At 38.9% G+C, this 288,358-nt stretch overlaps 8 protein-coding genes and 1 pseudogene across 25 annotated transcripts; 3 read left to right on the top strand and 6 right to left on the bottom strand.

The window, feature by feature from the left end:
- The first annotated feature begins 22,159 nt into the window (after positions 1-22,159).
- Positions 22,160-25,542, top strand: RAB9B (RAB9B, member RAS oncogene family). Of its 2 annotated transcripts, XM_081277023.1 has the most exons (2): positions 22,170-22,224; positions 22,303-25,542. In XM_081277023.1, exons 1-2 carry the CDS (start codon positions 22,198-22,200, stop codon positions 22,801-22,803), a joined length of 528 nt encoding a protein of 175 aa, XP_081133149.1. In that variant the 5' UTR covers positions 22,170-22,197; the 3' UTR covers positions 22,804-25,542. The 2 variants fall into 2 exon arrangements, with proteins under 2 accessions (XP_081133148.1, XP_081133149.1); XM_081277022.1 differs by having other exon boundaries at positions 22,160-25,542.
- Positions 25,543-55,391: 29,849 nt separating this feature from the next.
- On the bottom strand, positions 55,392-159,708 carry PLP1 (proteolipid protein 1). 6 transcript variants are annotated; one of them, XM_081277560.1, is made up of 10 exons: positions 159,598-159,708; positions 137,753-137,874; positions 133,470-133,576; positions 91,801-91,871; positions 62,405-62,591; positions 61,389-61,650; positions 60,077-60,245; positions 59,537-59,610; positions 58,556-58,621; positions 55,392-57,458 (listed from the first exon to the last, which is right to left on the bottom strand). In XM_081277560.1, the coding sequence occupies exons 2-10, from the start codon at positions 137,849-137,851 to the stop codon at positions 57,387-57,389; spliced, it is 1,107 nt and encodes a 368-aa protein (XP_081133686.1). In that variant the 5' UTR covers positions 137,852-137,874; positions 159,598-159,708; the 3' UTR covers positions 55,392-57,386. The 6 variants fall into 6 exon arrangements, with proteins under 6 accessions (XP_081133686.1, XP_081133687.1, XP_081133688.1 ...); XM_081277561.1 differs by having other exon boundaries at positions 61,494-61,650; XM_081277562.1 differs by lacking the exon at positions 133,470-133,576.
- Positions 121,032-145,566, top strand: LOC308639331 (glycine receptor subunit alpha-4; the record flags this gene model as incomplete). 3 transcript variants are annotated; one of them, XM_081277559.1, is made up of 9 exons in its annotated part: positions 121,032-121,102; positions 124,737-124,867; positions 125,136-125,203; positions 125,846-126,069; positions 126,207-126,289; positions 128,149-128,289; positions 131,885-132,099; positions 137,107-137,256; positions 145,477-145,566. In XM_081277559.1, 9 exons carry the CDS (start codon positions 121,032-121,034, stop codon positions 145,564-145,566), a joined length of 1,173 nt encoding a protein of 390 aa, XP_081133685.1. The 3 variants fall into 3 exon arrangements, with proteins under 3 accessions (XP_081133685.1, XP_081133683.1, XP_081133684.1); XM_081277557.1 differs by lacking the exon at positions 145,477-145,566 and adding an exon at positions 143,564-143,854; XM_081277558.1 differs by lacking the exons at positions 121,032-121,102; positions 125,136-125,203; positions 145,477-145,566 and adding an exon at positions 143,564-143,854 and having other exon boundaries at positions 124,757-124,867.
- On the top strand, positions 158,935-169,427 carry MORF4L2 (mortality factor 4 like 2). 2 transcript variants are annotated; one of them, XM_081277567.1, is made up of 4 exons: positions 158,935-158,992; positions 161,629-161,718; positions 166,573-166,674; positions 167,874-169,427. In XM_081277567.1, the coding sequence occupies exon 4, from the start codon at positions 167,898-167,900 to the stop codon at positions 168,762-168,764; it is 867 nt and encodes a 288-aa protein (XP_081133693.1). In that variant the 5' UTR covers positions 158,935-158,992; positions 161,629-161,718; positions 166,573-166,674; positions 167,874-167,897; the 3' UTR covers positions 168,765-169,427. The 2 variants fall into 2 exon arrangements, with proteins under 2 accessions (XP_081133693.1, XP_081133692.1); XM_081277566.1 differs by lacking the exon at positions 158,935-158,992 and adding an exon at positions 160,139-160,287.
- Positions 169,428-169,827: 400 nt separating this feature from the next.
- LOC308639335 (uncharacterized protein) lies at positions 169,828-205,073 on the bottom strand. Of its 4 annotated transcripts, none has more exons than XM_081277568.1 (8): positions 204,882-205,073; positions 192,968-193,032; positions 192,727-192,814; positions 178,367-178,431; positions 178,126-178,213; positions 175,820-175,870; positions 173,844-173,914; positions 169,828-171,424 (listed from the first exon to the last, which is right to left on the bottom strand). In XM_081277568.1, the coding sequence occupies exons 1-8, from the start codon at positions 204,934-204,936 to the stop codon at positions 171,257-171,259; spliced, it is 651 nt and encodes a 216-aa protein (XP_081133694.1). In that variant the 5' UTR covers positions 204,937-205,073; the 3' UTR covers positions 169,828-171,256. The 4 variants fall into 4 exon arrangements, with proteins under 4 accessions (XP_081133694.1, XP_081133695.1, XP_081133696.1 ...); XM_081277569.1 differs by having other exon boundaries at positions 169,828-171,421; XM_081277570.1 differs by lacking the exon at positions 204,882-205,073 and adding an exon at positions 195,884-196,140 and having other exon boundaries at positions 192,968-193,050.
- Positions 196,254-198,211, bottom strand: TCEAL1 (transcription elongation factor A like 1). Of its 2 annotated transcripts, none has more exons than XM_081277573.1 (2): positions 198,057-198,211; positions 196,254-197,225 (listed from the first exon to the last, which is right to left on the bottom strand). In XM_081277573.1, the coding sequence occupies exon 2, from the start codon at positions 197,191-197,193 to the stop codon at positions 196,711-196,713; it is 483 nt and encodes a 160-aa protein (XP_081133699.1). In that variant the 5' UTR covers positions 197,194-197,225; positions 198,057-198,211; the 3' UTR covers positions 196,254-196,710. The 2 variants fall into 2 exon arrangements, with proteins under 2 accessions (XP_081133699.1, XP_081133698.1); XM_081277572.1 differs by having other exon boundaries at positions 197,963-198,139.
- Positions 205,074-235,073: 30,000 nt separating the features above from the next.
- LOC308639285 lies at positions 235,074-237,044 on the bottom strand (annotated as a pseudogene). Its single transcript, XR_014024283.1, has 3 exons — positions 236,900-237,044; positions 236,281-236,352; positions 235,074-235,918 (listed from the first exon to the last, which is right to left on the bottom strand). The product of XR_014024283.1 is annotated as an uncharacterized misc_RNA (transcript).
- Positions 237,045-247,745: 10,701 nt separating this feature from the next.
- On the bottom strand, positions 247,746-248,170 carry LOC308639053 (small ubiquitin-related modifier 1-like; the record flags this gene model as incomplete). Its single annotated transcript, XM_081277021.1, has 1 exon — positions 247,746-248,170. The coding sequence occupies one exon, from the start codon at positions 248,168-248,170 to the stop codon at positions 247,826-247,828; it is 345 nt and encodes a 114-aa protein (XP_081133147.1). The 3' UTR covers positions 247,746-247,825.
- Positions 248,171-265,236: 17,066 nt separating this feature from the next.
- LOC308638767 (uncharacterized protein) lies at positions 265,237-267,591 on the bottom strand. Of its 4 annotated transcripts, none has more exons than XM_081276538.1 (3): positions 267,491-267,555; positions 266,858-266,929; positions 265,237-266,487 (listed from the first exon to the last, which is right to left on the bottom strand). In XM_081276538.1, exon 3 carries the CDS (start codon positions 266,463-266,465, stop codon positions 265,887-265,889), a length of 579 nt encoding a protein of 192 aa, XP_081132664.1. In that variant the 5' UTR covers positions 266,466-266,487; positions 266,858-266,929; positions 267,491-267,555; the 3' UTR covers positions 265,237-265,886. The 4 variants fall into 4 exon arrangements, with proteins under 4 accessions (XP_081132664.1, XP_081132665.1, XP_081132666.1 ...); XM_081276539.1 differs by having other exon boundaries at positions 267,450-267,550; XM_081276540.1 differs by having other exon boundaries at positions 265,238-266,492; positions 267,491-267,591.
- Between the last annotated feature and the right edge of the window lie 20,767 nt (positions 267,592-288,358).

Here is a 288,358-nt window from a genome sequence, read left to right as displayed (position 1 = left end):
GATTACAGGCAGGCAGCAACTCTTTACCTCCAGAGAATTATCACCACAAGGAAACACTGGTTCAGTAAGGCCAGATTTTTAGGGGGTTTTCTTTTGTTTTATAAGATTATCCTGAAATCTAGATTTTAAATATGAACTCTCCCAATTTTTTACTGACAGTTTAAAATTATATATCAAAATGCAAACCAGGGCTGGAGATGTGGCTCAAGCGGTAGCGCGCTTGCCTGGCTTGCGTGCGGCCCGGGTTCGATCCTCAGCACCACATACAAACAATTTGTTGTGTCCGCTGAGAACTAAAAAATAAATATTAAAAATTCTCTCTCTCTCTCTCTCTCTCTCTCTCTCTCTCTCTCTCTCTCTCTCTCTCCCCCCCCCCTCTCTCTCTCTCAAAAAAAAATGCAAACCAAACAAAATAGTCTCTGGGATAGTAGTTTGCAATCTATCTCCTGCAACAGTCCTAAGGAATGGCTTGAAAAATAGAGGCATCTTCAGGCTGATTTATTTTTCAACCTGAAGACACATGGACTTCCTCGGGACTGGAGAGTAAATGTTCTGCATCTGCATAGCCTCATCAGTGAGTGGATTCCCCAGATGGAGCAGATGTTCAATCGGCACAAGATGGGTGAACAAGTTTATGCTTTGGCCCTGCTGCTGAACAGCTATGAAATCTTGAGTGAATCAATTAGGCTTTCCGAGTGTCCATTTCTTCATCTATAAAATGTGAACTATGAGGCTCTATTTTTGTAGAAGTAATCTTTATTCAAATGCAACATCTTAGTGGCAAATGACAAGCTGGATAAAAGAATATTTAAATTCTTTGAAAAGAGATTTCTGAATACACACTGGGTTACCTGTAGCCCAAATGCCTCCAGAACTCAGGGAAAGTAATGGAATACTCAGTAGAATCCTTATGAAAATCAGTCCCAGAATAATTTAATACAGACTGAGAAGATGGAGTGTTTCAATGTTCAAACATAAATTAAATTAGATGATTAAGGCTAAGTCCACAACTTTGCCTTCATTCACTATTCAAAACCCTCTGCCTAATTAATTTTATGAAGTATGAATATTTCCAGTCTTTAAAATTTCATAGATTATGGTGATTGTGAGAGTCAAGTGTCAAGATGAAAAGGTCAGTGAGTTGCAAGCCAGAGGAAATTTTTCCCAAAATTATCTGATCATAGCATTGTTCTCTATGTGAGCCTTATTAAAATACAGATTCCTCAAGATTATGGTTCAGTAGATAGGGACAGACAGAATTTATCTGTATTTCCCAATACAGGTGATTCATGTGATCATGTAAGTTTGGAAAAGTCTGAAGGGTATGTGGCTCAAAATCTTGGGTCTAGGCACCCGCTATAACATTCATTTGGAGAGTCATAAACTCTTTTGAGTTTCCCCACCTATAATAAAACGAGTTACCAGATTTAGTTTTAATTACCAGATTTGAAAGGGTGCTTTAAGATCTAAAAATCTATGTAGTATATTCACAAATATATATATATATATATATATATATATATATATATATATATATATCTGAAAAAAGACCATTAACTTCATTTCCTCATGCCCCTTGTTTCTACTCTTTCAGAAGCCCCATATCTCTAAAAAGGAAGAACCATTTCAAATAATTTTCGCATTCTATAAGGGCTCTATTTAGACTTTTAATGATTTCTTCAGATAAGATTGGTACATCTGGGAAATCCAGTTTGAGTTCCAGGGATAAAATGACTAGATTGAAGAGAATGAAATGTATAAGACAACTTTAAACTTGTTTCTTATTACTGAACCACAGACCACAAAGAACATTATTGATTACATTCTAAATCTTTTGTGGATGTATTACATTACGTGGAGGATTTAGTGGTGTTAGAATTGTCAATATGTTTAATATAATCATTTTAAACACCTCATGATGTTTAAAACTTCTTTTAAATTGTCTTTATTGTTTTTCTTAATATATTAAGAAGCTTCAAAATAATGGTGATGGCCAAGGCATCTTTCAAACTCTAAGAGTCCCTATCTCTAAGTATACACTGGAAATTTCCTTCATCTTATGCAGTGCTAATTGTTCCACTCATTCTCATTCTCTTAGTCCATTACTTCACCCTAGAGAAAACCTTTTCCCATTATTTGTTGCAGTGTGTCCCTCTTTAGGATCTCCCCTACATAACTTTTCCTTCTTTTCTTTAAAAAAATTTTTAAAGTTATGGAGGGACATAGTATCTTTATTTTGTTTATTTACTTTTATGTGGTGCTGAGGATCAAACCCATTGCCTCACATGTGCAAGGTAAGTGCCTTGCCACCAAGCCACAACCCCAGCCCCAACTTTTCCTTCTTGATCTTCTTCAAATAATATTCTTCCTCCTTCAGGCCTCAGATGGGTTTTCCCAGCCTTCAGTCATAATTCACACAAATTCTGCTCACAGGGGCCAGGCAGTACACATAAATGACTCAGTGTTGGTGGTTTCTACTTGGGTGTCTCAATATCCTATTCAAATTCCATTTCAATCAGTTCTCCGTCTACTTCTGCTTTATTTTCTTTGTCAGTGACATGATGGTTCCCCATATCCATCAGTCTAAGGGAAATGAAGAGTCTTGACAAAAGTGAATCAGAAAAAGATGGGCTGGTTATACTAGCTTGGTCGGGATACTGGCACATCTCTAGTTAGAATTTGGGATGAGTCTGGAAACAGTCATCATGGTAATGAATGATGAAGTCAACATGGGTAATGGCATATCAGGACTAAGGGGGATTTAAGGTACTTTAGATAATGCCAAAAACTATTTCAAAACCAGGGAAGTCTCAGGCAGACTTGTTCATAGATCCAAGGAAAGCCCTACAGAAATGGTTGCTTTAACTATGTTCTCCAGTTACACTTTAATTAAGGCAATTCAGAACTGCTGACTGGCCCAACTCCCAGGGAAGGACCAGTCCTTCAGTGAATAATTCTTAGGCTTTTCTGGGTCATGAACCCCTATGAGAATCTAAAGAAAGCTATATAATTTTTTTTCCTTAGAAAATAAAACAGATTAACATATTTCTAGATTATTGTTCCAAATTTCAGAGTTTCCATTAGTCATTTGAGCCAATACATACATCCCAGGCTAAGAACCTCTGCGACAGACCTTAAAGGACATTAGATAAATAGAGCAATACTGAATCTCCTTAGGAGCAGGGTCAAGGGATAAATAATCCTTGCTTAGGAGTCTGAATTTAGGATCGTAGTTTCCTATGTCCTTCCTGTTTTTGTTTTTGTTTTTTTCTTCCTGATGGATTCTATTGAGCTAGATGTTTAGAACAGCCCAATCCAGCCTAGGTATCCATCAACAGAAGAATGGATAAAGAAAAGGTGTTATATATACCAAATGGAATTCTATTCAGCCATAAAGAATGAAAATATGTCATTTGCTTATAAATGAATGGACTGGAGAACATTATGAAGAGTGAAATAACCCAGAGTCAGAAAGACAAGGGCCAAATGTTTTCTCTCATATTTAGTGGAAGCTACAGAGAAAAAAAAAAGGAATAATAAAAGGGTATCTCATAAAAATAGAAGGAATAACAGTAGAGTAGAAGCAGGGGACCAGGGATGAAGAAAGAGTCAAAGGGAAGGACCAGGGGAAAAAGTTGACAAAATTATGCCATGTACATATATGACTATATCATGATGCATTTCAACTATAAATATATGTGTATATAATGTACCAATTTAAATAAGGAAATAAATAATTATTATTCTCAATGAAAACAGTCTCCATAGAGTGATGGAAATGGAAACCAGTTAAGGGTGATCTGAGGATAAATGAAGAGATGAGTTTGTCAAGACAGCACCTACAGACAGCTTTACTGGAAAATTTGCTGTAAAAAGAAACAGAGAATCAGAACAGCAATTGAAGGGGGACCCAGATTCAAACTGCTTTTCTTGAGAAATTTTATGTTAATGGAAGTGATCACACAGAAATAGAAATTAATGTGAAGGAGAGATAGAATAAACAATTAAAAGAGCAAGTTCCTTGAAGGATACATAGGGATAATGCTTAAAGCACCTGTTAAGAATTTAACCTTGGTAAGAGAATGAATGCTTATTCAGTTATAAGGGAAAATAATAGGAAAATGTGGGTGAAAGCATAGGAAGGATTGGAGACTTGAGATGGGAAGAAACAGGAGTTTTATGTAATGGATTGCATATTTGCAATAAGATATGAATCAACGTCAGCAGATAGAAGTGAAAGCGAAGGAGGAGACATGGAAGGTTTGATGAGAGAAGAAAAAATTTAAAAGAGTGTCATAAATTGTGCCTCTTAGACATACAATGGAACATTGTCAGACATAGTTATGGATGCATTTGGAGACAGAGGTCATGGATTTAAAAGAAGCTAGTCATTTATTAGCTTTAATGTTTTTAAAAGTGAATTTCATTGGAATATTTGAGGTGTGCAACATGATATTAGGGGTATATGTAAATAACAAAATGGTTCACTGTATTGTAGAAAATTGACATACCCATCATTTCACATAGCTACTTTTTTTTCTATTACAAGAGCAGTTAAATCTATTTAACGAAAATCTCTAATATGATTTTATTAACTGCAGTCTTTATGTTGTACATTACTTCTCTAGACTTGTTTGTCCTACATATTTGCTACTTTGTATTCTTTGACCTGTATCTCCTTATTTCTTTTCCCCACCCCATAATCATGATTTTATTCTATATCTCTGTATATTTGACCTTTTTAAAAGATTCTACATATAAGTGAGATTATGCAATATTTTTCTTTCTGCTTCTGGCTTATTTCACTTAAAATGTCCATCTGTGTTGTGGCAAATGGCAGAATCTCTTTTTATGATTGAACAACGTATACATTCATCAGTTGATAAATACAGGTTTATTCCATATCTGAGCTATTATTTTTTTAAAGACAGAGAGAGAGAGATAGAGGAGATAGAGAGAGAAATTTTAATATTTATTTTTTAGTTTTTGGCGGACACAACATCTTTGTTTGTATGTGGTGTTGAGGATGGAACCCAGGCTGCCCGCATGCCAGGCGAGCGCACTACCGCTTGAGCCACATGCCCAGCCCCGTATCTGAGCTATTATGAAATGTGCTTCATTGAACATGGGAGTGCAGATAGCTTTATCTGATGGATTTTCATCTCTTTGGGGTATACTTTCCAAAGCAGAATTTCTATCTTCTATCTTTAATTTCTTTAAGAACCTCTATACTGATTTCTATAACAATGCACAAGCATTCCCTCTTCTACACACCCTTGCCAACATTTATCTTTTGTCATTTTTATAATAATCATCTAGTGAGTATGAGGTAATATCTTATAGTGTTTTTGATTTGAATTTTCCTGATATTGTTGAGCACTTTTTTATATACTTGACAATTTTTATGTCTTCTTTGAAGAAATATCTGTTCATGTCCTTTGCAAGATTTTAAAATGGATTCCTTAGGATTTTCTATATTCAAGAACATGTCATCTATAAATATTGTTTTACTTTTCCTTTTCAATCTGGGTACCTTTTATCTAATTTTATTGTCTAATGGTTCTGGTTAGAACCTCAAATACAATGTTACATAGAAGTGATGAGAGTCGATCTCTGTGTCTTGTTCCTGATCTTAGGTTGAAAGTTTCTAGTCTTTTGCCCATTAAGTATAGTGGTATCTTTGGGTTTTTTGCAGACGGTCTATGAGGTCAAGGAACTTACCTTTTACTCCTAGTCTGTTGAGAATTTTGTCAACTGCTTTTTGTATGTCTATCAAACAACACTTTTTTCAGCTTTCCTTTTTAAGGTTTTAAGTCAATTTCTTATTTTCTTTAATTGTATTGCCACAAACATCTGCAATGTTAAACAATCAACAGTGATTGTTTTACACAAATTCCCTGAAGAAAAGAGTGTTCTGCTATGAGCAAGCTATGAGCAAGCTATGAGGTAAAGTGAGTTAAAGAGAAATTCTGTGAGTGGAGTTTTTAGGAAATTGCCAGACAGGTCACATAATGACAGTTCTCTGGAAATGGGGTTTTGAAAGAGTCCAACCCCATTTTGACCCATCTAGTAACTGTAAGTCTGCTGTTTTTCACTGTTATGATAGGCTGTTGGGTTTCAATGCTACCACAAAAGTGAGGAAAAAGGATGGGAATAGGATAAGTTAAAATGACACAGAGCTTCCTATTCTTACTGAGATTCAGCTAACTTGCTTCAACAAATGCTCATTGAATTATTTCAAGTCTCTGGTAAATTTCCACGTGAGGCTGACACTGATAACACTTTGAGGACCACTGAATTAGATTATAACTATCACTTTAAAAATTCTACATTATCTGTTCTAACATCCTAGCTCCTTTATTTTATAGCAGTAGTTGAATATGAGAGTGGGGAGGGGACCAACTTAAGATGACATCATCAGCACTGATAACATAAAGCACAAGTCAAATATATGATATTTCCTGGTATTGCATGCTGTTTATTATTTGTTACCTTGTAAGTGAACAAGAAGAACAAGAGCCCATAACTCAGAGTGCTGAAGATATATAATTGTGGAAGATGAATATATTTGGAAGCCATTGGAATTACCCCTTAAACCTTGAAGCTTTTATAGGTTTTTGTTGGTTGGTTGGTGGGGTTTTTTTTGGGGGGTGTACTGGGGATTGAACCCATGGAGTGCTTTACCACTGAGTTACATCCCCAGCTCTGTGTCATTATTTTTTATATTGAGGCAGGGTCTTGCTACATTGTTTAGGGCCTTACTAAATTGCTGATGCTGGCCTTGAACTTGCAACCCCCTGCCTCAGCCTTCCAAGTTCCTGGGATTCCAGGTGTGTGCCACTTCACCTGGCTGCTTTTCGTTTTTTGTTTTGTTTTGTTTTAAGACTGAGTTTTTTCAGGAACTGATTCATCTTCAGTAATTTCAGCACTATTCTGTCATTCTCCCCTAATTGTGATATTATGTTATATCTAATTCTTATTTTTAAAAGTACCCATGTGATATTTTTATTTATGCTGGCCTTAGAAAAGCTTCTAACAAATGCATTGGAAGTTCATAGACAAAATGAGGCACTAGCAGGACCAAGATATGAACTTTTCATACAAAATGAATTATTATGTAATTAGAACTATTTCAAGAGGTAAAATATTTCATAATTTCAATTTACATTTTACTAAAATGCATCATAAAAGTAATTATTTCTACTTGAATCTTTATTTGGTCATGTGATGCCATAATTTTTGTGGGGAGGGGCATGATGTTTAAGAAAATAACTTTTGAAACTGTAAAGCAATATACAAATCATAGTGATCAATACCTTAAAGTTCCCTTATAAAAGAGCTATAGAGCTGTATGAGGGAATAACATCTTCCTAACCTATCTAGAATTAAAACAAAATGACTGATAAATGTAAGAAACTTATATTTCCAGGCTGCTTTTCATTTTCCAAAGGGCTCGGTGAACTTTATCTCATTTAGTTTATCCCAGCAACATTATGATGATGGCAAGATAGGTAACATTACCCTCGTTTTATAGATAAAGAAACTGTAGCCAAGGTTAAGTGACTTAGCAGAGTTCTCATATATCCTATATGGCAGAGTCAGCCAGCACCAAGACCCAAGCATGCTAACAACTGGTTTCATACCCTTTCCATGATGTCAAATGCCTCCTCCAAACAGTAATAGAAACACATTTCACCCATATATTAGCCTGCATTCTTTTTATATTTAATCGATAATAACCATGAACTCCACATCATCCCCTTCAGTGCGTGGTATAATATACTGTAGATTTGCTGTTTGTCTATAGTATAGAATATACCCATGGTATTTCCTTCTATAGGCATTGAATGTGTGTGTTTGGATTATTGTACTGACAGGGCATCATATATGTCTTCCTTGATAGTGGAGTAATATCTTGTTTTGCTCAGCAGATGTTGAATTTTACAGTGAGTTACAGGGCAATCCAAACACTTTCCATCTAAACAAAGTTTCTACTATAAAGCACTCCTGTGCTGGTGCAAGACATAACAACTGTCCCAGATTATTCTCTGTAATAATAGATGTTGCTGATATCCTATAGACATCATGGCATTTAGATTTTTATCCACTAAATTATAAATGTCTGACATGAGGTACCTTGTCTTTTTTTGCTTACCACCATATTTCCAGGTTCTAGAGCAGGGCTAGTCAGAGGGTAGGCACCCACCTGTGTTTATTAGTTGGATGAATCAATACCTGAATTATGGAACTGAGAACATTCTAACTAAATTAATAAATGAAACCAAATTAGAAGATGCCAGCATCTTAAAAACACATAGTAAGAATAATTTTATATGACCATGACAAATGGAAGAAATGGCCAGAAATGAAACAAAATGATCACTGATAGAGCAAAATAAGTAAACTTTTTTTGGAAATTATTGTTAATTCTATAAATGTGGTTGGAACATATTTGTATTGACTTCATGAGTAGGTACCATATTTCTGGAGGAACAGTATATAACTTGTATTGGTAGAGAAGAATGAATTATCTAAAAATCTGCTCCACCTGAATACTGATTTTAAAACTTGAAGATTCTAAAAATGGGGAAAAGAAAGCTTAAATAGTATGAGAGAGCAACCTGGATATCTGGAAAACATTTATGTTTAAGAGGGATTGCATTGGCTAGTACATGGTGTGTAGATTGCTACCATCCTGTTCCTGTCTCCATAGTAGACACTACAGTATTTTTCCCATTGTTATCTAGCTAAATTGGCAAATGAAGTAAACTCTCAAGAATATTAGTTAAGCAAATAAACTTTTGTGCTACATATAAGATTTAAGGGGCTGGGGTTGTGGCTCAGCGGTAGAGTGCTGGCCTAGCATGTCCTAGGCTATGTGTTTTATCCTCAGCACCACATAAAATAAATAAAATAAAGGTTTAAAAAAGATTTAAGGACACAATTTTCTAAGATAATCAGGAGATGAAACTTTATCTTTACTGTCAAGATAAATAGATCCTTTATAGACTTTGAACACAATGCTTTAAGAAAAGTTGAGTCAGCTTACTTTGGATATTTTGTATTAGCTGACACAATTTTTAAAACATTAATTTTCATTCAAACCATTATATTATGACTTACATATTCATCTGAACAATGTTTTTCAGCATTTGGAACAACTATAAGACAACAGATCTGTAATGTTATTAAAAGGAATACAAAGTAAACTATTGAATCTTTCAGCTTTGAAAAAATCTTATCTTATAAAAGTGAAATTGTTAGTATCTTAGCAAATAAGAACTTCTTGCACAGAGATGCTGAACATTGTACTTTCTTTGAATTTTTTTTCTTTAAACCTTCAATCTTGCTGGCAAGCAACCTATTTTTAGAAGCTATCCACATTCTCAAAGAAGAAACTTGTATTTCTGATTTATTTGTCCCTATATTAAGAGAGACTTGTACAAAACCTATCCACCAGCTCTGAGATCAGGACTAGTATCAAATTAGTTTGAGTTAGAAATTTCAGATTTCATCACTTCATAAAGAAGAATTTTCTAGCAAAGCAAATTGCCTAAATGATAGGGTAGGCTAATTATAAAGTCATTATTCAGACAGGTGCTGAGTAACCACAAGTCAAGGAATTATAGAAAGGATTCTGGCAATAGGTAAAGAGCTAGGAAAAGTCCATGGTTCCTAAATGCTTGTAGATGGGACATCTTATTAGAATTCCCTAAGGAACTTATTAAAAATGTAGATTCCTGGTCCCTGCTGCAGAGATTTCCAAGGCAGGGACATCGACTCTGTACTTTTTTATGTGATTTTGATGTGCAACTAGATTTGAGAATCACTGGATTAGATGATTTCTAATGCCCCCATCAAAACCTAGAATCTATATAGTAAGTTGTATAGATATCAGGTTAAGGTTTGCTGTTTTAGCAGAACTTTGAAGGATGGAAGAACCATGGTGAATGGGCAAGATATGGATTATTGTATGTAGAGTTGCAGGTTCCAGAAAACTTCAAGGAGACTGATACATACTAATCAAACACATGATGGTCATGGTCCCAATTTATTCACTTACAATGAAGAATCATATTCGACAAAACATGGATTCTCATATCATTCTCCAGACTAAACCAGGACCAAGGTACTAAAGAAAGAGTAATATGAGGAGCTTTTAACATCATAGAAGGAAGCAAATAGAATGAAAAAGGTTTAGATTCCTTTTACTCTATAGATTTGTCTATAAGTTCCCCTTCTATATCTTTTATTCTCCTCCCTGCAATTTTTGGGGTTCAACTTTATTGAGATATAATTGAGATATTTTTCACTTTTTTGGTTTTTATCATGAAAATTTCAAACATGTACAAAAGGATAGTGTAGTATGTACTATGTACCCATTACACAGCTTCAATTATGTCCAGTTTAGTTTTATCTAAACCTCCACAATTCCACTTCCACCACTTGGATTATTTTTTAAAAATCCAAAATATTATATCACTTAATCTATAAACATTTCAGTATGCATCTGTAAAAGATAAAGATTCTTTCTAAATCATAACCACATTACTTTTATCACAACTGAAATAAATTACCAATTACTTAATATCATAAAATATATGTCCTAGTGCTCAAAATTTCCCTGATTGTCTTTGTTTTTTTGTTTTTTTTTTTTTTGTTGTTTTTTTTTTGTACTGTGGATTGAATCCAAGGGCACTTTACCACTGAGCTGCATCCCCAGCCATTTCTTTGTTTTATTTAGAGACAGGGTCTAAGTTGCTTAGGGCCTTGCTAGGTTGCTGAGGCTGGCTTTGAATTTGAGATCCTCCTGTCTCAGCCTCCCAAGCTGCTAGTAATACAGATATGCACCACTACACATGGATCCTGGTTGTCCTTTTTAAAAAAACTTTTTATAGCTTTACTTTATTTTTTATTTTCATGTGGTGCTGAGGATCGAACCCAGTGCCTCACATATGCTAAGTGAGTACTCTACCATTAAGCCACAACCCCAGCCCCTGATTGTCTTTTTTAACAGTTGTTTTACTTGTGTCAAAATCAGAATTAGGATTCTCCAGGAAAGATAATAACACTGCAATTGGTTGATGTATCGCTTAGATGGTGGTGGTTGTTTTAATGGTTTAAAGAGTTTAGTAGAGATGATGTTTAGTTTAACTTTAAATGAGAACTCCAGAAAAAGGTTTAGATTCCTTTTACTCTATAGATTTGTCTATAGGTTCCCCTTCTATATCTTTTATTCTCCTCCCTGCAATTTTTGGGGTTCAAGTTTATTGAGATATAATTCATACATACAGCATAGTGTTGATCCATTTAAATGTACAATTAAAGAGGTTTTAGTACACCCACAGAGTTATGCAACCATCTTAACAATCAATTTTGGAACATCTTCATCACCTCAAAAAGAAAATTCATACCCTTTAGCTGTCAACCCCCAATATTCCCTATTACCTTCCAGTACTAAGCAATCATGAATCTATTTTTTCTGTATATTTGCTTATTGTTAGCTTTTAATATAAATGCAATCACATAAGATGCAGTTTTTTGTGACTGGCTTCTTTCACCCGGCATAATGTTTTAAAGGTTCATGTATGTTATAGCATGTATCAGAACTTTGTTCCTTTTAATGGCTGAATAATATTCTTTTATAGGGATATATCACAATTTGTGAGCAATTAATCAGTTGACAGAAATTTAATATTTTCCTACCTTTTGTTTATCATGAATAATGCTACAATAAGTGATCATGTAGAAATTTTATATGGACATAAGTTTTCATTTCTCTTAGGTGCGTAAGTGCTTGATCACATGGTAATGTTATATTTAACTTTTTTTTTCCTTTTTGGTACCAGGTATCGAACCCAGGGTTGCTTAAACACTGAGTCACCTGCAGCCCTTTTTAATATTTTATTTAGAGACAGGATCTCGCTGAGTTGCTAAATGCCTTGCTAATCTGCTGAGACTGGCTTTGAATTTGCAATCCTTCTGCCTCAACTCCCAGATTGCTGGGATTAAAGACATGCACCATTGAGCCCAGGTATGTTTAACCTTCTAAGAAACTGCTGAGTGTTTTCCAGAGTGGCTACAGCGTTTTACATTCCCACCCCTGTAGCATATGAAGGTAATACTCTACATTTTCTCCATATCATTGTCAACATTTGGTATTATCTGACTTTTTGATTGTAGCCATCCTAGCAGGTGTGGATTGGTATCTTATTGTGGTTTTGATTTGCATTTCTCTAATGAATAAAGGTGCTGAGCATCTGTTCATATATTTTTCGTCATTTGTACATCTTTAGAGAAAAGTCTATTCAGATCTTTAGCTTATTTTTTTAAATTGGGTTATCTTTTTATCTTTAAGTTGCAATAAACTTTTTATATGCTAGTCTCATTAGATATATGATATGCAAATATTTATCCTCATTCTGAGTTATCTTTTTGAATTCTTGATAGTGTCCTTTGAAGTACAAAAGTTTTTCTTTTCAATGAAGTCAAATGTATCTCTTTTGTCTTTTATTGCTCTTGCTTTTGGTATCATATCTAAGAATTCATTGCCTTAATCCAAGGCTATGAAGATTTACTACATTTTCTTCTAAGAGTTCCAAGTGTATAAACTCTTTTAATATAGACTTTGCAGTTTATGAGTCTCTGGGATAATATGGATTTTGCTTACTCCAAAGGGTCCAGTATTCTCCAAATGTCTGATGTCTTCCGCAATTATGAGGCCCTGAGTTCAGAACAAATTATCTAAAACTAGAAATTAAAATGCCTTTAAAACTTGCAAGTAGAGGGGCTGGGGTTGTGGCTCAGTGATAGAATACTCACTTAACATGTGTGAGGCATGGGGTTCAATCCTCAGAACCACATTAAAAAATAAATAAAATGAAGGTACAACTAAAAAATATTTTTTAAAATTTGAAAGTAGGTTTGGGAATTCTCAAATATTATTAAACTGTTGGAAAATAGCATCTATGAGAAAAAGATAAAAGAGTCTAAATAATTACACTTCAAGATGAGACTTTAATATGAAGAACAATTATTTAGTGTAATTCACAAAATAATTCATAGGGGTACAGAATGAAAGCATCAATATACTTACTTTTCTCATTTTTAAAAATTTCTATGTTGGAGTATTTTAATGTACATATCTTATAGGTATAAAATAATGCACAGAATATGTTGTACATGTATATAATCTATAAATACATATAAAATGTTGAGATTTGTCTTTTGTGTTGCTATAACAAAATGCCTGAGGTTGGGGGACTTATGAAACAAAGAAATTTATTTGGCTCATGATTCTAGTGGCTGAAGGATATGAACAGCATAGCACCAGCATCTTGGTGTAGGCCCCTCAGATGCATCACAGCATGCAGAAGGAAAAAGGTAAATGTCTAAGTGCAAAAGGGGTACCTAGTGTGCCCTCATTTTATAACAACTTGCTGTTGGAAAAGTATCCCACTACTGAGAGACCCAGACCACTCTTCAAGAACAGCATTAATCCATATATGAATGTGGAGCCTCCTTGAGCTAATTACCTTTCTGCTAGGCTCCACCTATTAAGGATTCTACCACTTAAACACCCCCACACCGCGGACCCAGCTTCCTGCACATGAACCTTTGGGGGATAAACTATATTCAAACTCTAGCAGGGTCAATGTTCAATCATTTTCTGTCTTTTATTTCAGATTAGAATGTCTGAGTAAAAATTTAATTTAGAGGATTTATGTGTATGTATCTTTTCTCCATCAGAAGAGTATTATGCTGTATTTGTGTGGGAAGTAGTGCTGGTTTAAATTAAGAACACAAGGGATTCCATTAAATTGATTTATTTTATTTAAAAATAACCACAGTTATTGATGATACAGCATTTATATTCAACAAATATTTTGTGAGTATATCATATGCATCTAGGCTCTGTGACTATGCTAGTGAACCTAAATAATCACAGTTCTTGACCTCATGGGCAATATAGCTTAGTGGGGGAAGAAAACTATCAACCAAATAATTATACTTTTTAATTTACCACCATAAATGATAACTGTTATAAAGTAAAAATATAGCAAACTGCAGGAGACTATAAGATAATAACTTGAGGCACTGTCTCTATTCTGATATTATGGAGCATGGTTATCCTGAGAAGTGATGTTTAAGCTGGGACCTGGTGGGATTGATTGAGTGGTGTTTGACTTGTGAAGAGGTAGAGGAAGAGTGGTCTAAATGGTGAGAGGTCGGGTGTGAAGGCCTTTCAGGGACACATGGTGAATACAGGCAGTGCTACACAGACACAGGTTTTCAGACAACAGAGAAGCTTAAAAGATGAATCTGATTCACAGTGAGGTGGAGTGCAAATTAAATGACCTCCGGAGATTTGTCTTTGATTCCAGGAGGTGAGAATCACAAGCTATTTGACAGTACCAGAGACATAGGATTTGACAGTACCAGAGATGCAGGTAGGCACAAGTGGAACACTGAATTCTACCCCAACAACAATTCTGAGAACCTCAAGTAATGGTGTCTGTGGTCCCCTAGACAATAACTGGTAAGGATAAAGGGCCCTGTGTCTTCTGTGCCTAAGCTACAGATGTGGTGGGACTTTCCTTCGGGACTGTCATGAGAATTACATGAGCGGTAACCACCTCCGGAACTACTAATGTGATCGTATTTCCTGAGTTATTTGAAATGAGAAGATGTATGTGTGTCCCTTTGGCAAAAATGAAAGGATTTGGAGTTCCGGTAAACGCGGTAGATCGGTGGGTAACTGCAGGGAATGGGGCTGTGGCTAGCTCTGTCTGAGGACCTTATGCCCCTCGTTGCAGAGGAGCTAAACCGGAGAGCAATGTTTGACGCCCATTGTGCCTACTAATAATAAGGCTAGGGGAGGGGAAGGAGGATGAGGGAGATCAGGGTTGGGCACTGAGCAAGAAATAAGAACGAGCCAGCCAGGGAGCGCTCTCCACATGGAAGGGCGATCAGCGGCCACAATGGGTCCCCAGCGCCAAGAAAGGGGCACGAGGAGGCGGCGCGGGCCCCGCCCCCTCCCCTGGCGGGCGCGGGCGCGAGACGCTGCGCGGCGGCAGCGGCGGGAGCGAGCGGCAGCTGTCAGGCCACCGAGGTCCAAGCTGCACTTGCTGCCCCATTGAGGACGAGGCAGCAGCAGGAGCTGTGACGGTGTCGCTGAGGAGCCATACTCGCGGCACGCAGAACTGACCTGCGTGGTACCCGCAGCCCTCTCCTTTCTCCTTCCCATTGTGTTGGGTAAGGTGCCTGTGCGTGGGCAGAAAGAGGGGCTAAGACTGGCGGACCCGGGAGGCCAGGAGGTGGGGGCCTGTGGGAAGAGGGAGAAGGGACCTTATAGGTGACCCTCAGGGCCACCTGCACCTTGGGAAAAGGGCCTAGGCTCTGCTGGAGTCGGAGTCGGGGATATTTGATGGTGGAGGGGGCGTTGCTGAGTAATCCGTAGTGGCTGCCAAAGCCCGGCAGAGGCGCAGAGCTCCTTGGGGAGCGGGTGTGGCCCAGTGCGCATGCGCCACAGCTGCCTCTAAGAGCTGGGGGTGAGGTGAGAGGACCTGGGTTCTAGGTAGTTGGGACTATGCCTGGCATCTCACTTCCTAAATCCCGAATTCTAACAGTGCAGATGAAGTACATTTGCCAGCATTCCTGGTCTCCTAAGCAAGCTCCTTTAATGTCATCAAAACCTTACCTACCTATATTGGGGGTGGGGGAGTGGCCTAGGAACAGGGCCAAATTGCTACCTAGTGTGTTTTTGGGCTTATAGCCTCAGAGCTGTGGTTGTGAAGAGCCAAAGATTAGACATGAAATTCCACATTGGACCCTCTGAGTTGCAAATTAAATATAAAAGTGGGCATGAAGGTAGGAACAGCATTTCAGTGACATGGCAGCTATGACATTTGGACTCATAGCAGGTATATAGCTGAAAACTTGTTTCTGCAAAATGAATCTAGTGCGTCATAGAGCTTTCCCGCCCCCGCCACACACACACACACGCGCACACACACACACACACACACACACACACACACACACATCAAGCATCAGGTTGTATTAGAAACAATCTACATCTTTTTATGTTAAAGGATCTGAAAGATCCAATCATTTCTTATTTGTGTTGGTTTTTACATATGTTAAAGAAAGCCGCACTCAATTCTCCAATTCAGTATTTCAGAATATTGTCCTAGAATTCAACAGTGAATTAAATGGCCCTAATCAGTTTGTTTCAACAAGATGGGCTTTCCCCACAAATCCAGTTATGGCTTCTCCTCTGTGCAGACTTCCATGAAGGCTACTCTCATACACTGCCTAGCCATCCCCTGTTGCTCTTCCCCCACCCAGCCCTGCAGTACACATCCCTTTCAAGACTTGCTCTCAAACAATATGCACTACTGATTTTGAGCACAATTCCGTCCCATGGCAACTGGACTGACATTGTCTGTTTGCTTGTCTGCCTCTCTCCTGTCATCACATTAAAGTGTACTATTTTCAAAGGTTCAATCTTTCTTTTCATTGTACTGCTTCTCCTTCACCTCCACCCCCACTCACAAGCATCTCCAACTAAATACAATAATTTTAATAGCCTGTGTGGGTGCAGGAACAGCAGATTCAAAAGGTTTCAAGTGTGCTAAAGAACAAAGAGCTGGGGATTATTGAATTCTCAATTCACTATACTGTCCAAGACTGAGACCCTAATTGGAGAAAAAAATGAATAAGCTATCTTCAGAGAGTGCTTGTTAATCTGTTTTGGGGGGGGGGGTAACAAAGGGGAATTGCATCTCTTGGATATTTGAGTCAAAGCCAGATCTTTCTCTGAATAAGATTAAAATCAGAATAAATATTTTGGTGCAAGGGTTGGAGTTGTAGCTCAGTGGTAGGGCACTTACCTAGCATGTGCAAGGTCCTAGGTTGAATCCCCAGGGCTGGGGAAAAAATTGGGTCCAAATCATAGCCTATATAGGACTACAAGGAATGCATACAGAAGTTGACTTTTCTATTAAATGTATTTTTAATTATCAAAGTTTTTTGCCTTCTTAATCCTACCTTCTTTTAAGGTTTGGATTAAATATGGCATATTCTGGGGGAGAAAATTATTTCATTGGTTTTTATACTATGCAGGTTGTTTTTTAATTTAAATATGTAATGAAGAACATCATATTCATTTTCAAACATTGACAAATGATAGTGGGGATGATAGCATCCATTGAAAACATGAAGTAATTTGCTCGTGATATTTTTTTGGTACTGGGGACTGAACTCAGGGGCACTTGGCCACTGAGCCACATCCCTAGCCCTATTCTGTATTTTATTTAGAGACAGGATCTCACTGAGTTGCTTAGCATCTCACTTTTGCTGAGGCTGGCTTTGAACTCATGATCCTCCTGTCTCAGCCTCCCAAACTGTTGGGATTATAGGTGTGTGCCACCACGCCCAGCTGCTCATAATTTTAGTAGTAATGACGATAGTGTTTGAAATATTTATTAATTTTTAAAATGTGGTAGGGGAAGGAAACTGGAGCATTTCCAGATGGAATTCCTATTAAATCCTGTCTGAAAAATGATCCAGTGAAGTTCATCACTTCTACTCTTTAGGGACCTTTCATAAAATAATATTTGGACATTTTATAGAATTATAGATCTATTGTATCTTGGCATTAATTCAGAGGCATTAATTCTCCTGCCTGATCAGTTAATTCATAACCAAATTTTTATTGATTATCGCTATGAAGGTGTTGCATGCTAAAGGGGCTTCAGAGAAATATACAAGCCAACATGGTATTGCACACCTAGAATCCCAGCTACTCAGGAGGCTGAGGGAGGAGAATGGCAAGTTCAAGGCCAGCCTGCAAAGCTTAATGGGACCCTGTCTCAAAATAAAGAATAAAAAGGGCTGGGGATGTAGCTCAGTTGTAGAGTACCCTTGGGTTCAATCCCCAGTACCAAACACAGGGTAAAAGATATATACCAACAGAGGTCTTACTATCTGGGAATTCTTTTTGTACTTTTTAGTTATACATGACAGTAGAGTATAATATACCTATTTATACAAACATGAAGTACATCTTATTCTAATTAGGATCCTGATATTATGGTTGTACATGATGTAAAGATTCACTGTGGTATATTCATATATGTACATAGGAAAATTATGTTAGAACCATTCCACTGTCTTTTGTATTCCTTTAAAATTCCTTTAGGAATTTTAAATTGATTGTGTAGGAAATACATACATTAAAATTTTGTTAACAAAATCAAGCAGTATAATGTCAATTATATAGAATGAGTTTTTTAATTGAGACATAATATTTGGATATATCTGTGGGGTACAATATCATAATTTTATATGCATATATAATATGTAATGATCAAATCAGGGTAATAAGCAGCTCTTGCCTAGCATGGGCATGAAGACCTGAGTTCAAGCTCCAGCACCACAAAAAATAAAGAAAGAAAGAAACAAAAGAAACAAAGGAAGGAAAGAAGGAATAAAGGAAGAATATAATAAAGAGATAATAAAGAAGTGTGCTGACACTTGTTCCACTTCCATTACAAGAAATGTTTGTTCCTGGAGCTAGATTCAACAACACCTATTTGAAATCAGATAAAAATAGGACAAAAAAATTCAGGAGTTGTAGGAGACTTGAGAATTCTATAGATACAGATCAAGAAGGAAGACAAAGCCTATTAATTTAGGAGATATTGTTTAAAATTCATAATTACTGATTTACATGAACTTCTGATTATTTTTTAAATAGCATGAAATTACTAAATCCAGGATTTTTGTAAAGCTTCTTTATCCCTCAGTAAGAAAGAACATTAAACAGTTCTAGAAACTGTTTTTCTTTTGAGGCCAGTACTTTTTTAAAATTTTGTACCAGGGATTGAACTCAGGGATACTCAACCACTGAGCCACATCCCCAGCCATATTTTATATTTTATTTAGAGACAGGGTCTCACTGAGTAGCTTAGTGCCTTACTTTTGCTGAGGCTGGATTTGAACTCACAATCCTCCTGCCTCGGCCTCCTGAGCCACTGGGATTACAGACATGTGCCCCCATGCCCAGCTGGTACTACTGATGCCAGTACTCTTGATGTTGCTTCAATAAGACTCTTACTATAATTAAGTATAATATTAAATGAAAGTATGTTTGAATTAAATAAGGCAAGCTAAATATTAACACCTGTGTTCAAGATGATGATTTAAATTAATGAATAAAATAATTAGCCAAGAGTATATATTGTTTTTTTTTAATTTTTTATTAGTAGTAGTTCAAAACATTACAAAGCTCTTGACATATCATATTTCATATATTTGATTCAAGTGGGTTATGAACTCCCAATTTTCCCCCGTATATAGATTGCAGAATCACATCAGTTACACATCCACGTTTTTACATACTGCCATACTAGTGTCTGTTGTATTCTGCTGCCTTTACTATCCTCTACTATCCCCCTCCCCTCCCCTCCCCTCCCATCTTCTCTCAAGAGTATATATTGTAAACAGGAAGCCCACAAACATAATTTTATTTTCTGCTCTGATCATGAGAAATCAATGAGACACAACCTCAAGGCAGATTGGTGAGTGTACTAATGACTTTTTGGAGTTGAGAATGTTGGTAGGTATAAAGGGAACGAGTTTTATTTTTGAATTAATATTTCAAAATGTTTAGATTCCTCTGTGCTTTCTTTTTACTGAACGTCATCTATTAGGAATATCAGCTACTCTCTTTGATTTACTTTTATTTGAGTGAAGAATTCAATAGAAAAATGGCATCATTTTAATTTTTTTCTTCTTTTTTTTTTAGTTGTTGATAGACATTTATTTCATTTATTTATATGTGGTGCTGAGAACTGAACCCAGTGCCTCACACATGCCAGGCAAGTGCACTACCGCTGAGCCCCAGCCCCAGCCCTGACATCATTTTTTAAATTACATAAAGTACACTCAAATTAGGAAAAGTTAAATTTTTGTGATAAAATCATGTTCATGATAAACATCTGAATCAGTTTGAATTCAAGTGTATTCGTGAAAAGTATCCTCTGAAAGTTACTCAAGATTGCTTTAGGTCCCCCTTACTTGAATGTGTTTTCTTTTTTCATTATAATTTCCATTTTATTTTTGTTTTATTTTTCCCTGAGGATAGCTTTTCTTCACTCCTTCAGGACCTTACATGGGCTTTGGTGGAAGTTATGGGGCAGCCCCAGCAGGTATAAATCATCTGGGTGGGGGTGTTCTGTCCTTCCAGGCTTCGCAAGATTAGGAAATCATCTTGCTGTGAATGGTACAACTGGCACAGTAATGCAGTTTAACAAAGAGCTTGGGAAGCATGTAAGCATTAAAAACACTCTCCAGAAATGCCCTTGATGGCTGCAGCTTCTACAATGTTTTGAATGAGGAACTTTTTAATGGCCTTGTCCTGAGGTACGCACTGGGTACAGTTCATACAATGAATAGGGTGCACAGGCCTTTTTTGGCACAAACATTATTCCTTCTTTTTTTTTTTTGTTCATCTTGGAAGCAAGAACCAAAGAGAGCTTGAATGTATTTTTATATATAGACTTACCTTAATTTTATTATGCATGCTTTTTTAAAATAGTAATGTTTATCATTCTGTTTTTTAGAATCATAAAAAGAAAAAAATAAAGCAACAACTGGAAAAAAGAAAAAAAGATTAAAATTTCGACAAAAACCTGACTAGGTAAGTATGCCATGGGGGTATACTCTGGATTTTGGTATTTTAAAATTTGATTCATTAAAAAGAAATATTTAAGGCTGGGGCAGAGGCTCTTGCCTAACATGTGTGAGACACTGGGTTAGATCCTCAGCACCACATAAAAATAAATACATAAAATAAAGGTATTATGTGCATCTACAACTAAAAATATTTTTTAAAAGAAATATTTAGAAAATATATAGTTAGCACAATACATTTCAAAATAATTTTAAGACTACTGATTTTTTAAAATTATATTTTAAATATCTGTACTTCCAGAAGCTCTTTGGTATGTACCCCTTTGATTAGTAATTAGTTTTCATCCCTTTGGGTGTCTTGCATAAATATCACTCAATTAGCATAATCATTGTTGAGTTCCCACATTGGACCTAATGTGAAAAAGTACCTAACAGAATACGGCAAAAGGTTCAGTAGACATTTGATCTTTGTACTGTAAGATATACTCTGGTAGTCTATGAGTCAACATGTTGAAGAGGTAACAAGAAAGGTACTGTATAATTTTAGCACTTAGATTTCACCATGAGTTTTCATATGTTGCTTTTATGGAATTAGAACATACATCCAAACACTGGTTAGCTATTCAAGATTTACTTCCTTAATAATCTGTTATATTGATAATCAGCTGTCATCAACTTAAGTGTCTGTAGCAATGCAAGTACAATGTGGTAAATGCCTGAAAAAACTTGACATTTTTCTCTCTTCCATATTCTGGGGTCCAGTCTAATTCTGACACAGACCTCTACTTACAAATAAAAAATACAGCTTATTTAGGCCTGTTATCTCTGTGTCTCAGAAGGCTGAGGCAGGAGGATCACAAATTCAAAGCCAGCCTCAGCAACTTAGCAAAGCCCTAAGCAACTTAGCGAGACCTTGTCTACAAAATAAAATATAAAAGGGGCTGGGAAAGTGGCTCAGTGGTAAAGAACCCCTGAGTTAAATCCCTGGTACCAAAAAAAAAAGTTTATGCAGCTTTCCCTCCTCAATACTTATTGAATTTTTACATCCCTGAGGAGCAAATTTCAAACCTCAAATCAATTTCATACAATTTGTCTCTCGTTTGGAACTCTCCAAATTGGAAGCTACTATGATCACACATTTGAGTGGAATTTCTGTTCTAGGCTCTCTCCCCTAGAATAGGGTCACAACTGAACCAAATTATAGGACCATCTGCTAGTTGGTTTACTCATGGCATTCAGCCATTTTCCTGGCACAGGCAAAAGATTTGAGAAAAACAAGACCTGTTTTTCCCCATATGCAAAAAGTATTATTTCTTCTACTATTCTATGTCAATTAATGAGTGTAAATCAACAGAAGCTAAATTAGAAGACCTCATATTTCAGAGAAATGTGCTATAAAGTTGATTTCAGTTTCAGGTTTAACTGTTTCCCCACCACTTTTTCATATATTTTCAGGTTCTCTTGGTTACAAATTCCTCCCTGTCTGGTGCTGCAACAATGAGTGGGAAATCCCTCCTCTTAAAGGTCATTCTCTTGGGTGATGGTGGAGTGGGGAAAAGCTCGCTTATGAACCGTTATGTAACCAATAAGTTTGACTCCCAGGCTTTTCACACCATAGGGGTAGAGTTCTTAAATCGAGATCTGGAGGTAGATGGACGCTTTGTAACCCTCCAGATCTGGGACACTGCAGGGCAGGAACGGTTCAAGAGCCTTAGAACACCGTTCTACAGGGGAGCAGACTGCTGCCTCTTGACCTTCAGTGTGGATGACCGGCAGAGCTTTGAAAACCTTGGTAACTGGCAAAAAGAATTCATCTACTATGCAGATGTGAAGGACCCTGAGCACTTCCCCTTTGTAGTTCTGGGTAACAAGGTAGACAAAGAGGATAGGCAGGTAACTACTGAGGAAGCACAAGCCTGGTGCATGGAGAATGGGGATTACCCTTATTTAGAAACAAGTGCCAAAGATGATACTAATGTGACAGTGGCCTTTGAAGAAGCTGTCAGGCAAGTGCTGGCTGTAGAGGAACAGCTGGAGCATTGCATGTTAGGTCACACCATTGACTTGAACAGTGGCTCCAAAGCAGGTTCTTCATGCTGTTAAAAAAAGTATGCCCTAAATTGGTCAATCAGTAGTGTAAGAATTACTGTGCCCCTCTAAGTGTGCACACACACACAAGAGGGTAAGAGGTAAGGTTCTGATTGGAAATCAGAACCTTTCAAATTGAAGTTATAGAGTGATTTAAAAAAAAAAAAAAGCTTTATTGAGCCAAGTGTATTTTGCGTGATTTCTGCTATTTTCCCTTCCTGTGTGTCTCAGGACACTTCAGAGAGTTTTAGTCCTGAGAGATTTAAATATTTTTAAAAATTACAGTTTAAACCTAGAACCCAGCCGCATGAAGGAGTTAAAGAGCTACAGCAATCCCTTAAGACGTTCCATTAATCAACTAGCAAATGTCACCATCAGACTCCTGCCAAATAGTTTGACATTTCTGCCAAAGGGAAAAACACAAACAAACTCTGAGCTATGTTATGATAAAAGAATATACAAATAAGAATTTCTAAGCTTGAATTATAAAGAGATTATGATGATTAGGAATATAAAAGTTTAAGATGTACACTGATTTGTTTAAGTCCTTATATATGGTTTACTCCCATCTGAGCTTTTCAAAAAAAATACCATCTCAATATGAGATTCTAATGATACTGGAAATTAATTGCAATCCTGTGATCTAAAGTTACAGGATACTAGTGAATGGATTATGCTTAAATATTCCAATCACCCATGCAAATAAATGGTTGATCTGCTTTTTCTTCATAAGTCTACTGTTGCTACATAGAGATGTTGCTTCTCTGACAACCTCTTTTCAATTTAGCAGTGCTGCTTCGTATATGGCTTTGGGTGCAGTGTTCCGGGTTCATAATTTAGATGGTCCTTTGGTTCACCATGCTGGCTTAAGGAGAAGGCTTCAGAAAAGTTTGGGAGATAACAGGCTTTTCTCACCAGGTTTGAGTCAAGACTCAAATAAATTTAGTAGAGAAGAAGGAACTGATTTCTTATATGTAGTACTGTATGTTTGGCCAGCCAATCTAGGACATTGAAGGTGACAAAAGATCAGATTTTAATGTTGTGTTGGAATGAATTTCTTATAACTAGAGTTGCCCAACAGTGGAATAGATTGCCTTAATAGCGAACTCCCTTCCAGTGAAAATACTCACTGGATGATCATCTGTTAAAATACTATAAAAACAATTTCTGTATTGGCTACATGTTTAGCATAAGGTCTTTTCCAGCTCTAAGTTCTGTGAATTTATAAACCATGTCAGTGCCATGTTGTGGATACATTTATCTGAAGATAACAACTAAGACTGCAGAGAGGGACTTTAAAAATTCTCAAACCATTCTGTGATCAGCTTTTAACAACAACTACATAGCTTTTTGCTTTTGCACTATAACAGGAAAAATCCTTAAGCTCTTATACAAACTGCCTAAAGATAGCATATTAAAAATGAAAATGGTTTGACAATTTTTATTACCATGACTGCCAATTGTGTACTGTATTATGAGCATGAAGTCTGGTTCTTGTTGGTTGATCTATTCATCCTGCATAGTTTTAATCTGCACTTAAAACATCTATGATAATAATCATGACCCAGTGTAGTAAGGGACAGTTAGAAAGGACCCTCAAAAGAGGGAACTTTCACAGGTATACAACCTAGAACTTTCCATTGTAGCCACATATGGAATCAGCCTTACATGTGGGAGCTTATGTGCTTTAAGAACTCTGGGACTTTTTGGCCACATAGACAAGAGGAGACAGTTTCTCAACTCAGTCAAACTCAGTATTTCCAATTCATATATAGTCCTGATCCCATTGTCCAATTAACTTTGATGCCAGAAGTCAAAGCCAGAACTGGGACCCCACAGCTCTTAAGTATTGGTTCCTAGCCTGCCTATGCCTATAGTGAGCCACACTGGTTTTCCAAGTCCTATGATCCTTTTGCTACAATCATGTTAGAGTGAAATCTGTATGTCAGAACTGTTAAATGCTAAGTACTTTTAAGTGCATGAGACCTGGGGCCTTCTCTTTCTACTTGCACTCTGCTTATAATAGTTTCTATTTGTAGATCTCAGGCCTTCATAAAGACCTCCATCAATTCACAAAATTACTTGTCTTATAGAGTGGCATGTGGTCATTTGAGTAAAAAGTTACATGGGTATTTAATTCATAGGTATCCTGTTCATCCAAGACAACTGTTAATTTTATCAGCAGGTCAACTGAAGCCCCTTTCTTCTTAGCCATACCATGTTTTTCTGCCAAATTACTACACAATAACTGAACAAAAGTATTTAATGTTAAGTTACAAAAACAGTGGCATTTTGGTATCACTCAGCGGGTGCTGGCATATAGTTTAGGTAAGATTAAAACACCAAAGGCTGATGTCTGTGTGTACCAGGAACTGTGCATATAGGTTTAGAATTTGACTATGTACCCTAGAATGTGCAGTGCAATATTTTCAATAGGTGTTTTTTAATGAACACTAGATTTTTGGAATAATATATTTCTAATTAGAAGTATAGTGTTTTTCAATGGTCCATTAAAACATCATGCAGAATATTTATTTTATTGTCATGTATTGGCTAACTTTCAGGGGGCCTCAGATTCCATATGTCTTCAGTGGATTGACAAATTTCAGGTTCATTTGTGCCTGCCTCAGCCATCTCTACATTATCTGAGGTATTCTACAATCTCTTGTTGCAGGTGCTGCTAAAAAATCTCAAAATTGTGTATCAGATATTTTCTTTCAATTGTATAAATTCATCTGTGTGAATAAAAGTGAATAAAAGTGCATTTTACATAACCAATATACGATGTTTATGTTTCTTTCCTCCCTCATTTTGAGGGATTTGTGGGTGTGGCAAATAGTACTTGTCCATCCAATCACTTTTTTCCCCAGATGTACCTGATGTGTCCTCCAGATCATATTTCATGTGATAAATGCCAAGCAGCTCTACCTAGTAATCAGGCAGATACTGCTGTATTGATTGGGAAGCAAACTCAAAAGATTGTGGTGGGGAGCTTCCTTTTATTTTATACCACTTTCTAATGCATGCAATGTATTAGGAGTAGAAATCAGATCTTAACTATTTCTTTAGTACAATTTAAAATTGGTGTTAAAATATCATAAATAGAAACAAAATATAAATATTCCTTTTATATTATTGACTGGTGAATTGTCCAGATCTTAGAAAAATATGAAAATATAGGTGAAACAAATCAGAAAACAAAGGCTAATTTTGGTAAATATTCTTATCTCTTGACTCTCACATAACAGACATTAAAGATACACCAGCATTTGGGCCTGAGGTTGTAACTCAGTGGTAGAGTGCTTGCCTAGTACGTGTGAGGCACCAGGTTCAATCCTCAGCACCACATAATAAATAAACAAACAAACAAATAAATAAATAAACAAATGTATTTTAAAATGTATTCTTTAAGTTGTAGATGGACACAATACTTTTATTTTTATGTGGTGCTGTGGATCCAACCCAGTGCCTCACGTGTGCCAAGGGTGTGCTCTACCCCTGAGCCACAACCACAGCCCCCCAAAAAATACTTAAAAAAAGATACACTGGCATCACATGGCTTGGATATTCATGATGGTGACCTTTTAATAATCTCTCCATTGCATATAATTTCATCATATTGATTCTATCTGCCATTTATTTATCCCTCTTTCCCACTTTATCTACTATTGCCTATTGGAACTTTGGACAATTAATGTCAGAAGGAAAAAAAATATTTTTGCCATGTAATTTCACACCATGCTTCAAATACAGTACCTCAAATCCTTTAGATTACCTTATAATAATGCAACTTTTAGACTATAGAAGGTCATAAATTTACAGCACCCTAAAAAAGATTTACTCAGGCTGATGATGTAGCTCAAAGGTAAAACATTTGCCTTGAAATGCATGAAGCCCTGGGTCTGATCCCCAGCATTGCAATGGAAAAAAGTATTTTCTCATTCGTGATTGATATTATCAAACCAGAAAGGTGGATTTCTGTCATTGTTGTATTTCTGCCTGATTCGTCACCCAATAGGAAATCCCTTCTTGGTATCTTAAGAAATAGAATGGAGTCTGATTTAGGAGGGGGAATAGTTTGCCTGTGGTGCTTCTAGAAAATGGGGGGTGTAGAGTACATGGTTTCTCTTCTATTCTATAATCAAATTCTCAAAATGTACTGGAAAATTGAGGAATTTGCTTGAATAATTTCGGGAAGGAAGTTGAGGTGGGCATCTCTACTTTCATTTTATTTATCCAGAGTCATCCCTATGGCATATTTTAACCTCAGTGATCCATACAATTTCACTTCTTTCATCCAGACATTTCACTTCTTTCCTTACCATGGAGATGTATCATTAATTATAGTGGAGTGATTTTTCTCACACTTAATTTTAGGGAAGGTAAACTATGATACCCTTAGTACAAACTGCTATAACAAAATGCCACATAATAGATGGCTTATAAAGAACAGAATTTTATTTCTCATGATTCTGAAGGTTGGGGACTTCAACATCAAGATGCTGGCAGATTCATTGTCTGGTAAGGGCCTGATTTCTGGCTCATAAATGGCACCTTCTCACTGTGTGGAGGAGACAAGGAGTCCCTCTGGAGCCTATTTTATAAAAGCACTAGTCCCATTTATGGAGGCTATGCCCTCATCACCTTATTACCTCCCCAAAAGATCCACATCCTAATGCTACCATCACCTTAGGAGTTATGATTTCAACATATATATTTGTGTGTGTGGGGGGAACATTCATGTCATAGCAAAATGTTAATATGTGAGTGAGTTTTGGTATATTCACTAATATTCCCCTTTTCCAAGCTGATCTCTTTTATTTTCTCAAGTTTCCCACACTAACAGAATCCACATTATTTAGTCTTTTTAACAGAAGGAAGGGATAATGACAGAATCTGGGCAAGTTTACAAAATAAAATAAAGATTATTAAAAGTCTTCTTATTGATGTGCTTACAAAATCTGATGATCAATTATCTGCCTTTTATTTTGCTTTGTGGTGGTGGTGGTGATATTCATGTAATGTTTTCTTGGATTTTTTTTTTCAGAGAATAAAGGGTTACTTAGTGTTTTCCTAGTGAGAAAAAAGCATTTTCACAGCTCAAGATGAGAGTTATCACCTTTTGTCGTGTAGGAACTGCTGCAGTGATCTGTGTGTCTTCATAAATCTCTTTGTCTTCTCCAAGAAAACACAGAGAATTATGATTCAGCCATAGATGAATGACTTTTTAAACAGTGGGCTTTATGTGTGTGAACATGTGTATTTTAGGTAATCTGTCGGTTCCTTTCTAGCTCTGTAAACTATGGGTAAATGTGCAATGAGTCTCACTATAGCATTTTTTAATTTTAACCAGACCTGCCAAGCTGTGCTGCTTCCATGGAATTGATAAAAAGGAATTAGAAAATGTTGCCTTAATGAAAGAAATAGCTCTTAATTCCACATTAGCTCTATCGATTAGAATAAAAATGCAAATCATGCCTTCCTGTGGTTCATGCGCGAGCAAGCAAAAAACAGGCTCATATCTTCTCTTTTCCCTTACATTGTTCCTGGCTGCTTCAGAAAAAGCATATATTCAGGGGTGTGTTCTGTAATATATCACTCAAAAGTCTGCTGATTGATGAACACGTATTGGTAGCCCTTGAATCTTCTCTTAATGTCACCAGTAAACATTTTTAAACTTTGTCTTTATTTTTTTTCTTATTACAAACATCCATGGCAGAAACATGAGGGAACAGAAGAAATAGAAAAGCAATAAAAAGAAAATGAAAGTCATCCTTAATCTTATTACTCCAAGATAAAGAGATTTTAATTTTTACTGAGGATTTTCAATATATATTTTATATCAAGAAGTTGATGGGATACTTATAGACTGATTGTAATATTTTTCACTTAGTACACACTAAACTCTTTGCTGTCATCTTTTCTTTTAGGAATTATATTTAATATTTGCAAAACATTATATTAAAGGATTCGCCAAAATATAAGTAATCAAACATGTACTGCTAGACGGGTTATTTTCCAGTTGTCTACTTTTCATGAAATAAAGCAGCAGTAAGTGTCCCTAATATTAATCCTAATTCATATCTCTGTTTCCTATAAGTGAAATTTCTGGACCGAAGAATATGAATATTCTGATGGATTTTAGTATGTATTGCCAAATTGTCATCTAGAAAGTTGTCCCAAATGATATCAACACTAGTAGAATAAGAGCAGGCCTATTTTCCCAAACACCCACATATATAAAAAATTATCTTCCTTTTAAACCACATTTGCCCAAATTGAGGGATGAGAAAATGTGTGTTTTCATTTGCCTTTATTTAATTCCTTGAGAGTCATATTTTCTCATATATGTATTGACTATTTTTTGTATTTTTTTAAAGTAAATAGACCCTTCTGCTTTTTAGCACATTTGGGATGGGGAACATTCATTTTTATTTCTTATTGATTTCCAGGTATTACCTTCAATCTTATCCATATCACTGTTTTTCTACAATCCCCTCCCATATCTCTTTCTTTTAATTTTGTTTATGTATTTTTAACATATACTAGCAAATCATTAAAAGGATTGTGTTCTGATAAAATAGAAAAAAATGGAAGGTGGGAGAGAAATGCCTCTTTGATTTGTCCTTTCTTCCTGATCACATTTGGGACCACATGTACTACTTTCTTTAGAAAGTTTATGAGCTTAAGCCGATGTCAACATGATAAGATAACTTATCAAAAGCAAAATATTCATTCATCCAGATACCTTATCTGCATGGTATCACAGAGTTGGCTTGAATTGAGTTTTTTTTTCTTTTTTTTCTTTTTTTTTATATTTTATTTATTGGTTGTTCACAACATTACAAAGCTCTTGACATATCATATTTCATACATTAGATTGAAGTGGGTTATGAACCCCCAATTTTACCCCAAATGCAGATTGCAGAATCACGTCAGTTACATATCCACAATTTTACATAATGCCCTATTAGTAATTGTTGTTATAAGAACAGATTATTCTGAAGTCTTATACAAATACAGTGAGAGGAACAGTTCAGCTTTCACCCACAAGGGGACAATAAAGACCAGTGTTCTGCCATAGACTAACCACAATAGGCTATACACTGTTACACTCACGGGGGCACCTAGAAATCACCCATTTAGTCCATCCCTCTCTTGTTTTATATACAAGAAAACCAAAGTCTGGAGCAGTTATGTGACTTGTTCAAGGTCACAGGGCTGGCTAGTCAAAAAGCTATGCATTAGGCACTTTCCAGTTTACCGTACTGTGATTTTTTTTTCCTGATTTTTAAATTGTTTTACTTTTTTTAAATTGAAGATTCACATACAACCATTAACTATTTATTTATTTATTTATTTACGGTACTGAGGATTGAGCCCAGAAGCACTTTCCCACTGAAATACATCCCCAGCCTCTTTTTTATTGTTTTTAATTTTGATACAGGGTTTTGTTAAATTGCTGAGGGCTTTGCTAAATTGTTGAGGCTGGTCTTGAGCTTGTGATCCTCCAGACTCAGCCTCCCATGTTGCTATGATTACAGGCATACACCTAGCCCATTAACCATTTTAAAGTATACAGTTTAGTTGTATTTACTGTACTCACAATTTTTTAAGCAAATACACTTAAATCTTCCTGAATTCAAATCACTAAACGGCTGTTACCTTAGGTTAGTTGTGTAAACTTGCTGAGCCTCAGTTTCTTCGGCTTGTGTGAGGGAGTAAACAATGTTTTCCTTACCCTATTGGTGTGAAGATTGCCAGAAATTAAATGCATAAGTGCCTAGAAACTCCCCTGACAAAGAGTATATGGGAAATAAATCATTCCTATCCTTCAAGATGTTAATCAGCTACTCCCCTTCTAGCATTAGTATGTTTGTGTCACATTGAGAATAGATGCCAGAGTAGGATTTTTCCTTCTCTTGAATATTACTGCATTATTTATATTGGATTTAAGTGTGCTCAGAGGTTAAACATTAATAAAAAGAATGTCAGGTTCTTGTGACATAGTTGTCAAAATATTACAGCATATAATAGATGCAAAAGGTCCTCTTTAGAACAAATAGGTTTTATGCCTGACATGGTGGCACACTCCTGTCATTCCAGCAACTCAGGAGGCTGAGGCAGGAGGAGGCCCCCTCAGCAATTAGTGAGGCCCTCAGCAACTTAGTGAGACCCTGTCCCAAAAAAGGGGGGCTGGGAATTTGGCTTGGTGTTAACGTGCCCCTGGGTCAAATCCCCAGTACCTAAATATGTAAATAAAATTGAAAAAAGTAAAACAAATAGGTTTCTTAGAGGAATTCTGAAAAGGGAAAGGTGAGTCCGGCTTAGAAATGAGGCGCAGAAAGCATGATGATGTGTATGCCATTTAGAACAAATGTTGAAACAAACGTTAAGGAACTATGATCCAATCTCCTCTTTTTATAGATAATAAAAATGAGGAACAGGGAAGTTAAGCAAATTCCCAAAGTCTCCACATCAAGCCAGTGACCAATCAAGCCTTTAAACTCTTGTCTCCTGCTTCTCAGTTCAGGACTGTTTCCAGCACACTTCTCTGTCTGGGGCCAGAATGTTAACAGTGTAGTTGGAAGAACACAGAGGGATAGGGATAGAATGGAAATGAAACCAGAGAGGCAAAGAAAGGAAAAATTTGGTTCTAAGCAAAGCAGAGTTTAACCTTCAGATAGTGTAAAGTATAGAAGCAAACAGTAGCAAACAGCTCTTGCCTGGAAGAAATTTCCTTGGAATCAATTATAACATTAGTTCTCCACAGGAATTAATTCTAGGAACTACTGACAACATGTGCCTCCTCAATAGCTTTTGACCTATTGAATAAACAAAAGCTATCGAAAATTGCTAAGATCAGAGCTTATGGGTCTTCTTAGCTTCCCAAGTCTTTAAGAGTTTGACTAAAAATTACCAAACTAAAATCTAAGTTTTCCTTCTAATTAGAAAAAGGAAAGAAATGCTTGACAGGGAGATCATCTCCAAGATCCTCTTGCTTAGTCCCACATTCTCTGTTTCTTTTATGTAGATGTAAAATAAGAAGAACATCCATGGGCAATAAATCATGAAAATTACTGATCAATTGATGACTATGTCACAGTTGTTCGCTGCTATGAACTAAATGTTTGCATACCCTAAAATTTGTATAATGAAGCATTAATCCCCCCATATGATGCTATTTAGAGGTAAGGTCTTCAGGAATTAATTAGAGTCACATGAGATTATGAGGGTGGAGCTTTCGTGATGGGATTAGTGCCCATATAAGAAGAGAAAGGAATAGGAGATTCTTTCTCTCTCTTATATGAGGATACACTAAGAAGGCAGCTGTCTGCAAACCAGGAAGAGAACTCTCACCAGACACCAAATCTGCCAGCATCTTGATCTTGGCCTTCCCAGCCTCCAGAACTATGAGAAATATATTTCTGTTGTTGAAGCCACCCAGTCTATGGCTTTTTGTTATAGCATCCTAAGCAGACTAAGATATTAGCTTTTGTTATTAGTTCCATTTAAACCAAATGATCGATCCTTCTAATGTCTGATGTTATGCTTTAGATTGTCATGGCACTTTGTCCTAATGCTAATTTTTTGTACATACTAAATTGAGCTGGAGAATTATTATCTCACAGCATCATGCCCTTTTATTTATTTATCTATAATTACTTTTAGTCACAAGAATAAGAGCTGGTTTATCTGGTTTTAGTCTTAGGAGTAAAAGCTTGTTTATCTGACAGTCTAGGAGAGAACTTTCTTAAATGGCATTTCTGTATTTCAATATTGTAATCAGAATTAATGTTCATAACAGTGACCTCCAGATATTTTAAGAGCCCAAATTGCTCTCTGGATCATCAAAGAAACAATAAGGGTTATTATTATTAGTTCTATTTTATAGTATGGAAAATAGGCATTCCATGTATGGCATGTATAGATATGGTATTTATGGTAACAATTAACCACCATACTTTGTTTCCCTTTAATGGGGAGTTCATTTTCTTTCCTTGCTCTCTTTACCTTTATTTCTCCCACAAAATCCCATAACTTCAAGAAAGTTTGTTTTCTTGAAGTTTCTCATATCTATATCTATATATATATATATATATATTTTTTTTCAGATGGACACAATACCTTTATTTTACTTATTTATTTATTTTAATGTGGTGCTGAGGATCAAACCCAGTGCCTCACATGTGCTAGGCAAGTGTTCAACCACTGAGTTACAATACCAGCCCCAAGAAAGGTAAGTTATTTTGTTTAAACTCTACTCAGTGCTTAAATACTTTCACCAAAAAGTCTAAGGACTCATAGAATCAATGCTGGAATAATTCAGGTGATGGTGAATATCGTTCAAAGTGGATTATTACATCTTGAAAACAGCACTGATCCATCATATTGAGTAAAATTATGACTTCTTAGGACTTCCACTACTTGGTCCTAGGGTCATTGGAAACAAGCATTCCTATGACACAAACCTTCCACACATGAAGAAAGCTCTTTCCCTCCTACACATTATTTTTATGACTTGAAATGTCCCCAGGTACTTTAGTGAAGTATGCCATATTTAAGCACCTCATTATTCTAGTAATTAGAGAAATATTTGTTCAGGGTCTACTGAACATCTCGGACTATTCCCTGAAGACCTTAAAAGAGCATGCTACAGGGATACTGCCACATCGATGTTCATAGCAGCACAATTCACAATAGCTAGACTGTGGAACCAACCCAGATGCCCTTCAACAGATGAATGGATAAAAAAAAATGTGGCATCTATACACAATGGAGTACTATGCAGCAATAAAAAATGACAAAATCATAGAATTTTCAGGGAAATGGATGGCACTAGAGCAGATTATGCTTAGTGAAGCTAGCCAATCCCTAAAAAACAAATACCAAATGTCTTCTTTGATATAATGAGAGCAACTATGAACAGAGCAGGGAGGAAGAGTAGGAAGAAAAGATTAACATTAAACAGAGACATGAGATGGGAGGGAAAGGGAGAGAAAAGGGAAATTGCATGGAAATGAAGAGAGACCCTCATTGCTATACAAAATTACATATAAGAGGTTGTGAGGGGAATGGGAAAATAAACAAGGAGAGAAATGAATTACAGTAGATGGGGTAGAGAGAGAAGTTGGGAGGGGAGGGGAGGGGGGATAGTAGGGGATAGGAAAGGTAGCAGAATACAACAATTACTAATAGGGCATTATGTAAAATTGTGGATGTGTAACCGACGTGATTCTGCAATCTGCATTTGGGGTAAAATTGGGGGTTCATAACCCACTTCAATCTAATGTATGAAATATGATATGTCAAGAGCTTTGTAATGTTGTGAACAACCAATAAAAAAAATTTAAAAAAAGAACAAATGGAAGCATGAAGATGAAGAGAATAAATGGCAGAAGCAGAAGTTAAGGCAAAAGCCAAAGCAGAAAACACAATTTATGCCATATTAAAGAATGTAGATATATTTTGAATAAAATGAATAAAAGTGGGTATTTTAAGAAAAGGAGTGGGAAGCTTAACTGTACAAAATTATTGCTCTAGTGAGGTAGATGATGGGATTGTAGTGGGAATGGGGGTGATCAATTGATGACTATGTCACAGTTGTTCGCTACTATGAACTAAATGTTTGCATACCCTAAAATTTGTATAAAAAATAATGGTGTAAAAAGAACAACAGAACATTTGTAGCAGAACCAACTGGAGGCCTCCTTAAAATGCAAATTCTTAGGCCCCAACCAGATCTCCTTTTTCAGATTTTCTGAAGGAGGTACAGCTCAGTGATCACCTTCACAGGTCTTCCTAGTGACTTTGATGCATGTGATCTGAGGAGGAGAGGTTTAAAAAGCCCAGATGGTAGCAGAGTTTGTTATTTAAGTGAAAGCCAGCAGGCATCCAAACCTCAGAGAGCCTGACTACCAAGACAAAATGTTTGATGATGCCCGGGCCCAGTGGCAGGGACACACCTCACCTCCACACACCCAAATCTCCTATCCACTCTTGCCTAGCTGATGTCTTCTTTCTCCCTAGGGGTCGAAGCTTAAACATCATCTTCAAGTTATTCCCTGGCCATCTACTCTTACAACACCGTGTTTTTGACTCTATTTTATTTATCACAATTTGTAATCTTATATCCATATGTAATCTTATATCCATATGAATGGTTCCCCTCCATACTAGTCTTTGACTCCAAGAGGTGGAGGCCTGGGCCTGTTTATCTAATTGCTGTTCATCCTACAACATGTAGCTCAAGGCTGGGCACAGGGTACATGGTAGCTGAATCTTATCAGGTGAAAGAATGGATGGGGAGGCACTGGTGCCCATATCAGAATGGTCAACAATGCTGGTGGCAGTATTTCCATGGGGTCAGTCCTAGAGACACAGCTGGCAGGGTTTATAGTAATGCTGCTGTCTTAGCATGGGACTCCATAAAAATACTACAGACTGGGTGACTAAAAACAATGGAAACTTATTTCTCACAGTTCTGAAGCTGGAATTCTGAGATCAGTGTGCCTATACTGTTGGGTTCTGGTGAGGTCCCACTTCCTAGCTGGAAGATGACTACCAGCTCACTGTGTCCTCATATAGGGGAGAAAGACAGAGGGAGGGATTGATTCAGGGTAAATTCATGGTCCATATCACACAACTTGCAGGAGGCAGAGCAGGGCTGTGAATCCTACACCTGGTCCTGTCCCTGGAGGAGTGTCCAAGGAAGGCCCTCCAAAAGGGAGAAGAAGACTACACCTTGCCCTGAACAAGTTCTTGACTATCACCACAGAAAAGAATTTCAGGGTCTTCAGACAATAAAGCACCAGCAGAGATTTATTCAGTGAAAGAAAGCAATAGAGCAATATATGCACTGAAACGAAGAAGGTATTTGGGTGATTGCTCAAGAGTGAAACACACTTTTGGGATGTTGGGCTAGTGTTTTAAAAGAAACTCTGTGAGAAGTGGTCATGGGAACGTATGTAGGAATGACATCACCCTGCTGAACTCAGTTCTTTGTTCATATATCAAAAGACATTTAGGACAGTCTGGCCTTCTAGGTTCTTAAAGTTGCCATTGTCTCCTCTATCTAGATAATATTTGGCATGTTCCTATAGGAACATTAATATAGGAACTGAAATATATTTTCCTGTGCTTTATCTAATTTAAAATTACACTGTGTAGGTCAATAGTCCACATAATCTTTTATTAAAATGCAACAATTTTCCTAAGTGGGTGAATTTACAGTAACTTCCATATTAGTAGATTTCTCAGAAATTTGGGAGTGGCCGACTTGGAGGAAAACCATGGAAATGGGTAGTAAGTTTGATCATGGGCTTTTAAATTTGTAGCTACAGTCTCTTTTTCCTTCCCTTTTGTCTCATTCTTTTTTTTTCCTATCCTACCTCAGCCCCAGATCCCATACTCTGAATCCCTGCTGCACATAGTACTGTCCACCTATACAGCTGAGGACTCAGAGGAAAGGAAGACCAGCAATGCCCCTGGGTTCACACAGCCCATGAATGTCTGAGCTAGAGCTAGCAATTACATCTCCTCTCCCCGCACCTTGTCCTTCCCACCACATGGCTTACATCTCTCTAGCTACAATAGAGATCACTTGTCCCTGCTTCCAGCCAGAGTCCTAATAGTCAGGCCCAGGTCTCTTGAGTCCCATGATTGCATTTTCTCTGACTGCTCAGCCTCAGAAGGCTCTTAAGACTGGGAAGGCTTGGTGGGAGCAGGCCTTCTGGATTGGAAACAAGCTTTGGAGAAGGATGACAGCCCCGACTAGCACTGGGCTCATCTCATGGCCACAAGCCTCCAGAGGTTCCATTCATCCTCCCGAGGCTCTGTGTGTCAGGGTCTCTGCCTCACAGCACCTTTGGGGGCAGCTCCCATCCTGCCACTGCCTTGACTTTCTCTCTGGTTTAGCTCTGGGGGCTGGGCCCAGTAGGTCCCTCCCACCCAGGGCTCTTAATGAGAAGTTTTGTCATGCCCAGGCAGCAAAGATGAATAATTCAGAGAAGGAAACCCAGGGAATGTTATTCTTTCAGAGAAGAGTCCCTTGACAGTGGGAGAGTCAGAGAACCACTGCATCTTATTATGGGAGGAATAGAGGGGTGGTGTGACAGCAGCAGAGGTCAGGGGCAGGAGAAAGGCCACACAGGAATCACTACAAGTGCTTGCTTTCACTATAGCGTTTTAAACAGAAATATGGTTGGAGACTAGAATTACCTTTTTAAAAGGATACTGCGGGCTTTAGTGGGATGGATCAGATTTGACGCTATTTGAAGGCTGAAAGAGCAGACAGGAGGCTCTTTCAATCATTCAGTTTTCAGTTGCAAAGAGAAGGGAAAGATAGAAATGACAGGACTAGATATATATCATAAAGGAAGAGTCTTAGATAATTCTTTGGTTTCTGAGCACTGTCTGTCATGCTAACTCTACCTTGTTAATATCTATTTCAAAATATATTTTTAGGTGTGCTCAAGGACCAGAGAGTTAAATCCAACCATTAATTGCTCTTCCCACACTATGGGAGGAATCTATGTCCTGGAACATACAAAATAGGCCATGTTTTGGGCCACAGGCAGTCCTTTGTCACTACTTTCTAACTTTCCCTCCCCCGGGAACTTCATTGCTATGGGATTTTCTGAAAATAATAAATCCCTGTTAATTCAATCTCAAATTCCATTAGCTTCCTTTGCAACTATGTCAATCTTCCTTCACTTTCTCCTTCCTTTCTTTCTTCTTTCCCTTTCCTTTTACCTTTCTTAAACAGTTTTTGAATGCTTACCATATAACAGTCACTAAACTAGTATGCAAAGTGCTCATTACCATTTAAACCTCCTAGTTGGATTTCTCCTGTGTTAATCCTTGAATCCCCATCTTGTGCTATCACAAATAATCTATAGTAGATAAGGATAGGAGGCAATATTACTATATTCAATATAAGGCAGCTAATGCTGTGTGAATACATTTAGCGTGGTTAAATCAAATTGCATCTTGTTAGAGCCATCCTGTAGTTAAAATCTTTTAAGATGCTTTCTTACCCTAATTCTGGTAGCCTATATTTACTATCACTTTCAACTTTTGTTATCCACAGGTACAATATGCAATATTTTTATATTTATCTAAGTAATTGATTATAAATTTTAGTGGAATGGTCTCAAGAATAGAATTTTTTGATTAACATTAACCCACTAATTAACATTTTATGTTATAATCATGAAACTTATAATAAACCAACATAATATATCACCAAATAGTCAATGTTTTCCCATTTGATACTCAAGACTATCATGAAGAGAACTGGTTAAATCTCATCCTGAGGTCTGGCACAAAATTCTCTTACCACTTTGGCATAGAAGAGAACCTAGAGACCTTCAAAAATCTATTCCATATATGCATATAACAATATAGGGCGAAAATACATGATGCAAAAAAAACTGACAGAATTGATGGGAGAAACGGACAATTCAATAATAATAATAGTTGAATACTTCAATACCTGGCTTTCAATAATAGGCAGAATAATTTGATCAACAAGGAAACAAAAGAACTGACTAGAACTACTTACCAACTAGACCTAACAGGCATCTATAAAAAAAACTCCACCCCAAAAAACCAGAACTATGCATATTCTTTTCCAGTGCACAAGGCACATTCTCCAGGATAGATCTTATGTTAGGCCTCAGGACAAACCTTAATCAACTTAAAAGGACATATGTTATACAGAGAGTGTTATCTGGCCACAGTAGAATAAAATTAGAAATCAACAACAGAAGGAAATTTGGAAAATTTGCAAATATGTGGAAACTAAATAACACCTACCTAAATTACCAATAGATATAAGGAGAAATCAAACAGAAAATTAGAAAATACTTTGAGATGAGTGAAGAAAATATGTCATGCCTAAACATAATGGATTCAGGAAAAACAGTGCTCTGAGGGAAATTTATAGTTGTTACCACCTATGTTAAAATATAAGACCGGGAGCAGTGACATAATTCCTGTAATTCCAGCTACTCAGGAAGTGAAGCAAGAGAATTGCATGTCTAAGGCCAACCTGGGCAATTTAGCAAGACCTTGTCTCAAAAAAAATTAAAATAAATAAATAAATAAATGGCTGAGGATGTCTCTCTGTGGTAGGGCACCCCTGGCTTCAATCTCTAGTACCACGTTAAATAAATAAATAAATGAAATTTTTAGGATTGAATGATCTCAAACCCACAAACTAACTTTTCATCTTAAGAAAATAGAAAAAGGCCAAGCAGAGTGGAATTCCTATAATTCCAGCAACAGGAGGCTTAGACAGAAGGATCACAAATTCAAGGCCAGCTTCAACAACACAAGACTCTTCTAAGCAACTTAAAGAGACCTGTCTCAAAAAAAAAATAAAATTAAAAGGGTGGGGGATTTGGCTCAGTGGTAGAGCACCCTTGGGTTCAATTCCTAGTACCAAAGGAAAAATAAGTAAAAAACAATGAAAGAAGATAAAATGCATATCATGAAGAAAAAATAGCAAAATTATAACTATAGGGAATAGAAAAACAGAAAATCAATAAAACCAGGAGAAAGAAGAAAATAAATAAAAATTAGAATGCAAGTAAATGAAACTGAGAATAGAAAAACAATAGATAAAATCAATGAATTCAATAGTTGGTTCTTTGAAAAGATCAACAAAATTGACAAAACTTTAGCTAGGCCTACCAAGAAAAGAAAGATGACTCAACTTACAAAAGTAGGAATGAAAGATAATCTTTTTTAAAAAATATTTTTATTAGTTATTAATGGACCTTTATTTGTTTGTTTGTATGTGGTGCTGAGAATCGAACCCAGAGCCTCACACATGCTAGGCAAATGCTCTACCACTGAGCCACAGCCCCAGCCCCAAAAGATCATCTTAAATTGTTTTTTTAAAAAGATTATATAAAAAAATAAAAAATAAAAAAATAAAAAAGATTATAGAGGAAACTATGAACAATTCTAGGTAAATAAATTTGAAACTATTAACAATTCTAGGTAATCAAACTTGATGATTAAGATGAAATTCCTATACAAGTGCACAAACCAAAACTAACTAAAGAGACAGAATTTAAGAGACCGAATTCGTAATTTAAAAATTTACCTAGTGGCATATGCCTGTAATCTCAGTGGATCAGGAAGCTGAGGCAGGAGGATCCTGAGGTCAAAGCCAGCCTCATAACTTAGTGAGGATGTAAACAACTTAGCGAGATCCTATCTCAAAATAAAAAATAAAAATAAGGGCTGGGGTTGTGGCTCAGTGGTTGATCACTTGCCTAGCATGTGTGAAGTACTGGTTTCAATCCTCAACACCACATATAAATAAATAAATAAAAGGCCCATTGACAATTAAAAAATATTTTAACAAATAAAAATAAAAAGGGCTGAGGATATAGCTCAGTGGTTGAGCGTCCCTGGGTTCAATGGGGATATCAAACAAACAACAACAACAAAAAAACAAATTAAAAAAAAAAACACAAAGAAAACCTTACCCCCCCCCCAAAAAAAAAAAATCCCAGGACTAGAAGGCATTACTACTCAATTACATTGACTTTTTAAGGACTAATACCAATCCTTCATAAGTCCTCCCCAAAACGAGGGTAGAACGCTTCCCAGCTAATTATATGAGGCCAATACTACTCATATATCAAAAGCAGATAAAGAAATATGAGAAAACAGAAGCCAATAGTCCTTATAAAGATATACACAGACATTTTCATATCTTCATCAAAACAATAGAAAAAGTAGTCAAGCAACATAAAAAAGGATCATACACTATGAACAAATAGACTTTATCCCAGGAATGCAAAACTGGTTCATTTCTGAAAATTGATCAATGTGATACAGCATATTGATAGGATAAAGGGATAAAACATATCATCGTCTTAAGAGATGATGAAATTGAACACCCTTTCATGATTAAAAAAATTCAACAAGCTAGAAATACAGGTAAATTCCTTAACCAGAAAATGGCATCAATTAAAAGTCTACAGTTGGGCTGGGATTGTGGCTCAGTGGTAGAGCACTTGCCTGGCATGTGTGAGGCACTGGGTTTGATCCTCAGCACCACATAAAAATAAATAAAGATATTATGTCCATATACAACTAAAAAACTATTTTTTAAAAAAAATCTAGGGTTGGGGCTATAGCTCAGTGGTAGAGTACCTGTTTCGCATGTGTGAGGCACTGGGTTCGATCCTCAGCACCACATAAAATTGAATAAAGATATAAAAAAGTCTACAGCAAACATATGCTTACCACGAGTGAAAGACTAAAAGCTTTCCTCCTATGATCAACAAAAAGACAAGCTGTCCACTCTCTCCAATTTTATTTGATATTGTAATAAAAATTTTATTTGATATTGTAATAAAAATTCTAACCAATTTAATTAGGCAAGATCAAGAAAAAAAAGGCATCCAAATTGGAAAGGAAAATGTAGGATTATTTGTATTCACAAATGACATTAATTATAAAAAAAATATTTAAAAAAATCACAAGGCTGGTGATTGGGATGTACTTCCAATGTACTTCCAAGGTACAGTGCTATCTCTGGGTTTGATCTCTAGGACTGCAAAAAAAAAAAAAAATCAAACAAAAACAAAGAAATCACAAAAATCTAAGCTATTATAGCAAATAAATCCAGCAAAGTTGCAGAATATAAGATCAACACATAAAATCACTCATATTTCTATACTCTGAAAATGAACAATCTAAAAGGGAAATTAAAAATCAAAAAGAAAAAAAAATAGACACAAATTTAATAAAGTGAAGACTTCTATACAGAAAAATACAAAACTATTGAAAGAAATTAAAGAAAACCTAAGTAAATGAGTAAATGGAAAAACATCCTGTGCTCGTGAATTGGAAGTCTCAATATTCTGATGGCAACACTACCCAAATTGATGTATAGAATCACCACAATCCTTAGCAAAATTCCAGCTATCTTTTTTGGTAAAGATTGATAAGCTGATGTTGAAATCAATATGGAAATGGAAAGAATCCAGAATAGCTAAGACAATCTTGAAAAAGAACAAAGTTTGAGAATTCACTTCTTAATTTCAAAATTTGCTACAAAGCTACAGTAAGGAAGATATTGTGGTAATTACATAATAGTGAACATATAGATTAATGGATAGACTTGAAAGCCCATAAATAAACCTTACATGTATTGACAGTTGACTTTCAACAAGGGTGCAAAGATAACTGAATAGTGAAAGAAATCTTTTCAACAAATGATTCTGGGTTAACTGACTATTCATATGGAAAACAATGAAATCAGATCCCTATTTACATTATATACAAAACTTAGATTAAAAATGGATAATAAAACTAGCCAGGTGCAGTGGCAAGTGCCTGTAATCCCAGCGACTGGGAAGGCTGAGGCAGGTGGATCACAAGTTCAAAGCCAATCTCAGCAACTTATCAAGACCCTGTCTCAAAATAAAATATAAAAAGGGCTTGGGATGTGGTGATGGTTGAGTGCCCCTGGATTCAATCCCCAGGATCAAAAAAAAAAAAAAAAAAACAGAACCTAAATGTTAGAATTAAAACTATAAAACTCTTAGGAGAAAAAATAAGTGAATACCTATGTGACCTTGAATTAGGCAATGGTTTGTTAGATCTGCTATCAAAAGCAAGAGCAACTAAGAAAAAATAGATAAATTAAACTTTATCAAAATTAAAGACATTTTCACCAGGAGAAAGTGAAAAAACAACTCAAAGAATGGGAGAAAATATTTGAAAACCATATTTCTGATAAGAAACTGGCAAGTATATAAAGCACTCCTAGAACTCAGTAATAGACAACCCAATTTTAAAATTACAGAATAGCCATCTCTGTAAATATATACAAATGGCCAATAAGCACATAAAAAGATGCCCAAGATCATTAGTAATCAGGGAAATGCAAATAGAAACCATAATGAAATATTGCTTCATACCCTCTGGGATGACTATAATCAAAAATTCAGATAGTATCGGATGTAGAGAAATTGGAACTTTCATACATTGCTGTTAGAAATGTATGATGTTGCAGCCATTGTAGAGAGAAGTCTGATAGTTTCTCAAAAAGTTAAACATAACTAGGTGTGGTAGTACATACCTATAAGCCCAACCACTCCAGAGGTTGAGGCAGGAGTATTTCAAGTTCAAAGCCAGCCTCAGCTATTTAGTGAAGCTCTAAGCAACTTAGGAAAATGCTGTATCAAGATAAAAAATAAAAAGGGCTGGGGATGTGGCTCAGGGGTTAAGCACCCTTGAGTTCAATCCCCAGTACAAAAAACAAAAAAATGTTAAACAAAATTGCCATATGTCTTAGTGATTCTGCTCTTAGGTATGTATCCAAGAGAATTGAAAACATTTTCTCTCAAAAACATATGCAGTAATGTTTATTGCAGCAATATTCATAATATCAAACAAGTGGGAAATCCCCAAATACACATTAACTGAAAAATAGACAAATTGTGGCATATCCATACAACAGAATGTATATTATTCAAAAGATGGAATATGTATTACTTGGCAATAAAAGGAATAAAGTACTGGCAGATGCTATGACAAGGATAGGCCTCAAAAATATTATGCTAAGGGAAAGTAACCAGTCACAAAAAAACCATTTAGGGACTGGGGTTGTGGCTCAGCAGTAGAGCACTCATCTAGCACCTGTGAGGCACTGGGTTTGATCCTCAGCACCACATAAAAATAAATAAATAAAGGTCTTGTGTCCAACTACAACTACAAAATATTTCTAAAAAACCACTTAGTGTCTGGTGCTGTTTATATGAACTGTTCAGAATAGAAAAATCCACAGAAAGTAGTAGATTAATGGTTGCCTGGGGCTGAAAGGGTAGAAGCAAGAAAATGGAGAGTGACTGCTAATGGGTATAGAGTTTCTTTTGGGGGTGATACAAAAGTTTTTAAATTGATTGTGGTGATGGTTGCACAATTCTGTGAGCCTACTAAATTTCATTGAATCGTACACTTAGGGTCAATTGTCTGTGTGTAAATCACATATATTCATGAAGTTGTTAAAAAGTAAACCGTCAAACAATTCACAATAGCCAAGTTATGGAACCAGCCCAGGTGCCGGTCAACAGATGGATGGATCAAGAAAATGAGGTATATGTACAGAATGGAATAATACTCACCCATACAGAGTGAAATAAGCCAGACTCAGAAAGTCAAGGGTCAAGTGTTTGCTCTCATATACAGAAGCGAGATCAAAATAAAGGGAAAATGGGAGGATCCCGTGAAAATAGATGGGAGATCAGTGGAGTAGAGGAAGGGGATTGAGGTTGGGGGGGAGGAGGAAAGGAAAGAAGAGGCACTGGGGGCTGAGTGGAACAAATTATATTCAATGCACGTATGTCAAAATGAACCCCAATATTTTATATCACTAATAAAACCACTTTTAAAAGTAATATGTCACACATGGCCTCTTTAATAAGTTTATTTTCACATCTAACTGCAAAGAAAAGCAGAGGCAAAGAACAACCTAGTCATTTCCCAGTAAAGTAAAGGCTATATCTGAGTTCATTCCTACACGTGACTCCCTATAATTCTATCCTTTTTACACTTGTAATGTATCAGAAATTTTATATTTCTAATCAGAAAAATATACCCTCAAAAGCAAAGGATATCATTCTAGGGCAACTGGGGTTTTTGTTGTTGTTGTTGTTGTTTCAGTTGCCCTAGAATGATATCCTTGTGGTTGTTGTTTGTTTAATTTGGAACTCAGGTTGCTCAGAATTTAATTGATCATATTCTTGAGTTCTGAGTAAATTTTCGTCATCATTCTGGGGTAAGGTCTCCTGTGGTCAGTGTTGTTATCCTCTTCCCCCTCCTCCTTCTGTGATCCCTATTTGCATTTCCTTCTTCCACCCCGAGCACCCACTTTATAGTATTTAATATAGTTCTTAAACATGCTGGTATCTGTGTCAATTATCTGCTGATGTTTGTGTAGTATTTATTTTTTAGTTCTTTATTTTTTGATAAAACTTGCTCTGCATTTAGTGGTTACATAATTTGCACAGTATCATTTATGAAATGGGATTCTTCTTCACGGTGTGGACTGAGTGTTCCAAGTTCTGATTGTCTTGTCCTGTCCTGCAGCATTCTGTTCTTATTTAAAAAAAAAAAAAAAACAGTGTACATGATAGATTGCATTCACATAGTCTTTTTTTTTTTTTAAAGAGAGAGAATTTTAACATTTATTTTTTAGTTTTCGGCGGACACAACATCTTTGTATGTGGTGCTAAGGATCGAACCCAGGCCGCACGCATGCCAGGCGAGCACGCTACCGCTTGAGCCACATCCCCAGCCCCCACATTCTGTTCTTATTAATCTCACTTTATGCTTGACATTACTCTCTCTGGGACAAACCGGATAGTTTTATTACATAAAATGTTTTCTTTTATTTTAAAGAACTGTTCCTCACAAGAAGATGTTTCTTATGCTGTTAAAAAAAAAAGAAAGAAAGAAAAAAAATTGATCAGTGTTTAAGTGCAGAGACTCTAGAATCTGACTGACAACCTAGGTTTAAATCATAGTCTCACCACTTTTTGGCTTGTAATTTGGTGATACATTTAACTTATCTGTCCCATTTCTTCTTTAAAATTGGAATAATAATAATAGAATTATTATGAAAATTTTATGAGTTGAAATCTATAAAGTGTTAACAATGTTGGTACATAGTAAAAGTCATATGTGCTTATTGTTATTGATTTCCAGGTTATCAATCATATCTCAGGATCCTCTCATGAAAAAATAATTTAGTCACACCCAGTATAGAAGCTGGGCTCAACAATAAACAATCTTATATAGAGTTTCAGACAGGTTAGTTGTGGTTATTAGGAGTCCTGTCATTACTTAACAGGAATCGGATACCTGGAAACATGGTGGAACCAACTGATTAAAAACAAGTCTGAACAAGATTCTAGTAGGGGAATGGAGCAATAAGTGTGGTAATGACTTGAAATAGAGACAATCCTGAGTGGATACTCAGGCTGCAAGAATGGTATCAAATAATAACAGTAAAACTCAGTACTGGGACTCATTGTACTCAATTTGGAAGAAAGACTGAGGCAGAACCTATAACGGACTCATGTGTGGTAACCCTGTTTTAAAGCAATAATCGGCACAAGATATAGCTCAGTGGTAGAGCACTTACCAAGCATGCATGAGGCCCTGAGTTCAATCCCTAGTGTCACAAAAATAACTAACTAAATAAATAAACAACAATCCCCATTTTAAAATTTGTTGTTTATTTTGGGGTATCCGAGATTGAATCAGGGGCACTTGACCACTGAGCCACATCCCCAGCCCTATTTTGTATTTTATTTAGAGACAGGGTTTCACTGAGTTGCTTAGCACCTCACTTTTGCTGAGGTGGCTTTGAACTAGCAATCCTCCTGCCTCAGCAACCTGAGCCACTGGGACTACAAGTGTATGCCACCACGCCTAGCTAACAATCCTCATATCTTTTAGAATTGAGAATTATCGGGGCTGGGGTTGTGGCTCAGTGGTAGCACACTTGTCTGGCATGTGTGAGGCACTGGGTTCAATCCTCCGAACCACATAAAAATAAATATATGAAATAAAGGTATTGTGTCTACCTACAATTTAAAAATATTTTTTAAAAATTATCACTTATTTTAGTTGACCTAAAACAATTAAAAATGCATGACATGACTTTCAAAATTTAGCTGCATCAAAATCTTATTCACATCATTTTTCTGATACTCCTTAAAAAAAATTGAAGATACCCCAGGATGTTGAAAACAACTATGAGAATTATCTACTTTTACTTTGGAAAGGAGGTAATGAGAAGTATCAAAATAGAGTAGACAAAGAGGAATAAAGGGAGGGATAGGATTGGAAAAGACAGTGGAATGAACTGACATAACTTTCTTATGTTCATATATGAATATATCACAGTGAATTTCTATATCATTTACCCATAAGGCTCTAATTTAAAAATTACTATAAGTAAATAGCAGAAAGATCAGTAGAGGGAAAGGAACAGGAGAGGAAGGAGGGGAGAGGAAGAGGAAGTACTGGGGACTGAATAAGAACAAATTATATTCTATACTTAAATTATTTGTGTCAAAATAAATTCTTTATTTGGTGTCAAAATTAATTCTTTTATTATGTATTAAAAAGTTTTAAAAGCCTTCCTCACATGTGGAAGTAAAAGCTTTGGGAATGCTGTCAGTCATTTGAATTCAATTTTATATCTATTTCTAGAAGTGTTTGCCAGACAGGGTCTCTTTCACATTGAAGTATTAAAACGAGCAAAGATCCTGGAATTCTTATTAGGGCTGGAGTATCCAATATATCCTGGTCTAGTTAAAAAAAGATGTTAATTCACCATACTTGAATCCATCTATTAACTTGCAGACCAAAACATATCTAAGCCCAGTATTTTAGGGTTTTTTGAATACTAAAGTTTAAAGTGAGAGCTAGGAAAGAACGACCTTGAACTATTTTCTTTCTACTTCTTTCAATGCTGACTACCCTGTGTACCTCCATGGAAATGATAGTGGAAAGAGCAAAAGAACTCAACAAACAGGAGATTGTTTTGGAACTAACAGTTCAAAAACAGATTAAATTACTAATGTGAAGAATGTGTTTCTACCCTGCAAAAATTACAAAACACAGTTACATTAGTAATCACAATGGTAGTGTCTTACTCTACCACTCAAATAAAGCACCACTATTTTGGTACTGAGACTGAAGAGAAATGCCTCTCCCTTAGCTGGCTTTCTGGAAGTGTATAATATAATGAGTGACTCACAAAACATGCCCATAGTAAACATAGCCACTGTTGTGTAGGATTGCTTTTTTAAAACACCCACTAAAGCTGGATATAAGGGCACACACCTGTAATCCCAGCTACCTGTGAGGCTGAGACAGGAGGACCCCAAGTTTGAGGCCAGCCTGGGCAACTTAGGGAGACCCTGTCAAAAAAAATAAATAAAAAGGGCTGGTGATGTAGCACCATGGTGGAGCATTTGCTTAGCATGTGTGAGACTTCGGTTCAATCTCCAGTAAAACACACACACACACACACACACACACACACACACACACACCTTTACTATACTACACTGACATAACAAAGCACAGAAATTCAGTAAAAGTAATTCCATAGAGGCCATCAAGTGTGTTGCTACCCGCTTATCTGGCTTAAATCAGGAAAATACATTTAAATAAAAATATTTCCCAAGCTTTGATGCTCTGTCTTCTTATGAGTAGGTTAGAAAAAATGAAGGCATTTTTAAAGGAATTCCCATAGCCATCAAACATTAAGGATTGTCAGTAGAATGGATGAATGATGTATCTTCATATGTATGAGCATTAATAAAATACAAACTCATTTTAAAGTGCTACTGAATACTGATCATTACTGAAGCTGAAAAATGGTTATATGAGGTTCTATTTTTTTTTTAAGAGAGAGAGGAGAGAGAAATTTTTTTTAATATTTATTTTTTAGTTCTCCACAGACACAACATCTTTGTTGGTATGTGGTGCTGAGGATCGAACCTGGGCCGCACGCATGCCAGGCGAGCGCGCTACCGCTTGAGCCACATCCCCAGCCCCTATATGAGGTTCTATTTACTTTTGTGTGAGTTTAAAATTTCCAGTCAGAAAAAAAGTTTTGAAGAGTGTTACAGAATTGATGGTAAATTTTAAGCATGTTCCCAACCAATGATACTAGAAGTAAAGCCACTATTGTGGTAGAGGCATGCCATAAGTGATCACCTTAGAGTTTTTTTGTACTCAAAATCATTTGGAAAAACTGCTGCACAGTATTGGTGCTAATGTGGAAGGTGTGTACTGCATGGAGATTGCAATATGATCCATTAGAAACTGTTTCTATTAATTTCTAATCTTAAAATAAGAAAAAATGTTTTAGTAACATCAAATATAAAAAAGTAACTCTGGTTTCCTCACTCTATTTGTCAAGGAAAGATGTGTTTTGTTTTGTTTTACAATGAATAAGAAAGCAAGTGACTTTCAAAAGAAGCATGCCATAGAAAGAGCATTTGAAAACAGATGTTTGGAAATGTTTTCATCATCTTGTGATTTTGTTACTGAAAACTGTGTCAACTGTTTGCCCAATTAGAAAGAAAATAGTAACAGGATAGTTTTTTTAAAATACTTTTTTAGTTGTTGATTGACTTTGTTGTCTTTATTTTTATGTGGTGCTGAGAATCGAACCCAGTGCCTCATGCAGGCTAGGCAAGCACACTACCACTGAGCCACAATCCCAGCCCCGTAACAGGACATTTTTAAATGTCTAAAACAGTCTATTCCAATAGCTTGAACTCATTTATGAAAAATATTTTAGTTTGCAAGAGCCACCAAATGATGTTAGGGAGAGTGGAGATTTAATAAGCCAAATTTCAACAAAAACCTTTGCAAATTGTGTAGTGAGAAAATTTAGTAGCACAATTTACTGAGCACTGTCAATGGCATTCTGTGTCCATTTAGATCTAAGAATCTTTGTAAGGTATCATTGTCGGCTATGACATCTGTTCAAGTCAATTGTCAGTTTAAACTGAACTCAGTGTTCCAGAATGTTAAACCACTATTTCAAGATTAATGAGACATATTCAATTACATTGTTCACACTAAAATATTAATAATAGCATGTTTCAAATAAGAGATAAATTTTATATACTATCGAATAAAAGAAAATATTTTAAATATTATCTCATATTTCTCATTCTTTTAAACATTCTATTTTGCATTGTTTACAGTGCATTTAGTATACTAGGACAGAAGCACATGAGTATAATGTTAATTTTGTAAACATCAGGGCTAGGGTTGGGGCTCAGCAATAGAGCTCTCACCTAGCATGTAAGAGGCCCTGGGTTTAATCCTCAGCACTACATAAAAATAAATAAATAAAGGTATTGTGCCCAACTAAAAAATAAATATAAAAATGTTGTAAACATCAGTGTGTTGTACACCTTAAAACATTTTACTGTGATTATACTCAGCAAGTCTCCTCAAATTTTAATGTATATACAAATCACCCTGGGATCTTGTTAAAGTATAGTTTCTATTCCAGCAGTTGTAGAGCAGGACCTGAGATTCTGCATTTCCAACAAGCTCCCAAATTATCCTGATGCTGCTTGTCCTCAGATCACATTTTAGGCAACAAGGGTGTGGTAGAGGAGGTGAGTCCACTGAGTTTTACTTAATAGGGTCAAACAATACAAAATGTTTGGAGGTGATTGGGGAATTCATTATCTACACTGTGGGGGGCCATTGTGCTGAATGACTGGCATTTTCCTTCCCATGACTGGAAGAGGCTCTGTCAGTCACTTTCATAGTGACCTAGTCACTTTCATAGTGGCCTAGACACTGCCCCATCCTTGAAGTAGCAGAATGTGTCTTCATGCATAGGTGTGGCTTCCCGCAGCCCCAGGGGTTGAATTACCTTACCTGTCCTTTTAACCCTGCCCCTCTTGATCTTTTCTAGATGGAACTTTCTAAAGAATGAGTGTCCCTCACAATAAAAGTTCACTTCTGAATGTGCTAGCTTTCTCTCGCCTGCGTCTCGTGACTTTCCTCGCTCTCCCATTTGGGAAGCTTGAGCCAAGGAGCTGTTCTGAAGCTTGATTTAAAGGTAATATGTGTCTGTGTTTTATTTGATATCCCAGGAAATTCACCGGAGCGACCTTCAGCTGGTCGGGAGAGAACTACACTTCTTTCTTATCCTTCTTAACCACTGCTTCTGTCAGTGGAGTTTTTGGTTGGTACCAAGCTACAATCACTGCAATTTTACTCCTTCAGATCTTTATGGTTATTAATCAGGTGAGCTGTGATAGGATCAACATTCTCTTGTATAAACTGATGTGACCATTAAGGGTTCATGCTTGAGCATGTTGCTGCTGCTTCCTCCCAAGACTGATATTAAATGAGATAAGACCTGTAAAGTACTTTGTGGAGTACTCAATCAAATACAGATATTATTGCTGGAGGTGACTACCTATGGACTGAGCCAATATTTATTAATTTTGGGTCTTCTTGAACACTGAGACAAATAGGTCATCAAAACCCTATGTCCTGATGAATGTCTAAAAATATTTAAACCTGAAAGATATTTTTAAATGGCCGAAACCACTTCAGCTATTACGAACAAACACATAATGACAACAATACACACACATGCAAATTCAGTAAACACCTATATACCACATGGCTTTAAAGAAATGTAATTTTTTGTATCCTCCCAGATAAACTAGATGCAGAATAAATCCTGAGGAACTTACTCTATGGAATTATTTACACTATTCACCAATAAGGAATTAGAAACATCTACTGAAAATAACAAATTTGTTTTTTAAAATGTTAGCATGTAGGCTTTTTTTCCCTAGAAATAATTATCTGAGCCATTTCTTCACTGACCACTTCTATCTTATAATTATCATCTGCATATAGGACAATTCTTATGTTAGTATTTCTTCTTCTTCTTCTCCCTCTCCTTATTTTTGGTACTGAGGATAGAACTCAGGGCTTCAGACGTGCTAAGAAAGTGCTCTGCCATGGAACTACACCCTCAATCCTTTTTATTTTTTATTTTGAGGCAGGGTGTTGCTAAATTGCCCAGGCTGGCCTCTAACATGTGATCCTCCCACCTCAGCGTCTCTAATAGCTGGGTTTATAGTTGTGTACCTCTGTGTCTGGCTAGCTTCCCTTCTTTAATTAATTAATTAATTAATTTTACTGGGGATTGAACCCAGGGGGCACAGAGCCACATCTACAGCCATTTTTTTTTATGTTTTGAGACAGGCTTTTGATAAATTGCTTAGGGACTCCCTAAATTGCTGAAGCTGGCCTCGAACTTTCGATATTCTTGCCTCTGCCTCTGAAGTTGCTGGGATTACAGGTGTGCCCTACAGCACCTGGCCTGGTTTCCCTTCTTTAAAAAAAATGTTTTTAAGTTTAAGAATTTTTGAAGATGTCAATTAGAAATAAAAACCATCTATAAACTTTCAAATACCAGTTAGCTCATTTGGTTTCAATATTGCAACCCTCAGAGTGCAGTATTGTGGTATTCCTTTTTGATGTTTGAAAGATAAGAGTTTCACATAATATATACAATATCAATGAATCTAGATGGAACCCAGAACTAGGTTACTTTTCATGTTTGTAAGCAAAATAGTCCAATGTTATTAAACATTTTTAACCTTAAATATCATAACATGGGCCTCTTTCTCTAGATACATACTTGCATGTCTATGTCTTCTTTTATGTGAACCTGTGTTTCTTTTGGAACTGCACAAATTTCCCCCTGATTTTATCTTTTTCCAAAGGACAGGTAGTCTCATTATTCACTATGCTTCCTCTCTCCCTTTGTAACCCTTTTTATCTTTTATTGAGCTTTTAAAAACATCCAGTATAACACTTGGCAGAAAGGATTTGTTAAATAAACATGTCAAAAGTTTAAATAAAATGCTAAAGTTGGATTATTTTTTAATCTGTAAATTATTCACGAGTTTATCTTATTTTTTTCCTTTGAAATAAAGTAGATCAATTCAAGGAGTACCAGATCAGGAACACATAAATAGCAAAGGTGGTGGAACAATGAAAATAATGCAGGGTATGGCTGCTTGGTTCAAAGCAATGGAGTGAACAAGGAAAATCTCTCCCAATTTAAGGACATTGAATTCCTTACCTGTTTATTAATGTAGGAAAATGCCATGCCACACATGGTGGCACACACCTGTAACAGCGACTTGGGAGGCTGAGGCAGGAGGATTGCAAGTTCAAGGCAGCCTCAGCAACTTAGGGGGCCCTAAGCACTTTTGAGACCCTGTGTCAAAATTAAAAATTAAAAAGAACTGTGGATGTGGCCCAGTGGTTAAATGTCCCTGGGTTCAATCCCTGGTACAAAAAAAAGGCTAAGTATTGCTTTTTAAGATATAAATAGACACACTATCTGTATTCACTATAAGGAAATTCTGTAAGGAAATTCAAAGAAAAAAAGGACATTATAACTTATATTTCCCTTCCTTGGCTTCTGAGATTTAGCCTTGATGGGGAGGAAAAGTCAGGCTGAATTGTTTGTGTTTATACAGATCCTGATCCATGTGCCCTCTGACTCCTCAAATGATGGAGTGGGTAGAAGCAAGCACATGCATTGTGCCAGGGTGTGCACAAATACTGTCACATGTAAGGCAAGGAGCAGAGTAACAGGGAGAGGAAGTCACAAGTTTTTAAGATTCTAAATTGATGTTTTGTTTTTATCAGGGCCCTAGAAAACCAGAGCCATTTAAAGTCATGACCCTTAACCACTACCTCTCCCACATACTAAGGGGAAAAGTCAGATGCCCATTGCAGTCAGCCAATCAGATTCCCTTTTGAATGCTCCCTGCCTCCATTCTAGCCACCCTGGGAGACTTCTTTGCTGTGGATGAAGCTGAGAAAGACCCTTGATATAAGATCATGTCTCCATCAGCTTTCTACTCACAGTCCCAAATGTGAACCTCCCAGGGTTTATCACAAAGCTTAGTAGGTGTTCAATAAATATATACAAGAATGGATGAATGTTGCTTTGGACAAAGTGCAGCTTTCACATGCTGCATAACTACACTCAGTACTGACCCTGAAAATTGGAAAAAGCCATACAACTGATGCTGTAAGAAAATGTTTCTTGTTTATACTGCTGCATCTTGATCTTTGGCTGATCTAAGCACAAAGAGAGCTCTTTCATTTCTCAGAAAGGAGGTTTATGGTGTGTGGGAGAGCTATGAACAATGAGCTCACTTGATAGACTGGAGATGCTCTCAGCTTCTGAGAGCCTGGAAACTCCATCTATAGATCTGTCCCAGAGGGCAGAGCCAAATAAGGGCAGATGGAAAACACAGCTTTCTTGGGAACTGGCTTTCAACTCCTCTAAGGCAAAAATACTTTCATTCTGTAGCACCCTGAATCAATTCTCCAAAATATGGTGCTGTGCCCTTGTTTTCCAGTGTCTAAAAATAAGTCCTTGTCATATTTTTATTCTTTTTGTCTTAAAGTCATTCAACCAGACTCGCTTGCAGAATATTAATTGTGGTGAAGTAGAAATCAGATTACTTTGAAACTACTTTTGAACGGAGCTCCTTAACTGCTAACTGACTTGTTGCCTCCAGCTAAAGCCTCCTTTCTCACCCATCATGCTCTTCGCTAGCTTCAACTATGGGGCAATGAGTCTACAGCAATTTTAAGTTATCTTTCCTTAGGCTGGTCATCAGTCTGCTGCCCAAATGTGCCAAATTTTAACCTAGCGTTGTTCTAGGGCTTTAATTCTATGTCAGGTGGACTAGTGGGCTAAGCCATCCAGGGAAGTGGGTGTCACTAATTTATTTAAATGGTGCCCTGCCTTAGCCTGTTTACATTTACATTGCCCTTGACTTATCTGCTCTGCCCTGTAAACATTATACCCAGCCCACACTTGCAGTGCCAGCTACTTGGGAAACTGCTTGAGCTTGGGGAGTTCAAGGTTGGCCTGGGCAAGATAGCTAAAGGCTCATCTCTTTAAAAAAAAAAACTTCAAACCTTTCATCTAGTACTTTCCAGACAAAACTAAGTATTTGTCATGTATGAAGCACCACCCTATCATTATTGAAGTGGCCAAACAATTTAAAGTAAAGGTAATAATTTAATCCTATACACACCAGGGGATGGAGCACCACTAGGACAGAGAAGAGGTAACCTATTTGAATTAGCAGAACACTCTCACACCCAACTTCAAAGATAGAAGAAACCTTTAAATAGGTGATGAATTAGTATCAAGACCTGGAGTTCTAGCCCAAACTCTGCAAGTGTATTTATTTATTTTTTTAATAAACAACAGAAATTTATTATTTCTGAAGCTAGGAAATCCAAATCAAAGTGCTGGCAGAGGCATACCCAGTGTCTGGTTGGGGCCCACTACTCAAGGATGCCGTCTCTGTGGTGATAGGAGAGATGGAAGGGCCAGGCAGCTCTGGAAGCTTCATAGGACATTAATCCCATTGGAGAGGGTAGAGCCCCACAAATTCTACCTCTTACTACCAACAACTGGGGGTGAGAGTTCCTGCATGTGAATATTGGAGTTATGCATTTGCAGTAGATTAATTCATCTTCTGATACACCAAATTCTTTGAGGACCAGAGCAGCCAATGTGCCTTCACAGGCTCTGCCTCTCTGCTTCACTCTTTGTGGTCCCTTCTGGACAGGGTGGTAACGGTCACTGGTGCCTTCCTGAGTGTACCTGGTTTGCAACTGGGCAGCCAGCTTCACTGGGCACACATGCCCATTAGCCATGTCAGGAGCCTGTCAGAGGGGCTAGCACAGGACATGGGGCTCAGACTGCAGACAGGGGCAGCTGGGCTGCACAGTGGGGTACTCACTGGATTTCTTTGGGAAAATTTCTTTGCCTCTATTCCTTAGTGTCTCCAGCTATAAAAATAGAAGTGATCTATTTATCTACTATTTATTTCAGAGAATGACTTAGGTGACCTGAAAAATAAACTTCTTCAACAAGAAACAATTCTTAAGTTTCTATCATGAGATCAAACAGAACAATTCACTCAAAGGAAACAATGTTTGAGAACATTCTTAATTTTATTTTCTTTAATTTTATAAAATACATTTTGTAAGATAAGTTTCTAAAAGTTTATTCTTTATGTGTGTTAAAATTGAAATTCTATATCAGAAATGAAGGAAATACTTTCAGTTGATTAACTCTCTTTGTGTGTGTACATGTGTGTATGTATGCATGTGAGGTTTTCAGGGGAGGGTTGGTTACTTACTATGTTATTAAATAAAAATAAAACACAAGGTACAGATTACTTCACTTCCCTTGATCTTGATTGGTTTCTCATAGAACTTTTTCCCTCTCCTTCCTCTATGCAGCCTGGAAGCTTATCTTGTATACTGGTCTGAAAACAAGTATCAAGTGTCTTTTTGTAAAGATTTTGTATCTCCTTAAACACTGCTGAGACCACTTTGGGGGAAAAGAGCAAGTAACTCTTTACAACAAAAGAGCTACAGTAGAAACTGTCCTTTCAATAACAACCATTCAGATAAGTTTATCTACCCAAAGTTAACAAAAACAGGAAAAGACTGGGAACTACTCAGGTTTAAACTCTTTCTGTCCTTTTCCATGGAAGCTTACTAACTGAATAGCTGACAGCTGATACATTCTATTATGTGATCTATACCAGAAGAAAATAACCTCTACATTAAACCTAACTTTTAACACACCAAGAAAACACTGCTGAGTAAATCATCTCCCACTAGCTAGAAAGAACGATCAAACAGGTTATTCAAATTGAGGTTCAGATTCATCAGATCTGTTTCTGCAAACAGCAGAATATTTGTAGAAAATTCCAACAGATTCAAGCAACTAGCTAATTGTAAATATCATTTGTTATGCTTACTCTTCAACTTTCCTCTTTCTAAAAGAATTATAATCCAAAAATCATTCTCTAGCCCTTTCTGATACAACCCCAAACAAGGAATAAACAAACTGGAAACTGTGAAATGTGCATCATTCTGAAACAAATCAAGATCTTCAAATCACCTACTATGACTGAATGGATAAAACCCCACGAAAAGAGCACCATTGTGAAGATATGACAGAGGCCAGAGTACACAACTAATTAACAGAAAAAAGACATGCTATCCAAAAAGTTATCTATCCTGTGTCTACCAGAGGGCCATCTTGAGTTACACCGTCAGCCAACAGTAACTGCTGCTCCTTAGACTAGTCTGTTTTTCCCATAAGCTAGTTTCTTTCTATTCTCAGCTCCTTGGAAACCACAGGGTTGTCATGGTAACTGTTATCAAGGAGAAGGGAGTGAGAAGATGCTGACAACACCCTGTTTCTCTTCCTAAAGAGGTGTAAGGCCAGATACCCTCTTTGTCTACACAGACACTATGCGCTCCCTTATGCTATAAGTAAGGTTGGCTGAGTTAGGGCTTCAAGAGTTCATCACCATCAGGGTCAGCGCTCTCTTTCTAAGGGTGAAAGATCCTTGCTTTGACCCCCTTCTCCCAGATGCAACAGGCAGATTTGGGAAAATGCTCTTATTGTTTTGCTGTTTTTTTTTCTTCTATCTTCAGTGGTAATAGGGATACAGGAATGGTTTTCCTGTTTTGTACACCAAGGAGAATATATTTGGCTCCTCTAGATGGCAAGGGGACCAAGGACATTCCTTCTCTCTACCTGAGCATCTTTCTTTCCACTTTGTTTCTATCAGTGGAAGTGCCCTTTGAGAAGAAGGCACTGACTGGTCCTCAGGAGTTATAAGGAAATTGAATTCGAGCCTCCATTCCTTGTGACTTGCATTTGGGGAGTCACCTTCTCGGGCATTTCCCATTTCTCGCAGGAACCAGCTGTGAAGAAAAATGACTAAAAGAGGTCCATGAGAGGGAGAGTCCACAGAGACATTAATCACTGCAAGACCCTTCTTTCTTGTTACACTCATCAAGTAAGAAGAGGGCCAGTCAGCGGCAAAGGCAGAGTTAAGATGGGAGTCACAGCATTGTTGGCTGTGTGGTTAGAGCCTTGCTATTAGACAAAGGGGGATTTTTATGGAACATCAGAACTTGGTGCCTCGGCCCATGAGTTTAAGGACAGCGAAGTTGTAAGTGGCAGCAATCATGAAGGTGAGCTGTAGGGAACAGGAGAAAATATGAGTGACAGTAGACAAGGAAGCTCTCCCTCCTCAAATCCTTTTGGGAGTGAAGAAGGGGAGAAATGAAATCATAACTGAATAAAGGGGAAAATCCTGCTCTTCCTAAGATAGCACATCCCAGGCTTCTCTCTACATGCTGATTAGAAATCCTCCCCGAGACATTTCCTTTCAATGGCCCACTACTGGAGAGTTGAATCAATAAGGACTTATGTCACAACTATGCTTGACCTAGCATTGAGTTTTCCTTAAGGAAGTGAACAATGCATGGCTTTTGCCACATCCATACATCAGAGTGACTTGCAGTCATAGGCTGTTTGGTGTAGACACACAGTCATAACATAGCCTTCTCCTGCTGATTGCTCTATTTTACTAAGTGAGAAATTAGTTGACTTTGCATGAAAGCCTCAGCAATAGGAGGAGGATTCTGTGATCTCATTCTTTTCTGTTCATTGTTTATTCAATGACTTCAGGTAAATTGATTTACCCCTTAATATCTTAGGTTTTTAATCTTCATAGTGAATGAAGCACACTTCATTTAACACTGCACTGTAACACTATGGGAAAGACCTGGAACATAGAATTGCAATTCTAATAATGTTACGAGGTCCTTCCAGTATTTCCCTGAGAGTAAGCAGATCCACTGGAGAGTTTCAAAATGGACTCATATTTATAGCACATAGAATCCTAAGCTATAGCAAATCATGTTAGCAATTTTCATGATTCTTGTCACCAATCAGACTCAGCTGTGTTGAGAATTAACTATAATTTTCACTGCAATGCACTTGGCAATATTACATGATTCGTAAATGCTCTAAATTATCAGTCATGACTAATCTCTTACCTTCTCTTTTCTCAATGCCACTTTCCTTTTTCCCATCTAATTCCTGAAGTATTTCTGCCTTGCCAACCCAAAGAAGAAATATATAGCCCTATACCTTACTATATTATATCTTCGTAGTAGATTCTCTCCAGCATTTCATATTTGAAAGGAGTCATTTTCTTGTCTTTTAGCATAATCATACCCAAGCTATTTCAGGACCATTTGTTTGCAAAATCATTCGAAAACTACTTACCAGGGAAACCAGTGTGGCTGCAGCCCCCACAAATGCAGCAATAAACAGGTGGAAGGTCATTTGAAACTGTAGAAAAATCCAAGAGGAAAAACTATTTCTTGTAGCAGCAAAAAACATGCTCCACTATTAATTACAAATGCAGTTTTTCAAACATGTTGATATCATCCTTGTGTGTTAATTCTGCATTTCTAATTGCTATTTTCATTTCTCTAAATGTAGACCTCCCAATCTGTAATGTACACCATAGACCCAGAACACAAAAGATAGTGCTACCAAAGAATCAACTTATTCCCTATAGTTATACCCAGGATCCCAAAGTTTAAAGTCAATACTTTGCCTTCAAAGAAATAGTTTACAAGCCAGGCATAGTGGCACATACCCATAATCCCAGCAACTTAGTGAGGCCTTTTCTCAAAATTTAAAAAAATATATATATAAATAAAATAAAGAGGGCTGGGGATATAGCTCAGTGGTTCAAACTTCAGTACCAAAAAAGAAAAAGAAGTAGTTTACTGCCTTCCTCTCCAGGATTTACTTTTATTCCCCTGCCTCATTTGTGTATAATATCTATTCTCAATAGTACATTTTTCAAATGTACTTATTTTACCTCTCATTAGAGATTAAGAAGTTCCAAATTGAAAGTGTTTTATAGAAACCATGTGTGTCTCTGCACACAGCCCATTCTTTTGATGAGGTTTTTAACTAAATGGATGTAAATTTTCATTTGGGGAATTCTGCTATTAAGCTCTATATTTACCTAAAGCTACACATTTCTTTTTTAGGGGAGAAAATTTTGGGAATTTGTTTTCACCATCCATGCTCTTTGGCTCAAGCATACTTAGGCAATATTTTGTAGAGGGACAATCTGTTAACCCCAAATCCAACAAAGAGAAATTTGAGTCTTGAAAATTGAAGGCCACAGACAGAAATTTCTATGGTATTTGCCATTGTATTGCAAAATAGACCAATTGGACCACTTACCTCAGCTGTTTTGCAGATGGACAGAAGGTTGGAGCCACAAACTTTGCCTGGGAAAGCATTCCATGGGAGAACACCTAAGGAAGATGTACAAATCAACCACGGTAAGCTTCATAGAATATGGGGCCACATTGAAGAGTTTCCCCTAGAGCCTTCTCTAATTATCCTGGTTGTAAAGTTGCATATTGCCAATAATCAGGGTCCTCTTTTCTAGAGACTTACAAAAAAATCAAAGGTGGTACTGAATAGATATGAAATCTTCTGTTTGTTATTGAAATGTGCTGCTTTGGGGTTGGGAACAGCAGTCCATCAGAATAGAGCAAGCAGTATGAATAACCAAGAAAACTCCCACCACTTCCAAGTACCCTTCCCAGGGAAGAAACATCTCTGGTTTCAGTGGGAAGGGATTAACAACCTAAGACTCAAGTGTTCATCATCTTATATTTCTCTCATAATCACCACCCCCTTACCCTATGAAAAGAAACAAATATATGTCACTCCCATAATTGGTAGGGGAGCTAAGACACCCATACCCTAACTTACCATACATTCTGGCATCAGCACAGAGGCTGCCTATACTGGCAGAAGTCTTGCTGGGGAAGGCAATAGACTGGCAGGTGGTCCATGTATTGAAGTAAATGTACACAGGCACAGCTGAGCAGGCAAACACCAGGAGCCACACAACGGTCAGGGCATAGGTGATGCCCACAAACTAAAACAATTGACATGGGGTGGTTAGAAACCAGCATCAGCCTGCAGATGTTGAAATACAAACTGGGAGACACTGGAGTGGCATAAGCCAATGAAACCAGATTCTAGAGATCTCCCCCAAATGAAATTAGTGAACAGGGCATCTCTGCCATGTATCACTGGCAGTATTTACTAGAGAACCGGCCCCAAGTATGAGGGATGGTAGGGGGAACGGGTGGGGGTTGGAGTGAGGAGGATCCCTGGGTTAGAGAGGCTTCAGGGAAATTTTTGGGCAGATAAGGTGTAAAGAAATCAAAACAGATCTTGAAAGAAAGTAGTGCCATTTTGTGCCTTAGGCTGAGCTTAGAAAATGTTCCTTGTCACAAGATTTTTGTTCCCTAGTCATTGAGCAAAGCCAATAGGAAATTTAAATTTTAGATATAAAAACCCTTCTAAGCTAACTGCTGGCCACAAAAAGAGATCGCCACAACCCACACATATTTAGCCCCCCCCCAATTTTTTTGTGATGTTAAAGATAGAACCCAGAGCCTTGCACTTATAGGCAAACACTCTACCTCTGAGCCATAACTCAGCCCAGCTCCCGAAAGATCAACTGAAAACCAATGTATGTCTTACTAGAAGCATGGATAGCCCTCAGGCAGAGACAAAACATTAAATATGCAAGTCTACTCTAATTCAGTCTGGGACCCCCAACAGTGTAAGATCCCAGAATATTATGCATTCCACCTTGAAGTCAATTTTTTAATTTCTATGATCCATTCCCCCTCTCAGATCAGATGTCTAAGACTCAATCCCATGAGCATTTTACACTCTTGTACAGTCAGATCCACTCTTGTGGTCCCTGCTAAGAAGGGAGTAAAGAGATACCAACAGATGGCTTAGAAATGGTCTGATTATACAAAGCATCCCAGAAAACTCATGTTTTTCATTTCAAGATGAAATTTTCTAGGGAATCTGTGAAGTGAGGCTAAGCCGGCCAGGCACCACGTTCTTCCTGACCTCTCGTTCGGCTGTGGCCATCGCTTCCTCACTCAAAAGCCAGGTCCTGAGACAGGACCTTGTCTTGGGTGGGGATGAGGCCACAGACTCACGCCCAATTTTCCCCCACCCCTTGTTATTGTCACAAAATCCTGAGGATGATCACCTTGTCGGGATGTCCTAGCCATTTTCCCAAACAATGACACACCCGCTCCAAAGAATGAGCTTGATGTTGGCCTCTGGAACCCCTCCCCTTCTGGCCCCCTGTTACCGTTGCACTCAGGCCCTTGCCGCAGATGGTGGTCTTGTAGTCGCCAAAGATCTGCCTCACTGCGCCGGTGGTGTAGAAGCCCTCAGCTAGCAGGAGGGCTCCATAAAGGAAGAAGAAAGAGGCAGTTCCATAGATGACATACTGGAAGGCATGGATCCTGCATTGAGACCAGACATTCATATTCATTGAGGACCCAGATCTTTTCTCACACAAGTGAGGTACACATCTAAATGGACACATTAACAAGGATAGAGGTTCTTTAGAGGAATCACTAATCACTGTTCCAGGGTTTCACCTTATCTTTATTGAAGGAAATGAAGACAGAGAGCCGGTGACCAGAAGCACAGGTTCCTCCACCCACCCTTGCTTACCCTGCAACCTAGAGAACAAAGGCCCTGCCCTTCTTGCCTGATCCTTCAGAGATGCTACCTCACAGGAAGGAGGAGCTAGGTAAAAAGGGAAAGATGAAAGAACAGTAAACTAACTGCTCTAGGAGCAGGAGAAACTCAGTACTAAGCCTGAGCAGATGCAATCAGTATATCAAACCAAGAAGTGACCCCACTCTATCTAGTCATTGTGCCTCCCTTGGGTTCTCTATATCTACCATTGTGGAGGCAACTCAAGCAATATTAACCATATCCAGCAGAAATAGAACATGGATGAGGAAATGAGGAGTGGGTAGGATGGAATGGCAGGCAGGCAGACTACCATCTCTACGAATCTGGTACTCTCCCCTCATTTAGGGCTTCTGATGTGGTATAAGTGGAATATGAACACAGAGAGAATAATCAAGAATCCTGCCTCACTCCACTCCTTTTCCCTACTAGTCACAAAGGTACTGATGAGTTCTGTAGCTTCAGGATGGAGAGAAGGAAAAAGAGATGAATTTCTGTATGAGGATAGGTACTTACACATTGATGAGATACTCATAGTCCTGGTAGTTTTTGGAGAAATAAGTCTCAATTAGCTTTTCTGTGCCAGTGAGTGCTTCATGTCCACAGCCACAGAACAGTGCCACCCCAAAGAAACACAATCCAGTGGCCACCAGGGAAGCAAATGGGGCCCCTACCAGACATCTTGCACAGCACTCTAACAAACCTGGGAAAGAAAAGGGGGAAAGAGTCAGGCATGCACATTAGGTAGCTCATGCCCTCATGCCACTCTGCTGTACCTGGCAGCTCCTAGGCTCCCAAATATGGATAAAATGATCACCCTGGAATCTAAAATCAGGAGAATCTAGAATTTGGGGCTTTGGAAATGTGAGATTGATATAAAATCCTTATTTTGTTTCATTCTTGAAAATAAATCCTTACCTTTAATTCCCAGAACTTATGGTATTTTAAAAACAGTTCAGTAATTCAAGTAGCAAGGCAAAGAGATTATGGAATCAGTCCCTCTTTTTATGTTGTTCCAGTCTGTTTGTTTCAGTCATTCATCAATTATTTATGGAATGCTTACTCCGTGCCCAGCATTGTGCTGGGTATTTTATGGGATATGAAGACAGAAAAGATACAGACTCTACCAGATGGGAGCACTTAGTTCACTGAGGAGTAATTAACTAGGTATATCTAATATTCTCAACTAACAATTCCAGGCAGCCAAGTAAATGATTATAGAGGGTAAATGTGCTTGGTGTTCAGAATAGATGAGTAAAAACCAGAGATATTGGTATTATAAGACAGGATTTGGGCTTAAAGAGAATTCCAGGTGGAAAAAACATTGCAAATTTCATGTCCTGGATGTTGCTGAATATTGAGAATAATTTTTGCAAGAGACACTTAATTCTTCTTGGTCTAGATGTGTGAGAAAGATTCCAAAAGGAAAAAGGAAACTGGTATAGGACAAGAAATGATAATAGGAAGATTACTATTACAAAAATAAAAATGCAGGCTTAGGGCTGGGGTTGTAGCTGGGGTTGTGGCTCAGCAGTAGAACACTTGTCTAGCATGTGTACGGCACTGGGTTCAATCCTCAGCCACACATAAAAATAAATAAATAAAATAAATGTATTGCATTCATCTATAACTAAAAAATCTTTTTTAAAAAAATGTAGGCTTAGTGGGGCTGGGGTTGTGGCTCAGTGGCAGAGCACTTGCCTAGTATGTGCGAGGCACTGGGTTCGATCCCCCACACCACATAAAAATGAATAAATAAAATAAAGGCATAAAAAATGTTGTATCTGTTAGAAAATTTTTTAAAAATGTAGGCTTAGTGATTTGGGGGTAGGTCGAATGGCTGTTTTGTCCCCCAGCCCATACTGCAGCTTGTCAAACATCCCTACCCATTGTCCTACACTGAAATTTTGTCAATATGCCTCAAAGGAAGTTTATACAAAGTCATCAAAGCATAAAACATATTTCTGGCATGAGGAAAATACACTAGGACTTGGGACACACAGGTATCTCAAAATGCTAAGAGTCCCCAAGATTCTCAGATCCGATACACCATCCCCATGCCAGTGTTGCTGAGAAATGAGAAAGGCATACAAGTCACAGGCTCTGGAAGCAGCTATGTCCCAAGTACTAGTCCCATTTTCTAAGGTGTCATATGTAATGAAGTATGTCAAATGCCAAACAGATGACTGACTAGATGGGTAAATGGATGGTTCCCTCTGGCTTCTTGGCCAGATCCCTAAAAGGTGGAAAAATGAAAATGTTAAGTTCCACAAACAAAAATTCTTAATTTATACACGTATGTGTACATATACTTGTATAAACATGTATATACACACACACAAACTTTCTATATGCATGTATGTGTACATATACACATTATATATTTTATATGTAATGTATACACACATATAAATTAAATATATGCATTTCTCTATTCATACTAACTTATAGATCTATTCATATAGTATGCATACACACAAATAATCAGCAAATGTGCTGAGAAGGTGCTATTTTGGATGAATAGAATGAAAATTAATTCTATTAATGTCTTAGGTTTAGATTTTCATGTTCAAGCATACTGCCAAGACAAGTTCCCTTATCTATATCATGATACCAGGGGAAATGGGAATCCTTTGCCTGCTTCTCTTAATAATACTGTAGCTTCTTTTTATCCTTGAGTGCTTGAACACTTCGTGATCTGCATGGCTAAACTGCATCAATGTGAACATATTCTCAAGTACCAAATTTTCTCTATGATGGGAAAGTTGAAATAGAGGCATGTCTCTATTCCCAGAGCCACGAAATGATTAAGAGCTAGTACCCACCATCTCCTGAAATTACAGCCCTTCCCTGAACTTCAAAGAGTTTCTTCTCCAAAGATCCTTATGTATCATGTTAGAGAAGAGGCTTGGAAGCCCAAGCCAAGTGAAATACATAGCAAACATTTGCAGCACAATTGAGTTTCTTTCCTTTTCTATGAACTGAAGCTCTGCTGCCAGAAAACTTGGCCTCGATAAGAAACAGTTTGTAGCTGTGCTAATGTGAGTGGAAGCTGTTTACTCAGCATGAACTCTGCAAGTATACTTGATAAAAATGCTTCATCTGTGCTGGCCTGTGGAGTGTTTGTACACACACGTGCACACACGCACATGTTCACAAATGGGCACATGCACACATATATGCCAGAGACGAAAATACAACAGCTGAAACTAATCACTGTTCTCAGGAGGCATTCCAGAAATTGATCCTCCTTTCTTTTTTTCAATAAAATATTAGATGTATCCTGTAAGTCAAGAACGGGTACTTGGAAGTCAACAGTACTATTATTTTCCTTCCCTGCCTTTCTTATTCCTCCCCAGTCTCAAACTTGTTGACTCTTCTAGTAAAGAAGGTATCTGAAGACAGGGGGTTGGGGGAGGGGATGGTCAGTGACCCCAGTGTTCCCTCTCTCCCCAGCACAGGGTCAGGGCTTGGACAGAGCCCTCCATAGCTTCCCTAGACAAAGAAGCCTTGTTTCTCCTAAGATCTCAGGAGCCTCATTGGTATTCTGCAAGGGCCTGCAGGCCTAGGGTGGGGAAGGGGTTAGACCCAGAAAACAATAGCAGGACTGTTTGTTTAGCCCAGGGTAAGGAGGGTCATCCACCCTAGCAAGTGGCCATCCTGGGCCCACTCACTCACCCCTGCCTTTTCACCATGGGAGGGGCTAAATGGTGGTACAGGTATGATTAGAGATGGAGGAACTTGAACTCTTGCTAGGCAAACAGAGAATTTCACTCTAGTTTTAGCTGATGTCCCTTCTAAACAACACACTAAGGATGGTTTTTCATCTCATCACATTAAGATAACCTGCCTTTAAACATTAGAGGATAAATTGGGGGCTGGGGCTGTGGCTCAGTGGTAGCGCACTTGCCTAGTATGCATGAGGCACTGGGTTCGATTCTCAGCACCACACATAAATAAAATAAATGTCCATCAACGACTAAAAATAATTTTAAAAAATTTAAAAAAATTAGAGGATAAATTATCCTTAGTATATTTGATTCCTTGACCATCATTCAAACAATCAGAAAGTGTCATATGTAGTATTATTACTGGGTGACAAAGGGCTAAGCCATGGGAGCAACTGTGAATCACCAAGTGATGTTTTCTTTTTACATCCATTTATCTTTGTTTTCTTAGAGGTTAGATAAATTTTTGTCCCTTTTTTTCTGTTGCACTGTTGCTTAAATCAAGAGACAAGAAGGATGTAGGCTTTAATGAGATTTTAATGACAAGTCTGAAATAAATAGCTTTGGATAAATCAATCACTGTTGAGCTGCAAACAGTTCAACATTATCAGCGTAAGCATTGGATGTCCATCTTTTCACGATTGAGATGAAAGATTTGTTCTGAGGGTATTTAAGTTCAGTAGAAGTGAAGAATCTTAGTCTAAGCAAAAATCAATTTGAATTCCAACTTGGAAAACCTCAGAACATACAAGAAACTGTCTTTTCATCAAAGTAAGTGACAAAGAATTCTGAAAAAGGTCCATTGGGTTCACTTTGATTTTTCACAAACCAAGAAATGAGCTTGGGGATGTGTGAACAATAGTCTTAAAACCACAACATCTCCATTTCAGAACACTTCATGGTTAAAAGGGTGTGAAGTGGATTCAGGAAACATGTGAGAAATCAGGAAGAGAAGTTCCTTGGCTCTCTGAAGAGACATCCTCACATTTCCAGGCTAAGTACAGACAGAAACATGGTAGAGTTGGCATAAAAGAACTGTACAGTAATAACATTACCCAATGCAATTCAATTGGATTAAACTGCCTGACTTTGATGAGAGATCATAGAGAAAACTAATGACCCTCTCTAGTGTTTTCCTTTTATTTCTGTTTACATGGATTCAGCACAAGCATTAAACACATTAGCAGTGACCTAAGCACTATGAGAAATAGAAGTAATTTGGAAGCCCAGTCCCTTTTCTTGAGAGAATCTTGTTTGGGATAACAAACTATTATGTCTATGAATCAAAAAACAAAGCTACCTATTATCAAGTAATGAAATGGATAAAACCAAGTCCTGTGGACCAAATGCAAGCAAAGGAAAGAAATCAGTTTTTTTTTAATAATTCTATACATTCTTCATTTTATTGTATTTCTTTGTCATGCTGAGGATTGAAGTCAGGTCCTTGTGCATGCTAGGGAAGAAGTCTATCACCAAGACACATCTCTTCAGCCCTATGTCCCACCTTCCAGCCACCTTTTTTTTTTTTTTTTTTTTTTGGTACCAGGAATTAAACCCAGGGGTGCTGAATCACTGAGCTACATGGCCAGCTCTTTTAATTTCTTTCTTTCTTTCTTTCTTTCTTTTTAATTTTGAGGATCCTACTAAGTTGTTTGGGACCTTGTTAAGTGCTGAGGCTGGCTTTGAACTTGTTTTTTTTTTTTTAAATATTTATTTTTTAGTTTTATTTTTTGGCAGACACAACATCTTTGTATGTGGTGCTGAGGATCGAACCCGGGCCGCACGCATGCCAGGCAAGCGCGCTACCGCTTGAGCCACATCCCCAGCCCAAAAGAAATCAGTTTAGAGTTGGATACATTTACCTGTAAACTCCCCCAAATAAGTCTAATCAATCTGTAATAGAACTTTAGGCACTTCTCACAATGTTCTTTGACAGAGATTAACAGGACCATTGCAATTCAGATCCAGGTCCATCCCAGTGACTGTGTTGATCCTGATGCTGTCTCTTTAAGCAGTAGCCAAGAGCTCCCAAGCCCTCCCTCCTTTCCCATGCCCTGGGCACGCCTCAAGGATCAGCTCCATGATGGAAATTCAGTGTGAATCTGGGAACTCATCAAAGGGAAGAGAGGAAGGGCTTTCATCGAAAGGAATGGTAGAAAAAGACCAATTGTACCCTGCACAATTCCTAGCTTGTCCCTTAAATCCAGCTGACAAAGGGAGAGATAGAAGAACCCTATACAATAGAGCTAAATAACAGGCGGTCTCATTGAGTAAGAAACTGGCCCCATCTCCCTAAGTCTCTAATCTGCACTACAGTCTTACCCTCCTACCAGAACCCACCCCTTAACCTCACCCCATGAACAGAAGCCTCCTTGATAAGGGCCTATAGCAGTTGACAGGGCCAAGATACTAGAGCAGCCGTGACTGGTACTAGGGATGGATGGGGATCAGTGGGTGGGTTCTAGGAGTAAAACAACAATCATCAGGAGGTTCCTGAGACAAAGACTTTTGCTTTGGGCCTTAGCCTGGTCAGACAAAGCCCTGCCTATGATCCTGTCTGTTCTACATGATATCAGCACTTCTGCCACATTGAAGTGCTGGAAAGGAGCCCTGTAGCCATTGGAGCCTGGGAATCCAAGCCTGCTAGATAGTCATGTGGACTCAGTCATGTGGACAAAGTTAGATGACAAGGAATCCCAGCCTCCTCTTTAATGGTATTATTATCACCATGGACACAGCATCTGGACCACCTTGTTTCCTATACTCCTTTTCTCTCTCTCCCCACCCCCACAAACATTAGGAGGCTGAGGTACAAGTTTGACTATTAAAATCTATCCCTGGCAAATGGTCTCCACTATTCCCATTTTTGGAGAGATGAACAAATACCTGGACCTAGAGAGAGAAGTTCTTTAGGTCACTCTCCTACCAACTTTTCCTCTTTCCTTGGTAGCAGTGTGAGGCTGATCTTGTTATTTTCCTTGGGATGTCACTGACTATTTTGCAGAGCCTTGCTTGGCAGAGAGCTCAGAGGCCAGTAAAGAGCTAAAAGATGGCCCTTAAGACCATTTTGCAATAGCCAAGAAGAGATTAATAAATCAGTATTTGCTGAGCTTTTGATGTAAGTTTAGCACTGGGTAGAACCTGTGAGTGGAAAAGGAAGGGAAAAATGCTCTGTTTACCTACTATGGTTGATGAGACTCTTCCTGATCATGTTATTGCCCTGAATTGATCTCTAGACTTGAAGTTCCATGGGAAGAGAGGACACATCTGTGTATTCTTTCAAGACATAAGAGTTAGTACAATATGACATGCAAATAGGTAAGATGGAAAAAGATGCCACTGGCTGGGGTTCTACCTTAATAGGTTTGGAGACTATATGTTCCCTCCCACCCACCCTCCTGGGTTGAGGATGTTACTACTCAGATAGCCCTGCAAGGACAGTTCTGTTGTCAGGCTGCTGAGTAGACTTCTCATTTTCCTAGCTCTGAGCCAGGGTGAAAGCCCCCTGGAGCAGGAAAAATCTTATAATCTCTCCGATTTTCCAAGAGCTCCTGTGACTCTTCAGGACCAAGGTAAGAAGTGGGGTAGGGAAGGCCTCCCTTCATTATTTCAGTCAGTGTCTCTAGGAAAAATAAGTGAACATACTTATTTGCATATGGTTTCTTTTTAACACCTGGCATTCTTGCCACCTTGATGGAATTCAGTTAATCCTCATTCTTTTGGTAAAAGTGGACCTCTGCTTTGCCTTCACATTTTTTTTTTCCACCTGGGCTACACCCACTTAACTCTAAGTCAGCCAAAACCATGCTGCTCAGCAAATAGCCACTTTTGGAGGGAAGCATCCAAGTCTGGTTACCAAGGTAACAGCTACTGTTCTCAGACAACAACGGGCTTGCAGAAGCCAACATTTTGCTATTCAGTAATGGCATTGTGTTACTGAGCAGAGAATAATCAGCTGCTGCTCTTTGGCTCCTTTCCGGTTCTATTGTATCCCAAACACTCATTTGGAACGTCTCCCTCCTAAGTCAGGACAAAGGTTAATGAGCTCTAACTTCCCCCATAAAACCTTTTGTGCAGACATCACTACATTCAGTGTTCCTCTTCACTTCCAATCCTAAAATAATCTACATGGTTGAAATAGTAAACTTCCTGTTCCTGGAGGTAAATAAGAAGAGGCTATGTGAATGTTTAATTGACTGTTGTAGAAATGAATTCTGCATTGAAAGTTAGTCAGATAACTTCTAAGTTCCTTCCAATCTCAGATTCTATGATATGCTTTGTCTACTGCAATAGTTAAACAGCAAGAAACTCCACATCAGAAGTAATAGCAATTTAGTACCCTGTTAGGGATAGCCTATAATTCACAAAGTAATTTCATTAGCCACTGAAAACTCAATGGCTAATGCATCATATGTACTTGGTTCAAGTATTGTCCACCCCACTAGCTGGGACCCAATACACACCCCTCAATGGTGGACATATTTGTGTCAATCTTTCTCTAGAAGAAATCATCCTGCCTCTGTAACAGGAAACTGATCCTGTTATTGCCTTATTTACTCCACTTTTTCAGGGCTTTCATTCCCTAAGGACGCAACACTCTGCATCATACAGAGGAAGTAACACTCTGTGTTTTGAATGTCAACCCACCCAATCACATGCCTTGACAATAGAGAGGGTTCTTGATGTTATCCAGGAAGGGAATTGAGTTCCTCCAAAATTTACCTCTCACCTGGCCACAATGAATTGGTCCTATGATTCTTACCCAAGTACACAAACTGTGCCCAAAGCAAATCCAAACACCTTGGAAAGAAGAAGAGTCAGCCAATTCATAAAATGTTATATAATATTTGGTATCATCATGATTTACAATTGTTATATAGAGATTGTCCATTTTCTTTTTGTTTGTTTTTTTTTAGATTGTCCATTTTCAAAGGACTTCCACAACAATACTTGATCCTCAGCCATGAAAGCAGACAAAGCATCATTTTCCACATGATGAAGTGGTGATTCACAGTGACCTGCTTGAGGCTGTAGAGTTCATTAAAGGCAGATCTGAAATTTGAACCTGGATATTCAGAGTCCTAGTCCAGAACTCTGCCCTCTTAACCATCATACCTAAATATGCGCTTCAAAAAGCTCTCTCTGTGATTTGGGATGAAACAACCTAAAGGCTGATACTGTCTCAATATATTTGAAAAACCCATCTCCATAGATCTTGTCTACTTGGTACTATATTGATGGTCAATATATGGGACATTGAGTCTAATTTCACTCAGGATGTATTCAAGCTGCTACCCTTGTTTTGCCAAACATGAGCAATGTCAACATGTCTGTATGCCATCCTATATGGACCCTTTTGTTCTTTACACCTTACTCTGAATATAAACTACCAGATATCAGAAACTCCTCACTTCTTTCTTTGTTCATGGAACTGAGAGAAGCCCTCAGTTCTCAACCAATTCATCAAGAGCCCTAAGGTCCCAGCAGCCTCTTTGTCCCAACTGGGGTTCAGGCTAAGTCTCTGATATTCATTAGAAACGGTCACCTATATGCATGCACACACACAAACACATACACACACCCATATCTGTTTCCCATAAAAAAGCCATTGAGGATTTTGCTTCCATTTCCCGAATCTAAGAATGACCTCATAAGCCATGGCCAAGCCTGAATCCAGTTTGCCAAATCCCCCAACTTACTACTGATGCCAAATAGGGTCCAAATTTTGTATCAAGCAAGCAGTTGTTTTGTATATCTGAAGGCTAGCCAACACTCAGTTGCTTCCAACAGAACCAGGGATGCCAGCTGACCTGGAAATAACGAGGGCCTTAGCATGGGGAAAAGAGAAGGAAGAAGGAAGTGAGGAGGTAGGAGAACACATGACCACATCCATTCTGCTGGTCACTCTCTCCAGGAATTTGTGGGACCCCACATGTTCTATTAGAATTTTTTGACAATAAGGCATCATGTTCAGTACAACAGAAAAGGGGTTAATCTAATTGAATGCTAAGAAATTTAAAAAGAAAACAAATGCCAAAATACAACTCATTTAAACCATTGGAAATCCCAAACCCCAAAGTTGGGAATTCTCTTGTGAATTCCTGTGTATGCTTGAATCTTCCATGCTAAAGTTTCTGAAACTCACCCATGTCTTTGGGACTCTGAATCCAATTGTAGCCGGCTGGCTAGTCTGCTTTTCGGCTGACTTTGTTCAGCTGGAAGGATCCTGGTCTCTCCAGTCTCCTTCTTCGGTCCTTTACTTTTTCTCTCTGAGTATCTTTGTCCTCTTCTCCAGCAATGAAAAGGGCTTTCTGATTGACAGCCAACCCCCTTAAAGGGACAGCCTCACTTTCCTCCTCCTCTCCTCCTCCCCTTCTCCTCCCCTTGTCCCCACCTCCTCAGGGATACTCCCTTCTTCAAGAGATCCATCTTCTCTTTCTGTCTTTCACTGCTAATTGTTTGTTTTCTTTTTTCTTTTAACCTAAGGCTTCTCTGGAATTTCACTTTGCTGCAAAGATACCTGGAAATGTGGACTAGGAGTGAGAATAAAATGAAGAGATCCTAGAAGATTCCAAGTGATTCTGGGGGACTATTTGGTGTGGGATGTGGCAGCAAAAGCATGAGAAGCCATGGAACTGATAGCCCTGATGAGGGGGTCAAGATCAAAAGCCTACATGTTATCTCCCAGAGTTCTTCCAAATCTGCCCCAATCCTACCCCTCATTTCTAGCTTCTATGGGCCCTGTCCACCTTTCCCCACCCCTTACTCCTTAGCAAATTAGGACTCCTGCCCCTCCCAACTCTAGAAACATAATCAAGAAGAAAAAAATTGTCTTTTAAAATAATTTCTTCTGGGCTGGGGATGTGGCTCAAGCGGTAGCGTGCTCACCTGGCATGTGTGCGGCCCGGGTTCGATCCTCAGCACCCATACAAACAATGATGTTGTGTCCGCCAAAAAATGAAAAATAAATATTAAAATCCTCTCTCTCTCTCTCTCCTTTCTCTCTAAAAAAATGTGTTCCTTCCTTTCTCTCTTCTCTACTTTCAATAAAATAAAATAAAATAAAATAATTTCTTCCAAATCCTTCTTTTTTTCAGCTGAATGAGGACAAAATGCAAGCTGTTGATTTCATGAACAGATTGTGAGCAAGTTGGGGGAGGCTAGAACCATAATCATTTTAGGGAGAAAATAACAGAGACCCAGAGGAGAGCAAGACCTGTGTGAATTCACAGAATAGGCTAATGAAAAGGCCAGAGTCAAGGATGTGGGTGATTTCCAAGGAGAATAATCAACTTTGAGACAAGTCAATAACAGTCTAGGAATTAGGTAGTAGAAAGAATGTAGTGTCTTCATCAGAGACCTGAGGCCAGACTAGGGAGTAGCAGGGAATGGGTTGGGTGAAGCATTGGGTGACAGTGGGGGTGACGAGGAGGAGAAAGGAAATATAGCATTTGCCTTAGAGAAAGAAACAACATCATGGGAAAAAAATGTTCAAGCAGCAAAAACAGGAAAATAATATATAAAATCTGCCTTACCAATAATAGTGATTTCTGAAGAAAGTGAAGGTATTTGATCACCCAGTGATAGGTGGGGTTAGTCAGGGAAGGATTTCTAGAACAGGCTAATCTTAAGCAGCATTTATCTGGGCACTTTGTCAGTGTTCACTCTACATTCAGAAGCCTCAGACAAGTAGAGCTCTCTTGACCTACAAGACAAAGTCTAACCATGGATGGCCTATAAGGAAACTGGTTGGCATAAATAGGAGGAGTACCTGTTGGAAGACCCCAGAAAAGAAACATATGGCCTCTTGTAACTTTTCATTTAGTTTGCCTTGGAGTAAGAGAGGAGAGGAGGGAAATACTGAGCAGAGCCTACAATCTTCCTATGTGGTGAGAAAAGCAAGACTGTGTCTTACAGTTTACTCTTTAAGCCATGATCTTGGACATATTTGTGGCTTGGGCTCTGCTATTAGGAAATGGGTTAGTCTTCTGCAGAGGCCCCTAGGGATCCACTGGAATACAGGAGTCCTTCAATGTTTGAAGCTTGCTCAGAGTCCTAGAACTCTAGATTCATTGCTCTTATACCATCTCAAGGTGAAAAGATCCCTATAATCTGAGCTATCACAGAACAGTATAGTAGTAGCATTACAGAACAGAACACATTAACACCACATGACTGAGGATAGAGAATACCAAGGCTCCTGCATTCCCAAGCCCCTTCTCTAGCCATAGACCATACCTGCTGTGGAAGCACAGTTGTAAGACTGTGCCGGCAATATACTTTTGGATGGCCCTTGTCAAAATGGCCCTGAAGAAGGAGGAGAAGGAGGAGCAAGAAGTTGCAAAATGGGTGCCCTCAGCTCATCAGACAACAGAAGGAACTGAGCCTAAACTTTGGGCATTCTGATGTAGGGCATCAAAGAGATGATCTTTCACAACTTAAATAGACAAGACAGACAGCTCTGCAAGCAGGGAAAATTTCTCAGGCTGAGCCCTCTCAAAATCTTTCCCTGGATTCTCAGCAGCAGCTCTGGGAATGGCTGTACTGCTCAGAAGAAAATATATTTCCCCAATAAACTCACAAATATGAATTCATCAACCACATTCCCTTAATGTACATTTCTCTTCTCCTTTCCTCCATATCTACTGACTTATCATTGATTGTATTTTCTCCCAAGTCTCAACCTCTGTTACTTCATATCTGTGTGTGTTTGTGTGTGCGCGCGTGTGTGCACATGCATACATGAACACGCACCTCTTTTTCTCTCTCCATTCTTCTTCGTGGAACAAATCTTCCTACCTCTGTTTTGCTCTTGTGCCCAGAGGTAGGAAAGGGGCACAGACACTGTCCCCAGTGCCTTAAGATTCCCAACTCCCTAAGATCTGGTGTGTTCCAGTCACTCTGTATATCCTGACAATAGCTGGAGAACCCCTCTGCACTCTTCTCCTGGGCCCTTTCCACCACCCTCAAGAGGCCTTTTTTAATCCACTCACCCCCACCTATTTCTGTGATTCTGCTTCTATTGGTTCTGCTGGGTGCCCTTGGCAAAATGTTCCTGAGCTGGGTTGCTGCAGTGCCTGTGGATTCCTCAAGAGGGCACTGCCAGCCTTCATGGTGGCAGTCTGCTGCCTGCATTGGGTGCCTGTGGGAACAATGCAGGATTGTATGAAACTCCTAAACAGTTTGCTTCATGTAGTTCTGATGGTCCCTCAGAGAATCTGGGTCTCCTACATCACAGCTTGGTTGGTTATTCAACTTTCTGGCAAATAACTCCAAAACACTTCAATATTACCTCCATTCTCTGCTCTGTGATCCCATAGTACCAGATTCTTAAAGGCCACAGGGCAAGTGGTTCTCCTTGTTTCAGTGTATAGCATGAATGCTGAAATTCAGGGAAGTCCAGCAAATTTCTCCCAGAAGTCTCTGAAGGCATTCAAGTGCCCAATCCAGCGGTATACTTCTCCTTGGCCATGTAGAAGATGATAAAGAGGATAGAGTAGGCATAATACCAGTGAGAGGCTGGGATCACCTGTTAACATTTGGGCTTCTAGAGATAAGGGTTTTCTTCTCCTGCCCATGATGACTTCCTCACAGATCAAATTTGGGGAGGCAACTGGCTGCTTTTTACAGTACTTCTAGCACTGGCATAGAAGGCTGGCTGGCTAGCAGTGTATTATATCCTATGCATTTGTGACTAGAACTTTCCACACCCAACTTTATGCCAATTGGTTTGGCCATGCATTTCTGGCCAAGAGAACTGAAGTCTGAGGACCAGAAATTTCATATATTTAAGCTAGCCTGAAATGTGGGGAGGTGGCCTTCTGCCTCTCCTGAAGATTCAAGGAGCAGTACCAGGGTAGATGGGAGTAGATGGTGAATAGGATATGTATTTGTAAGGGGAAGATGTTCATGGCTTGGGGATAGAGTAAAGAGTACCTGGAAGCCAAAATAATCAGATTAATAAACTCAAGAAAGAGCACTGGAGGAGTACCAAATAGCTACCAGTAGTATAGAGAAACCAGTTGACCACATAACCCACCTCCGTCACCATGAAAACTTGGCCAGCTCTGACAGGGTGGCCCTATAAGAGGCCTCTTGTTTGTTATGATCTCTGAACACAGAGATGTTGCCTGTCAAATATTTATCTTGCCTATCAAATACTTACCTAACTTCAGGGGGCCAATGTTATCTTTTTTTCACTTGACCAATGGGGTGCCTATTAGTAGTCAAGGGACAGAAACACCTCTAGAAAATACCTCTCTTCAGACCCTTATTGCTTAGAAGTTGCCAGGAAGATCGGTGTTCTGAAAGAATGCTTAAATACAGAGGCTGGGCCTGGACAGCAGCAGGAGTTGGGAAGGGGGGGAAAGGGCAGGCTTTAGGCTGCTATGGTCCAAGTTTCCAACCCTCTATATTTCTCAGGCTAAGTAGGAGGCCCACGTTTGAAATCCAGGAGAGAAGTAAGTTGCATATAGTTTGTAGGATCAGTGGGATTACAAATCAAGGAAATTCAGTAAAGATTAAATTATACAAATGATTTTTGTTATATGTTAGCTGTGATAATAGCAATCATAATTACTTTTTAATTAAAAAAAATGGTACTAGGAATTGAGCCCAGGGGTGCTTTACCACTGAATAACCTTCCCAGTCCATTTTATTTTTTAAATTTTGAGATGGGTCTTGCTCAGTTGCTGAGGCTGGCCTCCAACTTGCAATGATCCTCCTGCATCAGCCTCCAGAGTAGGTATGACCATAGGTGTGTGCCACTGCACCTAGTTAGGATTCCTTTCTTAAAAAAGGGTCTGTATCAGGGCTGGGGTTGTGGCTCAGTGGTAGAGTGCTCACCTACCATGTGCAAGGTTTGATGCTCAGCACCACATAAAAATAAATAAAATAAAGGTATTGTGTCTAACTACAACTAAAAAATGGGGGGGGGTCTGTATTAGTTAGAGATGCATAGAGAAATAATTACAGGTGAAATGTCATGAGACCTGGAATTTTCCCTTTTCAGAAAATTTTAGTTTTGAGGTTAGATGAAATAACATTGGCCACATTTTGATAAAGCTGGGTGATGGGTACATGGGTTTATTATCCTGTTTTCTCTACTTTGTGTATGGTTGAACATGAGGTCAGAAAAGTGAAGCCATTAAAGTTAAGATTCAGACTCAGAAGAAAGAAAAAACATGTCCAAGAGAAATGTGATATTTCTGGGAGAATGCACATAGCCGGCTAAGACCAGCTGCTCTGGGAAAAGGTTGGGGATTTAGAGTGGGAGAGAGATTTTTCATTCTATGCCCTTTAGTACAGTTGTAATTTGCGTGGTCTATTGAAAAAACACTCATTTGAAAAATCCTTCAGGCTGGGTTGAGGGACATCAGTCTGTAGGCTCTCTGGAGCTGTTCCACTGATCTCAAGTGGCTCATGACAGTAAATCCCTCACTGTGGCAGGTTAGCCAGCCGCCACTGTCCACACACACTATTCATACTGCCCAATGCTTTCTGTGTCTCTGAAACACTGCCTAGTTTGAAACACAGGAGGGGATTCCCAGGAACCTCTTCCTGAGGCACAGCTGGATGGGGAAAAATGGTTGCATTAGCCCTGCAGGAAGAAAAGACATGTGGTCTTAAAAGTTAGAAAGGGTCTCTACCCAACAAGGCAGACTTCCAGGGTAACAAGTCCCCTTTTTGCTCCTCTACTGTCTCCACATACAGAGGGCTACGTGTGCCCCTACAGGGTCTGGCTCTGGCAGCTGCCAGACCTCTTCCTTTCAGAGCTGTAGCCATGGGCAGCCATTTCAGAGATGTGATTCCCCCTCCTCATCCTCCTCTTCTTCCTTCATCATCATCAACATTATCATCATCATCAAAGTTTACATCCCCTTTGAGAGAAACCAGGCCAAGCCTCTGGCTTCTTAGCTGGTTGAAGGTGTCACATGGGGCTGTGATACTTCCACTGAAGACTAGGGAGGCTGTGGAGCAGATGTCTAACCCTGTTTTCCATTCCTCAGAAAACAGTGCCAGCAACCAGAATGGATAAGGAAGGGAAACCTTGGTTGTTCCTGTTGAGAGTTACAGTTTAGATAAAACTAAGAACAGATCCCGTTGCTGGAGCTCCTAGCAAATATCTTACACATGGAGACTTTGTTTCCCCTCTCCTCCCCCCGGCCCCAGCCAAACCCTGGGCCAGGACTAGGCAGCTACTCTCCCACCAGCAAGGACCCAAGTGGCAACCCATTTCTTGGCATAAGGAGGGCAGACATGCTCCTGTCTCCAAGCAGGATGGGGCAGGCTGTGGGCTGATGAGCTCCCACCCTTCAACTATTCCTGCCTGAGGAGCTCCATTATTGCAGGATTCTCTGTGTGAAACCAGGAGGTCATGAGGGGCCCTGGGCCCTGGAGCTAAGGCCTCTGCAGGCTCTGCTGAGCCACTGCCTACCCGCAGCCCCCGCCATAGGGAGGGGCTAATGAATCCTCCACCCAGGCCTATCCCTTCCTAGGCTGCGGGCACCCTGGCCCTCAGAGAAAAATGCTTTCTTTTTTTAAGCACAATTAGTCCAAAACCATAAAGTCTAAGAAGCGATTCCCCTGGAGGACCCTCCAAACAGGGTTTTACATGCTCCTTGGGTTATCCTTGAAAATCCTTCAAAATTTCTAAAGCATTGCAATTATTTCCACAGGCTGAATCCAGCAGTTCTTGGAAAGATTTCAAAGGGTACAGTGGCAGCAGCTCCCTGCAGCCTTTCTTCCATGCCCACAGCAGAAATTTTCAGAAAGAAAAACAAACCCCAACTGGGATGTCTCTCTGCCATGACTCTACCACTGTGACCTAGCTACAGAGGATCTGTTCATTTCTTTGCCTAAGAGACCCCCCCCTCAAGGAACTATCTTCCAGGAGAGCCACTGAACCTAAGCTATAAGCCAGAAGATTTCTCAAATTTCTTCAAAAAGGGCAACATAGAGATGACTGGTGGAGGCTGCTGTGGGGCTGGATCCCTCTGTTAAAGCTGAGTTTGGAGAGATTCGTTTTCCTGGGTTTCCTAGAAGTAGCCAGCCTCTCTCCACTGATAACTGAGCAATAGGAAAGCTGTAAGAACTGCAGCATGAAGGATTTTGGCTAGACATCAAGTAGGTCTTCCAGATGATCAGAGCTCTCCATGAGCAGTGGTACATAGTGATTAAGAACATAGACACTGAGCTGGGTATGGGAGCACCCACCTATATTACCAGCTCCTTGGGAAGCTAAGGCAGGAGGATTGCAGGTTTGAGGTCAGCCTGAGCAACTTAGGGACTGGGGATGTGACTCAATGGTCGAGCATTTCCCGAGTATGCATGAGTCTCTGGGTCATTCCCCATTACTGAGAAAAAAAAAAAAAAAGAATACAGACTCTGAAGTCAGATACACCAGAGATGGGCAATCAATTTTACCAAATGCCAGGTCTGTGACTTTGGACACTGATTTAACTTCTCTAGTTTCCACTTTTCATTCCTAAAAAAAGATATAAGAATAGTGGTGATCTCACAAGGGCATTGAGAATATTACATAAAATAATGTACATAAAATTAATAGCACAGTGTCTGTGTTAAGGTACAATAACAATTATAATCATAACAGCCTGGGGGGTGGTGATAGAGCAGTTCTTGAAATGTTTGATAAATATTTAACAAACAGAGGCTAAAATGTAGAGGTCTCTAGAACTAACACGTCTCAGATATCATATTTCTAGATTTCCTCCAACCGGCCTACTTTTAAAATGGAGCCTAGGAAGTGGAAGAAATATTGAAACTCTTTGAGACTCACCTAGTAGTTTTGGCATAAATGTGTTGTCTTCCCTAGATAGCTCCAGCTCCTCCAGATATATCCATCACTAGGGTGACCAACTGTGCCAGTTTGCCCAGAATAGTTTTCTCAAGTTATGGGACTTTCAGTGCTAAAACTGGGCAAATCTTGGAAAAATCAGGACAAAATAGTCAGCATATGCTAGAGTACAGTGTTGAGTACAGCACTAAGCCTTGTACTGAAGCAGTTGTGTCAAGTGCTATAGGCAATAGCAGGTGTTCAATTCCCCAGAGCTGAAGCTACTGCATGGGAGCTTTCAAAAGCCCCAATTTCTCCACTCTGAAAGATCATGCCCAGGCAAGTATGGTTGCCACATAAAATAGATGACATCCAGTTATATTTGATGGACACAATATCTTTATTTTATTTATTTATTTTTATGTGTGCTGAGGATGGAACCCAGAGCCTCACACATGCTAGGCAAGTGCTCTACCACTGAGCCACAACCCTAGTCACCCGTTACATTTGTATTGCACATAAACAATAAATAATTGTTTAGGATAAGTATGCCCCAAATACTAGATGGAGCATATTATACTAAAGAAACTTTTCATTGTTTATCTGAAAGTCAAATTTAACTGGGTGCCTTGTATTTTGATTTGTTAAACTGGCAAGTCAAGCTGGCTTCTGGGGACAGAGCCAGGAGAGATGCTGGGAAAACCTCAAACAAGAAATCATGTTCCCTATGGACATACTTTCCACTCTGCACACAGCCCCCAATTCCTTCATCTTATGGGCTTGCCCTAGGCTCCTTATCATGCTTTGATCTAGGGAAGATCATCTGGGGCAATAAGTCCTGAGGCAAGCTGCAGAATGCACATTAGTTAAGGTTGGGTTTATTTCCCACCCCAGCCTGGGGAATAGCACAGTTAAGTGGAAATTGTTGTTAATAGTTAGAGCCTGATCTTTCTCCTCTCTTTTCTTTCCTTCTTATGCTGTATCCAGCACTTTGCCAGATATTGAGAGAAATATAGAGAATGGGATGGTCCCTTGACACAGTCCTTGCTGGAGAGAGCTGACAGCCTCACTGGAAAGCATATTAGATATATTAACCAACAGAGATCAAGACAAAACTAACATTAACATTAACATTGTGCTTGGCCTTGCCCTAAGTGTACATATAAGCTGATGTTAGCAGAGGGGCTACCTGTCCTTTCAAATTCAAATTGGCTCAAGCCCCTATCCCACCCATCCCTTATGAAGGAAGTACAGTGTCTTTAAGATTTCTGGCTAGGTGTGATAGTACATGCCTATAATCCCAGTGGCTCTGGAGGCTGAGGCAGGAGGATCAAAAGTTCAAATCTAGTCTCAGGATCTTAGTGAGGCCCTAAGTACTCAGTGAGACCCTATCTCTAAATTATACATACACACACACACACACACACACACACACACACACACACACATTATATAAAGGCTGGGATGTGGGTCAGTGGTTAAGCACCCCTGGGTTCAATCCCTAATACAAAAAAAAAAGATTTCTGAAAATTCTGAAGAGCACATCATCCATATGGTTCTGAATCTGGGCTCCTAATGAACTTCTGGTTTTACCATTCATCTTTCATGACCACTCTCTTCTTCCTATTTTTTTTTTTTTTTGTGACACTACATCAGGAGAGAGTGAACACTGTCCTTCTTTCCTGATTTCTAATTTTAAAACAATGAAAACAACTACTCATAGGAAGGATTTGAGCAAGTCAAAGGATTTTATCCAGGTTTGGGTAGATGAAGAGGACATATATTATAGTAACAGAAATAATGAAAAACTGATGACTAGATGTTTCAGTATTTTAAAGTCCTTGGCGGCCAGGCATGATAGTGTATCCCTGTAATCCCTGCTACTTGGGAAGCTAAAACAGGAGGATCAAGAGTTTTGAGGCCACACATGGCAACATAGTGAGGCCCTGTCTCCAAAATTAAAAAAAAAAAAAAAGAAATTTTGAGGTTTTGGGCTACATTGTCACTTGGAATTTCTCTGCAAACTCCAAATTCTTTCTGTGGACCCACTCTTGATCCTTTTCCCATTTCCTCCCCTTTCTTCTCTGGCTCATCCTAAATTCATGTTCATGCTCTTTTCTTATGAAAAAAGATTAGCTCCATATGTGCTATATTTAACTCCTTTCCATCAAAGATTCTCTTTCTTTCCTTGGGTTAGCTTATCAGGGTTATTTTCCTTTAAAAAGCCTGTTCCATCATAATAGAAACCTTGATGTCAACTGATGAAATAATCATTTTGTCACTGTATTCCTCTCATACAAACATGATCACTGTTTATCCTACAATACATGAGGTCAGGTTATTATACCCATTTCACACATTACCAAACTGAGTCTTCTGAAGTACACTGCTAGAACCAAGAGAGCTTGGATTCAAGCCTAGTCCTCTAAATCTGAATCTAGTGTGCTTCCCACTACACAAGGGTGTTACTGCAGAAAGAATATATCAGAAAATGCTACTATGTACTACAGACAATTAACGAACAAATATTCTAGGTATGGGGGTCAGAGAAATTGCTACCAGGTAGAGAACTCTCTGACCCTGTGAAAAGGCAGGCTGAAGATTCTCCCTTAGGATTGCTCCAGAATGAACAAAGCAGAGGTCAGTGTGTGCAGCAAGATCACAGACCTCCAGAAGCTCTAGACCACTGAATTCCTGAGTTGTTTAGTCTAGGAACAACTTTAAATATGGCCTGGCAATCACACTTTTGTTTTATTTTAAAATGATTTTTACTTCTAGGTCTTCTATCAATTCAAAGAAATGAGTACTATTCCTATGTCCAATTTACAGATGAGCAAACTGAGTATCAGAGAACTCAAGTGACTTACCCAAGGTCACATAGCTAGTAAGCAGCAGAAGCCAGAATGTGCTACCAATGCCTGTCAGCCAAAGTCCACCAGGAATATACCTTGGGCTGATCAAGTTGGGTTTCTCCTTGCAGCAAAGAGAAACAACCCCACTCACTGTTCCCCACTCTGCATTTTCCCTCACAGCAACAAACAATAAGCATGATTGGGTCAAGCAAAGGTGTGCTTCTTGTGGTCTTTGGCTGGAGGGCATTGATAGAAATGGAGGTTCATGGAATCTTCACCCTGAAGAAGTCCTCACTAGCTTGGACCCAGATCTTCCACTTAGTAATAATGATCATATCTGAAACTCCTTCTATCTACCTCTTTAAGATGTCAGGCTGTCCATATCTGGGAGGTAAGTTCACACTGAATTCATATGTTAGACTTCACTGAAACTCTTTAGCTTTGGACTTTTTTCCTAGAAATGAGGTCCCTTGGGGAATTTTTGTTTATCTGATTCATAAGGATCCTTGGGAAAACACTTTTCTAGGTTTATAATGCACTTTTCTATCTTCTGTTTGCTTGTCTAATGTCTTTGATGATGTTGGTTTATAAAAGGAAAAGTCTATAGAGAAAGGATAGGCATAGATTCAATAAGCTTGTCCTTGAGCTGTCCCTGGTGACTGAGGAGTTCAAATGGTCTCCTCAGATCATGTCCTTTGGAGGAACTTTGCCTCATATAATAATTTCAAAACCTTACAGATGGGCTGGGGATATAGCTTAGTTGGTAAGTGCTTGCCTCAAATGCACAAGGCTCTGGATTCAATCCCTAGCACCACAAAAAACAAACAAACAAAAACCTTACAGAGGCTTCTCAATATTGTCTTTGTGTCCCTGAGAACTGTTTTCTTTAGTTTCATCTACCCAGAATCAGAGGGTTTTATCTGGCCCTGATCAGCAATGATTGGCCTTTGGTCAAGCTCTAGAAATATAAAGTTCACCACCACCGTCTTTACAGACTTTTGAGTTCTCCTGGGGTGTTCTCCATCTAAAAATATACTTCTTCCAGGCTAAACACCTGCTTCCCTCATGTTTTCTCACCACAATGCTAACTTGTACGCTTATCCCTCTGACTGGCACAATTTCACCAGGGACAATTTAAAATTGCAGTAGGCACTTTGGGGAGATTTGGACATGAACCAAAGAGGTACTTTAGAACAAAAAGCAAAAGAAACCCCCACTAGGAGATGGTCTTTTTGGTCTACAAGAGATCATTATGTTTAATGTAGGAGATATTGCTTCCTACGTTTCCATACTTTAAAAATTAATAAATGCTGGCTGCCTTTTTAATTATATAGTCTGATAAAACTGTCAAGGACCCATGTTAGGTCAAACTCAGCTATATGCCACTCTTTCATGTCAATTTCTCTCAAAGTCTGTATTTCTACATGGTAGCCATCTTCTCATAGAGGAAACATGACTCGTTATTTTTCTTTTTTTTTTTAAGAGAGAGAGAATTGTTTTTAATATTTATTTTTTAGTTTTCTGAGGACACAACATCTTTATTTTATTTTTATGTGGTGCTAAGGATCAAACCCAGTGCCCCGCGCATGCCAGGCGAGCATGCTACTGCTTGAGCCACATCCCTAGCCCCATGATTTGTTTTTTACAGTGGTAATTGCATGTTTGACTGTAGCTAACTTACTCTTCTGCTTTGTGCACATTTTTTTCTGTTCCATTTCCTTTCTTTTTTCCCTGTCTTGTGAAACTTTAAAGATTAGCTGATCAAAAACTCAGTTGTCTTGCATACACTCTAGAAATATTTCATCCAGATAATAATCAAACATATCTAAAAATGTTTTTTAAGTTATTAATTGTTTTTAAGTTACTAAACGGTTTTACTTTTTAAAATTTGTTGTTTTTAGACATACATTACAATAGGGAAACTGTTTTACTTTTGTGTGCATGTAAAAGTATATTTACATAATCACCTTGTTACTATGGATATAAGAAAATAAGGACTGGGGTTGTGGCTCAAGTGGTAGAGCGCTCACCTATCATGCATGAGGTTCTGGGTTCAATCCTCAGCACCACATTAAAAAAAATATTGTGTCCATCTAAAAATAAGAAATAAATATTTAAAAAAAGAAAAGAAGAGGCTTTAATTTCAAGGCACAAGCAGAATTTGGATGTGATTCAAAGTATTAGAACACTTCTTTGTTTTGTTAAATTTCTCATAATTCAAACTTCTTTAATTTCCTACATTGGTTTTATGAATTAAAATACCACTCTTTCCATAACTTGTTTAAAATTAAATTATATGCATGATATTGTATTCAATTAATGGAATCATAACAGGGGATATCATTGAAAGGGTTTAATTTTATAAAATTCTTACAATGCCATAAATCACAAGAATTAAGTGTGTTGATTAACTTGTATTTTTTAAAAATTTTTAGTTGTAGATGGACACAATACCTTTATTTATTTATTTATTTATTTTTATGTGGTGCTGAGGATCAAACCCAGTGCCTCACATGTGCTAGGCAAGTGCTCTACCACTGAGCCACAACTTCAACCCGAATTATAATTTTTCCTTTTAATTTATTCTTTAATTATTGATATAATTTGCATTGTTTCAATTTGCACATAATGCTGTTGTAAACATTGTTTCACATGGTGACCCAATTGTAATTTCTTGATTCTCAGTTAAAATTAATACTTTAGACCTTAGTAATTATAATCTTGGAATATCTAGAAAGTTCAGAATAAAGAAAACAGATACACTTAGATTTATACATATTTTTTAATGGCAATCAACTAAGAAAATGTGTAAAAGCTTTTGGAAAATATTTTATATATATTTTGTCTTCTAAAACTATTAAAATGAGAGTAAATATTTATTTGTGGATAAAACATAGTTAAACAATCCTTTATCTAATACACTCTAGTTTTCTCTTATGTTTGAAGAAAGAAAAGTTGATTACTTGGATTAAAAATAAGAATTAAGAATGAATAAAAATGGTCAGGTACAATAAGAAAAAAATATATACAAGATAATAGACATTGGGCTGGGGATGTGGCTCAAGCGGTAGCGTGCTCGCCTGGCATGCGTGTGGCCCGGGTTCGATCCTCAGCACCACATACAAACAAAGATGTTGTATCCGCCGAGAACTAAAAAATAAATATTAAAAAAAAATTCTCTCTCTCTCTCTCCACCTCTCTCTCTCTCTCTCTCTTAAAAAAAAAGATAATAGACATTATTTGCAGCTTCCTTATAAAGAAAGTTGTTATAGTTTATTCTTATGATTAATATGAGTTTTATTTATTTAACATACTAACATTAATTATATTTAAAGTTGTAGTTAAAAGCTTATGATTATAATCTGTTCTACATTTATATATCTGTGTACTGCATATAAAGGTATATCGGTAATATTTTTCTATACATGGATAATGTGTCAAAAGAGTAAGGATTGAATTTGATTCTTTTCTCTTTAGAGTAACCAGGTTATTTTTTTGCCCAGATTAGTAGAGATTTCTTTTTGGCACCAAATTATTCTACTAACTCCCAGAGCTTTTAGACATATTCTGAAATCACTTTTCAAAGGGGTCTTTACTTTTAAACAAAAAGCTAATTTCCTAATAGACATTGTTTATTGCTGAGTGACTTTACAATGTTTACTATAAATTCTCTTGCTTGAGATACAGATATGACTTCTACCTTGTCCCTTCTAACAGCTAGTCTTAATTTTGCTTTATCTAAATGTAGAATAGTAACATTATTAAGATACCACTTATGCTTCAACTATCTTTAGGGTCTTCTAAATTGGCCATTAAATTACCCAAAGATTTGTGCTTGCATCTTATTGCCAAAAGAAATGGCAATGAGAATAATGGCTTCTTAGAATAAATAGGAGAAATTAAATTTCTCCAACTTTTAGTTAAGTCAACTGCTATGAAAACTGTCTATCAATCTCAGTATTAAAATAACCGGACAAATTAAAATTAGAATCATTATCCAGATACAAACACAATATGCAAATATAATATCTTTCATTAATTGAATACTTTTCAAGTTAAAAGAAATATAATCATATTTAGCACAAAGTCTGATAAAACATCTGTCTATCCAAATTTTTTTCAGGATTCACAAACTCTTTTTCCCTTTTTGTTCATGAAGTTCCTGTGTAGGTGTTAAGGGTACTAAATGGTCAGAAGTATATTGCTTATTTCTGTCTTTCATTAGATTTAGTAGCTAAAGCATAGCTCTTTTGTCTAAGAGCTATAATAACAATAGCACAATGTGTAAAAACTTCAATTATCTTATTTCTAGATCACCACTAGACTTGATGATTCCCCATGCTGGGCAAATTCTTCTTTTTTAATTTGTATTGGGAATTGAATCCAGGGGTGCTTAAACACTGAGCCACATTCCCGGCCCTTTTTTATATTTTATTTAGAGACAGGGTCTGGCTAAGTTGCTTGGGGCCTCATTAAATGGCTGAGGCTGGCTTTGAACTCATGATGCTCTTGCCTCAGCCTCCTGAGCCTCTGGGATTACAGGCATGAGTCACCACACCCAGCCAATGAAAACTCTTCTATTAACAAAAAAAAAAAAAAAAAAAAAAAAACTCTTAATACTTTTCAGCTAGTTGCCTAGCCTCCTATGAAAAATTACTGCTTCCCCTTTCACACCATCTCTGGAATCCTCTAAATCCAATCATACATCTTAATTTACTTGAAGAAGAAAAAATCCACAATTGCTTACTTCTGTTAGGGAATTCATATCCTGCATAGACCTTCAGAGACATTTCAGCCCACTTTGCATGAATTGTTTACCTCTACTAAAAATTTTGGTTAACTTGGGCTGGGTTGTGGCTCAGTGATAGAGCACTTGCCTAGCATGTGTGAGGCACTGGGTTTGATCCTCAGTACCTTATAAAATAAATGAAATAAAGGCATTGTGTCCATCTACAACTAATTTTTTTTTTAAATTTTGGTTAACTTAGAGGGACACAAAAATGGATTCACTCCCCTTGTAATAAATGATACTTTTCGGGGCTGGGGATGTGGCTCAAGCGGTAGCGCGCTCGCCTGGCATGCGTGCGGCCCGGGTTCGATCCTCAGCACCACATACCAACAAAGATGTTGTGTCCGCCGAGAACTAAAAAATAAATATTAAAAATTCTCTCTCTCTCTCTCTCTCTCCCCTCTCTCACTCTCTCTTTAAAAAAAAAAAGTCTACTTTAAAAAAATAAATAAATAAATAAATAAATGATACTTTTCCTCTCAATATAATCTGTGTCTTGCTGGTTACCAAAAATATGTGGACATCAGCTATCAATGCCACATCCTAGCCTGTGTGTTTAGAATAATTTTAGAGACTTTTATTTTAAAAAAAAATTAAATTCTTTTTTTTTGGTACCAGGGATTGAACTCAGGGCACTTGATCACTGAGCCACATCCCCAGCCCTATTTTGTATTTTATTTAGAGACAGGGTCTCACCGAGTTGCTTAGTGTCTCACTTTTGCTGAGGCTGGCTTTGAACTCGTGATACTCCTGCCTCAGCCTCCTGAGCCATTGGGATTACAGGTGTGCACCACTGCACCCAGATAAAATTTATTCTTTTTAGATATACATGTCAGTGGAGTTTATTTTGACATACATACATGAAGTATCTTATTTTAATTAGAATCCCATTCTTGTGATTATACATGATGTGGAGATTCACTGTGGTATATTCATATATGAACATAGGAAATCCAGAACAAGCCAGAACAAAGCCTTACTTTCTGACTTTTAGATATTTAAAACTACCATTCCTCCAAAAAGATCATGCTTAATTTTTTAAATTATCCTCAAATCGTAGGAAAGATGGTGGAATGAGAGGGTCATCATTACTCTAAGTACATGTATGAAGACACGAATGATGGGACTCTATGTTGTGCACAACCAGAGATATGAAAAATTGTGCTCTATATGTGTAATATGAATTGAAATGCATTCTGCTGTCTTATATAACAAATTAGTATAAGTTTAAAAAAATTATCCCCAAATCACCCAACAACCTCCCAAATGAGATACACACAGGCTACTTTGGAGAATTCTCAAAAGGGATGACTGATTGCCTCTTCATGTATACTCCACAAACTGGGATTCCCACATTAGGAAAAATATAACTGGCAAAAATTATGTCAAACTTGCTTCTGACTTCTAGTACCAGTCATAACCTCTATTGTGAAATCCCAACAAAATGTTCTAAATTCAATAGCTAGCTTTGTTATGAACAATCACATTACCCTTGATTTCCTCTTAACTAATCAAGGGGATTATATGCCATCACAAATACTTCCTGCTATGCCTATATCCTAAAGATAAAAAAATACAAGTGAAAAATTTAAAAATCCATTTGTTTCCTGGACTAATAATCATTTCATTTCTGATAGTTGTTGAGCTTTATAGTTGGCTAACGTGTCCTGTCCAGTTTCAAATAACCATTGTCATATTAGAGGATTCAGATAGTCCTGCAATAAAATGGGCAGAACAGACCAATCCTAGCCTTACTACAGATTACATTCTCTAAATGAAATCTTGGAAAAGGTGAAGATCTGGCTATCGCTGACTCACAGTCTGACTTTGCCTGCCCTCAGCTATAAGGGAGGTCCTAAGAAAAACACAAGTAGCCCCTAAGAAGTAGGGCCTGGTCTGGTCCTACCAGTTGTGCCGTGCTGTTCTCCTGCTAAATAATTTCACAGAATATCAACATTAGACAAGGCCACTCTATGACCATGGAGGATTAAGACAAATGAACACCATTGTGTAATCAGATGTGAACACAGACAAAACAAATAGTGACTAAGTTGTAGACATGACCAAACTCCCCCTGTTCTGGTTAATATGAATGACTGTTACTTCTTTAATTACATCTTTATCTCTGCTTTAATATCCCCTTCCTATAGATGAGGTTTATTGAACCACCCAATTATAGAACTACCTTGCTTCCTAACAGCATCCAATCCAGAACAAAGCCTTACTTCCTTTGGCCCTCCCCCAAATTATTTAACACAAATCTAAATCCTAAAATAAGTCATTCCTAGCACCCTTTTATTGAGGTACCACATGATTTCCCATGGTGTGCATTCTCCCTCACTGCAATAAGTAATACGTATATTACCTGTCTTTTATCCCACAAGGAAAACATTACTGTCATCCCCATTTTACAGATAATGAAAGTGAGACTCAGAATTTAAATAACATTCCCCAAACTACCCAGATAGTAAGCTGAGAAACACACAAGAACAGAGGCTTGCTCTTTGCATTATGCTACACTGCTCGGAAAAAAGAATACATAATGGGAGATTCTATTAAGCTCTTGGCAATTCCTCTAAAAAATTCAATTTTTTCAACATATTGGCATATCATCTCTGTGATAATATTTGGCAACTTTAAATGCTCTCACTAACTTTGCACACAATAGCTTCTCATTAAATTGTGTGTGTGTGTGTGTGTGTGTGTGTGTGTATGCAATGAGTGGGTGGGTTGTGATATATCTTGATGTGTGATATGATTCGTTTTGTGGTTGCACCTGGTTAAAAGAATTATTGCCACCATATCTGCACAGACCAAAATTAGGCAAACCTCTTTCTTTGTGCCCCTTCCAAGCTGGCCCTAATAGAGTTGAGGAGCTCAGCAGGCCATAGTGTGGTTGCTGCTAGCTCAGCATAGGAGATTCCAAGGAGCAGGAAAGGAGAGGCCAGAGCTCCCACAGCAGAACTTCTATTTAGTGCTGACAGAAGGGAATTGGCAGTCAGTCTCCCCACAAGGATGGAGTGAATTCTTACTACTATCAGCCTCCCGCCCACCTTGTGGTGCAAATAAAGAGTGAAGGAGGGTTAAGAAGGGGTATAAGATATGGTGTCTGCTCTGGGAAGGTTACTTTACTTTAGTCCCCCACCCCATAATGGGTAAAGTCTGTTCTCCTCTCCTTTCTCTTTGGGACCAAGTGCTGAGATGCTAAGGGAAACACTCTTAAGGGGAGGGGAACAGATGTGCTGGCTGATGCAGGCATGAAGCCCAGCAATGAAGGCCCTTAGATGAAGAAATATGAGCACTCATTGATCTAGGAATGTCTGCTCTGAGACATTTTTTTTTATAATATTTTATTGTTGGTTGTTCAAAACATTACATAGTTCTTAATATACCATATTTCACAGATTGATTCAAGTGGGTTATGAACTCCCATTTTTACCCCGTATACAGATTGCTGTGTCACATCAGTTACATTTCCATTGATTTATAAATTGCCTTTCTAGTGACTGATGTATTCTGCTGTCTATCCCATTCTCCACTATCCCCCCTCCCCTCCCCTCCCCTCCCCTCCCCTCCCCTCCCCTCCCCTTCTCTCTCTCCACCCCCTCTACTAAAAATCGTTTCTTCCACTTATATAATTTTTATCCTACTCCTCCTTTCCTCTTATATGTAATTGTGTATAACCCTGAGGCTCACCTTCCAATTCCATGCAATTTCCCTTAACTCTCCCTTTCCCTCCCGCCTATCATCCCTGTTTAATGTTAATCTTCTTCTCCAGCTCTTCCTCTCTACCCTGTCCTTGGTTACTCCCCTTATATCAAAGAAGACATTTGGCATTTGTTTTTTAAGGATTGGCTAGCTTCACTTAGCATAATCTGCTCTAATGCCATCCATTTCCCTCCAAATTCTATGATTTTGTCATTTCTTAATGCAGAGTAATACTCCATTGTGTATAGATGCCACATTTTTTTAATCCATTCATCTATTGAAGGGCTTCTAGGTTGGTTCCACAATCTTGCTATCGTGAATTGTGCTGCTATGAACATCGATGTAGCAGTATCCCTTTAGCATGCTCTTGTTAGGTCTTTAGGGAATAGACCGAGAAGGGGAATAGCTGGGTCAAATGGTGGTTCCATTCCCAGCTTTCCTGCTCTGAGACATTTACCAGGCAAAAAAGTTTCCATGTATAGATTGTAGGGAATATGGGGGGGGGCAATTGTAGCCATTTTTATGCAACAGTGGCTTAGGTATAGCAATCTGAAATATGCATTAGAACAGGGGAATTTGCCTAGAGGCTGCATTTGTTTAAGGGTACTTTATTTAGATTATACTTTCATTTGAGGTGGCTTAGTAAGCAGGTGATAGTTAATATCAGTAAGAGTAGAGCTAAAGCTGTTCCCAGATATCCCTGCTTTTAGGTGTCATGAGAGGAGCTCCTTCTCTGGACAAGCCAGGCAAGAGAGATGAGATCAAGGAGGAAGTTCTGGAGTCTTTTTTGAGGCCAGCAATGGACAAACTATTCTCAGATACAGTGGGTCCTTCTTAAATGGATGGAACTGGAAAATATCATGCTAAATCAAATAAGCCAATCCCCAAAAGCCAAATGTTCTTTCTGATTTGTGGATGTTAACCCAAAACAAGGGAGGTTGGGGAGGGGAATAACAGCAATCCACTGGATTAGACAAAGGGAAACAAAGGGAAGGGAGGGGGAAGGGAATAGGAAAGACAGTAGAATTAATTGGTCATACCTTTCCTAGCCTTGTATTTGTATACACCACCAAGGTAATTCCACATCATGTACAACCACAAGAGTGGGAACCTAAACAGAATAAGTTATACTTTATTTATGTATATTCTACCAAAATACATTCTACTGTCATATATAACTAAAATTTTTTTAAAAAAAGAATCAGCTGGGATAATGGTTGTTATGATCTGCCCAAGACCATATTTAGGACCTTTTCCACAAGAGTTCTGTGGTGGTAGGGGAAGGGATGTATGCTAGATAGATCCTACATGTTGGGTTATAGGGATTACAAATCCTCTGTACAGGACCCTAGACTAACACAGTGTCTTGGCATGGCTGCCTTTTTGAAATAATCAGAGAACATAATAGATATAGGAGAGTTAGGATCATTTGAATTATCTATGGTTGGGATTTGATCCTCCAAACTTGGATCTAGGAGGATAGAGTAGAGGGCAGACTTGGCCCATCTGGACTTCCATTCTGCTGTTTATCCACAGCCACCACAGCTACCAGCCCAGTTTGTGCTCCTCCTCCTAGAAAGCCCCAAACCCAACAATAATACAATGCCTCTTTTTCCTTCCCACAACCCAGCTGATACAGTCTGCATTTTTTAAAAAGAACCTCCCTTCATCTTCCCTTGAACAGGAGATAATGGATAGAAAAAAAAAAGTAGCAACTTAATCCAGTAAAAACAGTTCTAATTCACTGACAAATTCTATTAGAGTCCCTCACTGGAAGGAGATGAGGAGATTCGCAAAGCAAGTTTCAGAGAATACCAGTTCTATAGGATGGTGAAAGTTGTAATACAAAAAAGAGCAGTTTGCAGAGAAACACCTTTAGGAAAGGCTGGTACTATAGTTTGAATATAGTTTGTCCCCTCCAAAAACCATGTTGAAATTTGATTCCTGATTTGTAAGTGTTAAAAGGTGGTGGGATCTTAAAGAAGTAATTAGGTAGTTAAGAGGGATTAATGTCTTTCTTGCAGGAGTGAGCTCTCATTCTCTGGAAACTGGATTAGTTATCACAAGAACAGGTTTGTCTCTTCTGCACATGCCTGCTTGCCCTTCCTCTTTCCATAATTAGTTGAAGAAGCACAAAATCCTCACTACTGCCATGCTCTTAGACTTCTTTTTTTTTATTTGTTGTTCACAACATTACAAAGCTCTTGACATATCATATTTCATACATTAGATTAAAGTGGGTTATGAACCCCCAATTTTACCCCAAATGCAGATTGCAGAATCACGTCGGTTACACATCCACAATTTTACATAATGCCCTATTAGTAATTGCCAATAAATCTCTCTTCTTTAAAAATTACCCAGTCTCAGGATTTTGTTATATCAATAAAACCAAAGCTAGCTGGGTTAACCAAAGTTTATTAAAAAAGTCTCTTAAGACTTCTCAGAACCTCTACTATGTGACTTATGGTCTCTAAAAGATAAACAGAATAGAATTTGCAGCTTGGTGCCATTTATAAGCACTTATTATATGCTGCACTGATCCATATGTATTAATCTTCGTTTATTCCTCAAGCATCTATTTATAAGATAGATGCTACTATTATCTTAATTCTATAGGTGAAGCAATTGAGGCACAGAGAAGTTATATAACACAGCCAAGGTCACAAGCTAGTATTCAGAATAGCTGATAATTTGGGGGACTGCAATAGAGAGTATTGGATCAGTGTGGCAGAGACTGCACAGATGATAATGAAACCCATTTCCTCTTCTTACAGGTCCACAACTAAATTACACACTTCCCAGACTCCCTTGCAATGAGGTGGTCAGTCCTTAACTTCAGAATGTGGGCAGAGATGCTTTAGTCCTTACCAGCCTGAAGAAGTTCAGAGTGGGTTTTTCCCCTCCATATTCTCTTTCCTCAACTGTTTGCCGAATGCAGAGTAGCCAATAAAGTTCCCCCAAAACATAAAAGATGTCCAAGCCACTGTATGAACTTATTTTGGGTCCCTGAATGACTTTGAAAATTAGAACCCACTAGCTTACCTCATCCCTACCCTCTCCAAGCAGCACTGCACTCTCATATGGATAAGAAAGCATTGCTGATTACATTAAACCAGTGAGATTTGGGAGCTGTTTGTTATAATACTTACCCTATGCCAACATATCCAATGCAAAGCAGAACATTCTTTCTTTCTGTAGCTTCTGCTAGACCAAAGATTCTGAGGTATTTGTTTACACTGAGGAATGAAAAATGTAGTGTAGTGAACACTAGCTGTGAAGTCATTCAGAACCAGATTCAATTCTCAGATCTCTCACCAGCTATGCAATTTTGGGCAAACTGCTCAACTATTCTGAACTTCTGATGCTTAATTTAAAAGTGGAGATGTTAATGCCAAACTTAAGAGTAGTCATGATGATTAAATGAGATCACACAGAGAAAGTGTCTGACACATAGTAGGTGCTTATTTAAAAGTAGCCATTGTCATTACAGGGAAGCCCTGGCACTCTACTTTACACATAATAAAGACTAAATAAACAGAAGTCCCTTTTCTATCATTCCTTCCCACATCCTGATAGCATAAGCCCTGGCTTGGCTTGGCAGTACCCTGTCTGGATTACTACCCTCCCAGATCCCTCCTGGCTAGTGTTTTCTTGGCAGTACCTCCCCTTGCCCTATCCTTAGCAATGGGTCCATGCTCCATTCTCATCCTATTCCAGACAAATGCCAAAGCCCCAAGTGAAACTATTCTCTACTGACCTCAACTCTTTAAAAGGTGAGATGAATTATGTTCCTCTTCTAGACTCATGCCTTCAGCTCCACCTACTCTGGGGTCTTCAGAGCTGACTCCTATGCCTGGAATGGGCCAAGACTATGTCACCTCCTCTACTTCTAGTGTCCAATTTAATGCCAGCTTTAGTGCACGGGGACCAAATGTGGATTCTTCAAGTGTCAGCCAACATACTGCCACTGAATGTTGCAAAAAGGCATACCTAAGTCCTGCAAAGAACAGAAGTTGTCAACTGCAGAAAGCTAGTGCATATTGGGGGATGCCCAACTGCAAAACAAAAAATTCTATGGCAAGGGGATCCTTGATCTATGGCAATGTATTATGACCCTGAACAGTGATCCAGAAAACTAAATTCACACCCACCCACTTCTGGGAGGTGGAGCAGGCAGAACAAATGTTTCTTCTGACCTGTCTATTTCCAACCCTCCTCAATCACCTCCACCACCACACAAAAAGAAAAAAAATCATATATATGATATATACATATGTGTGTGTGCATATATAAAAGTTCAGCTATTTTAAATTCTGATTCTCCAATGTTGGCCTGAATTTCTCAACTGTTTCTCCTGCTCCCTCTATGCTCGAGTTTTCATTGATTTGAGGCTCTTGTTCCCTTAGGCCTCGGGCTGATGAGGATCCTGAGGTAACCTCTTCCATGGGCTATGTTGGTGGGTGTCAGTGAAGAGCATGTTCTTGCTGAGGGTATGGAGGGCCTTCCCTTAGCCCCTGCACACCATGAACACCTCCCCAGCTCTCTCTGGCATTTCCTGATGTTCTTAACTATGAGACCTATGGGCACATGACCCCTCCCCCAATACTATTCTCTCTTCTGTGAGGCCTTAAGCCCTGAAAGAATCAGAGTATTGGAGCCAGCACAGGAAACACATCCTAGAGGTCTGCAAAGCTTCAGGGCTAATCACACTGAGCTGAGGCTGATCCAATGATCCATGAGCAGAAAACTTTAAAAGATGCCATGGTCCCTTATCAGAGCAGGCATATAATAGGAGCCCTTTGCAGCTTGAAAGTTCAGAACAAATGCTCCTGAACCTATTCCCTAGAAGGTAGACTAAATTTATTTAGTATTTATAGCTAATAAGTTACTGAGTGTTTGGTAAATACGCAACCCTGCTCTAACCACTTTATATATAATTATGCACTGAATCTGTGAAACACCCCTATAAGAAAGGTACTATTATCATCCCCATTGTATAGGCAAGGTAACTGAGGCACAGAGAGGTTACATAGCTGGAAAAAAATTTTGAACCAGGCTTGAGATATAATTCAGTTGGTAGACTACTTGCCTTGAATGCACAAGGACCTGGGTTCAACCAGCAAAAAAAAAAAAAAAAAAAAAAGGCAAACAATTTTGAACCTAGACAATCTTCCTTCCAGAAACCATACTCCTAACCATGCACCAACTGGCTAGCATGAGTATGCATAGACAAACCCCCATGGTGCCCTCCACCTACCAAGTGAGCCGTTAGTCACTCAGGACCTGGTTTCCAATGCCTGGATGCTTCATCCACCTCAGAGAAAATCCTAGTGTTTTTCTCTTGTAAGACCTTGGAACACTGTAGCCTTAGGGCACAGAGCAGGGAGACCCTCCCAGGAATATGAAGCAGGCTTAAAATGGAAAGGCTGGGGGGGGTGGGGTAGAAAAATCAAATATCTGAAGAGTGAAGCAGCTAGTATGGTAATGAGAAAGCAGGAGAGAATCCCCTCCTTTTCCCAGGCAATACAACTGCTACCCTAGCCTCCCCCACAAACACACTTATATACATACTCACATACACATACTTCAGTGTTTATTTCAGCAGAAGGGCAGAGTCAGCCTGCCAGAGAAGATATTGCTTGTTAGTGAAGGAGCTTGGCAGATGTGGCCATCTAGCTCTGCTTTTGAAAGAAGGAAGAGCACTGGGGGCTGGGTGACCTGCAGAACTCCCGGGGCTCAGTGAGCACCTCCAGGAAGCATGGTCACTGGGATGACACTTGGTTGCTCTGTAAGACTGGATCATTCAAGAAGCAGTGAGCATAGCTTTGTAGGGAGCCTACTGGGCTTTCATTCTGGAACCTTCCTGAGGCTAGTTCAGTAGAGACACCCAGAAGAAGCCTCATTCCCTCTCAACTCTCCTTATCCTCCTTCTTCTCAACCAGTGGGCTACCTGAGGATAGAGCTGAGTCTCCATCAGTTTCTAGGCTTTGACTCCTCTGTATAAACATGTATTCTTGATGACCCTTTAGTACCCAAAGAATAAGCTGGCTAGACAGTGAAGCAAAAGCTTTCCTTACTGCTTCTCTACCAATGGCTCACCATCCTGTGGTTAAAACCTATATACATCACATCATTAGACATCCATCTTGGCAACTGGCACCTATTCTTCTTTCTCTTCTCTCACATTTACAGGTACATTGTCTCACATGTATCTATGAGACTCAGTTTAATCATTTGTAAAATGAAGATGATATTGCCTTGCATATCTCCTAGAAATTTTTGCTTTATTTTGCTTTTTGTAGTGCTGAAGATCTATCCCAGGGCCTCATGCATGCTAAGCAAGTACTCTACCACTGAGTTACATCCCCAGCCCCTCCTAGAAGTATATGAGAATCTGATTAAATAAAGTTCTGAATGCCCTGGTCAAGTACAAAAAATGTTGTATGTGCTAGGGGACTTGTTGCTATCACCCACCAGTCTATGAACTTCTTATGCCTGATGGCTGCTTTCTTAGTGCCCAGCAAAGTACTCTGCACACAGTAGATTCTCAATAAAATGATGCTTTATGAATTCAAAATATGACTGGGAGCATAGCTTTTTAGGATTGCAAATAATCGTCACATAAGGTGCTTCATAGCCCCAACCTTAGATTAAGCCCTTCCCATAGTTCCTAAGAGCAGTGTCAGGTGATGCCAAATGAACCTAATAACACTCATTGTTTTTTCAGTGGGAGTAGGTCTACACTGAGCTCTAAGCAGATTGGGTCAAAGTACAGTTTCTTCCCCACCCCATATTAATGAAAAGGAGGTAGCATGAGGCAATAGATAATATTGGCCAACATTGTGAAGGTAGAGTGTAATAGAGGGATAGTAGGAAACATGGAGACTCTTTGGTCTCTGGATACTTATTCACTGCAAATCTTTTTAGACCCAGTCAATGTGAACATAGTGAAGGAAGAAGGCTGAGTAGGATCATTTCACTTCAGCAGCAGGCAGATGGCCTAAGACTCAAGAGAGGGGAAATGATCAAAGACCCACAGAACTTTGGGACCTTTAAGGCCACCTCCATCATTTTATAGTTGAGGCCCAGAAACCTGAATTAATTCATTTAAGGTCACAGAACTAAGAAAGGATACAGCCATGACTTGAATCCAAGCAGCCCAACTCACAGATTAGGGTTCATTTTATTCCCCACCATCCCAACTGGAGGTAAAGGTCTTTTTATTATTCCATATCCCATAGTCAATTCAATTTCCACAGAAATCCCAGGAGCTTGAAAGGACAAAGCTTGTCATTCCCACTTATGCCAGAGGAAACTGAAGCCCAGGGAGGTTTTTGCATTAATAGCCACATATATGGGTGGCATGACCAGGAGCATAACCTAATGCTCCTGACAAAGCAGCTCTGTGGCTAAAGGCAACACAGCTGAAATCAGACAAATATGGGTTTGAATCTCAGCTCCACAGATTTCTGTCCATGAGATCTTGGGAGAGTTGTCTGTGTTTGTTTGTTTGAGGTTCAGTTTTCTTAATTACAAACAAGTGAATGATAATACTACTGACCTCCCCAGGCTGTTGTGAGTGTTAAGTGAAGCAAAGTACGTAGAGTTCCTGGCATAGTTGGAAGCACAGAGTAAACGCTCCATAGCTCACTAAGATTTTCTTTTTCTTTGCACCCTCTGAACTTAGTGTCCAGTAGGAGGAGGAGTGAGGGAAGTTGATAACAGAAGCTGAGAAACTGAACTTTGGAACACATAACTACCAGTGTTCCCTTATCACTTGGACCAACCCCCTTCCTCCCTCCCTCATTTCACCAAGGACATTGGACAAAAGAGTATCTGGAGTGGACTGGCATTTCCCATGCCATTTGTGTTCCTGGGCAGGCAGCTTGCAAAATCTTTAAATACATTTTTTTTTTAATCAGCAAATCCCAATTGTCTGACCTTGGAAGCAAAGAGACAGATAGATAGACAACAGATGTAGAAGCATGATCCAGAAGGACTGAAGGCCCCACAGCTTGAGAGTGGGGGAGGAGGTGGAGGCAAAAACTAAAGAAAGGAAATAAATATGCACAAATATGGATGCTCACCACATGATCAAGTCCCTTTTTCCCCAGACAGACAGCCAAGCAGCTTTGTCGCCTGGTAGGACCAGGACTCCATTTCTCTCAATACCACTAAAATCAAGGTCAGTAACACCAGCTCAATGAGAATCCTAGCTAGCAGGAGATTGGCTCAGAAGAAGTGAAAAAGAAATGATAAGCAATCACACTTTCTAGAGCCCTCCCCCTTTTGTGTCCCCATGTATACCTGTGTGCTCCTTTTGACTTGGTTCTACCTAGAGACCACTACAAGGAAGTGTTATCCCTCAGTTATAAAATATGCCAGAGCCAGACTGGAGACTTGCATTCCTGTCTGGATATCTCCTTTGTCATGACTCAAGTCTCAAGAGATTGCTCTTGCTTTTTATGCCCTTGGGAGCAGGGCTTTTCCCACTGTTTTGTTTTCATTGTTGTTGTTGTTGTTGTTGTTTTTTTGGTATGGGGATTGAACCCAGGGGCACTTAACCACTGAGCCATATCTCTAGTCTTTTTTTTAACATTTTATTCAGAGACACGGTCTCACTGAGTTGCTTAGGGCCTTGCTAAGTTCCTGAAGCTGATTTTGAACTCCTGATCCTCCTGCCTCAGTCTCCTGAGCTACTGTGATTACAAGTGTGCGCTACCATGCTGGCCCTTTTCGTCTCTTTACTGGCAGCAAATCCCTAAAGTCTGCTCTCTCCAGAACTAGCCCTCTTGGGGCTGAGCCCAGCTGGGCAAAACTGATAGGCCTACAGCACTCAAGGCTGAAGCAGGTGAAAAGCAGACTTTCCAGGCACTTCCCTGCTAGGGATTCTTCAGCATAGTGTTCAGGCTGTCTTTAACTAAACAGTATCCCTGCCTTTGGGTTCATTTACTATATCTCTACTCAAGGAAAGCAGTTCCCCCAGTTCCCAGATGTCTTGGCTTTCAGGTTCCTAAGCTATATATCTAGCCTATCTCCCAGATGGCCCAGGGGAATCTCTGGGCAAGTGTAATATTGGCTCTGTGAGTAGAAAAAGTAAAGCTTCTCCCAACTCCTGAGCAAATGAGGAGGCTTATCTCACTGATCTAAGACTGGCAGGTTGACAGCCTTACTGACTGGATATCCTGGGTCAAGTACTCAGCACAAAAATGGAGAGATTTGGAAAATGAGCGAAGGGAGCTCACATTCCAATGAGACACATTCAAAATATGGAGGGCCCTTGAAGGTCTCTAACCAGTTAACCTTGTTTCACTTCCAGTGCCTTCTTGTAGGGGCATCTCCTCCAGGTAGACTAATTGGCATCCAATGACAGAGACCAATCCAAATGTCCAGGTTCTATGGCTTGAATGTGTCCCCCAACATTCATATGTTGAAAATTTAATCCCCAAAGGAACATTGTTGGGAGATGGGCCGTTTGGGTACGTGTTTAGAAATGTGAGGGCACCACCTTCATGAGTGAATTAATGCCTGTATAAAAGGGCTTGTGAACATGGTTTCATTCTCTGTTGCCCTTCCATTTTCTGCCATGTGAAGACATAGCATTCATCTTTTATGGAGGATGCTGCAACAAGGTGCCGTCTCAGAACCAGAAACTGAATCTGCTGCCCCTTAATCTTGAATTTACCAGCCTCTAAAACTGTGAGAAATAAATTTCTGATTTTTACAAATCATCTAGTCTGTGGTATTCTGTTACAGAAACACAAAATGGGCTATAAGAGCAAGTGTTTGGCTCCTGGGCTCTTAGTATTCCCTGCTCACTATCATTTCCCATTATAAGAAGAAACATGGTTAAGCAGAAAAAAAAAAAGGAAAATTACATTTGCTGAACAAAAATTGGTTGCCATACACTGTCCTGAGCATGTTCTTATACTGTATCTCATCCCTTCATTCTATTTTCTTCCCCTAGGATTGGGGAATATGCCCCAAGTGCAAAGAACTACATTGAATGGAATTTTGTTAGTCATATATCACCATCAGTTCATGAATAATGCACTTCCTTTTATATTCTATTTTGTATTTTTTTCTTTCCCTCTTCATCACACTTTTTAGTTCCAACTCCTTTCCTGATGGACACTCTTGTGTATTTGATTTACATAAATAGTATTATTCCATACACCTTTTATGCTTCTTTGTTTCATGTAATATAAGATTACAATAGACAGCTAATTCTATTAATACCTATGGATCTAATATGTTCATTTTAACTACTGCATAGTATTTTGTGATTCCCATATGTTGCATGTTTTTTAATTCATTCTCCTGTAAATGAATATGTAGGTTGTTTTCAATTCCTCCTTATTACAACACTGCAACAAAAACTTTCATGCAAGCCATTTTGTGTACCTATGAGAGTAGTTCGTGGGGGATTTATATTGAGAAATAAAATTGTTCTGTCAGAGTACATATACAAATTCAAATTCTCTAAATACTTCCAAATTCCTCTCCAAAATGGTCATATCTATGTACATAATATGTGAGGATTCCTGTCTCTCTATTTTGTTACTAATGTTTATTAGCTTCTTGTTTTTAAATATTTTGCCAGTATGGTGTGTACAAAATAATATCTTGCTGGCTGGGTGTGGTGGCACATGCCTGGGATCCCATGGCTTGGGAGGCTGAGGCAAGAGGACCATGGTTCAAAGCCAGCCTCTGCAACTTAGTGAGACCCTAAGCAACTCAGCAAGACCCTGTCTCTAAATAAAAAATTTAAAAAGGGCTGGGGATGTGGCTCTGTGTTTAAGCAAGCCTGGTACTCCCCACCCCTCCAAAAAAAAATCAGTATCTTGCTGCTATTTTGTTTTTCACCGATTAAAATGAGGTTTATCAGTTGTTCAGATGATTATTATCTGTTTATTTGGGCTTCCCCTTTTGTAAGCTGCCTTGCCCATTTGTTGTTTTTTTTCTATTGGATTTCCTGTCCCTTTTTTTGCCTCACATTTTCTGGATATTTATTTTTTTTGCTCATATATATCACAAATATTTTCTTCCAATTTGTCATTTTTCTGTTTAATATGCTCATTTTGTCCTTGGTAGAGCAGAGATTTTTATTTCCAATGAAAATCAAATCCACCCACTTTTCCCTTTATGATTTGTGCTCTCCACACTTTAATAGAACCTTTCTACCCCAAATACTACAAAGATATCCTCCTATATTTTCTGCTAATAATTGTATAATTTTGCCTTTTATGTTTAAGTCTTCAGAGTTCCAGAGTTCATTTTGTATCTGATGTAACATAAGAATTTAATCTTTTCTTCTATTTAATAAGTCAGTTTTCCCACTATTACCATATTATGCCTGTTATACACAGCACGGGCCTTTCCTGTGGCTCTCAGTTCATGAACAGTAAGTTAAGATACATTCACTGAGCTCCTACTGTGTTCAAAGCCCTGAAGAGGGATACTAGTGGAGTTTATGACGCAGAACTTGCCTTCAGGATACATGCCCATCTAGCTGGGTAAACAAAGCGTGGACATAGAAAAGAATTTGAGAGTCTACATAAAGCTACAAATAAATTTTTTAAAAGTCCTTGGAAGCCGAGAATACAAGTTTGGGAAGTTAAAAGGGAGCAGGATACCTACTCTAGGCTAGGGTGGATAAAAAGTTTAGACTAGGAGTATAGGAACAACATTTGATATCTTCACTCTGAAATGCTCATTCAATCAAGCTAGCTTTATGCAATTGCCACAGGATGAAAAAAGAGAGAAAAGACACTAAGACTTCAATATATGCCATGTTCTGGCCCTGCTAGTGCACTAAAGGTTTCCTTCCCTTCCTATTGCTCCTCAGCCCCAGGGTACCAATTAAGAAGGAAGCAAAATCAGTTCTGACTGCAATCCAGGTACCCAGTCTACACAATCTCCCTGAATCAGCTATCTCCCTTCTCAGAGGCATGGATTGAACTATTTATAAAATAATGATAATAAAAATAGTAATTACTATCATTATTATTAGTAACAATATTACTAATTATTATCATATCATTAATAGTAATTATAACAAGTAATAATTATAACAATTATTATAATACAAAAACTTCACAACCTTTCTGGAGTCCAATTTCCTTGACAAATCTGCTTTACCTTGTCACCAGTGGAAAGAAAGGCAGCTGATTGAGAGAATTTGTGGACTGGAAGCCTGGACCCCAATCAAAACCAAACTCTGAGTGTGGGAGACACAGGACAAAGTTTCAAGACTGAGCTGCCTCTCTTCAGCCTAAACTTTTGTCTTTTAGTTTTCCTATGCCTCGCCTATTCTTTGGTTGGAAAGGAAAACCTATGAAGATTTTAGAGAGCCTCAGCACCCCACCCACTGCAGTCCTTCCCAGCCTCAGGATGTTTCTCCATGCCACAAAGGTATAACATCTTGTGTTCCAAACTTGGCCCTCCCAGGTGTCTGCATTGCAAAGTACACACCAATTATCCTCAGTAGGGAAGCCTGCATTTAGTGTAGCCTGCATCAGGAGCTGATTTTGTTCCTGGTAATCTTCTGCTTTAGTGGTTTGAGACTCTGGAGGGGCAGGCAGGAGGGGAAGTGAGGGGAAGGGAATGTGGGGGAAGAAAAGCAAACAGAACTCACCAAAACCAACAAACAAAAATCTCAAACTCCCAGCTCCTTAATCCTCCCAGGGCCTACTCCTCACCATGGCAACCAGTAAGCCTCCAGGCCTCCTCAGTCCTCAACCCAGTTGTTAGTGGAAAACGGAGGCTGACTGCTTTGTCTGGGATGATTTCAATACTGGATAAATTAAACTGGTCCTGGGGAGATGGGAAGCTAAAGGAGGGAAATGACAGAGAGAAGCAAGGGAAGACTTAGGTGATAACTGGCAAGTTTCCATTAGGCAGCATCTCTCAGGAACTCTCTTGGGAAAGTGGTATCTCTAACGCCAACTTGTATTAACCCCTGAACAGTCTTGGTGACAACCAACCCTGTCCTTCTCTTCCCCAGTCCCCTCAGGCAAGACTCTGCAATGTAAGGGAAGCTGCAGCATGTGTGGATACTAGTCAGCTCTTTGCAGTACAAAGGAATTTGCTTCTTCCTTGACCAAAAGTAAGAAAAGACAGAAAGTAAAAGTCAGCAGGGTATCCACTTTCACCTTGCCAAGGTACCAGGTCAATGGTGAAAGTATAACTCGCCAAAGAAACAGGAAGTACACTCACTCCTTAGGAAAGATCCCTGGCAACTCAGCATCTCCGACCTCCAACTCTGCCTCCCCAAGCTTCCCCAAAGCACTATTGCTACAGCCCTAATTTGCTTCTGTCTGACCACTACAGGACACTGACCCTTATGGACAGACAATCATCTTCCACTGTAGGCAGTCCTTCGCGTCACATCACAGACTGTATAATTCCTACTGGCTATTACCTTGGTAACATTTTTCCTAAAAGCCTGAGGCTGGAGCTGGATGTGGGGAGGAGCCAGATTTGCTTTCCTATAGAATGACCTTAGCATTGACTTAGAAATCAAACATGAGGTTAGTCCCCAGGTAGCTCACATTGGTCCTGCACCACAGAAGTATGGGTGAATCCTTAAAACCTTTCCTAAATTCATGCTTTGACAAGGAAAGGCAAGTCAATAATTTGGGGTGTGGGAGAGAACTCAGAGGAGGCCCTGGGTGTTTCGTTCATGTCAATAGCTAGTAAAAGGTTACTGCTGATTTGGTTTTCCTAGTGGTCTTGGTTTCTGCCTTTGAGAAGGAAAATAGGCATCCATTATTCCTTAAAAACAGTATGATCTCTGGTGCCTGATACAATGTGCACAATATTCCCCATTCCCTTAGTGAGTAGCCGAGTCCCAGAATCTGAAAAAATAATCATCTCCCCTTCATCCTAAACTTCCAAGACCTTAATAACTTAGGGATAATAATTTATGAGCTGAGGTAGAATCTTGCTTTTGCTCACCCACTCACCAAACATTTATGGAGGGTTACTAAACTAAATTCCATGAGGGCAGGTGCTCACCACTGTGTCTCCAGTGCTTCTTGGCAGACATTATTCAGTGAAGATTGTTTTTGAAATGAAACCTACTATGTATATAATCTCAGAGTCTGTTGATCACTTAAAATAACAAGAGCATGTAAAGTCATCTTTCATTTAACAACTACTATGTGCCAAGACCTGTGTTAAGTAGTTCACATGCACATAAAACTGAGTACAACCCTGAATGGTAGAAACTATTATTGACTCCATTCTACAGATGAGACTAATGAGGTATGATGAGGTTTATTAAATTTTCCAAACTCACACACTTAATAAATGGCAGATCTTGATGCCAAACTCAGATCATTGGACTCCAAACCTGGCCTCTCCCACACCTCTGGAGATAGGGAAATGCCTTGAGACTAAGGTCACTATTTGTCTCCCTGAAATGCCATTTAGCTTTGTATAGACACAGTTCCTTGACCACATTCTTTCTTACCAACTTTAGTAAATGGATTTGCTCAAAGGGGCCCAGGTAAGAGCTTGTGGGTTGCTGAGTACATCTTTCAAATTATAAATATATCTGACACAAGCACAGTTTAATATTTTATAAAACATTTATTTATATATCCTATCATCTTAACAGCAATCACATGAGGGAGTTATGTTAGCTGGCACTCATTTTACAATTAAGGACACTGAGACTCAGGAAGATTATGACAATTGCCTAGGGTCACTCATTCAAGGAGTAGTAGAGCTGATGCTCAAATCCACTCTTTCCTGATCAGAGAACATCAGAGCCTGAAAAGCTAGGTCCCCTTGGCACACAAAACATTGGAAACCTTGTTTTGTGCCATGTGTTAATTCCCACTAAGACACTGTTGCCTCTTCTTCAGACAAGGATAAGCTAGGGCCCCAGTGCTGTGTCCCAGTTGCGGGGAAGACCTGTATCCTCCATGCTCTGTCAGATTTAGGTACAAATCACCTTGTAGGAAAAACCTGTCTTCTTCTCAAAGGTGCTAAGAATGACCCCTGTGGCCGCCCCCAATAGGAATATGTGCTCAGATGCAGTGCGAGCTGGCAAGTTGCTTCTGTGTTTGTTTTTTTTCCCCCTAGCATCTAAATAAGGACTAAGAATGCATGTCACTCCTTCCCTCCATCAGTACTTTTTTTTGGTACCAGGGATTAAGCTCAGGAGCCCTTAAGCACTGAGCCACATCCTGAGTCCCATTTTTATATTTTTATTTAGAGACAGGGTCTCTCTGAGTTTCTTAGGGCCTTGCTAAATTGCTGAGGCTGGCTTTGAACTCATGATCCTCCTGCCTTCACCTCCAGAGCTGCTGGGATTATAGGTGTGTGGCACTGTGCCTGGCTACTCATCAGTACTCTTTCCTCTCTGAGTACTCTCAATCATTTGAAAGTTCAATGAATAAAGGGACAGGCCCACCCCTAGATATGACAACACTACTCTTTGGAGTTAGGCAATGATTATAAAGAGATCAGTGATTCACTGGGGAAAAGTCACTAGATTACTAGGGATTTTGCACCAGCTGAAGTAGGATTAACTCCTAAGTGGCAAAGAGGATTTGACAAGGATCCCTTAGAATTCTGCCAGCGATTCTTGTGTGGTCTTTCTCCTGCTCCCGACCATCCCCCATTACTCCCATAATAAGATGCAGTGGTTCTCTGACTCTCCCACTGTCAAGGGACTCTTCTCTGAAAGAATAACATTCCCTGGGTTTCCTTCTCTGAATTATTTATCTTTGCTGCCTGGGCATGACAAAACTTCTCATTAAGAGCCCTGGGTGGGAGGGACCTACTGGGCCCAGCCCCCAGAGCTAAACCAGAGAGAAAGTCAAGGCAGTGGCAGGATGGGAGCTGCCCCCAAAGGTGCTGTGAGGCAGAGACCCTGACACACAGAGCCTCGGGAGGATGAATGGAACCTCTGGAGGCTTGTGGCCATGAGATGAGCCCAGTGCTAGTCGGGGCTGTCATCCTTCTCCAAAGCTTGTTTCCAATCCAGAAGGCCTGCTCCCACCAAGCCTTCCCAGTCTTAAGAGCCTTCTGAGGCTGAGCAGTCAGAGAAAATGCAATCATGGGACTCAAGAGACCTGGGCCTGACTATTAGGACTCTGGCTGGAAGCAGGGACAAGTGATCTCTATTGTAGCTAGAGAGATGTAAGCCATGTGGTGGGAAGGACAAGGTGCGGGGAGAGGAGATGTAATTGCTAGCTCTAGCTCAGACATTCATGGGCTGTGTGAACCCAGGGGCATTGCTGGTCTTCCTTTCCTCTGAGTCCTCAGCTGTATAGGTGGACAGTACTATGTGCAGCAGGGATTCAGAGTATGGGATCCGGGGACAGACTGTAGGGTTCACATCTCAGCTCTGGGATACAATAGTGCTACCTTGAAAAATTGCTACAAACGTATGTAAAGCAACCAACGCTCAGCCGTAATAAACACTCAATAACCATTGGCTTCTTGCATTTCACGAGTCTCTCATTCTCTAGAACTTGATGCACTTTCAGGTCTTTCTTTCCAGAGGGAAGATCCTATTTTTTCAGGTTTGTAGGCTGTCTGAGTCACTCTTTCAGAATACAGACAGATCAATACCTATCACATGGGAGTTTATGCAAATGTAAACATGACCCACTCATTTCCTAGACACCCTTGAAAACACACTGACATAGAGAATAATGATCCCACCATTCATCCAGACTCTGCATGCAATAGGGGTACACAAACATCGAGGACCCCCTCAGAGAGGCAGGGAAGCTGAAAATCCAGGACAAGAGGGACAGCAAGAACCAGGCGCTCTCCTTCTCACACAAAGTCTGGCTGCCTTGGCTTCACTACAGTACATTTTGGGAGTGACTTAAGATTCTGCCTAGGATAGGAACCTATGGAGAGAGGGTTTAGTCCCTTGCTTTGTCACCTTTGAAGACATTAACAGTTGTTACAGACTGAATGTTTGTGAAATTCATATGATGAAATGCTAACTAACCCCTAATATGATTACAGATGGGGCCTTTGGGAGATGTTTAGGTTCAAATGAAGTCATGAGAGTAGGCCCTACACAGTGGGATTATCAGTATAAGAACATAAAGAGACCAGAATGCTTATACTCATATCCCCCCTCCCTCCCCCGTCCCTATGTGAGTACACAGTGAACTGGTAACCATATTCTAGCTAGGAAGTGGAACCTCACCAGAACCAAAAAACACAGGCACCCTGGTCTCAGACTTCTAGATTCCAGAACTGTAGACAACTGGTTTCTGTTGTTTTTAGGTACCCAGTCTGTGATATTTTTATGGTGGCCCCGCTGACTAAGTCAATGTCATTGCTACAAACTGCACTCCCAGGACAGACCACATGGAAGTACTGTTACCAGCATTGTCAACCAGAATGGGATGGGCACCAGTGTCTCCCCATCCATTCTTTCATTCATGCATTCATCCACCAAGATTTATTTGGCATGTATCCTGTGCTTGACCCTCTGCTACATGCTGTAAAATGCACAGCAATGAGATGAATAGACCTAGGCCTCAATCTCTTGGAGTCTAAATACTAGTACAGAGAGGAACCCATGAAGAACCATTCGTGTGGATTTGAGATTACAAATTACGATAAACACAACAGAATCAAGAAACGGGATGTGAGAGCCTATAAGATAAAGTAAAAGGCCAGGAAAGAATTAAGAGGAGGTGATATTTAAGCCTCCACCCAGAGAAAGAAAGAAGACACCAGCTAGCTGTGTCCCTGCCCCTGAGCAAGAGTATTCCTGAACCCTTTGTCTTGGTAGAGTCAGTGTCTCTGAGGTCTGGATACCTGCTGGCTTTCACTTGTGTAACAAACATTATGGGCTTTTTCAACCCCTCCCCATCAGACCACAAGCTTCCACCACTAGGAAGACTGTGTAAAGGTAATGACTGGGCTGTACCTCCTCCAGAGACTATGAATAATCAGGTTAGGGTTAAGTCTAAGAATTTCCATTTTAACCAGGCCCCCAGGAAAGTGATTCTAAAGTTGCTGGAATTTGGAGAATCTTTTGGATACAGGATGAAGAAGGCAAGTTAGTGGCAAAATCCAAGCTAATAAATCACGGCCCATGTTTAGAGGCCTGTGAAAAATTTCTAAGTGTTTTTTCTTAAGCTGACCAACCATGCTGGTTTGCTTTGTACCCACCCAACTTTAGCATCAAAAGTTCTTTATTGGGCTAGGGTTGTGGCTTAGTGGTAGAGCGCTTGCCTAGCATGTGTAAGGCACTGAGTTGGATCCTCAGCATCACATAAAAATAAATCAATAAGTAAATAAAGGTATTGTGTCCATCTACAACTAAAAAAAAATATATATTTAAAAAAGTTCTGTGTCCCAGGAAATCCTTCAGTCCTGGGCAAATCAGGATATTGATCACCCAAATTCCTAGAGAAATGCCCACCTGGATTCACCTTAAAATGGAGGAGTCATTAAAGGTCTCTCCAATCTCTCTATGGCCAAGGTGCTAAATTTGCCTTCTTATCCATCTGGCAAGAGGTGAGCAGAATGTCTTCCTCTAGCTCCCTGGCATGCACTCCGTCTTTCTTTTCTTTCTAGACAGGTGTCATGAAAATGGAACTGTGACAACTAGCCAGTAGGTCCCACAGCAAAACCAAAGTACTTAAGATGAGAACACCAATGCTTCACCAAAGGCTACGCCCTAGTATTAAAAACTAAAGCAGAAAGAAACCATCAACTGACAGATTCACAGGGTAATAGAAAATAAGACATATAGCATCACTATGGCAACCAGCCTCCAAAGGCCGCCAGCACCTGCTCCTTTCTACATGAGATTTCCCCAAACAAGGATATTTCTTACTTCCTTGTTTCTCTTTCAATAAAGATGTTAATTTTATTTCCCCTCATTTGTGCTTAATGTTCCAGGAGCAATTTAGCTTCCTCTCCCTGTCTCTCCCAAACCTTTTCTTCCCCTGAATCCCCATCTTTTCCTTTCCCCACTATGTCTCCTCTGTTTTTTCTCTGTTCCTGCAATTTCCTGCCCCTCTCCCCCAGAGCAATATTTCTAACTACCCCTTTTCTCAGAGCTAAATCTTCATCCAGGATGTTTCATCAGCTGTAGTTCTAATGGCCTAGTAAGCATTGGTCTTTGTTCTGGGTATGTTCCAACGTCCCCATCCTCTGTTCTGGTATTCCCCCTACTCTAAAGCTGAGAGACACAGTACAGTAAAACCATGTCAGCCCACAGAGCAAATAAAGGGAAAGAAGGGCTCCAAGGTAAAATAATAATAATAATAATAATAATAATAATAATAATAATAATAATAATAATTTTTGTTAAGTGCTGACTATGTGCCTGATGCTACTCTAGAACTTTATATCTGTTATCACACTTAATCTTCATGATGACCCTAATGACATAGATATTGTTTATTTTCTCACTTAACAAATGGGGAAATGGAGACCAGTTATGATGCTTGTAAAAGGTTACATAGCTAATAAGTGGCAGAGCAAGAATTTAAACCTAGGCAGTGTAACATCAAAGCCTGCTCTTTATTACTACTTTCAAAAGAAGTTTCAGGAAGAAGACCTTCCCTTTCTCATTAAGTGAGAAGAATGGGGTCTAGGTAAAGCCTTTAACTGGCATTCTCTAAAGTGTGTCTGGTTAATAAAGAGGCCCTGAACAACACACACACACACACACACACACACACACACACACACACACACGTGCTTGCTCTGGTCCACAGGGACAATAAAGCAGAAAAGTGAGTAAGGGAATGCAGGTGTCCCTCATTGTGAATCTTTTCTCTTTTTCAGGCATTCGTCTAACACATATTTAGCCAATATTTTCCACAAGGCTCTGTTCAGCCTATCTAGAGGCCTCTGTATTGTTTGGGGGAGACCATTAGGTACCAAAAGCCCTGTCTGTGAGGCTGGATCTCTAGTTGCCATTTTTTACTTGTTTCTAGGGATAATGATACTTACTAGTTGACCAAAAGCATGGCTATGAAAGTATTGAACACAGTGCTTGACAGAAAAGGGTTAACTTTGTAGAGACAGAATCATTTCTACATGTGAAATTCCACCCAAGACAAAGGGTCAGGCTGAACTTTTCCAGAAATGGGATGGATCTTGGGTACAGGGTGCCTCTCTCAGGTTGGGCTCTCTCAAAGCAGAGGCTGCCTACAGAATCTACCTTCTTTTAAAAAAATATTTTTAGTTGAAGATGGACACAATACCTTCATTTTATGTATTTATTTTTATGTGGTGCTAAGGATTGAACCCAATTCCTCATACATGCTAGGCAAGCACTCTACCACTGAGCTACAACCAATCCCAGCATCTGCCTTCTTACCTCCTGGAAAGGGGCAGCTTTCTCTTTCCACTTCTTGTGATCAGAGACCCAGCCCTACAGAAAGTACAACACTCGGTTCCAAAACCAATCTTCCATCCTGATGAGGACTCTGCATAAAGGAAGATGATGCCAAGACAAGATAATTATTGTCATCATATTGTGACAAGACATGCCCAAGATTGCAAGGGAAGGTGGTCCCACAGGACAGAGTTTAAATAAATGGTTTGGGTAGAGGGGAGAATGCCAGGAAATTCTCAGGAAATCTAGCCATTTCTGTTTCTCTTTCTTGCTTTCTCCTCTCTTATCCTCTTCCTTCTTTCTTTGGCTCTGTTTTTTGGAGAATAGTTACTGAGTAAACAGTGGAAGAAGGAGATTACATGTGCATAAATTGCTGACTTGTGGCTTAATATAAAGGGACTCCTTTGGCCTTAGTGCTAAATCTTTACTGCAAAGTGTTGATTCAGGAGGACAAGATTGCCTGTGCCTGTGCTCTTCCAAGAAGATCTCATGACTACAAGGTGCAGAGCAGAGTATAGGTGTGCACACACGTCTTGTGGGGAGAGGGAATAGGAGAAATGCCACAGAACACAAAGCAGAAGACCAGTTTGGGTTTTTGGTGTCAGACAACAGTGTGGCAGCAAATAGTTGGCTTCTGAGCCAACATTTCTAAGATCTAATCCTAGTTCTGTACCAAATCATTAGATCACGTTGAGCCTTTCATTGTACCTTTCTGGTCTCTTCTGTGGCTTTTATAATGAGAGGTTTTTATTTGATCTCTATGATCTAGCTATTTCTATGTTGATGATTTTCTATAAGATTTTTGAGGGGTATGGGTAATGCTAGCTCTTCTTCCTTTGTCCTATACAAGCCTTTCCTCTCAAATTTCAGTCTTTCTCCCCATTTCTCACCCACAAGGCACTTTTAAATCACCTGAGAGGACAATAAAGGCTCCTACCATCTCTGTTCATGGTAGAGGTAGGCCAAACTACAGAGCAGGATTAAAGAGAATTGGTGGCAGGGGGCAGGAGGCTATGGAACAAAGAAGAATCAAAGCCTTTAGAAAAAAAATGTGTGTTCATTTCATCCACGATTCATCTGGTGGCTGAAAGGACCTCCTTACTGGGATGGAGACAACTTCACTACTAACCACAGCAAAGTCTGATTTGGAAGGAGGTTTTTTTTTTTTTTTTTTTGTACTAGAGATTAAACCCAGGGGTATTTTACCACTGAGATACATCCCCAGCCCTTTTTATTTTTGAGACAGGGTCTCACTGAGTTGCTTAGGGCCTTGCTGAATCACTGAGGCTGGCCTCGAACTCGTGATCCTCCTATCTCAGCCTCTAGAGTCAATAAGATTATAGGAATGTGCCACCACAACTGTCTTGGAAGGTGGTATTGATGGAACTAGCCACTGTTCCATAGCCTTTTTTGTTCCATAATATTTTAAGGAAATTTCAAGGATCTAGTTTGTTTTCACTTGACTAGAACAGTCAGTTAGAACCTACCTGGCTTTGTCCCCTAATTTGATGGCCAACTTGTTTGACCTTTGGGGAAAAGACCTATATCATGACCAACCTCTGTGGAACACAGGTTGGAGAATGTATTTGTCCAGGGTGAGCTTTGATTCATTTTGGGGTGGGAGTAATAGGGATTGAACTCAGGGTCACTTAACCACTGAGTCACATCCCCAGTCCTTTTTAGTGTTTGAGACAGGGTCTTGCTAAGTTGCTTAGGGCCTTGCTAAGTTGCTAAAGCTGGCTTTGAACTCACAATCCTGCCTCAGCTTCCCAAGCCACTAGGATTACAGGCATGCACCACCATGCCTGGCTGGCCTTTGACTCTCAAAAAAGCAGAATACCTGTCCTTTCATCACTTTCTACTCTCTTCCTGAGATCAGGGAAGCTACATAGCAGAATCAAGTGCTATGATAAATAAATGAATAAATCATTCTTCTCCTATCATCCCACTTGTTTAAATGAAGAGATTAATCTTCACCCTTGATGAGCATCAGGAGATTTCAATTCATCTCTAGAAGATGACACTCTAAACATGCTGGTTAGTAGAGGTCTAAGTAGGTACAGGACAATGGAAAGGCCAAAAACTGAGTATGGAATTGGACATTAGACAGACACCTAAGTATTTCTTGGCCTCTAAATACAAAAAAGAGTGTTGTTAATGTCATTTTAATCATTACTGCTTGTCTACCTCCATTTTCACCAACTTGTAATCATGATACAGTTATATTTGAGAAAGTGGAGGTAGGATGAGAGTGAAAGTACAAGATGAGAGGGAGAAAAGACAGATGTATGGTATTGAGGGTCTTCATTTTCACATCTGTAAAATGGTCTAAGAAGGGCCCATAAAAGCAGATAAAATTAAACTTAGAAGGTAAAGATTCTGAAAGATATCAAATAATCATTCTGTATCCCACCAAGTTGGAACAAAGAGTCTTCCATACCTCTGACATTACCCTTGGATGCCAGAAGCTTCTCTCTCATAATAACTATGTCTTGTTTCTAGTATGTACAGGGATGAGATAATCCCCTCAGGGCAAAGGGATTGGAAGAGCAGTTTGTTGCTGCTTTATCATGAGTGGGATCCCAGCAAACTTTCTGCCAAATCATCAAAGAGAAGGTGGAAGAGAAGGAGGAGAGAAGAAGGAGGGAAACAGAAGAAAACCACTTCAAATTCTTTCCCTCTAGTAGCTGAGAATGAGTTAAGCTACCCTACTCTCATTTCCAGTTTCTTCCTGGGTGCCTCTGTACAGTGCTAAAATGGTTATCCCTACTCAGTGAACCTTCTAAACCATATCCTTCTCCTTTATCATTTCATAGACCTGGTTCTATACACAGAGAAGACATGGTTCCCCAAGTGCTTTTGCTTAAGATGATACAACTGAGCAAATTTCCTGTCTATGCATTATTGTTTGCCTGAAAATGTCAAAACCTCAGCATCCTATTTGTCTTTCCTGAAACTGGACCATAATTGAGGCTAGTTGTACTAGGTTTGCAGTTGTGAAATAGCACCTGCCTTTGACTCAGCAGTGGGCACACCGCTGTGGAAAGTGAGGGGATTATAGAACACGTGGGAGGTAATGCATGGTAGAAAGGCAATGTGAAGGTTACAGAAAGAAACTGACAATGGGCAGAAAAGAAAAGTCAGAGTCCTCAAAGCAACACTCGGCATTTGACGATGATGTTGCTGACAGTGCAGGAGTGGATGGCAGCAAAAAATGATCTGTGTGACCTGCTGGGATCTGAAGTAGCCTGTTGTCTGACGAGTATCTCTGGTAACCTTTTAAGAGTGCCTGTCATTGATTATAACTTGCCACTTCGGGTCATATGCAGCATAATTTTACAAAATAAATAATGCCCCCCCTGTACAAAAATAAGTAGTTTAATTTGGCACTGTACTTAGTATTTCCAATTATTCTGGGTAAGTGACTGGCAAGAAGGACTTCATTAGTATAGTGCAAGCAGAGGCCACAGCCACAAATTAAAAGGACTGCTCTTCACACCCAAACTTCTTTGGCCATAGTCACACTCTTGAAAAATAATTGCTAACAGCAGGGACATGACCCTCATGTTATAACAAAGAGTTCTATGTGTGTGTTTGCATGCACACTTGTATAGATACCCAAATGATGAACCCTATAGGAGGGCATAATGCATTGTTCATAATGTTAAATTTACAATTCTTGGCATATAAAATTTGCAGACTTAATGATACCTATATTACTGACATAATTAATGCAATTTTGGTTTTCTGTGTAATTCTATATAATCATCCAACAAACTTTTCCTTACTTCAGTGTCCGGGATCTTATTGCAGAAAACATTAAATTTATCCATGGTAAAAGCAAAAAAGAAAATACAGGAGGATGGACAGACAGGAAAACAGATTAAAAGAAAGGTAGAAAGAAAGGAGGAAGGAGAGAATCCTAAATAATTGGAGACTACTTAGAGAAGCCCCATAGTTAAGAGTGCTGTTAATGTCACATAATTCTTCTAGTGAGGAAGGTGCTTATTAGCAGTTGAAGACAAATATGTATGTACCACAAAAGACAATTATGAGATATAGACATGTGTATTCTGTAGGGTTGGATTATTACAGGATAAGCTTCTTGGGAGGGTGTCTGGCAGGTGATGTCTTGTGTGATGTGACTAGCAGATAGATTCTGAGATAGATGGATATGACACTCATTACTGCCTGCTGGAAATTAGTCTGTTTTCTAGGCCATGTACTAAATGATCTACTCAAATGCTAAGAGAAGCACTCAGGCCTGGCAGCTGATGACCCACAGAGAAGCCTTCTTTGGGAAGGATTTACATTACAAACCCACTAAAATATAAACTACATGAGGGTATGTATTATTACTGTGTTCATTATTGTATCTCGGTCACCTAGAACATATGGCAGATAATTTGCCTTCAATACATATTTGTTGAATGTATGCACAAATTAATGGAAGTTAAACCCATTCCACACAGTAAATATTTATTCATTCTCCAAGTTCTGTTGTTTTTGTTATGTAAAGACACACATCTTACACAGCATGGATTAGAACAATCCCCCAAATGAGTGAAATAAGATATTCACGTGCATGATCACAAGTATAACCCAATTTACCTTTGAGGAGAGGTGTGACATGGTCCTATCATCCCCTAACAAGAAGGTTGCAGAGTTATGAGAGCCAAGAGACAAGGAGAGTCAATGTAAGTGCTATGGAAACCTTAATGAAACTCTTCTGCATGGGTAGTGAATTGCTCTCAAGTGGCTAATTGGATGAGTGATGATTCTGAGGGTCCATCAACAGAGAAATGATGCATACTGGGATGTTTGTCAATATGTCTTCCCTAGCAGGAGCTTTACCACTCTGTTGTGTCCTGGATGCTGAACAGAGAAGTCATCACAAAGGCAGGGCCATTCGATTACTTGGTGCCATGCTGGTGCTGATACCTGATGTGTCTTTGAAGATGGGAAGGAACTTGGTTAACCTCTCCAGCAGACTCCTCCAAATTCAGACACCCCAGGTTTTGTCTACAAAACCCATACTTAAGGGGCTGGGGATATAGCTCAGTCAGTACAAGGCCCTGGGTTCAATCCCCAGCACTACACACACACACACACAAAAAAAAAAAAAAAAAAAAAAAAACTTAAATATTTCATTAAGCTGGGCACAGTGGTGCAACCTGTAATCCCAGCAGCTCAGGAGGCTGAGGCAGGAGGATCATGAGTTCAAAGCCAACCTCAGCAACTTAGCAAGGCCCTAAGTAACTCAGTGAGACCCTGTCTCTAAATAAAATATTTTAATAAGGCTGGAGATGTGGCTCAGTGGTTAAGTGACCCTGGGTTCAATCTCTGGTATCAAAAAAATATTTTTTTTCATTAAAAGGAGGTTAAATCTTTGAAGTGTCAGACTTGTACCATTCTCCAAAAGTCAAGAGAAAATTGAACATGTCTAACATACCTTCAATTTGGTTCAACCTTGCTCCAGTTGAGTCTAGAACTGAAACCCCCACAGCCACTACTGCCCACAAACACACTTGGCCTGTCTCCTGAAGTCTGGAGGGCTAAGTTATTTCCAGCCTCTGCCACCAATGTTTCTAAGCATTGGTAGAAAAGCTCCCACTTAGGAGTACACTGTCACATCCTTGGAAGTTGAAAATGACCCTGAAAAGAAAAATTCACACACAGCAAAAAGATGTAGACTTGTTCCTTAGGGATCCAACTGAAATGCCCCAGTCATCGTCAGCAGATTTTTAAAAAGGCATCTGTCTTTTATTTCAAACCCCCTCTAACTTCCTACCCCAATGCTTCTAAAATGCTCTGGGAGGGTCCTTGGATTTGGAATACAGTCTGACTTCTGAGTACCCCACAGGCCACTTTCTACTTCAATGAGATAAGAAATGGAGGGGGGGGGGGTGGCACACCATGTGAGTAATTGTAGTTGGATTTAGGAAGCTATACTAAATGATTATCCAGCTTTGACCCTCAAAATATAGCCCTAGAAGTCACCAAATTTATAAACAATACCCATCCCAATATGGACATGCTGCCCCTCAGATGGAGGGTTCAGGAAGACTGCATGTCAGCAGGGTGCAAATGCAATTTTTCCTGCATAGGACTAAAATGTGATGGAATCTTTCCTGCAATGAAAGATTTATGAAAATGTGCTTAATCCATTTTTAGCAGCTCAGTAGTTTTTTTCATGACAAAATAATGTATTTCATCCTGAAAACATGTTGACTATTGTAGCTTCCACACCACCTCAGCACTGCAACAAACCCACTTCTCATACCAGCAAGGCAACCACACACCATAGTTTGTAACAAGAAGGAAAAGGTTATGGGGTAAGGATAGACACAACTTTGTACCCTTTACACACCAGAAGATGCTGAATTCAACTTCAGAGAGTGTAACTTCCTTTTGGTACAGGGAATTCTTGGAACTGGCTTATTCAACTCCTAGCAGAAGTTTACCCAGTTCTTTGTCTCATTTCCTCAACATCTTTACCAAGAATTTGTTTCTAGAATCTTAAGAAAACTATACATCTTCATCATGTGCTCATTGCTGTAGCCTCACACAGGAAGGGATATGTCCTCCCAGGAAACTGACCCCACCATGCTGTCAGCTCTCCGGGATCCCATGGGACATATGGGAGGCAACACTATAGACAATGAATACATCACCAGAAGCCTATGCCTTCCATTAGGCAAGAACTCCCGAGTGTGAGGCCACAGGCCCAAGGGGCAAGAGAATAAAAACTGCTTCCTTGTTTCTCCTTATTACCATTAGCTCATACTTGCCCCCTCTCTCTGTGTGTCAAACTTATCATTCTTCTTTGACACCGAGAGATGGAGAGGCAGTGAGCTTGAGAAAGTACCCCTGGGTGCCCAGGATGCATCTTTTAATAAATGATCCCTAATTGCTATAGTATACTGGGGATTTGGCAGGTAATGTATCTTTGCTGTCAGGGAACTCTCAATATAATAGGAGGGAGAGAGACGAGTAAGGGAAAGTGTGGTAGAGTATGACCATGCTGAGAAGGATGAGAGTCCTGAGGGAACATAAGGGAGGATCTCCTGACTCAGACCTGAGGGTACTGGGGGAAGTTCAAGAAATCATCTTTGACAAAGTGACAACAAAATTCAGTCCAGAAGGGAAAGAGTGTAAGGAAGAGTACTTTGTAGGGAACAGCAAATGAAAATACTCAGAACTGGCCAGGCATGGTGGTGCATACCTGTACTCCCAGCCACTCAGAAGGCTGAGGCAGGAGGACCATAAGTTCAAGTCCAGCCTAGGCAATTTAATGAGACCCTGTCTCAAAATAAAACAGAAAAAAGGCTGGGGATATAGCTTAATGGTATAGTACTTGTCTAGCATTTGCAAGGCCCTGGGTTTGATTCCCCTGTTCTGGGAGAAAAAAGAAAACACTCAGAACCAGAAAGACAAAATGGACAACTCTGGACACATCAATGCAAGAAGAGGAGTAACCAGATCACACAGTCTTGGATTGCAGCCTGATAGCAATGGGGAACTGTTGAGGCAGGGGAAGTGAAATGATCGATCAGGGTTGTCAGAGGTAGGAAGTTACACAAAGGAGACAAGTCTCCCCCACCCCTTCATTCCCCATTCTGGAGCGCTGCTCTGAGAGGTTCTGTAAGGCTCAGTTCAGGGCCATGTAGTGGAATTGTTATACTTGGGAGAAACAAGGAGGAAGGGTGGGCAGACAACAGGGTGGCTAAAGATGTTTCTAGGATAATTAACATTTTGCTTTGCAACCATATTGGCACTATTTGAGGCTTATAATGTTTTCAGTTTCAATCCCAAAAGCTCAGCTCACTCATCAATATTTCAGCATATATTCTTGAAAATTATCTTCTTCCCTTTCACTTGTGGTTTCAAAATTCCTCTTCCTTAATAATAAGACAGGCAAAGAGAGATGCTGTACAAGTTCCATGCGTGCATATTTTGTTATTAATCCTTCTATATAGCCAATGGGCCACCTGAGAACAGCTTCCAATCCTCATAAACTCCTCTCTGACCAGGTTGGGGAGGCTGCAATCAGCATTAGGACTGACCCGTGTAAAGTGGCGTGGACCGTTTCCCCAATACATACTCAAATTCAGCAGACCTGCAGGATGCAGTGGTACATGTCTGTAATCCCAGTGGCTTGGGAGGCTGAGGCAGGAGGATTGAGAGTTCAAAGCTAGCCTCAGCAATTTAGCAAGGCCCTAAGCAACTCAATGAGACCCCCTGTCTCAAAATAAAATACAAAAGGGGCTGGGGATATGGCTCAGTGGTTAAGTGCCCCTGGGTTCAATCCCCAGTACCTCCCCCCCCCCAAAAAAAAAAAAAACCCAGCAGACCTGGTGGCTGAGTTTCCACTGAAAAGTCTTGGATTCTCACTGATGTAATTTAGGAAGAAAGAATCTGAGACTGAAGGTACAAGGGAGCTAGAGAGAAAAGAGAAAGGGAGCAAATTGTGAGAGAGAAAGAAGAGAAAGACACAGAAGGTGAGACGCAGAGAAGAAGCAGGGAGGGAGACTGGAATGGAGAGAGGACAGATGAAAGAAAACTTCAGTGAGAGAGGGGAAAAGAGAGAAAAAGAAAAGGAGGGAGGAAGAGGCACTGGGAGGGGGAAGTCCCAGAGCTGTTTAGATGATGCACAGGAAAGTTTGGGCAAGGGTCAGACAGGAGAAAATGGAGCTGCTGAAGCACCTAGATGCCAATAAGCAAATGTGCAGAAGGCATGGGAGGAGGCAAGCCCACCCTCTCGCCTCTTCTCCATCCAGTGCTAGAGGCAGTTAGGTCTCTGTGCCCTGCCCCCACTGGGATTCCTCTGAAATTTGCAAAACCTGCAGTGTCCCAACCTTGCTCTGTCCTGCCCCTACCTAGGACAGTTGTCCCTTCCCTTGAGCAGCATTAGGGAAGGATTGTCAAGGAGGAAGGATTCTGAGAGCCATAGAGGACCCCAAGCCCCCCAGGGATGGCCTAATGGAGGAAGGCAGGGAAAAGAAAATAAATTTATAAGCATAAAGGGGGATTGGGCAGGCAGGCAGGCAGGCAGGCAGACAGACAGACTCTCAGGCAGGCAGACTACATAGAAGGGCTCTGAAGTTCCTCTATCATCCATTCACTGTGCCTCCATCCAGAGAGTGAAAAAAAAGCATTGCCCCTGCCCTTTAGCCTCCTCCTTCCCTCCTTTCTGACCTAAAGCTATTACCTTGAGGATACCCAGTGGCTGTTGCCTAACCCTTCTGAGGTCTTTTTTACAAAAATCATTGGAACTTTACTGCTGAGCCCCAGTTTGGCTCCAGGCTAAAAGGAAAGTGGTTGAGTGGGGGGGCAGCAGGGCCACTTATGTGCCCTCCTCCAGCTGGAGAGTTGGAGGCTGGACAGAACACCTCTGGCTCTTCTCAAGCAGTAGCGGCAGCCCAAGCTCCTCCCCAGCACAGGGACACACTCTGAACCCCACTCCAGCTGCTGGTGACTGTGCCTTTAAATTGCTGCTTTCAGAGGGTGCATCTACGGGGAGGTGGGAGGGAGGGAAACATCTTTCTACCGGTCTCCCTCCTCCCTCCCCTCCAAGACTCTCCAGGGTTTAGAGGGTGATTGCTGCCCAAAGAGAATCTTTTTTGGTTCCCTGGCTGGCAAGCTGAGGCCCTCCGAAGCCCAAGGCGAGCCCAAGCAGGAGCCGGTAGGGTTATCTGTGTCAGGATCATTTCCAGGGGAATAGTTCTGGCCCCTGACTGATAAAGACAGGGCAGAGGAGAAGAGGCAGAAGAGGAAAGAGAGCGCAACTCCTAGCCCAGCCCCACGGGCTCCTTGGAGCAGCCCAAGTTGGAGGAAGGTTCTATACTTTCGGCGTTCCCACAGGGATATTCCCCTCACCTTGGCAGCCAGGCTGAGAAAGGGCTCCAAGGTCCCCACGGAATGACAACTCTTGTTCCTGCAACCCTCTCCTTCCTTCTTCTGTGGACTCTGCCAGGGCAGGTCCTCCTCAGGTGAGCTGAGTGGGCTGAGAAGAAGGTGCATGCAAACACTGGCAGGAGGTTGGGGGCAACCTGGGCAGCGGGCACAGTTTCCTCTAAGTTTACAAAAAGCCCACAGTCTGGAGGGTTCCAGGGGAGGGCACACGCTCCCCCAAACAGGGCTCAGGAGCTTTCCATTAGAGATGTCAAAGCTGGTAGGAAGTCTTCTGCATGGGCAAGTTTCCTGGGCCTGGGGTAGGGGCTAGGTAGCTGAGCCCCCAAATGGAGGACATCTAACTTGCCACCTAATCCTGTCTCCCTACCAGCTGGGCTACATCCTGCTCAGTTCCCTAAATACAACAGCAATATCTGGCAGTTGCCTGCACAAGAGTCTTCAAGTAACACAGGTTTTCCCTAAGACCACATGAAGATGGAGATGGGCTGCCCAAACTTTGACCTTCTGCAATCACCCTATCACCCTGACTGTGCATACATGGCTGCCCACTGTCCCTTGAGGGGCACCAAGTAGCAATCATTTCCTGGGCTTGCATGCAAGGCATGCTTGGGCTCCTTGTAAATGTCTCCCAACCAACTGCCCCTTTCTTGTTAGGTCAGGAGCCAGTCTAGGTTGATAGGATGAGCTGAGCAGGAAAGATAGTATGGCTTGGACTGAAATGCATCCCAAGAGCAGTGTACCCCAAAGCAGAAGGAGCAAGTGTCACTGCAGTACCCTCCTCCCCCTCTTAATCCAAGGAACACCCCAGAGCTGCTTGTTTCTGCGGAGTCTCCTATCCTACTGCTTGCAGATACATTGGCTGGCAGGCAAACAAGGATGCAGAGCACAACAATAAACTTTAGGCTAAAAAGTAGCTCAGAGTGGAATGGCAGTTCACCTGGAGTTGACAGGAGGATATAGAAAAAAAGGAGGGCATGAAGCTGCGACTTGCTGGCCCTCTTGGAAGAGAGGCTGCCTCAACGACCCAAGCTCCAGTGGCAGCTTTTCTACTTGGGTTTGGAGACTGAAGGTGATTAGAGCAAGATGGGCAATTTGATATGCCCATATGAACAATATGGAAACTGAGGCCTGAAGAGGGGGAATGACCGACCGATGTTGTTCTGGTATTCAGTAACTGATTCAGAGTTCTCCTCTTACCCCACCCCAGGGCCTTGTATGAGAAAGCCTGTCAGTACTGGAACCTCCTAGGTCCTGTTGGTGTTTGGGACTTTTGCAGGAATGAAAGGGAGGAAGGAGTGGCTGTACACAGTCACTTTCCTCTCAGGTCCTCAGACAAAGTAGCCCCAGAAGTGGGGGCCAAAAGAGGAATTGGGGCTGAAGACAGCTTATCCCACAGTGTGTGTCGGGTTCCTAGGGCTGATACTAGTGGGAGAAGCGACCTGAGAGTGGGGATGAGGACAGTAGAGGGTCTGGTTGTTCCATGTGCAGGGCCATGTGGCCTCCCAGAAGGCAGGTGGCAGGTGGCCAGCAGCAGCAGCAGCACCTGGCTAGCATGGACGTCCTGTGGTGAAGTTGCAGACTTCTGCTTGCTCCAGCACCACCACTAGCCTCCTCGGATTTCCACAGCCTGCTTAGGCCACCTGCTCTGGCTGTTCCTGCTGGGGGCCAGGATAGCCTCTGTCTCCAGGGTAAGGGTTTTCCCCTGCTTGGGGGAATTTAAGGAGATAAGACTCTAGGAGGTCATGAAAGAGCTGCCACTGAACTTCCCCAACTCTGGTTCCTTGGCAGCTCACCCTGCCACACCTGCCTCATAGTACTGTGGTAGATTTGGTCTGAAGTCAATAGCTCTGGGTTCAAATCTTGGCTTTATTATTTGCTAGCTAGATGATTGTGAGAATATCACTTCACCTCATGAGTCCTCAGCCTCCACATGTATATATAGTTGGCCCTTCATATTCATAGGTTCTACATGCATGGATTCAAGCAACCATAGGTCAAAAATATGTTGAAATAATAGCACCTGTACTGAACATGTACAGACTTTTTTTCTACCATTATTGCCTAAATGTACTAGTATAACAAGTATTTGCTTAACAGTTACAACATTTTGGGTCTTATAAGTAATCCAAAGATGATTTAAAGCACACATGAGAATGTGCAATGGGTTATATGCAAATATTACATCATTTTATATAAGGGATTTAAGCATCTATGGATTTTGGTATCTGAAAGGGGGTCCTAGAATCAATCCCCCATGGATAACAAAGCATGAGTATATTAGGGATGATCAGAAGGGACTGATATGAGAACTAAATGAGATATTGTATGTGAAGAGTTTAATATGGTGTTTTAGCTATTTTTATTATTCTATTGGTCACTGGCTGGTGCATGGGAAAGAGAGGCCCACTGGCTCAAAGAAGACTGAGACTCAGAAGGACAGCAGCCACCCTGCTGCCCAGTTCCACAGTAGGAGCAGCCATGTCAGCAGTGGAGCTGATTGTCATACCTGGCACAATGATGATACCAAGATGAAGTAGGAGATACCTGGCCTAGCTAGGAGTCCAGCCTGAGCTCTGCCCCTGCCCCCAATGTTTTGCTGAGTTTCTGGTCCCTAGTCTATATATTGGCTAGTAAGCTGGTAAGCAGGCATGCCAAAGAGACTTTGCTGTACTTGAAAGAAAACTTCTCAAGGGAAAAGGAAGCTGGCTTCTAGGCCAGGCCAAAGAATACTGGCCCCTTCCTCAAAATCAGGCTGTTCAGGGGGAAAGATGGGAGTTAAGCTTCTTTGCATGATCACCCTACTGGGGGGTTTTCCCATGAACAGGGACCTGCTTCCTCACAATAGTTGAGTACACCTGCTAGCAACGGCCAGGGCCCTGAACCAAAAGAACTCAAAACCTAGCTTCTTGCTAACAAATGCTAAACCTAGCTTCTTGCCACACCTCCCTCTTCAGAAGCAGGGCCTTACATCCTGTTCATTCTCACGTGAAGCCCAAGCAACTGACACCAATACTCAGGGATGTAATTTGTCCCTAAACCCCTCCCATCCTTGGCCAAACCAGATTGGCTGAACATCCCAATGGCCCTATCATAATCAAAACACTGCAGTGAGATATCACTCTTCTTTGAGTACTTTCAAAGCACCTTCACAAAAAGAACACTGTACAAGACCACAATATGATGTTCAAATTCTAACCCTGTATCTGACCAGCCCTGAGACTTTGAACAAGTCACTCCTTTTCAAACCTCCATTTTCTCATCTGTAAAATGGAAATAACAATCCTCACCCCACAACTCAATGAAAATTATAGGGTTAAAAAAATCTAATCTTGGGGCTGGGGATGTGGCTCAAGTAGTAGCGCGCTCGCCTGGCATGCGTGGGGTGTTGGGTTCGATCCTCAGCACCACATAAAAATAAAAGATGTTGTGTCCACTGAAAACTAAAAAATAAATATTAAAAATTCTCTCTCTCTCTCTCTCTCTCAAAACAATCTAATCTATGTGAAAACCATTTCCTAGGACTAGTGGCTGAGCTGTCATGTTGGCTTATGACTATTATTGTTCTTCTCATTTTGTACACTGTTACTCAGAGACCCATTCTCTCTTATCTTCCTGCTTGATGAGGAGGCCAGTCAGAGGTAGATGAGGATGAGAATGGAGAGTCTCTGACAAATGCAACTGGCCTCAGACTTCTTTACCTCTCGTGTCCAGGGTGGCTTTTGCAAAGGAGGATGTCAAATCTGGAAACAAGGGGTCTCAGCCCATGTCCCCCTCTGATTTCCTGGACAAGCTTATGGGGCGAACATCTGGATATGATGCCAGAATTCGGCCCAATTTTAAAGGTAAGAAAAGTCATTCTATAAAACTATTCCCTCCTTAACACTTTTTGTGACACACTACCCAGTCAGCCCCTGTGAATTGCCTTAAGGAAGAAGGCTGGTATTCCAGGGCTAGTTTTTATAGCTCAGAAACAGCCTCCCCTCCTTGTAGTCCAAGGGCCTGTGTAGCTGGCACTATCTTCTCCCAGCCTGAAGCTCATGGAGAGAGACCTCAAACCTGCTCCCTGCCTTCTGGAATGCCCTGCCAATGGGCTGTGCTTTGTACCTTTAGGCCCACCTGTGAATGTGACCTGCAACATCTTCATCAACAGTTTTGGCTCTGTCACCGAGACCACCATGGTAAGGAATCTTCCTGTTCCCCTTTCCACCCCAATGTGAATGGAGAAGCCAACCAGGCCACACACATTTCATACCTCTGTTGTCCACTTCCTGTTTCATTGTCATGGCTAAAGCCATAGGGGTCTGAATTTGGCCACTGGGAGGATATTTTTCCCTAGCCTTAGATTTCTACAGTTAAAGATGAACTAGCTAAGCAACAAACACATGGCCAAATATGTGAAGTAGCTCCATGCAGACAACAAGCTTTGGAATTAGACAAACCTGGGTTCAAATGCTGGCTCTACTAACTAACAGTGGTGTTAAGGTATGTCTACTTAAATCTTTCTTGGTCTCAGTTTCTCATCTGTAAAATAGAGATCATGATAGCACTCTCCTCAAAAGATTGGTGTAAAATTTAGATGAGATGATACATATAAATAAAGCACTTAGCAGAGAGCCTGGCACATAGTAGATGCTTAAATAAATACCTTTTTCCTTCCCATCTTTGCTTTATTAGCCCCAAACAAGCTCCTCCAGTGGAAAATGCCTACTGTCCCCAATACGCCCCAGCATTTCCTCCTCATGACTCTCCTGCTCATGTAGGGTTGCTGAGCCCCTGGAAATAGCACTGCCTCTGATGGACCCATATCTGCACCCTCCCAGGACTACAGAGTCAATGTCTTCTTGCGGCAGCAGTGGAATGACCCACGCCTGGCCTACCGAGAATATCCTGATGACTCTCTAGACCTCGACCCCTCCATGCTGGACTCTATTTGGAAGCCAGACCTTTTCTTTGCCAATGAGAAAGGGGCCAACTTCCACGAAGTAACCACAGACAACAAATTGCTGCGCATCTTCAAGAATGGAAATGTGCTCTACAGCATCAGGTACACCCAGTGAATGGCCAGGAGAATTTGCATCAAGGGGAAGAAGACAGATGGAGGCTGAGGGTGGAAGAAGTGTCCCTTATGCAGTGTTAGATCCCAGTAAGCTGATGTCACTTCTTTCTTACTGTCACCACCAGATTGACCCTCATTTTGTCCTGCCCGATGGACCTCAAGAACTTCCCTATGGACATCCAGACCTGCACAATGCAGCTAGAAAGCTGTAAGTGTCTCTAGAAAGTCATGGAGCAAGGCCTGAAACAGCAGCTAGTAAACCCCATCTCATGACATCCCAGGTATTAAAAGGGCTACTCAGAGTCAGGCGGGGTCTACACAAGCACACACAGACAATTCTTGGCACAGATGAGACTAGAATCTAGGGTTTTCTGACACTCAGTCCAGTACATTTTTCCATTTTCTGGTCTAGATATTCCAAAGACTAGGACATGGGATAGCACAAGCCTCATACACAAATATGCTTGTAATGACTATGGAGGGGGATTTGAAAGGGTGTCCTCTGCCTAAAGATATGTTCCCTTAGCATTTCCCTGAGTTAAGACCTTAAAGATGTCTATAAAATGCCACTGTTGGGCAGGGTAGGGTATTCTCTGAACTCTGATTCTCATGAACAGAGATAATCATTATAGAGAAGTAGGAGAGGATAGTTTCAAACATAGAAAAGTGACTGGAAAGGAGAAGTCACCCAAGGGTTCCTCTTTGGTAGAGGTACCAGTCTATGAGGGCTGTCCTAAGTGCAGAGGAGCCAAAGGATGGCAAGGCTGGTCTGTCACCTGTTTCCATTCCTTCCCCATCTCCTGGGTGAGTTGAGACAAAATCAGAAGATATCCACAAGGTCCTCAGAGAAGTCATCTCATAAGGCTATTTCTAGTACATAATAACAGTGACACATAGAATGTTTCCTGTGGTCAGCTCTTTAAGAATTTTTAAACCACAATCACATCCAGGTTCCCATAATCCATTCACAACAACTTTGAATACTGAGCAGAGCTGGGCATGATTGTGCGTAATTAACAATCCCAGCAGCTCAGGAAGCTGATACAGGAGGATCATGAGTTCAATGCCAGCCTCAGCAATTTAGGGAGGCCCTAAGCAACTTAGTGAGAGCATATCTCACAATAAAAAATAAAAAAGGAACTGGGGATGTGGTTTTGTGGTTAAGTATCTCTGTGTTCAATCCCTGGTATGGAAGGAAGGAAAGAATTATGGAAGAAAGGAAGGGAGGGAGGGAGGAAGGAAAGAAGGAAGGGAAGGAGGAAGGAAGGAAGGAAGGAAGGAAGGAAGGAAGGAAGGAAGGAAGGAAGGAAGGAAGGCAGAAAAATAAATAGAGCAGCTGCTGTTCTCATTAAACAGAAGGGGAAGTGACTCACCCAAAGTCACACAGCTACTCTGGGTCAAAGCCCTACTGATTCTGGATTCTGTGAGCCTTAGTGTTTTTGTTCCCTTCTTGACCGACATACAAGAATTGGTACTATAAATGGCATGAACTTTCATGAACTGCTCTCTGTGAGAGATTTGTATGTTCAGATAGTAACCCTAAATTTGTCCCAATTCAAGGGTCTGGCTAGGAGTCTGTGGTATGCACATTGTCCCATGCATGACTGGCAAGATATAAATAGCTCTCTCTTCCCTGAGGTGAAGTGGCAGAAGCCCTGGCTCTGAGGCTGGCTCAGCTCAAGACATGTGGTCAGTACACATGCTTGCTCCTCTGGGCTTAATATATAGCAGGATGTTCCCAGCTGGGGCCCTTGATATCATTCCAACCCTCCTGGCCTTCATTCTAGATCTGCCCGAATAATTCTTCTTTGGGCCTTTCTCATGCTTTTGAACTTGGTAGGAGGGTAGGAGAGGAGTCTGGAATCTTCTTGACTTACCCACTTAGGACAGGCCCATGAGACAAATGAACAAATATCCTTTTAGGAAAAGTTTCCCTTTCCAAGATGAGCTGCAGTTCCTAAACCCCAGGACATGTTTTTCATCTGTTCTTGCCTGCTTGTTTTAACACTACCTCTAACCCTACCCAACACCCATTCTGCAGCTCTCTGCCATCTCTGTCCCTTGCAGTTGGCTACACCATGAATGACCTCGTGTTTGAGTGGCTAGAAGATGCTCCCGCTGTCCAAGTGGCTGAGGGGCTGACTTTGCCCCAATTTATCTTGCGGGATGAGAAGGATCTAGGTTATTGTACCAAACACTACAACACAGGTAAGAACCAGGCTTTTTACTTGCTAGGAGGAACACGAGGACCTCCAGATGGGAAGCAAGGGAACAAGGCAGCTAGCCTCTACAGAAGTTCCAGTCTAGGTGAGAAATGATGCTATGTGCTTCATAAACTTTATCTCATTGTGGTCATGATTATCAACACATTTTTCAGTAAGAGAACACTGAAGTTCTATGAGGTTACATTAATTGTCCAAGTCACACAGCTTTTAAGTGGCAGATTCAGAATTCAAATCCAAATCTAAATCCAAAGCCCATACTCTTGTCCCTGTCACATGAAATAGAGCTGTGACAGTGAGTAGCAGGAATTTTCCACTTTTCCTGGGGCCAACTTTGTGTGAAAGCTAGGAAATCCACATTTCAAAGTAGTCAATGGCTGTGCTGAACAGGGAACAGGCCTGAGAGTAGCAGCCAGCTTAGCATCCATACCTCTCAGGTGTGAAATATAGGTCTAGAAGTGGAGAGAGGCTGCTTTTCTAGCCTGAGTGTCTACTCTTTGCAGCTTCCCTAAGAGTTACTGATTCCTCATTTCCCCTGACAATTTGTGAGGAGCTCAGATTTTAAGATAGAGGTAGCAAACTGAAGGGAGGGAGATCCTGGGTCCCTCCTAAGGTGTTCTGATATATTTTGGGTGCTCCTTATCAACATGTGTGTGCACATATGTGAGATGCATGGGTGTGGGGGATGGGTAGAGAAACAGTTCATTGAATTCAGAAAAGGCCAGTGGAAGTAGACACTGATATAACATTTTGGGGCTAACAAATTGGCAATTTTATGTAGGTCACTGGTTTTCAAACTTTGGTATGTAATATATTTCCCTGGGGAGTCTGCTAAAATGTTGATTCCTGGACTCTACCTCTCAGGCATTCTAATTACACATGCCAGGAATGATGTCTGGAAATTTGCATTTTAACAAGCATCCTGAGGATTCTAATGCAGGTAATCCAGGAAAAAAAAATGGTACTTTGAGAAACTTTTTAATCTACAAGTTAAAATTTTTTGTACTTGTTTATCAGGAATTCCACTCCTTGGAATGTATTATAAGGAAATGTTCCAACATATCACATTGACTTTAGACCCCAAGATGGCTCCTGGGTCACTGTTTATACTGCCCAAACCTTGGAATTGTTCTCACTATCTACCAGTAGGGCAAGGTTAAGTGTGCCTGCTTGGAGCAATAGTATGCAGACATTAAAAAGGATGCTTGTGCTGGGTGTGGTGGTGCACACCTGTAATCACAGTGACTCGGGAGGCTGAAGTAGGAGAACTGCAAGTTCAAAGCCAGCCTCAGCAACTTAGTGAGGCCCTGTCTCAAAATTAAAGAAAAATAAATAAATAAACAAAAAGGGCTGGGGATGTGGCTCAGGGGTAAAAGACCCCTGGGGTCAATCCCTCAATCCCCAGTACAAGAAAGAAAGAAAGAAAGAAAGAAAGAAAGAAAGAAAGAAAGAAAGAAAGAAAGATGCTTGCAAGGTTCTTGTATTTACATGGAAATGTACAAATTTTAAAAAGTAAGATTCAAAGTTGAATACACAGAAAAATTGTATTGTGATAAAAGAAACAAAAAAAACATGCATTTAAAATCCTAGAAGGAAATATGAGCTCTAAATGTAAAGTAGTGCAATACAACAGATATGAGCAAGAACTTTGGAGTCGGATAGTCCTGAGTTTGGATTCTGGCTATATTATTCACGAGTTGAATGTCCTTGAGAAACATAACAATCCCTTCATGCCTCAGTGTCCCTATCTGTAATATGGGAAATAATAATAGTACCTGCCTCAAAGATTTACTATAGTTTTAAATGAGATAATGTCAGGGTACTTAATAAGGGCTTCATAAATGTGAGCTTATGAATATTATTATTTTCCCCTTCTTATTTTTTTTCTAGTGCATTGGCCCCAGGCATCTGTACCAGTGCTCTGCCTCTCCTGCCAGCCGCCTTCTAAACAAGTATTAATTTCATAATGAAAAACAACTGCTATTACAGGAAAAGGAAGGAATGAACAAAGGGAAAGAAAATATATAGGCACTTAGTAAAAACATGTCGTGGCAACAAGCTCAGAGTGGCATGAGGTAGGGTAGGATCAGGGAACAGTAGGTAGTCATAGTGTTACACAGGTTCTCAAAACCTTCATCAGTCATTGATGAAATCATTGGGCTTGAGAAATCTGGTAGGCCTGGTAAGAGTAAGCCTGGATCAGGATAAAATAACAATACCATGTCCACAGGTTCTAAATCCAAGGATTCAACCAACTGCAGATAAAAAATATTCAAGAAGAAATTGCATTTATGCCAAACATGTACAGACTTATTTACTTTTAATATTTTTTTAGTTGTAGATGGACATAATACCTTTATTTTATTTATTTATTATTTTATGTGGTGCTGAGGATTGAACCCATTGCCTCACATGTGCTAGGCAAGCACTCTACCACTAAGCTACAACCCCAGCCCTAGACTTATTTTCTTTGTCATTATTCTCTAAGTAATACAGTGCAACAACTATTTACATATTGCTTATACTGTGTTAGGTATTATAAGTAACCTAGAGTTTATTTAAGGTATATAGGGGGATGTACACAGGTTACACACAAATCCTGTGACATTTTATATAAGGGACTTGAGCATCCACAGGTTTGGGTTTTTGCAGAGGGGTCTTGGAACAAATCCCCCATGGAAATCAAAAGATGACTATATATATCTCCTCTCATTTTTGTTTGGGTTGTCTTAGGCTTCTTCTTCTGGAGAATCTATAAGCAACTGTTTTCTTAGCTTCAGGGTCATGGGAAGCAGGGTAAAGTGAAGATGGCTGAGCACTGGTACATGTACCTAGGGCTAATGTACCTTTTGTTGTTAGAATATAATGCTGCTGCCTAATGCTCTATGGGAAACTACTGCCCACTGTCCAGAGCCAGTCGCTGATGGACATTGTTTATAGATGTTTGTTAAATGGCTTTTCTCACTTGCTTAAGACACAGGCAATCTTTATCCCAGTACAGTTGCTAGACAGCTTCTGGAATACTAGCAGTTGCAAGCAAGGCTGCTTATATCTGAGTAGAGTCTGAACTAATTGTCTTGTTAATAATCATACAGCAATAGTAATAGCTACTTATGAGTTGAACACCTCAAATACATCATTTTATTCAATTTTTCCAACAGCCCAGTGATGGCACTGATATTGCGACTACTCTGTTTTATAGGCAAAGAGTCTGAAGTTCAAAAAGCTTGGGTGTTTTGCCCAGGGTCACACAACTAGTAAGTGAAAGGTTCAGGATTCAAACCCAGTCAGTCTGACTCTGGAGCCTTCTTGCTTTTATCCTCTTGCTGTGCTGTCACTCAAAAGACCTCCTGCTGGAAGCCAAAGTGCTAGGAGCAAGAGGGCATGTCCTTTATGGCTGCTCTGGGAACTTTCTTAGTAGATGTCAGGCACTAACTGTGGCCATTTTCAAAGGCTCATTTATTGGCCCAGCTGAGGTGCCCCAAATTGTTCAACAGAGACAGGGATATCCTACTTCTGCCACTTAGGATCAGCAGAAGGCTGAGGACCCAGGGCCTGATGCTTCACCTCTTTCCTTGCAGGGAAATTCACCTGCATCGAGGTAAAGTTTCACCTGGAACGGCAAATGGGATATTATCTGATTCAGATGTATATCCCCAGTCTACTCATCGTCATCCTGTCCTGGGTCTCCTTCTGGATCAACATGGATGCTGCCCCTGCCCGTGTAGGCCTCGGTATCACTACTGTGCTCACCATGACAACCCAGAGCTCTGGTTCCCGGGCCTCTTTGCCTAAGGTGAAGAGACATGCAAGGGAACCTGCTTGTCATCAAGTTTCCCATTTCTCATTCATCACATGCTCCCTCCTGATCACTACTGACCTTGGATTTAAGGTTGAGAGGAGCCACTGAGTGGGAACAGGCATCCAACATACTCTCTTCCCCACAACATATACCAATGATATAGATAACAACGTGGAGGCTGAGGTTAGGGATTCTGTCTGGTTAGGGAGTGAGTACTTTCTTCAGAACATACTAGCATGTCCAAGATCAAAAGACCCTCATCAAGTAAAAAGTTGTACTCCCTCATGATACAGATGAGGAAACACCTCAGATGGGTAAAATGACCTTCTCAAGGTCATGTCCCACCAGAAACAACCAAAGCAGTATCAGGATTCTGAACCAACTTCTGTCTTCTTACTATGGGAGAACCAAGATACTATTACAAAGAGCTCTAGATATAGTGTCTATTTTTTGAAGATGAAAAAAAAATTAAGGTAGCAAATAGAAATTAAAGGCAGTAGACTCTGATCATCTGGGGCCTAGTTATGTTTTGATTACGCAGAAAGATTTGTGCTGATGGGACTAGGAACAGCTCTCCCTGTCTCATGTCTTCCTGTAGGCGATTTAGAGGTCACCTCAAAGTCCTTACAGTCAGCAAGGCTCTGAGCACATCGGGGAGTTAGAACACTCATTTATTCAATAAATATCTATTGAGCATTTACTATATACCAGATACTGTACTTGATCATGGAAAAACAATGGAAAGGAAAAACAACACAGTTTCTCCTAGATCTTTCAGTGAACATATTCCTTCTTGCTCTGATTCATTAGGAACCAGAACCTTTGATCTCCCTTCTCTCAGTGTTTGTTCATAATAAGACTTTTTACTTAGGGCAGGAGATAATCTGGGACATTCATGGCAAATTTATGAATTTGCTATATGGAGGAATAGTGGTTAAGTGTATGAAATTAGAGTCAAGCAAATTTGGGTTTAAATCCCAGATTTATCATTTACTAATAGTGTGACCTTAGGTAAATTCCTTAACCTCTCTGTCTTACTCGAAACATGGGAATAAGAATGCTATTGCAGCTGGATGTGGTGGCTCACACCTGTAATCCCAGCAGCTTGGGAGGTTGAGGCTAGTGGACTGTGAGTTCAAAGCCAGCCTCAGCACTTTAGCAAGGCTCTAAGCAACTTACCAAGAACCTGTCTCTAAATAAAATATAAAACAGGCTAGGAATGTGGCTCAGTGGCTAAGCACCCTTGGGTTCAATCCCTAATACTAAAAAATAAAAAAGAATGCAAATATATATATATATCAATATACAAGGCAATGTTTGACAATAATAACTACTCAATAAATGTTAATTATTATTATATTTACCATGTGTCAGATTTGAAAAGAAACGTGATGGATATGAGAAAGCAGCAGCTAATATTGACCCCAATTATTTTTGATCTGCTGAGAAACCATTGAGGTAGTCCAAAGTTCTAGAGAGACAAATAATTAAGATCAGGATCAAGTATCCAAGGAAAAGTTATTGGGGTCACTTCCTGCAAATATGTTTCCTACATGGACAGGGATATTTATGAGGCTCTGAGAGGCAGGATGGATTTAGACAAGGACCACAGGGCCCAGGCTGGGCTGTGGTAGCTATGTTTTGATAGTGGCCTATATGGAAACCAGAGGCAGTAAAGTAATTCAGCCCTAAGAACTCTGCCCTAGTTTATTGCTTCTGCCATATCAAGGAGATTCTTCTCTAACTCTGCGAGCTATTGTAATTTATGCCTTCCTTTTGCCAAGAGAACTTCCTTTTCTGGTCCCCTCCTGTGAGTGAGCACAATCCATCTGCTCCCAGGAATCACTTAGTTTCCTCATTTGGAAAAAGTAGACTTTATTGGGAGGTTGTTTGTTTACAACATTTTGTGCCTTCTTTTACCTCACTGGCCAGTAAGCAAAATACCCAGGCATGCACCCCAAATGAAACAGCCTCATTAGTCAGCCCCACAGAGCAAGAAACTCAGTAACCTAGGAAGCATCTGCTCACTCTTGAGTTTGTGTAGCATTAAGTTCAGTGGAAGCCCTGAGAAAAGGGATGGAGCCAAGCCAGGGGACTCTGAATTCCACTCTACAACACAACTTAAGTGTCTAGGATGAAATTCGCAGAGACTTGCTTTGTAGGAGAACTCAGCTGGGGTGTCCATTCTCCATGATCCCATGAAACCACTCCTTTGCTCTTATGGGGGACCTCCAAAGACACTCACCACTATCTCTTTCCAAGGCCCTTGATCTCCACAAATGCAGATGCCTCAGAAAAGAGTAGAAGGGCTAAATGAAAGATTTTTCCAGGTTAGACCTAAAGTTGTAGAATAAAGGAAGGACCCAATTCTCTCTAGATCTTGTTATCTAACTAGCCTTTAGTTCTCGGGGCAAGCAGTGGAAAGGACAGCATAGAGAGCAAATAGAAGCCAGTAGAGAAAAACTCATTACCAAACCATCTATCCATTCATTGATTTTAAAAAATTAACTATGTGCCAAGAACTCACCTGGGCACTGGGACTAGAACAGTGATGAGCATATAAATAATCCCTGTCATGGAAGAGCTCACAGTCTAGTGTAGGGAATAGTAAGGTATGTGATGGATGCTAAGAAGGTATAGGTAACCTGGGCACATATACCAGGACAACCAACACAGACTAGAAAGATCAGGGAAGGCTTCCTAGAAGATGTATGTATCTAAAGTGGAAGCTGGAGGATATATAAAATTATCTAAGTAAAAGACAGAAAGAAAAGCAGAGATTTGCTTCTTAGAAAACTACTAAAATAGTTCACCATAGTGGATCATAGATTGCAAGGGGCATGATGAGGTTGGAGAGGTAGACAGAGGCTCCATGTCATGATTAAGTGGAGTGTGGACTGTAGCATAAGGGTAATAAAGAACCACAAAGGGGTATAAGGTGGGGGGTAATATGATCAGATTTACATTTCATAAACAAAACTCACTATCATTTCGAAAACATATTGGAGGTGGCAAATGTAGAAGCTGGGAGACCATTTAGAAACTGTTGTAGTCCTTCAGATGAGCTATAATAGTAGGGGATGGACTCCTGAGATTTAAAAAAATATATTGATACATCATTCATCATTAACAAGACATTATTCCTGGTGCTTAATGTGTCCTTTCCTTTGATGGTTCAAAGCCCTTCATTATCCTCCTTTGTCACTGACTCATCATTGATCTTCATAACACACATTTGCCATCCCTGGGGGCACAGTGGGACTGGGAGATGGAGAATGAAATAAGTGGCAAAGTGGAGACACCAAGGGATATCTAATCGTAGTTGCCTAGCAACCCATTACCACCCTTTGTGGTATCACCCTAAAACAAACAGAATAGGATTTCTCAGCCTCATAGCATTACTGCCATTTGAGGGAGATTTTTTGGTGTGTGTGTGTGTGTGTGTGTGTGTGTGTATACTGAGGGAAGGCTGTGCATTGTAGGATATTTACTGCCACCCTAAAATTTTACAACCAAAAATGTCACCAAACATTGCCAATTGATCCTCAGAAAATGAACAATTTTTTTTTTTCAGTTAAGAAATGCTAAGGTCAGGGGTTGGAGGTATAACTCAGTGGTAGAATGCTTGCCTAGCATGCCCTGGGTTTGATCCCCAGTACTAAAACAAGACAAAAACTAAGGTAAAGAATTATTCCATGAGACCTTCTCCTTACCTGGGATCCACAGCATCCTTGCTGCCCAACAAAACAGAAGCTGATGAAAGAAGTCATGTGTCCTGAATTCTACCCCTGCTGAGGAGCCTTATGCCATGAGCTCAAAACTAGGTAGAATTATATCTGGTTACGGAGGTGAAAGGATTTCAGAAATCTGAGCTCTACTCTCCTCCTGGCCCCACCCAGCTCTAGCCTTGTTCCAGGAGAGGTCCATGTAAAACCTCCACAAGGGCAGTAGGAGAGAAAAGTACTTAAAGACTGCCAAGGAAGGTAGTGAGAGGAGAGTACTAGAGTGAATAATTGCATGCCAACAGTGCATCCTCATGATATTGGTCTATTTTCCTCTCCAGGATGAGCCCCATTCCCAAATAGGCACTCTTAAAAAAGAGCAGGAAAAAACAGAACTCCCAATACACACCTTCACATTGGGTAATCTTTGCTAAACCTGTCTCTCTGAGCTTTAAGTGTCCTCATGTCTCTTACATGGGCATGGTGAACCCTGCCCAGTTACCACGAGGGTTGTAAGAACTTGAGGAGATAACACCGGCAAACAAATGCATTACTCGTGATTACTGTTGTTTATTGAAATAAAAGAATCAGAAGACGAATGAAAAGAATACTAAAAAGCAGAAGGAAGTCGGGCACGGTGGTGCATGCCTACAATCCCACTGGCTTGGGAGGCTGATGTAGGAGGATTGCGAGTTCAAAGCCAGCCTCAGCAAAAGCAAGGCACTAAGCAACTCAATGAGACCCTGTCTCTAAATAAAATACAAAACAGGGCTGGGGATGTGGCTCAATAGTTGAGTACCCCTGAGTTCAATCTCTGGTATCAAAAAAAAAAAAAAAAAAAAAGCAGAAGCAGAAGTAGAAATGCAAGAAGAATATAAAGGAAGAAAGGAAAATAAGTACAGGGAGGAAATGCAGATGGAAATAGAAGGTGGAGAGTGCAGAGAGGTGAAAGATGATAAGTAGGGGCTGGGTTGTGGCTCAGTGGCAAAGTGCTTGCCTAGCATATGGGTTCGATTCTCAGCATCGCATATAAATAAATGAATAAAATAAAGGTTCATCAACATCTGCTTTTTATCTTTAAAAAAAGATGATAAGTAACCCAATCTCTTTGACATGAGCTTTCAGACAATGGGACATATCATGGAAAGCTGCTTTAAAAAAAAAAGAAATTCAGGATAAAACTGAAGAACATCAGGCAGTTGATACAGGCTAGAAATCCACTGGATAGACCATGGAAGGATGTCAAGATGGCTGACTGCCCTGTTGGTGGATGTTATAGGTATCCTACGTGAAGGCAATTGACATCTGGATGGCCGTGTGTCTGCTCTTTGTATTTGCTGCCCTGCTGGAGTATGCTGCTGTCAATTTTGTCTCCCGTCAGCATAAGGAATTCATACGACTTCGAAGAAGGCAGAGGCGCCAATGCATGGTGAGTACAACTAAGGAGGTGCCCGCTTTCTTTTTCCTTTGGACTCCTTCTTCCCTACTACTACTCCCACAAACCAAGACCCAACCTAAGCTGCAAGAACTGAACAAGCAGTCAGGAACCCTGGATTTTAGTCCCAGGCTGGGCACAGTTAAGCTAAGTACAATATCTCTTTGGTTTTGTTTCCTATGTATTCAATGGGACATTAACCCCTATAAGGCAGTATAGTAGAATGATTTAAGACCATGGGCATAGTGCCTAGCATACACTATGCACTGAAAATGTGTCAGTTAGTATTAGAACCTTACCAACTTCGTTCATATGACATTGCTTTGAGAAATAACAATGGTTGCTCCTGGCTCTCTCTGCACCAAGAAGGACCCCAGGTTTTCCACACTAATCAGTGGTAAAGAATTCAAGAATCAGACATTGGTGCCTTTCTAGGGAGCATTATAAGAGGGTTCTTAAATTAAGTTAGAATTGAAAGAACACTACTTGCCTCTTCTGATTGTTGGATTTCTTCTTGATCTTCACTGGACACATCAGAGTTGTTGGGCTTGGACTGTTGTTCTCCCTCACTCTTGTTTGTTAACCCCATTTCTTCTACAGTAGAATGATCACCTAGGGAAATATAAGAGGAAGCTTGTTGTCATGACAACACAGGCAGTTTACCCTCAGTTGCCCAGACAATAGGTGCTAAGTAAGTTGTCATGACAACAGAGATACCTGGGCTATCCTCACAGAAGCAAGCTTCCAATTATGAGCAAAGCTAAAAGTCTTTGCTAAGCTACATGCTAGTTGCTTAATCTCCAGGGACACAGAGTTCTGGTCTGTCTTCAACTGTGACCCTATGTTTTCTGCCTAATTTCAATACTTTAAAACTAAAGGGGCAAGTGCAGAATAACCTCTAGGGGATAGGAAACAATTACAGTTGCCTAGGGTGTATTGCGCCCTGGATTCGACTCCCAGCATCACACATACGCATACAGAATCCTGGCTCTAGCCAGTCTGAACCACAAACTATCTATGGTTTCATGCCCCTTGCTAAGGTCCTTCTCTGCAGAGGGTGGAGTTCCTGGATAGTATAGGGGTTTGTCCAAATTTATGTACTCTTGCCTCACTTCATCCCTTTAACTGGGTCCTGGGCAGCATGCCCTCTAGTGGATTGATCCATAACTGCATGTCCTTGGGTAGGACTTCTTTGAAGAAAGACTTTCCTGTCCCATACGGAGGGTTAGGGCAGAAATATAGACTTGAGGGCTGGGGATGTGGCTCAAGCGGTAGCGCGCTCGCCTGGCATGCGTGCGGCCCAGGTTCGATCCTCAGCACCACATACCAACAAAGATGTTGTGTCCGCGGAGAACTAAAATAAATAAATAAATTCATTCTCTCTCTCTCTCTCTCTCTCTCCCTTTCCTCTCTTTAAAAAAAAAAGAAAGAAATATAGACTTGACAGGGAAAGGAAAGAGGATTCTCTTTCTTCTAAACTAACTGTCTCCACCCCTTCTTTTGTTGGTTCAAACCTACTTGCAGGTACCAAAATCTTATTCTTACAGGGGGTCTGACCTTGACAACTTCTGAATGTTTTCCTTGGAAAAGAAAAGTAGGTCACCAACCAGTCCAGCGTCCTTTTCCCAGTTACATTGCGTGTGTTTATGTCTCAGCACCAAAATATTGCTAAAGTTACCACAGACCTATTCCATGTCGACACTAGTCCCACCTCTTTCCCTGCATTCACCCAACCCCCAACTGGCCACAAGCTGTCCCCTCCTGCTCATATATAGGTTGACCCTGAGTTCATAATGGAGTCTGTCATAACCAGTGCTCAATTATTACAAAGTTATAACAGCATCTTGGGGCCTGCTTAGGACCCTGAAGCCTTCCTGGAAGTGGTCTGGGGTTTACTATTAAGGTGAATAAATCTGTGCCACAAATCATGTTCCTTTTCAAGTCTCCTAAAGCTACTGTCATTCCAGTAGAACTGTAAAGGGAATACTGGAGGCAACAGGCAGGCTGAACAAGTTGATGGAGAGTTCACCCATTACTAGAACCTCTCTGGGTCCTACCATTTCAGCAGAAGGAAATCCTTAGCCAGAAAAAAGATACGAGGGGCTATGGTATAGCTCAGTTGGTAGAGTGCTTGCCTCACATGCAAAGGCCCTGGGTTCAATCCCCTGCACCACGAAGGAAGGGAAGGGAAGGGGAGGGGAGGGGAGGGGAGGGGAGGAAGGAAGGAAGGAAGGAAGGAAGGAAGGAAGGAAAAGAAAGAAAGAAAAGATAGGAAAATAGGAGCCAGTCATCCCAGGATCTTCAGGCTTACAGGGTCTTCAGGCTTAATCCTTTTCTTCTCTAATCTCTCCTCAACCACCCATTTCTACTACATGGTGATCTCCTTCCATGTCACTTACTAAAATATTTGAGTTTTTTTCCCATGTGTTTCTGCTTTATCTTCCCAGTTAGTCTACAAGATTTATAGGGAAGGATGAAGCTCTATTTTTTGTCACCTCTGCAGGCCCTAGCACCAGGCTTTAAAAATAGCAGCCATATACCGCAGCCCACCAACTTTTGCAGGCTGTTTGGTAAGGGTACTCTGTCAAATTGGACAGAAAGAAAACCTTGCCATTATCAACAGAATAACTTGAAAATGAAAAGAATTTCCAAAGTACTGCCAAGTTCTCTCAGGAACTTAGTCCCAGAACTCTGCTTATCTCTGCCATCCTCCATCCAGCACCCTCCCCCACCTCCAGTCTCTTTTTCCTGCCTCTCTTACATATCAATACTGATTACTTTACCTCCCACACTGTGCCTTCACTCCCCAGCTTGATTTGGAATATCTTCTCTCTCTAGTTTCTCAGTCCTCCTCCCTTACTGGGAAAAATGGAGTTCTGTGTCAACAGCAATAGAAGTCACAAAGTGGTATTTATGGCTCCATTTTCCCTCCCCAACACACACACACACACACACACACACACACACACACACACACACACATTCACACACCTCAGAATTTGGCCTAAATGGATAAGACACAAAACCAGGACTCCCTCTTTCAGGTCACTCATCTTTATTCCTCCAGCTACAAGAAATACCTGTTAAAATCAAAAAGACCTAGACTCATTTATAAGCCATATTTTTTCTACTGTATGAAATGTCTTTTTATGGCCTGGGAAATATTTCCAAATAATTCCTTTTAGATTTACTGTGATTGGAGAAAGAAGAAATAATTGGATATAGAAACAGAAATAGCAGTTGTAATCTAACCTCCCCTGTAAAAATGAATTAGAGAATTCATGTGAGATGAGCCAAGTCCTGTGGTGAAAGAGACAATTGGAATTATCTTGAACATAAAGCTAAGACTTCCCTATTACAACCACTTGGGGTTAAGGTACACCACAACAGCAAATTGTCTCTGGTCTACCCACATAAAACTCTTTCCACAAAGACCCTGACAAATCAAGGATAGGGCAGCAAAGCTCTAGGGTGGGCAGACAGATTCTTTCCTATGCCAAAATGCTAATCCCTTTCTGGAAGTCAAAGAGCATCAGGCCATTGTGCAGGGTGGGCAAGGAGTAATTATTTTTCCTGCAAAGTATTTTATAACCCAGGGAGTTTCACTTCTGAGTAAACTTTGGGTTTGAGATCTTGAAAGGATGCTGGCTGCATAAGAACAAAAAGCTCTTCTCTTTCTATATTCTGAAGCATGTGGCTCACCAGTCCATTCGTTCACTCCACCAAAGTCTACTGAGTTCCTGTTATGTTTCAGGCACAGAAGTAGACACTGGAAATACAGCAGTGAACAAGACCAACACAATGCCTACTTGACAGGCTTGCCCTCGTGACAGGTCAGCTTCTGGTGATACAACAATCAAGGGTTACTAGGACTTACCACACCAATGTCCAATTGGCATTTCAATGTGCTATCATAGCTGCAGAGGTCCCATTATGAAGATCCTATGATGTCCCTCTAACTGCACAAAATGTTTAAAATCTATTTGATCCACATTTTAAAAATATCTATGTCATATCCATATAACACACCTGTATCTTGTTCTTATAATTATACTAACTACCTTAGGTAGCTGTATGGTGATTAACTCTTTCTGGTTTTCCTTGGTCTTCCCTAGTTTTAGCACTAAAGACTCAAGTCTCAGGAATCCCCTCAGTTTGGGGCAAACTGAGATAGCAATTGGCATTTCAGGTGATTTCTTTTAGATAGCTGAAGATTTTGCCCCCAAACCTTCAATACTTTCTAAAATCATAAACATCTTTCAAGGATATATTTCTCAACACTTCCCTTTAGAGGAAGATAAAATCAGGCTTGTTTGGGTCTTATATAAAATAAAAGTAAATAGGTTCTAAATGGGTGCCTGACACCCTCTTATATTACTAACACTCTATTGATCACTCCGGGGCTTTTGTCTTTTCTCTTTCCTATATCTATCTTTCTGTGCTTACTTCCTGGCTCCCATCTGACTACTGGATCAATGGACGTTTTGTAGTTTGCCATATTACTTAGTGCTTATATAGAATTTACCCCCTCAATCTTAATGAGTTTATCATTATGCACATATTATATATGAATGGAAAGTGCATTGGGTAATAACTGTCACTCTGGATATATTGACCCTTGTGTCAAATCTGTTGCTCTGCTTAGAAGTACACATATCTGTAACAGAGTCATTAGCTTTACTCTGCTTTGGATAACCCATTAAGTGATTTAAAACTTTTGGAATTCTCAGCTTTGAATCAAGATAATTGAACTTTCAAAAGATACTACATTCAAGAAATACTATTTCTGAAGCTTTTGAAATTCATTAAAGTCAATTTCACCGAGTCTAAATATCTCAGCTCCACTATTTGATGTTTTATTTATTTTTTTGGAACCAGGAATTAAACCCAGGGGCACTCAACCACTGAGTCACATCCCCAGGCCTTTTTAAAAATATTTTTATTTTTTTGTGGTGCCAGGGATTGAACCCAGAGCCTTGTGCATGTGAGGTAAGCACTCTACCAATTGAGCTATATCAAATTGACAAACTATATTTATATATAAATATATATATATATATATATAACTATATAGTTATATATATATATATATAACTATATAAACTATATAGTTATATTGGTTATGTGAGCCAATAATTTATGGTGCTAATCATGGCTGTACTTATAAAGATGGCTCAACTACTCTAGTCCATATTTTCTCTATTTTCTCCCATTTCTCATGAGACTGAGGTCTGGCCTTGTTTCTGGAGCCAGGATGACTTTCTGCCCTTGCTGGGGCACCCTCTTTTCCACTGCTCCAGTGGAGAATATTCAGACCATTGCTACTAGTTTCTGATGTTTGTCATCTTAATATAGCTTTTTTAAAATTTTTAAATTTTAAGACAGGGTCTTACTAAGTTGGCTTAGGGCCTCAGTAAGTTGCTGAGGAGGCTTTGAATGGAATATGCATTGGGTAATAAATGTCCTACCTCAGCCTCCCAAGCCACTGGGATTTCAGGCATGTGCCACCATGTGCAGCTGGTTTTGTTCTTTTGTTTACTACCAAAGATAACTTAATATTGAGATGTCCCTTACAGTTGGCATTTCACTGGATTTTAAATGACTTTAAATTATGTTATACATTTTTAAAAGGCAGCTCAGGGCCTAACTGTAAATACAGAAATTATAACATATCATATGTAGCACATATAGCTGCTTAGCCTTCATCTACCTCATGAAGAGTTTTGTGGCCATCAAAAAGCATGTGCCTGGTGAATCTGGAGACTATCATGCTAAGTGAAATAAGCCAATCCCCAAATACCAAAAGGTCAAATGTTTTCACTGATTTGTGGGAGCTAAACCACAATAAAGAGGGGTAATAGGGAAGAAAAGAAATTCAGAAGATTAGACAAAGGGGGGAAAAAGAAGAGGGGGATGATAGGAAAAGGAAAGACAGTGGAATTAATCTGATATAATTTTCCTATGTGTGTGTGTGTGTGTGTGTGTGTATATATATATATATATATATATATATATATATATATATGAAAATACCTAAGTAAATCCCACCATCATGTGGATCCACAAGAATGGGGTCCTAATTAGAATAAGATATAACCTATGCTTGCATAATTTTTATCAAAATGGATTCTACCATCTGCATGATTAAAAAGAATCAATTAAAAAAAAAAAGCTTGGCTTGTGTATACAGCCACCTTCTCTGAATTAAGCTATATGTGAGATAGTTATGTGAGGCCTGGTCTTTATCCCTCTACTTTACAGGTTTGACCTCAACTTTTACCTTTTCTTCCTTGTAATCCAGGAGGAAGACATCATAAGAGAAAGCCGCTTCTATTTCCGTGGCTATGGCCTGGGCCACTGCCTGCAGGGAAGGGATGGAGGCCCAATGGAAGGTTCTAGTATTTATAGCCCCCAAACTCCAGCCCCTCTTCTAAAAGAAGGAGAAACCATGCGGAAACTCTATGTGGACCGGGCCAAGAGAATTGACACCATCTCCCGGGCTGTCTTCCCTTTTACTTTCCTCATTTTCAATATTTTCTACTGGGTTGTCTATAAAGTGCTACAGTCAGAAGATATCCACCAGGCACTGTGAATAAGGTAGAGGTTATAGAGTACAGCTTATGGCTTTCTGCTTCTTCCTGGGTGGGCTTTCCCTCCCCATTAGACTCCACTGGGGAAGACAGTTCCTTCTCAATCTCCCATTCAGAATTTCCAACTACCAGTCCCAAAGCTATGTGAGCCAATACTGCATGGTGCCAATTGTGGCTGTACTTATAAAGATGGCTCATCTACCCTAGTCCATATTTTCTCTATATTCTCCCATTTCTCATGAGACTAAGGTGCCAAGATGACTTTCTCTTCTTGCTGGACCCCCTCCTTTCCTCTACTCCAGTGGAGAATATTCAGACCATTGCTACTAGTTTCTGATGTTTGTCATCTTAATCTATACCAGTCCTCACCCTACCACCTCCCCTCACCAGATCCTAGCTCTTACTTGACCCTCTATCCCTCCTATCACAACCTCAAATAGGAAGTCTTTCCCATACTCAAGTGCTGCCTGTGTGACCCAGTCAGGTTTCCTTACAGTGAGAGGAAGACAAAGATATAGGTTTTCTTTTCATTTGTTTCTTCTTTTTTCTCCCAAGTCTTTATTTTCCAGGACCCTCATTTAAAGCTTGCTTCTTCATTTCCTTTTAATGAGCAAGTAATGGTGCCATGCAACCCTGTTCAGGTCAGAGTGGGTTCAAAATTCCTGGGAAGGAACTAGGCATATAAAGGATCGCTATCCTGGACAAACATTGACTCAACCAACCTCAGAGTAGTAGCTTTAGAAGTTAGAGAGCCATAATAAGTGTTGTTTGTTCATGCTTCTCTTGTTTCCCTTTTTCCTTCTATAGTAAGGAACAGTGAGAGATATAGCAGTCAGTTAAAGCTACTAGAAATGTCAGAATAGAGAGGTTGGTGTGGTATGTTTCAGGCCTAACATACCACTGCAATGTGGGGCAGCATGGGCCTGGTACAGTAAATTCTTTGAATTACCCTAACCATGGAGGAACAGAAACAAGATATGAGAGATTAAAGTGTGGGGATAACAGCTGGACCAAGTGATCAAATAATCTCTTAGACATCTTGACCTTTTCTCTGTAGCTAGAATAATTAACTATGTAAGTCCAATCTTCTCTCCCCATGTCTCACTCTCTCCCAACTCACTCACTCCACATGATATCCAATTGAAAGTCAATAAATCCAACGATCAAAGTAAATCCTATAGTCAAACAAAAAACTCTTGCTTTCTTTCTTCGTTGAGGTTGTCTGTTCTTTCCTGTTCACACAAATGCTCTTTTCGTGAAGAGAATATTCTGGTCTCTTCATCGTGAAGAGAATATTCTGGGGTGACCAAGGTAGCTTTTCTAGAAGTTATTTTTGTTTGCGATATTATCACTCTGGTGACAAGAAGACTGAAGATTTAAAAACTGGTTTAAAGGAAGAGATAGAATGGAGAATAGCAGAGAGCCCCTGTTTTCCCATTTCTGCTCAGGTAGTGCCAATGAATGAGAGGCCACAAGCAATACCCCTTTGAAAGGAGCAGAGAGTATCTCTTTGATACTCTCCATGGTGGGGCTGGGGTGTCAGGCTGCCGCAGCCCGAAGGCGGGGGTTAGAGGGGGGTGAACTATGGAGATGAGCTTATTGCACAGAGCTCTGCTTGTTGTAGATCTTGTCCAGATGGGCCAACTGCACAAATCTGCCCTGTTGGAAGTCTCAAGAACAATGCCCTGGAGACAGCTACAGCACTGAGCAATAGAGCCTGCCCAACTGGGATCCAGATCAGGGCATCAGCTGGTGCTGGGAGCCAAAGAAGTCAAAGTACCAACCAACATAATAGCCCAAAGGAGCTCACAGAGCTACTCAGAGGCAGCATCAGGTGGAAGGTATTACCCCTTCCATTGGAGTCCCTAAAAGGAGAAGGGTGATGCATTGTGTCAGAATCAGGTATACCCTTCCCACATATGTACAGGGGCTGGGGAAATGCTAGGTCTCACGGAGAGCATCAGATGCCTAGCAATCCATTCAATCATGGAATTCTTAGACTTAGACCCTTCTAACCAGAGTGCATGGGCAAGAGGTGATATGAAAGACTCACTTGGAGGTCACTTCCACTTATGTAGTCATTTACGCAGTACTCACCCCTACAGAGACCCACACTACTTTCTGCCTGAATCACATCTGAAGTGATTTTGAAATTTAAAATAGCATTTTTTAAAAGGGGAAAAACTTCCTACATAAAAAAGTGTTTTGGGTGTTTTCATTAATTCATTGTTAATATTTAATGTCAGTTAAATATTTTATACATATATTTTTCCAGAGAAAAGGCTTTATTTATTCAGTTGTTGTTAAGACTATCATCTCCCCTTGAGCATGCTCTGCTCTTTGGAAAACCAGCAGTCTGTCCTCCCTTTTCCACTTAATCCACTAGCAGAGCTTCTTGCTCTCCCAGAATTCACAGGCAAAGCCAAAAGAAATTTCTAAATGGAAGAAGGATAGTGGATAAAATTTATTTCCTTAACTTTCTCCCATAAGCATTTTCCCCTACCTATCACCAAAGAATGGGTGCTCTTCTATTTAAAATTTTAAGCTGGCTTAAAGTTATTTTCTCTTTTCATTAAGTTACACAAATATCCCAATGTTGTGCAGAACATATCACATCCTGGGAATCTTTATATGTATCCTCATTTGCCTCTCTCCACTCTCATTCTACTATTATCAATACTGTAGTTCTTATCTCATCATTTCTGGCTACCAAAATCTTAAATTTGACTTCACTATATTAGTATTAATGACTTTAGGCTTCTCTGTTCATTCAGACAAATCAAACAAGCATGGGAACCACCCAGGGATTGGGAAGTCAGGGAGTATTACCATTGGTTCAGTGGAAGAAATGTAGAATATGCTCTTTGAGGAGAGAGACTGCATCTTATACAACTTGTTAACCCACTCTGCTCCTGATATCTAGCAGTACTCCATATGTGTACAAAATAAAAGCAAGACTTCCCACTTTCCTTATCATATACCATAATTCGGTTCATTCCCTCTCCATGAATGTATTAATCACAGAAAACCAGACCTGAAAGAGATCTTATAAGATCACATAGAGTTCACACACACATGCATGTGCACACAGGCTAATTTTTGGTTAAGTTAAAGTTAAGAAGACAGCAAAACCTTATAAATTGCATTACTGAATTAAGAATGATAATGAATTAAGAATCATAATGTTGCCAGGCACAGTTGCACATATCTGAAATCCCAGTGGCTTGGGAGGCTGAGGCAGGAGGATTGCAAGTCCAAAGCCAGATTCAGCAACTTAGTGAGGCCCTAAGCAACTCAGCAAGACCCTGTCTCTAAATAAAATATTAAAAAGGGTTGGAGATATGGCTCAGTGGTTAAGTGTCCCTGGGTTCAAGCTCCTATACCTAAAAAAAAAAAGAACCATAATGTTCTTTTTAAATTATTTTTTAGTTGTAGTTACACACAATACCCTTATTTCACTTATTTATTTTTATTTGGTTCTGAGGATCAAACCCAGGGTCTCACACATGCGAGGCAAGCACTCCACCACTGAGCCACAACCCCAGCCCCATAATGTTCTTATTAAACATCAATAATACTCCATATAGCCAGCCATGGGGTGCACACCTGTAATCCCAGGTACTCAGGAGGCTGAGACACGAGGATCACAAGTCCCAAGGTCAGCCTCAGCACCTTAGCAAGATCCTGTCTCAAAAGTAAAAATAAAATAAAATAAAAAGGTCTGGGGATGTAGCTCAGAGATAAATCACCCTGGGTTCAATCCCCAGTGCTACAAAAATGATAATAGTAATAATACTCCATATATGAAGACTAATATCAAGCTATATTTCAAAAACCAATCACCAGAGGACCCTGGTGGTGGCAAGCAAGTACAGTAGTGGGGATTTGGGCATTTGCATCTGTATCCCTTCACCCTACTCCACCCATTGTTCTTGCTGGGGAGACAATCATTTCCGAAGTTGCTCTTCCTAGCCTCACACTATGCTACATCAAAATTCACAACTATGATAATGTCTACAGATATGGGCTGGTGACATCAGAACAACCCTGTTAGCAAATCTTAGGATTAGGAGGAAGAAGGACATCTGAGCCAATGCACCCTCACAGAGCAGTCTCCCTGTAGAAGAATGACAAAGAATGTCTGCCATCACAGGGCCACCTGAAGAAGTCTCATGAGAACCCAACTATTGCCACCCATCATAAATAGCTTTTTGCAGCCTCTGTTTTCACCTTGAGTCTTTCTACAAGTATCCTGGCACATTATACCATGTGGTGCATTACAAAGGAAGTGTACCTTTTTTCATAATCAATTTCCTGGAGTAAGGGCAAATTCTTACCATCCAAAATTTAGGGTGCACTTTTGCCTTACTGAGCTGAATTGAAAAAATATACACATATTCTCTATTTTAACAGTTTCCATTCATGACTGTGGTGATTAGGATGATGTGCTGGCTTTGGTACCAGAAAGACCCTGGGTTTGAATTACAATTCCAGCAATAGATATAGGTTCTTAGAAAAATTACTTCACCTCCTTCAGTCTAAATTTCTTCCTCTAAAGGGTCATTTGAAATCTTGGAAAGATTCTGCACACAGTAACTATGTGGTCTTGTGTAAATTATTGAACCATTCTGTGCTTCAGTGGTAATAATACTACCTATTTGAGAGGGTTAATGTGGGAATTAAATTAGGTAATGTGGATAAAGTGCTTAACTCAGAACCTGGCACACAGAGGCTGGGGTTGTGGCTCAGTGGTAGAGAGCTTGCCTAGCATGGGTGAGGCACTGGGTTTGATTCTCAGCACTGCATATAAACAAATGAATAAAACAAGGTCCATCAACATCTAAAAAATTTTTTTAAAAACTTGCCACATAGTAAGTGTTCAACAAAAATTATTAATATTACATGAGCAAACTACATCATCATAGTTTCTCTTCTATACCTGCCAAATTTCTAATACATTTACCTATTTGGAAATTCAATTTCCATTTTATGAATTATCTTTATGAGCCCACAGTTACAAAAAAAAGTTCAAGCTAAAATCACCTTTTATGTTTTCAGTCTCTTTACCTGTACTGTGTTCTTCCTGCTGGTATATAACATGCTTACAAATTATGTTACCATGGAAAATTGCTTAATTTCTATAAGCCTCAGCTTTCTGAGAGAGAACAAAGAAGAAAGAAAGAAAGGCGGCGGGGGGTGGGTATGAGGTGGTAGTGGAAAAGTCATCTCTCCTCACCAAATGCCTACTGCTTGGTTGTTCTCGACTATTTCCTCCCATCCCACAAGTACTTCAAACTCCACATGTCTAGAGTCAATTTATGATCTCCTTCAAACTTTCTCCCCACCACATCTTAAAAACTTTTCAATTTGAGGAGGAAGAAATCATGAGAGAACACTGACTTTAAAAAAAAAATTAGATGTTCACAGTCCTCATAGAAAGGGGATATCTCAAATATTGACAATGATTAGGATAATATTACAGGGGTAGAAAGGTCATGCTAAACTATGATTCTAGAAACTTGTGGTTCCTTCTCAAGAGTTTCTTTGTGAATTTATGAATCTCATAGATTTATGCTTCTTTTGGCTCTTCCTTAGTAGAAATATGATGTTATTATCATTTGATTGACCTAAACTTCAGGATGGTCCTTTAAGGAAGGAGATAATGTAGTTTCTGATTAATATAGCATTATTCTTCTCTGAAATGCATTCCATTGATTTTTTTTTTTAGTCCACTGATTTGAAATTAACCCGTCCTGTCCCAACTCATTAGGATTTCAAATTCCAGTATTATTATGAACCCTTTTCACCTAAAGACACCTAACAGAGAAGAAATCATAGGAATTAATCTCATTCATTTCTATCTGTTACTTACACAGTCTCCTTCCATAATATCCTGATAGTGGAGTCATGTTCAGTGTAAAGGATTCAAGGCAGAGAGTGAGGGTCAAATCTAATAAATTTAATTTCAAAGTGTCACTGATAACTATGTCTGATATTATTCTTAAACCTAGAGATATCCAATTAGGAATACAGCTACAAAATAGTATGCTTCTTCCTTTTAACCTTCCTTGGTGCAGGAGTCAGGGAGTGAATGGGGTGTGTATGCACTGCTTCTCTGATATCTTCATTTGCTGTCCTCCTAACCACCTGGGATCTGAATCAGGGATGAACAGAAGCCAATCCCCTGGCATTCATGGCTACCCCAGTATAAGGATGGTTTTTCTCCAAATGTCTCTGGAAATCTTCTTGGAAATATATCATTGTTTCATCCCCCTCAGGATATTGGGCAGCTTTTCTATTTTTTTTTTAAATTCAGAAATCCCATTCCTTTTCCATTCCTTGAGTTCCTCAACCTAGCTTCACTTAAGAGGATGTGCCTTGGTGGCCTATTTGCATTAGTAAGATGAGTCTAATAAGGTTAAAGGATGACTACTGCCTGAACATCCTTCCAGACATTCTCTATACTGCCATTTAGGAAGGGGGAAAGTCTGGTGTAAATTGGCATGTTCATTTGTTTTTGGAATCTCATGGAGTCCCCAGTTTTGCAAAGAGTCTACCCAAGATTGAGGTCCTTTTTCAGCTACAGTACCCTGAAAAGTCTCCCAAATTGAGACCAGGTAAGACAAAGCCCAGAAATTTGAACCTATCAGGTGAATGAGCATTGTAAGGGATTCACTCACTTGTGAGCCCGATTAAGGAAAGGAGAAAGTTTCCATCATCTGCAGCTATGAGTGCCACGCTTGGAACAATAGAGGAAGAATGAATGCCAGCTGAATGAACAACTGTCCATGAAGAAATAAATGTATTTGACCATACTGTCAAAGCTCTCTGGATAGGAGCCCCAATGAGAGTAAGTATTCTTGTGCTTCTGGAGGAGGAATGGGAGGAAATGGGGGGTGGGCAAAGGAGGTAACATGGGCCCACAGAAAACTAGGATGCAAAGTTTTGGGCTAAGTTAAGGTTGGAGTTCTCTGGGTTTTGTTATTTCAGAAGTTAGTGTTCTCTCAGAGGCTAGGGTATAGCTCAGTGGTAAAACACTTACCTAGCATGTTTTAGACCCTGGGCTTAATGCCTAGCACCCCCAAAAGCAAGCTAACAAAATAAGTCAGTGTTCTCTCATGATTTCTTTCTCCCATAATTGAAAACTTTTAAAGGTTTCTCTTTGCACATAGGTATAAGATCAATCCTTTAGGCTGGCTTTCACCTACCAATATTGCTTCACCTCCTTTGGATTCATTCAAAAATGTCTGTGCAGTACCCACCACAATACATCCGGCACTGTACTAAATACCAAGGACACATAGTGAAAAAGAAACACCTCCTGCTTTCAGAGGGTTTATATTCTGGCTAGAGAAACAAAATTGAATTAAGTTGTTGGAGAACAGCAATATGGAGAAAATGTGCAGGAATTACAGAAGTATATAAGAGGAGGACTTCAACTATTGTGGTTGAAGTTGAAGAAGAGGATGTCATGGAAGGCTTCCCTAAGAGACAGACTATTTAAGATGTTATCTGAAGGGAAAGATAAAGGGAAAAGAGCAGAAAGGAGAAGGGAAGAAAAGAAGAAGGAAAGAGTGAGAGATAGGAGAGTTTTAAAGACAGAAGTAAAGGAAAGGATTTATATTTTGCCAAAAAAAATACTGATTACAGTGTGGAGAAGAAATTGTAGGGAGAGAAGAGGAAGTCATCAAGTGAAAATGGTGGTGTCTTGGGAAGAAGAAAGCAGCAAGTGCTACAGAAACATTCAGCAAGATAATTTAGTCCTGGACATCAGGGAAGACATTGTTGAAGAAGTGACATTTAAAGAAAAACTTACTTAAAAGCTTGGTAAGCCATGGTGAGAAGGGTGAGAGAATGAGAAGTGAACAGAATCTATGGCACACTAATTTTCTGCTTAAGCCAAAGCTGTCCTATTTTTACTAATTACTTGGTCATATTTTGGAATGCCATGCACCTTTTTTTCCTAGTCAAATCATGTCTATCTTTCTACAACCCTCTCAAATTCTACCTTCTCTAATAATGACCAGAGAGGACTACTGTTGCTTCTAACCTTGTGTTTCATGTTTTTCACTTAGCATTTAAGGAGCTACTATTGGTATTGTTACTTAACTTCACCCACATTCCCAAACTCCTTGTAAGATCCTTCAATGTATGTACTGTCTTCTATTACTTCGGCATCACACAGGATACTTAGTACAGTGATGGGCATATAAGATACTTATTGAATGAGTGAATGAATGAATGATATACTAGAGTCTCTGTAGGCCTCCATTAGTAATTCGCTAATATCTGTGAAGTTGATACAAGAATGGGGGCTGCTTTCTCTAAAAGATTTCTAGTACTTGCATCCAAAGACCTCAAATCTAAAATTGACATCTCCTTCTCAGTGGACACTGCTTCTCAACCCCTTGCAATCTCCCCAGACCTTCTATTGTTTCCTCTGTCTCCTGGGTGTCAGCCAGGATGAGAAAATGGTCTAGCTGTCCTCAGAGACTTACACCAGCCTGGACTGCTCTGCAGTGCCATGAAGGGCTGGGACTTTTGTTTACAGCTGGGAGCCTGGTGAGGCAGTGAGCACAGCTGACAGCCCCACACTGGAGCAAACATCAATCTTCCTCTGTCCTCTCAGCCAAGTTTCACAGACCAGCTCTATTGAAAGCTAGCTGTACCCGCCTGGATCCCACTGACATCCCACCCACAACTCTGGTCTGGGAGCAGCTGGGTGAATCTCAGCTTTGTACCTTTTAGGAACTGCTCTTGCTCTCTTCTCTGTCCTCAATTTCAATCACTTTATCTCAACCTCAGGGCCTGGAAAGAAGATGTTCTCTGATGTCCACATACCCTAAAGAGTACCCCACATCTCCAACCATATCTGTTCACTCCTAGCAGTGTGTGAACACCTTCATTTGCTTAATTACATGCTAAAAATACAACAAAAAATTAGAATGAAACCAGTTTCAATGTGTATGTTGCAGAACCTGTCCTTCCAAGCTGAGCAGTTTTCATATCTTCAAAAGTGTGTTGCTAAATGCAGTACTTCATGTCTATAATCCCAGCTACTTAGGAGGCTGAGGCAGGAGGATCACAAATTCAAGGCCATCTTGGGCAACTTAGTGAGACCCTTTCTCAAAATAAAAAATAAAAAGGGCTGAAGATATAGCTCAGTGGTAAAGTGCCCCTAGGTTCAATCCCCAGTGCCAAAAAAAAAAAAAAGTGAGCATGTGTGCACACTCAAACACAAGATCTGTCTTTTCAGATAAACCACAAACCAGGGAGCTGGGGCTGTGCTCAGTGGTACAGCACTTGCCTAGCAAGTGTGAGGCACTGGGCTTGATCCTCAGCACCACATAAAAATAAATAAATAAATAAATAAATAAATAAATAAATAAAGATATTGTGTTCATCTACAACAAAAAAATGTTAAAAAACCACAAACCAGATGGGACATGGCACCTTCCAAAGGGTACCCATGAGATCCTGAGTGAGAGCCTCTGTCACATATTCTATTCCCTGGTCTCCTCCCTCCTTAGCAGCTTTGTCCTCTGTAGCACTCATCTAGGGTGAACATGAAGGCTCATTACACTCCCAGTTCTCTCTTGCCCCCAGATTCCCTTTGCCTGTGTTTCTCTGCCTGCTAGCTGACATGGTTTTCACCAATTAGCTGAGGCCTCTTTCTGCACTTTTCAACCTCCCTCCACTCCTAAATGCCTGAGGGATCTGAGACACTTCTTTCACTAACAGTGGCTCATTACAGCGATGCTTCTTATGAAATCTGGTGGAGGGGGACTGCAGGCAAGAGGAGATTTCCTCCTAGGAGACCTTATCAGAATTTGTGGGGAAGAGGCTTCTTTAGATTTAAGTCTCCCCTCCCCAAATTCTTACATAGTCCATCTCTATTAACAAGCATCCATTTTGCCCAATATTTTAGTTAATAAGGGGACTTATAAAGAGAAACTCATGTGTGTTCTCTTCCCCAGAAATGATAAAGCACTTCTAATTTTTTTCTCTTTTAAAAACATTTGATTATGGAAACATTCAAAGTTACACAAAAGGCTGGGCACGGTGGCACACTCCTGTAATCCCAGCAGCTTAGGAGGCTGAGGCAGAAGGATCACAGGTTCAAAGGTAGCCTCAGCAACTTAAGATGACTCTAAGCAACTTAGCAAAACTCTGTCTCAAAATAAAAAATAAAAGATCTGGGGATGTGGCTCAGGGATTAAGTGTCCTTGGTTCAATCTCTGGTACCAAAAAACAAAACAAAACAAAACATAAAAATAGGAAAAATAGTATGAACCTGCATGTACCCATCATTAAGCTTCATTAATTTAGATGCATCACCTTAAGTACTAGTAGCTTGTCCTTTTTAAATAATATGACAGCTAATATTTTCAAATTCCATAACTTATATCATTTCCAGTGAAAAGTGAGCTGTAGGTGGAGGTTAAAAGCATAAGCAAACTTAACTCTCGAAGAGTGGCTCAAAGCATCTTCTTGAGGCAAAGCTCAAATTATAGGTATCAGCAAACACTGGGAGAAATCAGTTCTCATCTTTTTTGGTTGATGTGTAACACAGCCAACTTTATATGATCATTGTAAGTGAAGCGCAATGTTCATTTAAAAAATTAGGAAATTGCATGCTAAACTAATAACCCAGGAAGAGAAAAATAAAATAATGTGCAAGTCTGGTATCCCAAGGTCACCCAAGGGCATTATTAATTAGGTTCAGCTTCTCAGTATTTTCAGTCATTTAAAATAACCTCTTTCTGTCAAACAGATGGGTCAATCAGCAGTGGAAGTTAACTGCAGGAGGAGAGAATAGGTATTACTAAAATAATAAAATTTTCCCCTTACTACTTCCAATTTTTGCTTTGTCACAGGCTAATAAACTAGAGAAATTCAGACTAATTTTCTGGACGGTTTTCTGAAATTGTATGGAATGAGGCAGGTATAAATAGATGGAAAAGCATCATCATTACAGAAATACCATTTTGCTTAGGCTTGAATTATTACATTTTGTTTTTAACTTTCACATCAAATAAACATTCTTTTAAAAATATCCAATAAGCTAGCAAGAATCAATTTTTTTTAATGTCGAAACCTTAGGATACACCAATTTCATCTACTACCCAAAATCCACAGGAGGACATTGGTGTCTCTCCCTACCCTCCAGAACAGACTACTGCCTTTCAGACATAGGAAGGCTCTTAGCCACAAGATAAAACAAGTAAGGCCAGCAGATAATGTTGGGCAGGTTGTACCTTGTACAAAAGTAATCAACTAAGAGAGCACAAGTTTAGGCTGAAATTTATTTTTCAACTGCCTGAGAAAGGCTGCAGCAGTGGGGGGGGGGCATTTTTCTCATTGTTCCACTGAGTGGACATGTCTCTGCAATTTGTCTGCCCCCAGGTGACACATGTTTCTAATTAGCACAAAGGCATTGTATGAGCTAATGGTGGTCTTGCAAATTAACACAGGGTTCTTGAGCCACTGGGTGTACTGTGAAGGCTGGGACATAAATAGTTTCTGTCTGGCCTTGGGCCTTAGAACCAAACAAACCTAAGCTATCTTTCCCTTCCAATTGAAATAAAATGTGAAGACAATGGTTCAACTGTAAATTCTAAAGAATAACAACCAGCATTTTCAGAGGACCCACTTTGAGTCAAGAATCTGCTGAAGCCTTATCCCACTAATAAGTGGAGATGAAGGGGAATATTCATATTGAGGAAGTAGTATTGCATAGTAAGATAAAGCCTACACTTTAGAATCAGAGAAGTTTAAATCCTTTTTCTGCCATTTACTTGCTGAGTAACTAGGGGTGAGTGTTTTAACTTCTCTGAGCCTCAGTGAGGATTTGCTAAGATAATAGATGTAAATTGCTGGCCACAGTGCTGCCTGGCACATGGGAAGCATTCAGTTTCTATACCTTTTTCTGCTACCACTATGACTCCAAAGTTAATTCACATTAATTCATGTCCTTGACCTTGAAATCTCACTCAGTAAAGCATAAGGATGGATCTACGAGACAGAATGTTGGAACAACACAGGAGACATGGATCCCAGTGCCAGACATACCTCATGATATGGTAACCTTGGGTAAGTTACTCCTGCATCCTCACCTCACACCATCAATAAAAGTGAACACCCCTAGCTCTGATGCTGAAAGGAATGAGCAGAGGAAATCCCTCTTTTGGGAGCACCTACCATTATGCATTTAGTATAGTAGGCCCTTTTACATACCTTATGTCCTCTAAATCTGTACTGTTCAGCAGAATTGTGATGGTGGGATTATTTCATTTCTGTGCAAATACGATAGTCACTAGCCATTCATAGCTATAGAACCCTTGAGATGTGGCTTGTAAAACTGAAGAACTGCTTCTTTAAATTTTTATTTAATTTTAATTATCTTACATTGAAATAACCACATATGCTAGTGGCTACTATATTCAAAACTGTGGCTCCAAGATTTTGTAGCAGAGTTATTTGTTCCTATTTAATATACAGTGACACTGAACCTTAGAAAAGTTACAAAATTTATTAAAAAGAACTTAAATAGTAAGTAGCTAAACCAGATTCAAAGCAGAGAAGAAAGTTTAGTAGAATCATAGGGTCAGATATACCAGAAATTATAAAAGCACCACTACTTACAAGTTATATGACCAAAGAAATATAATTAAAGATTCTAGACCTCATTTTTGGTATCTACAAAATAATGATAATTGTCACATAACTTACAGGTCTATTTTTAGGATTAATGGGTATAGAGCAATATAAAGTGTATATCCAATAATAGGTTTTCAATATGTCTCCACACCACACTGATTCCTCTATCACTCCTAAGAAATTAAGACATAAAAAGATAAATGTACAGTAGAGACAGTGCTGAGAAACAAAAAAGCAAGAAGGAAAATACCCATGAGTTTTTATGTGATAATCATAGAATGTAAATGAGGAAGAATATAAAAATCATCAGCATATTTCATTTACTTGATTTGCTTTCTTACCCTCTTTTTGACGCTCCAGTCAACATTAGCCAAAGCAGGGTATACCTATAATATATCTTGAGGTTCTGTAAGATAAGCTATCATGGTTGAACAAAAGAAGTACTGTTAAGGGCTTAGGCTCAAGAAGCAGGTAAAGTTCAAATCCTAGTCCCCATGCTTGTTGATTACAAGATATGAAATAACCCCACCATCACAATTCTGAACAGTACAGATTTAGAGGACATAAGGTATGTAAAAGGGCCTGCTATACTAAATGCATAATGGTAAGTGCCCCCAAAAGAGGGATTTCCTCTGCTCATTCCTTTCAGCATCAGACCTAGGGGGTGTTCACTTTTATTGATGTGTGAGGTGAGGATGCAGGAGTAACTTACCCAAGGTTACCATAGCATGAGGTATGTCTGGCACTACACATTGGTCCTCAATCTGTAAACCAGGACTGATAATATATATTGTCACAGAATATACATATATATATATATATATATATATATATATACATACATACATATATATATATATATATTTTTTTTTTTTGCTTTACATTCTGTGGCACCCTCTAGTGGTGTGTACAAAAATAAGCATTGCATTTCTGTCCCACCAAGCAGTGGTTCTCAAACTTCAATGTGCATTGGAATCACTGGAGCAGTTTATAGCAATAGAGATTGTCAAATTCCACCTCCAGAATTTCTGATTTGTTAGGTCTGAAGTGGGACCTGAGAATCTGAATTTCTGACAACTCCCTAGATGATGCTGATACTTCTGGTGTGTCCAGAAGATACTTTTGAGAACTAATGCTCTTTAAAAATCCCTGGCTGCTATGTGTACAAGTGTAAGGCTTAATAAGGGAAAGATTTTTGTTGTGATTTTGATGTAGTAGTACCCATCTAATGAGAATTTGGGAAAGAAAAAAGAATATCTATGTGAAGGTTATAAAACAGCATCTAAAATGTAGAAAGCATGAAAAAAAAAACCTGAAGATCACAACTTAAACACATTTTCCCAGGGTCAGATGGCTAATAAGTAGTGAAAGAAGATTTACAAATAAGTGTCTGGCTCTAAAGACACGATAAAATTTAGTATTACCACTACTGAAAATAAGAGTGTAAACACACCTGATAAAAACTTTTTAAAAAATCGGTTTTCAATTCCAGGGTCTAACTTTGACCTCTCAGTTATTACCTATCTTTATTGGCTAACTAAAGTCATCTTTATTTTCCATCTGGGAATACTGTGAGCAAAATAATTGGATTTACACCAGCATCAGCACCTAGGGTCATTCCTCAACTCTCTAAAAACTCCAAGGGAATGAGACCTCAGCAATCAGGGACACTGAAGCAGGAGAATTGCAAATTGGAGGACAGCTTGGGCAATTTAGCTGCAAGATAAGCTATCATGGTGGAACAAAAGAAGTACTAAGGACTTAGGCTCAAGAAGCAAGTAAAGTTCAAATCCTAGTCCCCATACTTGTTGACTACACAGATATGAAATAATCCCATCATCATAATTCTGCTGAATTGACACAAAATAAAAAACAAGCCAGGTGCAGTGGCACACATCTATAATCCCAGCGACTATGGAGGCTGAAACAGGAGGATTGCCAAATTCAAAACCAGCCCCAGTAACTTAACAAGGCCTTAAGCAACTTAGCAAGACCCTGTCTCAAAATAGAAAAATGACAAGGGCTGGGGATGTACTCAGTGGTAAAGTGCCCCTGGGTTCGAGGATCAATCTACAATACCAAAGGGGCAGGGGGCACAAGGGACATAAAAGAGAGGGGGAATTTTTTTTAAGGAAAGAAATTTGCAAAAATATTTGGATCTTGGGTCCTAGACCTCTGGCTAACAGGGTTATTTACAGACGCTGGTTTTTTATTTTTCCTTAAAACAATATCTGCAACAATCCCCCCTACCCTCTGCAGGCCCCCATTGTTTGGCGTGTTCAGCAAACCAGGAAGGTGGGGGCCAGGGAGGAAGACAAATCCCATAATTCCAGGGACCAAACAGCCAATCCTTTACTGGGATTTGGCGGCATCTAGCGGCAGGCTTGAGAGGTATAAACCTTACCCAGAGAACTTTCTGGAAAATTAGCTGAGTGCGTATTTGAAGGAGGACACAGTGCTTGGAGACCAGGGACAAAAAGGTAAGAGAAACTCGGCACTCACAGGAATTTGGGATCGCCAGCTGAGGGGAAGGGAAGTGTGTTGTATGTATCACTGGAAAATATTTTTGCAAAGACAACTGCCAGCAACTTGGTGGGCGGGGTGGGGGGTGGGCGGGGTGGGGGGTGGGCAGGAGAGGGGAGGATACTAGAGAATTGAAGCCGCCCCTTGTTGTTGCTAATATGGGAATGGGAGGGTATGATTCTGAACTATTGGAGAACTAGTTTAGAATAGGATTTTGGCAAAAAGAAAAATGTGGAAGGAAAGTGTACTTTCAGGATCTAAAATCAAATCGGTAGGGTAGCCGAGCTACTTTGAACAAAAGCCCTTTATTTTTTTTTATGACCACCTTGCCTAAATTATTTTTCTTGTCGTTCAAACATATACAGATAGAAAACCAACAGAGAGGAGCTCACGTACACACACTCACTCTCCTCTACCCCCGCCCCAAAGCTAGGGCGGACGCCTGCGCACACGCACCTCCTCCGGCGCCACAAGGGCTGGCGCGCGATCACACCCCAACCCCCCAGGCCACGCGAACTTGCCCGCGCTAGTACACCCTGGCCCACATGCCAGCGGCACTCACCACCCCCATTCGCGCACACACACCAAAACTTCGATTTCGCCTTTTTTTCCCCCTGCTCGGAGAATTGCGCAACAGGCTCGGGGGCGTGGCTTTACTTTGACCTCGCTCTTCCCCACTCGCGGGAACCTTAGCTCATTTCCGCCTATCCTATTTCCGCAGGCCACGTAGACACTTCCTTTCCCAGCTGGGGGAGGGGCACAAACCCATAATGCCTCCCTGCCAAAAAGAGGAAAAAAAAAAAGCCCCTCTGGTCAGGGGAACTCTGGGTCGTGAAAATAGGCCACGTGAACACGCTGCCCTATAGGCTTATGACCCAACGGCTGTCGCGCTTCGGAGGGCGGGCTAAGAACCTAAGAGGGAGAACGTCATTGGCCGAAACCCGCACTAAAGGAAGACGATGGTTGGTTGGTTTCAGGCCTTAACCATGAAGAAGCAGGTTGCTAGCACCCGCCTTTACTGCGGCTAAGTGTCACTGCTGACGTGGGGGTCTTGGTCCAATCATTTGGTTATGGAACATTCTAAAACTTAGGCAAGACGATTGTGATTGGTTGATGGGCATAGGCCCGCCTCTAGAGTGACGTGTCTGCCTATGGATATCAGTTGCCAGAGAAACCTGGCTTTACTATGGCGGTTGGAGGGACGGCAGTGATCACACGTCGGCTGCTGGAAAGAACTGGATTCTCGTTTCAGGTTTCGGGGTGGGGGTGGGGAAAAAGGGTCGATGATTTACTCTTCTTGTCGTGTATATAGACAGGATTAGCAAGTGGCTTTACGATCGGCAGGGCTAGATTCATATTCCTGTTCGCCAACGCCCAGCCTGGGCAAGGCTTCTGTTCTTTCTGTGTCTCGGTTTCCATGTTTGTAAAATGGTGATAATAATAGTATCTACCTCATCAGAGACGTGTACTCAGACGTGTACTGTATTATAGTGCATAGAAGGCACCTAATAAGAAGCCTGGCTCTTAAAGATAATTAGCTATTGTTAATGGAGATAAATATTCACGTAACAGAATGAGAAAATTTATAGTTGATGTAAATACTCTCATTATAGTGCCTTTTCTGCATCATCTTTCCTAGATAAAAGGGATAAATTAATTTTTACTGATGAAATAATGTGCTACCTGAGAAATGCCTCATACCGCGGGGATTGGAATTTTCCCATATTGAAAAGTTAAAACATGGGGGGAGGGGGGGAGATCGGGAACGAGAGCGAGGTAGAGATGAACCATGCGCGATAAGTAATTAGGCCTTGTTTGGATCCTGATTTGAGCAAGGAAACTGTAAAAACCCGTTTAAGACGCATCAGGAAAATTTGAACGCGGATTCGATATTTGATGTTTGTTAAGGAATTGATGTCAGTTTTTTTAGACATTACAGTGGGATTGTGGTTATGTTTTCAAATTGTCTTTATTTTGTGGACATATATGTATATAAATGCTTAAGGATTAAATAATATATTGAGATTGGTTTCAAAATATGTTGGATGACTAGGATTTGCTTCAAAATTTCAGCGGTAGAAGGAAATGGGGAGGAGGGGTATAAAGGAAAAAAATGGGGCTCTAAATTAATAATCATTTAAGCTGAGTGAAGGATAGATGGGTTTCTTTATATTAATGTTTTCCTTGGTATATTTTTGGAATTTTTCATTATATAGAAATAAGCTATTCCGTGAGCTAAAAAAGTCGGGGGGGGGAGCAGTGGGTGGGGTTACAGATGAAACAAGATGGCCTTCAGTTGGTAATTACTGAAGCTAGATGATGGATTCGTCGTGGGTTTGTAATACTGTTCCCTCTACATTTTTATTCATTTGAGATTATCCTTAATAAAGAGTAAACATTTTTCAAAAATTAGATAAAGGTTCAATAAAGTAAATTTGAAAATTTAACCACAAGAAAGGGGAAAATCACTTTTACATTATTTATCAGCTTTGGTGTCCTTTGTGTGTGATAAAATTGCATTGACTCATGAAGAAGAAAGTCATCATCTCATATATTTTTATGTCCTTTCCTGTCCCTTTGTTTGACCTTCCAGATCACCATCAGAAAAGCTAAGTTTGCCTTACAGTAAGGATCAGGAGATCTGATCCTGTTTGCAGAACCATCCCTGATTACAGAGCCTTGGGTAAGTGCCTTCCTTCTCCTGGCCTCAGTGCTCAAATAAGAAAATACCACATAACCTTCCTAACTGTCCAAAAATATTTTGAAGATAAGCCTCCTATCTGGAAAGTAAATTCTGAAAAAGGAATAATGGAGGAAAATCTATTGCTGCCTCTAGTACAGAAAGTGAATAAGCATCTGAAGGCTGCATAATTTTATATCCTTTAATAAAAGATACTAAAATGGACCCCCTGCAGTAATTTTACATATCCAAATATTACATTATTGTTTTTCTTTGCTACAGATGTAGAATAGTATTGTGGTTGAAATTAAATAACTGCCTTGCTAAATTTAAATTCTGGCTCTGCCATTTAACTTTGTGAATCCTGAGAATAATATTTATTTTGTACCTAAGCTTTCTTGTGTGTAAAATACAAATAATAATAGTAGTTCCTTCATATGATTGTTGAGGTTGAGGGGATTACATGTAAAGTAACCAAGACAGTACGTATCGCATCCTGTTTCCCCTGTGGACACTTATAAACACTTCTAAAACAATGGATACCTCTTTTTTGAAATGAAGGAAAATTAAGATTGTTGATTTCACTAATTTTCCAGAAAAAACAGTTACTACTAGAATTCTGAAATTATGGCTTCTGGCTTATCCTAACAATCTAAAGTTTTTTAACTATATTATATTTCCAAGAGCCATAATTTTAACTAGCAAATCATACCTTATTCACTCTGCTAATAGTTGTTATGTTATTCCTCTTTATTCAGACTAAAAAAAAATCTGATAAACAAAGGAAATGTTCAGCATCCAAAACAGAAAATTGATATAAATGTAACTAACAATGGCACATGTGAATTTAAAGGTTTTTTCCACCAGACTGTTGGAGTTTATAATTACACTCATCCTAGTACACACATACACAAAAGATGTTAGCCTTTGGAGTCTGATTCACAAATGGCCGGTTGCTTACATGAAGAGGGGAGGGAAGGTTTCCCCATCTCTTGACAGCTCTGTTTTCTTATGAAGCCACAGTATTTTTTCTTCTTTATTTTCCTCCCTTTTGAAAGCTAGGTTTTATAGGAGGGTCCTTCCCTGGTTGGTAGAAGAGATAAATTAGGTGGGTAGGCTCAGAACCCCTTTCCATGAGGCGATTTAGGGAATGATTAAAAGCTGATGGGGGAGGGTAGACCACTAGGTCAATAGGAGCTCAGAGAAAGCAAGGGCCAAAGTGATTTGAAAGAGCAAGCTTCAAAGAGGAATACCTTGACTTGGATCTCTAAGGATGGGCTGAATCTAGAAGGAAGGTGGGAATTCAATCCAAATGATATTATAGAGTAAACTCAATTTTACTTTTCTCACCACCTTTTACTCTCCCTAGAATTGATCACATTTATCATTTTGCTCTGTTTCCTTCCAGACTTGTGTACTATCTTGAATGTCTTAATGTCTATTCATAAGAGTTGTGATTTCAATTGTAGTGACATTCCCTTAACTAGCATGATATTCAGTATTATAATTGTAACACATTATTTTGCCAGTTCACTATTGATATCCTTGTAGATTTAGTCCAATGTTCTGCTATTTCAAATAATACTGCATCAACATCCTTGGTGCCCATTTACAAGTGTTATTCTAGGGCAGTATTTGTGTCTTGAGCTGATAATTAAACCATCATGGTATTGGTGTGAGAACATTAAAATATAGCACTGACGTGGATGGACTCAATGCAGTGATACCTTTAAATTAAATAATCAAAAATCATTGGGAAGAAGGTACCTTAAAAGACTCACATTACTTTGGGAATTTGAAATGTTGTGAAATAGTATTTCAAATCATTGGAGAAAAGATGGACTCTTCAGTAATGAATATTAGGAAAAGATTGTTATAAATTTGAGGGAAACTATAAGAAGGCATAAGAAATCACTTTCACAATATTGGTTTTGGAGCCTTTTCTTAAACATGACATAAAGCCAAAGGTCACAAAGGAAAATATTGACCAATTTTGTCTGTGATAATGAAATAATGCATATTCACACAGTCTCATAGTATGATATCATTAAGCACTTAAAATATTTTGAACATACAAAAACCCATAATTATTATAAATCAATAAAAAGCAGCAAAAGACCTCATAGAAAAGGTAATGAAAATACTCATAAGGAAAAGATAAAATGGCCCAAAAGAGATATTCAATACCTCACAAATTCAAATGAAAGTACCTTAGTAAGTGTTAGATTGGGGGGGGGGGAGAAGTTTTTTGGGGTGTAGTTAAGTGCTGGAGAGCTTTCCTAGCATGCACGGGGCCCTGGATTTGTTCCTCCGCACCATAAACAAAAGAAAGAAAAAAACATTTAGTGTTGCTAAAGATATGGAAAAATGAACTTACATATTTCTGTTATGAATAAAAATTAAAATAGTTATTTTTAAGGTGAATATATTTAAAATTATAAAATGTCATTTTTTGTTCTTAATTTTTAAACTTAGATGGAAAAACTACCCATCTGATAATATAGAACTTTAAAAATCCTAAAATCAGACTAAAAGAATACCCAAGGGGGAAATATTTGCCAAAAGAAATTCTGGCCAGGCACAGTGGGTGCATGCCTGTAATTCCAGTGGCTCCGGAGGCTGAGGCAGGAAGATCACAAGTTCAAAGCCAGCCCCAGCAAAAGCAAGGTACTAAGCAACTCAGTTGAGAATCCTGTCTCTTAAAAAAAAAAAAGGCTGGGGATGTGGCTCAGTGGTCAGGTACCCCTGAGATCAATCACAGTACACACCCACTGCACCCCCAAAATAAATTCTAAAGTGAAGATTCTCCATTGCTGGCCAAAGTATGGGATATGATTTTTGCTGTGCTGCAGATTGAACCCAGGGGACTTTACCACTGGATCACATGCCCAACCCTTTTTAAGACAGGATCTTGCAGAACTGCCCAGGCTGACCTTGAACAGGTGGTCCTGCCTCAACCTCCAGAGTTGCTGGGGATGTGTGCACCAAACTGATTGACATTTTTACCTGCTATTTTTAGGATTATAAATTGATACAATATAGAGGAAGAAGAAATTTTGGCAACATTAAGAGTTTTAAAAGTGTTTTATCTCTTGGCCCATTAAATCTGCTTCTTTTTAAAATATTTTTATTAGTTATTGATGGACTTTTATTTATTTATATGTGGTGCTAAGACTCAAACCCAGTGCCTCACACATGCTAGGCAAGCACTCTACCACTGAGCCACAACCCAGCCCTAAATCTGCTTCTTGTAGTCTTATAGGAACAAAAGGAAATTATCCAAAAGTGTTTATACAATGTTTAAATAATTTGTTAAAGGATGAATAGCTGGTAGAACAGACTATTTCCAGAAAATGAGTGGTTAAGGTATGCCATTTAGAACAGCTCAGAAAGCATACGTGTTATAACCTTAACATGGGGAAATGATTCATTACCATAGTTTTTTAAATGAAATCTTTAGTTTAATTGTATGAGTTAATTTCTTCAAATGTAGAGACCAAATAAACTTATGAAATTAAAGCAAAACTATAGCATTTATAAACATGTTTTCTCAATTTCTGAAGCAGATGGGAAAGTGATTGTTACCCCTAGTTTATATCTCCATTTTCTCCATGTTGGATCATACCCGATCTTTGATTTGGTATATATTCAGGGACTTAAGTACTGCTGTGCAAGAAGTAGGGTAGGTATAATACAAGCCCTGTGGCAAATTGAAATGAATAATACAGTTTCATATAGTTTTGGAGATTGGGGAAATGGTCTAGGATAGGAAAGATTTAGAGAGGAGGTAGGACTTTTCTTGGTATTTAGATAAAGTCTGGTGGACAACAAGTAGGTATGCTGAGTAAGCTATATTAACAGTATGAAACTCAAACACTCGGTTTAAAAAAGGTGATAAATAATGGCAGCATTTTAGTGAAGACAGACACAGAGTGTCTGTCATGGATCCCTGAAGAAGTGTATGTAGTAGGTTCAGCTATCAAGTTTCTCAGTAAGGAATTGCTAATGACCATTTATCTTTTCATAGCAAATTCATTTTTTTATTAAAAAGAAACATTTTGAAAGGGATAACATCATGACACACACCACTATCACCACTATCTGAATCTTCACACGCTGTGTCTATCCTCCTCAACCAGGTTTCTGATTCCCACAGGGCAAGTCATATTCACAGATTTTGTTACTGAGAAGGTTGGTTTTGCCCTTCACTGCCTGCCCAAAGCTTTGTGTCCTTGCAGTTAGAAGGTACTGTTTGCTTAGTGATACTAAAGTTTTCCTAATCCAGGGCTCTCATTTTCAAGCATATCTTAACTGGTTTCCCCCTTGGGCCTACCCTTTAACTGCCCACAGGAGTCTTATGGGTTATTGATTGGCTGGTGACCCTCTCTGGATGAAACTTGTTACTGGAGATACCTAGCTGAAGGCTGGTCAGTCTTCATCCCTTTTTCAGAATCTCCCTGACTTTAACAAGCTGAAGAATATGTAGGTTTCCAGTTCCTCCATGTTACAAACCCCACTACAGCAGACATCTTTGTATCTACATTTGCATGTGCAGGTATCCCTATAAGATACTGTGCAAGCAGTTCAGCCACATCACATTCATGTAATTTTTTTAAAAGCCTGTGAAGGCTAGGAATAATTTGTTATAGGCACAAATGAGAAGAAGCTGATAGCATACTTACCTTGTCCAAGGTCTCACAACTCAGTGTTGGAACCTAATTGGAATAAATGTCCATCTGACAAACTGACTCTTGTATTTTCTTTCACCTCTATTGAATACCATGTTTATAAAAGGTATTTCTCTTAGATGACTTCACAAAAGTTTATCTTAATTGCAGATACCTGTTTCCTTTCTAGGCTGTGTCTCCCACTTCATCCTTCCAGACCATCCCAGAAGATCTGTAAGATTCCATCTGGGAAATCACTAGGAGTTCTTGGAAGGGAAAGAAGGAAGATTGTGTAAGTCAAAGGAATTGTTTCATCTGTCACACAATACGAACAGTAGGAGACTGTTTTCATCCTTATCTAATTAGTTCTCCCTCCTGCAATTTTTCAGTTTAGATATCTCTTTCCCTTGGAATTCTCCATTTCTTTGGCTTCCAAACTAACATTCTCCTGATTCTGTGGCTACTCAACATTTTTGTTTCATTTGTTGTCTCTCACCCCTTAAGTATCTTTCTTCCCTAGGTTTTCCAGTATTCCATATGTGAAATTCTGCCTCTCTTAACCCTGAAAGATTTCACTTACTTTCAGTGTCCACTACCAGCTAAATAACAATCACTGTTAAACTTCCATTTCTGGCTCTGAACTCTCATCTGAGTTTTAAAGTCACATGCTTAACTGCACAGTTCACATGCAATAAGTCTAACACTAAACTTCTTTCCCCTGAAGTCACTTTCCATCTATATATAGTGTCTCACTTGGTGAAAATACTAATGACCTCATCACCTGTCCTCCACCTGTCATCACTGGCTCTTCCCTCACCAATTTTTCACCTCCATCAAGTAGTCAACAAAAGTGGTATCATATGCCTCTTGTGCTCGAAAAAAAATTCCATGCCTATAACTATCATTGTATTAGTCTTATTTTATAATCGTCACTTTAGATATTTGAATCCCTCGCACTTATAGTATTTGCCTGGAAGCAGATATGCAGTATTAGATGACTAACTGAATAGATTAACAAATGAATTACCGGTGCTTTTATTTTCTGCAGATTTCAAACCTTTAAAATCATTCTTAGTTAATTTATTAATTACCCAGGCTTAAAATGACAGGATAATTACACTCTTTTCTCTTCACTGTCATCAGAGTAGTTCAGGCCTATCTGGACTTATCAACAAAAACCTTTACTCTTATATTGCCTCCAGTCAGCTAAATTAATTTCAACTGTAGTTCCTTTCATGATTTGCCATTTAATTCCTTCTTTCTCTAAAATTACTTCCTTGGCTTATGGATGGCATTGAAGAACTAATTTATGGGCATATTTGATGAGCAGTGGGATGGGGGGAGGAGGTAGAAAGTTACTAATAAATGGTCCTGAAATAGGATTTGAGATCCAAATTCCAAGACAGTTAGCATGTATTTTGCTCTTATGGGCTTTTATGAAGATAAAGGTTACCATAGAAAACAGTCAAGTAAAATACTTTATATTTACAGTGGTTGGAATATAAACAGGGTTGAATGAGTTCCAGAAAGCAGGGTTCTCAAACTCGTGGACAACAATCTGCCGAAGAAGACAACTTTAAAAAACCAACTCGAAGCAACATGCAGAGAAGTAAGATGAGAGGGGCCTCCTCAGGAAAGAAGACAGCTGCTTCACAGCCAAAGAATCTTGAGCCAGCTCTCCCAGGAAGATGGGGGGGTCGCTCTGCAGAAAACCCCCCTTCGGGATCTGTGAGGAAGACAAGAAAGAACAAACAGAAGACCCCTGGAAATGGAGATGGTGGCAGTACCAGTGAAGCACCCCAGCCCCCACGGAAGAAAAGGGCCCGGGCTGACCCCACTGTGGAAAGTGAAGAGGCATTTAAGAATAGAATGGAAGTTAAAGTGAAGATTCCTGAAGAATTAAAACCATGGCTCGTCGAAGACTGGGACTTGGTAACCAGGCAGAAGCAGCTGTTTCAGCTCCCAGCTAAGAAGAATGTAGATGCTATTCTGGAAGAGTATGCCAATTGTAAGAAATCACAGGGGAATGTTGATAACAAGGAATATGCGGTTAATGAAGTTGTGGCAGGAATAAAAGAGTATTTCAATGTGATGTTGGGCACTCAGCTGCTGTACAAATTTGAGAGGCCCCAGTATGCTGAGATCCTTTTGGCCCACCCTGATGCGCCAATGTCCCAGGTTTATGGAGCGCCACACCTACTGAGATTATTTGTAAGAATTGGAGCAATGTTGGCCTATACACCCCTTGATGAGAAGAGCCTTGCATTATTGTTGGGCTATCTGCATGATTTCCTAAAATATCTGGCAAAGAATTCTGCATCTCTGTTTACTGCCAGTGATTACAAAGTGGCTTCTGCTGAGTACCACCGCAAAGCCCTGTGAGGGTCTACTGACCACTCACTATTATGTCTGGTATCTGTAAACACTTTCTGTTCTTAGTCCTTTCCTTGTAAAATTGATGTTCTTTAAAATTGTTAATGTATAACAGGGCTTATGTTTCAGTTTGTTTTCTGTTCTGTTTAAACAAAATAAAAGGAGTGCAAGCTCCTTTCCTCATTTCAAAGTTGCTACCAGTGTATGCAGTAATTAGATAAAGAAGAAAACATTCAGTAGAACATTTTATTGCCTAGTTGACAACATTGCTTGAATGCTGGTGGTTCTATCCCTTTGACACTACACAATTTTCTCTAATATGTGTTAAATGCTATGTGACGAAACGCCCTGATTCCTAGTGCCAAAGGTTCAACTTAATGTATATACCCGAAAACCCATGCATTTGTGCTCTTTTTTTTTTATGGTGCTTGAAGTAAAACAGCCCATCCTCTGCAAATCCATCTATGTTGTTCCTTAGGCATTCTATCTTTGCTCAAATTGTTGAAGGATGGTGGTTTGTTTCATGGTTTTTGTATTTGAGTCTAATGCACGTTCTAACATGATAGAGGCAATGCATTATTGTGTAGCCACAGTTTTCTGGAGAAGTTGATATTTTAGGAATTGTATTTCAGATCTTAAATAAAATTTGTTTCTAAATTTCAAAGCAAGAAATTTTGCAGTGTGCTTTTAATGTTACCGAGGCTAACTCATCAGGCCCAGGAAAGATCTAGGTGGTATCACTGAAGAGTTCTGACTCCAAGTGAAAGACTTCCTTTTCCTGCTAGGTGTGGCAACCAGGTGTGTGCCATGTGAAGCCATTTCCCCTGCTCTCAATGTGGCTTCTCAATAAGAGTGGAATGCTTACTCAGGGTGCTTGTATGAGCCAGTTTTGTTCCTGATAACTCCTTACATGTGTTTAGCAAGAAAAGTATTATTGTCAATGTTTTTGGAAAATACAATGTGGAAAGAAGAATCACCTCTAATACTAACTGGATCAGTCAGGGTCCCAGCAAGAAACATGTGAGACTCAAAATGGATGTATTGAGGAGCATTTAATTATAGAGAAATTTTATCTGGCTATAATCTAATCTCTTCTTAGAAGGACATCAGTCATTGGATTGAAGCCTACCTAGTTGACTCATTTTGACTTAGTTGTATCTGTAAAGTCCCTATTTTCAAATACAGTTGCATTCTGAGTTACTAAGGATTAGAACTTCAACATGAGTTTGTTGGGGGACACATTTAAGCCCATCACATCAGGTTTCTACTCCTAGGGAAAGGGTGAGATGGGGTGGGAAGAGAGGATGAGCAGGGGAGGGGTTGCTGGAATGGTGTACAGCTGTACAGAAAGGACATCCTCAGCAACTGTGATGGAGTTGGCGCACAGTGTCCCTGAAAAGAATCCAGGATGAGGAGACCTCATCTGATCTCACCCTTCCCTTACTCTCGTACTCAGTATTTCCCTTTGGCCAAGAAGAAGCCAGAAGACAAGGCAGACCTTTGATGTAGTCCATATTGGTAATCCTGGGGTACACAGATAAGGGAGGAAAGAGGATGGAGGGAGGCTGGGTGCAAATTGGAGATATCTAGAACACCTGAAATAACTATAATTATTCTTTTGCTATATATCCATAGAATTATGCATATTTATCTATAAGAAAGATCATGCTTTTGACAAAATTAGGGTCAGATTCTATAGTTCTCATAAGTATATTTCTTGCCAAATTGATAAAAAAGATATTCAAACTTAAAACCAGTTTATTTTTAAATGACAATAAAATGTAAAAACTTTCTAAATATTAGGTTATTGGCAGGGTGCCAACAGGAAACATCAAGTTAGATCTTAGCTTTCATGCTTACACATGTAGGATTTGTCCTTTTTTTTTTTTTTAATATGGTACCAGGGATTGAACTGAGGGGCACTCAACCACTGAGCCACATCCCCAGCCCTATTTTGTATTTTATTTAGAGACTGTCTCACTGAGTTGCTTAGCACCTTGCGGTTGCTGAGGCTAGTTTTGAACTTGCAGTTCTCCTCTTCAGCCTCCCAAGCCACTGAGATTATAGGCGTGAGCCACCATGCCCAGTCAGAAATACCCCATTTTCAAATTGCCATAAAATAGCATACATATGACCTAGCGTGCTGGTGGAAAATCAACTTCAGTTATTACCAGTAGTTCCCCATCTCCATTAGTTGTACAAATGTTCTAAGAGTCTCAACCTAGCATAAAACCTGAGGATACCCCTTGTTGTCAGCTGTCTGTCTATGTTGGAAGTAACATGCCCATTTTCTGAACAGGCACAATATCTTCAGATCCTTTGTCCCTAAATGTTCCCATCCATCTATCTGTGTAGGGGATTCTTTGTCAAGAATAGACACTGAGGAATGGGATATATCTCATAGAGTACTTACTTGCCTGCCATTCATGAGGCCCCATGTTCCTTCCCCAGCACTGGGGTCCACCAGTCTTCCTGACATGGAGAAATGCTCATATCTGCTACTAAAAGGGCCTACAAACCCTGACCTCTCTTCTCTTGCTGGCTTCCAATACCCTCCATTCCCATCCAGGGACTCTGGGCTTGATTTCTTCAATGAAAACAATCCTTGTCAAAATGTAAGCAGCTTCTGCTTCCAGCTGTGTCACAAACATCCCTCTCCCAGATCTCTGCTGGAAATGACAGGAGATAGAGTATATAATATGCGTGTTAATATCTAAATGGCTGATAATTTAATATTTTACAGTTCATTATTGTGGCTGGCTTGTTTCATTTTTTAAAAAAATTCTTAGGAATATTATAGAATATAATTCTTAAGAATAAAATACTTTAATTAGGCCTTAAACTGGACAATCCTATTGGTTTTTTTATTTGTTTTAATTGGTTACACATGACAGTACAATGATCTTGACATCATACATTTGAATCAAATGGGATATAATTTCTCATTTTTCTGAGTGTACAGTTTGCAGAATCACATTGATCATGCAGTCACGTATATACCCGCAGCAATAATAATGTTTATTTTATTGTGCTGTCCTTCCATTCCCCCCTTCCCCTCCCCTTTCCTCCCATCACTTCTCACTACCCAATCTAGTGTGACACACTTTAAAAAAAATTCTAATGAGTGTATCTAAATTCTTACATGAATATCCATTGATTTAGCATGTTTCTCTATATTGAACTACACAGGTAGTGTAGTTTCATCTATCTAGGTAGCTAGATGGCCTTTCTTCAAAGAGTAGGGTTTTTTTTTTGTTGTTGTTGTTGTTATTTGTTTTCTGTGGTACTAAGGATTGAACCCAGAGCCTCACACATGATTAGGCAAGTGCTCTACCATGGAGCTACATCCCCAGGCCTTTTTATTTTGAGATGAGGTCTCACTGTGTCACTGAGGCTGGCTTCAAACTCATGATTCTCCTGCCTCAGCCTCCCAGAGTAGCTGGGATTACAGATGTAAGCCACTACATCCAGCTTAAATAGTAGTTTTAAGAGTATATTCGCATGACATTCAGCACCTAGCTAACATAAGTCCATAATAAATGGCTATTTGGATTGTTGTTTATTATTGTTAGTATCATCAACGACATAAATAGCACTGTTTTCCATCCAGGAGAAAACGTGGATTTGTACAGAATCATGTTGTGAAATAACTTATGTGACACTCATAAAGCACCTAAGAAAAAGGTAGCTATTGAATATAAGGCGTTTTTGGCCTAAGGCAAATTTCTGGCACAGAATAAATGTTCAAAAATGACACCTCTCTCCCTTCCCAAAAAGAAAGGGAGAAGAATATATTTCTCAAACCGGTAGTTCTCAGCCCGAGGTCTCCAAACTTGAGGGCCTTTAAGGATACCATTAAGAATTGAAGAGTTCTGGTCTTCATTGTTTTTTTTTTTTCCTAATTTATTATGGAGTTAATTCTTAGTTGACAGTTTTCTAGAATCATTTGAGGTAATAATTTAAAGTGCAAAATTTCTGTGTGCAGTGTTGCCTGTTTATAATCCCAGAGACTCAAGAGGCGGAGGCAGGGGGATTGCAAGCTTGAAGCCAGCCTCCTCAATTTAGCAAAACTATATCTCAAAATTAAAAATAGAGGGCTGGGGTTATGGCTCAGTGGTAGAGCACTTTTCTAGCATGTGTGAGGCCCTGGGTTCGAGTCTCAGAACCACATAAATAAAATAAAGGTCCATTTACAACTAAAATAAATATATATTTTTTTAAATTAAAAATAGAGTTTTTTAATAAAATTTTTAAAAAGATGTAGCTAAGTGGTAAAACACTCCTGTGTTCAATTCCTAGTGCTGCAAAAAAGCATAATTAACTTTAACTACAAATCAAAATGGTGATAATGATTAATAGTTTCCTTTTTTATGGAAAACTCAATTATCAGAATTTATATTTTTTCAAAATGCAAGAATCTAAGAGGATAGATGTGAGAGAGATTCCAGATTTTATTTAAAAATCAATTTAGAAAAATCTTTACAATAAGCACTAGAATATTAAAAACTGTGCTGGGGATATAACTCAGTTCGTAGAGTGCTTGCCTTGCATGCACAAAGCTGTGTGTACAGTCCCCAGCACCATACACACACACACAAATATATATATATAACTGCATGTGATGGTACATTCCTAGAATCCCAGCTACTCCATAGGCTGAGGCAGAAGCATTGCCAAATTCTGGGCCAGCCCAGCCAATTTACCAATGCACTATAGCAAAATAAATAACAAGGGCTGGGGAGTTGTAGCTCAGTGGTAGAGCTTTCCTGGATTTACTCCCCAGTACTGAAAAAAAATTAGAATGTGCAAATTCCAAAGAAAACTCCATTGGTCCAGGAGTAGGCAGGAAAGGAGGGGAGGGGAAGAGGCACAGAAAACACATGGTAAATAGAAAACAAGAATGTGAAGGTAGATATATATTAACAATATGTCAATAATAATAAATATATATAGAATAAGTTCACATATGAAGAGAAAAGCTCAGATTTGCATTTTACCAAAGATTCTAGTTTCATTCTTTTTCTCAGAGGTGCACTTAAAAGTATCCAGAAAAGTTTAATGGATGGAGTGAGGTATGGTGGTACACACCTGTAATTCCAGCCATTCAAAAGGGTGAGGCAGGAGGATTTCATCCTGGGCATCATAGCAAAGCCCCATCTCTAAGTAAATAAAATAAATAAATAAAAGGATGGAAGGGCATTGGTAGAGTGCTTGCCTAGCATGTTCAAGGCCCTAAGTTCAACCCCCAGCACTGCAAAAGAAAAAAAAAAGATTAAAATATATACAAATATATATCAGGCAAATAAATACTAAGCAAAAGAAAGCTAGTATAGTAAAATTAATGCAAAAATAATAGTAGTATTCATCCATAGGAGCATGGCACATGACAAACACCATATTGAAGCAAACAGTCAAAATATAAGAACTGCTGGTGAGATATCAAAATGCAACTTTTGTCTAATACTATGCCTTTAAATTCAAGTTTTTCTCAGTTCCATGGTTTTGCTGCTCACTCTAAAGAGCCCTATGGTCACTTTCAGTCACAAGCCTTAATTCAGTGATTAGGATGTCCTTTACCAAATCATAAAGACCTCCTGAATTTGATTCAGAATTAAATGTTCTCTGCCTAGCTAGCACCAACTTAAGTGACCCTCCACCTTTAAGGGAAGCTATATGCTGAGTTTCTCTTCTGCCCATCCTCCTTCCCTAGCTTGCTGATTTTGACTTCAGGCCTCTCTGGGTGTCAAATGGAGGGAATAAAAGGGAAAGGAGCTATATGTTCTTGACTGGTCAAAGAGTAAGTTGACTTCTTTCTTAGCTGATCTAGCAGATGTTTAAAGCTGACTCATCAGAGCTCCCCTACTACAATTCTGGTGTGGACCACAAACATTCTATTAATGTTTCCCCTTAAGTTTTGGGTTTTCCAGATGTCCATTCCATAGAGTTTCTCTGCAGGAATCCATAGCACCCCGAATGGTTTTCTGGCAACCCTCAATGTCCAACAGCTTGCTCTCTTCCTGGTCTACTTCTGATACATGGAAAATACATATGCATCTTTTCCCCCAGCAGATTGGTAAATACATAGAGATTCACAATAAGGTCCTCTCTCCTTTGTTCCTATCATTACCACAGCCACATTCTCTAACTAATAAGATTTCTCATTCTGGAGTCAGATTGCATTCCACTGTGCCTCTGAATTTCAAAGATCAAGTTTTAAGGGACCCAGTTGAACTTAATGCATTTAATGGGGAAGCACTCCAATCTACTACCATAGAAGTACATTCCAAAGAAATCCACCTCACAAAAAGTCCCCTCTTTTTACTCCTTTTTTGACCCTTTTAACACTTATGGTTTTTTTCTTTGTTTACTTATTGTTGTTCGGTTTTTTGTTTGTTTGTTTGTTTGTTTGTTTGTTTTTGGTACTAAGGATTGAACCCAAGGGCACTTAATCACTGTGCTACATCCCCCGCCCTTTTTATTTTTTTTTATTTCGAGACAGGGTCTCACTAAGTTGCTTAGGGCCTTGCTAAGTTTTTGAGGTTGGTCTCAAACTTGCAATCCCCCTGCCTCAGACTCACTAGTCACTGGGATTACAGGCATGCAGCACCACACCTGGCACCATTGATTGTTTGTTCATTCTCATTTTTTCATAGACCAGTTATTATAATGTAATATAATAATATATAATATTATAATAAATATATTATTATATTTATTACCTCTTCCACTCATTGAAAGACATGACTTGACATATTCTACCATAAAGAATATTTGCAAATAAATGGAATAGGAAAACACAAATATAATCTTTGGTGTAATTTCTGTATTCCAGAATAAGTTGTTTGATAGATACATAAATAAAGGAAAGGGAACAATATTATCACAGTATTTTCATTTTGGTAGTTACTCACTCAGTGGATTTGAAAATAGGGGATAAAAATCACATCATGTCTCATGTTTTTTCCTGAAACTCAACTTAGGAACTAGGTTAAAAAAAAAACAATAAAGCATATGGACTTAAGAGCTCCACAAGTTTAGAATGAGAGTTCCAGTGGCAAACTCACCAATAGCTACAGGATCTGGTAAGATCTTTCCCCTCCTCTGACTTTCTTTATCTATCAAAGATAACAAAAATAAGTGATATTAATTATATACTATGTGTTGACCCTAAATGGTCTATATAATAAGTAATGTAAACTTCACAACAACCGTAAGAGGAAGTAATGTGATTATCCCTGTATTATAAAAGGAGCACAGAAGGCCTGTAAATACAGGCCTGTGATATAGTATATGGGTGAGGCTATGGGTTCAGTTCTCAGCACCAAAAATATGGGAAGGCACAGAAGCTAAGGACAGACAACTAAGAGTGGCAAACTTGGGTTCTGCAAACCTAGGATTAGAATCCAGTTAGTAACTACTATAACTACGCTCACCCATGCTAGGCGAGTGCCCAAACACTGAGCTACAACCCCAGCCTTATAACCACTCTTAACTACTGTACTCTCCGACTTCTTCAGAATCTAATAACTATTGAAAAATGCGAAAATTGAATTCTCATCTGTGGAAAGTACCCTATATGAGTTCAGATATGACCCTGTATGAGATAAGGCCATCCTAGAATCAGATGCCAAAACAAGATCAGACATATACAAGATATTTGTTGAGGAAATACCTATGATAGATGGGGAGAAAGCAAGAAAAAATGAGGAGAGTCTTCAAACTATAATGCATATCTCACACCTGTAAAAGGAAAGGAAGAGGATTAGGCAGGAAGAGCCACAGACTACAGTGCATTAGTGAGGATCCATAACAAGCCAATGATATATAAGCAAATTTTAAAGGAGTCCCCCATCAAATAGTAAATGTTTCACTGTAGTGGCCCAGCTATATTCAGTCATAGTGTGGAAGCAATCTGTGGAATGTGTACCCTTAATATGAATCACAAATGTAGGGTTGATGCAGTGACTATTTCTTTGTAGTTATTCACATACTTTCTGCTGACTGAAGCCCAAACATGTTCCTAGAACTTGAGCCTGATCCCTTCTTCTCTGCTTCAACAGAGACTCCTACTCTTTTATTAGTGTTGTTGTCCAGTATTAGCAATTGAACCCAGGAATGGTTTACAACAGGGAAACATGCTCAGCCCATTAATTTTTTTTTTTTTTTTTTTTTTTTTTTTTGAGATACGGTCTAAATTGCTGAGGCTGGCCTGGAACTTGTGATCCTCCTGTATCAACCTCCCAAGTAACTGGGATTATAGGCGGACATCAGAGACTATCTGAAAGGTTCTCAAACTTACACACTGTCTCCTAAGATAAAGGAGATCCAAATTACTAGAGGGGTCACTCTCTAGGGTCTCAAATGTTCAATGCTTTCTGCTCTGGAAGTGGTCAAGCAGTCACTTCTTAGACATGTGGGCCAAGAAGTGAAAAGGGCCTGTCTTAGTTTTACTCTGCTATAACAGAACACCTGAGAGTGGGCCATCTATAAAGAACAGAAATATATTCTTCCACAGTTCTGGAAGCTGGGAAGTCCAAGGTACCAGGATCTGGTGTGCACTGTCCTACTATGTCCTCAGGTGGTGAAATGTGGAAGGGCAAAAGAGAAACCATGTGCTCTTATGGCAGAGAGAGAAGAGGGAGAACCCACTCTGGCAAGCCCTTTTTATAGCAGCATTAAGCCATTCATGAGGACAGAGCCAGCTTTCATTAGGCCCCAACTCCAGTACATGAATTGTGGGGAATATATTCATACCACAGCAGGAGCCCAGAGAACTGGGCTCTGGACACTGCTGACCCTCCACCATCAATGCCTTAAGAAGTATCCTTACTCCAGCTCACAGTCTGACTGCCTTCATCCCCAAGTCAAGGAATGGGTACACAGTGCATGTGTGTTTTCAGACAGGACGTGACACCCCTCTTCTCCCAAGTTGCAGGACCATGAGCCTTTGTGAGCTCCCTTTACCTGGGGTCTCCTGTACTCCTGGGTCTGGGCTGACTCAGTCATCAGATGCTCTGTGCCAAGCAGACACAGAGCTAAGTCATCCCAGAACCAACAAAACAGGCCAGGGCATATCCTAGGCCCTCCTGGGAGTCTGGGCAAGGCGGGTGGGAGAGAGATGAGTGAGGTCTTGTCTGCTGGCTAACCTCATTTTGCCCAATTGTTTTGGAGGCGACTTCACTGGACACTGAAGGAGGGGTCAGCCCCCTCTGCTTCAACCCCAATTTACCTGCTCTTACCTGGTGCAGACACCTGCCTGCTCAAAGACTATCCTAAGCATGTTTCTAACTAGGAAGCTTTGGGCCTCCTCCCTTACAAAAAGATCCCCCAAGGAGAAAGGGCAAAGGAGGGAAAAGCAGCATGCTCTGACCTGCAGTGTGGACCATCATCATCCTCCAGGTAAGTCTGTTCCTCTCAGCCCAGCCATTGGCTCCAGAGAGCCTGATTCCTGCTGCAGTCTGGAGCAGAGAACAAAGGCAGACCCAACCTGGAGAGGAGTGTGGCTTGGGGGAGCCCTTTGGCGCCTGCCTGCACCTTGCCTCCCCATAAGTGCCAGGGGTTGGATGTCTTCTGCCTTATAAAACTGGCATGGTGAGCCCCTGGAATCTTACATCATTCTGGCCAGAATTCCAGCTCTTCCAGCATCCATCAGGCTGCCATGACCTTGAAGAATGGTCTGAGAATACAAGAGTTACCAAAATGGCATCACAGAGAGAAATAAATGCAAAGGGAACTTCATGTTTGTTTGTTTTTTTCATAAAAATAAGTTACTCATATTACACTTGATTTTTCATGATTTTTAATCATTTGTTTTAGTGCTTTAGAAAGACATGATGCCCCTTTAAAGTCTTATGAATATTTTCTTGTAGTTTATTTTTCTTACTTTCTAGTTTACACTCCCCTACACAGAAAATTATACTTTCTCATTAGTTTAACACCCTAGTCCTTGAGGTGAATCCCCTCAGTTAATTTTAGCTAATCAGCTGTTAATACCAGTAACATATTATTTCTAGACTACTGTGTAGTGGTTGATAGATTTTCATGACTCTTTCCACCTGCCACAGTGATCAGGTTCCAGGTTATGGAGTCTCTTATCACGGGTCCCTAAGAGACCATGTGGAGCAGAGGCCCATTACTCTTGACCTTCATTAGCATATATTGGGCATTTATTGTGAGCTTGAAATAATCCTTTGCTGTGTTAAATCACTAGTATTTTTTTTCCAAAAGGATTGGGGATGTGGGGCAGGATTGTAGGGAATGCAGTCTCAAAAAACATCCAAAAGTTGTCCCCTATTTCCCACCCTTGGGAGCACCAGCCACTCTCATTACAGGGATGCAGAGTGCTTACCTCTTTTCTGTCTTTTATCAACATGCCCCAGTGTCCACAATAGGAAGCTGGCACCTATACTGTGTTCCACTCACCTCCCTAACATTCCTGCATGCCCACCATTTTCTGAATCAAAATGGACAGAGAGCATAGATGTGGTATGGGAACTGCAACCTAATGGCCATCCTCTTCCCAGATCCCTCCCCAAAGTCCACCATTTTTTTTTGTTTGTTTGTTTATTTGTTTTGGTTTTTTGTTTTTGCCATAAAATCAATTGGAATAGGGGCAGGAAAGGGGTAGAGGTAATGCAATCCCAGATCCTTTGTGGTCTTGATCCTCACCTTCACCTAGTCTTAGGACATCTTCTGGTCATTCAAATCTCTTCAGATCCAGAGCAGACAGCAGTCTCCTCTTTTTCTTTCTAGTGGCCAAAAGTACACCAGCCCACCTCCAAGGCTATGGGGAGGTGATACTTAGGTGGACATGTACTATAAAGTGACTTTAATACATGTCAGCCCTTTGTCTAACAATGTCTGTTAAAAGGGAGCTCAGGTCTTCAATTACCCCAACAGTTCTTCAACAGGAGCTGTCTCACCCCTCCTCATCCCGTTGCCTGACACTGCTAATTTTTTCTGAATTTGCTGAAAACACTAAAGTGTATCAGCTTCCTGGCATTTCTCTTTACCTTTCTCAGATTATTAGGGAGGATTTGGGAGTGAACAGACCATGTCTCTTCTTTTCTCTCCTACTCCCTGGACTCTCTACAGCCCCTCCAAGACCTTAAGGGATATCATTTCCCTTGAAATCCTGTCCAGACACTGAGATGGGGCTCAGGAAGTAAAGTCAAGAGTGATAATGAGAGATTTTTACTAGTTATTTTCAGTATTTGTTCTGTTCCTTATTAGTTGTTGCTGTTGTTGTTGTTATTATCAGCCTAATCCTGCTTGTTATTAGAAAATAGAAAAGAATTACTTTCATTTGGGAAATCAAGAGGTAGATAAAATGTGGTGTGGGTAAACAAATAACTCAGCCACCTGTTTTCGCTGCTCAGTGATAATACAAATATAGATCCTCTATGCAGTCACTATTTTAGAATGTTTGAAATGTACAGAGCAGCTGGAGGCTCCCTTATGAAGGGCCCCTGTATGATAAGCTTTTCCATGAAGTCAGACATTGTGGTCACATAATCCCACAGTAAGGAGGACACTTAGGACTTTCAGATCTTAAAAGCTTGTTTCAATGTTCTGGCCTACAAAGATTACATTGATTGAATGTCTGCAATTGCTATATTTCCAAGCTCTTTACCAAATCCACATCCCTATTAACCCTTTTCAATTACAACACATTATAAAATTTGAAGAACTTCCAGGTATAAAAACATTCAAATTCCTATAAAAATGATATTTTCTTAATTAACTGCCCAAGACACCTCTATAATGATTTTTCCCCTACTGTTTTTTGCTACAAATTAGTTAATCCTCTCTTCATGTGACATTTTTGTAGTATTCTTTTCCCTAGAAAAAAATTAAAAGGTAATTCAATCTTTGGCACAGTTAATCAACTTTTTTTTGAGAGAGAGAGAGAGAGAGAGAGAGAGAGAGAGAGAATTTTTTAATATTTATTTTTTAGTTTTTGGTGGACACATCTTTATTTTATTTTTATGTGGTGCTGAGGATCGAACCCAGCACCCCACGCATGCCAGGCAAGCGCACTACCGCTTGAGCCACATCCCCAGCCCATCAACTTTTTATTACTGATTTTTAAATTTTCAGTGTTATAACTCATTATTGGTAAGAGGTAAATTTTTAGTATTGTCAAATTTGAGGAAACCACTATCAACCTCTGTCAAATGTCTGTATTATATGTGCTTAAGATTGCAGAGCATTTCAAGTTTTCTTGCAGTGATACTAATCTTTAAATATTCTCTTGTTTCAGTTTTGGGATGAAACCATGGGCTTTATTCATGCTAGGAAAGTGCCCTACCACTAAGCTACATCCCCAGCCCATAATCCTGAATATTCTCAACACATATAAACCAGTTCAATGTTAATGTCCTCATTGTGGTAGTGTATTTTGGGTTTTATAGTGTCAGTCCACATCAGTATTTCATGCCAAATCACAAAGAAATAAATATGAACCCATGTAGATGTGATTGGACAAAGCCATAGGCATAGCTGGCATAAAAAGGGTCAGGGTTTCATTTTGGATAAATTATATGGTACTTACAAGGCTGTAGTGGGAGATAAGACTAAATAGGTAACTTGGAATCAGAGAAGTGGGAACTACTATCAACTTCTGGCAAAAGGCTGAGATAGAACATCGTGCTTTTACATTGTGGTATGAGATTTGTTGATTGTTTACTAAGCCTATGAAAGGCAATGGAGCGTAACAGTTAGCATTAGAGTTGGACAACCTAGTTTGAATCCTAGGGCTTCCAGTTACTACTCTGTAATTACCCTTACTTGTAATTTCTTAATTACACATGGAAAGGGCTTAGAAATACATGAAGAAATTATCTAACTAAACTTAAAGCAAATATAATTCCAGATCAACTACCTTTTACTTTTTCTTCTAGAGGACAAAGTACTGTTTCCTTGTGGTTGGCCTTTGTGTCTCTCCCAATCTGACATATGCCCACATCCATCTCACCACCATCAACAGAAGAGGAAGTCAAATTAGAAAGAGCAAGTAGTCCCAAATTCTGGTCAATATTTTTCTTTTACTAACCATACAAAAGTACAAGACATAGTTATAGCCTGTACATTATTTTCTATTGGCATGTAACAAAATACCACAAACTCAGTAGCTTAAAATAACGCCCGTTTATTTGGCTCACAGTTGGGTAAGTCAAAAGTCCAGGCATGGTATGACTGGGTTCTCTGCTCAGGGCCTTATAAGGCTGAAATCAATGTGTTAGGCTCCATTCTCATCTTGAGCTGGTGGTCCTTTTCTAAATTTACATAACTGTGACAGAATTTAGTTCCATTCCTACTTTCTTCCTGGCCATCTACCAGGGATTATTTTCAGTTCCTAGACATCACTCACACTCTTTGACCCATGGTCCCCTCCATCTTCAAAGTCATCAATTGAATATATCTCTCACATCAAATCCCTTTTATGCTTCAAATATTACTGACATAAGGAAGAACCAGTCCCTTTAAGGAATAACCTGTTTAGATTGGGCCTGTTTAGTTGTTGCCATTTTGATTAATTCAATGATTTAGAACCTTGATCATAAGTACAAAATCTCCCTTGCAAAAGGCTGAGATAGAACATCATGCTTTTACATTGTGGTATAAGATTTGTTGATTGTTTACTAAGCCTATGAAAGGCAATACAGTGAGTGAAAGCTCATTATATTCACAGGTTCCATCTACAATCTAGAAGAAGGAATTATATATAAGTATGAAATCCTTTAGAATTTTCCTTTCCACAACCCTTCCTGGAGGCCTTATATGGTATCTGTACAAATCAAGGGGCCTTGAAGCTTAAGTTTCATTAGGTTCTAGGAGAATTCATCTCTCGATTACATCTAACCATTCAGTTTTTTTTCACTTCTATCTAACTGTATTCTGCTAATGAGCTCCCAAACCACATAATCATAGATTAGTCAGCACTTACAATTCTAACAGAAATTACATGGTGAATTGACCAGTACTGCTTTTGTTTTGTTTTCCAGTTGTGGGGATCAAACAAAGGGCCCTGTGCATACCAGGCAAGTACTCCACCACTGAGCCAGATCCCCAGTCCTGAACAAATACTATTTTGCTGCTAAGGTTTTTAGCATTTATCTATATTGGGGATGATAGATATTCATATCTTGGGCATTCAATAAAAGGCAGTCATGTTTTCTTGATCCACTGGAGTATGTCAGGTTGGGAGAGACACAAAGGCCAACCCCAAGGAAACAGTACTTTGTCCTCTAGAGACCTCTGGGCACTTCACCATTTCTGAGTGCCTGACATGTGCCCCACATGGAGACAGCTGCTCTTTGTAGGCCAGTGAGCTCTCCATGTCCCTACTCACCATTCTGAGAATTAGGGATTATTACTAGGTCAATAAGATTTAGAAAAGATAGAGTCCAGTGTGGACTTGAGTTATTACAGAAAAATTCAAAGAACAAGTAAATGACTAAATTAGTCTATTTTCTGATTTCATCTTGTCATTCTCCTGCTTTCAAAGGCCCTGATATTCAGGGATCTTTGGAATTCAGTCTGAGTCACAAATTGTAAACTTTGTTATCCATCTGCTTTCTAATTTGTCCTCTGCTCCAGCCAAAAGACACTACCCAATCAATGTGACCCAAATATACTTTATACACTTCCCCTCTGTTCCATTCTCCTAGAATGAGTAATTTCTCCAGGGCTAATGCCATAATGGCCTACATCACTGTGCTATTAATTTTCGCATCTCTGTGACAAACAAGTTAGAGGAGGAATGCTTTATTTTGATTCATGGTTTCAGAGGTTTCAGTTCATGGCTAGTTGGCGCCATTGCATTGGGCTTGAGGTGAGGCAAAACAATCAAGACAGAAGGGCATGGCAGAGGAAAGGTGATCAGCTCATGATAGCTGGGAAGAAGGGTTGGAGGACAGGGACAAGGTATAGTCCCCATGGGCATGCCCCTGTGTCCTATTTCCTTTAACCATGCTCCACCTGTCTATAGGTTTTGCCATTTTCCAGTACTCTGTTAAGCCATACATTCATTTCTCCACTGTTAAGGTCAGATCTCTCATTATCTAATAATGTTCCCACATCCCCATCTCTGAACCTTGCTGCATAGGGGACCAAGTATTTAATACATGAGGCTTTGAGTGACATTCCAGATCTAAATCATAATGATCCCATAAAGGATTTTATCCTTGGGATGTTTCAGAAGTATTAAAATAGACAAACACACTGAGAGCCATTATCAGCCAGAACCGTGACAGCACAGGCTTTACACCACTGTTTCTGGGGAGAACCACATGATTTACTTAGACTAGTGAAAAAGGGATTTTTTCAGAACATTGTGAACCTATTGCTTTGTTTGTGTATCTGATTTCATCACTGCCATAGTATATACAGATGTCTTTCACTTAGAACATTTTTTTACCTCTCTTCCCATTCTCCCTCATGGCTCCTCTTAGCTATAAATGTACCAATTCCTTTCCATTCACTGTTTTTTAAAAAAAATTAGTTGTAGATGGACACAATACCTTTATTTTATGTATTCATTCATTTGTATGTGGTGCTGAGAGTCGAACCAAGTGCCTCATACATGCTAGGCATGTGCTCTACCACTGAGCCACACCCCCAGCCCCCTATTCACTTTTTAAATAAATACCCTGGTACATTTCTTCTTCCATATTGAGCAAAGGTAGAAAGATTCTTTTCCCACTGAAGTAGATTGAAGCCAGCCTTGTAACCAAAAGCCCCTACACAGGCATGAATTGAAAAATTTCTTCAGTGAACACAGAGAAGGAGAGATGGTCCAAGTCCTGTCACAGAAAGAAGATCAAGGCCAAGAACCTGGACATTAGGTATTACTGAACTGGCTCACTAAGCAGCAGATCTATTGCCTTGTGGTGTTGTTCAAAGTTATTACTGAAACTGACAAGACTACAAGTTTGAAAAGCAGTAAACTTGTGGCTAAGGATATAGTTCAGTGGCAAAGCACTGGCCTAGAGAGCATGAGGCCCTGGGCTCAATCCCCAGCACTACAAAGAAAAACAAACAAACAAACAAAACAGTAAACTCATATTTCTCAACCCTGCTCTGACTTCCTGAGTATCATGTTACATAAGATACCAAGAACAATGAGCTATGGCTACACCTGAGTGACTTGCAAGACATACAATGGATTGCCACATTTAATCACTTGCACTGGCATTTCTTTTTGAACCTTTGTATTACATTTGCTACTTCAGTAGTACTAATAAACCCAACATCATTTTGAATCAAGTCCAAATTATCATTCTTACATCTCTCTGAATGCAGACCAGGTACTGAAAAAATATTAAGTATATATTTATAAGCAATCTAAGGATACAATTCTTTTATTTTTAAGTTTGTTTTATTTATTTATGTGGTGCTAAGCACATGCCATCCCAAGGTACATAATTTTCAAATCTCTTTTTGACCTCATTTACAGATGAGAAAATAGAAATAAATAGAGATTAAATTAACTGCTAGGAAGCCAGAAAGAGGTTAGCCCTGAAATCCATGTCTGTGACCTCTATTTATTCCTTTGAGAGTATTTGACTAGCCTGTGTGATAGTCTTGCATCCCATGTCTCATCTAGAGTTTCTTAGAATATGGTACTAGCACCCGTGCAGTGGTACATACCTGGAATCCCAACAACTTAGGAGACTGAAGCAGGAGAATCACAGGTTTGACTCTAGCCTGGACAACTTATTGAGACCCTGTCTCAAAACAAAATTTTCAAAAGGACTGGGGGCATAGCTCAGTGATAGAGTACTTGCCTAGCCATATGCAGAGGCCCTGGGTTCAATCCTCAGTATGGAAGAATAAAAAATAAAAATAAAACCTAAGCAGGGCCTGGGAACATAGCCCAAGTGGTAGAGCACTTGCCTAGCATGCATGAAGCCCTGGGTTCCATCCCCAGAACTACTACAACAACAACACAGCAGTGTGACATGAGAGGTTGTGCTTTTAACCACTCTGTAAAACTGAGCATTGGTTCCAGTCACATTTATGTACAGCCAGGATGGGCAGCACAGACATTTTCAGGAAGCAGGAGCTGGAAGTATCTGAAGGCAGACAGAGCAGCCATGCAGAAAGGAGGAAGGCAGTCAGCCTGGCCAGCTGCTACCATGACAACAGTCTCCAGGGCTGTGCCCTCCTCTGGGGAATCTGAGGAAGCCCAGGGCAGGTTTCTGGTTCATGAGTTTCTGGCCCAGGGATTCCCATTCCTGGTGGGGCTGCACTTCTATGGCAGGAACAGAGACTCCCTCCCTCTGAGTCCCTATCATTTCACTTGGCAGGGCCTGTAAGAAGCTCTGCCCTCCCCAGCTCAGGGTGCCCCCTGCTGCTGCCTCCTCTGCATTCTTTCCTAATGGCACTAATGGCAGTCCTTGCTCTCAGACTTGCAGCTGTTGACTGCAGCAGGCCCTATCCAGCCTGTGGCTCTCCTGCTTTCCTCCCCCAGCTCTGCCCCAGGGAAAATCTCCAGGTGAGAAAATGCAATGACAAGAGCCTTCTCTTTTCTGCTTCTGGCCTCATCCTAACAGGGGCCTAGAGACACCAGTGCACTCACAAGCACCCCCTGAGCCCACACATGTACTGCTCAGAGAAGCAAGGAAGGGGCCCTGAGAAAAGGTGGGCTAGCAGCTGAGTCTGCTAGAAACACACAGGGACAGAGAAGGCAGGTCCAGACCTGGGCTGAAGGCAGACAGTAGCAGCTGGGTGCTGGGTGGGACTCCTGCTGTCATTCATCCATTGTGGCTCTGGACACTTGGGAATCTTCTAACCTTCTTCTTGCCTCATTTTATGACTTTTTCACCCCTAAAAGATAGGTAGGACTGTACTAGAATCATGAGTGAGGTCCCTTCCAGCTCTAGGGTTCTATGGACTCCACCCTGTCCACAATGCTGAGGAGAGGCTTCTCATAGGAATGAAGCCAACTAATGGGTTAACCAGTTCTTTGCAAACTTGCTTTTTAAAAAATCTTTTCCCCATGGGCTGGGTTTGTGGCTTAGTGGAAGAGCACTTTCCTAGCACATGAGAGGCCCTGGGTTCGATCCTCAGCACCACATAAAAATAAATAAAAGTATTGTGTCCAACTAAAAAATAAATATTAAAAAAACTTTTCCCCAGCTTTTAAATTCTAAAAAAAGCTACATCTAAATGATTAAGATATTAACTGCTAGAAGATATGGGGATGTAGCTTAGTGATAGAGTGCTTGCCCAGCTGTATGAGGCCCTGGCTTTGAACCATGGTACTGTAAAAGTAACTAAGTATTTTAACTGCTAGAGTCCATTATTCCAGGGAAAAGTAACAAAAAAACTTTGGTCATAAGACCTCTAATCTGTAATCTTCATTTTAGATTTGTAGAATGCAGAACATCTAGTAACCTTCATATAACTCAGAATGTGAGTCAAAGAAATGGACCACTGAAGGATTGATGAGTACTCTGTCACCCATCCATCTGTGGCTAAAAATACACTCCCTTTAATTTCCTATATATGAGCTGGGGTTGTGGCTCAGTGGTAGAGTGTTTGCCTCACATGTGTGAAGCACTGGGTTCGAGTCTCAGCACCACATATAAGTAAATGAATAAAATAAAGGTCCACCAACAACTAAAAAAATTTTCTTTTAGAAATTCCTTTATAAGCTTGCCACTTTCTGTTGTTAGCTAAGATGGTCCTTGGAACAATAGTCTGGCCATTTTCCCATCACCTAGGTCACCATTATAGTTTTTTCTCCACCACCACCTTGTCCCTTGACTAATTGGCTTCTGTTGTACTGGGAGCAAACCAAACCTTTTGCTTTCTAAGAGGAACACCATTTGGCCTGTGTGGGTACTTCTTCCAATTGATAGCTGCTTCCACTTGTCCTGGAATCCAGATAAACACAGAGCACAGAACTTGCCCTATGCTAGCCTGCCTTGCTGGGCTCTAACATCCTCACAGCTACTGTTCACCCTGGTTACTCTCTAAAGTATCCAGAACAACCTCAGTCTGAGGTGTGGGTGCAGAGGTTGGAACAAGGATATAGTGTCAGAATCTTGAATAATTGGTTAATAAGTTCATATTTAATGAATATTTGTTCTATCCTCCATCCTGTATATGCTGATGTATAAGATACAGGTGTCCTTGTGGTATTTCTTGATTTGTAGAGGAGATAAATACCTAAAATAGTTTTAGCACATAATAATAAAGTCTATATCACTTGGTACTTTAGGAGCACCACGGAAGGATATCTAAATCAGCTTGCTTTTGTGGCTGTCAGGAACATTCTAAGAATAAGTGATACCTCAGTTGAATTTTCATGATTGAATAGGATTTTGCTGAACAGTCTCGACAGAGGCAGCAGCATAAGCAAAGGCCTTGAGGTTTGGCCTCAAAGGCCTGACTGACGCAGGGCAGGCAAAGTCTGAATTCAGATGACAAATGTTCATTACAGAGGCCAATTTGGCAATGTACCAAAAATGAACCTTATGACTCAACAAGTCTATTTCTAGTTACCTATCCTAGAGAAAGACTCACACATTATATGAATAAAATGGCATGCACAGGAAAGGCATCCTAGCATGTTTGCAATAGCAAAGCACTACAAACCACCTAAATAGCTGTTCTAGGTAACAAACTGCAGCATTTTCAGAGTATGTAATATGTGCTTCATCTACATATGAACTGGATTTAGATGTAAAAACATGGATAGATTTCCAGGATATGCCCGTTAGTGAAAAAGAGAATATTTTGTTGAATAACATGTATGATATGATGCCATTTAGATTCTATAAATATATGCATTTGTATTTATATATATGCATACTACATATGTATAAATATATTTTATATGCAATATATAGTTTATGTGTGTGCATATGTGTGCATATACATACACATATATATGTGTATGTATGTGTAAAATTTGTACTGCTTCTCATGTGAATTAACTTCTCCATGTACTTTATTCACCTTCTATTGAGTTTTTTTATTTCTAAAAGATATCTTGATCTATAAATATGTTTTCAAAATTTCATTCCAATTTCTCATGTGCCATTTAATATTTCTTATGATATATAATTTTTTACTTTAAAGATTTTGAAAGAGATTGAGAGAGAAGGATGGGAAAAGTTTGGGCAATAGGTACTCAGTTAACAGTTAGATAGGAGAATAAGTTCTGGTGTTCTATTTCACAGTAGGGTAACTAAAGATAATGGTACTGTACTGTATATTTCAAAAAAGCTTGAAGAAAGGATTTTGAATGTTTTCACCACCACTAAATGATAAATGTTTGAGAAGACAGATATCAGGTTACCCTGATTTATACATTATACAATATATACATGTTTCAAAACACACATGGTACCCTATTAATAAGTACAATTTTTTTCCTGCTATGTCAAGGATCAAACCCAAGGCCTTGTGCAAGATATATGACTGAGTTATATAATTTACATATATTAATATATTTATATATATTATATAGGGCTGCCACTGAGCCCCAATATTATTTTAGTGTCAATTAAAATGCAAATCAAAAAATTAAAAAATTAAATGAGATAATCCTTCATTGACATTTTTTATGATTGTAAAAGTATTCTCATAGCAAAAATTCAAACAACACAAGAGGAAAGCATGAGAATAAGAGAGTGTTCACAACTTTTCTGACATTGGAAAGATGTCATTAGACTCAACAATAAGAAAGTGTGAAAGTTTAGAAATAAACAGGTATAATGGCTAAGAGATATGACTTAAGAATCAAACATATTTGAATTCCAATTCAGGTTCCTAGACTGGGGGTATAGTTCAGTGGTAGTGCACTTTTCTAGCATTCACAAGTCCTTGGGTTCAATCCCCAGCACTGCAAAAAATATACAAATAAATCCAGGCTCCACCACTTACTGGTGGTACAACACTATATAAATCATCTAAATTTTATGGGTTTTAGTTTCCTCATCTATAATAAATAATACTTTTTCTCAAAGAGTTTTACATTTAAAGGAGTTGTCAATTATGAAGTTAATATTCTGAAGCCTGATCATTTTGAATTTCTTTCCTCAACTCCAAAGTTGGTTCACTTTCTTCTACCTTATGTTTTTTGGGGGATCTCTTCATTCATATGGTATTAGATGTAGATCTCTCAGATTAAAGAGCATAATTTTATTTCCATCACTGACATTAGCATCAAGGGGTGTGGTTCATGATATACCTATACAGATGAATATTATGGTACATATGTAAATAAAAATAAAAGAATAAATAAAATATATGTTCTATAAGATATAACTACAAATACATAATGAGGCATTTTCATGTTCAGTACATTAATATGTAAAGTAATACATATGCATACTATATAACAAAGTAAATTGGTAGAGTACTTAAAAGGAGATATACACACACAATGTAAGTACATGCATCTCGGTATTAACAATGATTTTCTCTGGGTAGAGGAAGAATAGGTGATTTATATATTATAGTTCTATGTATTCCCAGATATTTTCTTGTAGAAACATATAGCTTCCACATTCAGATAAAAAGTGACAATGGTATAAGACCATTCATTTTAAACACACACACACACACACACACACACACACACACACACACATACACACACATGCATGCAAATACTTATCTTGACTTGAGACAAGGAAAAACCACCTAACCATTTGCTTCTTCTTATGTGACCACAAACCCCATGAAGAGCCCAACACTCATGTCAGGCAGGTGTCAGTCGGGGTTGAGGCATTCCTCTCCCAAATATCAACTCTGCACCACCCCCTTAGCTTCTCTTCTGCCTTTGTTAGGTATGTTCAACCGGCAATTCTGGCTCTGGACACCAGATGGCACGTGGCAGTCTTAAATATTTCCACAAAAGGTATTGTCTCAGCAAAGAGGTTAATGTTTTCTCTGATATGCGGATGCTAATTCACAATAAGGGGTGGGGGTGGGAAGAATAGAGTTACTTTAGATTAGGTAGAGGGAAGTGAAGGGAGGGGAGGGGGTATGGGGGTAGGAAGGATAGTAGAATGAAACAGACATTGTTACCCAATGTACATATATAACTATACGACCAGTGGGATTCTACATCATGTACAATCAGAAGAATGAGAAATTATACTCCATCTGTGTATGATGTATCAAAGTGCATTCTAATGTCATGTATAACTAATTAGAACAAATTTTAAAAATGCAAAAGTTTTTCTTTTACACATGGGTTATGAACTACTGCATTTAGTATATTCCCACTTCTTTGAAAACATATTCATAGAAAAGTGTAGAAGGTATCTAAAATTGTATTATTCATTCAATTCAGCAAATATTTGTAGAGTGCTTGCTAGGTGCCAGGTACCACCAGCCACAATCCTTATTTTCTTTCCAGCCTCTTTTCTAAATTCCAGACACTTATATACAGCTGCCTACTGGACATTAGCTACAGCAAAACAAAAATGTGAAAACTCACTAAAACCCACACACCAACAAGGGTAACATATTACTCAGTACAAATCAAGTATTCCCTGTGCTCTGAAAAGCTACCATGTAAATTAGAGGTAGTATTATAGGTGAGTAGAACACAGAATTTGAAGCAAATAAATTTGAGACAGAACACAAGACCTGCCTTTAAATTATGTGTTATCTTATTCTTCACTTGTTAACATAATTGAGTTTGTTTACATTTTTATATCTGAATAAGAGAGAGGGGAGTCTCTGGTCACTGTGCCTTATTTCTTCCACCTGCCTCAACAGGGGTGCTCCCACTCTATGTTAGTGTGTGTGTGTTCGGCGGGGGGGGGAGCTGGGGATAAAACTCAGGGCCTGTGCATACAAAGCAAATGCTCTACCACTGAGCCATAAGGGTGCTCCCACTATTATTCTCTGTCTTCTAAGAGCATGGGGATCCTAATTACCAAAGGGCTCACTCTCTAGGGTATCAAGTGTTCAATGTTTTCTGCTCTTGGAAGTGGTCAGGAAAGTCACTTCTTAGACATGTGATTGACATACCAGCCTCAGTGTGGGCAGGGACGTGATAAGGGCCTGTCTTAGTTTTACTCTGCTATAACAGAACACCTGAGAGTGGGCCATCTATAAAGAACAGAAATATATTCTTCCACAGTTCTGGAAGCTGGGAAGTCCAAGGTACCAGGATCTGGTGTGCACTGTCCTACTATGTCCTCAGGTGGTGAAATGTGGAAGGGCAAAAGAGAAACCATGTGCTCTTATGGCAGAGAGAGAAGAGGGAGAACCCACTCTGGCAAGCCCTTTTTATAGCAGCATTAAGCCATTCATGAGGACAGAGCCAGCTTTCATTAGGCCCCAACTCCAGTACATGAATTGTGGGGAATATATTCATACCACAGCAGGAGCCCAGAGAACTGGGCTCTGGACACTGCTGACCCTCCACCATCAATGCCTTAAGAAGTATCCTTACTCCAGCTCACAGTCTGACTGCCTTCATCCCCAAGTCAAGGAATGGGTACACAGTGCATGTGTGTTTTCAGACAGGACGTGACACCCCTCTTCTCCCAAGTTGCAGGACCATGAGCCTTTGTGAGCTCCCTTTACCTGGGGTCTCCTGTACTCCTGGGTCTGGGCTGACTCAGTCATCAGATGCTCTGTGCCAAGCAGACACAGAGCTAAGTCATCCCAGAACCAACAAAACAGGCCAGGGCATATCCTAGGCCCTCCTGGGAGTCTGGGCAAGGCGGGTGGGAGAGAGATGAGTGAGGTCTTGTCTGCTGGCTAACCTCATTTTGCCCAATTGTTTTGGAGGCGACTTCACTGGACACTGAAGGAGGGGTCAGCCCCCTCTGCTTCAACCCCAATTTACCTGCTCTTACCTGGTGCAGACACCTGCCTGCTCAAAGACTATCCTAAGCATGTTTCTAACTAGGAAGCTTTGGGCCTCCTCCCTTACAAAAAGATCCCCCAAGGAGAAAGGGCAAAGGAGGGAAAAGCAGCATGCTCTGACCTGCAGTGTGGACCATCATCATCCTCCAGGTAAGTCTGTTCCTCTCAGCCCAGCCATTGGCTCCAGAGAGCCTGATTCCTGCTGCAGTCTGGAGCAGAGAACAAAGGCAGACCCAACCTGGAGAGGAGTGTGGCTTGGGGGAGCCCTTTGGCGCCTGCCTGCACCTTGCCTCCCCATAAGTGCCAGGGGTTGGATGTCTTCTGCCTTATAAAACTGGCATGGTGAGCCCCTGGAATCTTACATCATTCTGGCCAGAATTCCAGCTCTTCCAGCATCCATCAGGCTGCCATGACCTTGAAGAATGGTCTGGAGAGATGAAGAACTCTCAAAATGGCATCATACAGGGGAAAAAAATAAAAGTCAAATTAGAGCCAAAGGATCAGGGTTTACTCAAGCATTTTGTAACTTTTGAGTACCAGAGGAAAACTTTGAATTTATTTATGATGCATTTTACTCACATAAGAAAGGAGCAGATTTCCCAGGAATCTCCATACTGCTTTCCAAATTGGCCGCACCCGTTTGCAGTCCCACCAGCAGTGTACAAGAGTACCCTTTTCTCCACATCCTCGCCAGCACTTGTTGTTGTTTGACTTCATCATGGCTGCCAATCTTACTGGGATGAGGTGGTATCTTAGGGTGGTTTTGATTTGCATTTCCTTGACTGCTAGAGATGGTGAGCATTTTTTCAAGTACTTGTTGATTGATTGTATATCCTCCTCTGAGAAGTGTCTGTTCATGTCCTTGGCCCATTTGTTGATTGGGTTGTTTGTTTTCTTATTGTCTAATCTTTTGAGTTCTTTGTATACTCTGGATATTAGGGCTCTATCTGAAGTGTGAGGAGTAAAAATTTGTTCCCAGGATGTAGGCTCCCTATTTACCTCTCTTATTGTTTCTCTTGCTGAGAAAAAACTTTTCAGTTTAAGGAACCACCATTTGACCCAGTTATTGCCCTTCTCGGACTATTTCCTGAAGACCTTAAAAGAGCACACTACAGGGATACTGCCACATCGATGTTCATAGCAGCACAATTCACAATTGCTAGACTGTGGAATCAACCCAGATGCCCTTCAATAGATGAATGGATTAAAAAATGTGGCATTTATACACCATGGAGTATTATGCAGCACTAAAAAATGACAAAATCACGGAATTTGCAGGGAAATGGATGGCACTAGAGCAGATTATGCTTAGTGAAGCTAGCCAATCCCTAAAAAACAAATACCAAATGTCTTCTTTGATATAATGAGAGCAACTAAGAACAGAACAGGGAGGAAGAGCAGGAAGAAAAGATTAACATTAAACAGAGACATGAGGCGGGAGGGAAAGGGAGAAAAAAAGGGAAATCACATGGAAATGGAGGGAGACCCTCATTGTTATACAAAATTACATATAAGAGGTTATGAGGGGAATGGGATAACAAACATGGAGGGAAATGAATTACAGTAGATGGGGTAGAGAGAGAAGATGGGAGGGGAGGGGAGGGGGGATAGTAGAGGATAGGAAAGGTAGCAGAATACAACAGTCACTAATATGGCAGTATGTAAAAATGTGATGTGTAACCGATGTGATTCTGCAATCTGTATTTGGGGTAAAAATGGGAGTTCATAACCCACTTGATTCTAATGTATGAAATATGATTTGTCAAGAGCTTTGTAATGTTGTGAATATCCAATAAAAAAAAAGAAAGGAGCAGAAGACATTACATAAAGTTCATCATGAAAATGCATCTAGCTATTAAGTCATGTCTTTGCTTTTTATTTTGTGTATATCTTGCTTTGCTGCAAGAAATCTAAATTTTATGTTGTAAAATTGGTAATGTTGTCTTTAGTTTGTCACTGAAAATATGAACAAACCTTTCACCTTTTAATTCTGATGCAATTACCTATACTTTATGTCATAGTTTCTTGTTACTAAAATTAGCAGTATATTGTATATGCCAGTGGCTTTCCAATTTTAGTGTGCTAATTTCCAAAAGAGCAGGTCTAGTGGGACTAGAATAAAGCCCAGTATCTGCATTTTAAAGAGAAACATTGATATATAAAATATATAAATAACATTAATGCTGAATTTGAGGAAACAATCTCTCCCCACTATGTTCTTTTTGGAATTGCAAATCATAATTCTAGAAAAGTGCACATACTTACTGATGCCAACATAGTCAAACAAAAACTCTGAGTTCATGACAGGTCATAATGTTTAAAAAAGTTATTAAGTACTATCTATATTTCTAACATTAACAGGATCAACAAAATAAAAATCTTAGGACTTACCAAGGTAGTTTAATGAAGAATTCATAATATATATACAAATACAGTATTTAATATTTTTCAAAGTATTTTTCATATTTCTTATGGATATGGAGTAGTATAGATGAATGTCCAAGTTTGAGTCTAAGCTTTGTTTTCCTCTTTTATTCATACAAGTTAGATAAATTAGTAAGGTTAATTTCCCTGAAGCCCCTGATAGAACTTAACAAAAGGCAAGGTAGGCAACTGAAATCATAATTATTTTTGTATTTGGGAGGGGAGTTTAATTCTGAGTTCATATAATAGTGTCTTTCTCACAAATTTGTCCTAACCTAGGCCCCAAGGGGACTCTTGTTTGAGTCCAGGGAAGAAAATGGAGTCTTTAAGAGGAAAAAATGGACAGGATTATTTTGTTAAGAATTCCTCCCCCTGGGCACATACTGGGCATTGAACCCAGGGTGCTTTACCACTCAACTACATCCCCAGTCCTTTTTTTTTTTTTATTAGAGATATTGCTAAGTTACTGAGAGTCTCACAAAGTTGGTGAGGTTGCAATTGAACTTGCAATCCTCCTGTCTCAGCCTCGCGAGATGCTGGGATTAGAGGCATGCACCAACCTTGCTAAGTATTCTTTTAAAACATCAAGGTCTAAGCAGCATTTGGATGGTATACATTGAGTAAGTGTAATATCCCAGCTGGAAGAGGGGAATTCTGCATATACCTATAGGAGTCAAAGTGCAGCTTTGGCTCACCAGGGACTGCAAAGCAATCACTAAGGCGGTGCACTTTAAGGACATTAGCAGCATGGGGGCTGGTGGCAGGAGCAGGACCTACAAGAAGGAGCAGCTTTACCTGGTAAGTATGGCAGTGTCTGAGAGTACAGTAGGATAGGAACAGAATGTGCCACTCACCTGGAATATCACAGGAATTTGTCAGCATGAATTAAACCTCCTTTTAATACTATCCTGTGTTTGAAGAGAATTTATAGTAGTTGGGATCCTGCAGTGTAGGTGAAAAGAACACAGTTCACACAATCTTTATCTCATTTTGTCCCACAGCAGCACTGTTAGGCAGGTCGTATTCTTATTCATATGTGAAAATAAGACTCTTAGCTATAGTAAATACCTGATTTATAATCCTGCCTAAGAGATTCAGAAGAAACATGAATCACTTTTCTTTAAGTTCTGACAAATATTTATTAAGGGTCACATTGTCTTTATAAGCTGATTAACAGGGTTTTGTTTTATTTTTTACAAAATTGCTTTGCATTTTTTCATTACATTGTTTTTTTTTTTTTTTTTGCAACAGTAGAATTTTTTACTGGGAAAATGGGAATTTCAGATAAAGCAAAAATTAAAAAGATAAAAATCACCTACTATACTGCTTAGATAGCCATTGTTAAGCCTTTTAAGTATATACTTTTAGTTTTTTCTTTGCATATTAATATATAAATATACGCGTTTTTTTTTACAAAAACGGGATACTATATATACCTTTTGAAAATTGCTTTTTTTCCACTTCACAATATATAATGTACATCTTTCCATGCAAATGGGTGGGAGTCAGATTTTAGGAGGCAAAAGGGCCAATTTTATCCCAGTTACAAGCCAGACATGCAAAATAAACTGCACACAAAGATAAAATGAAGACGGGAAAAAAAAAGCCATAAGAGAACGCAAACAGAAAGTCCAGGTGGCAATACTGTTATGAGACAAAACTACACTAAAGGCCAAACACATTAAATAGGATAAGGACGGCTCCGTTTTGCCTTCCAATGCATTATCATGAGTTTATTTCTTACTCTTTTCATCTCTTCCATTTCATCTGCTGCCTGTATCATCTCCTCATTACTTAAATTTCTGCCATGGATGTCCCCTCTAAACTGCGGGCGAGAACGGGCCAGCCTTTCTTTGAAACTTCCCTCTTCCAGCTTATGTTTGCCCACTCCACAAGGAGGCTGCTCCATGGGAGGGCGCTCCGCCAGCAGGTCCTTCCGGGAGAGGCGCTCCCGCGGAGGGCGCTCCTCACACAGCAGCATCTCAGGCAGGAGCTCAGGCAGGAGTTCCTCGGGAAAGAACTCCTCCTCAGAGGAGCAATCCTCAGAGGACTGCTCGTCCTCGGAACACTGGTTGTCAGGAAGCTGCTCCTCCGGAGGCCGCTCCTCATCGACCTTTGGCGAGTTCTGTGGCTGTTCTTCGTTTTCTCTGCATGATTTTTCCATGTTGAGATTTTTCTTCTTCAAGCACAGTTATTCTTAAGACACAAGAAAAGGCAGTCGAGTCACAATACTTGGCAGCTGGACCAACACCCCGGCCGTGGGTACTAATACCTGCTTTGCCCTGATTCGTGGCCCAAGTCCTTAAACCTGAATTTACTTAGAGGCTCTAGGGCTCTGGTCACCAAGTCGCTTTCTTGGTTGCCCCCTCCTTCCCGAAAGCCCACCATTTTCCCAGCAGGCCTTGCCACAGGCTTCTCCCACTGTGACAGGGGCGGGGCAGTGGGGCCCTGCAGACTCCGTTCCTTTCGGCATCCTCCCTTGCACCCCTATCCTGGGTCGCTGCCCACCCCTTCCCCCACCTGGACCTCTCACATCCGTGCATCCCTAAGTCGTCCCCTCCTCAAGGTGCCCCGCTGAGACTGCAGACAGACGCCGGACAGGGTAGGGGGCGGAGAGAGAGACGGAGGGCGAATTGACTGACGCACACCCCCAGTTTCAGCTGCCGGCCCCATGCCAACCCCTTGGGGTTCGCTTCCCTACTCAGACCCTACATCAAGCTTTGTCCTATATGTCCCCACTTCTCCACCCAGCAAAGCTGGTCATTTCTTTTCAGGCGGGAAGTGGAAGCGAGGGTTACTTAGAAATTGTTTCCAAGTGTTTTCACCTCCCTCCCGGGAGGAGGGCTTCACCCACCTCTTCCCCGAAACCCCAAGACCACCATTTTCTGTAACAAAATTGTGGGCGCGGGGTGGAGGGCGGGGCTGGAGCCTACCGAAAGGCCTGGACTCAGCCATCCGGATCTGTTCCCAGGGATTACAAGGCAGCACCAACACTCACACCGATTTCAGAGGATCGAGGGAACTTACTTCCTTCTGCTTTCCCTCTCGACCAAAGGGTAATAGGGAGATGGTGTCTGGACAGGCAAAAAGGACCAGGACGAGAGGGACTTGGGCAGACATAGGCTCCTGGTCACGTGAGGGCCGCGCGTCACTGCCGAGCTCAGATCCCCAGTTACCACTTTGACCGGCGACTGTTCGCAGCAACCTGCCAGAATCTCCTGACCCCAGACACACCAGGCATTGTCACTCACCTTTCTTTGTTTATATTTGTCTGTTCCCTGGTTACCAGAGACGATTAGCATCAGGTCTCGGTGGTTATTGTCTCTTCCTGCCTGCTGCTTACCTCTCTCCCATCACCGTCCCTTCCTCAGCCACTAAAGCCTCTGATTTCCCCTTCTCTTCAGATCCTGCAATGCAATTTGACTTTCACGAATCACTGCAACACTCTCAAGTTTAATCCACATCTATAACGGTGTCATGCCCATTTAGGCTCCATCAGCATGTTTTCATTTCTTCTCACTTTCATGGAAGGCAAACTTTCATATTTCTTTGACATCACTATTTTTTTGTGTGTGTTTTGAGGCCCCAGACCTATATCACAAAGAAAAGCTCCAATATAAATTGATAATCATTCAGTTCTACACTTCTAGAAAGAGTTGTTTGTAAAGTATGCAAATCTAAAAAGATTCAGTACTTTGGTTTTCATAAATCAAAATATACATTTGTCCACCTAAGTACAAATAATCCAGAAAATGTATTTATTAATTATTTGAAATGGGAGAGTTCTTGATAGATAGCATGGCATTTTTCTCTTCCCCCCTCTCTATATACACACATATATGCATACACACATGCATATCTATCTAGATACATGTATGTACACATAGGCACAATAAATAGTTTATATGTATATCTAAATTATTACTATTCATAACAGAAAAAAATGGATTTTACTGGGACTCTTAAATCCTTAGTCAGCCAGTTATTGGTGCTTCTGGTTGAGAAAGTTTATATTAATTCATTAAATCAACAAATACTTTGATTCCTGGAATTGTTGGACCCCAAAATTTAGATGCAACAGAGAAGACAGTCAATAATAAACCATGCTAGGGCTGGGGTTGTGGCTCAGTGGCAGAGCACTTGCCTAGCATGTGTGAGGCACTGGGTTCAATTCTCAACACTGCATATAAATAAATACAATGAAAAGGTCCATTGATAACTAAAAATATTTTTTAAAATAACAAATCATGCAATAATTCAGTTTACCACATACTGAGAAGTAGGATTAAAATCACACTAACATACTCAATTGTCATTACAAGTACTATATATTTTTGGATCCGTTTTATGATCTCCAACCTCATGCCTACAACTCACCTATTCAAAAAGCATAGATGGTACTTTCTCATGCAGATGCCCTTTCATCCAGAGAGTAGACTACCTCTCCTCTCCCTGTTTTATACTTTCAGGGTATGTGGTCATCAGATCTGTCTTTAAAGCCAAGTTTTACTATGACTTCATTATTCTTTCACCAAGGATCGGTTTCTTATTTGTTGGTTTCTTTCTTAGAGAAGTCCAACTTCATCCATTCCTTCATTTCTTTTCTTATTCTCCTTTCATCTTGTGATGGACAACTCACTACTTTATATGATTTCTCAATGAAATTTTAGATAGTTCTAATCATTTGGAGTTCATAGGTTAACTAATTTATTTATGCATTGTTGAGTTGAAATCTGCCTCCCAGTTTTCACACATTGATTGGTCCTGGCTCTGCCCTCTGAACTGGTACAAAACAAGTATAAAATAATTAAACTGCCTTTTACCCTTGATAACTTGAAATGCCAGGGGTTTTGTTCTGGTCCTTTCCCTTTCCCATCAGAGAGACACACTGGACAAACTACTTAACCTTTCTATGACTCAACTTCCTCATCTAAAAAAATTAGAAATGAACTGGGCTTTGTGGCACATGCCTGTAATTCCAGCAGCTTGGGAGGCTGAGGCAGGAGAATCATGAATTTAAAGCTAGGCTCTGCAATTTAGCAAGGCCCTAAGCAGCACAGTGAGACCCTGCCTCAAAATGAAATATATATATATATGAAAAGGGGCTAGGGACAAAAATTGGAAATGATAACAGTTTACCTTTATATCTTTTCCATAATTGTTTTAATTTTCTGTTTTTCTGTGATATGTGTCTTTAAAACAAAGTTTCACTCTACTTCTTTTTTTAAAAAAGTTTCAGTGCCATAGATTGAACCCAGGGGTACTTAACCACTGAACCACATCCCCAGCCCATTTTTTAATATTTTATTTAGAGACAGGGTCTCACTGTGTTGCTTAAGGCCTTGCTAAGATTCTGAGGCTGGCTTTGAACTTGTGATTATCCTGTTTCAGACTCCAGAGCCACTGGGATTACACGCATGTGCCACTGCATCCAGTTTGTCTTTATTCTTTTGCCAAGGATTGGTTTCTCAATAGTAGTACCTATCCCATTGGATTGGTAAGTAGAGTACATGAGTCAGTGAGTCAGTATATGTGCAGGATCTGAAATATTGCCTAGCATATAGAAAGTGCTGTATATGGATTAAGTATAATAATGGGAAGAGTAAATAATACTGTGAAAAAGCACTAACAATACTATTAATTATTATTCTTTTATTATAAATATTGTAGCCAAAGAAAAACCTCAATGAATCCTCTAGCTTCACTTGTTTCTAGTTGATTTTGAAAATGATTAATTTTTGGAGGTCATGAAGATGAGCAATATATTATTAGCCTCCTACTAGCTTTGCTGTAGATAACACCTCTGACATGTGGGTGATGATGATAATAGTTGCCTAGGTTACTCTTCAGGGACTTAAAGGTCACTTTTGATGAAAGCACTGACTCTTCACTTGGACCTGCAGGTGTCCAATGGGTGACTAAAATAGGATGAAAAAGATTGGCATCTTTGCCTTCATATTGCATCTGTCTCCTTTGCTACCCTAACCTTTGAGTCAGATTTCTGCCTAATTCTGCACATAGACATATTAGTCCAGAACTGGCAGTGCAAATTGGTGCATCAAACCCCCCCAAATCTCCTTTTTCCTTGTCAAATAGAGGATGACAAGACAAAGATAACTGAAATATTTTCAAGGCTCATGGGGCATTATGACCCTGGACTTACATACCAACCACCAGTTTTCATAATGTCCTATTTCAGACCACCTGAGTGATGCCACAAAAGACTCCAGTCATCAGTCCTCTCTCCACATAAGCCCTCCTTCCTTTCCTGCTGTCTAGTAGAAGGAGCTTGAAACCTAGACTGAGTTAAGGTTTGTGTTTTGTTTTGTTTTAATAGTACTGTGGGTTGAACCCAGGGGAGTTCTACCACTGAGCTACATCCCCAGCCCTTTTCATTTTTTTTTTCATTTTGAGATAGGGTCTCTTTAACTTGCTGAGGCTGGCCTTGAATTTGTGATCCTCCTGCCTCCCAAGTAGCTGGGAATACATGTGTGCTCCACCATACCCAGCAAGATTTACTTGGGTTTGGTAACAATAGTAATAAAGCTTTTTTTTTAAGTACTGGAGATTGAACCCATGACTTCATGCATTCTAGGCATGCAATATACCACTGAGCTATATCCCCAGCCTTAGAGCTATTTTCCATATGCTAACTCATGTAATTCCTTTTTTAAAAGTGGATACAATACCTTTATTTTATTTATTTTTATGTGGTGCTGAGGATCAAACCCAGTGCTAGGCAAGTGTTCTACCACTGAGCTACAACTCCAGCCCCTCAAGTAATTCTTAATATATATGCTCCTACCAAGACATTTTTCTCCAGTTACTTAGGCTATTTCAGATATGACAATTTTCAAGCTCACTCACCATTCTACATGTTCCTGAACCTGTAAATGTCTTGGAAAATACCACATATTCTGCCTTAACTGGGCATGGTGGCGCATCATAGGACTATCCTAGCGACTTGGAAGGCTGAGGCAGGAGGATTGCAAGTTCAAAGCCAGCCTCAGCAACTTAGCAAGGCTCTAAGCAAAATAGAAAGACCCTGTCTCGAAATAAAAAATAAAAAGGGGTGGGGATGTGGCTCAGTGGTTAAGCCATCCTGGGTTCAATCCCTGGTACCAAAACAACAAAACATATTCTGCCTAATGTAGAATTCAGTGATTTTTATCACCCATATCATTCTAGAATAGGTTCCATACATATACAGATGAATCCTAAATTTGTAGTAGATTTTGTGAATGCCATATCACAAAGTTGAATCTAGTTTAAGTTGCAGTCAATTGATAACCCCTCAATGTGTTTCATGCATCCAGCTACTAATGCTTTTTTGTAAACCATTTTAATCTTAATCCAAGTACAGAAGCTTCTGTTTTTTGTGCTAAATGTTATCTTGTTAGATTCACTACCTCATTGTTTGAATCCAGACTCTCATTCAGTATATTAGCTACAAAGTAGTAATTTAAGGTATGCCATTAGTACTAAACAGAATGATAAAGTCAGCAAGCTCAGGAAATATCTAGGGAAAATCTCAACAGAATTCTGACTCCAAATTTAAAAAAAAAATCCTTTTTCATAATGTGTGTGGCAGCCCTGAATTTGTCCTTTCTGGCTTGTTCACCTCCTGTCATCTCAGTGAGACTTCTCAAGGTGGGATCACTTTTTTTTCTGGTGCTCCTGATAGAAGACAAAATTGTCCATGAAAACCTTCAAACCATCTTAAATTAACCCTTGATGATGATTTGGTAAATATGGGGATGAGGTATATAAGAAAATTGTGAGAAAGTAGAAGGAAGAAAAGAGGAATGAAGATAGACTCTCCATATAGGCTCTAAGTCTCTGCCCAGCAGTAGCTGATTTGAGGTCCCCTTGAGAGAAAGGACTCTCAAAAAAGGAATAAGGTGAAGGTGGTTCTGCTGAAGTGACAATCATTCATAACAAAGGAAAACTCCACCACTTGTTTGTGTAGAGTTTGGGTGCAAGCAGAGGGCTGCAAAACCATCCTTCTGATGAATTTGATTTGATACTGATGACTTGGGGTACTAGGAGGGTATACTGTTGGTTCACTATCATTAGCAAAGGTTTAAGCCTAAGGAACCCATTTAAAATGTAAGGGAGAATCACAGCCTTTGGGACAGGAGTCCCCTCTGTTTCTCCTTTGCTAACAAAGCAATAAAACTTCTATTTATTTTTCTCAAAAAACAAAACAAAAAAACCCAGGAAACTCTAGGAGGTTACAAATTGTTCCCATGGAAATGTAGTAGCAGAGATGGGATTTAAAACCCAAGGCAGGTTGCCTGGCCTGGTGGCACATGCCTGTAATCCCAGCAAATCCACAAGCTGAGGTAGGTGAATCACAATTTCAAGCCCAGTCTGGACAATTTGGCAAGACCCTGTCTCAAAATAAAATTTAAAAGGGGCTGGGGATTTAGTTCAGTGAGTGAATACCCATGGATTCAATCCCCAGTACCAATAGAAAATAAATGAATAAATAAATAAAATCTAGGCAGCAATAGGGGAGTACTGAGTAATAAAATCTTCCAAATTATGCTATGTGTATGTACAAATATACTACAATGAACTCCACATTAATGCAGCAATTAGAATAATAATAATAGAAGGGAAATCAATAGAGTAGAGCAAGTGGATCAGGAGGAGGAAGAGAGAAATAAAAGGGAAGGTACTTGGGAATGAGAATGATTAAATTGTGTTATGTACATGTATGAATATGGCATAATGGATCCCACTTTCGTTAAGTATAGTGCACCAATGATTTTTTTAAAAAAACGACCTGGGCAGGAGCCAATGCAATAGTGCATTCCTGTAATTCCAGGAAGACTGAAAAGTTTGACTCCAGCCTGCACAACTTATTGAGACCCTGTCTCAAAACAAAATTTTCAAAAGGACTGGGGGCATAGCTCAGTGATAGAGTACTTGCCTAGCCATATGCAGAGGCCCTGGGTTCAATCCTCAGTATGGAAGAATAAAAAATAAAAATAAAACCTAAGCAGGGCCTGGGAACATAGCCCAAGTGGTAGAGCACTTGCCTAGCATGCATGAAGCCCTGGGTTCCATCCCCAGAACTACTACAACAACAACACAGCAGTGTGACATGAGAGGTTGTGCTTTTAACCACTCTGTAAAACTGAGCATTGGTTCCAGTCACATTTATGTACAGCCAGGATGGGCAGCACAGACATTTTCAGGAAGCAGGAGCTGGAAGTATCTGAAGGCAGACAGAGCAGCCATGCAGAAAGGAGGAAGGCAGTCAGCCTGGCCAGCTGCTACCATGACAACAGTCTCCAGGGCTGTGCCCTCCTCTGGGGAATCTGAGGAAGCCCAGGGCAGGTTTCTGGTTCATGAGTTTCTGGCCCAGGGATTCCCATTCCTGGTGGGGCTGCACTTCTGTGGCAGGAACAGAGACTCCCTCCCTCTGAGTCCCTATCATTTCACTTGGCAGGGCCTGTAAGAAGCTCTGCCCTCCCCAGCTCAGGGTGCCCCCTGCTGCTGCCTCCTCTGCATTCTTTCCTAATGGCACTAATGGCAGTCCTTGCTCTCAGACTTGCAGCTGTTGACTGCAGCAGGCCCTATCCAGCCTGTGGCTCTCCTGCTTTCCTCCCCCAGCTCTGCCCCAGGGAAAATCTCCAGGTGAGAAAATGCAATGACAAGAGCCTTCTCTTTTCTGCTTCTGGCCTCATCCTAACAGGGGCCTAGAGACACCAGTGCACTCACAAGCACCCCCTGAGCCCACACATGTACTGCTCAGAGAAGCAAGGAAGGGGCCCTGAGAAAAGGTGGGCTAGCAGCTGAGTCTGCTAGAAACACACAGGGACAGAGAAGGCAGGTCCAGACCTGGGCTGAAGGCAGACAGTAGCAGCTGGGTGCTGGGTGGGACTCCTGCTGTCATTCATCCATTGTGGCTCTGGACACTTGGGAATCTTCTAACCTTCTTCTTGCCTCATTTTATGACTTTTTCACCCCTAAAAGATAGGTAGGACTGTACTAGAATCATGAGTGAGGTCCCTTCCAGCTCTAGGGTTCTATGGACTCCACCCTGTCCACAATGCTGAGGAGAGGCTTCTCTTAGTTAGAAACATTATTTGGCCTGTGTGGGGACCTCCTCCAGACTGTAGCTGCTGCTTCTGCCTGTCCTGGAATCCAGACAAGTTCAGAGCACAGAACTTACCCTATGCTGGCCTGCCTGGCTGGGCTCCAATTGACAGTTTACTCATCACCTCAGGGACTCTCACAAACACCCAGAACTACCCCAGCCTGAGACCTGAGAAGAAAACACTGGGACAGAGGCAGGACTGGCTACCTAATTTGTGGGGGCCAATTTAAAATGACAATGAAAGTCCCCTTGTTCGAAAAATATGGGGGAAACTCATTAAAGGTACTTTTTTCCTCTGGTCTGTTTTTTGATATGCATTTATATTTCCTTTTAAAAGAGCCTTCTTGGGCTGGGGATGTGGCTCAAGCGGTAGCGCGCTTGCCTGGCATGCGTGCAGCCCAGGTTCGATCCTCAGCACCACATACAGAGATGTTGTGTCCGCCGAAAACTAAAAAAATAAAATAAATATTAAAAAAATAATTCTCTCTCTCTTTAAAAATAAATAAATAAAAATTCATTAAATTCTTTAAAAATATAAAAAAACAAAAGAGCCTTCTTTTTTAGAATTATTGTAAATTTATAAATTTTATAATTTATAAATTTTAATTTATAGCCCATTTGGCCTATTATTAGCATCTTACAATATTAAGGTGCATTTTTCTATAATTCATGGACCAATATTGATACATTAACACCAACTAAACTCCATACTTTATTTAAATTTTCTCTGCTTTACAAATGTACTTTTTCCTTCCCAAATCCAATCTAGAATACCATAATTCTTTTATTTGCTGTCTCCACAGGCTTCTTTTGGCTGTGACAGTTTCTCAGATTTTGTTTGGGGTGACCTTGAATATTTGAAGTACTACTCGGATATTTTGTAGACTGTCTTTGTATTGGAATTTTTCTGGTATTTATTTTATCATGGTTAGACTGGAGTTATGGATTTTGAGAAATAGATTAATGAGGTAAAACACTGTTTCATCACAATATATCAAAGCTACCTGCCTTCATTGTAATTGATGACTATTGATTTCTTTTTTTTTTTTTTTGGTACCAGTGATTGAACTCAGGGGCACTCAACCACTGAGCCACATCCCCAGTCCTATTTTGTATTTTATTTAGAGACAGGGTCTCACTGAGTTGCTTAGGGCCTTGCCATTGCTGAGGCTGGCTTTGAACTCACGATCCTCCTGTCTCAGCTTCCCAAGACATTGGGATTACAGGTGTGCACCACTGTGCCCAGCATGACTATTGATCTCGACCTTAACATTATGTTTTTACCTATCATATAATGACATTGTAAATAAAGTCAAAAAAGTTTAACTTATCAGCATGAATTATACAGCCCAATATTCTATTGTACAAAAGACAGTTTTAAATGCATATATAGGGGCTGAGGGTGTAGCCCAGTAGTAGAGCACTTGCCTAGCATGTGTGAGACTATAGGTTCATTTGATCTCCAGAAACACATAACACACACACTGTTATAGTTTGAATGTGAGGTGTCTCCAAAAAGCTCCCGTGTGAGACAATGCAAGAAGGATCAGGGGAGAAATGATTGGGTTGTAAGAGTCTTAACCCAATCAGTGAGTAAATTCCCTCTCCTGATAGGAGTTAACTTAGTGATAACTAAATTGGTAGGGTGTGGCTGCAGGAGGTGAAAATTGAGGGCATGGCTTTGGGGTATATATTTTGTATCTGGAGAGCGGAGTTTTTCTATCTCTCTGCTTCCTGATTATCATGTGCATTGCTTCTCTCCACCACAGTCTTCTGCCATGATGTTCAGCCTCACTTTGAGCCCCAAGGAATGGAGCAGGCCTTCTATGATCTAAGACCTCTGAAACCATGATCCGTCAAATAAACTCTTCCTCCTCTACAATTGTGCTGGTCAGGCCTTTTAGTCATAGTGGCAAAAAAAAAAACAAACAAACAAAAAAAAAAACTGACTAAAACTCACACATACACACTCATACACAAAGATAAGAGCCTTTGACTTGCATGCAGAATCACCAGAATAACACATGTCATATTTTGTAGATTGCATATATATTTATTTTCTTTTTTCTTTTTATTTTTTGGTGGTACTGGTGATCAAACCCAGGATTTAGCACATGCTAGGCAAGTACTCTACTACTTAACTACACACCTAGTCCATTTTTAGATTTTATTTGGAGACAGGGTCTTACTGAGGTGCTCAGGCTGGCCTTGAACTTGCAAACCTCCTACCTCAGCCTGCAAGAGTAGCTGGAATTATAGTTGAGTATCACCACACTGGCTGTATTTACTTCTTATCAGAACAGTGGAATCACTGCCCAAACCAACTAGCAGTTTTTATTTCACTTCTTTTTTTTTTTTAAAGAGAGAGTGTGAGAGAGAGGGGGACAGAGAGAGAGAGAATTTTAATATTTATTTATTTTTTCTTAGTTCTCGGCGGACACAATATCTTCGTTTCTATGTGGTGCTGAGGATCGAACCCGGGCCGCACGCACGCTAGGCGAGCGCGCTACCGCTTGAGCCACATCCCCAGCCCTTTATTTCACTTCTTGATGTGTGCACATGAACACATTCTGCAAACACTCTCCACTTTCCTCTTGCTCATGAGGAAGGAAGGAATGAAAGGAAAAGACTTACGGATTTCTCCATATTTCCTTTATTTGTCATCATTTTCAATATAGGTGTTTAGTGAATAGAGAGGAAAAACATGTGAAGAAAAGACATCATTGGGTGTCATGGTTGTTCCTGTTTCTTAGAATGTAATTTTGTTTGATTTAAGTTCTAAATGGGTACAAAAGGATGGTGTATCTTGGCTTTCAGCACCCAAACCCTGATCCTTTGTCATAGATGTAGCCTGCTTACCTTTTATTTGATTTGATTCTTGCTGAACTCTCATGCATCACAGGATCACTGGAATTCTGTGCTCATGGGGCATCAGAAATACCATAAGCAAATTGGGCAGCAGGAATAGCGGACACACAATATGTGCATGCCTTTATAAATTTTATAACCAGATTGTAGATTTACACATGTTCACACACACATATACACACACAAGCCTGCTGGGATCTTAATTGGAATTACTCTAATATATACAGATCAGTCTGGGGAAAATTGCCAATTTGGCAATATTGAGTATTCTGATACACGAACATGGTATACTTCTTCATTTATTTTGGCCTTCCATAATTACTTTCAATTATGTATTATATATTTCAGCATACACATTTTCACTTATTTCATAAAATTTAATCCTAATTATTTCATGCTTTGGGTGCCTTTGCTTAAGCATTTCAAGTTTTTCATCTTCAAATTTATTTATAGTATGTAAAAGATAGAGTTGTTTTTTGTATATTGCCCCTTTAGCCTGAGCTAATGCTAAATTCACTTAGTAGTTCTAATAAGTTTTTAATAGATCTGTAGGGAATTCTATGTACATGCTCATGATTCTCTTGCAAATAGTATTACATCTTCCATTCCCATCTACATGACTTTTTATCTTTGTCTTATTACACTCACTAGAATTTCCAGTATGTTTTTCTTTTCTCTTTTTTTGTGTGGGGTGGGGTGATATGGATTGAATATAGGGGCTCATGCATGCTAGGGAAGTGGTCTAACTCTGAACTACATCCCCACCCATTTTTAAATTTTATTCTGGTACAGGGTCTCACTAAGTTGCCAAGGCTGGCCTCGAACTTACAATCCTCCTGCCTCAACCTCCTGAGTAGCTGGAATTATAGGTGTGTGCCACCACACTGAACTTCAGTTTTGAATAGCAGTAGTGAGAGTAGACATTCTTGCATGACGCTCAGTCATAAAAAGAAAATATTCTTTCACTATTAAATATGATATCAGCTCCAGTTTTTCATAGATGCCCTTTTTCAGGTTAAGGAAATTCCTTTCTATTCATAATTTCCTGAGAGTTTTTTTTTTTTCAATGCTGTGTATAAAACCTTTTATAACCCAGCCTCCTGAAAGATTTGATCATAAATGAGTATTGACTTTTATCAAGTTTTTTAATGTATCTGTTGTGATACTTACATTTTTCTCCTTTATTATGTTAATATGTTGAATTATATTGACTTTCAAATACTCAACCAATTTTGCATTCCTGGAGTAATTCTTTACTAGGTCATAATAAATTTATATACTTTTAATATATTGCTGGATTACATTTCCCAAAATTTTGTTAAGGATTTTTGCCTCTGAGAGACTGGGGATATAGCTCATTGGTAGAGCACATACATGAGGCTCTGAGTTCAATCCCTAGTACAACACACATGATGAATAATAAAAATAATAATTTTTGAATCTGTATTCATGAAGTCTGTAGTTTTCTTGTTATGTTTTTGTATTAATATCAGAATAATTCAGCCTTACTGTATATAGAGAAGATCTCTTCCTCCACTTTCTCAAAGAATTTGTTTAAAACTTGTATTATTTAAACCTTAAGTATTAGATAAAATTCACTGGTGAAGATATTTATTTAAGCCTGAAGTTTTCATAGAAGTTTTCTTTTATACATATAGTGAGTGGTTGCTGGAGCTGGCATGGATCAGCCGATGAGATCTGATTGTTACCATCTCTTACTAAATCCACATTCAGTGATGACACATTTACAATTTGGAATTGGCTGTGGTTTATGTGATGGAAATTAGATAGTTTATGAATGAGGGTTTTAATTTTCTAAATACCATTTTTAATTCTTTTTTATGGACACAATATCTTTATTTTATTTATTTATTTTTATGTGGTGTTGAGGATTGAATCCAGTGCCTCACACATGCTAGGCAGGCACTCTACCACTGAGCTACAGCCCCAGCCCTAAACACCACTGTTATGTTCAGGTTTTCCATTTATATTTTGAGTGAGATTGGTAATTTGTGTCTTTCAGGGAATTTGACCATTTTATCTATGTAATCAAGTTTGTTGGCTTGAAGTTGTTCCTCATATTCCCACTCTATCCTTTATTTTTAATTAAAATTTTTTTTGTGTGTGTGGTGCTGGTGATTCAACCCAGGGCCTTATACATGCTAGGCAAGAGTTCTGCCACTGGGTTGAATTCATAGCCCTCCCATACTACCCTTTAAATGTTAAATGTTGGGGGATCTATAAAAATAATAGCCCTCTTTCTTTCTTCCTTCCTTCTTCCCTCCCTCCTTCCCTTCCTTCCTTTCTTCCTTTTTTTTTTTTTTTTTTTTTTTTTTGGTGGAAGGGTGGTTCTGGGGATCAAACCCAGGATCATATGCATGCTGGGAAATATATTGATTAACGAATAAAATGTGGTGCATCCAAATAATAAAATATTATTTGGCCATAAAAACTAGATACTTATATATGCTACAACATGGGTGGACCTTGCTAAATTTAAGTGAAAGAAGCTAACCATAAAAGACTGTATGTCACATGATTCCATTTATATGAAATGTAGAGAATAACCAATTCCATGGAGGAAGGAAGTAGATTGGTGGCTGGCTAGGGTTTCCATTTCTTATCATCACCAACACATTATATTGTTCATTGAAAAATATAAGAATCACAACAGATACATTAAAAAACTTGATAAAATTCAATATTCATTTATGATCAAATCTACCACTGAGCTTAGCCCTTAGCTCCATTCTTATTTTTTTTAAACAGCTTCTTTTTTTTTTTCTTTTTTTGCACTGGAGATTGAACTCAGGGGCACTTAACCACTGAACTATATCTCCAGACCTTTTTTTTTTTTTTAAGTTTTTGTTTTGAGACAGGGTCTCGCTAAACATCTGAGGCTGGATTTTAACTTGAGATCCTTCTACTGCAGCCTCCTGAGTCACTAGAATTACAGATATGCACCATTACACCCAGCTTAAAAACAGCTTTATTACAATATTGTTCATATAATATTCAGTTCATTCATTGGAGTGCAATTCAGTGGCTTTAATATCTTCACAGATACATGTAATGATATCAAAGTCAATTTTAGAACTTTTTCATCACCCCCAATATATCATACCCTTTATTTATGATTCCCTTTCCCTAATCCTCCTCAATCCTAGCCAGCCACCAATCTATTTCCTGCCTCCATGGAATTGGTTATTCTCTACATTTCATATAAATGGAATCATGTGACATATGGTCTTTTATGATTAGCTTATTTTACTTAGCATAAGTTTAGCAAGGTCCACCCATGTTGTAGCATATATAAGTATCTAGTTTTTATGGCCAAATAATATTCTATTATCTGGATATACCACATTTTATCCATTAATCAATTACTGGACATTTTTTGGGTTGTTTTCACATTTTGGCTTTTATGAATGATGTTGCTATAAACAGTCATGTACAAATATTTATGTATATTTTTTTCTCTTGGATATTCAACTAAGGGTAGAATTGTTGGGTCATTTGGTAACTCTGTTGAATATTTTGAGGAACTACCATTTTACATTCCCACCAGTGATGTATAAGGATTTCCATTTCTTAACATTACCAACACATTATTATTTAGCTTGTTCATTGGAAATATAGAGAAATACAATTGATTTTATGTTGTTATGTACCCTAACACCTTCCTGACCACATTTCTTAATTTTAATATTTTTTTCATGAATTCCTTAGAATTTTCTATATAAAATTATGTCACCTGAATAGACATTGCTATGGTATGAATGTTTGTGTCACCTCAAAACTTGTAGTTTGAACTTAATCTCCAATCTCATAGAATTAAAAGGTGGGACATTTGGGAACTGACTAGGTCATGAGGGCAGAGCACTATAAAAACTTGGCCTCTTGGGCTAGGGTTGTGGCTCAGTGGTAGTGCACTTGCCTAACATGCATGAGGCACTGGGTTCAATTCTTAGCACCACATAAAAATGAAAATAAATAAAATAATGTTTAATCAACAATTAAAAAAAAAAAGAATTAGGCCTCTTGTAAAGTCTGAGGAAGCTGTTTGCCCTTTCTGCCGTGAGGACAAAAGATGCTGTTTATAAACCAGAGATTGAAACACCAAATCTATCAGCACATTTATCTTGAATTTCCCATCCTCAAGAACTTGGCATGGTGGCACATGCCTGAAATCCAAAGTGCTTGGGAGACTGAAGCTGAAGGATCACAAGTAAAAGGCTAGCCTGGGCAACTTAGTAAGATCCTGTCTCAAAATAAAATTATAAAAAGGGCTATAGGGGATGTATCTTAGTGATAAGAGGGCATGAGGCCCTGAGTTCAATCCCTGGTATGACCAAAAACAAACAAACAAATACACACACACACACACACACACACACAGGAAAGGCAACAATAAAAAAAAAAGAAAAGAAAATCTGTCAGAGCCAGGCGTGGTTGTGCATGCCTGTAATCCCAGTGACTCAGAAGATGGAGGCAGGGGGATCGCAAGTTCAAAGCCAGCCTCAGCAATTTAGCAAGGCCCTAAGCAACATAGTGAGATCCTGTCTCAAAGTAAAAAATAAAAAGTGTTGGGGATGTGGCTCAGGGGTAAATCACCCCTGGGTTTCATCCCCAGAACCAAAACAAAACAAAACAAATAAGAAATAAATTTCTGTAGCTAACAAGCTACCCAGTTTACGATATTTTGGTGTAGCAGCCTGAAATATGACAGAGTTAGTTTTACTTTTTTTCTTTCTGACCTGGGTGCCTTTTTTCTTGCCTAACTTTCCATGGCAGAACCTCTAGTGCAATGTTAAATAGAAGTGGAGGGATTATTTTCTATGTTCATATATAAATACATGACAAGTGAAACTCCACAGCATGTGCACTCACAAGATTGGATCCTAATTAGAATAAGTTATACTCCATATATGTACAATATGTCAAAATACACTCTACTGTCATGTATATATAAAAAGAATTTTAAAAACTGATGAAAGTTAAAAACAAAATAAAAAAGAAAAACTAGAGATATTAGACATACTTGTCTTGTTCCTGATCTTGAAAGTACACAGAAGAATATGTTCTTAGGTTTGTTGTTGTTGTTGTTGTTGTTTTTGGTGTTGTTGTTTTACTGTGAGATGTCATTTTCATTCAGGAATTAGGGGAGATTCAAGTCAAATAGAGTCCTACTCTAAAATCTTTACACCTGCCTTTCTAGGATGTACATTGTCCTGTATAGTCTCTTCTTGGTTTCTTCAGTTAAGTCAAAACTGCATGTTCCTCCTTTCCCCCATGCATTTTTGCTTCCTAGAGTATTTCATATATTAATTTCCTTGCTGTGAAATACTATTTTTTTGTTTTTAAATTTGGAATCACCAAGTTGTAAAGATATATATTTCTACCTGACAGGTATACTACTGGTGGACTTTCAAGTTGAGAAGAGTAAATTGATAATTTATATTTATTTTTAAAATTAAATTAATCCTTTATAAGTGTTTTTTTTTAAGGAGTTAGTCCTTGACCACTAGTTTGATACCATCTGCATTTTAGGTGACCTGCTTCACCAGCATGCTTGTCACTCTCTATGACTAACTGTTTAAGTGCTTATAATGGAAGAAATTGCTTTTCTACATAACTTCATGTTGGTGGGGTTATTTAGTATATAATGTCCATCAAACTCCTGTCTCTGGCTTTTTGAAGAGTTTCTCGGATGACAGTTATTTTCTATCATCTTTGACTGTCAAGAGTAGAATTAAATATAATAGACTCAGATCTATAGAAAAGAGCTTTACTCCTTCACATGGAAAGTGCAAGACATAAAACATTGAACCAGAGATGTACATACAAGTCTGTGATAAAATGACATCTTTTTGAAGTCTATCCCTAGAGAACTCTACAGGCTTTCAAGTGTCCAAGTTGGTGTGGGGAAAAGAATTTAAGGCATAATTTAAAATATAAAAGGTGCCTGAGCCTCTTCTCAAAAAGAAGTTGAATCTCTAATTATGTTTTTCATTGAGGCCTGCACTTAGAGGTTAGAAACATTAGGTTCTGAAAGCTTTTATTACCACGTGCCATAACCAGATAACATGCCCAGTTATTTCCAGCCATTCAGTTTTTGTTTTGATTGAGTAGATCACTCAAACCCCAAAATACTTAAGATCTTTGGGAAAATCTGAATAATCTTAAACCATTATGTTCAAACCTGTACTGGTTCCTTTTCTCCAAAACTGACACTCTTTTTTTTTTATGGTAATAGGGGTTGAACCAGGGACACTTTACCACTGAGCTACTCCCCAGTACTTTTTGTTTATTTATTTATTTTTTGAGACATGGTCTCATTAAGTTGCCCAGGCTGGACTTGAACATGTAATCCTCCTTCCTCAGCCTCCCGAGTTGCTGGGATTACAGGCCTGTGCCTGGCCTCAACACATTTTTAAGCATGTACTACATTAATTTGCATAGCCTTTAAGAAAAAAAAAAAGAACTCTATGAGGATTGATTTAAAATCTAACAGTTGGTGCAGTGATTCTAATCCCAGCTATTCAGGAGGCCAAGGCAGGAGGATCATAAATTCAAGGCCAGCCTCAGCAACTTAATGAACTTAATGTCTTAAAATAACAAGGGCTGGGGTAAAATAACAAGGCTCTGTGGTAGAGCTCCCAGGGTTCAATTCTCGGTATTGGAAATAATAACAACAATATTTATGGGACAAAATAATTCATACTTTAAAGGTGTGTAAGGAAAATCAACTGCTATTTTGACCCCAGTTATGTCCCGCAAAATGCTTTTGATTTGAATCATAAGGAAAAATACATTCTTCATAATAATGCAAGATGAGTCCATACATTCATCATTTTCTAAATGTGCAAATGACGGTTGCTGCTGGAAGATAAGAGGCATTTTTCCATTCTTCAGTACATTGGCATTAGTACCAGCAGCCTAAGAAATAGAATCCAGCTGAGAGTTGACTGTTCTGCTTCCAGCTAATCCTACAGTCTTTTAAAACAGGTCAGTCAGTATTTGCAATTTTCACAGGGTGAATTGCTTGCCAAGTTCTGGCATTCACTTGTCTTTTTGAGAAAAAGTATGCCTAAAGGGTACTTAATGATCTTTTGCCAATAAGTGATTTTTTTGTTGTTTCTGGATTACAGACTTGATGATATTTTTTTTCCTCCTTCATACCTTCCTTACTCTCTTTATTTCCCTTTTCTTTTCCCTTCCCTTTCCCTTCCTTTCTTTCCTTCCCCCACCCTCTCTCTCTTTCTCTCTTTCTTTTCTTCATCCTGGGGATCTAACCCAGGTACTCACACACACTAGGCAAGCACTCAATCACTGATTTACTAACCCAGCCTTTTAATTTTTATTTGTGAGAGAGGGTCTTGCCAAGTTGCCAGGCTGTCAGACATACATTCTAAACAACCCTTATAAATTGAGAGCTCTTCAGCAAGACTGATCCTTAGCTGCCCCATCTCTTTGTTTTGTTTCTGGGATTGAAGCCCACTTCTTAACTGCCTCTGTCATTCTTCCATTTACTCTAGCTGTTTCCTGTCCTGCCTATGCCCCCCATCCCCTCATCAGGAGTTAAACCCAGGGGCACTTAACCACTGAGCTGCATCCTTAGCCCTATTAATTAATTAATTAATTAATTAATTTTAATTTTGAGACAAGATCTCAACTAAATTGCTTAGGGCAAATCTCAAACTTGTGAGCCTCCCACCTCAGCCTCCCAAGTAGCTAGGATTACAGGTAAGTGCCACTGCACCCAGTTCTTCATCTCATTTTTGTCTCACAAGTGTGATCTAGTCCTGAAGGTTCCTGTTTTGCAGGTGGAGCTGCCTGGTCTCTGCTTGCAGGAATCTCAGAGCATTCATCTCCTGGATCTTTGCCTGGTTTTTCATGGAACTTTTTTTTCTTTCTTTTCCAGAAGCCACAGCAGCTGAGGCCCATATACTTCTTCCAGGGCCTGGAAGATTTTCAAACCACAGTCTCTTTTGGAGAAATTACCTGTCCCTCTGACTTGCAGCTGCTTCTAGTTGTTGCAGCTTCTCCGTCTGCTTCTGATAAGCATCCCGGAGCTGGGCCGGGTCCCCCAAGTACTGGACTGCACATGCAGTCAGTGCTTCCCGGAAGTCCACAAACTTCTGATGGCACTACTGCTGGTAGTATTAGGACACACATTCCTTGGTAACTTTTAATAGCCCCTGCTTGGGAAATGGATGGCATTGGAGCAGATAATGCTAAGTGAAGCTAGTCAATCACTAAAAAAACAAATGCCAAATGTCTTCTTTGATATAAGGAGAGCAACTAAGAACTGAGCAGGGAGGAAGAGCATGAGAAGAAGATTAACATTAAACAGGGACGAGAGGTGGGAGGGAAAGGGAGAGAGAAGGGAAATTGCATGGAAATGGAAGGAGACCCTCATTGTTATACAAAATTACATATAAGAGGATGTGAGGGGAAAGGGAAAAAAACAAGGGAGAGAAATGAATTACAGTAGAGGGGGTAGAGAGAGAAGAGGGGAGGGGAGGAGAGGGGGCATAGTAGAGGATAGGAAAGGTAGCAGAATACAACAGTCACTAGTATGGTAATATGTAAAAATGTTGATGTGTAACCGATGTGATTCTGCAATCTGTATATGGGGTAAAAATGGGAGTTCATAACCCACTTGAATCTAATGTATGAAATATGATATGTCAAGAGCTTTGTAATGTTTTGAACAACCAATAAATAATCAATACTGCCACAGTCCGGCTACAGCAAAATAACCGGGGGGGGGGGTGATGAACAACTTGTGTATGTTGATATAGCAGGATGGGAGCCGTTTATTGTAGGACAGGAGTGGTATATATACATTCCACACAGTTTATCTTAATTAGCATAAACTAGATACATCAGTCAACCAATAAGGAATCTCCACACTTAATGGCTCGCTGGCGTTACTTCACAAACCACTCCCTCTGGCAATATGCCAGGCGCCATCCAGACTTGTTTACAGACTCTAACACAATACTAAAAAAAAAAAAAAAAAAAAAAAAATTAATAGCCCCTGCTTGACCTGCAGAATCTTCTCTTAGCTGACAAAACTGTCCAGTTCTCTCTGGATAGGGCCCATTTGTAGGGGCCAAAATGTCCTGATGTACTTGCTGCACCTCCTGCAGAGCTGGTTCATGGAACAGCATAAGCTTATGGATGGGCTGATTTCTCTCCTCTTCCAGCTGTATCATACTTGCACATACTGCTGGAAATGGCCCTCTGCCAGTTCCAGGTCCTCCATGCTCAGGTTCTCCTCTGTGCTGGGGCTCAGTACTGCTCTGTGGCTCTCCTTAGGATAAGATATCTACTCCCTTGCAACAGTCTCCCCCTCAAAAACAATCTGCCCTGGGCTCAGGCTTTTTGCTGGCTCCACAGACTGCTCTACAAATGGTACCTCATCTGGTTTCATGGTCTTCTTCCATACCGCATCTCCCCTGGACTACAGGCCCTTTCATGTACAGTACCTCCTTTGGCTGCCTGGTATCTTCAATGTACAGTGCCTCCTCTGGCTTCTCAGTCTCTTCCACATAATGTCTCTTCAAAGTCACCAGTGGAACAAGGCAGAGAATGTCTTCTAGGTTCATAGTCCCCTCCAAAGATTGAGTAGTTTCAGGTTCAAGGTCTTGGCCTCATTAAGAGATTCAAAGTTCCCCTGGAGAATTGTCCTCTGATCTTGTTTCCTAGGCCTGGGCAGCACTGTCCTCACTGTGCTAAGGCTCTGGATGGCCATGGTTGCACAATCCCATGCTCAGCAGGTGTGTTATCAATAGCTGGCTTGTCCACTGCTATTCCAGCGCCTACCCTGCCACCCTACTAACTGCATTGAATACCAGGTCCTTCTGTACTATATGTGATTCATGATCCCTTTACTTATTTATTTACTCTGGTTTCAGGTTACTATTGGTAGTCATTTCTTTCATCAAATATTGTTCTTAATATTGTCCCAAATTTCTCCAAGTTTCTGTACATTTTTCTTTAGCTTTTTGTTCTTGGATGTTCAGATTGCATGATCTCTATCAGTCTAGCTTTCAAGTCACTAATTCTTTTGGCAGTTCAAATCTACTATTGAATTTCTCATTTTAGTCATCATACTGTTCAATTCCATAATTTCTGTTTTTATGATTTTCTGCTTTTATTAATATTCTGTATTTGAACATCCTCCTCCTCTACTTCTTCATCAAGGTTTCCTTTTGTTCTGTGAACATATTATGAAGCTGAAGTTCCCTGAAGAAACCATATGTATATTAAAGTACCTACAGAAAATGTTTGACCCTGGCTGGGTAGAACATCATGTTTCTGGAGAGATGGAACATTGTAGACTGAGAGTCAAAGTTATCTTGGGCTATCCTAAGCCATTTAGAAAAATAGCCATTTACTTTTAACCTTTGTATCTGACCTAATATTCCCATGAGTATAAGTAATCCTCTCAGATTAAGTTTAGCAGACCTCAAACTTCCATCAACTCCAAAGCTAAGAATGCTATAATATCTGAAACCTTTAGCAAAGATTTCCCTGCTTTGCTGTAGCCCTGACGTAGGACAGCAGAAAAATAGGTAGAAAGAAGACAGAGAAGGAAAGAGAGACTGTAGCTTTTAATCTAAAAACTCCATGAACTCTCTTCACTCCTCAGGCCTGTTTTCTTCCAAGCCTGAATTCTTAACAGTTCTAATAAGTTTTAGAGCACTGTAAGTCCAGATAATTGGTGCCTATATGCCTTGTTAGCTTACAGAATGTATTTTAGACTGATTAAAAGGAAGAGAGAGAGAGAGAGAGAGAGAGAATATCTCATGATATGTTACAGTCTAAGTGCTATTAACTAAATATGGTCAACCTAAAGATTCTGAGAAAAACCAGGTCACTGTGACCCACTCTGCTCCATGATCAAACGAATGGAACTCATTATGCTGATGTCACCCCACATACCTCTCATGCTCACCATTTACAGAGTATCCTTTAAAAGAACTCTGAGACCCCAAAAGCATGTCTCACTCTCTAGCACCCTCACCCTCTCCCTTTGAGTACATGTCCTGCTCTATTGATTGCTTTCCTGAATAAATATTTATTTGTGCTTCTTTTGACTCATCCTGAAATTCCTTTCTGCCGCATCAGTCAAGAACCTGCTTTTTTTCATGTACTTGTTGATTGATTGTATGTCCTCCTCTGAGAAGTGTCTGTTCAGGTCCTTGGCCCATTTGTTGATTGGGTTATTTGTTATCTTATTATCTAATTTTTTGAGTTCTTTGTATACTCTGGATATTAGGGCTCTATCTGAAGTGTGTGGAGTAAAGATTTGTTCCCAGGATGTAGGCTCCCTGTTTACCTTTCTTATTGTTTCTTTTGCTGAGAAAAAACTTTTTAGTTTGAGTAAGTCCCATTTGTTGATTCTGGTTGTTAACTCTTGCGCTATGGGTGTCCTATTGAGGAATTTGGGGCCTGACCCCACAGTATGTAGATCATAGCCGACTTTTTCTTCTATCAGACGCCGTGTCTCTGATTTAATATCGAGCTCCTTGATCCATTTTGAGTTAACTTTTGTGCATGGCGAGAGAAAGGGATTCAGTTTCATTTTGATGCAAATGGATTTCCAGTTTTCCCAGCACCATTTGTTGAAGATGCTATCCTTCCTCCATTGCATGCTTTTAGCCCCTTTATCAAATATAAGATAGTTGTAGTTTTGCGGATTGGTTACTGTGTCTTCTATTCTGTACCATTGGTCCGCTCGCCTGTTTTGGTACCAGTACCATGCTGTTTTTGTTACTATTGCTCTGTAGTATAGTTTGAAGTCTGGTATCGCTATACCGCCTGATTCACACTTCCTGCTTAGCATTGTTTTTGCTATTCTGGGTCTTTTATTATTCCATATGAATTTCCTGATTGTTTTATCTATTTCTACAAGAAATGCTGTTGGGATTTTGATTGGGATAGCATTGAACTTATAGAGAACTTTTGGTAATATCGCCATTTTGATGATGTTAGTTCTGCCTATCCATGAGCAGGGTATATTTTTCCATCTTCTGAGGTCTTCTTCTATGTCTCTTTTTAGGGTTCTGTAGTTTTCATTGTATAGGTCTTTCACCTCTTTTGAATGCTCAACATCGCTAGCAGTCAGAGAAATGCAAATCAAAACCACCCTAAGATACCATCTCACTCCAGTAAGATTGGCAGCCATTAAAAAATCCAACAACAACAAGTGCTGGCGAGGATGTGGGGAAATGGGTACACTTGTTCATTGTTGGTGGGACTGCAAAATGGTGCAGCCAATTTGGAAAGCAGTATGGAGATTTCTTGGAAAGTTGGGAATGGAACCACCATTTGACCCAGCTATTCCCCTCCTCGGTCTATTCCCTAAAGACCTAACAAGAGCATGCTACAGGGACACTGCTATATCGATGTTTATAGCAGCACAATTCACGATAGCAAGACTGTGGAACCAACCTAGAAGCCCTTCAATAGATGAATGGATTAAAAAAATGTGGCATTTATACACAATGGAGTATTACTCTGCAATAAGAAATGACAAAATCATAGAATTTGGAGGGAAATGGATGGCATTAGAGCAGATTATGCTAAGTGAAGCTAGCCAATCCTTAAAAAACAAATGTCAAATGTCTTCTTTGATATAAGGGGAGTAACCAAGGACAGGGTAGAGACGAAGAGCTTGAGGAAGATTAACATTAAACAGGGATGATAGGCGGGAGGGAAAGTGAGAGTTAAGGGAAATTGCATGGAACTGGAAGGTGAGCCTCAGGGTTATACACAATTACATATAAGAGGAAAGGAGGAGTAGGAGGAAAATTATATAAGTGGAAGAAACGATTTATAGTAGAGGGGATGGAGAGAGAGTAGGGGAGGGGAGGGGAGGGGAGGGGTGAGGGGACAGTGGAGAATGGGATAGACAGCAGAATACATCAGTCACTAGAAAGGCAATTTGTAAATCAATGGAAATGTAACTGATGTGACACAGCAATCTGTATACGGGGTAAAAATGGGAGTTCATAACCCACTTGAATCAATCTGTGAAATATGGTATGTTAAGAACTATGTAATGTTATGAACAACCAACAATAAAATAATTAAAAAAAAATAAAAAAAAAATAAAGGTGAAGCAACAATTAAAAAAAAAAAAAAAAAAAAAGAACCTGCCAGCGCTGAGTTAAGGTTCCTTTTTCCCTTTGGGAAATTCTTCAGACCCCATCCAGTGACACCCCCACCAAGTATTTGACTAATGCATTGACTTATGACTTTCTTTGTTCTTTGGCTATAAAAACTCATGTAACCTCTTTTCATTTAGGAACACATCATTCAGGGAACTTGAATCTACATTCCCAGGCAATGGCCACTCATATTTAGCTCAGAACAAACTGCTTGTTTCAATTAAAACAGAATTGCTATTTTATGTCTTGACATGTATAATATGTACTTTAAAGTTTTTGTTAAATCCATCATCTGGTCACTTTGTCAGGCAATATCTATTGTTTGCTTTTACTATGTGTCATAGTTCCCTATTTCTTTGCAAATATCACTGATCTTTTTTTTTTTTGGTTGGAAACTGAACATTTTAAATAATATGGAAGATTTGGGTACTGGTTCTGCCTTACCCATCTGGGTCTTGTTATTGTTACTTCCATGTTTATTTGTTTAGTGACTAACTGGATTATTTTAGTAAAATCTATGTCCGCACATAGTGTGAAGTTCTTTGTTACTCTTCAGGATGCACAGCTTTGGCTATGCCCACAGTCACCCTAGGATTAGGGTAGTTTTGGCAGGGCTTTCTTTGATAGTCTCTTTTCCCTGACCACACCCAACTGTTAAACTCCACTAATTGCCTGCTAATTGTTCTGTTGTTTTCAACTATGCCTTGAGGCATACATTGTTCTACCGAATGAGATTTTTTTTTCCTGATCCCAGGAGGAGTCTTCCCAGCTTTCCCTTTCTGGATTGTCACTGGCAGTTAGCAGGGTCTATAGTTTAGTCTATATCTCTAATGAATTTACCAAGGTCCTCTCAACTGTCTTTCACAATGTGTGTTATTTTCAGGCACTACGTCTTTTTTTTTCTTGGTGTCTGAACAACATTTATTAAAATAGACAAATGAATTGCTAAGTCAGTAGTCAAAATGAGAGAACTTGGAAACTTTCTCAGGAGAGGACCTGATTAAAAATATGGGACGCTTCATGAATTTGCATGTCATCCTTGCACAGGGGCCATGCTAATCTTCTCTGTATTGTTCCAATTTTAGTATATGTGCTGCCAAAGTGAGCATTGGGCACTACTTCTGACACTAAATGTGTAGTTGTTTTTCAACACCAACCAATTGTCTAATTCTCTGATAACAATTTTATGTCCTATAATTCTTTCTAATTATGAAACGAAAATCAGCAAAGGTCTGTACACACTAGGACATAAATTCCTTAAATAACAAAGTTTTAAGTGGTCTTTCAGAAAAATCCTCCAGACTCCACTCACGGATGGTTTGGAATTGACTTTTCAAGAAGGGACATGTGCAGAAGAAGCCAGTGACCTTTTAACATCACAAGCTCAAAATCCCCTGAAATGAAACATACAATCTGTGAAGAGTCATGACCACCGTCTATGCTTGTGTAAAAGAACCCTAAACCTGCTGTCTTCTTACATCCAGTCAACAAGTGGCTTCTCCCCTCTCCCTTTTTATAAATTCTCCCACTAATAACTGATCAAGGAGATAGATTCGAGCTCATTTTTAGCTCCTGGCCCTCCTACCCATTGATCATGTGTGTGTGTGTGTGTGTGTGTGTGTGTGTGTATGTGTGTGTGTGTGTGTGTGTGTGTGTGTGTGTACAATATATACATAACAGTTTCTTTATCCATTCATCTATTGAAGGGCATCTAGGTTGGTTCCACAGTTTGGCTATTGTGAATTGTGCTGCTATAAGCATTGATGTGGCTGTATCCCTGTAGTATGCTGTTTTTAAGTCCTTTGGGTATAGACCGAGGAGTGGGATAGCTGGGTCAAATGGTGGTTCCATTACAAGTTTTCTAAGGAATCTCCATACTGCTTTTCTAAGTGATTGCATCAATTTGCAGTCTTACCAGCAATGTATGAGCAAAACTTTTCCCCCACATCCTCACCAACATTTATTGTTGTCTGTATTCTTTTTTAAAAATATTTTGCTTTATTTGTAGCTGGGCACAATACCTTTATTTTATTTTTATGTGGTGCTGAGGATCAAACCCAGTGCCCCGCACATGCTAGGTGAGTGCTCTACCACTGAGCCACAACCCCAGCCCTATTGTGTGTGTTCTTGATAACTGCCATTCTGACAGGCATGAGATGAAATCTTAGAGTAGTCTTGATTTGCATTTGTCTAATTACTAGAGATGTTCATTTTTTTCATTTATTTGTTGATCGATTGTATATCTTCTGAGAAGTGTCTGTTCAGCTCCTTTGCCCATTTATTGATTGGGTTGTTTGTTTGTTTGGTGTTAATATTTTTGAGTTCTCTATATATTCTGGAGATTAGTGCTCTATCTGACATGCATTTGGAAAAAATTTGTTCCCAAAATGTAGATAGACCCTTTTATTTTTTGAAAAAAAAAAAAAGAGTGATGCCATAGTATTAACTTCAATATGCATAGGGCAGCAAGCCTATGTCAACATTAATGCCTCAGAATTAGTAAAGACCTGTTATAGTTTAGGTATTAGGTGTCCCCCAAAAGCTCATGTGTGAGATTTTGGGGTGAAACAAGGTTTTGGGGTGAAACATTTGGGTTATAAGGGCCTTAACCTAATCAGTGTGATAGGTATTAACTGAGTGGTAATTATAGTCAGATAGGTTGTAGCCAGAAGTCAGTCCCTCAGGGCCTGACTTTGGGGTTGATATTTTGTCCTTGCTGAGCAGAATGCTCTCTGCTTCCTGGCATCCTTTCCCCTGCCTCACACTTCTGCCATGATGTTCTTCCTCACCTCAAGCCCTGAGGAGACCTCTGAAACCATGAGTCCCCAAACAAACTTTTCCTCCTTTAATTGTTCTTGTCAGGTCTTTTTGGTCACAGATGTGAAAAAGCTAACTAAAACAAGACTATACAGGTTAAGGGTTAAGTTTCATAAGACTTGCCCCACTTCATATGCCAGAAGCAAATGGGGTGCCCAGGCTACCCACACTTCTGCCTGGCCAATTACAAATTTGAGGGTTCCTCTCACCCCCTCTTTAAGCTTAGTAATTTGCTAGAATGACTCAGAATTCAGGAAAGTACTTTACTTACTATAACAAGCTTATCATAAAAGATATTTAGCAAGGTAGTTAGCTACAAATGAGCAGGAATGGAAGGAGGGGGGAATGAGAAAAGAGAGCAGTTGTAAACATCCCATGATCAGAAATGGATCCAAAGGTACCAGTCTTCTGCCATATTCCAGAAAGAGGCCCAACACTATCTCCTATAGATTTATAGGCACACATCCTGTTTCCAAGGTGACACATGCACCCACAAGTTGCTCCAAGGATCAGTTCCACAATTATATTTCCTTCTGCTTGTGGCACTAGGCCAAAAAGAGCAAAACAAACTAAGTACTCAGGTACATGCTCACAATTTTAACACAACATAGACACATGAATTTTCCTAAACAGACAACAACTATGCAAAACACCAGGCCCAAAGAGACATGGCCAAGGTTTCATGCCAATACACATTCCCACCCCATATCCTAACAAAAGGGAAAATATTCATCATTTCCATGCATTTTGGTCCCCAGTGGATCTGCCTTCCCCTCTCACTGGGTTCTATCTCACTTTCTCTTGCCTTGTAATAAGCCTTCGCTAAACACTATCTACCTCTGCCTCATTGTACAATTCTGTATATCTGTGCTGGCATAATTGCTTAATCTTAGACAATTACACTCAAGAAAAGAGAAATAAATCACATACTCCACAGATGACTCTCAACCTCCAGTAAGAGATACAACTCAGGAACAGCTAAATGAGACACTCACAGGGTAAGGTATGGGATATATTTGGCACAGCACTTCCATGCCATTTATGAGTACCCTGTCTGTCCATCATTTAAATGTGTTTACTAACACAGAAACTCCTGAGTGAATTCATTTTGTGGTTTTAATGGAGGAATGATTGACTACATCATTGGCCACTAGTGATTAAACTACATATCCGACTCTTGTTCCTTCTTTGGTGGGGAGCAGGGTTAAAGTTCCAACTCCCTAATCATCTGTTTAGTCTTTCTGGTGACCAGTCCCTGTTCTGAAGTTATCTAGGGGCTCCACATTGAGTCACCTCACTAGTGGAAATTCAGGTATTGTCAAATTTGTCTCATATGAATAACAAAAGGCAACATATTTCAGGAAATTCCAAGGGTTTTAGGTGTTCCGTGCCAGGAACTGGGGACACAGAACAAATATATATTTTCATTACACCACATATCAAAATCTTTACTATTTTTGAGAGCTCTCTTATGTTTGATCTCCATATTGTGTTGTAAGTGAAGTGATTTTCATTGGAAAGAGGTTTCCAGCTCTCTGTTTTACACCTGCTCCCCACTCATCAAAATCTCTGACCCATGAATCTGGAGTTTGTAATATATATCCTAGGTTATCACATTCTACCATCAAATAATATATGACTTCATGGGTAAAGGAAGAACCTTATAATTGTGCATTCTCCCTCCCATCTTTTTTCTATCATTGTATATTTTACTTCTATGTATGTTATGAATCTGTTGTTATTATTTTTAATGTATGCAATTAATTATATATGCTTAACCTTGGTTAAGCATATATAATTATATATATGACCTTGGGTTAAGCATTTTTTCTTCATTTTGAAGACAAATGCATATATGAAAAAAGACAAGATACATTTGACCTCATCAAGAGGATACACACACACACACACACACACACACACACACACCTATGTTTTCTTCTGAGTTTTAAAGATTTAGCTATCACTTTTTTGATTTAAGGGATTTTTTTTTCTGTTTTAGTGGTACTGGGGATTAAACCCAGGAGCTCTCTACCATTAAGTTACCTTCCCAGTCCTTTTTATTTTTATCTTTGAAGCAGAATCTTGCTAAATTGCCCAGGCTAGTCTTAAACTTGAGATCCTTCTCATCTTCCCAAGTAGTTGGGATTATAGTTATGTACCACTACACCTAGCAAGATTATTATTTAAAAATAGAAACACTTTTAATTTTTTTCCTTTCCTATCTGGATGCTTTATTTATTTACTTAATTATTTTTTTAGCCTAATTGCCCTGGCTAGAATAATCCAATACAGAGTTGAGTAGAAACAGTGAGAGACTTCTTTGTCATGTTCTTGTTCTTAGGGAGGAGTTTTTCTTTATTACACTGTGAAGTATGATGTAACTTGCTTATTTTTCATAGATGTCCTTCATCAAGTTGTGGAGGCTCTTTTGTTTATTAGTCCACTTTCCATCACTCTGACCAAAATACCTGACAAGAACAACATAGAGGTGGAAAAGTTTATTTTGGCTCATGGTTTCAGAGGTCTCAGTCCATGTTCCAATGACTCCATTGCTCTGGACTTGAGGTGAGACAGAACACCAGGGTGAAAGGGCATGGTGCAGGAAACCTGTCAGTTCATGGCAGCCAGGAAGCAGAGAGAGAGAGAGAGAGAGAGAGAGAGAGAGAGAGAGAGAGAGAGCACAAGGAGCCAGGGGCAAAATATAATCCCCAAAGGCACACTTCCAATGACCTACTTCTTTCAGCCATTCCCACTTGCCTACAGTTACCACCCAGTAATCCACTCAAATTATTAATCCATACAATATATTAATCCACCAATTAGATTATAGCTTTTATAATCCATTCATTTCACTTATGAAAATTCCTGCATTGCCAAATGAGCTTTTCAGGAGATATCTCATATCCAAACCATGACACCTTGTATTCCTGTTGTGTTGTAAGGTTTTTTTGTGTGTGTTTTTTATCATGCAAGGGTGCTGGATTTAGTCAGAATATTTTCCTGCATCTACTGAAATAGTTTTGGGCCTTTATTCTATTAATATGGTTTTATATTGACTGATTTTTATGTGCTATAACAAGCTTGCTTTCGTGAGATAAATTCCATTTGGTCACTGAATATTCTTTTTACATGCTGGTAAATCATTTTGCTAGTAATTTCTTGAGGAGTTTTTGTATCTATATTCATAAATGATATCAAGCTATAGTTTTTTGTTATGTCTAGTCCTGTTTTGATATAAGAGTGCTCCTAGTCTCATATTCATTGGGGAGTATTCCTTCCTCTGGGCCTGGGATTTTCTTTGTAGGATTTAAAAAATTACTAATTCAATCTCTTTACTTGTTACTGGTCTATCCAAAAATTCTATTTCTTCTTGTGTCACTTTTGGTAGTTTGTCTTCCTAGGAATTTGTCCAATTCATCTAGGCTATCTGATTCATTGTTATATAATTGTTAGTAGTATGCTTCCATAATCCTTTCTCTCTCTGTAAGTGTGGTAGTAATGTCTCCTCTTTCAGTCCTGATTTTTCTAACTTGAATCTTCTCATGTTTTCCTATTTTTTTATTCATCAATACAGTTAATGACTCATTGTTTTGTTGACCTTTTCAAAGAACAAAATTTTGGCTTCATTTTTTTCTACTGTTTTTGTATTCTTTATTTCATTAATTTCCACTCTCATCTATTTTATTTCCTTTCTTCTACTTGCTTTGTTTTTAGTTCTCTATTCTTTTCATAGTTTTTTAAAGGTGGAATATTAGGTTATTAAACAAATTCTTTCTTCTTTTTAAAATATAGGTGTCTCCAGCTATGAATTTTCCTTTAAATTCTGTTTTAGTTACATCCAGTAAACTTTGGTATGTTTTCATTTTCTTTGAACTCAAATTATTATGTAATAGTATGTAATTTCTCCTCTGTTTATTCTTTGACCGATTAGTTATTTAGAAGTGTTTTTATTGTCCACATATTCTCAAATTTCCCAATTTTCCTTATGTTATTGATTTCTAATTTCATGCCATTTTAGTCTTAGAACATATTTTATATTAATTTGATCCTTCTAAATATTTTGAGACTTGTTTCATGATTTAACATAGTTACTGGGAAAAACAGAACACCCTAAACCCAAAGGAAGTCTCAAAGATTAGAGCATAAATAAATGAGAATAGAAAAACAACACAGAAAATGAAACCAAATTTGCTTTTCAAAAACCAACAAAACTGATCAACTGCTAGCTTACATTCATCAAGAAAAAGCAGAGGGCTGGGGATATAGCTTAGTGGTAGAGCATTTACCTTGTGTGTGTGAGGCCCTGGGTTTGACCTCCAGCACCTTAAAAAATGAAAAAGAATAAAGAAAGTAAGAGAAAAAGAAAGAAAGAAAGAAAGAAAGAGAGAAAGAAAGAAAGAGAGAAATAAAGAAAGAACAAGAAGACCCACATTATCAAAATCAAGAATGAAATTGGGGCATAACTACTGACTTTACAGAGAAGAAGAGTACTATAATAGAATACTGTGAACAACCATATGTCAATAAATTAGATAACCTAGATGAAATAGGCATTTTCAAAAAAAGATACAGTGTATTGAAACCAACTCAGGAACAATTAGAAAATTTGAATAGATCTCTGTTTTGGTTGGCATCTGGAATGCCCATAAAAGCTCATGTGTTGGAGGCATGGTCCCCAATACAGCATTTTTCAGAGGTGGGGCTTTTAAGCAATGATTAGGGCTCTGACTTCATCAGAGGATTAATCCTTTTGCTGAATTAATCTATTAATAGCTGAATGGACTACTGGGAGTTAGGACCTAGTTGGAGGAAGTAGGTCACTGAGGACTTGCACTGTAAGGGTTTATCTAGTCCCCAAGCCCTTCACCTCTCTCTCCTTCTTATCTGCTGTGAACTGAACAGCTTTCCCCTTCCACTGTCATATTTTTTTTCTGCCTTACAGCCAAATGACCATGAACAAACAGAGACTGCTGAAACTGTAAGCCAAAATAAAACTTCTATTCCTATAAGTTGTTCTTATCAGATATTTTGATCAAAGTAATGAAAAACTGATTAACACAACCTATAACAATTGAAGAGATTGAAATAGTAATAAAAATTCCCACAAAGAAATTTCCATGCCCAGATAACTTCATTTATTCTAGAAAACTCTAAAAAATAACTACCCTTCAAAATCTCTTACAAAAATAGTTAGAGAAAATACTTCCTAATTAATTTTATGACATGAACATTATCCCAATACTTAGCCAGATAAAACCATCTTAAGAAAAATAAACTGTAGATCAATAACCCTTATGGATATAGAAACAAAAATCCTCAACAAAATACTAACAAAATACTAAATATGGTGATTAATCCAGCATAATATATAAAGAATCAAATGAAATTAATCCTAAGAATGATGAAATGAAATTCATCCTAGGAATACAAATCTAATTCAACACCTGAAAATCAATTAATATAAAATGTCATTTTAATAAAACAAAGGGAAAATCACATGATCATACCAGACCCAGAAATCACACTTGACAAAATGAAACTTCCTTGATCTGATAAGAACATATACAAGTGTAAGCTATAGATTACAATACACCTCATGGTTAAAGACTCATTACTGTATTTTACCTAAGATCAGGAACAACACAAGAATATTTAATCTTAATACTTTTAGTCAGTATTATACTGGAGATTTTATCTTGTGCAATTAGGCAAGAGAAGCAAGTAAAAGTCATCTAGATTGAAATGAAGAAGTAAATTTATCTCCATTCATAGATAAAACTATCTTTATTTTTTTAAAAATGGTGCTAGGGGAAAAAACCTGGGGCCTCACACACACTACACGAGAACTCTAACACGGGGCTACATCTCCAGCCCAATAAAATAATCTTGTAAATAGTATTCCTAAGGTATCCACACCTCCAAATAAATGTGTTCAGTAAAGTTGCAGAGTATAATATCAATATATAAAATGAATTGTATTTCTTTTTTTTTTTAAGTACTAGGGATTGAACCCAGGAGTGTTCTACTACTGAACTACATACCCAACATTTTTTACTTTTTTTTTTTAATTTTGAGATAGGGACTCACTCAGTTGCCAAGGCTGGCTTTGAACTTGCAATCCTTCTGTCTCACTTTCCCAAGTAGCTGGGATTATAGGCATGCAAAACTGTACCTGGCTATATGAATATCATATTCCTATACACTAGCAATAAATCAACTGAAAATGAAATAAAGAAGTTATTTCATTTACATAGCATTAAAAAGAATAAAATGGACTTAGGTGTAGCTCAATGGTAGAGTGCTTGCCTAGCATGTGCAAGGCCTCAAGTTTAATCCCCAGTACTATAAAACATAATAAAACAAAAAGAAAAAAATGTTTAGGAATAAAGTTAACTGAATAAGTTCATGAATTATACACTGGAAACTAAAAAAATTGAAATTAAATTCCTAAATATATGTAAAGACACGCTATATTTGTGTATTAGAAGACAATATTGTTAAAGTAGCAGTAATCCTCAAATTGACCTACAGATTCACAGCAAGCCCTTTCAAAATTTCAGCAGACTTCTTTGCAGAAATTGACAAGGTTATCCCAAAATTCATGTGGATGTGCAAGGTGCCCAAAACAGGCAAAACGATCCTGAAAAAGGAGAAGAAATTCGGAGGCCTCACATTTCTCTTTTTCTAAACTTCCTGCAAAGCAATAGTAATCAAGGCAGTATGCTATTGGCAGAAGACAGTCATATATATAAGTAAAACAATTGAATGTATAGAACTAAACCCTCACATTTATGGTCAGTGGACTTTTGAGAAATGTTCCAAAAATCATTCAATACCAAAATAACTGTTTTTCAAGAAAAGGTACAACCGGATATCTTCATGCAAAAGAATGAGCATAAACCCTTATCCTACAAAATGCATTCTGTTGTCATGTATAACTAATTAGAACATTTTTTTAAAGTAAAAAAAAATTTCTTGAAAAATAAATAAATAAAAATCCTGTTCCCTAAAAAAAAGAAAAAGAAACGCACCCCCCAAAAAACCCCTATCTTACATCATATGAAAACTCAAAATGAATCAAATATCTAAGTGTAAGGAGTGAAACTCTAAAGATCAGAAGAAGGGGCTGGGGTTGTGGCTCAGAGGTAGAGCACTAGCCTAGTATGTGTGAGGCACTGGGTTCGATCCTCAGCACCACATAAAAATAAAATAAAGATATGTGTTCACCTATAACTAAAAAATAAATATTTTTTAAAAGTCAGAAAAAAACAGGAGTTGGGGCTGAGGTTGTGCTTCAGCAGGAGAGCATTCGCCTAGCACGTGCAAGGCCCTGGGTTCAATCCTCAGCACCAAATAAATAAATAAGTAAATGGTATTGTGTCCAACTACAACTAAAAAATAAATGTCAAAAAATCATAGGAGTAAATATTCACAACCATGGGTTAGACAATGTTTCCTTAAATAAGCCATCGAAAGCAGAGAAGGGGCTGGGATTGTACTTCAATGGCAGAGCCCTTGCCTAGCACGTGTGAAGTACTGGGTTCAATCCTCAGCACAACATAAATATAAATAAATAAAAAAGGTATTGTGTCCATCTACAACTAAAAATATTTGTTTTAAAAAGAAGAAAGATGAAACAGATAAATTGGACTTAGTTAAAAAAAATTTTGTACTTCAAAGCACATCATACAAAGATTTAAAAGACAATCCACATAATGGGAGAAAACATTTGCAAATCATTTACATGATAAGGGAATTGACCCTAGAATATATAAAGTTCTTTTACAAGTGAACAACAAAAGAAAAAATAAACCCAACTTAAACAAGGGCAAATGGTTTATTTAGACAATTCTCTGAAGAAGAAGATATACAAATGGTCCCCATGCCAATAAAGATATTTAAATTGTTAGCAATTATGGGAATGCAAATCAGATGACAGGAAGATCCACACCTATTAGAATGAATAAAATAAAGGCAGAAAATAGCGAATTTGGGGAGAATATGGGGAAATTGTAACCCTCATGTGCTGTAGGTGTAAGTGCAAAATGATAAATTTCCCTTGGAAAATACTTGGGCAGTTTTTCAAAATATTAAGCATATAATTACCATATGACCCAGCAATTTTACTCCTAAGAATATCCTCCAAAGAATTGAAAACAGTGTTCAAACACAAAATTTTACATAAATATCCATAGCAACGTTATCTATAGTAGCCAAAGGTGAAAAGAACTCAAATGTTGTGACCAATTAAATGAATTTTTAAAATGTGGTTTACCATTTAATTGAATATTATTAGATGGTAAGATAGTAATGGAGTACTAATGCATCCTACAACATGGATGAACTTTCAAAATACAAGCTATGTGAAATAAACTAGTCACAAAGCCCACATATTGAGCTAGAGGAAGTGGCACACTCCTGTAATCCCAGTCACTTGAGAAGCTGAGGCAGGAGGATCACAAATTCAAGGATAGACTCAGCAATTTAGCAAGACCCTGTTTCAACATAAAAAGCGAAAAGGGCTAGAGATGTGTCTCAATGGTAGAATGCCCCAGCTTCAAGCTCCAGTACCCTCACCAAACCCATATAGTATATGATAACATTTATATTAAATGTCAACAATATTCAACCATGGAGACAAATTAGTGGTTGCCAGAAAGTTGGGTTGAGGGATGGAGAAAAAAGGGGAATGTATAATGTTTGCTAATGTACAAAGGGTTTCTTTTTTTGGATGATGAGGATGTTATAAAATTAGATAGTGTCTATGGATACACAACTCTGGATATACTAAATGCCATTAAATTGTCTGCTTTAAAAGCACACAAATTTATGGTATGTGAATTATACCTCAATAAAACTGTAAAAAGTACAATTATTTCCATTTAAGGATCAGGAATTGCCTCTCCCTGGTGGAAGAAGCCCACTGTTATCAACCTTCCTTCTGGAAATGCTACAATATCTGAGACTCATCACTGGTTTCTGCTTTTGACAGATTCCAAACTCAGCTGTAACAATAGTTAGATTCGGTTGGTGAGGGAAGTCGATATTATTGACTTCTTTCATAGCACTATTCTTACTTCCTATGGTAACTTCATACATGGGCCCATGGAACAAACCCTGGCCTAGTGGGATGTGAGAAGAGGCTGACAGACACTACAGAGATGGTCATTTATTTTCCTCTCATTTATTGAGAGTTTGTTCTGCAGTGGATGCCTTCAGTGGACACACTCAGTATCTGAATAAGCAGATATGGCTAGTTAGAGAGGAATAATGTGGCCTGCTAGCATTTAGATCTCAAGACTCTTCCAATGAGTAAAAACAAATAGAATCTTGGTCAGGACATTAAACCATGAGGGAGTTGCCCTGGGCCCCTGTTTCTTGACCACCATTCAGGTAGCTTCTGAATGGGAAAATGAAGTGCACTGGTGCCTGAACAATGCAGGGAGGATGAGCCTGATCTCTTTCACACTGCTTTTGCAGAGCAGACTCCACTGACAATTTTTTTTCCAAAGAGTCTGGGAAAACACATTAGCAGAGGTGTCTCTCCCTCCTGAACCCTGGACTCTAAACCTTTGTTACTCCAGGATTCTATGGGCAAGTCTTGTCCTTGAAAAATTAATTGAAACAAACTTTTAAAAATTAGAGCACAAGGCTGGCTTAACTATTTTGCAGGCTGAGCCCAGAGATATAACTTTGAATTCTATTTTTTAAAATAGTTTTGTAGTTGTAGATGGACATGATACCTTTATTTTATTTATTTATTTTTATGTGGTGCTGAGGATTGAACCCAGGTCCCACATGTGCTAGACAAGTGCTCTACCACTGAGCTACAACCCCAGCTCCTGAATTTTATTTTTGATAAATTTTAGTAACATTTGATTGAAAAAATTCATGGCATAACAGGGTGTTCCATTAAGGAAAACACATGTTACCAAAGGTTGGGTATCCCTTAACAGAAAGGCTTGGGGCCAGAAATATTTCAGATTTCAAAGTTTTTTGGATTTTGGAATATTTACATAGGATTTACCTGTTGAGCACCCCTAATCCAAAAGTCTGACATGCAGAATGCACCAAAATATGCATTAGGAGAGGGCCTTTATGCATATTCCTTTGGGGGTCAAATAGGGGTTTTAGCTCTTTGGGGACTGTAGAGAATCAGTTGGGCCTTGTCACAACGAGGACTCCATTATAGAAGAGGTTGTCAGGAGGGAGTACAGTTATAGTTCATAGCATGATGGGACTGCCCAAACAGATATGGTTGTATCCAGAGAAGAATGACACCCCTTCTCAGCTCTTGGAGTTCTTCCTGGGCATGGGTAAGAACTACCTTCAATTCCCGCTTCAGTGTATAATAAAGTCCAGGGTCCTGCTACTGCAAGGGAGCTAGCTCAAAACATATCACTTATTTATCATGCCATCTGATGCACTGTGCAGTCCTGTGAAGCAAGTAATTATCCCCATTTCACAGATGATAAGACTAACTCTTATAGAAAGAATAACCCTGTTATAAGTGCCAGGCTGATTTTAGTTCTGAGTCCCAGAGGTATTGTTAACTTTATTTGTTTTACATTCTGATAGCAAGAATTTTAAACATCTTTATTGCCCTCATAATATTCTTCAATAATTCAGTCACTTATCACATATTGCTTTCTGATTTGGGTTTTTAAAAATATTATGTGGAAAATATAATCCATATAAGTTAGGGAAAAGTAAATATGAGTGAGCAAAAAGAAAGGAAAGATAAAAGGAAAAGCACCACACACTAGGGAGCAATAAGATGGTAGAGGAGAGGACCCAGGAGAAGGAGCAACAGTGACTACTGACCTGGTACCACCTAGGGAAGACCCACTTTGGGCACACCAGCAAAGGAATGGCATGAAGGTACCTAATCCTCAGGTGGTAAGACTAACAGGTAATATCTATTCTTGGTCACCTTGGAGGTCACTATTGCCTACTTTTTAAGTGTACACACTTGCAGAGTTTTCTCTGAGCACAAATGCATTATGCAAACATATTTTACATTTTTATAAAAATGGACTGACACTGTATATGTGGTATTGCAAACTTTTTATTGTTATTATACAATGGACATGCACATGGGTGAAAATCCTGTACTAAAAGAGCGCTGTAGTTGGGTCAAAAGGCTGCTGGTAACAAGAGTGACACCTAAAGCAAAATATCAGCTTAAGGTTAAAGCACAGGACCTGGCAAGTATCTACCAGGGAAAGCAGGGCCGACAATATCTCATCAGAGAAGTCTGAATCCATGACCAAAGGCATTAAAGGTAGGGAATATCGTGTAAGCCCCTTTGGCCCCTACCTCCGCCCCTCACTCCCCTGACACCCCGCTGGCCCCTTGGGTTGAACGCATCCTGAGCATCTCTTTGCATCCAGTGAAAACTACCCATTTTCTGTTGTTTTTTCCTTAGCTCTTCCTGAGCCCTTGACACATCTGCACATTCTCTCATCATCTCCTCACTGCTCAAATGCCTGTCCTGTAAGTCCTCCTGAGAGTCCTTGGGGGAATCGTCGGTGCCCCTGTCCGTTTTTCTTTTGGCTTTCCGGGGCACATAATCTTCAGCGGGGCGCTTTTCGGCGGCCCGCGGCTCGCTGGCTGGCTTTGCCTGGGATTCTGGCTTGCCCTCCCCTGGTGGCTTGCTCTGACCTTCCGACTTGCCCTGCTTTTCTGCCTTGCCCCCATCTTTCGATTGTCCCTTCTCTTCTGGCTCTCCCTCATCCTCTAGCTTTCCCTCCCTTGCTGGCTTCCCCTCCTCGTCTGGCTTTTCTTCTTCATCTGACTTTCTTTCATCTTCAGGCTCTACTTCGTCTTCTGGCTTTTCCACGTTTTCCAGTTTTCCTTCATTTTCGCGGTAGGGTTTTTCCATGTCGAGATTTCCCCTCCTTCTGTCGTGGGGGGTAGGGATGCAGAGAAGAGGAGACAAAAAGGAGACATGGGAGACTGAGGTCTGGGGGTTTAACGCAGGCCCACAGAGTATTGCATCTCGCCCTTGAGAGGGTTCCCCTAAGCTGGTCCGGCCCTCCGAGTGTGCCTCTGCAGGTCCCTTACCCCACACTCCTCCCTGACAGAGAGCCAACCATTCCTGTCACCTTCTCCATGCCGCTTCAGCGTGGCGAGGTGCGTGTAATCCATGCGGTGGGGGTGGGCAGTGGGGCACCACAGTCTGCCCCGGGGCCGTGTCATCTGCACTCTCACCCCTCTGGGTCCCTGTCCATGCTCCCTCCTCCCACCCCTCCCCCCCACTGACCTGCAGGGATCCTGGGCGGGTTGCTCCTCTCTTCAGGCCCTGCAGAGCACTGGGAACAACAGAAGTGCAGACCTGCAGACAGACAGGATGCGGGGGCGGGAGAGGCGCTCTCAGGACTGACAGGGACTCGAGACTCTTTCCTGAATCCAGGCCCACCTTACTCAACCTTTTCCTCTGCTACCCTCTCCCGCACCCCAGCCGCCATTTCTTTTCAGGCCTTGGGCACCAAACCAGGATGCTTTCCAAACTACGTTTGGGTCTGCATGTCCCCCTTCCCAGAGGCGACCTGTCCAACCCACTCCCCTTTCGCTCAAGTCATTCAATTTGAGTTAGCAGGCGAAGAGCGTGAGAGGGGGTTATCCCCAGAATGCGTCTACGTTTCACTGCCGCACTGCGGGGACGCCCCCCCACCATGGTTTGCTCTAAAATGGATGGAGGGATGGGGGTCCAGAAAGCAGCCAGGCCACTGCAAGGGCCCACCCTCCCCAACTGCTCGGCACCCCTCTTCTCACCGACATCGCTGATCCCTTCCCCAGCCCCTTGCCCGCTGCTGCGGGATCCTGCCACCCACCTCCACCCCTGCCCCGGGTCCGCTGGCAGTGCCCGCCTGTTTACTGACCTGCGAGGACCCGGGACAGGCCTGCGCCTCCTCGGGCTCGCAGAAGCCCGCTTGCTGCTCGCCCGCCGCCCAGCGCAGCTCAGGGAGCTGGTTCCGCGCGGGCGCCTGGACCGGACCGCAGGGCGGGCGGGCAGGCGGGCGCGGGGGCTGGTGCCCACGTAGGCGCCCGGCCGGTCACGTGAACATCGCGTCACCCGAGCTCGCCCCCCCCTCCTGCCTGACCCACCTCACCACCCCCCATCCCCGAGGGGCTGAGAAGATGCGGACAGTGGGGGATGTAGGTGGCAAATGGGGTGGGGGGAGGGAAGACTTCTTAACTCTAGGTGCTTTACCAGGTGCATCTCACCACATCGCCGTACAACATACCTCTCAGATGCCCATTAAAGTAGTGACAGCTGATCAGAGAGCATATCCGATTTTGTTGAGAGCGCTCAGCTCCTGAACCCCAACAACTGTTTTTCAAAACCACCTCTGCCTGATTCTAGAGCCCGGTGGTTTCTCCGGGAAGCTGAGCTGCCACCCTGACCGGCAGCATTCCCTAGGGTTCTGTCCTGGGCCTCCTTTCTCCTCAAGTTCTCTCTAACTGGCTGTTCTCATTCGTTTGCCTCTAAAAACTGAACTCCCAAATTTGCATCTCCATATTTTCTCCCCAAACCTCAGATTTATTTTTCCTTTCTCACCAAAAATAATAGTGTGTACTGATGCCCTTTCCAACATACCATATGAAATACGGTTAAGTATTCACTAATATCATAGTTGAGAAGTAGTATCTCAATGGCTTTTCCTTTTGCCTTTCTCTATGTTCAAGGGCAATTTAAATATCTTTCTGTGTGCCTTGTCTATTCATGGCTTTTCCATATTTTTCTAGTGGGAATTTATACATTAACTTTATTAAACCTGTTGTATATGTTGCAAATATTACCTTCTAGTTTGTCACCTGTGTTTTGGCTTTGCTTATGGCATTTTCTGCCGTGCATTGAAAAATGTAGTCAAACATATCAAGCGTTTCTCACCTCTACGCTTTCATTCATAATTAAGAAATCTTTTCCTACTTATGGTCAGAGAAGTATTAACCTGTGTTTTCTTCTCATATGCATATTGTTTTGTTTGTATTTAGAGTTTATACTTGTGTGGTATGAGGTATGGATCTCCATTCCACAAGGCCAATGTTCTTTTTCTAATTAGTTTTTCAGTTGTTTCTGCATCATTTATTTTAAAGTCCATCTTTGCCCCTGTGATTTGAGATGCTACCTTTATTACATGCTAAATTTTCATATGTATTTGGGAAGCTTTCTATTCTATTGCATTGGTGTGTTTGATATTCATACTACCAGTTTGAATTATAGATGATTATATTAAGTTCACATATCTGGAAGAGTTACTACCCCCAATAATTTTTCTTTTTCAGATTTTCCCTACATGTTCTTGCATATTTACTTTTCCGTCTGAACTTTAGAGTCAACTTGATTCAAATACATTTTAAATAACTATTAGACATATCCACTCAGATATCCCTGGAATACCTCAAATTCAATGTCCCCAAGTGATTTCATCATCTTTCATTTCCTTTCTTCCCACACAATCTCCCTCTCTTCTTTCCTTTATCTTAGTTGATGGTCGCAGAAACCACACAGTTGCCCATGCAAAAGTCTGGGAATCATCCCTGATTCCCTTTTTCTCCCTGTGACCAAGTACAGTCACATGTTACTTGATAATGGGCATACATTCTGAGAGTTGTATCAATTGGCAATTTTGGCATTGTGCAAACATCATATAAGGTATTTATATAAAATAGGATAACTACAGTGTCATTAGGTGACATAATCTTATGGAATCACTATTATATATGAAGTCCATCATCTATCAAAATATCATTATGTGGCACATAATTATACTCTTACAAATCCTTTTAGTTCTCCCCCATTTCTACTCTTACTGTGCACTTTCAGATAACCAACTCCTCTTTCTTGGCCCATAGTGTCAGGTCCCTTTCTGGTCTTAGTATCTCAAGTCTTACTGTCCTCTAATATATTCATTTTTCTAAAATATTTTATATCATATTGTCTGCATACCTTTTCCTGTTCCATCTTTATTACAGCTCTTGTAGCAACTATTGGTAATACATTATCTCTCATTCAGAAGCTATTCTATATGTCAGGTTAAAAAGGGTCCCTGTCCTTAGTTTGATTATATTCAAATCAATTTTAGTCATTATTGAAGATCTAAAGTAAATTTTGAATTTTGTTGAGATAATTGATAAGAAATGTGTCTTTTGGATGTTTAGACAATTAGGAGGCCAGATTTCCAGATGGGATGACTCAGTTTTACAAAGCTGTGAATTCTATCTACCCATCTTAACACATGAGAGCTTCTAATAATAAATAATTAAAACAGAGTGGTACTGGTTTATCTTCTAGTAGAAGATAAGAATGCTCTTCTACACTCCTAGGTTTTAATGCACTTTTAATATGTGGATAAGGTAGCAATTCAATATAGTGCCAAAAAACTGGCCTATTCAGTACATTGACATTTTGCTCTAACTTCATAGCCCAGGACCCTAAACCTAAGGAGATAATTCATCTTTGTTATCATCATCATCAAGAGGTTTTGTTGTTATTTTATGTGCATCACATCATATGGTTACCATATTACATACACTTTGACAGCCAGTCTCATTATTTACTGTGGAGGTCAAGAACTAAAATACCAGCTTTGCAACTTATTAGTTGTGTGAACTTGGAAAAGTTCCTAAAACTCCATGAGCCTTAGTTTTCTTATCTGGAAAGTTGGAATAACATTATCAGCATCAGAGGATTATTGTGAATTCTAAACAAAAATGCTTATAAAAGTGTTCAACATATACTAATTAGGTCTTTAAAAAATGTTGTTTCGAACCTCATCTCGAACTCCCATTAAAGATATAATTTTGTAGTAAGAGGAACTAATATATATAATATGAGCTTCAGTGACATCAGATCAACAGATGATTGGATAGGAGAAAAACACACTGCACTATCAATGACTTTTCTGCCCCATTATGTTACCTTCTAGATGAACATCTGGGAAGCGCAGGTATATGAGAAACAGAAATACAAGTTACTGTGGATGCTGCTTCTGTTTGGACCAAATACTGGAATCAGGAGATCCCTTTGAGTTTCCAGGGGAAAAAAAATCACTACTTTGTGTCCTGGAGTAAGTCACTTTCATTGTGTTGCCTCCACATCTGAAACACATGGAAATAATAATACATCTTGGGCCCTCAATAAAATGCAGTCATAAGGATTTCTTATACATCCACCAGAGTATGTGAGGATGGGGGAGACACAAAGACCAATCACAAAGAAACAGTACTTTTCCTCTGGACACCTCTGAGACATTCACCATTACTGAGTGCTTGCTAAGTGTCTTGAATGGAGATAGCTGCTTTATATAGGTCAGTGGGGTAATAAGGTACCCTCTCACCAATCTGTGAAATAAGGATTCATTGCCTCATTGAATCAATTAGGAACCTGGGGCTCAGTGTTTATTCACAGTTAAGAATTTTAAAAATTATTATTATTATTTTATTGGCAGTTCTGGGGATGGAACCCCTGGCCTTGAGCACACTAAGCTATCTCCCTATCCTGTTTAAGAGTTTGAGTTTACACAAGCTGGATAGTGCCAGGTCATAGAATGAGGCTGTCTCTATGTTCCTCTGTTATCTCCCATTTTCTCAATTTCTTTCTCTGTTGGGTGATGAGTTAATATTTATTTCTTCAGGAGCCTAAGGATGCCTAGCACTTCCTTGCATCCCTAAATGGAAAGGGCTATGTCTCAGAGCAGGGCACTACCTTGTTGGAAGATATGCTCTCTCAGTAGGCAGAAAACTTCTTTACATGAGGCTATCTGTGGAAAGGGCTAAAGGGAAGGATGGAATCTTGGGTCAACAGGGGCTCAAAGAAGACAATGGTGATATTGGTCTGAAATATACAGAGAAAGCTTTCAAAAGGAAATGGGGGCTGGGGATGTGGCTCAAGCAGTAGTGTGCTTGCCTGGCATGCATGGGCGCTGGATTTGATCCTCAGCACCATATAAAAATAAAATAAAGATGTTGTGTCCACCGAAAACTAAAACATAAATATTAAAAAATTCTCTCTATATCTCTTTTTTTAAAAAAAGGAAATGGACCTTGACCTAAGCCCCAGAAGATGGTCAGGATATAGAAAGAGGGAGGGAGCAACTAGCCTGTTTTGACTACAAATCCCAACCTGACATTAATTAACTTTGCCTATCTTTACAAAAGGATCAGGTAATGTCAACTTGAAATCAAAGTATCATCTGATTTTTCTCTCCCAGTCAACAAGTCCCCTTCTTGCTTCAGGGTATCTCCTTAATCTATAACTACCTTAAAACCTCATAATCTCATATCTGAACTCTATGACAGTTCCTTCTCTAGTTTTCCTGCTTCCTTACCTACCCACTTCCATTCCAATAAATTTTGTATATTACCATCAAGTTAAACTTAACTCTCCCCCAGTTTCAACATGGTGTTATCCTTCTCGAAGGCCCTGAATGGCAAGCCCATCACTTACAGAGCAAAACTTATTCTCTTAATCCTAACATCATCAGAATTGTGCCCCAGGACACACATTCATGTACTAGTCATGTACTTCTCTGCTTTCACTACTTGTGACCCAAGCACACTATATTTGTTTCTTATTATCCTTACATGCCATTTTCTTCCTGCTACCTACTCTCTTATTCCTCCCAGATCCTGGTCCTTCTCATTATTAGAGGTCTGGTATTCATCCTCTTTCATTCATCCTTTGAAACCCCCCAGCTGGAAGTGATCTTTCTCTTCTCTGTGCCTACTGCACATAGGGTCTACACCCCTCATGTGGCCTTTAACAAAGGCTACCTTGTACCCATCTCTCCTCCTCCTCTTCCTTCTTGTTGTCCCTCCCCACTCTCCCTGTAGAAAGAGTTAGCTCATCAGAAAGGTGGTCAAATGTAGCAGATCAAATGTGATCTTATCCTGCATTACAGGTCTCTATGCTGGTACATGGTGATTTACTCAGAAATCTGTCTCAGAAGTAGCTGTTTACCTATTGGCTCACAGCTTAATCTGCTTTCTGAGTGCACAAAAATTGGAGCAGATGGGGGTTTTTGTTTGTTTGTTTTGCTTTTTTTTTTTTTTTTTGGTACTGGGGATTGAATCCAGGAGCACTTAACAACCAAGCTACATCCCCAGCCCTTTTTATCTTTTTTATTTTGAGACAGGGTGTCACTATGCTGTGCAGGCTAGCTTCAAATTGTCAGGCTCAAGTGATCATTCTGGCTCAACCTCCCAAGTAATTGGGACTACATACATATGACACCAACCTGGACATGTATCTTGGGTTTACATCATCTAGAATGACTAGTAAACTTTAAGATATGAATATATATTATTATAGTGATTCCAGACAGTAAGCACACTTACGGCCCTGACCAATGCAAACAAAATATTCCATCATCCTAGGCCTAAAGTTAATCCAGTAAGTAATTGCTCAAGTATAATATCCAGAAATCAGAAATAACCAGAGGTACAAGAAAAAAGACATTATGAGTAATAAATAGTAGAGACAACAGGCAGCACAAACAGATCCATGAGATTTGAATTACTTGATTATGACTATTAAACCACAAAGCTTAGAGTATTTGGTTATACAAAATCTAATCTTGAAGATTTCAACAGGGAACTCAAAATCAGAAAATTTGAAAAATAAGCAAAGGGAAGTTATTTTAGTAAACAACTTACAAAACTTAGCTGAAATTAGTAACTAAATAGATGGTTTAACAGGAGTTATGCAGCTTGAAATTAAAGAACTAGAAATGGTGTTCAGAAGAAACTTACCCATAAAGCTGCACAGAAAGTAAAGAAGATGAGAACTAATAGAAGGGAAGTTATGAGATGTAGAAGAAAAAAAACCATAAGATTGAACATGTTCAACTGAACTTTCATAAGAAAAAGATAAATGGAATTGTTCAGAAACAATCTCCAAAAATATTATGGCTGAAAAATTTTCAAAACAAATGAAAGATGCTGATATATATATCCAAGAGTCCCAACATATCCCAAAGAGAAACTCACACCAAATGCACAGTACAGCAATCTTCCCTTACCTATGGTTTTGTTTTCAGTTACCTCCAGTCAATCATAATTCAAAAACATTAAATGGAATATTCCAGAAATAATAAGTTTTAGATTGCCTGCTGTTCTGAGTAGCACAATGAAATCTCAGGCTATCCCTCTCCATCCCTTTCTCCAGCACATCCGTGCTATATATTATATCCATCTGAGTCACTTAGTCTCAGTTATCAAATCTACTGTTATTGTATCACAGTGCTGTGTTCAAGTAATCCTTACTTTACTTAATAGTGAACCCAAGGCACAAAAGTAGTGATGACTGCAATTCAGACATGCCAAAAGAGAAGACATAAAGTACTTCCCTGAAGTGAAAAGGTAGGAGTTCTCAACTTAATAAGTAAAAATATCATGTGCTGGGCTAGGGTTGTGGCTCAGAGGTAGAGCGCTTGCCTAGCACATGAGAGGCCCTGGGTTTGATCCTCAGCACCACCACATAAAAATAAATAAATAAAGGTATTGTGTCCAACTTCAACTAAAAAATAAATATTTAAAAAATATCATATACTGAGGTTGCTAACATCTATGGTAAGAATTAATCTTCTATCTATGAAATTTTGGAGAAAGAAAAAGAAATTCATGCTAGTTTTACTGTTGCACCTCAACAGCAAACATTATGGCCACTGTACATGGTAAGGTGCTTAGTTAAATTATAGAAAAAACATTAAATTATGAGGTTTGGTACTACCTACTGTGTTAGATCTGGGTTTTGGAACATGTCCTCTGAAGATGGGGGTGGGGGTACTAAAGTAGTGCATTTGTAGAGAATCAAAGACAAATAGAAAATTTTAAAGTAGCCAGAAAAAATAGATTATGCCTTGAAAGAAACAAGTTAGACTGATTGCTGATTTCTCAACAGTAACAACGACAACATGAAGAAAGTCAAATATAGGTTGTGTTTTCCAAAAAAAGTGCCAACCTAGATATTGATAACCATCACTAATACACTTCAGAAATTAAGGTGAAATAAAGACTTTTACAAATAAACAAAAAATGAGAATGCTTGACACCAGCAGGTATGAAGTAAAGGAAATCCTAGAGAACACTTTTCAGATAAAAGGAAAATGATCTCAGATGGAAGATTGGAGAGGGAAGGGATATGAAGCAATTAAAAAAAATAAATATATGCATAAATTTAAATCAATACTTATAAAACAATAATATTATCATATTGCTAATCCATTTTGACAAAAATATGAGTTAAGAGGGTGAGATTAAAAGTATTTAAAGTGTAATATTTGGGAAGTGTGTAAAATTATAATAAATCAAAGAAGTATCTATTCCTATTTGATAATAGTTTGTTATGAATATATTCTGAACATAATAAATTATATCTATTCATGTTTTGAGATAATCATATAGTTAGACTTTATTCTCTTAATATAATGAATTATATCAATTGATTTTCAAATGTTATATCTATCTTTCAACTCTTGAATACTTTAACTTGTTTTCAGTATATTATTCTTTTCATAAATGGTAGAATTTTTTCTCCTATAGGATTTTTTTATCAGCTGTGTTAACAAGAAAAATTGGCCTGGATTTTTCCTTTCCCATAATGGCCTTGTTAAAGTATAAGTATTAGCATTTGATAGGCCAAGAATGCATGCTTTAAAATGATCCTAAAGAGAAAACTATCTGGGAGTGGTGATGGATGCCTGTAATCCTAGCGACTCTGGAGACTGAGGCAGGGGGATTGAAATTTCCAGGCCAGCCTCAACAACATAGCAAGACACTGTCTCAAAAAGGACTGAACTTGGGCTGGGGTTGTGGCTCAGTGGTAGAGTGCTCACCTAGCATGCATGAGGCACTGGATTCGATCCTCAGGACCACATAAATGTAAAATAAAGATATTGTGTCTACCTAAAAAACTAAAAAATAAATAAAATTAAAAAAAAGAAAAAAAAAGGACTGAACTTAGATTTTGGGTTGAAGTGCATGTGTGCGCACACCACACACATACTCACACACACACACTCATGCACACATAATATGCTACTTGAAATTTGACATCATGCATGTTTCTTTCTTTGTCTAAGCATCATTTTCTTCATATTATTTTAAAAATTATATTAATTATAACTTACCTTTTTCCATAGAGTTTTGAGATGATCAAGTGAATTTCATGGATAGAAAATTATTGTAATTAATGTGGATGTTATTATTATAATAATTATGCAACAAAACTGGATATGATTTGTATCATGTTATGAAAAAGTGCTTCACATTGGTGTTCCAAAAACACTACTTTGGCAGGACATTTTCCAAACTACTTTCCCCAATAATCTGACCTGACCATTGAACTTAACATATTTCAAGTTATTCTTTAATTCAAGAAATCTTGGCTGAATGAATAAATGATGCTACCAAAAAAGGACTTGAGATGTACCTCAGTGGTAAACTGCCCCTGGGTTCAGTTCCCAGCACCTATATATGAAAGAAAACTAATATGGATCATATGAGATAAACAGAAGGAACTTGATACAATGATCAATTTATACCTATTACTATCAATAATTACAGTAATGCAAATGGTCTACGTGTAACAAATTAAAAACAAAGAATTTTAGACTGGAAAAAAGCCCAACTATATGCTCCTTACAAAAGACAAACCTGAGGAACTAGTGAGGTAGCTCACTGCATGCTAAGGCCCTAGGTTCAATTCTCAATACCAAAAAAGAAAATAAAAAAAAGACAAACCTGAAAGATGAAGATTCATGAAAATTGAAAGTAAATATATAGAAAAATCATAACATGGAAAGACTAATCAAAATAAAGTCATTGGAATTATATTAATAATAAAATAAACTTTAAAGCAAACAGAATTAGAAGAGTTAAGGAGTGTCACTTCATTATAATATTTAAATATTTTATGCATCTATTAACTTGATCTCAAAACAAAATTTTTAAAATTTCCAGAATTACAAGGATAAATAAACAATTTTTCTATATTATTGTTAACACCCTTTTCTCTGTAACTGATAAAAGACAAAAATCAGTAGGGATACAAATTAAATGAACAAAATCATGAGTAAATTTGACCTACAGTGATATTTAAAACACTGCACAATGACAGCACTCTGCATATTTGTTTAAAATGAATGCAAATCATTTACTAAAATTGAATAGATTATAGGTTATACAATAAATCTTAACAAATTTCAAAAAAAAAAAAAAAAACGAAATAAGGGGATTGAGAATTTAGCTCAGTGGCAAAGCACTTGCCTAGCACATGCAAGGTCCTAAGTTTGGTCCTTGGCCCTGAAAAAAAAAAAAAACAATAACCCTGAAATAATATAGAGTAACTTCTTTGTCATAGTGTAATTAAGCAAGAATCAATAGTAAAAATAATTACAAAATTTTGGGAATTTATATAACAAATTTGTCCAATGAAAAATTTTAAAATGTTTGGAGTGAAGGGTAATTAAAATTACATATCAAACATTAATTGGAAGAAAAAAGCTTGAGGACTATAACTGAATCATACCTAGAGAGATATTTATAACATGAAGTACACATATTAGAATAGAAGAAACACTGAAAATCAATGACCCAGGCAACTAGCTTCAGAATATGAAACAGAACACAAACTATACCAAATGAGTTAGAGGCAAGGAGACATAAATCTACAAGCAGAATTTAATGAAATAGAAAACAGACATACAATAAAATACATCAACAAAACTAAAGTTGATTATTTAGTAAATGATAATAAAAGTAATAAATACATAGTCTGGCCTGTTATAAAATGAAAATGAACAAAAATTGAAGTATTTCCTCAAAACCTACAGATTTAAAAATATATTAAAAATAATTTTATGTCAATAATTTCAAATTTTAAATAAAATATATGAATTTCTAATGATATGCATCTTATAAATATTGAAACACAAATAATTAAAAATTCTTATTTATTCTCTAAATATAAAATAAAAAAATCCAAAACTTAAAATCTTTTAAGATGTTTTCCACCAAGAAAATTTCAGACCCAGATAACTTCTGTAGTGAATACTTCCATACATACATCTTTTTTAAAGGTTTTTACAAATATTGTTTATTTTAATGAAGCTGGTACAGACAATGTCCATTTAAAACCCATATCCCAGGCCAAAAGTACAAATAAAATAAAAGGAGCAGTGTTCTGTTGTATACAGTTCTGCATGAATAACTTTATTAACTGCTAATGAAAATTAGAACTTTTCCAGGATCTTCTGACAAGATTTTTTTTTAAATCTTAAAACGTTTTCTCTTCAGTGAAGCCATCTTTGGAGTTAGTTGTTACTCTCCCCATGTCTGTTTGTCTTGACTCCAAAGCTGATAGTCCTCCTCTTTTGGTCCAGACCCTCAGATTTTAAAAGTAGCATCAGGTTAAGGAAAGGTCATTTTCCCACAGTTCAGTTCTCTGAAAAACTTCCATCTCTCACTGAAAGTCACAGTCCAGAAGTGAAGCAGTCACATGCTAGAACTTCAGGGCCAATTGGAAAGTCATTATAGACAGTCACATTGGTCAATCTTATTTACCACCAAAAGTCTGAAAATGTACAATCCTGAAAAAGGTGGCCTCTCTGTAAACACGTGTAATTTTTTAAAAGGAGAGGGCAATATGAAGGGAGCTGAGGTTTGATCACCAAAAACTCAGCACAATGAAAACAAACAATAATGAATAATGAGCATTAGAATTCAAATTACCAGATGTTTTAAAGAGATGGGTGCCAGTTTTCAATTCCATTTGAACACCATATTACAAAAGAACTATTTTTTTAAAATAAAAAAGGATTAAGGGAAAATAAAAAAATAAAAGAATATCTAAACCATTGAATGGTTTGTTCCTGATAAACTTCAATCACATCTTCTTCCTCCATTTCCAGTTCTTTTGGAGTATGATTATCAGCAATTCTCTGACCTTCAAATAGAAACCCGAGTGAATTCATTGGAACTCCCTGTCTTTGACAGTATGATTCTTTGAGTTTCTTGAGATGTGTTGTCATTTTCACTTTGAAGTGAATCTCACTGCTATCCTTTCCAAGTACTTTGTATTTAATGCATTCTCCTTCTTTCTTATCTCCCAAATCCTCAGTTGAAGGTTTTGCCTCCTGATCAGACATGGTGACTGTGGCTTCACCTGGGGGTCTCCGCACAGCAGCGGCCTTGGGTAGGTAGAACCTGGCTCTGGGGTTTACAATCCTTTCACATATACATCTAAGGAAGAAAATAGTATCCATCTAAAAGAGTCTTTCAGAGAATTATAGAAGAGGAAATACTCTGAATGCCATTTAAGAGTACAGTATAACCTTAATATCAAAACCTAACAAGGCTATTATGGGAAAGGAAAAACCCAGGCCAATCTTCCTTGTTAACATAGCTGAAAAAAATCCTATATGAGAAAAAATTCTACCATATATGAAAAGAATAACATACTGCAAACAAGTTAAAGTATTCAAGAGTTGAAAGATAGATATAAAATTTGAAAATTGATATAATTCATTATATTAAGAGAATAAAGTCTATATGGTTATCTCAAAACATGAATAGATATAATTTACTAATATTCAGCATGAATTCATAATATAAACCATTATCAAATAGGAATAGAGACTTCCTTGATTTATTAAAATAAATTTGTAAAACACACATAGAAAACATCAAATTCAATGGTGAGAATTGAAATCTTTCTCTTTGAAATTAAGAATAAGACAAGGAAGCCCTAGATCTTTTCAAAATATTACTGCAAGTCATAGAAAGTAAAAGAAAAGAAATCAAAACAGAGGGAAGGAAGTATTGGAAAGGAAGAAACCAAACAGTCCCACACAAACAAGATGATTTTGTAATTTAGGAAATCTAAAAGAATCTATATGTATATTTTACAATGAATGAGTTTAAGTGTTCAGGATACAACAATATACAAAATTTCAATTTCATTTTTAAAAAAATAGCTTGAGATATAATTCACAACTCACGAAGTCCACCCTTTTAAGATGTGCAATTCCATAGTTTTTAGTATATCCATAAGATTGTGCAATCAACACCACTATCTAATTTTAGAACTTTTTTTTTTCTCTCCAGGAAAAGAAGTTCTGTAGCGCTTAACAGTGAAATCCCATTTCCTCCCCATCAGGCTCTAGCAACTACTAATGTACTTTCTATCTCTTGGATTTGCCTTGCTGGACATTTGGTATAAATGGAGCATATAACAATTTTTTTAAAAAAGCAAATATTAGTTTTATCAGCACCAATCTCCAAATGACAGTATTCAAATATTTGCTTATAGAACACAGGTGTTGAAGGGAAAATATAATTCGTGACACAGAAACCATATTCTACAGTTAATTTAGAAAAAAATGTAAGCATTATGTATTCATTATTATGGTCACTGGAACAATCTGAATGAGATCCTGGCTCTGCCATGTATGATTTGATCTTGAACAAGGTGCCTAAAGTCTTTCTGCACCTCAGTTCCCTCAATTTATAATGAAAACAATAACATAATCTATCTCATAAGATTATTACAAAAATTGACACATTGAGGTCATTAGAGAGTGCCAACAGGAAATATTAGCTATTTTTCAATGCTCCATAACCTATACATTGCATGGCCAATGCCAATATATAATAATTAAGTATAACACAATCCAATCAGGGGATAAAAAGGATTAGTTTGTTTTCAAATAATTGGAAAAAGTAAAAAGGATACTACAAAACTAATTTCAACAGAATCTATTCTTTCTTCTTTAAGAGTCATTGAATACTTAAATACTATTGCTGTCTTTTAAATTTTAATTGTCATATTATTATTGTACAAATTTGTAGGACACAAAGAGATGCTTTGAAAATATGTATACTCTATTTGATCAGTGTATTTAGCATATTCATCACCTCAAATGGGACAAACAAAGAGAAAGAAATCAAATCTTATCACTCAAGAAAACCACCAAAACACAAAGATGGGGAAGAAAAGAATAAAGGATATACAAAATAATCAGAAAATAATTAACAAAATTACAGGAGTAAATTCTTTTTTAAAATTTGTGCTTATTAGTTATACATGACAGTAGAATGTATTTTGACATATTATATATATATGGAGTATAACTTCCCATTCTTCTAGTTGTACATGATGTGGAATTACATGGGTCACATATTCATATATGCACATAGGAAAGTAATATCCAATTCATTCTACTATCTTTCTTATTCCTATTCCCCTTCCTTCCCTTAATTCTCCTTTGTCTAATCCAAAGTACTTCTATTCTTTCCTACTCCCCTTATTGTGAGTTAGCATCCACGTATGAGAGAGAACATTCAGCCTTTGTGTTTTGGGGACCGGCTTATTTCACTTAGCATGATAGTCTCCAGTTGATCCCTTTACTGGCAAATGCCATAATTTTGTTCTTTTAAAAATATTTTTAGTTGTAGTTGGACACAATACCTTTATTTCACTTATTTATTTTTATGTGGTGCTGAGGATCCTACCCAGGGTCTTGCATGTGCGAGGTGAGTCCTCTACCATTGAGCTGCAACCCCAGCCCAATTTTATTTTTCTCTATGGCTGAGTAAATTTCATTGTGTATGTATACCACACTTTATTTATCCATTCATCTGTTGAAGGACACCTAGGCTGGTTCAATAATTTAGCTATTGTGAATTGAGCTTCTATAAACATTGATGTGGCTATGTCACTGTGTTATGCTGATTTTATGTTGTGGGATAACTGGGTCAAATGGTGTTTCCATTCCAAGTTTTCTGAGGAAACTCCATACTGCTTTCCATAGTGGTTGCACCAATTTGCAGTCCCACCAGCAATATATGAATGTTGCTTTTCCCACACATCCTTGCCAACATTTATTGTTACTTGTATTCCTGATAATTGCCATTCTGACTGGAGTAAGATGAAATCTCAGTGTAGTTTAATTTGCGTTTCTCTAATTAACTAGAGATGTTGAACATTTTTTCATATATGTGTTGGCCAATCATATTTTTACTTCTGTAAAGTGCCTGTTCAGTTCCTTTCCTCATTTATTGATTGGGTTATTTGTGTGTGGGGGGGTTTTTGGTGTTAATGTTTTGAGTTTTTTTATATATCCTAGAGATTAATGCTCTATCTGAGGAGTGGGTGACAAAAATTTTCTCCCATTCTCTAGGCTCTCTCTTCACAAGAGTAAGTTCTTACATGAAAATAATAGCCTTGAATGTAAAAAGGAATTAAATCCCCTAATTAAAAGATAGATGAGTGGATTTAAAAAAAAGTAGAAAACAAGGACCCAATTATTTGCTGCCTATAAGAAACTCATTTCACTGGTACAGACACAAATAGACTGAAAGCAAATAGATGGAAATAGATATTCTATGCCAACAGACACCAAATGTGAGCAGGAGTGGCTATACTTACATCAGATGAAATAGACTTTAGGTCAAAAATTGTAAAAGAGACAAAAGAGAAATGAAAAAGAGAAATTCATCCAGACAATATAGCCATTGTTAAATATATATGCGCCCAATACTGGAGCACCCAAATACACAAAGCAATATTATTAGATCTACAAGGAGAGTTAGATTCTAATACAATAAAATTTAGGGACTTTAACACCCCAGTTTCAACAATGAACAGATCATCCAGGCAGAAAATCAACCAAAAAAAAATTTAAATTAAATCATATCTAGCAGACATTTACAGAACACTTCATTCCACAGCTACAGAATATGTATTCTTTTCATTAGTACAAGGAAAATTCTCCAGGATAGATCAATTGCAGTTCTTTTTTTATTTATAACAATTGCAGTTCTTAATCAGCAAAATAATTGCAAAATAGAATTTTTAAATCCAGTACATGATATTCAAAACTTATATGGTAAAAGACATTACTGAGAAAAATGGAATGCATACCTAATGGAAGATATACCATAATCATGGACTGGATAACTCAATATTAAGAAAATGGCATTTTCTATTAACTAACTAATCATATGTTTAATACAATCCTAAATAAAACTCTTCCTTCCTACTCTCCTTTAATCCTTTCTGCCTTTCATGGACCTTAATAAGCTGTTTCTAAAGAATATATAAAAATGAAAAAGTTAAGAATAGACTAAACATTATTGAGAAAACTAATTTGGAAAGACTTTGTTCATCAAATATGAATATTAATATAAAGTCTAAATATCAATACATATTATTAAGTCCTAGTAATTTAGTGTGATGTTAATTCAAGGATAGCCAAAGAGACCAATGAAATCAAATAGATACCAGAAACATATTCATGCATTATGGATCTTTGATTTATAATAAAATTGGGGAAGAGGATAGATATTTAACAAATAATGCTGAGTAAACTATATGCTCATGTGGAAAATATAAATCTTGACTCCTGCCTCACGTCACAGTGTAGTTAATATTATGTGTTAACTTGACTGGGCTACAGGGTGCTCAGACGTTTATGCAAACATTATTTTGAGGTATTCTGGATAAGATTTAGTATTCAAAAAATTAAAATAGATTGCCTTCTTTAATGTGGGTGAGTCTCAGCCAATCAATTAAAGACCTGAACAGAATACAAAACCTGAGTTAGAGAGGTCTTCTCTTGATTAATTGCTTGAGCTGAGAACTTACACCATGGCTTTCCTGTATCTCTAGCTTTCTGAATGTAAATCTTTAGAGAGAGAACACCAATACAATACACAGAAACCCACTTCTGGTCAATTGTACATGAATCTCTAGAAAAAATATAAAAATCTTCATAATTATGAAGTAGGAAGAGACTTTTTAAATTGGACACAAATGTGTTGATTATAACAGAAAAAAATGAGAACTCTGATTTGGCTGAGGTAAGATTTTCCATTAGTCAAATGACACCATTGAGAGAGTAAAAAAATATGCTACAGAGTGGGTGAACTATTTGCAATATATTTCACTGACAAAGAGCTCAGATATAAAATATATACATTAAAAACTGCTATAAAGCAATGTAGAAACATATATAAGCCAATAGTGGAACAAAAACCATATGATTATAAAATAATCACTAAGGATATCCAGCCAGACATGGTGGTGCACACCAGAATCCCAGTTACTCTGTAGGCTGAGGCAGGAGGATCACAAGTTCAAGGCCAGCCTGGGCAACCTAGTGAGATCCTGTCTTAAAACCAAAAATAAAAAGTAGCTGGATGCCGTGGCACATGCCTGTAATCCCAGCAGCTCAAGAGGCTGAGATAGGAGGATCACAAGTTCAAAGCCAGCCTCAGCAATGGCAAGGCCTTAAGCAACTCAATAAGACCCTATCTCTAAATAAAATACAAAATAGGGCTGGGGATGTGGTTCAGTGCTCCTGGGTTCAATTCCTGGTACTGGGGGATGTAGCTCAGTGGTAGAGCACCCCACTATCCCCCACCCCCACAAATGAAGGTACTGGGCTGGGTCAGTGGTAGAGCACTTGCCTAGCACATGTGATACACTGGGTTTGATCCTCAGCACCACATAAAATAAATAAATAAAGTAAAGTTATTGTGTCCATCTGCAACTAAAAAAATTGAAAAATGAAGATAATCAAATCATCAAAAATATATGAAAATGTGCTCAACTTCATTAGTTATAAATGAAATTAAAATAACAAGTGATGATGAGAATATAGAAAAGTGAGAATTCTTACTGCTGATAAGAGTGTAAATTGATACAAGCACTTTGGAAAAGTTTGATGTCATCTATTAAAGTTGAATATGTAACTCCACTCATAAATAGCTTCCTAACAGAAATATGTACACACATAAACCAAGATACGTAAATGACAATGTACATGTCAGCATTATTTATAAAATTTAAAACTGGAAATAACCCAAATGTCCATAAAGAGTAAAATAATAGTATAAACTGTGTTATTTTTACTAACAGTACACTACACATCACTGAAAATAACATAATATCTTAACATAAACATGGATTAATATCATGAGCGTAGTGTTTTAGCTTGGGCTGCTATAATAAAATAACTGGACTGAGTGGCTTATAAACAACCAAAATTAATTTCTCATAGTTTTTGAAGCTGGGAAATGCAAGATCAGAGGCTAACAGGTTTGATACCTGGTGAGAACATATTTCCTTATAAATGACACTCTTTTTACTGTAACCTTATGTGTCAGAAGGTTAAGGGATCTCTCTGGGGTCCTGTTTTTAATATAAGGGCACTAATCTCATTCATGGAGGCTATGTTCTCATGACCTAATCACCCTCCAAAGGCCTCTGTCTCCCAACACTATCACCTTGGAAATTAGGAGTTCAACATATGAATTTGGAGAGGGCATAAAGATTTGGTCCAATTCACATGCTATTTAATAAAATATGCCAGCCATAAAAATTTGTGCTATATAATTCCAATTATATGAAGTTAAACAATTGATAAAACTAAACTATACTGCCTAAGTCATAAAATATAAAGAAAATTAAGGAAATGATTAACACAAAATTCAATATCATTATTATCTCTAGTGGGAAGGGAAGTTGGAATGATTGAGAGAGGATATCAGTAGTATCTCTGGGGTGTTAATGTTATTTTATTTCTTGAAATGAGTGGTTGTAATCCAGGTTTTCATTATGTAATAAATAATTTAGCTCTATATTTTATGTATATGTGTGACTTTGAATGTGTGCCTTCATGATAAAATGTTAAAATTGCAGAACTATGAGGAGAAATAAATCCACAACCATCATGAGATATTAACATATGTCTATCAATAATTGATAGAACAAAGCTGGGTGTAATAGTTCATCTATAATCCCAGCTACTAGGGAAGCTGAGGCAGGAAGGTTGCATGTTCATAGTTAGTCTGAGCAAATTAGCAGGACGTTGTCTCAAAAATAATATTAAAAATGGATGGGGGTGTTGGGGTTGTGGTTCAGTAGTAGAGCACTTGCCTAGCATGTGTGAGGCACTGGGTTTGATTCTCAGCACCACATATAAATAAATGAATGAAAATAAAGGTCCATCAATATGTAAAAAAAAATTCAAAAAAATTGATGGGTATGTAGCTCAGTAGCAATGCACTTGCCTAGAATGTTCAAGGCCCTGGCATCAATCCCCAGTACCACCCAAAACAAAACAAAACAAGCAGATAGAAAAAACTGAAATGATAAAGATTAAAGCAATTCAAGTAATAAGCTCTCCTAAGGAAATACATAGAACAATGTAGAAATAGTATTGGAACTTGGTTTGACTCAATAATCCATGATATTAGATAGCTTGATTGCTATTCTTTCTATGTGCATTACTTTCTTATATCTGCATTACCAGTTTATGAGTTGTGTGTGTGGTGGTGGGGAAGAGTCAGCTACTTTGGGCTCCATTTTAAAGGGAAAAAAGACACAGTTGGTACTGAAACCCATATCTGTGGCCTCCAAGGTATTCCTGGTACCCTTGAAGATAAGCCTGTATAATTCAAGAGGGCATTGTCCCTGTACCTCAAAGCTTTCTTTATAACAAATGTGTACCCTCTAAGGGAATGATTTTTATGAGAGCCTTTTCTTGGAGCTGTGGTGGACTGTTAATTACTCCAATCCATTGCCCTCTGACTTTCTGTATCATCTAAAGTGAGATTAGGATATGTTTAAAAAAAAAAAAAGCCTTGTAAAGGTCTTTAACTTATGTTAAAGAAATAAGTCCACTAAGATGGAAGTTTAATTGGAAGTATATAGAATACCCCCCTTATCTCTTATCTTACCACCATATTATCAAGGGTCTAGTGTAATAATATTAATTACAATGGAAAAAGCTGCAAATGACTCAGACTCTCTCTGAAGACTACTTAGGAAAGTCCAAAGTCAAGAAGGGAAACAAGAACACTGAAAAATCTAACACCTATAACAACAGCAAAAACAAATCAAAACCCAACTCCCAGCCAGATTAATATAAATCCTTCCACTAGAGGCCTATTTACCTCAGTTCCTATTATCTGATATGACACATCTGATTTTAATGACAAAATAACAAGACACGACAAAAGATAAGACAAAAAGATCTGAAGGGATAAAGCAACATGAGAACCAGACTCACATATGATACAGTGTTTGAAATTATAAGTCAAAGAATTTAAAATAATTCGTGCACTAATGAAAAAAGCAGACAACGTAAAAGAATAGATAGGCAATGTAGCCAGGGAGATGAAAACTCCAATAAAGACTCCAAAGAAAAATCTAGATATAGAAATCATGGACTGAGTTTGTGGCTCAGTGGTAGAGCACTTGCCTAACAGATGTGTGAGGTATTGGGTTCAATTCTCAGCACCACATATAAACAAACAAATAAAATAAAGGTATTTATTTTATTTGTTTGTTTATATAATAAATAAACAACTAAAATATTTTTAAAAAGGAAAAATCTAGAAATCAAAAAGCTCTAACAGAAATGATAAATGCATTTGAAACATTCATGAATATATTGGGCACAGTCAAGGAGAAAAAATCATTAAGTTTAAAGATTTGTCAATAGAAACTTTTCAAACTGAAATGCAAATACAAAAAAAAAAGGAATGAAAAAAACCTAGACTAGAACATCCAAGAATTGTGGAACAATTTAAAATAAATAGCATGTTTAATTGAAATACCAGTAAAAGGAAGAGAGAACAAGGCAGAAGAAATATTTGAAATAACAATGGCTGAGAACTTCTAAAATAAGAGACACTAAACCATATATGGGGACAAGCAGAATCAATGTGAAAAAAATAAAGAAAGGAAGGAAGAAAGAGAAGGAAAATCCTATAGGTAGGCATATAATATCCTAACTGTTAAAACCAAAGATGAAGAGAAAATCATATAAAAAAAAACAGGAAAAAAAACCCACCTTACCTGGCAAGGAACAAGGATAAGAACTGCAGCAGTATTCTCACCATAAACCACGCACACAAGAAAAGAGTAGAGTGAAATATTTAAAGAGTTGAAAGAAAATAAACCAACCTAAAATTCTATATCTGGCAAAATATCCTTCAAAAATGAAGAGGAAATAAAGACTTCCCCAGCCAAACGAAAACTGATAAAATTCAACACCAACAAAGTTGCCCTTCAAGAAATGTTAAAATTTTTTTTTCTTTGGGCAGAAGAAAAAGAATATTGGTCAATGATTAGATGAACATAAAGAATGGAAGAATACTGGAAATGAAGTAAATGAAAGCAAAGTAACATTTTGTTATTCTTATTCTTAATTGATATAAAAGATAACTGTCTGAAGAAATAATAGCAACAATGAATTGAATGATTGTAGAGTATGAAAAGAATGACATGACAAGTACTCTATATTAAGTCAACTGAACTACAAGCAGATTAAACAGAAGAGTATTATTAGAGAAATCACTAAAACATTTTTTAAAGGAATAAAATTGAGATATCAAGAGAGGAGACAAAACAGAATCATGACAAATACTCAATTATGCTGGACACAATGGCACAATCCTGTAACCCCAGTGGCTTGGGAGGCTGAGGAAGGAGAATCATGCGTTTAAAGCTAGCCCCAGCAAAAGCAAGGTGCTAAGCAACTCAGTGAGATTCTGTCTCTAAATAAAATATAAAATTGGGCTGGATGGGAATCAACTTAATGAAAGAGGTGAAATATCTATACAATGAAAACTACAGAACCCTAAAGAAAGAAATCAAAGAAGACCTTAGAAGATGGAAAGATCTACCTTACTCTTGGATAGGCAGAATTAATATTATCAAAATGAACATAGTACCAAAAGCACTGTACAGATTTAATGCAATTCCCATCAAAATCCCAATGGCATTTCTCATAGAAATAGAAAAAGTAATCATGAAATTTATCTGGAAAAATAAGAGACCCAGAATAGCTAGAACAATGCTTAGCAGGAAGAGTGAAGCAGGTGGCATCAGTATACCAGGCCTTAAACTATACTACAGAGCAATAGTAACAAAACCAGCATGGTATTGGCACCAAAACAGACTGGTAGACCAATGGTACAGAATAGAGGATACATAATTACAATTATCTTATATTAGACAAAGGTGCCAAAAACATACATTGGAGAAAAGATAGCCTCTTCAACAAATGGTGCTGGGAAAACTGGAAATCCATATGCAACAAAATGAAATTAAACTCATATCTCTTACCATGCACAAAACTCAACTCAAAGTAGACAAAGGACCTAGGAATTAAACAAGAGACCCTTCATCTAATAGAAGAAAAAGTAGGCCCTAATCTCCATCATGTGGGATTAGGCCCCAACTGCCTTAACAAGACTGTTGTGGAGCAAGAATTAAAATCAAGAATCAATAAATGGTATGGACTCAAACTAAAAAGTTTCTTCTCAGCAAAAGAAACAATCTGTGAGGTGAATAGAGAGCCTACATCTTGGGAGCAAATCTTTACCCCTCACACATCAGATAGAGCACTAATCTCTAGGGTATATAAAGAACTCAAAAAGCTAAACACCAAAAACAACAAAACAAAAACAAAAACAAAAACAAACCACATAACCTAAACAATAAATGGGCCAAAGACCTGAACAGCTACACAGACACTTCTCAGAAGAGGTTATACTATCAATCAGCAAATAGATGAAAAAATGTTCATCATCTTGGGGCTGGAGCTGTGGCTCAGCGGTAGAATGCTTGCCTAGCACATGTGAGGTGCTGGATTTGATCCTCAGCACCACATAAAAAAATAAATGAGTAAATAAAATAAAGCTATCATGTCCAACTACAAATAAAAATATTTTTAAAATGCTTATCATCTCTAACAATTAAAGAAATGCAAATCAAAACTACTCTAAGATTTCATCTCACTCCTGTCAGAATGGCAGCTATTAAGAACACAAACAACAATAAGTGTTGGCAAGGATGTGGGAAAAAAGATACATTCATACATTGCTGGTGGGACTGCAAATTTGTGTAGCCAGTTGTGAAAGCAGTATGGAGATTCCTTGGAAAAGTGGGAATGGAACCACCCCCCTTTTTTTTTTAAAGAGAGAGTGAAAGAGGAGAGAGAGAGAGAGAGAGAGAATTTTTAAATATTTATTACTTTTTAGTTCTCGGCGGACACAACATCTTTGTTGGTATGTGGTGCTGAGGATCGAACCCGGGCCGCACGCATGCCAGGTGAGCGCGCTACCGCTTGAGCCACATCCCCAGCCCTGGAACCACCCTTTGACCCAGCTATCCCACTCCTCGGTCTATACCCAAAGGACTTAAAAACAGCATACTACAGGGACACAGCCACATCAATCTTTATAGCAGCACAATTCACAATAGCTAAACTGTGGAACAAACCTAGACGCCCTTCAGTAGATGAATGGATAAAAAAAATGTGGCATATATACACAATGTAATATTACTCAGCAATAAAAGAGAATAAAATCATGGCATTTGCAGGTAAATGGATGGCATTGGAGAATGCCAATGTCTTGGTTGGGCACAGAATCACGAGCCACCACACACCTTGTAGATTCAAACAGCAATTCTTTATTCCCGAACTCACACCGGCCTCTACACACACGTTCTGGGGAAATCCCAGTTCTGCTGCCGCCCAATTCACCTACTCCATGAGGCTTTTTTTCCCAAAATACTTTCTGAATCTCCCGAGAACTCAACGGGAGCTCAGGCAGCAGGAACGCCCTATTTCCAGCAGCAATAATCTTCAACCTCCAACTTCCCTAAAACCCATATTGTCTTAAACCAGGAACGCCTTAAACTTGTCTTAAACCGGGAACTCCCTAAAACCAAGGACCGGGATACTTCCTCAAACCTGATCAGCTCTAAACCCGGATCTGCCCTGGTCCTTGAGCAAGGTCACCTTACATGCAATGTCAACAGCGAAATTCCAAGGCAAGTCCATTTAACATGGGGTACGCTGGCAAGGAAATTTCGATGCGTCATTCCTACTTGGCAATGGCCCTCAGCAGGAGAAGATAATACTAAGTGAAGTTAGTCAATCCCCAAAAAACAAATGCTGAATGTTTTCTCTGATGTAAGGAGGCTGATTCATAGTGGGGTACGGACGGGAGGCATAGGAGGAATAGACAAACTCTAGATAGGGCAGAGGGGTGGGAGGGGAAGAGAGGGGGTATGGGGTTAGAAATGATGGTAGAATGTGATGGACATCACTATCCAAAATACATGTATGAAGACACATATTGGTGTGAATATACTTTATATACAACCAGAGATATGAAAAAATGTACTCTATATGTGCAATATGAATTATAATGCATTCCACTGTCATATATTAAAAAATCAATAAAAAATAAATTAATTAACAAATAAAATATTTTTAAAAATTGGGCTGGGGATGTGGTTGAATGGTCAAGTGCCCCTGAGTTCAATCCCAGGTACTCCAAAAAATAAATTAAAACCAGAGAAGATAGATGAAGAAATGTCTGGTAACAGAAAACATTTATAAACATGGTTGATATTAATCCAGATATATTAAGAATAACTTTCAATGAGAATGTCTAGATATACAAATTAAAACCAGAAATAGTCAATGTAGATAAAAAATAAACAAGACCCAAGGGCTGGTGTGGTGTGTAGCTCACTGGTAATAAAGCACATTCCTAATATGTTCCAGGCTCTGGATTTGATCACAGTACTAAAAACAAATAGCAACAAGTTGTCTATAAGAAGCCCACTTTAACTATAATACCTTGGGAGGTTAAACATAAAGTAATGGAGAAAGATATATCATACTATACCATTCAAAAGAAAACTGGAGTACCTATATAATATTTGAATGAGAAGATATCAGAACAAAAAGTATTAGGGTTAAAAAGGGACACTACATAATAATGAGATTAATTCTCCAACAACACATCATAATCCCAAACATGTATACACCTAACAGAGTATCAAAATATCTGAGGCAAAACCTGATACAACTGAAAAGATATACACAAATCCATTATTAGAGTAGACAACTTCAACACCCCCCTGTCAGTAGCTGATAGATTAAGTAGGCAGAAAATCAATAAGGATATAGTTGATCTGAACAACACTATCAATCAACTTGATCTAATTGACCCTTGGCCTAATTTATAGGATATTCCATCCAACAGAAGAACACTATTCCCCCCACCAAGCTTACATAGAACATTTGCCACCAAGAGAGACCATGTTCTAGGCCCTAAAATACACCATAAGAAATTAAAAAGAAAGGAAATCAAGAAAGTATGCTCTCAATGTTACTAAAAATCAGTAATATTTAATGTCTGAAAATGAAACAAACTTCTTCATAGTATGAGTGAAAGAAGAATTCCCAAGAGAAATGTAAAAGCATTCTGAACTAAATTAAAACATATCAAATTTGTGGGATATAACAAAAGCAGTGCTTACAGGATAATTTCTAGCTTAAATGGATATACAAGAAAAGAAGAAGGATCTAAAATCAATAACCAAAGCTTTCACCTCAGGAAAGTAAAGTTCGAAGAGTAATATAAGATATAATGACAATTAGAGAAATCAATGAAATTGCAAATAGAAAAACAATAGAGGAAAGCAATGAAACAAAAAACTTGTTCTTTAAAAAGATTAGTAAAATCGATACATCTCTTCCCAGGCAATCCAAGAAAAAAGAAGACAATCTAAATAACTATATCAGAAAGAAAAATTGGGGGTTATCACTACTGATTCCATGGACATTAAGAGGATAATGAAGGAATACTATGAACAATTCTATGCTTATACATTTTTTAACACATATTAAGTTCACCAATTCCTTGAAAGACACGGATTACCAAAACTCACAAAAGGATAAGTAAACCACCTGAATAGACTATTATCTATCAAATAAATTTAATCAATAATTAATAACCTTCCAAAATAGAAATTGCTGGGACCATAAGTTTCAACAATGAAACCTACCAAACATTTAAGAATTAAATAATGCCAATTCTCCACAATTTCTTACATAAAATAGAAGCAGAAAGAGCCATTCTTTGAGGCAAGCATTTCTTTAATTCCCAAGCCAGATAAAACATTACAAAAAAGGAAAACTACAGATGAATCTGTCTCATGAAAACAGATGTAAAATCCTCAACAAAATACTGACAACTCAAATGTATAAGAATTATGCTAGGCATTTGGATATCAAACAATATGATCATAGAATAAAAGATGAAAAAGATATGACCACATCACTTGATGAAGACAAAGCATTTGACAAAATTCAATACAAAATTCATGATAATAACACTCAACAAAATAGAATTAGAAAGGAGGTTCCTCAATGTGATAAAAACATCTCCAAAAAACTATGGATAACATCAAAATTAATGGTGAGAAAGTGATGCTCTTCAACTTAAAATTAGGTATAAGGGAAACATTGGTGTCCTTTTTCATTGCTCCAATTAAACATAATACTGTAATTCCTAGCTAGTGTAATAAGAAAATTGGAAATAAAACATATATAAATAGATCAGAAGGAAATAGAACTGTTTCTATGAAGATGATGGGAAATGCCAAAGAACTGACAAACTCCTGGCTTCAAGTTTCCAGGTTAAAGGTTAATATACAAGTCAATTGCTTTCCTATATACAACCCCCCCCCCAAAAAAAAAAACAGTTGGAATTTGAAATTTTAAAATACCATTTATGAGTGTGGGGATCACATCTGTAATCACAGCTACTTAGGAAGCTGAGGTGGGAAGATCCCAAATTTGAGGTCAGACTGGGCAACTTGGAAAAATCCTGCCTCAAAATAATAAAAAATAAAAGGGCTGGGATGTATATTTCAGTAGAGATTTCCTAGCATGTCTGAGGCCCTGGGTTCAATCCCCAATACTGCAATGAACAAATAAAGATCATTTATAATAGGAACCCCCAAATGTAGAATGTGACAAAAGAATCTAAACATCTTACAAATGTATGCAACAATCTCACTGAAAGGAATTGGGGAATAATGTACTGACATGTAAATTTGGAAATGAGTAGCATCTGTAAGACTAAAGGCAAAAGAAACAACACATAACATTTTATTCTAGGTGGTAAAGTTGTTTCCACAAGGGAAACAATTTGGAAACTGTTATGCATGAATACTGAAATTGAATAATTAACAAAAAACATGATGGAGAGTAGGAGACAGGTTTCTTTAACTGGAAGGTTAAAGATAAAGGAGCTTAGTACGATCCATGTAGTAATGGATTGCTGTAGAAATACTATTATAAACTTATATTTAGATTTATATAAACACAGATGGTTATATAGAGAAATATTTAAAATTTTCTGTATGTTTTCTGTGTAAACATAAAGGTATACACACACACACATATGGGTTACTATATACATATATATTTTCTTGTTCTGTTAACAGAAACAGTCTAGAAGCAATAATATCCCTACAGCAATGGTTATGCCAAGTACTCATACCTTGCTTTTATTTTTCTTCTGTAATGGGGATTGAACCCAGGGGTACTTTATCACTGAATTACATCCCCAGTTCTTGCTATTCTTTATTTTGAGATGGGGGAGTCTCCTTAAGTTGTCCAGGCTGGCCTTGAACTTGTGATTCTCCTGCCTCAGCCTTCTGAGTATCTGGGATTACAAGCATGCATCATGGTGCCTAGTTTAGATCTTGCTTTTAAAATACCATTTTCTAACAAAAGTTACCAGGGCTTCTTGAAGAAATGGCTGATTCCAGGAACAGGGCATAAAATATGCAAGATAAGGCTGGAACATCTTTTAGTGCCAGAAAGTACTAAAAACAAAAACCCCACACAATACAATGATGGAAATATGTCAAATTAATACAGGAGCCAACTGATAAAGCTCCCAATTGTCAAAGGAGGAACTATTTGAGCAACAAAATGTGAAATAGTACTGCATCATAATTCAAATGATATAATAAATATTTATGCATCTATACTGATATAAATAAACTGAATAAATAAAGGAGCGTAAAATATCCTATGTGTTAGAATTAGTCATGATTTTTGGAGCTACTATTATCAAGGAGGTGGAGCATAAGTGTGTGATGCCAATAGTGACTATTCCAAAGAGTAGTTTGGAAAGGGAGAAATGATATAGCAACTTTTCCAAGGAGAAAACTGACAAGTATTACCTCAGCCAGGTGAACAAGTTTAACATCAACAGTGGTAAATAATATTGAATAGTTTGTACCCTTTATATGATGGAATGAGAATGACATTTTTACCTTTGTGATTTTTTTCCCCAAAACATGTAACACCTGTATAACCACAAGAAGAAAATTTAGCAAATCCAACCTGTGGGACATTATACATGATCATTGTTCTCAAAAGTGTGAAGGTCATCAAAAACAAGTAAAGTCTAAGAACTTCTCACAGCCAAGAGGAGCCTATGGGAGAGATGATGACTAAATATAATGTGGTAACCTGAATGGGATTCTAGGATAGAAAAAAGACATCAGGGGAAATCTGAATGAAGAATACACTTCAGTTAATAATAATTTGTCAATATTGGTTCATTATGACAAATGCAAAACACTAATGTAGGATGTGAAGAATAGGGATACTGGGTATGGAATATATAGAAGCTCTATATTATCACTGCAATAATTCTCTAAATCTGTAACTGTCTTAAAATAAAGGTTATTTGAAAAACACTGTAAGCAAATAAAAGGCTAACGAAAATCCAGGGGGCAAAAAATTACATAGGCAGAACAGTCTGTCGAAATAGTAAGGTAGGGCTTAACAGGAATTTCCTGGGAGACAATTCCTAAGGGAAAAATAATGTCAGCAGATAGGAGATTACCAGGTGAGGATAGCACAGCATCTGCTCTCTCAGATTTGTTTTCCTGACTCAATCTCCAGTATCTAAATCCTGAGGAGACAACTAAATCAACAAAAAGTATGGAAAGGAGTGTTTTATATGAACTTTATAAAGTATCAAGACCCAAATGACAATTGGGTACCCATCTGGGTTAAGGTGACTCTGTTGTAGGTAAAGAAGAATTCTCCACCCTGTTGTTGGGACACCGTGTTGCTTTAGTTAATCATTTCCAGCCCACCACCAGCAGAAGGGACTTTAGGGAGGTTTAAGTTTCCATGAGAAGAGGTACAAACCCAGGAGACATGACACTACCCAGGGGACACTGGTACTCACCTTTCAGTTGTCTGGATTTATTATGGACATGGATGAGACCTGTGAGACCTCCCTCAGTTCTCCACCAAGTATCTGTTAGTATTGGTTCTGTTAGTGCAGCAGAAAAGGTAGGAACCAGCCCAACATACTCAATACCTCATTTAATTTTGTACACAAGCCTGGAAGACAAGTTTTATTCCCATTTCATAGATGACAATACAGTCCTTTACAACAATGGACATGTAGTAACCATTAGATTGCTCCAGAAAGGAGTCCCAGAGGTAACACAATTTTTGTCTATTATTTTACATCCTGATAACAGAATTTTAATGTCGCCACTGCCTTTATAAGTTTACTGGACAGTTTTTTGATTAGTTATGTATTATTTCCCTGATTTTATCTTTTATTAATTTTATGACAACATTAATCTCTTTTAGGAGACAGTGGACAGATGAACAAACAAAAAAGAACAGAAAATCACCACAAATAACCAGTTAATTGTTCAGTGAATACAACTTTAAAGTTGTTTTCTCTACATAGTTTACTATGTAAATATCTTTGTAGATTTACATAAGTGGGTTGATGCCATATATATAGGGTTCTGCAATTTTTTTTTTAGATTTACAAAGGAACTATAAACATTTTTCCATGCAGTGAATGAAAATCTGCTACTGACACATAGAATGTTGCAGGTGGGTCAAAGGGCTGCTGGTAACAGGAGGGATGCCTAAAGGAAAGTATTAGTAAAAGATTAAAACAGGACCTGGAAAATGTTTGCTAGGGATGCTACACATAAGGAATGTCTTCAAGGTCCCTTCGTGGGGCCCTGCAGCCACCCCTGAATTCCCTTGGGCCCCTTGGGTAGAAGGGGTCCTCTAAATTTCTTTGCATCCACAAAAGCCTCCCTAATTTCTGTCTGCTTTTTCTCATGTCATCCTCCACCTTAGCCATACTGTCAAATTCTCTTATCATATCCTCATTGCTGAAATTCATATCATGTATGGACTCTTTATACTCTTTAAGGTAATGAGCCAGCCCCTTGTTGGTTTTTCTTTTGGCTTTCCTGGGTATGTCATCCTCAGCGGGGCGCTTTCCTGCAGCCCTTGTTTCACTCTCTGGCTTTCTCTCCTCTTGTGGTTTTCTCTTGCTTTCTGGCTTTCCTTCCTCTTTTGCTGTTCTCTCACTCTCTGGCTTTTCCTTGTCATTCAGCATTTCCTCATCTGCAGTCTTTTCCTCGTTTTCTAACATTTCCTTGTCTTTCAGAGTACAGGCTTCTTCTGGCTTTTCCTCATCCTGTGGCTCTTCATCTTCCCTCTTTCCTTTGTTGGAAGGTGTTCCTTCATTTTCACTGTAAAGTTCTTCCATGACACGATTTCCTCTCCCTCTCCTGTCCTGGGAGTGGAGGTAGAGAGAAGAGAAGACAAAGAGGATACTTGGGAGACTGAAGGATGGGGATGGGGGTGGGACGACGATGCAGGTCCATAGGGCATTGCATCTTGCCCTTCTGAGGGTTCCCCTAAACTGGCCCGGCCCTCCAAGTGTGCCTGTGAAGACCGCTTACCCTAGATTCCTCCCCCCCAGCGAGCCAACACTCCCTGGCAAGCCCTGCCACCTTCTCCACGCATCAAGGTGCGTGTTTTCCATGTGGTGGGGGCGGGCGGTGAGGCTCCACACTCTGCCTGAGGCCATGTCCTCTGCACTCTCACCGTTCCTGGGTCCAAGTCCGTGCTGCCCCCCACCCCCACCCCAGCAATCACCTGCAAGGATCCTGGGCGGGTTGCTCCTCTCTTCAGGCCACACCGAGTGCTGGGAACAACAGACGCACAGACCTGCAGAGGAGACGCGGAGGCGGAGAAGGCGGTCTCAGTGAATTGACAGGGACTCGGGTCCCTATCCTGAATCTAGTTCCTCCTCACCCAACCTTCCCCTCTACTACCCGCTCCCGCACCCCAGCCGCCATTTCTTTTCCAGCCTCGGGCGCCAGACTACGATGTTTTCCAAACTACATTTGGGTCTGCGTGTCCTTCTGCCTTGGACACAACTTGCATTCCCACCTTCGCGATCAATATTCTCCTCTACGTACGGAATGGTAGAGGGGGGTTATTTCCACTATCTCACTGCTGGGGCGCTTCACCGGCCCACCATCTCAGACTCCAAAATGGACGGAGGGCAGAGGAGGTGCCTAGAAATCCGGCAAGAATACTTGGGGTATTCCTCTTTTCTACCCTCTGCCCACAGGCTGCATGCTCCCCCTCAGCCAACGTTTTCCCACTGCCATCTCTGTCTATACTCGGGCCAATTTCCCGTCACCCAAACCCCACCTCCACCCTTCCCCTCGTCGGTACCCACCCTGGGGTCCCGTTAGCAGTGTGCAACGCCCTCACTCTGACCTGAAAGAAGCTGAAGCAACAATTAGGAGACCAGAGCGGAGCGGATGGCTCCCGGGCAACACCGAAGGGAAGAAGGGCGGGCACCACAACTGGCAGGTCACGTGAACTTCCCAGCCCCAGAGTTGGAGCTCGACACACCCCGCCTACTAACTGACGTCTGCTCGCCACCCACTTTTCTTGAGCAGGTATCCCCTCACCTCTCTGAACCCCTTTGTCATTTTCCTCTTGTTGAGAAGTTGGTCAAAAAAGAATTTTAATGAAAACCACAAGGGTTTATTTTGTGTGTGTGTGGGGGGGGGGGGGTTTGGGCGGTCTGAGGGAGGAGACTTGACAATGTTGCTTTTAAATACCGTTGCAAGAATGTAAACCCAGCCAACTGAATGGAATGAATGTTTAAATATTGTATGGAGGGTTGACTACAGCATTTTAGAAAAAAATTAGGACATTTTCCCCAAATAATGGAAACTTCTCCTTTTTCTGACACACAGAAATATTTTCTCATGAATAAAAAAATGAAACTATATTTGAAGCTGAATAAAATAATGATTAATTTATCTTCCTGAGAAACTGAATGTATAAGGGATAATGGGCAGACCATATGACAATAGAACTTTAACCCACAACCTTTGCAGCAAGCAGTCCAGACAGCCAAATCACAGCCTCTGTAGCAATCTTCAGGATTTAAATACTGATGAACTTCCAGACTTCCCATTCCTTGTCACTGACGAACAACAAAAATAACAAATGTATACCGTTAACACAGGATGCCCCACTTGTAATTGGCCTTCCTCTTGCTTCCCCATGAAACAAACTCAGGTCAGATCATTACTGAAGTCTTCCTTCTTTGTTGTTTTGTTTTTATTTTTAATGCATTAAAAGATAAATGAATAAATTACTGCTACAAACAATGAGATAAATATAACACTTAAGACTTTCATTGTAATCCATCTACCTCCCCCCTGCCCATCAAAACCATATACTTGCAGAGTCAAAATTAGATTGGTTTGAGAACACAAGAAAGAATTCAGGCAGAGAGAAAAGCAGAAGCAGCCCTCAAAACTCAACCTCATGGCTGACACCTCTAGCTGTTGGAGTTTGTTAGGAGAACAAAAATGTACTTATATGTTATCATTTGAATTAATCACTCAAGTAGAGATTAAGGTAACTTATGCAAATGAATAGTACATTTGAATTTATTTTAACTTATTTCTTATCAAGCAGGTTAATGCAGAAAAACACAGTTTCTATGATCATCTAACAGGTTCAAACACCTAAAAGCTAATGCTGTGTCTGATGGATCAGACACTGAAGTGAGATTCAGATCAACCTGGGTCTTAGTGTTCAATCTAGCCCAGTAGTGATATAACATTGGGTAAGTCCCTTCACTTTTCTGAGAGGATTCCATCTGTGAAAGGACTTTCAGTTCCTAGAAGGAATAGAATTCATTATGCCAGGCCAACTATTTCAACAAACACAATAATTATGTATCTTATTTGTTTTTAAGACAAAATTCCCAGTGGTATGTGACAAAATACCTGGTCAGGTATCAGGTCTGCCTGTTACCAACTCTGAGGGTTCTGGTGTTCTCTATCAGATGAATCAGGTAAAAAGGCACATTGGCACAGACACAAGGCTTTTTATTTTTACGCTTGAGCATAAGGGACATGGGGGACAGTCATCCCAGGCTGACTCCAACAAAAAAATGAAGGTTTACAGCTTTTATGGGATCTGCAGGATAGGCAGAGACCCAGTCTCTTAATGTCATTATACATATAAATAAGAGTTTTAGCTGTGCCTGGGGTTTTCTTTAACATGCTTCCTCAATCAGTGTGTGTCTTACTACCACTTTAAGTCTCTACTTCAGCATGTGATTTTTACTAGGCTAAGAAAATAAGGGTAAATGTAGGTTATTCTAATGAGTAATTTATGTATGGATTTATCCCTACATAAATTTGGCCCTTACCTGGGAAAGTTTCTAATTGGATCTTAGAGGAGGGCAGATCATTTCCCTGCCTCAGTGTGTTTCATTTTAATGATCTTGTTTTTCTTGGTTTTGTCTTCCTGAAATCTATTACGATCACATAGTCTTTGAAGGCTGAACTGACTTCCCATCCTCCTATCTCCTGGTGTGTTGTCTTAATTTTATAGCATTAAAGACAAGTCTACTTTAAAAAAAAATTTAGTTGTAGTTGGACACAATGTCTTTATTTATTTTCATATGGTGCTCAGGCTCGAACCCAGTGCCTCACACATGCAAAGCAGGCACTCTACAGCCCCAGCCCCAAGACAGGTCTACTTTTAAACTCCCAATTTTATGGTATGTTTGTCAACCTTGGAAGACTTAGAACTAACTTATCTGTCTCATTCCCCAAATCATATGTTCTCTGCCTAATTTCATTTACTGGGAGACACTGTTATCCATACTCACCTCTGCATGGGAAAATCTTGGAATCAAAGGCAGTTAAATTCTGATTTGGGGGGCTGGGGTTGTGGCTTAGCGGTAGAGCACTCACCTAGCATGTGTGAGATGCTGGGTTTGATCCTCAGCACCACATAAAAATAAATAAATAAAATAAAGATATTGTGTCCAACTACAACTAAAAAAAAAAAAGATTTTGAAAAAGAATTTCATGGTAACAGTAGAGGCCATGATGGACAAAACTTGTCTGTTTCAACCCTTATTTGGATGCAAGGGCAGGATTGATGACCCAATAAGCAGGAGTCTTCATGTTTTCATGCTCCATTAATGTCCTCCTCAGGGGTTGGTCAGAAATTGAGAGTGATTTGAGATTTATATTTAAATTCCTTCCTAACAAGAAAAAAGGGTAAGCCACGTACAGTGGCGTGTACCTGTAGTCTCAGGTACTTGGAGGCTGAAGTGGGAGGACTGCTTAACTGCAGGAATTGGAAACCTCAGTAATATAGCAAGACCTGGACACACACACACACACACACACACACACACACACAAGAAGGAATGAAGTGTATGTGGGTGAATGGCATTTTTCATGCTTCCTCCTCCCTATACCACACTCCTTCTGGACACCATCCTCATTCTTCTCATATCCAGGAATAACTGACCACAATCAATCTGGAATAACCCTACTTTATTGACCACTAAACTGGTGTCTGGCATTTCATCTTGCCAAAATAACATGGTAAGTTTTATTTTTAGACAAAAATGCTCAAAAATGAAAAAAAAATCCAAATCCAAATAGCTTGAATGCAGGGGAGGATAAGTCACCTGGTCCACCCCCACTGCTCTTGTGCTGGGGATCAAACCTAGGGCCCCAAAGCACACCAGGCAAATGCTCTACCAATGAGTTACATACCCAGCATTCTTCTTGTTCTTAGTTGGTTATTATGTGCTACAGTTTTAATTGTATCTTCTCAAAAATTCATGTTTAGGCAGTCCCCAATGCAGTCATGTTAAGGAACTTCTAGGAGGTGATTAGTCCACAAGGGCTCTGGCTTCAGGAATGTTGTGAATAACATTATAAAAGAACTAGGTCCTTTTTGCCCTCTGTCAAGTGAGGATACAGCAGACTGGGATCTCACCAGACACAAAAAAACTGCCCGCACCATGATCATGCACTTCCAGCCTTCGTAACTTAAGAATTAATTTTTGTTCTTTAAAAATCACCCAGTGTTAAGTATTTTGCTATAACAGCATGAATGGACTAAGACATCCAATTCTCTTAATTAAGATGTAAGAGACAAGAGATGTCTACTATGTTGCACATTTGTCCTGGATTCATATGCTTAAATTACCATTATTGGAAGCAAAGGTTTTCACAATTAAGCAATAATCTAATGACAGGTAATGACACACCAGTTTTCTCTACCAAAGGTTGAGCATTCCCATGAAAGCTCTTATTGGATCATCCTGGGTCACCTCCTCACGCTTTGGGCAATGTCTGTGGCTCAGGGGCTGCAAGTCCTTCATTGACTGAACCAGAGGGAAGTGGAACATGAACTACTGTAATTGGCTTCTCTCCTTGTTCAGTCATGCACAGTTTCAAGTTGCAGGTCATAAAGATTTGTGTGTGCATGTGTGCGCATGGGCACATTGGGGATTGAACCTGGGGGTGCTTTATCATTGAGCTACATCCCCAGCCCTCTCTATTTTTATTTATTTTGAGACAGGGTCTTGCTAAGTTGCTTAGGGACTTGCTAAATTGCTGAGGCTGTCTTCAAACTTGTGATCCTCCTGCTTCAGCCTCCCCAGTCACTGGGTTTACAGGTATGTGCTACTGTGCCCAGCCAAAAATTGTAAGATTTGTGTTTTTAGAATTGATCTATTATAGACTGGAAAAGAATAAAATTTAATAAATCTGAATGAAATAGAATAGTAATTTCAAAGTCAAGGGAGCTTGGTAATTTTTTTCTTGACATTTTAAAATTTATGTTTCTGTACTATTTGTTTGTTTCCATTATATAGTAAATATATATAAAGTTTATGGTCTTTTTATTCCAAAACACTATTTTTGCCAGGCTTCTGTTTTCAATATATTACTTGCATCCATTAAAGCTGTTTCTCTTAAAGTTTTTCATAAAACAGAAAATTAAAGAATGACTGCTCGCTTAGTCTCTTTGTTCCTCATTTTCCCACCAGGTTAATAATCAGATGTATCAATTGGCCCTTTTGGTCTTTTAGCATCAAACCTTATGTTTTTCTCTACTTAAAAGATTCATCTGTCTTAATTACCCCTGCACTTTCAGCCAAATTATGGTGCATTTTTAATTTCTTTTGCTAATGGCCAAAAATGGCCAAAACACTATGACTATCCTAATGGATTTGATAGATTAAAATACCTTTTCACATAATATAATCTGTATAAGACCAATATGTTAGAATAACTTTAGTAAAATATTTGTGTTAGCATACTGACACATTGGCACTTTGAAGCACCAACAATTAGTATGATATAAATTAAATGACTTAATGGATTATTGTTTCCTCCAAGCATGTGGCAGCTCTTTATTTAGACACATACAAGGCTCTGAAAAAAGCCTTTGGTTTCACAAAATTTTATTACAAATGTGTGAGTCAGTCATGTGATACTCCCTTAGGGGATTTACTTGCAAATGATTTTGTGATAGTTTTCTTTAGTTCTTCTTTGCAATAAAATCCTTTTCAAGGCCTTTTATTAAAAAAAAACTAATATACCAGCTAATGATAAATAATAGTCCTGATGATAGGGCTCATTATCACTTAGTCCTGATTCTGTTGATGGTAATGCTACAATTTCACCATGAAACAAACATTATCCATTTCATCATATTAACAAAGGAATTTAAAGTGTGTACTGAGAGTAACTGAAGACTTTCCATTGTCCTTTAACATTCATCAGATGAATTCTATTTGTATTTTACTAATACATATTTGTATTCTTTGATGGATCTTGATTTGTCCTTTTTGGTTAATCTTTTATTGTGACTCCATACATAATTGTTAATATTTTAAATAGGACTTTAATATCTTTATTTATGAATGTGAGTGCTCAGGATTCTTCTTGCATGCTTTCTTCACATTTTATTTTCTTCAAATAAAAGTGAGATTTTTTCCCTCATAATCTGACATCATCTAATTAACAGGAAAAAAAAACACCTCTTCTTTAATGATATGACATGTAGTAATTTTCGAAGCCTGGCCATTTAAGATAGTGACTCAATGATTACCTCAATTTTCCCCATTTTCTTTGTCTTTAAGTCCCTTTTTAGGGGAGAAGGTGAGTTTAATTTCTCTGGTTAATTTTCCCCACAAATTCATATATTTTAATCAATATTTTCAGACATACTATCATAGACATTTGAAACAGATCATTGTTACATTGAATATTTCCCATGTTGTCCCCTTTTTCTCCCTAAGGAGACTACTTAGATGTGTCATTTAATATTTGTTTTTAGCCAAGAGCTCTTATACTCTAACATTTGTTCACAAATTATATGGTCTAGGGTTTTTTATTCCCTAGGACCTAAGATTGTTGTGAAGGAAACAATTTTAAACTCTTTTAATGTTTAAGGATATTTTACATTTTAATAAACCTATTTTGTTTGTGTTCTGTGTTCAGAGACTGATTTCACCATTTTTCCCTTCTTCTGATGACTGAGGTTTTTCATCAGAATTGGAAGCAGTGGCCGGTCAGCCAAGCCTCTTGTTTTCCAGGAGTTCCTCCTCCATATCAGAGAGTTCCTGCTTAAGCCAGAGTGGCTTAACCCTGGATGACATTAGAGTCTGTGTTGTTCGACAAATACCCAAATGGTGCCAGTGTCATTTCTCTGGGCATCATGGACCATGGTTAAGGAGGTCAGATTCTCTCAAGGAGTTGCAGCTAAAATTTCTGCAATTTAAGTACTGTAGATGGCATCTTCAAAGTGCTCATGATAGAGCCTACAGGAAGCTTTCAGTATGCTTGAATACTCCATGCCTTCTAATTGGATAATGGCTTCATTGCATTTCATGCAATCAGACATTGTATGCAAGACTTCGATTGACTACAGGGCCTATAAATGAGCAACACTCTTTCACCAATCAGCATCCCCTTTAATTCCAAGCTACTGAAAAATATGTCCATCATGGCTGACCATTCTTCTAAATCTGTCTTTATCAAGAAGTGCTTTAAGGGCTGGGGCTGTCATTCAGCAGTGGAGCTCTTGCCTAGCACGTGCAAGGCCCTAGGTTTGATCCTCAGCACCACATAAAAATAAATAAATAAAATAAAGATATTGTGTCCAACTACAACTAAAATATAAATATTTAAAGAAAAAGAAATGCTTTAAGAGCTGGGCACAGTGGCACATGCCTGTAATCCCAGTGGCTCAGGAGACTGAGGCAAGAGGATCAACAGTTCAAAGCCACCTTCAGCAACCTAGAAATGCCCTAAGCAACATAGTGAGACATTGTCTCAAAACTAAAAAAAAAAAAATTAAAAAAAATGGCTGGGGATGTTGCTTTGTGGTTAAGCACCCCTGGATTAAATATCCAGTATAAAAAAGGGGGAGATTAAGAAAGGCATTAGACAATTAGACATTAAAAAAAAAAAAAACGGAAGGGGAGGATGTGAAAAGATGCTGCCAAGACAAGTTACTCCATCTATGTCTAAAAGTTTCTGATGCAGGTTCACCCTCATTTTGCATTTCATTAGATGTCATGTATATCATGAACTATTTTCTTATTGACATCTTCAGTGCATCGCCAACAAGGGTAGCCACCTGACCCACCAGACCAAGTGCTCAACCATCATCTCCGGAAATACAGACAGCCTGTATCTCTGGAGATCCTGCTGCCCAGGGAGAGCATGCTGTGTCCAAACCAATGACTCTTTTCCGAGCCACATAGTTTTTCTGAAAAAAAAAAATTATTCCAGTAAAATTGATGCAATTTAGTTATTGAATTGTGGTCTCCTGATAATTTTAAAATATTTGTATAACAAACTAAATAATATCAAATTTAGTAGAGCTATAAACCCATTTGCTTAAAAATTAGGTTTTGCTTGATAATGTTACATTATACTACTTTACTAAAGAGTAATTTCTTTTGGTTATTTTTCTAGGTGAACTTTCATGGGATCTGTAAGACAATGTCAAATTTACTTTTTCTACTCTAATTAATTCACAGCTGTATGGTGAAATTTGCCAGACACATATTATGTATGGTATGGCAACAGATTAAGTGCATGAACTGATATAAGAATCCAACAAACTTCTATTAGGATAGATATGAAAGATATTTTCAATTTTAAAAAATATCATGACTGTTTTTGAAAATATATTTTTCATGTGAATGTGCAATACAGTTTTATGTGATGAAATGAATATTGTGTTGTAGGCTTTAAATGAATTAAAATAATAAATATATCAAAATTTCTCAGTTTTGATATCTAGTATAGTAAACATTGGCAGATAAGACCACATGAAAATTTAAAACTCCATTGTTTTTAAACTGAAAATAATTAGCTCCTTTCTTCGAGTTGTTTTTCCCCAGCAGAAGGGAGGGGCATCCCTTTCTCCTGTTGACAAACAATATTTATTTGCATTTTTATAGACAAGGGTTATTTCCAATGCTCTAATTTACCTCTTACAGAGTTATAAGATAGTCCTCATAGAATCAGAATCCTACATCTAGGAGGGTGTTCTATAAATAACACATAATTTTCCATTGAAAACCACTTTTAATCTATAGTCTCCTTTTTTAAGTACTGGGGATTGAACCCATGAGTGCTGTACCACTGAGCTATATCCCCAACTCTTTTTAGTTTTTATTTTGAGATTCAGTCTTACTAAGTTTCTGAGAGTCTCACTAAGTTGCTGAGGCTGGGATCCTCCTGCCTCACCCTACCTTGTCACTGGGATTACAGGCATGCACCATAGTGCCTGGCTTAGTCTCTTCATTTAAAAAAAATTAGTTGTAGATAGACACATACCTTTATTTTATTTGTTTATTTTTATGTGGTGCCAGGGATTGAACCCAGTGCTTCATGCATGCTTGACAAGTGCTCTACCACTGAGCCATAACCCCAGCCCCAGTCTCTCCATTTAAAAAAAGTTTTTAAAAGTATTTTTTTAGTTGTATATGGACACAATACCTTTATTTTATTTATTTTTATGTAGTGTTGAGAATCAAACCCAGTGCCTCCTCCATGCGAGATGAGCACTCTACCACTGAGCCACAACCCCAGTCCCTAGTCTTCATTTCTTTAAAAAATATTTTTAATTGTAGATGGACACAATACCTTTATTTTTATATGTGGTGCTGAGGATCAAACCTAGTGCCTTATACATGCTAGGCAAGCACTCCATCACTGAGCTACAACCCCATCCCTCTCCATTTCTGATAAACATTAATTTCAAAGAACAGTTATTCCTGACCACAAAATAAGGTTGAACCCATTAGATTTGCATTGATTATTTACATAAATGAATTGGAAATGCTAATTTACTATGTAGCTCTTCTTAATTTTCTTTGCAGAGAGTTTCCATTACAATCATACTTCTTATTGTGATAAAATATACATGATTTAAAATTGGCCATGTAAGCCAATTTTTGGTGTACAGTATAGTGACATTAAATATATTAGCACTGTTGTGCAAACATTACCAACACCTATCTCCAGATTTTTAATCTTCCCAAACTGAAACTCTACCCATTAAACAATAACTTCCCAAACTCCCTCTCTCCAGCTCCTGATAACCACAGTTATACTTCATTAATTTGACTACTCTACATATCTCATATAAATGGAGTCAAACATGACTGCTTTTTCTATTTCTATGAGGAATGTCATTGAGATTTTAATTGCAACTGCATAATATCTGTATAGTATTTTTGGTAGTATGGTCATTTTGATAATATTAATTCTTCCTATCCAAGAGCAAGGTAGGTCTTTCCATCTTCTAAGGTTTCCTTTGATTTCTTTCTTTAGGAGATTCCTGGGAAAGCTGGGAATGGAACCACCATTTGACCCAGCTATTGCCCTTCTCGGCTTCTGTAATTTTCATCATATAGATCTTTCACCTTTTTCATTGATTCCCAAGTATTTTATTTTATTGTTTTGAGGCTATTGTAAATGGAGTAGTTTTCCTCATTTTCCTTTCTTAGGATTTGTCACTGATATACAGAAATGCATTTGATTTGTGGGTGTTGATTTTATATCCTGCTACTTTGCTGAATTCGTTTACTAGTTCTAGAAGTTTTCTAGTGGAACTTTTAGGGTCTTCTAGGTATAGAACCATATCATCAGCAAATGGTGACAATTTGAGTTCTTCTTTTCCTATGTGTATCCCTTTAATTTCTTTTGTCTGTCTAATTGCTTTGGCCAGTGTTTCAAGAACTATGTTAAACAGAAGTGGTGAAAGAGGGCCTCCCTGTCTTGTTCCAGTTTTTAGAAGGAATGCCTTCAGTTTTTCTCCATTTAGAATGTTGTTGGCCTGGGGCTTAGCATAGATAGCCTTATTGATTTTGAGACATGTTCCTGTTATTCCTGTTTTTTTTCTAGCATTTTGAACATGAAGGGGTGTTGTATTTTGTCAAATGCTTTTTCTGTGTCTATTGAGATGATCATTTGATTCTTATCTTTAAGTCTATTGATGTGAACAATAGAGTACTTATCCTTTTGTGTCTGGTTTATTTTATTTAGCAGAGTATTATTAAATTTCATCCAAGTTGTAGCATGTATCAGAATTTTATTCCCTTTTAAAAAGCTGAATAATACTCCATTATATGTATATACTACATTTTGTTTATCCATTTTATCCCTTTATATGCACGTGGGTTATTTCCACCGTTTGGTTGTTGAGAATAATGCTGCTGTGAATATTGGCATACAATATCTATTCAAGTCCCTGCTTTTAATACTTTAATGTATGTATTTAGAAGTAGACTTGGTGGATCCTATACTATTTGTATGTTTATTTTTCTTTGAAATTTTCATGTGGTTTTCTATAGTTGTTGCACCATTTTACATTCCCATCAATAATGTGCTAGGGTTCTAATTTTGCCACATCCTTCCAACATATATAATTTTCTGTTTTTTTATATTAACCATTCTGATGGGTATGATCTGGTATCTCATTGTGGTTTTGATTTGCATTTCCCTAATGATTATTGATGTTGAACATCTTTACATGTGCTTATTGGCTATATTTATATATTCTTCAGAGAAATAGCCATTCATGTTTTTTACCTATTTGTGTGTGTGTGTGTGTGTGTGTGTGTGTGTGTGTGTGTGTTGTACAGGTGATTGAACCCAGGAACACTAAGCTACATCCCCACCACTTTTTTGAAAATTTTATTTTGAGACAGGGTCTTGCTAAGTTGCTGAGGCTAACCTTGACTTGTGATCCTCCTTCCTCAGCCTTCTGATAACTTGGATTAGAAGCATGCATCATTGTTCCAAGAATGAGTTGTTTTTTCACTCAGCTAATAGTGTCCTTTGATGAACAAAAGTTTTTCATTTAGATGAAGTTCAATTTATCTATTTTACCTTTCATTGCCTGTGTTTTTGGTATCATACCCAAGAATTCATTGCCAAATTCAATGTCATGAATCTTCTCTCCTAGGTTTTCTTTTTTTATATAATTTAATTTAATTTTTTTATTAGCTATACATGACATTATAATGATCTTGGCAATTCATACATTTAATTCATTGGGCTATAATTTCTCATTTTTCTAATTGTACAGATTGCAGAATCACACTGGTCATAGAGTCACCTTATACACACAGCAATCATAATGTCTATTCTCTTCTGCTGCCCTTCCTATCCCCCCTTCTCCTAGGTTTTCTTCTAAGAGTTTTATAGTCTTAGCTTTTACATTTTGGTCTTTGATCTATTTTGAATTCATTTTTGCATATCCTGTAAGGGAAAGGTCTAACTTTATTCTTCAGCATGTCGATATCCAGTTTTCCAAACACATTTGTTAAAAATACTGTCCTTAATCCATTGAATAATCTTGGCATCCTCATCAAAAATAAATTGATCGTATGTGTGAAAGCTTATTTCTGGATGGTCTATTCTATTCCACTTATCTATATTTCTGTTTTTTATGCCAGTACCACACTATTTTGATAACTAGATTTGTAAAAAGTTTTGAAACCAGGAAGAATGAGACCTCTAATTTTTTTCTCAAGATTATTTTGGTTTTTGAGGATCTCTTGAGATTCCTTATGAATTTTAGGATGAATTTTCCTTTTTCTGAAAAATGTCTTTGAGATTTTGATAGGAATTGCATTGAATCTATGTATCCTGTTGGTTAGTACTGATATCTTTATATTATCTTCCAATCTGTAATTATGGGATGTCTTCAATTTCTTTCTGTTTCTTCCAAAACATTTATTCCAAGAACATTTAAAATAAATGTAAAATAGTTTCTTCCAAAACATTTTGTAGTTTTTAGTGTAGATGTATATTGTCACCTTGGTTAAGTGTATTCCTAACTATTTTATTCTTTCTGATGCTATTGTAAGTGGAAATGTTGTCTTAATATCCTTTTCAAATTTTATATTGTTAGTGTATATAAATGCAACTCATGTTTACGTGTTTATTTTGTATCTTTAATTTCTTTAATTTATTAGTCCCAATGTTTTTGGGGGAGATATTGCAGATTGAACCCAAGGACACTGTACTACTGATCCACATTCCAAGTCCATTTTATTTTTTTTATTTTGAGATGGAGTCTTGGTAAAATTGCTTACACTGGTCTCAAACCTGGCCATCCTCCTGGTTCAGCCTCCCAAATAGTTTGCGTGTGCTCCACCACACCCATCCAGCATTTCTTTTATGGAATATTTTGTGTGTGTGTGTGTGTGTGTGTGTGCCCCCACCCACCCACTCCCGCGCGCGCACGCACTGGAGACAAGACTCAGGGGCCTCATGCATGCTAAGCTTCTGTCTTGCCACTGAGCTACACTCCCAGCCCCCTTTTAATGGAATCCTTAGATTTTTCTCATTATTAGATTAGATCATTTTGCCTGAAAACAGAGATAATTTTACATCTTCATTTCCAATTTGGACGCATTTTAATTTCTGTCTCTTCTCTAATTGTTCTGGATGTAATTTCCAATACAAATTTGAATGCAAATGTCTTCTTTCTGATCTTAAAGGGAAAAAAATCAGGCTTTCTCCATTGATTATTATGTTAGCTGTAGGTTTTTCACATTGGATTTTTGAAAGCCTCTTATTATTTGCTTATCTCAGGGCTACAAAGGAAAGCCAAGAAACTGTCCCACCATAATTCACTGCAATATATGTAATTTGGTCAATTGTTTCTTCTTAAGGTTTCCAAACTATCTCAGTGTTCCTATCCTGTCAACAATGACCATACTTTCTTGCCTATATGTGGGGACCATGTAAACCTAGTACCAAGCCAGTTTTCCTCAGTGGGTCCTCTAATGTCAACTTTAATTCTCTAACTGTAGCTGACTATGCCTGTTTTAATGAGTATCATTCTCAAATATGACATTGTGGGGAAGATCTTAGTTGCATAAACAAGTTTGCCAATTAATCCTGGTAGAATGGAGGACAGATTATTATGGAATCTGTACAGATAATTATATTTCCATGAAAAATAAAAATACCCAATTCAATTTTTTTTGAATTTTACAGAGGGTGGAAAGGCAATGAGAACAAGTCTAATTTTCAAATTTTTCATTTCAGTTTACAGATGCCAAGTTTACTAAAGTCTTATGGGTTCAATATAGTATAAGAAAGACAGAGCTGCATTTTATATCCAGAATATAGAAGATTAAAACATCAACAATATTCCCCAAACCACCATACAATAATTCTTCATCAGGTTGTTCAATCCTGTGGAGTTAATTCTTGCTCTGCTGGATTTTGGGTTAGCAATTTCCCAAGTGCATCTGCTTCTCAACTAAAAAGAATTCTGCAAGTCTGTGGTCCATTAGTGACTTCAGAAGCCAATACCCATGAATTTGTCCTTTCAAGTGTCTGTGAGCTGACATGAGTAGCATAGTTCCTTTGGGGGGAAATAACTCCTTCTCAGCACTCTAAAAACTTTGCATGTATCAGCATAGGCCATCCAGCCAAGGCTTGAGCCACTGCTCATTCAAATCTTGGAAGAGTGCCTCTTGGTCCTCCTAGAGCACGAGAGCATGGCATTTTTCTGTGCAGCTATCACCACACCATTTCTCACTTGATTCAGTCATGAGAGTTTCTAATTGCCTCTTGAGTTCTGATGAGGTGTGATTTTTTCTGCCTCATTCATTTGGGGTACAGCTGCAGGTTATAAAACTCTAGGTGAGGGACAAACTTGACTAGTCAGAAACAGAATATCCTATCATCCATGTTGCGGTTATTTGGCTTCTTTTGTTTTGCCCAATGCAAAGGACAAGAGTATTTGGTATTTGAGCCAAAGGGTTGGCTACTTATCCTTTTATTTTTATTCTGTATTTTTATGGCACTACTGAGGATTAAACCCAGGGACCTTGCATATGCTAATGAAGCATCTTACCACAGAGCTATTGTCTATAAAAGTAAAACACTCTCTGAATCCAAAAGAAACCCATTGTTTCTTTACTGGCCAAATCTCTCAACCTGCAATTTGTGTGACATCCATTTCCACAGGGCTCTAAGACAGTCCTAGCTTATTGAAGGCACAAATTTGCCTGTTGCTGATTGTGGAGTCTTCAGACAAGCATTAGAGTAAAGCAAAAACTATTTGTAAGGTGACAGAGAGTTAAAAATGACTGTGCTTAATTTATTGATAGTAATATTCTAAATTAAAATTACTGATGATTTTATAAGAAGAATAAAGCAAATGACAGGAAATTTGTTTGTTTCTGCAGCAATAAAGGCAATAAAACCAATCCACAAAATTTAAGACAAAATGTGTATAAATGATAATTATTATGCCTAATTTTGGTAACAGTGAATGTTATATATTTTTACAAAAAATAGATTAACATTTTATAAAGGAAATATCTTGAGATATAATAATTCAGGAATATAACTTACCATGAGTATATTTAACATTCAGTAATAATATATAGTAAGAGAATATCAAGTGAAAAGATTATGTAAGTCTGGGATAGATTCTAAATATCTATGTATTAATAACACTTCATTAAAAAGTCTACAAGTATATGTAAACCTATTTAAATAGATGATACTGTGTAACTTGTAGTTTTTTAAAATATTTATTTTTTAGATGTAGATTTTGTTTCTAAGATTCATCTATATTTTAATAGCTGTAGCTTTAGTTTATTCATTTTTACTGATATATTGTATTCAACTGCATGATTGGAGTATGATTTATTTATCCAGAATGATCTGTTTGTGGGTATTTCAGTTGTCTTCAAATTTGTGATGTTTAAAAAAGGTGGTGCAGAGGTCTTATACAGATCTTGTGCACATCTGTTCTGGATATATAACTGTGGATCCATTTGAGGTGTTACCAGATAAACATAACCAAAATTCTTTGCAAAGTTGATGTACCAGATCATATTCAATCATTTGTGTATAGGAGGTCCTATTGTTCCACTTTTTATATTGAAACAGGAGGCTCTGTGCTTGGTTCCATACACAGGTCTTTGAGTCAAACACATGGCAATTATGATAGCAGCTGTTTCTTTTAGTAACTGTGTGACTTTGAAACCCATAATTAGCCTCTTAGTGCCTTGTTCTTATAATCTGCAAAAAATGATACTAACTAAATAGAATATCTAGAACACATAGGCAGTATATGTTTGTTTTCTCTTTATTCTTTCTAAGAGAAATATTATTTATTTTTTATTTTTTTAAAAGAGAGAGAGAGGGAGAGAGAATTTTTTAATATTTATTTTTTAGATTTTGGCGGACAAAACATCTTTGTTTGTATGTGGTGCTGAGGATGGAACCCAGGCCACACGCATGCCAGGTGAGTGCGCTACCGCTTGAGCCACATCCCCAGCCTTATTTTTTAATTTTTTATAAATGTTTTAAGTCATAGATGGACACAATACCTTTATTTGATATTTTTAAATTTTTATGTGATGCAGAGGATCAAACTCAGTGCCTCACATGTGTGAGGCAGGCACTCCACCACTGAGCTACAACCCCAGCCCGAGAAATATTATTTTAACCTCAAGATCATCACTGTGTCTTAGCATTTTGGGAAAGTTGAAAGAAGCAGGAAAATAAATACAATAATACATATTATATGACAGGTTCAAGGTCATTTCTGTGATAAAGAATGCTGTGGAAAGTGACCATTTAGTTCAATGTTCTGGAGTTCTGTTGTGTAATATATTGCATATCTGTAAATAGCAAGAAGAGAGGATTTTGAATGTTCTCACAAGGAAATGATAAAATTGAGTTGGTGAATATGACAATTATTCTGATCTGATCAAGACACATTGTATACTTGTATGGAAATATTACATTATATTCCACAATTATTATCTGCCAAGTAAAAATAAAACAGAACTTAAAAAAGAATGCTTTAGAATGAGTTTTATGATAGAGAGGAGAAAGGGAAAAAAGATTAATCTTTCCTATTGAATGCTTGTATCTTCTTTGTCGCTTTCTTGGGTTCAGTAATTCAGGTGGGTCCATAACCTAAGAGTCAGTATCTTCTTGGAGCTCCAGAAAAATGAGGCACTTGATGACTGTGGGTCTTTGGGAAGGGACACTGAAAGAAGATTCAGAAACTCTGACCAAATCTTAGTGCCTGAGCCCTCACTGTTGACAGCATCTTGAATGAATCATTTCCTCTTTCCTTTCCTCACCTACTAAGGTGGATTACACCAGGGAGCCAGGTTAATGGGAGCATGGTATCTAGAGTGAATATTTACTATGCTACTCTGCCATTTTCTTTACTTGATTTCTCCTTTTTTGTCAAGCACTTTTGCTCAAATGGATTATATGGAGTGGAGTCAAGCATCCTAGAGAACAACCTTTGGAGATATAGATGGGAGGAGGGCCCAGAAATCCCCTTTGAGAAATTACATTTTAATGGCAAGAGGAGAAAGCAATGCAGGCATTGGGGAGAGCATGTTCAGAATTTCTGTGGTTTGATGTAGCTTGGCCCATTTGGGATGGAAGAAGGCCACTGGAGCAGAGTGAATGCGAGAAGAATGGCTCCAGATGAGAGTAGTAAGGAAAGCAGGGTCCAGAGCACACAGGGCCCAGCAGGTTAAGGTCCATAGTTTGCATTTTACCTTCTGACCTCTAGCAAGGCACTGGAGAGTTTGTAAACAGATGTGATCCTGCTTGTTTTTGGCAACCTAAAAAAATTTTGGACTCTGATGGTAAAAATGCTATACCCAGAGTGGAACGGAGTGGAGCATCCATGTGAAGTGGCCTGAAGTAACAGAACATTAGATTTTCATTATAGAAACTTAATATGGGCCTGGTGACAGTGGTGATGAGGACACACGACAGGACTTGGGGCTGGGTGATGGGACTCTCTTAATTATTCTCCCAAGTGAATGTATTGCCTGAGGTGAAGAGGGATGAGGGATAAGTTATCCTTCCTGGTGTTCCAGTTAAGCAATCAGTCCCACTAAAGGAGGGCAAAAGTCACTGAGACATATGGCCCCAGTATCCTTGTATGGTTCTGAAACAAGCTAAAATATTTAGAAATCCTGGTTCTCATTGTGACAAAAACTCCATATTTCCCCATGCCATTTTCCCTCTTACAATCATACCCATCAATCCATGGTTCCTGACTATTTGCATGTTATTCAAGATATATTATTATTCACCAGAGCATAATGTTTTCCCTTGATGAGCTATAGTTTGGAAGGAACATAGATCACATTTATTTAAATTTTTAAGCTGTATCCCACTAACCATGATTTTATTTTTTGCATTTTTACATCATAAACCATATGGAGCTAATTAACATTTCTATATCAGTTTTAATAGAACAAAGAATTAGATAAATGTGTTTTGAGTGGATATTGAATATAAATTTTATTCTCCTCTGTACCCTACTGCTTGTTAGAATATCTTCCACACATGATTTTTTGAAATGGTTATAAAATTATAAATTTATGTGTCTTTAATGCCTCACAGCTAGTAAAAATCAAAACTCTTTTCCTGACCACCATTCCTCCATTCTATTCCCTGGAGGTAATCCCTGCTAACATTTGGTCCATACTTGAGTTTTTGGTCTGTACATGGCATACAATAGATATATTGGCTTATTTGTTTTATTATTATTATTATTATTATTATTATTATTATTATTATTATACCAGGAATTGAACCCAGGGGTACTTAACCACTGAGCAACATCCCCAGCCCTTTTTTTTTTTTTTTTTTTTGAGAGAAGGTCTTACTAAGTTGCGTAGGGCCTCGCTAAGTTGTTGAGGTCAGCCTGGAACTTGCAATCCTCCGAGTCGCACAACCGGACCAGAATTCCACCAACTTCCCGCATCCCAGACTAGTTTGTCTAATTGGCAGTCTCTTAGATGGTGGCCTGCAGGAGGAAGGATTTTTTTTGTTTGTTTTCAGAGAAGGTGAGGGAAGGACTTTGTGTAGGCATTTCCGGTGTGGGGAAACAGCTTGCGTGTCGCCGTTACCACAGTAACCTGACGTCATCATGGCGACCAAGGCGACCAAGACGACTTTTTAAGACAAGGAGGTGATCTGGTGAGAGAAGAGCACGGCCCCGCCTCCAGGTGTTTGGACTCAGCTGAGGGTGTGGGTGCCCTGCGGGGGGGGAATTGAACTCCGCTGGGATGGGGAGATGAAGGGATCTCAGACCCAAGTCGCCTCATTCCCGCTCTAGGACTTGGTGCCCCGCTTAATGGAGAGGAAGAGAGACGTGGGACCCTCCTGGCACCAGGCAGCATGATGTTCTCTCCAAGGTGTCCTGGACCTACCTCTCATATAAAGGCGGGGCGCGGGAGGGTAACACGGGGAATGGCCCTCTGTAGCCTAGCTACTCCTCTGTAAAATGGGGTTAGGAATGCTCTCTCACAGGCCCACCCTGCAAGCACATAGCCCTGTGGATTTTGTGGAATCACGAATGCCTGTGTGAATTCAGGCCACTTATTCCTTTTCAAATTTGTTGTTAGGGGGCCTGGGATTGTGGCTCAGTGGTAGAGCACTCCCTAGCATGTGTGAGGCACTGGGTTCGACCCTCAGCACCACATAAAGATAAATAAATAAAGGTATTGTCCATCTACAACTATTTTTTTTTAATTTATTGTTAGGGAATAGAGGAGGAAAGGAGAAGGAAAAGGCGTGGTGAGAATCCCATTGTACCCTCTGGTTGTTATGATCACTACCGAATTATATCAATGTCACTGTTCAATGATCCAGTGCCTAACATAGTTCCAGGCATAGTTACTCTTGTAAGACAAGGTCATTTTTGGATTCTGTTTCTTTCCTGGAAGCTCCTCATATGGCTCATATCAGGTGTCTAAAGAAGACAGTTTTCTGAGGATGTGGGTCATGATTGCTGCTGAAGATCTGAAGGGCAGCAGTGCTCAGGACACTCTCAACACTTCCATCCCTGGTAAGATATAATGCCTGGCTCAAGTGAGTTCATAGATCTGAATAAGAGTATATGGCAGAATAGCATACACAAGGTTCACAAAATAGTCTGAAAGTAGAGAAGCTACTTTGATCTCATCCTTGAAGAGGTTTAGCTGGTGGGATTTCATTCTTTCAGTAGTATGTGGTTTGTAGTAGTCCTTAGGGCCCATGTTAGGAATGCCTTCTTTGTCACAAAGCAATGAATAGTTCAGTTGGGGGAAAATGATGGTTAATATGCATTTGCAAAACAATTTTTTTGAGGTGCTGGGGATTGAACCCAAGGCCTTACACATGCTAGGAAAGCACTCTGCCACTGAGCTACATCTCCTGCCCTTATTTATTTTGAAATAGCATCTCATTAAGTTGCTGAGGCTGGCCTTGATCATCTTGCATCAGCCTCCCTAATAGCTGGGATTACAGGCATGCACCACCATGCCTGCCTGCCGTTTTCAGCCGGCCATAAAGAAATTCTTTGACTTATCTTGTCTGATAATAGGTATTCTGACCCTCATGCCAGTATGAGCCCTGCCGCATATCATTGAGAAAGGAATGCTTTAAAGAGAGGCCAAGAAAAATCTCAACAGACCTTGCTAGGTTTCCCCACCCAGTCTAGTAGCATGAGATCATATTCTTTTGTTCAGTTGTTAATGCTTTGATTGTGCTTATATTATAAAGCCTCTATGAACAACCCAAAGGGGCTGGGTTCAGAGAGCTTCTGGATAGCTGAACAGAGGGAGATTCCTGGAGTGTGGCACCTGGTGAGGGGATGGAAGCTCCAGGTCTCTTCCCCCATACTTGTCCTACATATTTCTACATTTGTGTCCTTTGTAATATCCTTAATAATAAAATGGTAAATGTGTTTCCCTCAGTTTTATGAGCTGCTCAAGCAAGTTAATCAAACCTAAGAAGGGGATCATGCAAACCCTGGTTTATAGCTGGCCAGTCAGAAGCACAGGCAAAACAACCTGGGCTTGTGATTGGCATGTAAAGTGTGGGAGGTATGGTCTTCAAGATTAAACCCTCATCCTTTGGGCTAAGAACTGAACTGTGTGTAAGAATTGAAGTAAATTAGAGAATACCCATCTAGTATCCACAACTGCAGCATTGCTTGCTTGGTGGGTGGGATTAAAAAAAAAAAAAAACAACTCAGGCTGAAGTTGTGGTTTCAGTGGTAGAGCACTTGCCTACTAGCATGTGTGAAGCACTGGGTTCGATTCTCAGCACCACATATAAACAAATAAATAAATAAATATTCATTAAAAAAAACAACTCTGCATTCCTGGTTGAGAAGTCTATTGTTGAGTAAAAGTTTGGGAGGAAATTCATCTGCACAGATCGTGTATTGTTCTAGTGGGTGTGGAAATATGCAATTTTAGGTCTTTCTAGCAATCTGAGATTATAATACTTCATTCCTGGTGACTGCATTTTTTTTCTACTTTTTAATGAAGTTTTTAAAGCAAGAAGTATTCCAAATGTTAGTTAAAATGTTAGTTACTAGAAACTAATATTTGCAAAAATAAAAATTACTCTAAGTAGAGTGTGCTGTATTATAATGACACTAGGTCACATTCCCTAAGATAACCAGTTACTCTGAAGTATCATGATTATTTTCCTAGGATGCAATATTTTTATTCTTATAATTCAGAAGGAAATGGGCATTAACTTTATTATCATATGATAACAAATGATCATTTCTATTGTGGTTATATGTAGCATGGACCAATTTGATCATAGTGAAGATCCATTAATATAACAAGAGAATAATAATAGAAGGAACCATCAGGCTGATTCATTTAATTACATCAAAGATTACTGTATATACTTAAAATATATGCTTTAGTAAGTTTTAACATACATGTGTACTGATAAATTCAGTATT

This window comes from Spermophilus citellus, assembly GCF_964194105.1.
Source record: "Spermophilus citellus genome assembly, chromosome: X".
Taxonomy (NCBI): domain Eukaryota; kingdom Metazoa; phylum Chordata; class Mammalia; order Rodentia; family Sciuridae; genus Spermophilus; species Spermophilus citellus.
This window is presented reverse-complemented; position numbering and strand designations above follow the sequence as displayed.

Excerpts from the sequence above, each read along its gene's own strand:
- RAB9B (XM_081277022.1), top strand. The coding sequence starts at position 22,198 with ATGAGTGGGAAATCCCTCCTCTTAAAGGTCATTCTCTTGGGTGATGGT.
- PLP1 (XM_081277560.1), bottom strand. The coding sequence starts at position 137,851 with ATGGGGTTAACAAACAAGAGTGAGGGAGAACAACAGTCCAAGCCCAAC. Across the intron at positions 59,611-60,076 it reads TGCTGATGCCAGAATGTATG|GTGTTCTCCCATGGAATGCT; the intron begins GTAAGTTAGGGT and ends CATCTTCCTTAG. Across the intron at positions 58,622-59,536 it reads CCATCTGCAAAACAGCTGAG|TTTCAAATGACCTTCCACCT; the intron begins GTAAGTGGTCCA and ends ATTTTTCTACAG.
- MORF4L2 (XM_081277567.1), top strand. The coding sequence starts at position 167,898 with ATGAGTTCCAGAAAGCAGGGTTCTCAAACTCGTGGACAACAATCTGCC.
- TCEAL1 (XM_081277573.1), bottom strand. The coding sequence starts at position 197,193 with ATGGAAAAATCATGCAGAGAAAACGAAGAACAGCCACAGAACTCGCCA.
- LOC308639335 (XM_081277568.1), bottom strand. The coding sequence starts at position 204,936 with ATGACAGCAGGAGTCCCACCCAGCACCCAGCTGCTACTGTCTGCCTTC. Across the intron at positions 193,033-204,881 it reads ACTGTCTGCCTTCAGCCCAG|ACCATTCTTCAAGGTCATGG; the intron begins GTCTGGACCTGC and ends TCATCTCTCCAG. Across the intron at positions 171,425-173,843 it reads TTGAATGGCTGGAATTACAG|CAGAGATCTGGGAGAGGGAT; the intron begins GTGTGTACCACC and ends TGTCATTTCCAG.
- LOC308638767 (XM_081276540.1), bottom strand. The coding sequence starts at position 266,465 with ATGGAAGAACTTTACAGTGAAAATGAAGGAACACCTTCCAACAAAGGA.